This window comes from Peromyscus maniculatus, chromosome 6 (assembly GCF_049852395.1).
Source record: "Peromyscus maniculatus bairdii isolate BWxNUB_F1_BW_parent chromosome 6, HU_Pman_BW_mat_3.1, whole genome shotgun sequence".
NCBI lineage: Eukaryota > Metazoa > Chordata > Mammalia > Rodentia > Cricetidae > Peromyscus > Peromyscus maniculatus.
In genome coordinates, this window is record NC_134857.1 from 62,364,463 (window position 1) to 62,652,820 (window position 288,358).

General features: G+C 39.4%; 3 protein-coding genes and 3 long non-coding RNA genes across 9 annotated transcripts; 4 read left to right on the plus strand and 2 right to left on the minus strand.

Moving 5' to 3' along the window:
• Window positions 1–1,162: 1,162 nt before the first annotated feature.
• Asic5 (acid sensing ion channel subunit family member 5) lies at window positions 1,163–21,017 on the plus strand (the record flags this gene model as incomplete). Its single annotated transcript, XM_042280292.2, has 9 exons — window positions 1,163–1,485; window positions 6,809–7,046; window positions 8,924–9,049; window positions 10,693–10,842; window positions 11,728–11,875; window positions 13,322–13,378; window positions 15,411–15,579; window positions 18,725–18,816; window positions 20,157–21,017. Coding segments are annotated over 9 exons (1,464 nt in total), but the record flags the coding sequence as incomplete, so codon positions are not given.
• A 6,898-nt stretch (window positions 21,018–27,915) lies between these two features.
• Window positions 27,916–46,039, plus strand: LOC143273874 (uncharacterized). Of its 2 annotated transcripts, XR_013052124.1 has the most exons (4): window positions 27,916–27,978; window positions 34,069–40,596; window positions 42,929–43,088; window positions 45,900–46,039. It is a non-coding gene; the product is annotated as an uncharacterized LOC143273874 (long non-coding RNA). The 2 variants fall into 2 exon arrangements; XR_013052123.1 differs by lacking the exon at window positions 27,916–27,978 and having other exon boundaries at window positions 40,022–40,510.
• Window positions 37,167–83,258, minus strand: Gucy1b1 (guanylate cyclase 1 soluble subunit beta 1). Its single transcript, XM_006985303.3, has 14 exons — window positions 83,102–83,258; window positions 82,539–82,612; window positions 68,893–68,993; window positions 66,053–66,171; window positions 53,853–54,050; window positions 52,207–52,437; window positions 51,011–51,127; window positions 49,971–50,104; window positions 45,871–46,068; window positions 42,753–42,990; window positions 40,413–40,553; window positions 39,871–40,025; window positions 39,444–39,570; window positions 37,167–38,370 (listed from the first exon to the last, which is right to left on the minus strand). The coding sequence occupies exons 1-14, from the start codon at window positions 83,102–83,104 to the stop codon at window positions 38,347–38,349; spliced, it is 1,860 nt and encodes a 619-aa protein (XP_006985365.1). The 5' UTR covers window positions 83,105–83,258; the 3' UTR covers window positions 37,167–38,346.
• A 9,204-nt stretch (window positions 83,259–92,462) lies between these two features.
• On the minus strand, window positions 92,463–148,867 carry Gucy1a1 (guanylate cyclase 1 soluble subunit alpha 1). Of its 3 annotated transcripts, none has more exons than XM_006985304.4 (9): window positions 148,677–148,867; window positions 121,236–121,597; window positions 116,433–116,494; window positions 113,346–113,404; window positions 109,979–110,688; window positions 107,113–107,598; window positions 102,665–102,808; window positions 97,351–97,505; window positions 92,463–94,969 (listed from the first exon to the last, which is right to left on the minus strand). In XM_006985304.4, exons 2-9 carry the CDS (start codon window positions 121,488–121,490, stop codon window positions 94,765–94,767), a joined length of 2,076 nt encoding a protein of 691 aa, XP_006985366.1. In that variant the 5' UTR covers window positions 121,491–121,597; window positions 148,677–148,867; the 3' UTR covers window positions 92,463–94,764. The 3 variants fall into 3 exon arrangements, with proteins under 3 accessions (XP_006985366.1, XP_015859296.1, XP_076430409.1); XM_016003810.3 differs by lacking the exon at window positions 148,677–148,867 and adding an exon at window positions 124,627–124,754; XM_076574294.1 differs by lacking the exon at window positions 97,351–97,505 and having other exon boundaries at window positions 94,749–94,969.
• A 92,053-nt stretch (window positions 148,868–240,920) lies between these two features.
• Window positions 240,921–258,450, plus strand: LOC143273875 (uncharacterized). Its single transcript, XR_013052125.1, has 3 exons — window positions 240,921–241,208; window positions 252,785–252,911; window positions 258,174–258,450. It is a non-coding gene; the product is annotated as an uncharacterized LOC143273875 (long non-coding RNA).
• On the plus strand, window positions 241,219–243,848 carry LOC143273876 (uncharacterized). Its single transcript, XR_013052126.1, has 2 exons — window positions 241,219–242,805; window positions 243,725–243,848. It is a non-coding gene; the product is annotated as an uncharacterized LOC143273876 (long non-coding RNA).
• Window positions 258,451–288,358: the final 29,908 nt, after the last annotated feature.

The following is a 288,358-nucleotide window of genomic DNA, read 5'->3' on the forward strand; positions in this document are numbered from 1 at the left end:
CTCCTTCAACCTTTATGTGGATTCCAAAGATAGAACTCAGGTCTTCAGACTGGTGCAGCAAGCACCCTTACCCACTAAGAGCCAGCCAGCTAGACATCTCACTTGTCCAAGGACTCGTTTCTTAAATGAGAACTTGAAAACATTTCTCAAAACTCTAAATATTTAACCATTTGCTGCATCACTATTAGAAAATAAAACATAAAAATACATAATGCTGTTGAGTGTGCCTCATGGTCTATGTAATGTACCTTGAGAGGCATTATGCTATCTAACATGAAAAGTCATCAGGCAGATGTTATTGCTGTCTGTTGATAGAAGAAGCAGAAGGAGATCGAGAAACTTGCCTGAAGTTGCCTAGGTTACAAGAGAGGAGACCTAGACCAGAAGTTGAATCCCCCGGTTGCAAGTGAATCTCATCTTCTTAACTTGTCAGAGAAGCTTTGCATCTTCTGTTACCAGATCAAAATGATATTAACTCAAGGAGAATTTTGGATAGCTATTTGGCAGATTATCAAATATATTTTAATGAAACTCTCATTGATCTCTATCAACTAATATCAATATATCAATAATCATTATTGTGGGAATCTCAAAAGGACAAGTTCATTTTCTAAACAGGTGGGAAGCTGATCATACCACTGAACTGTAAACATTCTGATTAGCAAACCAAGGGATAAAGCAGTTGTGTACAAAGCATCCAATGCATGGAAGTCACAACACCAACAAAAAGTTACAACACTGTGAAAAAGATTAGCTGAGGAAATGATTGCTTGTAGCTTCACTTATGACTCTCCAGAGAATAAGCCTAACCCATGCCAAGGAACTTTGTGATTCTTCAGGGAGAAAGGGTAATCTAGGACTATTTTTAAAAGTTATGAGCTGACACAAACAACTCATTGGAAGTTGGCCTTAACAACACACCAATATGCACCTGTTATCAATGCCTCTTCCCTAACCGGAACTGATTCCAGATGACATTAGCAGATTATCAGTAGGTTCACCTCATCGGCACTTCTACTGATTCCTAAATAAATCACCCAATGCAAACGATTCTGGGGCCTTTATGAATTGCATGTAATGAAGTAACCTGCTTAGCTATTTGTGAATTGTAGTTTTGATGAATAGCTTTAAGTCTTTCTAACTCACTGACTTGTTTTTGTCTATTTTGTGGGCAGTAGGACTCTTAGGAAAGATAAAGCATTACCTCGCAAAGAGACCACTGCCATCTCCTGCTGAACGGAAGAAGTTTGATCGTGAGTTTGCCATCTCCACTTCCTTTCATGGTATTTATAACATTGCCCAGAACCAGAGCAGGGTTCGAAAGGTGCTCTGGCTGTCTGTGGTACTGGGCTCTGTCTCCCTCTTGGTGTGGCAAGTCTACAGCCGCTTGGTCAATTACTTCACGTGGCCGACCACCACATCTATAGAGGTTCAGTATGTGGAGAAGATCGAGTTCCCAGCTGTGACGTTCTGTAACTTGAATAGGTAAGAATCATTGCTTTAGTCTCGGCTTTTAATTAATTTTAGTATGGACTGATTTGGATAACGAAAGTAAGGTGTTCTGTTGCAGTATTTGACATAGGTAAAAGCAATGGCATTTTTAAATTGAACTTAAGGAACAAAGATAAGGAAAGAAAGCAGCTTGCTAATTTCTTCATCCATTCATTTTTTTTCCCTTCCCCTTCCCCTCTTCCCTTGTGCGTTAACATGCTGGGTAAGTATCAAACTCTGTGGTTAAGTAGATGTAAAATAATGTGATTCCCTGAACTTAAGTATGCTAATGAGAGAGGGGAATCCTTATGTAATTGGGTCATTAGTAACACAATACAGATATATACCCAAGCACTCTACATGGAGTGTTTTGGACATAACTGGAGGTTCCAAGGAGGAGAGGAGGAGGAACTAACAAGAGAACTAATGCACAGTATCTGGAGATATGAGGTGTGGTTGATAATATGACAGGATATCTATCTCAGTAGAGGTGGGCTAGCTAGAGAGCCAAAGGTATGCATCCTGATCAGTTGCCTAGGGCCCTGAGTTCTGGAGACCTTTACACTCGGCTGCATTCTCCTTGGCCACTCTCAAGCTCCAGACTGTAGCCCACTGCAGAAAGTTGCAATCACTGAACCAGGACAGCTTCCTCCTATGAGGCCTTCACAAACAAAGCCTTGGGACTGTCCATGGTGACGCTTGAAAGAGCATATCTAAGAATTTCACTGGAGTCTTAAAGAACCTTTGTAAGACTTTATTAATAACTCTTTTTCATGGGTTATTAAGGAATTAACCATGGATATATCCCTTCATTCTCTCTCTCTCTCTCTCTCTCTCTCTCTCTCTCTCTCTCTCTCTCTCTCTCCCCCCCCCCCCCGTGTGTGTGTGTGTGTGTGTGTGTGTGTGTGTGTGTGTGTGTGTTTATGTGTAGGGAGGAAAGAGTAGATAGATAGCTATTGATGGATATATAATTTATTCAACCATTTTATGTATTTTCTGTGACATCAGTTCTAGTAATGCTGCCTCTTGTTTCTGAAGCAGTTCAAGAACAAGTACTGGACACATTGTACATGTTATAAGGGATTTGTGTGGCCACTAGTATTTTAAAGCTTCAACTTATGCACTTAGGTGTCAGAAGGTAAAGATAAGTCAACCCTCTCACAAGAGAAAAGATTCTCAGTATCTATTGCCTCACACTACTGAGATGGCATGCATTGTGACAAAGGCGAGGCTTGCTTGCAGGTACATTGGATTGAAAGATTCTGAAACACTGGAAGGACCATGTGAGGAGATCCACAGTCACTGTTCCCAGAGAATCAACTGTAACTAGTGGGCAAAAACGTTTTCAGAAACTGAACTGTTAAAGTGTTGAGTCTGAAGGAAATATAGCCTAAGGAGACATGATTGTTCAGGAGTATTTACTTACTGAATGTCAGAACCTATTGTGAAGTTCTGGAGAGCTTAGACAAGGTATCTATCTCCTTTCCCATCCTATTCTGTCTCAGCATGACCAAAGTGGGTCTCTTGGTGGATTTAGGCAGGAAAAGCTCCTGTGTCTCGCCTCTCAGCCAGGGATTGCAATGTGTCCTGGGAGATTCAGGTTGACAACATAGTATCTCTACCCAGGTCCATGTGGCCGAGGTTAAATTTTCAATGAGTATGGCATGGTAGCTGGGGATACCATGCATCTCATGTGTCTGTGGAAGAAAGGAGTCAGAGGTCATGCTACAACACTCTTCCGTGGTGAACTATCTTATCAGTAGGAGATTGATAGCTAAAATTGTTGCTAAGGGATTCATGATACCTAAGAAGGGATCAAAATTTTTCAGTAATTCCCTGGGGGGTCCATGTGTGTGAAGATTACAGCTCAAACACGGGCTTACCCTATCCTGGCCTTATTGACACAATTCTTCCTGCTAACAGGTGTGTTTTGAAGCAGAAAATAATATGTGTTTAAAAATACTGAAGATGAAAAGAAAGAACAAAAGTTTAAGAAAAAAATCATGTAATAATACTCTTATATTTTTGGAAAAGGACATACATTCTTATTAGTTGTGGGATTTAAGAGTAACATTGCATTTCTGTGTAAACAGTAATGCAAAGTTGTCAATGACTTCATCTATATCAGCCTCGTAGTGCATTAGTGTTCAGTGTACTCAATGTCACACTCAATATAGTCTTTGTATATTAAACCTAATAGATGCATGTTGGAGTTGCCAGTCTGCTTCACTTGCAGCTTCTTAAAAATTTCCATTAATTTCAATTTTGAAAAGTTCCTTTACAGAAAGCAGTGTGCAGACAAGAAGAGCTAAGCTCATAAAGGACATTTGGCACAGAGTCACAAAAAATTAAGTTGTACGATAGATTCTGGGAAATGAGCTATTATTCATGACCTTTTTATTTGGAACTAATCTAGTAACTTATAAATAGCCCTGTATCCAATTCCCGCTAAATATCATTATTATAGAATTCACCACAAATTTCCATTACATTTTGCCAAAACTCTCCATTTCTTATTCTTCTACTAAAACTAGAGAGAGTGGCTTATTGGTAAGAGTTCATGTGCTTAACCAATGTTCCAAAACACACCACCCATGTTCTTCTGTCTCTTGCTCTTTACAATCATTGTGATCATTTATTTTCACCAAATTCTTGTAAATGTGTGTGTGTGTACATTTGTGTGTGCATGTAAGTGTATGCATGTATATATATGCATGTGTGTATGTGTGTACATGCAGACTAAAGGATTTTTAATGAAATGTGTTAAAGATTCTGTCAGTTAATGAGAGTACCAGTAAAATGTTACAATCTGCTCAAAGGGGAAGCCAAAAGTCATTCTTCTTCAGATTTTTTCTCTTTAACATTATCTGAAAAGATATATTGGCGGAACTCATTGAAAGGCAGAACCTGGCATTAATTCAGGCATCAAGTGAAACTTTTTAATTTGGGGCATATGATTTTAGGAAGTGAGTTTTGAGCCACTGGTGTGTGTAAGCATAGATTTAGCAATAGTTTTCCAGGTATTAGATTGTTTAAAGAAGTCAGTATTTTTTGTTATATTTTATTATATATTCTTTATATGTTAGGTTCAATAGATAGCATATATATTATATATAGATATATATCCATTTAAATATGATTCTTGCCAGGATATATTTCATAAAACATTAAGACAAACATTGTGGAAGCACGGCACAAACCTTGTCTTGCAGTTTCAGCTTCAGAATCCAGTCCCATGCGTGGGAGACAAGAATGCTACCTTTGTCCACTATTCTCAGCAATCACAACTTTTCTTAAAGAATAGTTTTTTTTTAAGTGTATGTCAAAGTTAAAAACAAACTCAGTACAAGACATTTTGGTTCTATGTATCTTATAAAAACTTCATTTCTTTGCTTCTAACATTGCTAGGGTTTATCTATATTATTTAATATAATGAAATTACCAGTATTGGCTCAACCTTCATTAGCATAACAATATATTTTATGAGAACATTGTAAACTGAAGGCTTTCTTAAGAATTTTATTCCCTATATTTATAGCACCCACAGGAGGGGCAATTCTTTAAGTTCACTGTATAGTCATTTCCATGAGAGGCATTGCCTCATGGCATCTATAGTGTATCAGAGTTGTAGTGTGACCATTAATTCATGATGAAAACTGTGCCTCTCACCAAAATCTATTAGTTACTAACTTTGGGAAAATAGTTCCCAGAAATGCTTTTGACTGAGAAAAGGGAGGTGTTGAAACATAATAAAATTAGAAGAATGTCAGGACTATCTCATGTGAGAAAATTGTCTCAGAGTCTCAAAGTACGATGTTTCAGGATCAGGATGTAAAGCTGGCCATGAATGGACCAGAGACAGTGGAGTAAGACATTAGAGTATGTTAGATGCTAATCATTAAAACAATTGTAATCTTTGACATGTTCGGGGGCATCACATATTATTAGCTTGCAGTTTTTGCAGTTTTTGTTTTGAATCTGTTTTATATTCTTTGGGAAAAGATTGAATATGGGCTTACACTAGAAAGAAAACTTTAAAGACAAAACACATAGAGAAAATTACGTGGACTCACATACACATACATCAATAATAATTAAAGAAGATATCATAAATTTTGGAGGTTGACACAGGAAGAGTTTGAGGGGTAGAGGAAGGCATGGGAGTGACATAGATATGGGGGTGATGTATGAAGTTCTCAAAAAATTAAATAAATAAATAATATAGCATGATTATTATCACCACAAGGATAATATCTGTAAATATTAAAAATGGGAAAATATGCTAAAAGCACTAATCATGTTCAATATAACTTTCTGATAATTGGTTTTAAAATAGCTCAACAGAAACTACTAATTAAATAAATACCCCCCCCATTTCAAAAGGAAAATTGAAAATAAAATCTAGGTCAGGACCACCATGAGCTATCAACACCCTTTATGTGAGAATGGCTATTTCTGAAAAGACAACCAATAAAAATTGTTTTTGAGGGTGTGGGGGAAGAGTAACCTTTACCTACTATTGGTAGGAGTTAAATTATTACAGCCACGTGGAAAGTAGGACTTTGCTTCCTCACTAAACTACATATAGAACTTCTCATTATCCAAAAAACCTACTATCGGCCACATATCCAAAGAAAAGAAAGTCAATATGCAAAACAAGCCTGTACATGACAACAATAATTACAGCACCATTCACTGCAACAGAAACAATGCAAAAGGCTGTTAGTTGATGAATGAATAACAAAGTTTCAGCAAATGTGCAAAAAAAAAATCCTAATATTCTGCATTAAAATTGAAAGCTTTTTGTTTGTATTGAGGATAGAGTTGTAGAGTGTTATGTTCAACAAGGAAACCCAGGCATGCTCAACTTGCATAAACACTACAGAGTATATTCACATCTTACCCTCTAATAAATATCTAACTTCTATCTTTATAGATCAGTTAAAGCAAATTTAGTAAGTGTCACAAAGAAAGGAATGACAAAGTCTAGAACATAAGAAGATTCTAAAATGACATGCAAACCATGTACTGGGTGACATGGAACCCTACTCAGAATGGACCACCCATTCCATTCTGTGCTGTCAGACAAGGAGAAGAGAGGAAAACTGCTCACTGAAGGGTTTTTAGGATCAAAATGTGAAATCACTACCTGTATTTTGAAAGAATGTAAAGCATGCAAATAAAAATCTAAACATGATGCATAATGGAAATTGCTTAACAAATATAATCCTTTATGAATGCAGCTTTGCCTTGTTTCTGTCTTCTAGAAAATTACAAGTTGTATCATTCTAACCAATGCCTTCATTCCTACCTACAGATTCCAAACAGAGGCTGTATCAAAATTTGGCATCATTGTCTTCTTGTGGGATGTAGTTTCCAAAGTCCTCCGCCTTCAGGAAATTAGTGGCAACCACACGGAATCTTCAGAGACCTTAGATTTTGTTACAAGTCACCAAAACTTCAGCATTACAGAATTTGTCAAGAATAATGGCTTTTTTCTCAATCAGGACACTTTGTTGCACTGTGACTTTTTTGGAAAACCATGTGGTCCAAAGGTAATGGTTGAAAATTTCTCCAAATCTAATCAAGACAGTAGACTGTGGTTTTGTTCTGTTTTATGCTCAAATAAAATTGTTCCCTTGAGAAACCAACCTGTTTATACAAGTACATTTCATCAGCTCTGCTCACTTCTGCTTTGCAATAGCAGGAGATGTGGGGTCCAGGGGGGACAAATTTCTTTTTTTCAAGAAGTGATCTAAGGGTTGGAGAGATGGCTGGGGGAAGAGCATTACTTGCTGCACAGGCACGGGGATCTGAGTGCAGATCCAACAGCCTTGCAAAGCTAGTGGTGCTGTGTCCTTGCAGGCAGCAGAGGCAGGAGGCTTGTAGGGGCTGGATACCAGCCTAGCTCCGGGAAATAATGTGGGAAGTGACAGATCAGGGCACTCAGAGTTGTCCTTCGGCATCACACATGTGCGTATACTGCATGTGCATGTGCAAGTGGGATACACACACACACACACACACACACACACACGAGGGGTGGGTGGCTAGAGAAAACAATAGATGACCAAAGTTTAAAAGTTCTTTTTTGAAGCACAGTTTTTTTTTCCAAAGTAAAAGAGCTTACACCATAGGATACTGTAATTTTTTCCTTATCTTTCAACGCCATATTTGAAGAAAGCATTTCTGTTTTCCTTAAGCAGCTATCACACTGTTTTCAAGATAGTGGCATTTTATGAGAATAGACAGAAATAAGTCTTCTAGTCTTCAACTAAAAATTATATGTCACATGCACAATACATGTAGTGAGCTTTATATCCACACAGAATATGTCTAAAATTCTGTTTCAATTACTTATGCAATTAGTCTAAGGTAAAACACAGCATGACTAGAATCTGATCCGTTTATTTCCTACATATCCAATTCCCTATGCTATGAGAGAGTTTCAAAGTGAACATCAAATTCATAGTCGCACGAGATACTTAGCCTTCTGAGAGGCACACAATAGATACATCTGAGAGTTGATGGGGATGAGGACAAGCAGCAGGAATTGACTGAACTCTAACCCAAAGGGGCTCTTCTTCCTTGCTTTGTATTTACTAACACATTTAAATTCACTACCTAGAAAATTTTCACGAGTGAGATAATATATATTCCAGAAACCCAATTCTAATAATCTGTGTAGTAAAATATATGAATTGGTTTAGTAAACTGGGTAATATAAAAGCAGGACTGGCTTTAGAAAACGCTATACCAACGAGCCTCCTTACTTTGATTCTTCTTCCCCGTCTCAACTTTTCCTGCCTGCTTTTGGTATGCTCTCTCCCCATAGAGACCCAAAACTTCAGCCAACAATAATTTTCTCACAGTGACACAGTAGCACTTAAGAATCGAGGTGAGAATCTAATGGTAGGCCCATCATCAGTTCCTAAAACAGTTGCTGAGGCAAGAGGTCAGGGTATGCAGATCATCCCAGCTTATATCACATGCACACCTCTGTGGAGGATGGGACCAGTTATCATAGGGGTCAACAGGAAGCAGAATGTGACTGCTCCAGAACATATGATTGGAGCTGTGACTTGTCAAAGGAGGGGTGTGGAAGCCATTCACCAAAGCCTAAAACATGTTTCCATGAATCATTATTTAAAAAGTAAAATCTTATTTTTAGTTGTTGTAAAGAAGCAGACTTAATTATACATGAAAATGTCTCATTTAAAAATAACATGCAAATTGACCTAAATGTTCATTATACAAGTGAAAACTGTTGATCATATACATGCATAAATTGCCGGACTATCAAATCTTTCTGATATAAGCCTCCTTATATAAACATTTGCAAGTATAGAAAAATGGTAGAGTGACTGGAACTTTGGGGCATGGAAAAGTTCTCCACTGACTGTGTTCTATTTGGTTTATTTTCATATTGGAGGATTTCAAACACGTTTTTACTGAATATGGAAATTGCTTTACTTTTAACCATGGTGAGAATATCCAAAGCAAGAATAAAGTGAGTTTGTCTGGAAGAGGCTTAAAGCTGCTCTTCAATGTCCACCAGGTATCCACTTCACTTCATTCTAGTCTGGGTTGAAAAGCAACAAGTGCACAGGACTCCATTTTTAGTAAAAATATTTTTCTTTGTCAAATAAATTCCACCAGTTGAGTTTATTTCACGCTTTGCCTACTTACTCTAATGCCCAATGAATTGTGGATTACTGTTGTCTTGGAGCTTCAGAAATCAGATCATTCAGATATAAAATAGACAATGTTTACTGTTCTAATACTTTCTATTAACCAAGGATCATTTATGCAGTAGAGTAAAGAAATGGAGAGTTCTGTCATGCCATGTGTTTAGCTAATGACACTATCATTAAAAATGCAATTGTGGTAGAATTTTCATCTGAATATGAAAATGCATTTTGAGAAGAACTCTATGTGTACATTGATTAGTCATAGAATTCTTCTCTGACAGGAAGAAAAGACCCTACTGTGTAAGAATCATAAGTGTACTTAAACTAAGCCTCACTGTTCATTGGTTTGCTTTTGTTTGTGGTTGCTATTTGTAACTGGCCTAGGAAGTTGTATTTGAACCTAAGACTCAGATGTTTCAACATCTAAGAATTGCATTGCTGTGACTTCAAAGGTGCTGAATGAATAGCTTCCATACCTGCCCTCTGCTGCCAAGGGTTTATAGATTAGTACTTTGCCATGATGGTAGAGTAAGTATTTAAAGACAAACAATGAATGGCAGAGAAAGATGTTCACCTCATCTGAATCACAGCAAATGACTTACTCCTCCATAAACATGAACGAGGTCATGATTGCTTTTAAGAACTTCTGTTAATATCATCTTCATAACTTCCTATGTCTCGCTCAAAAAAATTGTACTTACGCTCAAACACAACCCTGCACTCAGAAAATATTTGACCAATTTTAAACTATTTAGATAATAGCAATAGGATTAGTTTAAACATTAATTATGAATTTTTAATAGTGGAAAAACCCAAATATTTGTATGATACAATTTAAACCTATAAATGTAATGTTCTGTAAGCAAATGACACCTAGATATTTCTCTAAACCAACCTAGTCAATGCTTTTTAGAAGGTTTTAACAAGTCCAGGACAAATGGGCCTCTGAGTTACAGGAATTTAAAACTTGCTCCCCAAGGATAATTACATAATAGTGAACAGATTCACCGAAGAAGATATGCACACATTCAACCTTTTCCTTGTATCCTGAAACTACAGCATCACAAGCAATTTACATGTTAGTATCTTTACCTGACATAGGTTTATAGATTTTAAAAAGTTGTTAAATAATGTAAAATTTCACAATCATTGAAGAAGACACTTAAATTTTAAACAAGGTTTAATAACAAAGACATCTGCAGGGAAAAAAGAAGAGCCAAGTAGGAACTTCTAAAAGGCACCTAGGAGAAGAGATTGACAGGAAGTGAGGTCATCAGCTGATACCATTGAGCTTGTGGATTTACTCAGGAGCAACTAACTGTCTGGGATTCAGCCTGGAAAAAAAAAAAGCCTGTTTTAGATATGAAATTTCCACACCTCTCACAACAATAGATTGAAACCTAATCTGGTATTACTGAATTTAGGAAGTCAAATACACCATGCATTGATAAAAGCAAACTTTGAACTCTTGTAGAACTATTATCCGTGTGTGTATATGTGTTCCCTTCAGGAAGAATTTACTGATAATCCCATGCCTGGTTTTGCTGATGCTGGGATCATCTTTGTTATTCACTCACCCAAGAAGGAACCACAGTTTGATGGCTTGGGTTTGTCTTCTCCTGTGGGGATGCACGCCCGGGTGACCATGCGCCAGCTGAAGGTAAGAACTTGGGAGATGTAGAGGAAAGAGAGGCGATTAGTTGGTAATGAATGCATTAAACACGCAAATAACCTTTTTAATGAGAGACCCTTAACTCCTATGTTTTTAAGCTACGGCTGGAAAGGCCAACACTTTGTTTCAGATGCTTTTCCTTTATCTGGAGGCTCCCCTGTGGCAAAAGGCAGTAGATTCCTATGTACAAACTAAGTGAGCATGGGGAAGCCTATTAAATCCAAGGTAACTTCAGACATCATTAAGAACAGGACCACAAAGTAGGCTTCAGAATTGAATGCTTCCTCTGTGAAGCCATCTGCAAAAAATTTTTTTTAAAAAGTGGGAGAGCAGCAACCATGGAGACAAGCCAGTGTGGCAGGCTTCCACAAGACTGCCTTTAACTCAGGAACTTCCTTAATTAACTTTCTGAATTTGCATCCATTCCCTGTACTCTTGGCGAGTGGACAGCTTTTCGTTTCCAGAGTTACGACGTTTAAAAGCCAAGTAACAAAAAGAAAGCAAAGTACTTGTTGCATATTAAGTAACAGTTGCTCAATAAAGGATTAATTTTTTCACATTGGTTGATGATGGTTTGTGAGTAACCTGAGTAAAATGATGATAAAGCATTTGCATAAATGTTTTTTTCCTCATGTGAATTAATTTTTAGAATGGTTAGTCTATTTGATGTTTTCATTAACATTTAGGTTAAAGATTTACAGGCTGCTGTTATAGAGGCCTTCAGGGACTTTCAGGATAACGTTGTGGACAAATGGGTAAATTTAGTGTATTGGAAAAAAAATTTAAAACTTTGAGATAAGTAAAAGTGCACAGCATCCTTTAATGGAAAATGGCAGAAGTCTGTGTCCTAACTCTGGCATCTGTTGTCTTCAGACAGTCCACCAGGAATACCCGTGGGGAGAGTGCAATCCTGACATCAAGTTGAGGGACTTTACCACCTACAGCACTTACAGTTGTTTGAAGGAGTGCAAAGCCCAGCACATCCAGCAGCAGTGTGGATGTTTGCCCTTTCTGCTTCCAGGTAAAGACTGACAGCTTCTCCCCACACTGCCTAATTGGAAGCATAGGAAGCTAGTGTGTCCTTGAATAGTATTCCATTCTCATGAAAGTCTATGCTGGAAAATGGCCCACTTGCCAAATCTTTATCTCAGTTGGTCCATTTGAAAGCATGGAAGCATCACCGAGTTTTCTGGGAAAGAAAACGATGCCGTCAATCTAGGTCCTCAATTCTTTCTTAGAGGGTTAAAATCAGATGTTCTTAAGGGCCTTAAATTGAAGGAATGTCAAGAGTTTTGTAACTTGAAATCAAAAACTGGATCATGCATACATATAGCACTACAGACTCTAAAGATTTCACTGTTGGGAAATTCCTTGCCTTGTGACTGTGAAGGAAACTTCTAGGCTTCTTTGCATACAGTCTCAGGTATTTCCAGGACCAGGGATCCCTCAGGCAATAAGCAGAGGATAAAACTTGGGTCTGATTTCAGACTTTCATATCTAGCTGATGTCACACCTCTCTGTGCTTACTATAAAATGGGGAGAGTTGTGTCCACCAGAGCAGGGTCCTTATGAGGATGCAACAGGTAATAGAAAACATAGATAAGATCTATAGAAATGATGAACAATTTAATTTATATTTATTCTATTGCCTTTTCTTACCATGTCCATAAAGAGATGTGGGCTATTAGAGAAATAGAAATGGAGAGAATAAAACTGTGGCCACTCTAAACCCCTCATGTTTTCTCTCTCTCTCTCTCTCTCTCTCTCTCTCTCTCTCTCTCTCTCTCTCTCTCTCTCTCTCTCTCTCTCCTTTCTCCCTCCCTCCTGCCCTCCCTCCATCCCTCCTTCCCTCTGTGTGTGTGGTCTAGGACAAGCCACTTTCTGAGGCTTAGCTCTTTATCTGGAAAATGATAATTCCTACATCATAAGATTATGAACATGCTAAAACAAGATGAAACTTGTGGAAGCAATTGTAAAATTAAAATTTACAAGTATTTAAAAACATAAAGACTTAACAAGAGAAGACAAGTGAAAAGAATAAAAAAAAACAAAACAAAACCAGTGTTCTTCTCGGCAGCCCCTTTCTCTGGATTTGTATATGTCTGCATGTTCATTATCCTAAGAATAAATGTCAGTATGAAGGATGGTTAGAGAAGAAGATATAGAAAAGAAATGTGCTTTTGATTTTATCAAAAATCTGGAGCCCAGATGTAGCTCAGTGCTGGAGGTGTCTCAGTGCTGGAGGTGTCTCAGTGCTGGAGGTGCATTTAAAATATTTGAGGTCCTGAACTCAAACAACTGCATCCTCAAAAATACAGACGCCAGTGAACTCAAATAACAGTGTCCAGAATCAGTCTCCCAAATTACCTCTCCAGATAGGTGCACATTCCAAAGCCTCGTCGTCTTTTCTAATGGGAGAATTTTATTTCAAGAAAACTCTTTATATGTTACACTTCCTGTTTTTAAGGAAACGGTGTCGAATGTGATCTACTAAAACACTACAACTGTGTATCTCCCATCCTTGGTAAGTTGCTTGATTTTTTTCTTTTACTTTCAAGGTTTATATTAAAATTATTTAGTTACAAGACATGAAATAACATTATGGATATCCCAGATATGAAAAAAAGAAGCTATATAAAAAATTTTAAATAATTATTTAATACTCACTACATTACACAGTCAAAGAAATTCCCTCTAAGTTAAAGGCAAGGACAACACAGTGTCCACAATAGCTCGGGGGGTTATTTTCAAATCTTTATGCTGTTTATAACCTCTGTTCTCTATATTATCAAAATGGCCTTGATTTTTATTTCATTGCTGAAACATTTTTACAACTAGATCAAATATTCCAAATTAGAAAAAGAATCATGTAAAACTCAGTAGCAGCTTGTTAGTTTGAAAATCATTTACATTTTTAAGAAGCATTGTTTCATTTAATTAAACATGTGTCATGTATAACATTTTTGCGTAAATAGAATCACAATCACACATGTCTTATGTATTGACAACATAAACAGATTTATTTTGCCTAAACTTTGGATAGACCCCAAATTATTAATATTATATTACATTCTTGTATAATTTGATCCCTGCACATAACTTGAGAGTTATGGTTTTAAATCATTGGTTTCCCTCTGAAAATATAATATATTATATATGCTTTGTCTTATTTTTGTGGATTATAGCAACCTACCAAAACAAGCTGGGCGACAAAGGATTTATTCTAACTCAATTTAACACAATTACAGGTTCCATACAGTTCATGACTGGGGAGATCCACAGATCCACAGTTAAGAGCAGAAAAGATTAAATTGATGAATGCACACCTCTTCTTAATTTACTTTCTCCGCTCATGCAGGTCAAGATCCCTTAAATGCTTTCCCCCACAATGGGCAGATCTTCCCACCTCAATTAATATAAACAATAAATAATGTACCATAGACATGCTCACAAGCCAACCTAATCTAGAGAATCCCTAATTGAAATTCCCTTCCCAGATGTTTCTAGATTTTGGCAAGTTTAACTAACCATTGTACTCTTCTAGGAAAGATTTTTTTCTAACTCAATGTAGAAATATCTTTAAGATGGCAGCAGTAGAATAAATATTTTTTAAATGGCTATAAAATATTTCAAGTTCTGGATATGAAGTAGATTTATATTTTTCTTTAGTTTCCAAACCATTTATGCAAATGCCATAATGCCATATTAAAAACAAAAAAAGAATAAGAACTAGGCTGTCAAACTTTTGTTTTTGTGCCACTGATGAAAGCCAGAGGGAGAGTCTGGAAAAATAAATCATACATACAGTAGTCTGGGGACTGCTATGGGATAACAGGATCATAAAGCCGTGCACATGAATGTGAGTGTATAGTATGTATGAACATATGAGTGTGTAAGAATATGTGGTGTGGGAATGAGTGTATGCGTAGGGTATTAGTGTATATGAGTGTACAAGTGTGTCGGAGAACATTCATTAAAGTATCTGTATGAGAATAGCATTCGTGAATATATGAGTGTGTTGGATTGTGTGTGGGGGGGTATAGGAATGTGTAGTAGTGTGCAGGTGAAAGTGAAAAGGTGACAATTTGGTAGACAGAGAACCTCAGTGGTGCCTGAGAAGCTAAGAGAATCATGGAAACAAGGAACCTTATGTCAACAGAGTATTTCACACCAATTTAGGATAAGTGTAAAGGTAAGTATAGTTTAAGCCATTGACTTTCAGAATTCTATCTGCAGGTTCCTCTCACAGTGGCATGGCTCTCGGTCCTGTTCTGTCCAAACAGTTGATCTTATATGGAAATAGTCCAGGAACATCCTGGAATTTCTTTCCTAATGAAGATCCGACTCCAGTGACTCAGTGGATCAAGGATTACAACTATCTTATATTCTGTCCTGTTGGTTGTACTAACAGTAAAATATAAACATGATTTACTAAAGTAATAGGTGTAGTTAACTACGTCTTTTTCAACACAGGAAAAGAAATGATGAATTTTAGAATGCCCTGTCTCCCCATTGTGGTATCTTGTCTAAGTGCACTGTTCTTGATTTTATTTCAGATCACATTGAGCTTAAGGGACTGTGCACGATGGGAACACACAACTCCAGCTGCCCTGTGTCATGTGAAGAAACAGAATACCCAGCTACTGTTTCTTATTCTACTTTTCCAAGTCAAAGAGCATTAAAATTTCTTGCCAAGAAATTGAATCAAAGCCAAGAATATCTCAGGTAATCTGGTTAGTCTTATAAATTATTCATGATTAACATTAAATTTTCCTTACTGAATACTTGAAGTTTCAGGAAATGACATGGTAGTCAGATGAGGAAGGCAGTTTGGAGGTCGTTCAGCTAATAAAGACAATGGTGGGAATTTAGAGACAAATACGGTCACCTCTGTTAGCTCCCTATTTTAGCTTTTAACATAGTCATACGATGCTGACTGAAATTGTTTGCTCATGATCATTCCTTCATTGTCCTAACTGGAGAAAATACAAATGATATTTAATATTAGTGCTTCAAACATGACAAGCCTTTATCTGTATACTTTGTGCTTTGAGACTCCTAATAACTATATAAAATAGGTGAAAAGGAAATTATCTTCATTTTACAAGAGTGAACCAAAGTCCATTGAATTTTAAATAACTGCCAATGACATGAGAAGACTCGGTCTCTTCCCACCAAGTCTCAATGATGTGGGATTCTACTTCCAATGTTGAGTGCCCAGTTAGTTTCCTCTCTGCCATACTATGTTAATTCTTGCAAATTACAAATAAAAGGCTGTAATGAAATTTTAGTGTCTTTTTGAGAAAGAAAACCAAACAGATTTCCATTTGAAATATTTTTTGCCATATTTTGTGCAAAACCAGATCAGTCCTTCTAATGCCATACTAATGCTCAAGCCCCACAGAGGTTAGTAATATAGACACATAATCAGTGTTCTTTGATCTCTTTACTGTTATTAAAACTCAGATTTTATTTTATTATTTATATGTCTTTTCCCCAAGACAAGCAAGTGTACTTGGACTCAATAGAACCATTTCATTATTACCTTGAGTTTCCGTTTCAGAGACTCATGTGGATGGATGAGTCAGCTGACAGAGAATCAGCATAAACATCACAGTCTCTTTATGGAAGAAGAATTTATCATCTCGTAAAAAACACTGATGGATAGTCTTCAAAAATGATCACTAAAGTTTAGTTTGGAAAGATAAAGCATATTATCAGTGTACATGCAAATTAAGAGGACAATGGAGAACAGGAAGTCAAGAATGCCACTAAAATGTCTGAATTCCCGTGACAACATTACAACTTCTTCCATTTTAATAACTGTTTTATCACTTGTAAATATTACAGTTTCGGCTGATGATCTGTCTAAATATCTTACGTTTTCCTGTTACCTAGCATTAGACTAATGGAAATTAACTACACATATTAATGGTGCATTTTGAATTAAGTATATTAGAGAGTATTGATTCCCCAAACTGTAAACAATAAGGAAAGTGGTTTACAGCCATGTTCCTTAGATATGTTAGCGAATGCCATGTTTCAGGAAACATTGCTAATAGGGTCCATTCTTCATTAAAATTCCTATTGCCATCTGAAAATCATGTGGTAATTGATTTCAACTTCAGTTAACAGCACAGACAGGTTAATATTTAGCCAGTTGTTTGTTGGCTTCATTTTTAAGTTGTTGTAATTTTAACAAATTATATAATAAGCATGTGTTGGGTGTTTGGATTCAAAGGCTGTGATAGGCATGAGGATTCCTGGATGGATAAAATTTACAAGCCAGGCCTAATCGCACATATTTCCATTGTGGTGGGAATGGATGATAAGTATGTAAGTTATATAAAATGGTGCTGGAACAGAAAAAAAACAAAAGAAAATTCATCTAGAGAAGCAAGAGTGAAAAAAAAAAAAGGCTTGTCTTCAGATTTATCAGATTTATGGACTGTCAGTGGGAAAGACCTTGAGCAGAAGTGAACAAAACTCTACAACCTTGGGTCTGCAAAGTCCATGCAGATGTTTCCCGTAGAGTGCCCTCTGAGTATCAGGGGAATACAGCCAGAGGGTCCTGATTGAGCAGGTTGAAGAATTGTCAGTTATTGTATGAAGAACAGCGGGTATTTACTGAGGTGGGATAACTCAAATTGAAAGCATAATCTCCAGCCAGATGTCTATAACAAAACTCCCAGGGAGAGATTATGATTGCTTGGGTGACAGTGGGAAGAGTAGGGTGTGAAACAATAGGACTCTACATAGATGCTGATGGTTCCACAAACAAGATTTGTTGATAGATGGCTTAGTGGTGCCAAACGGAAAATATCAAGAGTTTGGCTTGGAATGTGTTGGAGTGTGTTAAATTATTAGACAAGTGAGTGGAATTATCAAAAATCAATCAAATACATGATTGGAATTCAAAGTAGAGGTCTTGGTGGAGAGAATAGAGGATTGGGGACCTCAATTGTATCAAGTGTAGAGGTTTTGAGGTGATATTGAGCCACCCTGGCCATGTGTGAAGGTTTAAAGAGGACATTAAGAAAATAAAGTCATTGCTCAATGACTCAATCGTTTACAAGTTTGTAAACAATAAGTGGGAAATTGCATTTATCAACAGGGCAGCTTCTACTCTGGTCCATGTTTAATTTCTCACTAAAACCTGTGAGGTCAGCTCTTCTCTACTAACCTTGGAAAAAGAAACAACCCTGCTTCTTCAGGATCATTTAAGCAACTTGGAAAAGTCAATAATTGAATTAAAATTATAATCCAGAAGTTTGTAAATATAATGGGCTACAGTTAGATGATTACATGTACTGTCTTTCTTCAGTTTCTCAAGAATAAAGCACAGAAATATGATGGGGTGGGTTCTTTCTTTCTTTCTTTTTTTTTTTTTTTTTTTTTGGTTTTTCGAGACAGGGTTTCTCTGTGTAGTTTTGTGCCTTTCCTGGAACTCACTTGGTAGCCCAGGCTGGCCTCAAACTCACAGAGATCCACCTGGCTCTGCCTCCCGAGTGCTGGGATTAAAGGCATGCGCCACCACCACCCGGCTGGGTTCTTTCTTTCTTTCTTTCTTTCTTTCTTTCTTTCTTTCTTTCTTTCTTTCTTTCTTTCTTTCTTTCTTCCTTCCTTCCTTCCTTCCTTCCTTCCTTCCTCCCTCCCTCCCTCCCTCCCTCTCTCTCTCTTTCTTTCTTTCTTTCTTTTTTTCTTTCTTTCTTTCCCCCCAAATATCATCATGGCAAGAGTGCCGAAGAGATTAAAACTGAGCTAATACATGCTAGATCGAATGCAATTTTAAATAGTTCCTGAATCTAAAATGGGGACTAAAAGTAGTGGTGACAGCTGTAAGCTATGCTCATTCTGTTTTCATCCTCAGAGAGAATCTTGTGAACATTGAAATAAACTACAGTGACTTAAACTATAAGATAACGCAGCAGCAAAAGGCAGTGAGTGTACCTGAGTTACTTGGTAAGTGTGTTGACTCCAGCCTCAACTCTCATTTTCTATTGGACTAATTTTCTGTTGGGGGGGGGTTAGGTTATCAGTGGAGGAAGAACAATCAATTGTCCTTGCCTCCTACCAGGTATTAAGTGTTTATACTCCCTAGGAAACACCAGTGACTCCACCACATAGGAATTTGCCAAAGCAGCCACTGCTGTGTGTGTCAGAGTTTCACTGACAGTTACTCTCTCCTTAGGATGCCCCATCACTATGTAACTATTGTACAGTATTTCAAGAGGTTCAAATCTTTGTTCTTCCACAAAAGGCTTCTTCCCAGCAAGGGGTAAGAAAGGTCCCAAGCAAACAATCTGAGTCATTTCTTTTACAGACACTGTCTGCTTCTGCTGTTATAACATGGATTTCCTAGATCCAGTTATACACTAGAGGAAGCCACGCAAGAGTCAGAAGTGAATATTAGATTAAGGCATAAGCATAGTCACATGAATCAGCTGAGAAAGAGATTGTGAGGAAGTCTCCAAATTCTTTAAAACTCCTGCAGAAAACACACTTCCATAAAACATCTGGCAAACATCAGTTTCCTAAAGATGAGTCCACACAGACTATTAATGATGTAATCTTCCTTAGAAGGCAGTACTACATACAGCAGGGATGTTTACAAGGGGGAAAAGCAAAAGAGTGATTGCTGGAGTCTTGTGGATGGAGGGAATTGGGGCATTATTTTTTTCAAAGGAGTGCTTCTGAGGAATGTGGAAAGGTTTTAGAGGTGGTAATGATAAAGATAAAAAAAATAAGAGTATACAGTGTGCCTTAGAACTACATACTTAGAAATTGTTCAAATGTAAATGTATATATCAATGTAAATTAAAAACATTTTTTAAAATGCAGTGTTTTAAATATATTTTTTGGTTAAATGAGCCACAATAGATGTTTAACACAAAATATAATTAGGACACTAGCAATGCAATTTGCATGGAAATTGTCTTCTTGAGACACAGCATAATCCTTCAAGTCCATATGGTACCAAGTTCCAGTTCTGCTTTGCATTTCATGAGTGCGCATTACACTGTAGTTAAAATTTTACCTAGCATTCAAATCTCCCAAAGTCTAAATTAAATTTTTGGAAACATAGTTTTATACCTTCTCCTTTTGAAGATGATTTGTGTGAATATTATTACCAGGTATTACTAGCTTGTATCACTTTATTTATACTAAATTTTAAAATAATATGATTAATGTACATTCATAAATCAGTCATGATCAACTTACTGGATTAAAATAATGTGTACTATAATAATGTTTACTTTTTAATGAAAAACATGTAATTTCTTTATGGATTTTTATTACAGCCGATGTTGGCGGTCAGCTGGGCCTATTTTGTGGAGCTAGTCTGATTACAATTATAGAAATTATTGAATATGTATTGACCAATTTCTACTGGATAGTCATTTTCTTTTTGCTGAAAATACTTGAAATGATCCAGAGGACTCCTCAACTTCAGTCAGTATAGAAGAATGTTAATATTCTGTTACAATAAAAAATATTGTTTTTTTTTTCTTTTCATAATACATATAATTATAATGGCTCATTCATTGTTATGAGACTTTATGTCACAGTTTGGAAAGTCTAATAAAATAGACTTGAATCATTGAAGATTCCTATTTCTGTGTACACTGCTCTCTGCCTGTATTGTATAATATATTCTGTATTGTTCAATTATTTCTCTATTGTAACCTGATCAGTAAAAATAGTAACAATTACATGGTGGACATCTTTTACTTTTTTATAATAATGAATGGAAAAAGGTGTACTTTATATCTAAATATGGTAATCACAACTATCAAACTGTATGTGGTTGTGAGGATTATTTTAAATAATCTGCCACAACCTAGAATCACCTGCTCTGTGACTAGAGTCTTCACTGAACAATTATGTGGTTGGGGTTGGTCCATGGGCATGTCTGTGAGGGATTGTCTTGTTTGTTAATTGACTCAATACAGTACAGGCAGCATCATTCCCTAGGCTGAGCCCTGAACTGGTAAAGAGTGAAGGAAGCTACTGAAGACAGCAAGCAGGCAAGCAAAAACCCATGCATCTATCCCCTCTGTGCCCTTCACTGTGGCTGTAAGTTTTTTAAGTTCCTGCCTCAACTTCCACTCAAGAGTTGACTGTGATCTGGAATTATATGTCAAACAAATCCTTTCTTCCTTAGTTGCTTTTTGTGAGAGTATTTTTTAATCATAGCATCAAAAACAAAGCTAGAACAATGAATAATCAAGACAATTGTTCATTTAGGGAATAGTATGCATAATTTATGCTTTATAAACTTTCTCAGAATTTTCATTTTTGCTAAACCATAGCATTTTTGTTTTTCTTCTAGAATCGCTTCTCGGTCTTTTGGCTAAGATCAAGTGTTTTTCTTCTAGATAGCTTTATTATAACTGACTTGGGGTAGGCAGGAATCTATTTTCTGTACAGATGGATTCATAAAATAAATGTAATTGAAAATGGAGATGAATCTGTACTATAGAGGGACTCCGCAGCATTTCCTCATTTCTAACAACTTTTACATACTTATTTAATCTAGACAAAACCTCAACAGTTCTGTTTGTTATGCTCTAGGCAATCAACTACTGTCAGCCTCTCGGAATGTTCATTCAATGGTGAATTGCTCAAAAGTCTTCTTTAACACATTGAACAATGATCAAGGCAAAGAACTCTAACTCCAGGGCTGAGGTTCAGTTAGTTTGTGCTTAGCATGTATGGGGACCTGATTTCAGTCTGCAGCATAAACAATATAAATCTAATTCCCAATTCTTTCTGTATTGTATTGTTTGGTTACAGTTTCTTCCCGACTACATGGCATCTTCACTCTTTTTTGCTCAGGTAATTAAAAGAGAAATGGCCTGATAACTAACACATACTGACATGAAAGACATTGTCCAGAATGAAAATTGATCATCAGCTGTTTACACTGGTGCTCGGCCGGCAATCAGTCAGCTCTCGGTATTCAAATGTATGAGTGCTATCTGTTTGGGAATCAGTGGTGAGAAAATAAAATATTTGTACTCTGAAAATAAAGGCTTTAAATATTACCTTGAGAAAAGTGGAATAACCTCCCAGAGCATTGTGAAATCTGTGGTAGGTGCACATTCACCCTAGTGAATGATTACAGCAATGAGCCAGCCCCAAATGTCACAAACTTAACCCAAACAGAAGTGGATGTAATGACAAAATCAAGCACCTTATATAATCTCTTATCAAGAAGGGAGAGGTCACATGATTTCCCCAATATGTGGGTGACCTGCTGGGCAGATGTCATGTGTGCATATAAACGATGGGCAAAATATCTGAGTTAACCCAAGGAGGAACCTGTATTGCAGCAAAACACAGTGAATAATAAGGAGGAACATCAGGGGAAAAAAATACTAAAACATGAAATGTTGGCAATGTTTGGAAATGAGCAGGAGAGAAGAAACTGACAAGGTCACTAGACATAGACAAGGACTTTTTCTTTTTTCAGGGTGCAAAGGGGCTCCCTTCTTAGATCCAGCATAATCACAGTTACAGTGCAGCACATTCCTGGCCTTTCCCCCCTGGGATGAGTTTTGTAACAACAATACAAAAGTGAAGTGGAAAGGAAGGAGTTGAAAAAAATGCTGAATATCCTCTTCTCAGAAGTTGGCAGGAAAAAGATGATTGGCTTGATGATCAGAATCTCTGTACCCAAACCTGTAACCATTGTGCTAAAATCCAATGAGTGGGTTGACGTAAACAAACCAGTTCACTTAGCCTTACAGAGAAACAAAGGTCACTTCTGAAAATCAAGAGCAGCAGTTGGAAGGTGCAGAGCTGGAATAGTTGGACATCAGAGATAATAAGAAAGGGAAGTCTGCAGGTTAAGAAGCAAGAGATGCCTGTGTGAGAGCAGCAGTTACATCCAAGTCTGCTGGGATACACAAGCTGTGTGGACACAGGACTTGACTGCCTCTGTCTTAGAGACTCCATCGTTTCTCATTTCTTCTCATCTTTCACCATCATCTTCCTGACCTGTGACTTCATCCCTGCAATGACAACCGTCTCAGTGCAGGACTCTGCACTGCTCCCCAACAAATTATATCATGGGGTACCATGCTGAAATGCAATTTCTTAAATAATTCTACTGTCATGCTACTTGTCTACTTCTATATAATTCATTAGACCTTACCGTCTTATGAGCTCTTATAAGCTAATAGCGTTATATATTAAGCACCACTTTTAGCTACTTCTTAAACATATGTATACAGGCCAGTTTGACAGGGCAGGATACACTCCAATATTTCAGCAATTTATCCTCTTTTCAGAATAATTTCCTTTTCTTAAAAATGCTTAAGTTTCACTGACTTTTGAGGGTATTCATTCTCTGACAAATGTCCCCCACTTTCTTTAATCACAATTTAAATCTCTTCCATCTAAATGTAAGACACTTGAGCAATAGGAAACATTTACTTACAACATTACAATGAATCAGTAAATTCAACTAGACAGCTGAATACATTTTATGCAAAAATTAACATAGAAAAGTATCTGCATGCCATCTCCACTTTCTCTTTTGAGTATTCAATATTTCAAACACTGGAAACTTCAAGAAAGAACGAAATGAAATGAACAATCATGTATTCACTATTCAGTTTTAACCTAACCAGCATTATTGGGATTCTTTCCTTCAGATATTGCATTCATGGAGTCCTGTATACATGCTGTTCTTAACACAACGTTTATGCCCATAGATTAGAGCCACTTTCAGTCTTGGCCTGAGAGTCACTTTTGCTGGGGAAAACAACAAGAAGATTCAAAGCTCTGGTCAATGTGCTGTGAATAACTGACTGTTGGTAGCACAGTACTAAATAAGACATCTATTTCAACTCTCTTGCTCAACAAGGATGTGTGAGAAAGGGGCTGGAGTATAAGGTCCAGAGGACAGGAATTCCATGAAATTCTGTGAAATTCTGTCTTCTGCACATGGCATGGTCCTTGCACATGTGAACTCACTAGAGTTATGATTACTTGCACAAGATCTACACAAGGCTAAGTCAACAAGCTCAGTCAACATCCAAGCAGGCAGCGCTAACTGGACTGAGTAGGTTACAACAAAATAAATATAAAAGAGTACATGGAAGTTGGAGGGGATATGTTTGGGGTGGTATGGGAGAAAGGGAAACAGGAATAGATATGATTAAGATACACTGTGGGCATGTATGAAATTGTGAATGAATAAATGAAACATAGTTTGAAAATTAAAAAAAAAAAAACAGCTGAAGAGCAGCATTCACATCTCTCTGATTCCTGAGTGGGGATGCAATTAGATCCTATGTTTTAAATTCCTGTAGCCATGATGTTACACACCATGGTGGACTGTGCCTTGAGATGTGAGCTAAAATGAAAACCCTAACCAACGAAAAGAAGAAAAGAGAAGAGGAGGAGGGAAGGAAGGGGAGGAGGCAGCAGAAGAGAAAAGGATAGAAGCAACAATGGAAGGAAGGAGGAAGAAGAGAAGAAGGAGCAGGAGAAGGTGGTGGTTGGTGGCAGAGGCAGCAGCAGTGGCCACTTAGGGGAAATCCACCTGCCAAGTTTATTTAAAAGCCTGTGCTTTGCCTGATTAAAGATCTATCTCGCATACAATCATCTCAATTTGCCACACCTTGAAGACACTGCTGGTTTACTTCTTATTGTGGAGCTTTGGCACACTGGGTGGAAGCCTGGGCTCTGGCCTCCAGTTGGCTGAGTATAGACACTGGTTTAACCATTCAGTCTCTATCTGACTTTGGTGCATCCACCAAAGTTCATGTACTCTGGTTTCCTCATAAGTAAAATAATGAGAATTTATACATGAACAATTAAACAGATTATTTCAAGAATTAAATTCTTGCAAAGTATTTAAAGTCATGTTAGGAATACAGGCCACATGGTGACATTAGTGACTGTAGCTTTACTCTTAAGTGCCATTTGCTTGTGCAGGATTTCCCAAATGCCTGGGGAGTGGGGAGTTTGAAGAGCAGCAAAGATCTTTATCATTTGCTAGTCTCCTGTGCTGGGCTCCCTGCAAGCATGCCTGCCACCACAGAAATGATCAGCATGAGGCGAGAAGAAAATCCAGTCAGCCACATGTATCAGCCAGGCTGGTTCAAATGTCTAGGATCTGACATTTTAACCATAGCTACGAACAGCATAATTTTTGAAAAACATTTCCTGATGACAATTAATTCAATACTGTGTGCACACAAAGCTTAAGTCATGTTTACATTCAAACTCTTGACAAAGTACACACGATCTCTTCCAAAAGATGGGTTCTATTGACTCAGAAACATTGCTCAACAGTCAGGGGAGAATGACTGAGGTAAGCATAATGCCTGTATGAATCAGGGTCAACTGGCCCTATGACAACACAGAAGTTACCTAGGTTGTTATAAGGCACACATGCCATCTTCATAAAGATGGGATGGGACACAATGCTCAAGGTCTATCAGGGTGGCAGAAGGAATCTAGGATAAACAAACGTAACAGTCTGAGGGATTCTGGTGAAGCCTGGCCCCACAGATAGCAAAAGATCACCAGGTTGTCAGCTGCAACCTCTTCCAGCATTCAGGGTGGAAGAGAGTTAAATATCTTCTTCCTCTGCAGAGATAAGCCTGAGTGTTTAACTTTCCTGGTTCCCCTAGTGCGTATCTGTGTGCACCAGGACCTCGTACCCTCTACACTCTTGCCTATTAAATTGAATTATTACTTACAATACTGAACAATGTTTAAAGAAACACAAGTTTCAAAAAGGAGTGGTATGACTTAAAATGTTGACACTATGTTTTGAACAGAAACACTAAAGGGGCATTAAATGTCAAGAAATGCAATGTTCTGGAGACAAGAAGTTTTGAATTTCAAATGCTGATGAATCAGAGAAGAAATATTAGTAAATTTACAGATAAGAGCACATACTTAGTATGGTAGAGATACTTGCTTCCCAAAGCCTGAACGGTTCTTGTAATTCTGGAACATTTGATTGAACACAAGTTCATTAAAAATGTGCTTGTATGTGCATAGGTATGCTAGTCTTCTGGTCGTCACCATTGCAGATTTCTCCTTCTGTTCACATTTTGGGAATATTTCTGCCAAATGCAGAAGGATATGTTCAGTTGACAGTGGGAACATCCTTAACACACACACACACACACACACACACACACACACACACACACACATATATATATATACCAAACAAACAAAAAGCATCATGTGAGTATGGACTGACTGATGATCTAAATCTTCACAAAAAGCCTTGACTTTGTCACTGGACAATAGGTGCCACTTAGTGTCACATAATTACACTTCATTAAAATTAGCAAAAGAATTGTCAAGTGGGAATAGAAGATCTCCTTTGTCATCCCAAAACATTAAGTTGCTTATGTTAGCAACTTATAAAAAGAACCACTTTGTTTTTGTATTTTTTCTAAAAATCTTTCCTACAGTACCCTTTGTTTTCTTTATTTTATTCTTTCTCTTCTTGCCACTGTACACTATATTGTCGTACACAGAATATTAAAATGCAATATTCAGTTCAGAGATGCACATTGTAAATCAAAATAAAAAGTATAAATATGGATTTACCATTTTTCTTTATCCAACAGCTACTTTGTCTTTCAAATATTGTTATGGTTTGGATGTTCATATACTGATTAGTTTTTGTTGTTTTTTTTTTTCCGAGACAGGGTTTCTCTTGTGTAGCTTTGCGCCTTTCCTGGAACTCACTTGGTAGCCCAGGCTGGCCTTGAACTCACAGAGATCCACCTGCCTCTGCCTCCCGAGTGCTGGGATTAAAGGCGTGTGCCACCACCGCCTGGCACTGATTAGTTTTGATTGTCAACTTGACACACACTTGAGGCATCTGGGAAGAAGGAACCTCATTTGAAGAAGCTCATGGATCAGATTGGCTTATGGGTATATCTGTGATGGATTGTCTTGATTGATGATTGATGTGCAAGGACCCAGTCCACTGTGGGCTGCACCATCCCTAGACAGGCAAGCACAGTTTGTCTAAGAAAGCTGGTCTTCTGGATATAGCAAGGTAGTTGATCTGGGAGAAGCTGGTAAGGGGGATGAATATGATCAAAATGAATTATATGGCATTCTTAGTGATCTAACAAAAACATTATTTTAAAAAAACAGGCTAAACAAGTCAGAGGGAGGAAGGCAGTAGGCAGCATGCCTACATGATTTCTGCTGTAGGGGCCTGCTTTGAAATCCTGCCTCGACTTCCTCTAGTGACAGACTGTTACCTGGAATTGCAAGCATAAACTCTTTCTCCTCCCAGTTGTTTTTGGTCATGGTGTTTATCATATCAACAGGAATGCAAACTAGAACAACCCATGTGTCTTTGCCCCCAGGGACTGATCTCAGCAGTGATCAGTCAAAAAAATCACTTCTCAGAGAAGTGATTGAGTCAAAAAAAGAAAAAAAAAAAAAAAAAAGCTATGACTTAACCAGTGGATGAATCTATTGTTGGGTCAGAATTTGGTATCATTATTGGTAGGTGGTAGAAAAGTCTAGAGATGGGGCCTAGTTAGAGCAAAAAATGTAGTTAGGGCATGTTCTAGGGCTTATCTCAAACCCCTTTCTTCCTTTTTTTCTTCCTGGTCATCACAAGGTAAGCAGCTTTGCTTTGCCATGCTGTCCTCCATGATGTCTTCCTTGCTACTAGTTGCTTCTACTGAATCCATTGTAGTGTCTGTGACACAGTGGATACATTGATAGCAAAGAGAAACCAAGAGGATCAAATATTTCAGATCACTCCAGGTCTTATAGAAGAGCTGGGCTACAGCCTGTATTCTTACCTCATAGAGAGTGATAGCTCTATGTGTGTAGCCTTTGAGCACTGGACTGTGGCTCACTTTAGATGTGCTGGGAATATGAAATCTAGCTATGATTTCAAACTTAGGAAGAAACAAAGTAAGTAAAAGTGATTGGGGAGTGTCTTTTTGTATGCTATGAAAATATGTTCCTCTGATTGGTTGTTAAAAAAAGCTGTTTGGCCAATGGTGAGGCAGAATAGGGTTAGGCAGGACATTCTAACTAAAGAGGAGAAAGGAGAACAGAGGAGACACTGCCAGCCGCCGCCATATGAAGCAAGATGTAAAGATATCGGTAAGCCACGAGCCACATGGCAAAGTATAGATTTGTAGAAATGGGTTAATTTAAGATGTAAGATCTAGCTAGCAAGAAGGCTGAGCTAGTAGGCCATACAGTTCGTAATTAATATAAGCCTCTGTGTGTTCATTTGGGTCTGAGCGGCTGCAGGACAGCGAGGACCCAGGAGCCGGGTGGGCACAGGAAAACTTTCAGTTACATAAAAGAGCTAACAATTTTTTTCTAGTGGGAATTTATAGAAGCACTTTTATTAATTTAGCTTATATGAACTCCATCCTGCCCTGTTCCTAATTTTGTTTAATGAAATATGTTTAAAGAGCTGTAAATCTCTTACTACTTTATAAGCAAGGTTCCCATTTAATCATGATTTGTTTTCTTTTCCCTACCATCGGTTAAAGAACAATGTTTAATACAACTAAAAAAATATCTCATTATTTCCTCTAGAATTTCAAAATCATTTCCAGATTAAAAATTAATGTTGAGAACATTAGATTAAACAGTATTTTTCATTATAATAGGAATATACTATGAATAGTGCTTTAGGTAAATAAATACACTTTTATCTAAACAGTAAAATACTAATATGATGCTATAAGAACTTAAAGCTTTTCTGATGCTGTTGGTTTGTCTCAGGTAGGGTTTCTATTGCTGTGATAGAACATCATGACTACAGAAACTTGGGGAGGAAAGGTTTATTTGGCTTATGCTTCTACATCACAGTCCATCCTTAAAGAAAGTCAGGGCAAGAACCTGGAGGCAGGAGATGATGCAGAGGCCATGAAGGAGTGCTGCTTACTGGCTTGTTCATTGTGGCTTGCTCAGCCTGCTTTCTCATAGAACCCAAGATCACCAGCCCAAGAGTGGTACCACCCACACTGGGCTCAGCCTCTTGCACCAATCACTAATTTAAAAAATGCCCTACAGGCTTGCCTACAGCCAGATCTTATGGAGGCATTTTGTTGTTGTTGTTGTTGTTGTTGTTGTTGTTGAGGCTTTTTTCTCTCTTATGACTCTCACTTGTGTCAAATTGAAATAAAACTAGCCAATACAACTGACCCCTTGTCAACTTGACATACAAACACAATACTTTTCAATTAGAACCTTTCCTTTCTCATTTATCCCCAATATGGCACATTGATACTGATATCATAATATAAAACATAAATGGTTTTAAAAATCCCACACTCCCTACAAATTCAAACACATTAAAACTTCAGTCTCTTCAAAATATCCAATCTCTTTAAAAATCCAAAATATCTTTAAAAAATTCAGACTTTCTCAGCTGTGGGCTCCCTTAAAAATCAAAATTAAATTAAATACCTTCTCACTTCAAAAGTGAAGAACCAGGACACAGTCACAATCTGAACAAAGAAAAACCAAACTCCAAAAGTGAAAATATCTTGATGTCTGATTATCTGAGATTCACTCAAGATCTTCCGGGCTGCTCCATAGGGCCTGGGTCAGTTCTCTGGCTCCACCCTCTGTAGAATGCACAGCTTGTCTTTTAAGCTCAAAGCAGGTTCCACTCCACGGCTGCTGCTGTTCTGGGTAGTCATCCCATGGTGCTGGGATCTCCATAATGCTGGGGTCTTCTGCTACACCTGGGCTACACTTTCCCCAATAGCTTCTCCTAGGCTTTCTTCATGGTGCCAAGCCTCAACTTCTCTGTATGACCACTTCAACACTGAGTCTTCAACTGCTGTCGGGCTGCAGCTTCACCAATGCCTCTCCTGGCTTCTCACAGTGCCAAGCCATTGCTGCTTTCCATGACCCCTTTATGCTTGCAAAACCAGTACCATCTGGGTGACTCTTACACTACCAAGTTTGGCTGCCAATGCAAGGTACAAACTTGGCTACCTCTGGAACACAGCTTCTGGAACTAAAAATTTTAAAGATGTTACACATTGGAATGATAACATTTTGATTGTGCTGTGTTTAATAAAAATATATTATTCAGCCGGGCGGTGGTGGCGCACGCCTTTAATCCCAGCACTCGGGAGGCAGAGCCAGGCGGATCTCTGTGAGTTCGAGGCCCGCCTGGGCTACCAAGTGAGTCCCAGGAAAGGCGCAAAGCTACACAGAGAAACCCTGTCTCGAAAAACCAAAAAAAAAAAAAATATATATATATATATTATTCAACTGTTAATCCTACTTTAATTTTTGAATAACTACTAGGGATTTTTTAATTTCAAAATTCACATGACTTAGGTGATTGGCTTTGTATCACACTTTCTATCTCCAGGAGACTTTATTTGTAAGAAATACCCTTGCAGTTTTCTAACTAAACAAAAACATTGTTATTTGGATAAGAAATAGAATATTTCAAAGCATAATGCCCACTTATTATTTAAATTTTGCTCTATACTTATAATCTAACAAAACCAGTGAATATATGATTTCTTAAAATACTATTGCACTACCTAAGGAATGCTGATTCATACCATAAAGATACATGCTCAGCTATGTTCATAGCAGCACTATTTGTAATAGCCAGAACCTGGAAACAACCTAGATGCCCATCAACAGAAGAATGGATGAAAAAAATGTAGTACATATACACAATGGAGTACTACTCAGCAGAGAAGAACAATGAAAGCATGAAATGTGCAGGCAAATGGATGGAACTAGAAAAAATCATCCTGAGTGAGGTAACCCAAACCCAGAAAGACAATCATGGTATGTACTCACTCATAAGTGGATTCTAGATATAAAATAAAGAACAATCAGACTACAACCCACTGAACCATGGAGGCTATATATATAGCATGGAGGTCCCTAGGACTGTGGCTTATAATAAATTTCAGTTTTACTTAATTACTGAGCAAGCCTCAATGAAACATCTCATTATTAAGATAAGAATATATACTTTATCAAGCTGATAATAGAAAAATTAATTAATTAATTTTAAACAATAAAAATAAAAGAAAAATTTGAAATAGTAAACAAACATTTTACTAAAGTTAAAAAAAGGAGAACTAGGGACTCATCATTCCTCTCCACATTCTATTCTTTCCCTTGTTTTATATATTTTAAATTTTTTTATCGGTAGATTCTGCTGGAGGATCCGATACAGATAAGCACTGGAGGGCTCCTGTTGCAAATCACCCTCTGGAGCGATGGAAGGATCTTTCTACTAGCACATGGAGGAGACCCAGTCTAGTGTTGGTGTGGCCCTGGGGTTTGGTTAATGTCTTTCCTCAGGACAATGAGGTTCCTCTTTGGATTCCTGAGCACTGAACATACCCTGTGGCTACTGCTGAAGTCCAATGTGACAGAGACCTAATGGGTCTTCATGAAAAAAAAAAAATCTACCCTTCTGATGCCAATGGAGATTGAGAGCCCAATATGGCCAACTTTGGCAAGCATTAATGTAAGCCTAGGAACTGTAGCCATGAGACTGGATTCTCCAGAAGAGCTGCCAGCTAAAGTCATGCTGGGATCAAGAAAAACGGGCCTTGGCGGTTCATGTTTCTGGAGTTGTATCCATGCCAGTGGATGTCCACACAATCCAGAAGACAATTTGACATTGCTGCTGCCGCTGTTGCTGTTATAGCAATGGCGCACACCACTGCTACTGTTTCTGGGATTACTACTTCATAATTGCTTACTACAGCTAGCACAGTGGAGACCCTGGCAACAAAAGTAGCTACCACAGTTAGTTAATCTTTCATTCTATTGGGCATGATAAATTTAATTCAGTAGTTATATACATCTTGATTGGCTTTGAAAATTATAAATTTATAAACTCAAGTTTCAGTTGCTTTTGGGATACTATCTTACAAGGACTCCAACATACAGTATGGCTCATTAAGGAAGGGAATAGCTCAGTTGCCTTTAGCCTACTGGCTATGGGTGAAATAGGACCTCTGTTGGTCTTTTCTGTACTGAACACACAGATTGCAAGCCCAGTGCCACTTTGAGATCTTTGGCAGCAATTAACTATGCAGCTCACACACGATTGAGCCTGCATGATAATGAGTATTCAGAGATGGGTAATGCCTGGGGGGCACTCACCAACCTAAGACAGAGCACCTGTGTGGCCTGGACAGGTGTCTCCATGACAGGTAAGGTGACCTGCTGACGTCCCACGCAACCCAAGTCAGAAGCTCATTTTTTAATAAAAGGGATTTGTTTTATATATTAACATTTTACTTCCATATGACTCTTCTGTTCCAAAACAGTTACCTGTTTTGGGTAACTGTTGCCTTGTTTGCAGACCTTGACCTTGATATCCTCCCTATGCTAATTCCCTGCCAGTTTCCACCCTCCTGAATGCTTAAGGGAAGTTCCTTGTCTGTGTATCCTGAATAATGGGCATTAACAGCTTAGATGCAAGATTGTAAAACATCAGTAGTGAACTTCTGCCCTCCAGGATCCTCCCATTGTGCTGTAAGCCTGTATTTAAGACCTCCTACCCGCTTCAAGAAATGACATTTGACATTTAAAATTATTTACATTAAAATTATTTACATATATATATATGTAAAATTGAATGAATCCTGTGAATGTAATCTATGAATACCACAAATGCGATTAAAATCATGAGTGTAATTAATGAATATCATGAGTGTAATTTAAAAAAATACTATTGCACACTCAAACTCTGAAAAGGGTTTTACAACTCTCAAAGTTACTAGCCCTTTAGTAGATTGTAAACTGATAATGATGATTATGGTGATGATGATGCTGATGATGATAATAATGGTGATGATGGTGATGGTAATAATGGTGATAATGATGATAAAGTGGAGAGAGAACTAAGTGGTGTTGCTGGAGGGCTTTTCTCCAGGCTCCACCAAGCCCCGCAGTCCCACAATCCACGTATAAAATAATCACTCAGATGCTTATATTATTTATAAACTGTATGGCCATGGCAGGCTTCTTAACTGTTCTTTTATCTTAAATTAACCCATTTCTATAAATCTATACCTTGCCACATTGGCTTACCGGCGTCTTTACATGCTCTTTGTCCTGGCGGTGGCTGCAGTGTCTCCCTCTCCTTCTTCCTGTTTCCCCAATTTTCCTCTCTCCTTGTCCCACCTATACTTCCTGTCTGGTCACTGGCCATCAGTGTTTTATTTATATAGAACGATATCCACAGCAAAGTGGTTATAAACAAATACTTCTCTTGCAGATTATCTAGGTTTGCTCCCCAGCAAACATGGAGGTCCACATCTGTCTCTCTGTCTGTAACTCCAGATCTAGGGAATCAGAAACACTTTTCTAACCTCCATGGGCTCCAGACAAGCATTTGGTGCACATATATCCGTCTAGGTAAACACTCATAGCACATTTAAAATGAAATAAGACACAAAGGTTGGAAGAAGATATATTGAGGTGATGTGGGAGCTAGAGGGAGGGAGTGGAAGGGGGGAATATGACCAAGATAAATTGTATACATGTATGAAATTTTTAAACAATAAAAAAGAAGACAGTTAAGTCTGTTGTCAAATTCTGAACTCAAATTTTATACATTTCCTCGGATTTGCATTTTCTCCTGACCTTGTCCACACCTTGTCTCAGAACTTAGGATGCATTCTCACCATGGCTCCCTGTGTATGCCCCAGCAATGGCCAGAGAACAGAGGACTCAGTAGCAGGCGTGGCACATGCTGAGGTGAAAATGGAAGAACTCTCAGTTCTGTGATTTGTACTCACTCATGGCATGTTACATCATCACAAAGCCAGCTCGGGTACTGTGGTCAAGCACTTTCAGGGCTGTTCTCTTTATGGAGATTGGTGATTCCACTGAGGCTTGTTTATGTCGGGTAGAAAACCACAGAGGGAAACTAAAGCGTTTTGAGGGATTTATTTGTTTTTTTTTTTTTTTTTTTTGGTTTTTCGAGACAGGGTTTCTCTGTGTAGCTTTGTGCCTTTCCTGGGACTCACTTGGTAGCCGAGGCTGGCCTCGAACTCACAGAGATCCGCCTGCCTCTGCCTCCCGAGTGCTGGGATTAAAGGCGTGTGCCACCACCGCCCGGCGGGATTTGTTTTATATATTAACATTTTACTTTAATATGACTCTTCCGTTCATCCATCCAAAACTACCTGGTGGGCAATTGTGATCCTTCCTGCATGAATGGACAAGGAGGACCTGGAAAGATGGATCCATGGATAACTGCTTGTCTTACAAGAGAGCCAAAAGTAATTTGAATCTTAGCATTCTCTGCTGCCCTCTAGAGGTACATCAGCCATTATTGCAGATGACATGTAAAGAAATACACTTAGGTAAAGCTTGCCAAAAAAAAAAAAAAAAAAAAAAAAAACCTCTTCTCTTCTTACAAGGACAAAGAAAACAGCACATTATTCGGTGAGTCAATTATAGATTCAAACAAAATGAAATAGTTAAGAAATATAATACACATGTATATTTTATGTATTCATGAAAATGTCTTTTGAATCCAAACTGACAAAGTGCTATCTTGTATACTTGATTTTAATTTGTAGGAAATTTTCATTGTGTTTGAATATTCAAACACTATCCAGGTTCTGCTTGTTGACACTGTTGTTTTCTCATGGCATGTGCTGTCCATGATTTAGCATTCACAATGTATTACCAATGATTTGTGAACTTGCATGTCTTTGGTTACGTCTCTACTATCCTCAAAATGCTGAGCCCATGTTCTAACTCTATGAGTTCTTCATGTCTTCATCTATCAACAAACAATTTCAGCAACACTTACTATATTCTCACTTTTAACAGTGGGAGAACGAGGATATAGATTAGGTGAATGCATCATGGTCACAGGCTGCTAACAGACTGCGTGAAACTGAAGCTGTAGAGACCCAAGGTTATTTTTACACTCACTCATCATGCCATCTTGAGAGAACAGTCATTACTCTCTTAAATGAAGCCATAGGCACTGTACAACCCATGTCTAATATTCTCATTTCCTTTCCCCGAAATTCTTTCTCCCTTATGCACCCTCTTTCCTGTTTAGTGGTTTTGTCATCTATCAACTAACCGGACAGGTAGCCTCTGCTTACCTTTCCCCTCATCCCCTTTGCCCCATATCTTATTACAAACTTTGAGTTATGAACCTTGAGTTCTTAATTGGCCTTTAGCCCTTCCATCACTTTGGAGAAGGCTCATACCAAAGGCTAGCCACTCCCTGAAACCACATACTAGTTCTCTGCTGTTCACTCAGCCCACACCAATGAAAGCAGGACTTCCTTCAAGAACCAGTTTAATAATAGCTTAATAACAGCTTTTCTGTAGCCCTTATTTTTCCTCCAATCTCATACATTTCCCACTCTTCCTGAAAATCTAGTTTCTACCTCCTCCACAGACTGCTCCCTCTGTTCTTTCATTCAACAAGCATTATCAGCTGCTTATTTGTGGCGGGCTCAGGTGACATGTAGGAAAAGAGGGAGTATTTTGGCTATAAGATTTACAATGAACTCAAGAGGTATACAAACAGATAATGTGCTCTGGTAAGTACTGTGGGACCCTGGAACACATAAGTCCTCTTCTCTTCTCTAACGAAAGGTTTTTGATGGAGGTGACAGGAGAAGTCTGCCATCAGAGCATGGACAAAGGCCTTCCAGACAGAGCAGGTACGATCTTGCCAAGGCAGCAGCTATCAGGTGACATTGCCTAAGGTGACACTCTGTTCTGTTCTCAGGGATAGAGACAATGGCTAGAAATAGCGAGTTTAGATAGGAAAGAAATTGAGAGTGTGGAATGGAGAGGGGAAAGTGAGAAACAGGTCATTTAAAGGAAGATTTAGTAACTTTTCAGACTGGGTGGTTTGTACCTATTTGACATTTCTTAACAATCAAGATGTGAATTTTTTCATGCAAATTATTATCACACCTCATGTTAGAGATAATGTAGTAGAATGCCTAGGAAAACTAGTGGGGAGACTTTTACTTTGGATTGTGGTTGTGATTATAAGAGTGTCAGTCCATGATCATGATTGTTTTTGCACCTGTTATGAGGCAACACATGGTAGAAGGCATGATATCACTCACCTTATGGCAACAAAGAAGTCAGTGGGAATGGGGGCGGGCACTGGATCTCTCAATCTTTTTCAAGGGTGCTACCTCCATAGCCTAACTTCCTTCCACTGGAGCTTTTTTCATACACAGCACCAAGATGAAGACCAAGCAAGCCATCAGCATTGGAGTCTGGGGGAGACAGTCAGATCCAAATTATAGCATGCTCCAAACACCTAAGCCAGTGTAGGCCAAAAGGAACCCTCACTAAATGTGTTGAGCATTAGGAAGATGTTAATGCAATTGTTATTTTCTTTATCCTTTTTTTCTCAAGTTCCTCATTTAGTATCATTTCTTTAGGTTAAACATCTTTCATAGTTATGAATATTAAATGTGTTGAATGCCTATGTACACCTCTCCCACCTTAAGCAGACTGTGATATTTATGTATATTGTACATTAAATTATATTCCTCTAGCATATAAGCATGTAATATAAATCAATGATTATCAATATAATATCATATATTATACATAAATGAACTACAACATGTATATTAAACAAGTAAATTATATTAATGTAATAAAAACATATCTGCGTTATCTTATATACACCATATTGTCATACTCCTGCTTGTCCAAATGTCTATCCCCTTCCCCAATTGGTTTATTAATCTACCATCCTCCGTGAAACCAACAACCTGCCCACCTATACCCCTCTTCTCGCTCCGGGCCCATTAAACTTGGGGGTGACTAACTTGAAACTTTATCAGGCATCTGGTTCTTACTTCAGGGCCATTGAATGTTTTATTGTCCATACGTTCCCCTTAGTTGAGACCATTTTCACATCTGTCTGCTTATTTCTCTTGTGTTTCATCTTCCATTCTGTTTCTTCCTTGGGATTGAAGAATATTGTTTAGTGTCACATGTCTATGGTCCCAACAATAAAGCAGAAAGGTGGCCTAAGTTCAAGGACAGGCTGACTAAAGAGCAAACAAGCCGAGTAGCAATAAGAGTAACTATTCAAACTTCAGGGAACAGCTGGGTGGCGGATACAGCCCCTTGTTACAGCATTTGTCCAGCCTATGTCATGCTCTGGGTTCAGCGCCCAGCTCTGGAAACAAATTACAAAAGTAGAAAAATCAGGATTAATTTATAGCTCACAAAGTTGAAAAATGCTTTTAAATATAAAATTAAGAAAAATTTCAAGTTGTACCAATATCATTTTTTTAAATCAAAACTCTCTGTAGACAAGTGAAAAAAATAATTTATTGTAGAGTTTTTTTTACACAATTAACATGTAACATTTATACATATATTGATGTGCTGATACGAAATACTAAATTTAAAGACAAACATTTTTACATAAAAGTAGTTTCACTATATTTTATAAAGATAGATATTAATAAATTATCAGAGACATTTAAAGGATGATAGGTCAAATATTCCAACATAAATGAAGTCCATTCTTTGTTGGAATTAAAATGTATTCTGAATATTCTGAATATGATGTCCTCGGTCAGTTGATAATCTTCTAAATTAATCAAGGAAGCTCAAGTGTGGAAATAGGCCAAAGTTGACTCTAACAGCAGTATCCTAGCTGTGTATTCCCAGCTTTGATTTCGGACCTCCAACACTTGCAAATGTAACCTTTCAGTGTGAAACAATGCAGTCCCATCACAACCATCAGTAAGTTCTGAAACTCATTACAAGGACTGCAATATGAATTAGCCCACGTCAGATGTTAGGTAAACTGTAATTGGCATGAGGTTTGAATGAGCAACCAAATCTTACAATAATAGAAATGTATACCTTATATTTCCAGAAGGTAATTAACATATTTCAAAATAGTCACTCTCTTCTTAGTACAGCATATTAATTCCTACTTCAGAAGTCTAGAAATAAATTGCATTTTCCTAAAACTTAGATTCACTCCTTTAGAAAATGGTTTCTAGAATGACATGCACCAACATGATATAAACTTTGTTTTACGTCATAGTCATTAAAATATACATGTACATATACGTGGAGCATAAAACAAACCTGCTGAGCCATGATATATATACACATGGCTAGATACTATTAAGTCTCATTTTATCTAGTTCAACAAATACATAGTGGGTGTCTACCACTTTTGGATCATCAGTTTAGGTAACGCTTGCAGCAGAGTTTAATGAACATCAAGTTCAAATCATCCACATCAAAAGCCAAACTTTAGAAACTATACCAAGACCTTAAACATAGTCAAAAGCAGAGCTAACATCAGATAACAGATAGTGTCGGATATTTGTAACTAGGAAAAAGCCTTGGGTCGCTGAAAAGGGCAGTAGAAATCGGTATCCACAGGGAAGAAATGCTCCTGGGCTTGACGCTTATGAGGCTGCCACCAGAAGCCAACTCAAGAGTGTTCTCTGTCCCACTATCTGAGGTTCAGTTTTCTTCCTGGTTTGTTTCCTTAAATGGATGGAAGAAATATATAATTGACCTTCCAGCACAATGAAACTTACAATGCCCCCCCAACACATTTTCCTGCCTTTGACAGTGGGATATCCATTTATATCTATAGTTTATATAAAAGCATCTCCACCCCAGGTTGAGAAGAAATTATTCTTAGGGTCATCTGACCAAGAAGACTGACACCGGAGAGTTTGCTTCTTCAGAAGGGCACCCATATGCATGCTACCCTCAGAAGCAAAGCACTTAAAGGAGTGAAAAACTGAAGAAAGAGGCTAAGTATTGAAAAGCTAGCAGCATCCTGTTCCCTTTCGTGTTTGTTCTATTCTATGAAAACATGTTTAGGGAATGTACACACAGAGGAAAAGATGTATGTTCGGTTCATCTCACCCCCTCTGAAGAGTCAATTCACCAAAGAGGGAGCGAACTGTGCTTGTGCTTCTGACTTGACCGTTTGAGGAGGCCAAGCGTGGCTGTGACCTTTCTGTCCTGCCTTTGCTTGTGGCTGGAGTGGAATCTCTCAGCACTTGAGAACCCAAACCTCCCCTAAGGAATTGTTTGGATTCTTTAAAATCAGAAACCAGGCCTCTCTGCAGGAGAAACTCCAAAAAGACCAGATCATCGAGGGTCCCCCCACCAACACTGCACAAGAACTTCTGGTGGCCTTGAGAGAACCCTAAGCTTCCTGGTTGATAAAACTGCCAGGAATTACGGCTATTGTGCAGATTGCTGAGATCTCAGAGGAAGCAGCAGGGACTGAGAAGCTCTCACGGGTCCCCGAGGTCCCAGCACCTGGGCTGTGTTTGAACTGGACCACAGAGGAAGAAGCACACCTCAGCTATCCTCAGCCTGAGGCTTTGGTTCCTACCTTTATTACAAGATAAAAGTCGTACAGCCCCTTCTAGAGCAAATCTGGTTCTAACTGGTTCAGCACTACTGCCATGAAGTCACATTTTATGGAAGAGTCCTCTCTGTAAGCAAGAATTCTTTCCTTTCCAAGTCTGGTGTGTCTGCTTGACCTCCCCCTTGATATTCTTTCTCAGAAACCAATGCAACGCGCTGGGGAGCCATACCTCTTCGCCTGTGTTTTTTCTCGATAGGAACCAAACTTGCATTGGTTCTTTCTTGCCCTTCATGGACACCGGGCCTCTGTGCTCCAGATGGAACTGGGGATCTGAATTTTCTGGAGACATGAGACACCTGAAAGACAGGGGATGGAGTAGAGAGGGAAGTTGATAAGGTTGTGTAGAGAATGAAGGCAGCCAGACCCCACACTGCAGTTGTAGTTAAAGGCACTTAGGGTTTTAGTAATGTGTTTATCGGAAGCTCCCACTGTGATGTGGAGGGGTTTACCATGGAAACAGTGGTACACACTTCTGGAATAAAAAGTAATGCCAGCAGCAGAGGGGAGGCCATGGGGTAGCAACTCTTCAAAGGAAGTAAAACCACAGAGTTCACCCACACACTACCCTGTAAATAGTATGAGGGTCCCCTCCTCACCTGTATGTATATTCAGAAACATTTATCTTTCCCTTCTCTCCTGTGGTTTCTGTTCTGCTTGTGAGGTTGACAGTATTTCCGAAAAGACAATACCGAGGCATCCGCTGTCCAATGACACCTGTCACCACTTCCCCGGTGTGGATCCCAATCGTTATCTGGAGAAAGCAAAGTTTTGCTTCGATCACCTTGATTGTTAACATATGTATTATTAACAGACTATTTGAAATGCCCTTACACAATATCCCTCTGAGAAGAGAAATATTCTGTCCAAAGAGAAAGACCTGAAGATACGAAGTGGGTAACTTCCGTGGTGAAACAATAAAGCAGAAACAGTGGGAAGTTTCCATATACTCAAGACATTCTGTCCACAGGACAAATGAACTAATTTATTTCCCATGTCTGTGGAAGAGTGTAATACAACAGGCATTTTTCCTTCAAGATGCCCGTCTTTGTACATGTTAACCATTTCCAGATTAGCAATATGAATCAGTTGTTGACCAAGTTCTACTATTAGTATCCTAATGATCAGTTTCTTCACTCACCTGAACAGATTCACCGTCTACTTGAACTTGGCCAGCGATTTCCATCATGTCCAAGGCAAGATGGCAAATGGAACGTGCATGGTGAATACAAGGCTCTGGTAAACCACTCACTGTCATATACTTATCACCAACTGTCTCCACCTAAGGTGACACACACATTCACATGCTCAATGGTTGACATAAAGTGACTGGATTTTTTTTATTATTATTGCTATGATACATAGTATTTCCCAGAATTCACAGTGACCTCCCTTTTAAATTCCTTAAAACTAGAATAGTGTGAACTCCAGCAGGATGGAAACTTTCGACTATTTGGAATTTACATGGTAGAGCTTCTTAGTCATTTCTTCTGAGATCCACTTATAACTCAGCAGAACATCTGTGTGTGCACTCACATATGTGTAAAAATGCCCTTACCCATGTGTGTGCAAGTGTGTATGGGTGTGTGTGCAGTGTGCTTGCCTGTGCACATGGAGGCTACAGGTTGATGGAAGATCTCTCTCACCTCTCTCTCTCTTTCTACCTTAATTTTTGCCAGTTTTCCTCTCATGTGTTTGAGTATATACTGCTGGGGACTGAATTTGAATCCAGGTATTATAACATGTGAGGCAAGCACTCTGCCACTAAGCTATCTCCCTGGCCTGCTACCTTAGTTTTGAGACAGAGTTTCTTAGAGAACCTGGAGCCTAGTGTTCAGCTGGACTGGCTGGCAAGCAAGCCCCCAGCACTGAGGTTACAAACGTGCACTGCATCTCAGCTTTTTCAAACTTAGAGCCTCATGTAGAATATTCTATTATTTCATTTCTTCCTTGAGCAGCACTGGTTCAATAACACAGGAGCTGTTGGCTGAAGTTCATTGATTGATCCTGGCCTCTAGCCATGTTTTAATCTGTCATTTAATTATTTTTTAAGTTTTTAAGTTGAATTGTTGATTTGGTGTATGCATGTTGTACAGGTACATGCCTCTGTGAACATGCCTTATGGAGGCCAGGGGATAACCTTGGGTATCATTACTCAGATGCCATCCAGCTTCTTACTTAAAATAAGCAAAGTAGGCTGAGTTAAGCCCTGTACTATTGTGATGTGCTCACCAAGTGTAGCACTGTGCCTCAGAAAAGAACCACAAAATAAATAGTTCTTGTGAAGTTATATTACTCCGGGAGCCTAGACACAGTCAGTAACATTCTTGCCTTTATAAAGTAATATTCCACTGACTTCATTTTTCCAATATTATATTTGTTTCTACTTAAAACAAAGGGCAGAGATGTCTTGTAAATGTTTATCTCCAACTTGATGATATCTAAAAGTAAACCTGAGGCCCAGGACCCTTCTCAATGCTCCATGACTTCTTTACAGTGCAAAGCATTTATGTATTTTAGGAAAAAAATGTCTTTGGCTGAGCACAAAAATGAATGCTGTGTTTATACTAAATGTAATAAACAATCTGCACAGACTCGTTAACCTAAGTGCAAAGAAACTGCCGGATACCTCATGTCAGCCAGAGATTGTCTGCTCCATGAAACATCATCATGGTTGAAAAGAAAGTTTCCTAAGTGGTAACTACTCAGCACTGAAGTTTATACCATACACTAGTGCTGCCCTCAGCCTTGGGCAGAGAAGCTGCACTCTACAGTGAGCAGTGGTTAATGCAGAGACTCATGACTGATCAAAGGGCTGAAAATGACTATTGAGTATACAGCACCAAGTACAACATCTGTATCATCTTCTCCAAGGCTCAGTGGACATCTGGGAATATCCACGGCTGGGTAGGGGCAGAAAAAAAATGTAAAAGCCGATGATAGGGAGGAAGGCTGTGAAATGACGTCTTCTGGAAATGTCATAGCTGTTGTACTCAGAGTCATACAGCAGCTTCAGGTATCTTCACAGGGCCTTCCCAAGACTCTGGTGAGGCAACATTAAATCATAGATGGGGGATTGCTTCTGGACAAAGAAGACACATTGTCTTCGGTGATGTAACTACTGTTACATTGTCCACACTCCAGTGGAGAACTCCACACCTATGCCCATGCAGGCAGCCCTGGTTAAACTCAGTGGCTCAGAAAACAAACAAACAAACAAACAAAAACATGGAAGTAAGGGGGAGGGGTACTTGCTGGGAAGAGAGAGATGGAAAGGAGGTAAGAGAAGATGAGTGTGAATATGATTGGAATGCATTACCCACATGTGTAAAATTATTATACACTTCTTTACAATGAGGAAATTATCTAAGCTAGTGGCCTGCAGGGACTCAATAGACCTTATAACACTATCAAAGCAGGAGAGTCTCAGAAGCCCAGACTTGTACTATACTACAACAGGCTCCCTCCCATTAGGACTTGCCTTATAAACAAATGGGTTTTTCCGTGAATCAGTCAGTGTGTCAAATCTGGTGTAGAGGTCATTGAGTAGATTGACAATCTTCATGGCTCCTTCTCCAGATGCATGCTTGCTACAGAAAGCATTGAAGCCCACAATGCCACTGAAGAGGATGGTCACATTGTCGTATCTTTTGGCAGGCACGGGGCGCTTGTGTCTCAGCTCATTGGCAACAGATGGAGGGAGGACTGAATACAGCAACCTATGAGGATTAGGGGAAAGCACTGTGAGACATGGTGGAGAGCCTTTACCACCCAGGCTTTGCCTCTATACTGCATCAAGCCATTGTGCTGGATCCTGGTAAGATACCTTTAAAAACCAGTATCAAACATTAGCTAAATACAAAACAAAGGAACACAGCAACCATTTGTCTGTTGTGATTATATATATATCCCTAATCCTGAACCATTTCAAACCAATTCAAAATAAACCTAGGCAGTGGTACCAAGTCCTGGGCTCATTGCATGAGTTAGATGTTTGAAACCTGGGACTTATGCAGGGATGCTTGGCTCAATCTGGGAGGAGGGGACTGGACCTGCCTGGACTGAGTCTACCAGGTCCATCTCAGTCCTCAGGGGAGGCTTTACCCTGGAGGAGGTGGGAATAGGGAGTATGCTGGGGGAAAGGGGAGGGGGACAGGAAGGGGGAGAACAAGGGAATCTGTGGCTGTTATGTAGAACTGAATGGTATTGTAAAATAAAATAAAATAAAATAAAATAAACCAAGCAAATAAATAGATAGGAAAAGCAAAAGACCATCACTCGGACCTCACGGTTTTCATTTGCAGTCCTGGCTTCTCGCCCTGTTCTTATGACAGTGTCAGGCTTGACATTGTCAGTATGAGAATCTAAAATATTGCACAAATAGTACAATAACAGAAACATGTTCACTTTACAGGAATAAAATTTATCTCAAATATTGCAAGGTCACAGAAGATAAGGTAGAATTGCTTTCTAGTCTTATTTATGCTTCACGCTTTCCTGGGAGAAACTGATAAAAGAGATGAAAAGTGGCCCAGATGGGCAGACATTTTATCTCTGTAGGCAATGCTGAGACCACTACCATGGCATTGGGAATGAGCTGAGGCGAGAGTGTGGTCAACACACAGCAGGAGGGGAGCTGCTGGATTAGAAGGAAAGCAAAAACCTTTGGGCTCCCAGCCTGAAGAAACAAGAAGAAACCAGGCCTTCTTATCCTTTTCATCCTTTTAGCCAATGGGCAAATTTCAAATATGAAAAACAGACTGAACCCTCTGTTTTCTTTCTGGCCACAGCAGAATTTCTTCAGTGGTTGCTTTTTGCTTGTAAACAGAAATTATTTGTAAACATTGAAATTAGCTCTTAATGCAGAATGTGAACAGCAGAAGAGCTTAGCTTTAAAGAAAACTAGATGGTTTATAATGAAATTGTCTTAAAATGAAGTTGAAATTGTCTTAAAGTCTCTACTATAAAATCAAATCCCAGTCTATTAATCTAAACACCAGTCATGAAAATTAATGAAGCACATTATCTCTTAATAGTGAAGGTGGTTTTTGAAAATCCATTCAACCTTGGGCAAACTAAAACAAGGAAAACAGTGAAAGTAGTCTTTGAAAAATCATTCAACCTTGGGAAAACCAAAACAAAGAAGGGGGCCCTGTGATGGGTCCTTATTTTCTGGTTCAGAAGTCAAGCTCTGGTGACAATAATTATCAACTCCAAAGGCTGCACCATAGGTAGCAGGAGAAGTGAACACTCAAGCCAACAATTTAGTGGCAACATGAATCAACAGCATTTTTAGTACAAGATGTAGACTGCAAGGATATTTCCATCATTTAAAGTCTGCATCTTTGCATACTAGGTATCTGTTCCTACTGTTGTAGCTTGAACCTGAGATATCCCCTAAAGGCCCATGTGTTGAAGCCTTAGTCCCCAGGCTGTGGTGCCATTGCAGACTGGTGGAACCTTTAACAGGCGAGGTCCAGTAGGAGGAATCTATGTCACTTGGGCACACCCTTGACTGACACACAGATCTCATCCTTCCCTTCAGCGTCCTGGCCAACATGACATGAGCAGCCTCCTCTGTCATGCATCCCTACTACAGTACCTGATCCCATTGTAGCCTAAAGCAACGGGGCCAGCAACAGAGGCTGCAACTTCTGAAGTCACAAACCCAAGCTTTCCCGATTTCTTCATGAGTGTATTGTCTCAGCAGTTCTTATAGAAATCTGAGTGACATAACTGTAAGTGTGGATATCAGCATATATGGAACCATAGTATAAAAAAAATGAGATCTATATCATTTTCTGATATCACAGCCAATGCAGAATATAGTAACTAGAATGGACCAAGCTGTATGACAGTGAATCTGAATCTTTGGTGCACCATGCATATATGTGATATTTTTCTTGGGTGAAGTTGCACCATGTACTGATATAACATGTACTCTGAGTTTTTTTTCATGCAGTGGGAGATGTTGAGATGCCTATCCCCATGTGCTTGATGAAATTTACAGAACATTTAAACTAGGTACCCTTACAACCATGGGGAGGAAGTGAGATGGTCTCAGAGCAAGTAGATATAGACACATCTTTCTGATGAATAATGTAAAGGTGAAAACAGGTATTCAGAAAATCAGAAAAAAAGGATAAAGACAGGCATTTACAATGAATCCTCTATTTCATTCATGGTATTACCAATGCTAACTGTTACGTTTACTTGTGTGCCCAGCATCTGGGGACGGGCATCTGACACATGCATCAATGCTAAGGAAGCACAGGATGTGCTGCAGCTGTCAATCTTCTGGTGCTGAAGTGGAGTGAAATAGTTCTGATGGGAAACAAGTCAATTTGGTTCAATTCTCCAAAAATAAAACATCCTATCTGGCAAACAAAAATAAGAAAAAGAACATTCAAGAACTTGAGCAAAACACCCTATGGGCATCAGGAAATCACTAATTTTTGTTATCATGTGGAGAGAGGGCCAAATAGTGTTCAGGGATACAAGAGGTCCCAGACCCTTCCAGTGAGAGTCTGAAGTGTAACACTACACCAGTGCTAGCAAATTGTGAATAAAAGCCAGGCCTTTTTTCACTCCATTCTTACGTGTCTGTCTTCTTCTTCTCATCCTCCAGGGCTCTCAGTGTGAGCTGCAGCCTATCTGTGAGGATCTCCAGCTCTTGCGTCAGCTTATACTCCTCCCGAAACTGTTCTCCCAAAAGAACCAGGTCTCTAGTGGCATCATGAAGAGGGATGTCACTCAGGTACAGGCCTCTTCTTGTGAGATCATCCAGGTTCATCACACTGTCACACAGAGCAATGGAGCAAATCAGCGCCATGGGTCCACATGATGGGATCGGCCCTCCCCACAGCAAGAAGCATAAGGTAGCTTTCTCCCTCTCCACCTTCACTGTTCAAAAGATCAGCCTGAAGAAACAGGAGGAGGAGCCTACCCAGAAGGGCTTTGTTTTCTGCATATCTAAAACCCCACTAGCAAGTGGCAAACTTGAAGTAGGTGTTTGTCTGGTTGTACTTTTGGGAGGTATCTGCATCTGCTTTCATGGAAAGATAGCACAGAAAACTGCACCACAAAAAATCTCCTCTTGTATTTAATACAAGGCTAGTACATTTTACGAGATCATCATGTTTTTCCTTATCCCAGAAGAAAAATCTATCCTCATGCATGAGTCAAGAATAAAGATGTTTCTATTGAGAAACCATCTCATTTGCCTTAGGATTCTAAGACTCTTATAACTAATTGCTTTGCTGCCAGAAACAATGATTGAGTTTGCAAGCTTTAGTAACCCTTCTCAGCAAGCCTTTTAAAGCCTCCCTGCCTTGTGCTTTCATGCCATTCTCTTTTCAGGCTTTCTTCTCTTCCTCCAGTCTTATTTCCTTTGGTTGACTTTCCTCATTTTTAAAATGTATTGGACCTTGCTAAAGTATATGCATCTTTGTAACTTAAATCTTACCTTTTCATAGTGTTATTATAATAATCTTGACTGAGTCATTGAAATTCTGGTAAGTAAAAAGTTCAGTTGCAAATTACCCATTAGCTAAACATTTAACTATTTATTTTGGTTTGAATTAGTTCTTAAAGTGTAAAGTTACTGTTTCTAGATATTTATTTGGGATAGTGATTTTTCTAAAATAACAAATTCTGGGTCATGACTTTATTAAGGAATTTCGGATTAAGAAGAGGTTCCGAAGAAAGTGTGCTCAACAGAAATTTCTAGAAGTCAAAGCAAAGTAAGCGATACCCCAATGCAAACACAGAATAATCAAGGATGGTATTGACAAATTAGACAGCTGCTTTGTGTATTTTAAAGCCCTCTTGCAAAAATAAACCCATCTGAAAAGGTGACAGATAACCTGCTAAATGACCCAAACACGACCAAGCAAGGTCTGCCCATGAGGAAAGACAAAATAAGATAATCTTAAAATTGAAATGGATATCCTAGTGCCAGGTGTAATACGGCCTCTCAGTCAGGGAGGCCGCAGAGCCTCTTTAGACAGCACTGACTCTTGTCACTCTTCTTAACTGAATACACCTAGTTTCTAAACCCCTGTTGCTGGAAATACTACACACCTTGACTGCAAGGTGTAGAGGAATCAAGCTGGAACTGAGCTGGAAGCTTCCTTCCTGCTCAGTAGCTTTCATAGTTCCAGAAGGTGATGGATATTCTGCTGGGGGAGAAAAGGCATCAATGGTCTTACCCAGCTGAACCCCATATCTACAGGACCAATCTGTGAGGCAAGATTTGCCCACCCAAGAAACAGTTCTGCAACTGTAATGTGAAGAACCAACTGCTCTCTGATTGGATTTGAAGCCCACTCTTAAAGAGTAATATTTTTAACCTGCTCGTGGCAGAGGGGGTCCTAACCCCGAGGGGAGAATGTAATGCTATTGTTTAAATGGTCATGAAGTCAGGCAGACTTCTAAATAAAATATGTATGTTTATACCTATAGACAAATGCTATTCACAACTTTAATCAGAGACCTTCTCTGTAATGGTGGTGACTGCAGAGACACATAACTACTCAGAGTGCTTCGGACAGTCAGTCATGGCCTGAGGAGTTCAGGAGCTTTACCTCTCCCTGATGAACGACCCTTGCTACTGATAGATTCTGTGGGGGAGGCAGCCATCTTTTTCATCTGTATAGCCACTGAGGAGCCTGCCAGGCCCTAGTGAGTAGTCCCAATAATGAAGAGATCACAGTGATCTTCAATAAGCTCAATAAGTCTCAAAAGAATTCAAATCAAAACAAACAATAACAATAAAGTCATGAATGTAAGAATAGAACTTGTAAGGAGAAGAGGGAGGGAAGAGAACTGGAAGGGAGATTCAAAGAAGGATGATAAGAATCAGAATGAAATGAATAGTAGGCGAAAGATCATTCATACTGAGGTAGAAATCTCAATGAAATTATGAACAGCTTCTTCTTCTGAGCGTTCTGCAGGGGTCCACTGGTGTGTCTCTTGTGAAAGTGTTTGCCTGGCATACAAGAAAGCCTTGTATTCACTCCTCAGCATCATTCAAGTGGCTGTGGTGGTGCACACTTGTTAATGTCAGTGTTCAGGAGGTGGGCCAGGGTACCCAATGCTCACTGTTATACAAATCTATATATCTAGTTGGAGGCCAGCCTGAGCTATATGATATCCTGTCTCAAAACTGAAATCCTTATTCCTTTTTCCTATTTTGAATTAATCATTTTAGAATTATTTATAGGCAAAACTTCCATTGAAATAGATTTCATGGTAATTCATAAATGTATCACTTATAGGACTGAGTTCTGTATATGAAAAATTAAAATATATGCTATGTAATTTGTGATTCTCCCTCCAAATAAACCTTTCTGTCCTTGAATAGAAACTCTCCCCTAGAGTGAAGCAGTCATTCTCCTGACAGCCAATCAGGAAAATGTAGAGCAAGAAGCACTGATGTTAAGTCAGGTGTCACTTGGTTCCTGGATCATGCTAGCTTTAAAGATGTTCTATATTTCACAGGTTCATCTCCTTTGCCCGCATGATAAATAATTCTCAGAAAACAAATCATAAGTACTGTTATACAATATTATATATAAAATATCATCTAATAATAAGCCCCACAGTTACCTTTTCCTATTGGTCTATAGATGCATATTGCAAATCCCCCTGTATCTTATAGTAAAGTGCTAAAGCTCGTAAAACATCAAGCCATGCTTTGTCTCTTCTGATGTTTAGTATGAATAACAAATTTTTTTTTTTTTTTTGGGTTTTTCGAGACAGGGTTTCTCTGTGTAGCTTTGCGCCTTTCCTGGAACTCACTTGGTAGCCCAGGCTGGCCTCGAACTCACGGAGATCCGCCTGCCTCTGCCTCCCGAGTGCTGGGATTAAAGGCGTGTGCCACCACCGCCCGGCAATGAATAACAAATTTAACATTAGTTTTAGTTTAATAATCCACTGTGAATACTACAACCCAATGAAAGTCGTTGCATATTTTTAATTTTAAGTGGCTTAGACCAGAAAAAATAGTCTTTTTTATAATTGTTGCTAACTATAGAAAAGTTCTTTATGTCATCATATTCTATGCTTTCCAGAATTGCTCTCTTACATGATGCTTCTTTTGAAAGTACAAAAATAAGCCGGGCGGTGGTGGCGCACGCCTTTAATCCCAGCACTCGGGAGGCAGAGCCAGGCGAATCTCTGTGAGTTCGAGGCCAGCCTGGGCTACCAAGTGAGCTCCAGGAAAGGCACAAAGCTACGCAGAGAAACCCTGTCTCGAAAAACCGAAAAAAAAAAAAAAAAAAAAAAAAAAAAAAAAAAAAAAAAAGAAAGTACAAAAATATAGAACCAGCTAACAGCAGATTGCTCATCCCATGACCTAATGTCATAAGAACTTCACAGACAGATTATGATATGACATAAAGAAGATAAACTTTGAGTCTTTAGAAATGCCCAATGCAATCACTCTTGTTATAAAGAATTACATAACGAGGGTTTGAAAACCCAGTTTATACTTCAGCAGAAATAAGCATTGTGAACTAAAATGCTGTTGGATTAAGAGAGCCTGTTTTGGTCCATGTATTCTATATGTATGCATTGAAATAGCATGCCAAATTCTATTCATATGTACAACTAATACATATGGATCAAAAATTTTAATGAAGATTCATTGGATTTGTTTTTAACTTCTATCAACTACGATTAAGCTAAAAGTTGTTACCTTGGTGAACAGAGGAAGAGGATGCTATCCGCTTCTGGTAAGTAGATCATTTGGCCCTTGAGACGTAAGCAGCTAATCTCCGTCCCAGTCAGTTCATCCTCACATTCAAGTTTCTCAACATCCAGCAATCCTTCCTTGAACAGAGAAGACAAAACATTAGCTTTTGACCTTCCCCTGCCTGACAAGGCATCAGGAAGGAGTGAAAAGATACCCTTCTCACCAACCCTAAGGGAGTGGAAGCTAGCCCATTAGAACCAGAAGGGTGATGTCCTGGGTAAGATGGGCAGTGCTTGATGGCCTTCTTTGCACACAGGATGACGGTACTGGAGCTGCAGCTCCTGCATTCATTGTAAGCGCCTGTGATTTTTCCATATGGCCACACACATTTGTGAATTGCACCAAAGCTAAGGCAAGCTAACTCTGTGTTCACATAACAACTGAAAGCAGTCAGCATGTAAAGCACATGTGGCCGTGCCTTTGGAACATCATGTGGGGAGTATGAAAGATGTGGATGCTTGGGAAATTGTGTTTGCTACAATTATCCCAGGCGCACAAATGAGATCTGGAAACCATCTAAACTACCAACTACATCAGTTTATGGATTCTTAATCCTTTTATTTCCCTACAGAAAAAGAAATGTTAGCAAGAATTATAAACTATTTACAGAAGGATAAATCACTAGCTTTGGTGACATTATCAAAGACTTCTTGTTAGGTCTTCTGATTTCTTTCTTTCTTTCTTTTTTTTTTTTTTTTTAAAGCATTGTAAATTCAAGGGAGTAGATGTTGGTTTTATTATGTGAGACTGAAGAGACTTAGATGTTCCCAGCAAGACACTTTCTCAAACTTTTTTTTCCCCTACTGGTTCTCATCAGCTGACAGAGGTCTACGTTCTTCAGCCAAGCATTGCTCTCTTGAGATTTGTGTTTTATGTTCTTCTATCTCCATTGCATAGACTATGCTCACAGATGATTTCCCCTCTCCATTCCATTGATTGATAACATGTCTTGTTTACATTCAGTTGAAGGAGTGTCTAATTACCTTGCTTCTCAGTACAAAGACTGTATTGATATGCGAAAGAATCCCATGGAAACTGATGTCAATATGAGGGCGGACCAGAGAGAACACAGACAGAAGGCTGCAGTTCCCAGGCTGGAGCTAAGAGGCAAAAAAGAAAAAAAAGAAAGAAAAGAAAAGAACACTCAGCAACTTAAATTTTACTCTATGATTAGATATTAATCTTGATATTAAGCCAGATCAATTGCATTTATAAGTGAAAAAATCTTAAGTATTATCCGGGAAATTTATCCTGAATACGCAACTGAGTGATTAAGCAAACATCAAATACTGGCAGACAACAAACCTCATATGGATTTAGGTAACTAATATTCAAATATAAGCTGATGCAAATAAAATAATAATTTCAGGGGAGAGAAGGAAAGTAATTTTCTAAGCTGTAGCATCATGTGTTAGATGCCTGTGGCTGAAAAATGAAACTAAATATCAAAACACCAGTAAATAGTTGCTTAACATTCATCAAAAGAGAGATAATGATAATAGAAGTAATAACACGCAGCAGCTGCTTATGATGGAGCAAATAACTGGATGAAAAGGATCTGGTGTCTTGTCAGGACAGAAGGAAACAGGAGTAACACACCCGGAGGGAAAGCCCACACGAAACCCTCTTCTGCTTCTGCTTCCAGAGCTACAGCTTTGCACAAGACCTCTGCACTCCAGGCCTGAATTACAGCCAAGGTACCTCCACACGCACATGCCATGGGCAAATCCTTACATGGACTAGAGAGAAAGGGCAAATACGCTGAACCCTCTGTGGTCCTTCAGTGCTCAGCCACTCCACCCATGGTGACTTCCATGCTTTTCATCCCGAGTGTCTGCAAATTCCCTTCCTCCCCTTGTCAACAGCTGACTTTGAAAACTATTTTTGGAAGGCAGACAGGCAGTGAATATTTATTCAATAAACAAAAACATGAGTGAAATCTGACTGCTGTTCCCGAGTCCCCCATTTTCTCCCAAGGCAAATCTGCTGTTCTCATACAACTCCCTCCTCTCCCTGTCAGTGATCAAAGAAGAAGCAAGTAAGTCTAGTGGAAATATTTTCAAATGCGCTTAGGTTATAAGTGCGTGGGATATTTCCTGGGGCGTTGTCAAAGAGGAATGAAACCTGTGACAGGGTCAGGCCCCCCAGGGACCCTGCGGGGTGGAGCTGTGCCGTTTACCTGGGGGAGCACTCTGTAGATGGCATTGCCACACTGAGTGACTACCAGGTCCCGGTCAAATATTATGTGGAAAGGAAATGCTTTGCAGAAGGTGTACGGGCTGATGCGTGATTCCTGGGTACCATTTTCTTCAAACCTGTCCAGATCTTCATAAAAATCCTCTTCTTTCGACTCTTTCTCTTCGATTAAAAATTGAGTGTGGTCACATTCTTCATTTCTTTGCTGAATAACCTGGATGTTGATGGGAGAAAACATGGTTAACTGATGGTGTTTTAGTTCAGCTATGAATCTAAGTGACTGTTTCTGAACACTGCGTTTAGAAAATTAGAAAAATTAAAGTATGTGCAAATGCTATACACATGTAAAGCTGAAAAATCTTTCTAGATATTTTCAGATCTGTGCAATGTGAGGGCAGTATTCTTTTGGGACAAGGTCTTATGTATTTTAGACAAGCTTCTACCAGGAAAGTTTCTAGTCAGCTAGGTAGCTGAGAACAACTTTGAACTTCGGAACCTTTTGCCTCTATCACCTAAGTACTGAGATCGTGGGTTTGTGCCACTGTGGTAGTTTATTCCATGCTAGAATCCAGAACCTTGTGAATGGTAGGCAAGCATTCTACAAGCTGAACTACCTCCCATAGTTACTAATACATCATTTTTAATTATAATTCTGGTAGGATTCCCCATTAGCACACATGGCCTTTTGGGTGGCCTAGGAAGAGAGTAGGCCTCCCAAGCAGGCACATTTGTAGAGCAAATCCATGGCTACACTGCCCCTGAGGCTGCACGGGACAGGCACACAGAGAACAGCTAACTAGGAGAAGCCACCCAGGTTAGAGACAGAAAAATGGCGATTTTCCTCATTGCACAGTTTCTCTGTTGATACCTTGAAATTGCCACTCAAAAATAACAATGGCTGTCATCATACAGCATCAGGAAAGACCAGAGCTGGCTTAGCTATGTTCACCAGCACAACTTGAGTTAAAAAAAGAAAAGAAAGAAAGAAGAGAGAGAGAGAGAGAGAGAGAGAGAGAGAGAGAGAAAGAAAGAAAGAAAGAAAGAAAGAAAGAAAGAAAGAAAGAAAGAAAGAAAGAAAGAGAGAGAAAGAGAGAGAGAGAGAAAGAAAGGAAAGAAAGAAAGAAAGAAAGAAAGAAAGAAAGAAAGAAAGAAAGAAAGAAAGAAAGAAAGAAAAGAAAAAGAAAGAACACGAACAAACATTTAGTTGACAAAATAAAATGTTCTAGGTACATTCTGGGAAAGACAAAAGAATCCGCATAGAAAAAAAGGGATCTGTAAATCAGCTAATTTAATATGTTCTTTACATTTCATTATCCACAATCTGATATCTTGCCGGCTGAAGCTCCGCCAGTCAGCACCCCTCCCCTTCCCCAGCTGGCGTGTATTCACAGAAAGTAACTGAATTTCCTCTTGCCTGAAGCAATGTATAATTAGAAAGAAAATCTGTTGCAAGGGGAAAATTGCCCGGTATAATGCACTCCCAGGCCACATAGAGAAGACTCCTGGGGCTCACACCGTTTCTGCTTTCGGGTGCTGCTAGTGTAGCCCACGAGCAGCAATGACTGTAGTGCCATTTCAAACGTTCCAGGGTCACTTGTATTCAGGAACGTCTCCGATGGTGGGCATTACCTTCATGTCTATCTCTGTGCCGTGGATCTGTTGAGCAACCGTCTTGATGATGCCAATGACAATGTCCTGAAGCCCCTCTCTTTCCGAGTAGTAGTGCAAAATGAGCCCCTTCCCTTTGTCTGCATCGGTGCACCTGAAGGAGGGTGCGCGCATCCCTGGGTAGATGGTAGCGAGGTGGTCATGCAGGGCGTCGAGGTTCTGTAGGGAAGAGGGAAGCACAGTGCCTAGAAACTTCTACGAGGGTTTAGCAATACAAGGAGCAGAAACAAGTTTCAAATCTGGATTTACTGGGCGGGTCACCATGGTAAACATTTACATAGGAGAGCCTTCGTGGCATCCCCGAGATAGCTCCATGTTAAGTACCACAGAGAGAATGAAAAGAGAGCAGAACGATTGAGAAGAATGTTTGTGATTATCAATGGTGCGTTTCAAGAAATGATAAATAAGTGCCATTCACCAGAAAAGGAGCACACTTAAGGACGAAAGCAGGCGTCTGAGGTTGCTCTTCACGTGCATTGTAGTAAGCAGTAAAGAATGTTTAAATCACTCACATCCTTTCTGCTTGCTCTATCATCCCCAACTGAATTTAATTAAAAAAAAAAAAAAAAAAAAGCAAAACGTCAAGGATAGTGAAACATAAGCATATTACTTTAATTATTGATATTTTTAATTAAAGATGTGTTTATTTAAGATAAAGGGTGTATAATTCCTTCTTTATCCGTGATCCCTGACCGAGATGAGAGCCCATAGCAAGGCACCAGACAAATGACTGTCTCCAACTAAAGTCTTGGAAAATTAAAGTTTTCTATTTTATTGTAGCTTTGTTTTCTATTTTATTTGTATTTATCACTTGGAACATGCTAAATTTCTTAGCATCTTCCATTAGTCCCTAAACTTCGAGACTGATTTATACACGGGTTGACATAAGAACTGTGAAAGCCACACTTTTAAGTCAGTCCAACATCATAGCATTTAGTTGACAACATATTTCATGCAGGCTTGTGCGGACTCAGGAGATACACCCAGGCACAGAGGGTCATGAAAGATAACACTTTTTCCATCAGTTGGGTAAATCCAGTGTCATTCTGTGTGCCTCAGTCTACAATGAATTCTGTTTTCTTCCCTCTCATAACCCCCTCGTAAAAATCAAGACAAGCTAGTGTTGAACAAAAATATGGCTTCTTCCTGTTTGCCTCTAGGGGCCGCTGTTGCCGTGCAAAAGTTATGAGGCAGTGTTCTAGCCTGCACAGGGCAGTTCCTGGAACCCACCTGTCCTAGAACTGCTCATTTCTTTCTATTGAGTTGAATGGTACAAGGGGTTCTTCTGCAAAACCCTTAAGACCCCTGCAGATCTTTTTGTCTAAAAATCTCGGGAGAGAAAATCTCTTGAGAAGAAAATGTATTGTCAAGAGTTTTACTTTTAATCTCCATTTTCCACAAAGTCTCAACTGAATTTGTGTCTGCATTAAGGACATTTTTGGTACATATTACAGTCCAAGTACTGTGCTGTGCTCCTTAAAATGAAAGAAAACCACGCGAAGTAGGCGGCTTAATAATATTTCATTTTTTCTAAACAAAATATTAATATTCTCTAGTCAATATACCCATGTCACCTGCTTACTGTCAATTTCCATTTTGGTTCATGATGTGCCCTTTGTACATTCCTACATGCAGTCAACCCAATCACTGGCAGTGACAAAGGTGCCATTTCTGCTAGTGGCTACCTTGATGTCAAGGCAGGTCTGACCCTGGACTTGATCACCCAGGATGGACGAGTCATTCAAGACAGCACCCTTCCTGTCTTTGGTGCAACCTTTGGAATTTGTGCACAGGTACAGACAGTATTAAAGTTTGAATATTGGTAATACAGCAGCACTCAAATGTTTCCTGAAAGGCAAGCGGGTTACTACAAATGCTGAGTGACAGTGTTTGTGATTCAAGCCTTTTTGTGGTAACCAACCCTCCGGTGATTTACTGTTGTATTGAATTTGCTATTAATTAAAAGGACAAGTAGAGTGCTTTGTTGGAGCACGGAAGATTTACCACTTAATGTAATATTGATTTTCTTTAGATAGTGCCCAGCATAAAATACACTCTTGGGACTTCTTCAGTTACAGCTTTCCTTACTCAATTTCACTCCATCAAAATTCAAGTGATTACCACAGCCTGTCTCTTCTAAGAAATTGGATTGTGATTAGATTTAAATTATTTTCACTGCACTTATACTGCTAAGAGATGTGCAGTATTCATATTTGAACTACAATTGTTACAGTAGCCTCGGGAAACCAGAAACAAGGACCCTTTGCATGGACAAGAGAGAAGCTTATCCACACTTGATAGCACTATCTAAACAGACTTGACAATTCATGAACACAGCTATTTTGATACATTTTGGGCAATAAAACGTTCTTCACAAAACTGGAGTTGTTTTATTTCTAAGTATAGCCAGGGAGGTAAGTACAGGAAGAGAACAGCTGCATGACTAGTTAGGAGGAGGATGCACATTCATAAAACAGCCAAAAGTCATGGGAAAATGTAAACACACATGCTTCAGTGTGGAGCAACCTCCGAAAAACCACGGAGCAACCTCAAGTATGCTTACACTTCTTATTTTCCTTAGAATCATTCAAAAGGGTGATGTTTTTGCCCCAATACCTAAAATTCAGTCTGAGGTTTCAATTTAATTTCTTTTGTTTGTTTGTTTTGGTCTCTCCAGACAGGGTTTCTCTGTGTAGTTTTGGTGCCTGTCCTGGATCTCGCTCTGTAGACCAGACTGGCCTCCAACTCACAGAGATCTGCCTGGCTCTGCCTCCTGAGTGCTGGGATTAAAGGCGTGTGCCACCACATCCCAGCTTAATTCAATTTCTAATTGTGCTGATATCTTGCCCCCCCCCCACACACACACACACAAAGAGAATGAATGTATGTTTTCTATGCAAGGATTCTGCAACTGTCAGTCCAGTTGACTGGTCTGGTGTCTGTGCTTTCAAGAGGAAGGAAAATGTGTCCTGTTACCCTGGGCCAGTACTGCAGCTCCAGGTGGGGTGTGCTCGGTACATGTAGGAAACAACTGTTCCCCTGAGAAACACTTTCAAGTTTCATACTTTTTAAGATTTTGGACTATTTCAAAATAATGCATCTTTTCTTCTTGAAATGTACCAGGTATATATAACAAAAACAAGCTTATACATAATGACAGAGACAAAATATGAAGAAATTCAAGACCTCCTTTCTCTGCGCGTAGTGTAGCTAATCAAAATGTGTACATTGGTCAAAGAAATGTAGAGATAAAGACTTTGCCTGGAACATTTTAGGAAACTGATTCTGTTTGTGTTTTCAGTCTTCATAATCCTTAACACCCTGAAGTTGTATTGATGATCCATTGAGGGTCAGCACTGAAAAAAACCTTCATGATGTTTCTAAAAGGCCTCCTGGCCACCCAGCACTTTCTCACTTTCCATTTGCTCACACCTCGGAAAGGCAGGGTCAACATCAACCATGGTCAATACGGACTGCAGATCCTGAAAAACCGCCCTCTGAGGTTAATGAGAAATAAGCCATTTTGGAAGTTGGAGAAGAAAGATTTAACCCAGCATCACTGAAATAAATGGTGAGCCTACCCATAAGTTGGTGGGAAACAGGAAAGTGATGGGAAACACGGAGTTACCCCCTTTCCATTTGGGAGCTACTCCTTCAAAAAAACAAACAAAAACAAAATGAAAAGAATTAGTATTTTTAAAAGAAAAGCACGGAGTGGACTGCAGAAATGGTTCAGTTTTTAAGAACACTTGCTTCATTTGCTCAGGACCCAGGTTCAGTTCCCAGCACCCACACAGCAGCTCACATCTGCCTGTAACTCTCCTTAAAGGGGATCTAATGTCCTCCTCTGGCCTTCCTGAATACTAAGTATCAATCTGGTGCACAGACATACATGCAGGAACTCACCCTTACACATAAAGATAAAAAGAAATAAATCATAGAATAGAAAAAAGAAAAAAAATGGAAAGTTCTATTTGAAAAGAAAATGTATCCAAGCCATTAAAATTATTTAAACAGAAATTGGTGAAAATTGTATGTATTTACCACAGCATTTTCTTAAAAGAAATATCTTAGTTAAGGATAAAAAAATAAATAAAATATACTTTTGTGACTATTACACATATTCCTGTGCTTTAAAACTCATGTTAAAAACAGAATTCTGTCAGATAATACCAAATTTAACAACTGATCTATATTTAGTGAAAGTATGTAAGCAGTTATTCAAGAAGAATCTTCCAATTTTTAACATTTTTATCTCCCTTCACTTTTGTTTTGTTTTTCTGTTTTAAATAAATGTAAGTCACATTTTAATTGCAGGTTGTAGACATTAGAGTTTAGATGTTTCTTTTGAAATCCAAAAGTTAAAATAAAGTGACTAGTGCATTTTCCTCCAAAATATAAATAATTTAGGGAAGTATTAGGGTTTTACAGCTGTTTAGGAAAATCCTACTATTTCCCAAAATAGCCACTTGCACAAACATTTGAGAAATTGAAATTGGATCTACTGTGAGTGCCAGGTTGCTGCTGGTGGGCTGTGTTTTATAACCCCAAACCAGAGCCAAGCAGAGCTGAAGGGAGCAAGTGACTTAACGTGCCATAGACCCAGCTGAGAGAACCAAGTCTCCAGCCAAGAATGAAAGAATATTTAAATTTTTAAATGAGGTCCTTCTGGGTCTTGAAATAAGCTCATAAATACAAATCTTAACAGGTCTCTAAAATAGCCTTTTCCCTGTGTCATTTTCAAGTCAACCTGGCAGCTCTTGATGCTGATTTTGTCTATAAAATTGCTAGGGCCATAAAGAACAGACAAGGTAATAATGCAGCATCATTAGGAATGAATGGGGAGTCCTGTATTGGCCTCATTTGGGTCCCATGTCAAAGGCCCTACAGCAGCTCACCAAGGACTTACTCAAAGTTCTTGGCTCATTGTCCATGTACAAACACACACACACACACACACACACACGCACGCACGCACGCACGCACGCACGCACGCACGCATGCACGCACGCACGCAAGCACATATTAAAAGAAAAAAATCTACAAGGAAAAATAATAAAGCCCTGTTGCAATTTTCCTTGTGGTAGAGCAAGCCACACCAACACTTACTGATTGAACTAGTTTATTGTCATCTTTGATGATTCTCTGTGCTGTCTGACTGAGTGTGGCAACTCCTGAATTGGAGTCATCAGTACATTGACAGGATTATGTTCTACAATGGACCCTAGAAACTGCCACTGAAAAGGCCAGGTCTCTGCAAGGGAATCAGGCAGACTTTTGTTCTGACCATTTTTACAGTTTGTGGGAATCAGGCAGACTTTTGTTCTGACCATTTTTACAGTCTGTGTAGCTTGAACATCTCATGTTAGGTGTCTGCATTCTTAGAGATAGCATCTTATGGTGAAATTTTTCTGTGATACCTAAGAGACAACATGAAAATATCTTAAGCTATGGCCTAGGATGCTTCAAATTGTCACCATTGCTGTATTTTGTTGGTCAAATAATTACTAAAGCCAACCCCTATTCAAAGGAAGCAGAATTGCATCTCGTGATGGAAGCCAGGCACAAGAAAGACAAGGATACTGTCAAAGTGATCTCTGGACAATGTTTTCTGTCATAATGTAGAGTGGACTGCAGTGGAAACAGCACTGGCTGGACATTCCTTCCCAGTGATGTTCTCAGGGAGCTAGCAAAGCATGCATACGATGCAGTGTTTCACTTAGTATGCAGAGGCCTCCAATAGAAATTTATGTATGCCTCACCTAAGAATATAAAAGTAGAAAATAACGAAAGAATCTTGCTAAAATATAGCTTCGTCCTTCTAACATTTCCAGTTAAATGCATATGAAATCTAACAATCACAATAAAAATGCTTTTAATTCTTCACCTTATTGTTTATGTTCTCAATTATAAAGTCAACTAAGGAATAAATTCCAAAGATGACTTTTATCAACAGCTCCAAAACTGATGGTTTCACAGACTTAAGAAAAATTGGTTACAAAGTATGCAATCCCTACAGACAAATGGAAAAAGCTTCCTCCAGAAGCATTTCTTATTTTCTTTTATCGCTGTGTTCATTGGGAAGTCTCATTTTCAAAGTCACCATAATACAAAATTTTAAACACTGAACACAGAAACACAGGAGAAATTGTATAAGGTTGTAAGTTTGGTGAAGGAAGCAAAGTCTCTCACGTGAGAACGTAAGTACCTTCAATTATTTAAACCAAATAATCAAAGGAAATGGCAAGATTTTCTAGAACTAAATTACAGATATTGCCATTACTGTGTGGCCTACAATACACCATTTCTATAAAGGAACAGAGGTATTATCCCAATGAAAGAACCAATTTTTTAAAAAAATTACTATTACTTCAGACTTAGGCTGACGAGGCAGCTCACTGCATAAAAGCACTTGCCACCAAACCTGATGACCCAAGCATCATTCTGCAGAACTCAGGAGGTGGAAGAGAACCAACTTCTTAAGACTGGCCCATGACATCCACACATGTGCCTTTGCATGTACACATACATGTGTGGGTGAACTCACACACTAAATAAGTAAGTGTGAAAATATTCAAAACAGTAACTCTAGAATTAATTCCTGCAGGACTGATAATTGCCTAATACACACAGTTTTTGATATTCAGAAATATGTAGAAACAATTTCAAGTTATATATGTGTTCTCATGTGCATGTGCATGCATGTATATGCATGTATATGCGTGTGTGTGTGTGTGTGTGTGTGTGTGTGTGTGTGTGTGTGTGTTTCAAAGCCATTCTTGTGAATATGTCCAGAGAGATATTGGGAAGAAGATCCCCAAGTCCTCTTTGGTGTGATGAAAGTGGTAGATGCCCACTCAAAGCCTGGTCTAGTAGTTTCCTGACCTATGAGTTCACAAGAGTGTCATTGTCCTCTGGAGTATTTAAGTGGCAATATCAAGTTGCCATTTAAAAATATATAAATATGTTTAATGTACAGACACAACAATGTATTTAAATGTACAGATACAGTATTGTAGCCTAAAAATTAAATAATAAATACCAATTTACCTTGTGTATCTAGAAAGAAAATTTATTCTATGTGTCTTCATTTATGGATCAACTTAGGTTTATCTCTATCAACTGAAATTCCCGGGAAAAGAAAAAAAACAAAACAAAGATAAATTGAAAATTCTATAAGGCTAACTGACCAGTTAGAGCTTTGTGATTGTAGAGTTGGAATGCTGCAGATCTAGAGCAGCCAGATCACCTTGAGTTGTCGTAGATCCTTTAATAGCCCTTTTTTTCAATTATGAGCTAATATCTTTGTGTAAAAACCTCTGGAATGCATCCTTAGCCTGCCACTAATTTGCAACAATCCAAGAGTGAAGCATGCCATCAGATAACATCTAAAACATGTAGTATAGTTTCCCTCACTGTGCTCTAACCCTTGGTTGATTTTTTTTTCTGTGACTACAAAAGTTTGTATTGCCTACACCACAATAGAACATGTAATCATATCTGGCAACCTGGATCTGTGTTCCCAGGTCATAGTCACTCATACTTGCCTTAGAATAACCTCTCCTAACTCCTTTAAGAAGGGAGATAGATGCCTCCCAAACAGATCAAGCCAATCAACTGTCTCACCTATTCAGAGGGCCTGATCAGTTGGGGGCCCCTCAGCCTTTGGTTCATAGTTCATGTGTTTTCATTCGTTTGGCTATTTGTCCCTCTGCTTTATCCAACCTTGGTTTCAACAATTCTCGCTCATATAAACCCTCCTCTTTCTCGCTAATTAGACTCCTGGTGCTCCACCCGGGTCCTAGCAGTGGATGTCTGCATCCAGATTCCTCAGTCCTTCGATGGGGTTTCTACAGTGGTACCAGGTCCTGGGTTCGTTGCATGAGATAGCTGTTTGAAACCTGGGACTTATGCAGGGACGCTTGGCTCAATCTGGGAGGAGGGGACTGGACCTGCCTGGACTGAGTCTATCAGGTTGATCTCAGTCCTCGGGGGAGGCCTTGATCTGGAGGTGGTGGGAATGGGAGGGGGGGAGAGGAGAGGGGCAGGAAGGGGGAGAACAAGGGAATCTGTGGCTGTTATGTAGAACTGAATAGTATTGTAAAATAAAATAAAATAAAATAAAATAAAATAAAATAAAATAAAATAAAATAAAATATTGAAGAAACTTTCCTAAAACCTACAAAAAAAAAAAAAAAAAAAAAAGACGGGAGATAGAATTTTCTGGAAGAGCTCTGAAAGTTGCACAGCCTCACTTCAGATGGATGGCCCTTGATGGAATCCTTACTCGCTGAGTTCCTGCTGGATCTGCTTAGTCTGTGTTTTCCTCCTTGCAGGGAATATTCTTTTGTCCTTAAACTACTGATTCATCCCCCAGATTCCGACTGCAGACTTCATCCCCTGAGCTACTCCGCAGGGTCTCTGGCCTCCCGCGGTTTACATTCCAGTGGGAGAAACAGGAAATGGTGGTGCAGTCAGTGCCGGGGCTGAGGCTGGGGACAGTGTGCTTTGAAAGCGTGAGAAAAGCCAGCGACCCCATCACAAGTAGGGCAGAGTTTGGAGAGAAGTGGAGTCTTCCTGGAAGAAGAAATGTGACCTGGAGGGCTGACTTGACTGTGTGAACAGGAGCCAAAGCCATGTTCTGGGCAGAGGGAAGAGCATGCACAGAACCTCAGACAGAGGGAACATGGTTAATAAAAGATTCTACAGAGATCGAGGTTGACTGTATGTACTAAGAGAGACTAGAGATGAAGAGGATAAAGGGAGAAGTAATTTCCATTGTTTGAAACATGATAAGCTCTACACTCCCAGCGAGCAGTAGAGTTTATTTGCATTTTAGAGAAATCAGAGTTAAAGAGAGGAGACTGGAGAGGTCAGGGAGATTATCCAATCTCTAAACCCGGGAAGACCCTTCCTGGGAAGTTTCAGACAACATCAAAAAGGCTGAGTTCCCCAGATGTAGCATTTAGGATAGGCTAAATATCTGGTTATTGATTAAAACCTGGCAGTGAAAAAGAAAATAAAAAGCCTTTGAATGCTCTTAATGATTGAGCCCAGTTCATGTTACTCTTTCCTGAATGGTAAAAGCACACGCTGAAGAGTGTTTTATTAATATATGCTGGAAGAAAATTGTTATATGTAAGCTAGGGTGCTTTACTTTACAATGACAGATACAGGAAAAATGTCCACTGTGTTTCTATTTGCCAGCCTAACCATAACAAAACCACCTACTCTTAAGTATTATCTTAGCACAGTAAATTTTTCACGATAATAGACAATTTCAAAACTAGAAAGACAAAAATTCACTTGTTCAAAGGTAGGAAAAAATGAAATTTTTACAGTATCCAAAATACCTAGTTTCATTTTCCACAGTCTTATTCAAGGGGACACAAAATAAAAACATATTTAATTTAAAGATGTTAATACCTGTTTAATATTAAATTGTAACTGAGCCTTTTTCTATTCTTTGGCATCATCTTTGTGGCTAGGTGACTTACTTCTTAGCTCATTTCCAATGTGAAAGTTCATACGTGGTGCTGTGGTCTGGTGAAAGGCCATGGCTGGGGAGCGCACAGGCTAACAGGTGACCCTACCACTTCTGTTTTGCTAAATCAGCATACTGACAGCTGAAACTGCTAGCTTCCTGCTGATAGACCAGCTCTATCTTCAGCCTAAGTCAGAGAATCTTCTTTTTGTTGCAAATAGTAGTTAGTGAGGAAACTTGTGGCCTTGAATGTGTGATGTTTGAGTCATTTTGTTCAACCCCTGCTGGGACAACCGTACCACTGCTTCCCCAGCTCAAGGAACACCAGGGAAGGGGGAAGAAAAGGAGTATACAGCCCACAGGATCGGGAGGATGACCATGAAACATGTCTTCTAAACATGCCATGTCCAATGCACTCATGATCTCAGAGAAGCTGTGGCTGCCTTTTCTAGACTGAACTTGTCAGATATGGGTTCTGGAGGGAGCCATGGGGCTCTGGCTCTCATGAGAGAGATATTGGCTATTGGTAGTTGTGGTTGCTAAGGGAGAGGAGAAAACTGTCTTCAGTGATGTAGCTACTAGCTCATACCCATACCCACAGGGGCAGTCTTGGTTGAACCCAGTGCGTCATAAAACAAAGCAAAACAGAAAGATAGGATAGTGGGGTGAAGACCTGTTACAAGGAGTGGGGAACTGATAGAGATGTAGGCGACAGGAAAGGGTGGGGAGGTGAGTGTTACCAGGGCGCAATACATAATGCACAAAATTGTCAAATAATGATAAGCTTTTATAAAGTGTTGAGGGACCTCCCCCGTTAGAGCATCTACAGCTGGGCAAGGCAGCTTGAGAGCACAGAGAAACACAGCCACAGTGAGGCATGGGCCTTCATCACTCTGCCATGATACATGAAACAGATAGATGGTCAAGATAAGTACAGGTGGGATAGAGGAATTAGTAAATCTACCTAAATATGTGGGCTGTTGTATAGACATGGCCATTCAGAGTTTCACGAAAATGGAGTAATGCTGGAAGCTAAAACGTCATTGGTGGAGCGGAATAGATGGCTCAGCAGTTGTGTGCATCTACTGTTCCTCTCCTGTCCTCTGTGTGTGCACATGCACACACACACACACCATATTTTTTAAAAACTTTTCTGGTAAGGTAAAAGTGGCGAGCAAAAATAACTTAAAAATAGACTTTGCCTGGGTGTTGGTGGCGCATACCTTTAATCCCAGCACTCAGGAGACAGAGGCAGGTGGATCTCGGCGATTTCGAGGCCAGCCTGGGCCTCAGGGTGCATTCCAGGACAGGCACCAAAACTACACAGAGAAACCCTGTCTCGAAAAAACAACAAAAAACAAAAAACAACAACAAAAAATGGACTTTGTATTCAAAAATATAAAATCCCTCCAATACTTGGAAGTATCAAACTCCAATCCATTTGAAATAATCAATTTAAAGGCCATCAGTTTGACTTTAATTTTAGCAGCTACTTCACTTGGAAGGGACAGCATTTTGTGGACAGCAGGACTTTAGTAAGTCCACAGCTGGAGACTGTAAACCAGCGTTCATCTTGATTTAATGCTGCTTTAAGTTTATAAGAAAAATGTTCCTGTGTAAACAGCAGACATTTTGATTAAACACAAAAGTTCTTATTTTGGCTGTTAAATCAATAATGCAGCTGGCCTTGGAGTCGTTTACATTCTCCCAAAACTGGGCTTCAGTTCAGCTGGTACTGCGCTGACATCATTTTCCAGCAAGGCCTAGCTACTTGCAGCAGTCAGGTTAGGAACACTCTTTGCAAACAAGCCCCATGACGCTGGGCATTCACACATTCATCCAGAGGGTCTCACAAACGCCAGAGCTCAAAATAGCACAGGCGGTCCAGAAATAGTATCTCAGCAAATGGGGAATTCACTAGTACAGACTTCTACAGTAATTGTTCAATGCTGTAAGATAAAAGCCTTGGGTGGCGGTATGGTATTTGTTTTATTTTGTTACCTGAAAGGGCTTTGGATTTCCTTTTATCAATGTGTGTGTGTGTGTGTGTGTGTGTGTGTGTGTGTGTGTGTGTGTGTGTCAGAGAGAGAGAGAGAGAGAGAGAGAGAGAGAGAGAGAGAGAGAGAGAGAGAGAGATGGATCAACTAATTTGTAGCTGTAACTCTAAGGCAAAGAATTAGTTTTCCTAAGTAGAATACCTAAAACAACATCTCCTCCCCCCCCCCCCCGCCCCCCATTCTCCCATCCCCCAACCCACCTTTCTCCTAGTAAGGAGGCCCAGCAGCACTTCCTGAATACTGATACACTGTTCAATGGGACCTTAGATTTAGGAGTATATTACAAAGAATAAAGCTATATCATATATAGAAAAGAGAAGACCACACCATTCATATCTGCAATTCTTATTTAAAGCAATTGAACAGATCGTAATAGACCATGTGGACTTGAGGAGAATACTAATCAATGGCTTGCATGTTTAGAGTTAACAAGTAGAGACCATGAAACCTGAAAGATACGCAGGATCATCAAATAACGCGATTTCATGTGGGAATGGTCACTAGGGTTCCTCTTCAAGAGCAAGACACTCTTGTCCAGTTGGCTAAATAGAAGTACTCAAGAGCTCAACTTTAGGAGCTGACACCCAGAGCCTTCACTCTCAGGACCTCCAACTTCTCACCTGCAAAAACTCCCTGACATTGGATCCCAGGACACGCAAGATGGTATCATAGCCAGACTCTTGACAAAAGACGAAAAACATCTTCCCAAACATCTGCAGAATTTCACCAGCATTGAGGTCTGTTTTGAAGGTTAAAGAAGAAAGAACAACAGGCAGAAAACTGTCAATAAGAGGAATAAGAACAAGTCTATATGAAAATGACTTAAAATATCCACATTTTTTTGTGCAGTATGAAACTAGATAGAGTGTGAACATAGACTGAGAATCTCTGGCCAGCATACTGCAATTGCTGGAGAAGACTATGTGCTAACATGTTAATAGTGTAATTCACAGAATTAGCAATGTAACCATTTGCTCAACTTACATAGTAACACACTTACATTTAATAGTTTATAAGTATCTATTTAGTGTATTGTTTCTTTTGAGAAACAGTTTATTCAAGTCAAAGATACAGGCCCAGAAAAATGGCTTAGGTAGTAAAGGTGCTTTCTATCAAACTTAGTGACAGAGTTTGATGCCCAAGTCCCACATGGTGGAGGAAAGAGGAAAGGACTCCCAGAAGTTCTCTGACCTCCACACATGAACTGTGGGACATAAGCATTTATATACCATACACACACACACACACACACACACACCACACACACACACACACACACACACACACACACACACTATGAATAAATATAATAAGATACTCTGTTGCAAAATAACTTTTCTTTATATAAACATAAATATTTAACTACTTCTTTCCAGAGTACATACCCTAATATCCTGCTTTTTTCTTAATAGGCAGTCATTAACATTTTCTAAATTTTAAGTGTTTACTTTTTCTGTATGGATTTTGACTGACATCTTATTCAACTTATGAGTGTAATAATGTACTCAACTACTCTTCTCTAGTTGAAAATACATACCTTTTGCATTTGATAATATAAATAATTGTAAGAAGACCACTTACACATAAATCTTAGTAAGAAGCAGATATCATATGTCTTCAGTAAAAATTCCTTAACAGTGTGAGAAGGCTGGATGGATGGAGTCTTTGGCAAAGTGCCTGTCTCAGAAGTATGATAAGCTGTGTTTGGATCTCTAGCCCTCATACAATAGCCAGATATAGGAGTGAATGTCTGTAACTACAGTATGGGTGGGTTGGAGACAGGTGGATCACTGGAGCTTGCTTGCCCATGAGTCATCGAGCCAAATCTTGGGCTCTAAGTTCAGTGAGAGACCCTATCTCAGAAAATAAGGTGAAGCAATTGACCAAAATGTAGAGTTGTGGAGTCTAGTCCAAACTGATGCATCTACAACACAACTACTCTACCTAAGGCTCAGGGATCATTTCAGAAGAGGGACCAGAAAGACTGTAAAATCTAGGGGACTAGGGAGTTTGCCGTGAGATTGTGTCTCCTAAATATGTCAGAAACTGTACTCATGATATCAAACCGCCATGGCTGCTGAAACAGGAGCTGAACAGGGATGGCACTAATAGACAAGCTAATGTGGATGGGAGCAGGATGCTCATGAGGCTTCAGCCATATAGGAAGAACTACAGGCAACTAAGGGATGCTGAGAGCAGAAGAAACAGTCTTTCTCAGGGAAAAGCACACCAATTGGTTATTTAATAACAAGTGGTCAGCCCTGAAAGCATAGACATAAAAGTAACATTATATGGACTGAGCAGGTGGTATTCATGCACTTCGGAATGTGTGTGTGTGTGTGTGTGTGTGTGTGTGTGTGTGTGTGTGTGTGACAATAATAAAAAAAGAGGTCATACATAGATTTGCAAGAGTGGGGGGTATACACAGGAGCGTTTTGAGGGTGGAAGAGGAATAGGGAAATGATATAATTACATTATAATCTCCAAACTTTTAAAAATATATTTTGAAAAAATAAGAATGATTAACAAAAACACCTGACTGATTTCTAGCCTCAAAATATACACATATGCACACATATGTATGCATGTCCACACACACATGTGATTTGCATGCCCACACACACAAACATGTACACTTCACACACAAAAAATGAATTTCAAAATATATTAACAGAGTTTAAAAATATTTTAAGTGATGTAGATAATATAAAATCAGTTCCCAAAGTTGCCTCAATTTATCACTAAATTGAAAACATCTTATTTCCTCTTTAGCTCTATTCTTGATCTGGACAGATATTTCAGTTTCACAGATTTGAAAATTAGTATTTTAAAAGTTTACTCCATATTTTCTTTCATAATTGCTGTCTGTTTTTTCTTTTATCTAGTAGTTTTATTTCTAATTCATAAATCCTGTCCAGTAGAGCTGAGAGTTTCATGGTCTTCTGTGCAGAATGGAGTCGAGATGCATATGAGCCCCCTGGAACATTAATACTCATATCAGCTTTGTTCCATGAAACCTGTTTGAATTACATCTTTTTCAGCCATGGGTCTTATCTATCAATTTCATTTGTCAATGAATTTCCTCTCTCTCCCTGTCAGTGCTTCACATAGCTTATCACTGCAACACACATTTGAAAATAATGCTCTCTGCCCTCTACATTTGAATGCTTACTCTATGGTTGGTGCTGTAACCAAAGTTTTTATGGCTGAAATATTAGTAGTTGTATTTTCTCCATACAAGGACTTGAATGGGAAGGGAGAATTTCTACGTTCCCCTTTCTACTCACTAAACAGCTTATATGGGAAGAATAGTTTTCAGCATAGCCCCAGCTGAGCATCATAGAATCGCTCCACCACGGCTGTTCAGTGAACAGCTTGCATAATCATACACTTGGAGCATAGATTCCTTTGCAGACCTATGTGTGGTTGATCCAGAGTAGCAATGATTCATTGAACCTACTGAGGACTTTGCTTGCTGCAGCCACCAAGTCGTATGTTTTGGAATCATCATATATTATTCTGACAAGAAACTGGCCTTCTTCATCCAGCTGTGCCTCTTTTCTGAAAGAAAATGAAAGTGTGATGGAGAGCAAAGTTAAAATGAAAGATCTGTCAAAATCATAATGACTCTGTGAATAATAGATCTAGTTCTAGAACAGGATTTGTAGAGCAAAATTGCTAAAATTGACACTGTGTACCTAAAAACCTAGTGATTTAGGAAAAAACTGCCACATGCTTCTATCCAAATCAAAAAGATACATTTGTAACATGAATCTTAACAGGTCTTATTAATAAAAACAAACCTGGAGCCAGGTACTGGGGTCAACACTGGAAGATCAGAGAAGCAGAACAAGTCACAGCTTTCTCAACTCGAAATTCCTCAGCTGATCCTCTTTCCTCAGACTGGAAGCCTCTGTGTCCTTATCCAAATGGATCTCAGCTGAAATGCTTCTTGAAAGTCTGAAAGCTTAACCAGCTCTAGTTCCTGGTCCTCACACCTTATATACCTTTCTGCTTTTTGCCATCACTTCCTGGGATTAAGGGCATGAGTCACCATGCCTGGCTATTACCAGTGTAGCTTTAAACTCACAGAGATCCAGATGGATCTCTGCCTCCCAAGTGATAGGAACTCACTTATCTTGGAACAAATACGTTCTAGGGCGACAGACGTGTTGAGGTGAAAACGTAGTGAGTGGATCAGAAGAGGCAGCAGGGTGTGGGAGCAATGACTTCAATCCAGGTGATTGTTCAGGTAAATGACACACGGCCTGTTGTATTGGACTGAGGGACGGAAAAGCCTCCGGGAGGACAAGGAGGTTTCTGGCCTGAGCAACTGCTATCAGTAGCTGGCTTTAAACACATTAGGTTTGAGATGCTGAGTGGACTGGTCAAATCTTCTAATATAGCTCTCAAATATTAAACACAGTAGCTCAAATTATACACAGTTAGTGCAAGGAAATCTCCTCCATCACTTTTTAACAGTCATCAGGATTCTATAAATACATTTATTTTGATAGGATTTGGATTGCTTTTCTCAAATAAGTGTCCAAGCAGAGGAGGAAGTCATCCTTCAAACAGTGCAGGGTGGAGAAGGCACTGACTGGTTCCCAGACGGCTGTCTCCATGTGAAATTCACACACCACATGGAGAGCCATCTCTGACTCCACCCACCTCAGCTGAGCCCTCTACCCAGACAGCTGCCATAACACGGTCAAGGCCAGCCATGGGCACTCTTCTCTCAGAAGCTGTCCAGTTCCTGGCGCTGCTCAATCTGTTTATTCAAGGAAATCTCCCCATCTGTGTCATGCATTATGCACGACTTAGCATGGAAATATCCCCGAAGACATCCTATGTTCATCAGAGCACATAATTTATGATTTTGCTTCAAGAACATAACAGGGATGTTGTTTGCCTAATCTTCACAAGGTCTTGCATCCCGTTCCCAGCACCAAGGAAATGTGATTTCAGGGCTCAGAAGTTACTAGTTGAGTGAAGTTAGGCAAATCACATATACAGCATGAGCATTACAACCTAGCTTTTCTAACACGTAAAGGAGAATGTAACTCGCCTCCCACAATGATAATGACAGAAAATCATGTGAGTTTATGTTCTAAATCATTAAAGCAGTGCATACTAATTAAGATACAGCTTTATGTATTTGCATTCCCAATTATTGAGATACATGTCGTGTGGCCTTATTCTGTGTCCCAAACGTACATAGCTATCAAGTGAAAGGAACTTAGTTCTCCAAAGTGCTTACATCTTCTTAATAGCATACACTGGGAAAATATGTAAAAGTTCTGAGTATATAATGTACAGATGTATATCCTTTGATAATGCAGTGTTTGGGTTAGATATTCTTATTGCTGATTGTAAGAATTTGTAAAGCACAGGAAAGAAAAAAAACTAAAAAGGAAATAGCAAGCTTCCCTTACTCCGAAATAACTACTGTCAATATTATATCAAGATTTTCACATTTGAATATATAGTGCTTTTTATTGCGCCAATTTCAATGTCAAATTTGATGGCTATCTTTTCATTTCAACAAATACTCTTGGATACCATGACTGCATAAATTTTCATTGTTTAAATACACTGAAGTCTTGGCAGGTAGAGTGCTTTTCTTTTCTTCTACAAGTCCAAATAATAATGTTATGATGAGTATATTTGTAGCTAATTGTATTTCTATACAGGAACAGAATGAATTCCTAGGAATAGAATTGCTGGTTAAAAGGGCATGACTATGTTAATTTTGTTATTTTCCCATTAATTTTTTATTGTGAACCAACACTAATGCCCACATGGGAATTTAGAAACATCTGACCTAAAATACGCATAAATGTTAATCAAGTCTACAAGAAAGTGTATGCTAATTCACCATAGTCACTGTGTTCTGTTCTTCCAAATGAATTAAATCAAATCATATATATTTTTATAATAAACTTAGTTTATATGAAACACATACCCAGCCATAGTAACCCTTAAATGAGTGAGAAAAGTCCGTACTCTCTATGCATAAAATGGAGAAGCAGCTTTTTTTTTCCAGAGAAATCCACTAGCCAGGGCCAATCACCATCCATTCCAATATCCCCTCTATTTATCGAAACAAGTTCCTTTATCTCTCAAGCATTCCTTCCTAAGATGATCCTGGAACAGGCTCCCTGGAGGGGGATAAAGTCCAAGGAAGCAGCAGTGCAAACCAGAAACTGTCTTCTTGTGGCAATGTCCTGCTGAATTCCATTGAATTATTCAGACACTTAGGACTCCTTATTTGCATTTATCTCAGAAGCCTTGGGGAATATCCAGCTGCTTGTTTTCTTTTTTATTCCCTGCCCCAGAAGTGTTTTTTTTTCCCCCCAACACATATCCAGTGCCTCTTATGCTCCAGGCTCCTTTTCAAAGCATTTTGGTATGTCAATTAAAAAAAAAATCGATCAAAGATACCAGCCGTCACTAACCCGTATTGTAGCTGGTAGAAAGAGGTGATACGTAAAAAAAAAAAAAAAAAAAAAAAAAAAAAAAAAAGTTAAATTTCATAAGGGCTTCAAGACAAGAAGACAAGGTAGACAGAAAAGAAGTGGGTAAGGAGAAAATAGTGAGATTCCCCATTCCACAGGGTGAGGCTGGAGTCTTCAGAGATGACGGATTGTGTAAGGCTTAAACAGGCACAATTGCTGTCCGCCCTGGGTCACCCAGCCTTCAAGAACCAGTTCTCTCCTCTCTGCAGCTCATTCACCATCTCCCTCCAACATCAGGGGAAATGCTAACTAGAGAAACACAGGACACACCCCCTCCCCCCGTTACAGTTGGTTAAAAAATTAACCTGAGCAGGAACAGGCATGAGGAGCCATAAGGAAGGGGAGGCCGATAGTATAGCCTGGAGGATGTCAGCATCCAGCACCATGCCTATCTTCCTGTCAAATTCCTATGGGATCAGGCTTCATGTTGACTAAAGTCTTAGCTTCCATGTGGTACAAAGAGGTGATTAACACCCCTACTCCCAGTGCTCTTCATCATAGACTCCCCAACACCATCAGTCGGTAAGGTACTCTTCATCACAGACCCCAACACCATCAGTCAGTGCTCTTCATCACGGACCCCAACACCATCAGTCAGTGCTCTTCATCACGGACCCCAACACCATCAGTCAGTGCTCTTCATCACGGACCCCAACACCATCAGTCAGTGCTCTTCATCACGGACCCCAACACCATCAGTCAGTGCTCTTCATCACGGACCCCAATACCATCAGTCAGTGCTCTTCATCACAGACCCCAACACCATCAGTCAGTGCTCTTCTTAACACATCCCCAATATATTCAGCCAGTGCTCTTAAAAACTTGTATGGCTCTCCTGCTGTCGTTTCTCCTAAACATTCTCTCTTTCCCTAGTTTGGGAAGTTTCTTCCCCCTTCACTTGCTACCTGACTGAAACCATCTAAGGTGATTAACAAATGTAAGAAACTTTAGTAAACAAGCTAGTAGGTAGATGACGTAAACAACAAACATAATTCAAGTTATAGTGCTTTATAGTTCTCCATCTCTTACTTTGTTGCCCCATAACGTTTACACAGTTTCCTTAAAACTGATACCGAATGCCGGGGCGGTGGTGGCGCATGCCTTTAATCCCAGCACTCGGAAGGCAGAGGCAGGCGGATCTCTGTGAGTTCGAGGCCAGCCTGGGCTACCAAGTGAGCTCCAGGAAAGGCGCAAAGCTACACAGAGAAACCCTGTCTCGAAAGACCAAAAAAAAAAAAAAAAAAGATACCGAATATCTACATGCTCCTATCTACTATATATAGCATTTCTAATAATTTACCATTTTTTTAAATGTAGCATTTCCTTAGAGCTCGAATCACCTAAATCCAGATGTATTCACCAACTTTTCTAGACTCGTTCACTGTTTCAAAATCAGCTTGAGCATCAACTTTGCTTAACTTGTGCATCACACGAAGCAGCAGCCCTGATATCTCCACAGTTTTGGTTTATAGATAGGAGTGAACCATGGATTTCTCTGGGATTTATAATTTGAAATTTCCTCTAAAATTAAGTACATTGGACATACTTTCATTTACTTAATTATTTTGTTAATCTCTCTTAGTTTCCTCCAAATTGTAAGTCAGTGTCCTTCTTCACAGCATATGGAAAATAAAGAACTAGAGCAAGCACAGGCTGTATGGAGCTGTGCTGAGTCCCAGGGAGTCCACTCCTGGGGCTCCATTCCAGGTCTTCTTCAGAGCGCAGCATAAGCACTCTCCTGCAGCCACTGGGACGGAGAGCACAATCAGCCTTTGCCTCACACACTCCACACCCAGTGCATCTGACTGAAGAAAGAAAAATGAGGAGGCCAGCAGGGAGGAAGAGGCAATGTCCAGGAGAAGAGGTGAAAAGAAGGAAGAGGAAAGGTGCAGGGGAAAAGCGAGCGGAGCAGCAACTCAGAAATCCCTAATCAGCATCAGAGAAAGCAAATGTGCACGTCGCTGATTTGCTGGTAAAATGTATGAATTATAATAGACAAAAGCAAGCTCTGCTTCCCTCTTGTGACTTAAAATGGTGGTTAAATTCTCAGATGGTAGCAAAATGATATAGAATCATATTCTGTGTTCACTGACTCAGTAATGCATCATGGATAGCTGACATATTCTCCCTAGAGTAATTCATTTCCCTCATTTTCACCATTGTTCTGAAATGGGGCAGTAGTCATTGGACTGTAAACCCATCATCATATCTATTAATTACTTCCAAAAGTAGGTAATCAGTAGTTATATCAGAACAATATTTTGTGGACTGACTGAAATAATCACCATCTAAATACAGGTGTGCACATTTTAAAACAAGGGAATGAATTAATCGTATCTACTTCCTCATAAATTTATATACTCTGTATCAAAAAAAATCAAGCTAGTCAGTATAACTGCACAAGTCCATAGTTCATGATTAATAGTAAGAATATTCTATATGACTTAAAGAAAAATTTATTAGATCTACAATGTGTCCAACATGGCCAAGTATCATTTTTCATATCTCTGTTTAAGGAGCTACCCCTTATTTCATGTGTGAACACAAAAAGACTGACTTTGCTTCCTACCCTGAGCTACAGCTACTATGCACTTCCCCAGCAAGTGTACTCCAGGGACAATCTGTGCTGATAGATAAAGAAGCTTCCCAAGGAGGTATGAAAAGGGATGTTCTCAAATGGGACAGTCTGTAGAAATGACATCTCAAAACAAAGGTCAGATCACCCAAGATCCCTGAGAGCTACTGATCCTGAAGTGTTATTTGTGCTTCGTGCACACAGGATTTGGTCTTTATAATAAATCCTAGGAATACCCAGAAGAGAGGGAGGGAAGCATATTAAAAACACTGAGCTGTATCTAGTCATTATGAAAATTAAACTGTTCCATTAGAAGCCAAAGATAATAACTGTAGGCAGCATTGAAGCTGCATGTGGCTTTTTTTTTTTTGTAAGTGGCTGGGAAAAATAGTTGCTATATTTTCATTATCTAAGTGTGATGATTTTAATAAATCTCTGAACCCCCAAGTTGAGACTCCATGTGAAGAATTTGCCCAACTAAACCTGACTTTAAATCTAAAGTCAACTTCCATTTTGGACCTTCCCTGAAGGTTGGTTCCTGTAAGTTAACCTATCATTTATCTATGCTCTGATGAGTGACTAGGTCTCAGTTTTAAGCAAAACAATGCCTTCCCTCTTGGTATATTTTTGTTTTCTCTGTGGCTGTCCTGACATGGGAGACCTGTCACAGCAATGGATGCAGCTCTGATAGCCACTCACAAATGTCTTAAATGAGTGCTTTCCACAGCCTTATCCGACAGATGGATCCGCTTGACGAACAACACTGCCTGGGGAGCACCTGATGCCAGAGTTCCCCTCAAAGCAAGCAATCTGCTCAAAATTTTGGAGAATATGACTTTCTCCAACAGATGTGATGGCTGGTAAATAAAAATACCTTCAAAACATAATAACCAACGTCACCTGTACATATGCTGGAACATTCCAGGGAAGCAAAAACAAATGAAGAAAACACAAAGACACAAATATAGATGGTTAGAATCTTTGCTAAGTCAGTCCTCTCTAGAAAGTAGAGTACAGGTTCTCACTGGGAGAAAGCCTATGGTGGGAGGAACAGCAATCTGTGTCCCAATCCCTGCTCTGTGAATAGCTATGTATTTGAGGGAAGTCCTTTAATGTCTCCTGTTCTCTTACTTACAATGTAACAATATAGAATGAATGGAGTAGATGTGATCATTTAGTGATGTCATGAGTAGAGAGCATTAGGACATAGTAGAACTATAAGGCAGCTATCCAATGTAAATTAGATATTACATTCAAAATAGAATGGAATGCTGCAAATTCCCCCCTCAAATCTTTCAGCCTGACATACATTTCCCTACAATCTAGGACATTGGCCTTACCCAGCATCTCACAAATTAAGGGTATAGATATATCCTGAATTATATATATATATACACATATATATATATATTATGTTATACAAATGCTCTCTATTTTCTGCAATTAAGAGTGTAAAAATAATTCACATACATATGTATGTATCATTTTCATGGAGAAAGAGAGGAAAATAGAGATGTGTAGGATGGGAAGAAATGGAGAGGGAAAGAGAGAGAGCATCCTTAGGTTTCTCCCTACGAATAGTAAGAAGGCTAGACTCTAGTGAGGCAGGTCAGATATTAGACAAATAATACAAAGCATACTTACCAATTCACTCATGTACTTGGAAGGGAGCACAATGCTGAACATATGAAACAGTTCCTTCAGTAACATTTGCTGTGGTACAGCAAAGCTGAGAAGTAGACATTTATAGAACAAGGAGGGGAGGTGGAATGAAAGGATCCCGACTCTAAACCTCAGCATGATTAAGTTACTGAGATCAGCCCACAGGGTTGGATGCTGAGGGTGAAGGGGTCGATGCACATTGAACTCTGCCTGGTCTAGAAAGCCAATCCTTACACCTTACCATCATTGACGTAGTTTATAAAGGGAAAAATACCTTTTATTTTTCTGCATACAAATAATAACGGCACCATTTTCCTACTGTTTATTCTCTAACGCACAAAGAGGCAAAACAGTAAACGCAAAAGCTGCAAAGCTTCAAGTCTGCACTATTGCCCAGGAACTGGACTGGAGAGATTCCTCTTTATAGTGCTCATTTCCTTAAGTGTACTTTCCTGGAGACATCTGCACAGCATCAACCCCTAACTATCACCTTCCAACAAGTTACAAGGAAACATTTGCCAGGACCCTGATTCTGGAGGACAAAAAGAGAATACAAAGGACATCTCTCTTGCAAACAGCAGCCATGTTTAGTTAATGTTTGCCATCACCCAACTTTGACATAGTGAGAGTGAAAGCATGGGATTTCTGGTCTCTCTTCCAGTCCTTATTGTATGCACAAAAACATACACCAAGCTAATATGATTCTAGTATATACCTAATGCATAAAAAAGGATGATTATAAGGAAATTAAGACTTCCCAAGACCAGCCTGGAGGTTGCTGCAGATCATAAAAATAAAACAAGCAAAAATGTTATGGCCTTCCTTATATAAGTGCTATGTTGTTCCCATAGTGGTCTGGGTTCTAGAAGACCCTGTCGGACAGCTCACCAGCAGCTGTGTGAGGGGTTTCATAGTTAAACTTTTAGTTTCCTAGCATAAGCAAACCTACATAGTGTGCCTTCCTCTGACTTTCAGGCTACCTGGAAGAATTTTCTACAGAAAAGGGTCTTATTTATAACATAGAATTAATTTACTTATTTTTTAGATTTTGAAGGAATTTATTTAATTTTTTTTCAGAGGTTGTGTTTGCAGAAGAAAATGAATATGCTGTGTTTCTATTAGGTAACTCCTCTTGGGTAAATACATCTAGAAGCATGAAATTTGCTATCAGAGGAATGGCTCCGAAGTCACTTGGGACTTTCCAGCTTCCTACACATAACGCCCCTGACAGATGATGGTCATTTAATTTCTTCAAAATGAACTTCATAATAAGAGAAAGAAAAGACAACAATGACAAACACATTGAGCTGGGAAGTCATCTCCTGTCATTTGAAAGTCATTTCAAATAGATGCTATAGCACCTAGCTGAAAATGCATAGAGGAAACAGCTCTAGGAAATTTAAACAGCTTTATAATATGAAGTGCCATTCACATTTAAAAAACACATAGGCTTTTTCCTACTTGAACTTAGGTATAGAAAGCTATAGAAAAGTAACTCATTCCATAAGGAATGTGAAAATCCCATAAAGCATGGCAGATTTATGGTGATGCCCTAGTTTGCTTGCTTTAATTTGTTATGATAAAATCAGTATTAAGAGCAAATATAAACTTTTGAAACAGCAAAAGGGATTAGGGACAGGTGAGTGACCAGTGTAGATGGCATCTTGAAATAATCATCGTCCTGCAGTCTGCAGAATGCAGAGGGTGAGCACAAGGCAGACACAGAAAACCTGGCAAGGAGGTTGTGTGAGTGTGTGAGTGCAGAGTGAGGGAAGCTGATAAGGACCAAGAGGAGAGAAGAAAGACAAAGAGATAATCCGAAACAAATTGGAGCAGCCAGTGTAGAAATAGGATAAAGGAGAAAGAAAAGGAGAAACGAGCTGAGGACCTACACCAAAGTGAGAGGAAACATTTAGGTTGGAATAGCATGAATATGCAATGGGCTATTGTTCTTGGTATTTTGTTTGGGTGTAAAGTGCTGGGCAAGCCCTCTAACATTCAGCCACACCCTTGGACCTAAGCTACTGTTATTCGAAAGGAGTTTCCCATCTTTTGGGGATACTGCAGAAGAAAGATGATGAAAAACCCAGTCGACAATGGAAAATGGAAAATAATACAAACCATTACTTCGGCAGCTGCTTAAGAACATATTAAGGATGTTTTCAGATAATGTTGAATGTACTGCAACAACCAAATAGTTATTAATTTTCCCATATACAACTGAAACTTGCAAAGTTAAGAAGCCATGTAACTATTTTATTTTTTGAAATTTGCTCATTTGGGCACTAATACTCATTCATAATTAGCAAATTCAACTACACATATGAGTGTCAAACTGGAAGATTAGTACATGCTATCCAGCATTCAAGCTATTTCCTTATTTGAGTGACAGACAGGAAAGTGGATTTTTTTTTTATGTTTAAGACTAAAAATACCCTGATATCTCTAGACTTTTTCAAGGCAAGAATGACATCACTTGGTTTTCTGTCCTCAGTGTCTGAAAAGTTAAACTATGTTCATTAAAGATAAGCTTAACAATAAACAAAAGAGAAGAAGAGCCAATGCATAAAGAAGTACGCAGGGACTTGAGGAAAGCCATAAAGCACATGGAAGGTGACTGACAGCAAATTGACGACAGTATCTGTTAACTAAAATAATATTACATAATTATAGAACATACAGCTTTCATACCAACATTTGCATTTAATTGCTTATATCTAATCTCTCAGAAAATCTGATATGAGATAATCAATACTCTGGCCTATTCACCTGTAGGCAAGTAAGTACAGGTTTCTGAAAGGTGTTTTGGTTTGGCTTTGTTTGGTTTGACTTGGTTTTGTGTGTGTGTGCGTGTGTGTGTGTGTGTGTGTGTGTGTGTGTGTGTGTGTGGTGTTGTATTTTCTAGTGTGTTGGATCCTACTACTGAGCTACATCTTCAGTTACATCTGTCACTAGTTTTTAATAGACTTTTAATCATCTTAGCATTTCCAGCCCTTTGAATCCATCTTTAGAATCCACATATTTTCCAGGGTAGGCGAAGAATCTCAGAGCTCACAGATGCAAAGCAATTGTCAGGTCAACCAGGGCTGATGCCATTATAACAGAGGCAGACCTACCAAGCATTTACAAGATATTTTAATATGCACAAAGTCTGACTGCATTTTCTAAGTGAATATTTATTTTTCTCATCACTTAGAAACCATGGCTTCTTAAAGAGGATCATCTGAAAATTCAAAATAAATTTACAAAGCAAGATCCGAAGCAGATTTGAGAGCAAGGGATGTCTCTTACTCTTTTATGTTACTATGGAGATCAGAAGTGGGTAAGGACATTGGATCCAGAACACTGGATGTTCCCTGGGACAGAAGATAACAATGAAGTTGACATGGTTCCATTTGAGTAGTTACAGATACATCCACAACCACCTGAAGCTGTTTTTGAGTATAGACACTAAACCTTTTCTGTCTGTTGTTTTAAGGGACATTTCCTGGGCTTTGGTCTGGGGTAATTTTTCTTTTTCCTGAAGAGAGGAGGCAAAGTGCTTGTGAAATGGTGATGCTGATGATAAGAGTGTGCATGGACAGTGAGTTTCCAAGTTTTTTTTTTTTTTTTTTTTTGCTCATAGCCATCTAGAATTTTCTGTCTAGGATCTGTTACTTAGAATTTTGTCATTAAACATTTGGCTTCTTTTCTCATAAAGATGGATGTCCACTTCCTACTAAACTAAACAAGAACATTAAAAAAACATTTTATAAATATTTATTTAGACAGTTTTTCACAGATCAAAGAAGATAGAAAAGTTTGGTTCTTGTAGGAGCAAAAGGATAAAAAGTTCTCTCATATATTCAGTTTTCCACAGAACGTTAAAACTGAAAGCATCTTGGACAATGGCGGCAGTGAGTGCTCAGGAATGGGGAGCGGGCACCTTCATGGCAACAGTCTGGCAGCTACATTTCTCTCACCCTCAGTAAACATCTGCTGATGAGGCAAATGCTCTTCCAGAAAGCCTTCAGCAACATCTGGGGAAACCAGGCAGGGTAGCAAGGAACAGTTTTAGTCCCCTGGGTGCAGAGTCAAGCCAGACTCCCCAGCACATACACAAAACTGCACCCACGTCACCACCAAGGGATATCTTCCTAAAAAGAGAAGACAAGCAAGTGGGTGGCCAGCATTGGTTCGATTCCTCTATTACAAGGGCGCCATCCTTGTAGAAATTTCAGAGGAAAACCATCCATATGACCTGGTTCATATATAACAGAACTGTTTTGGATGAGTGGAATCATTATCATTTGACCAATTTAAGAATATTATTCAACCATACTTCAAGGTGAGTACACATGTCTGTAGTTCAGGCACATGAGAGGCAGAGACAGGAAGACTTGTGAGAACATGTCTCAACAACATGGTAATTTCCACTCATGCAAAGCTACACAGTGAGAACCAATCTTTGTGTGTGTGTGTGTGTGTGTGTGTGTGTACAAATTACTTGAAAAACCATGTAACTATTTTCAGTCATCACTTGGAAGTTAAAATATCAATAAAATGTATGTATGTTTAGATCATTATCACCATAAACAAATATCTTGATAATTTAATTTAAAAAATAAACATGTTGGTACATTCCTCTGTGAAGCATGAAATAAAAATTTTGATCTCTACATTTACTAGTTACCTACATTGATAACAATCAGATATGTATTCTAAGTTTGATTAAATTTCCATAGTGATTATTAACTCATCATAGTCTATTATTATACTCTTGGAATCCTAAACATATCCATTGTTATAGATTATCTGCCATGACCTTTGGGGTCTTCACTTCCAAAGATGAAAGGCTAATATATGGGGGATGTGTATGCCGCCTCCATTCATTCACAAAGAAAGTGGCTTATACTCATCCTCATGTTGGGCTATGCTGTAAGGGCTTGTTCTTAGTGTCTGCCCTGGTGTGTATCTCCACAGAAAATCAAAACTATGAAGGAATGAATAAAGTTGAAAGAAAATTACAGTTTCAAAGTGGCTTTATTTCTTACAGTTTTGTTTGAGAGAATTATAACTGCCTCATCTGGGCCTCTTTTTATAGGATGCAGATGTGCCCCGTGGATAACATAAATGTGGATAACATGAATGGCTTCTGGAACATCAATTAACGCTCATACCCAAGAGATCTGGAGGAAGGTGTTGTGTTCTAGGGCTTAAATTATAGATGTGGTCATTTCTATGGAAACAGATAATTATAGAAAATCATCATCCTATTACTGAATAATAAAGCCTGTTGGAATTGATTGCTAACAAAAATGTGCCACGAAAAATAGCAAGGGCTCATGTGACATCAGTGAGTACATGAATTAAAAAAAATAATAGACATGTGTTCCCCTCTGCCCTTCTTAATCCTCACCACTGTCCCAGTTAGAATGTGGTAATGCCTACCTGTGATTTTAGTATAGTTACTTGGCAGCTCAGCTATTCAAGAGTTAAATGCGGGTTTCAACAAGGGAGAGAGGGAAAGATAATTCTGTTAGACTGCAATGCTCCACAGGGCATGGTGACGCATTCCTCTAATGCCAGCACTCTGAGAGGCCTGGAAGATTGGCAGTTCCAGGGCAGCCTACGCTGTGCATAGGGAGAGCCTGTCTCAAACATCTAAAGGTCAGTCATGAAGCTTAGTGGCGTCGTGTTTGCCTGTCACGCACAAGGCTCTGACTTCAGTCACCAGTAACACCCCTCACGAGACCCACAAAAGCTTTAGAGGTGACCAGGGCATTAAAATCTCAAGTAAGTGTATTTTCCGGTCCCATCTGAGTACCAGGCTCAAAGCTCTAAAGAAACTAGAACATCATGCTAGGACTCTTAGGAGAACACATAGCAAACCATCATTTCCAAGGACGACCTGGGGGAAGTTATAGGGCAGAGGTCCCTTTATTAAATACGTGCTTCACATGACTTACTGGAGAAATGATTTCGGAGTGTACTGTAGCATTCCCAAATGATTAAACCATATTATGTGTACCAGGTGTGTAAATCTCAGAGGAGCGCAAGTCTTCTGTTCATTTCCTGCCTCTGGTCCCAGGACCTTGCCAAGGCCTCTGCATGGGAGCTGACCAACCCTCCGAACCTGACCTGGGAGCCACAGGACTCTGGCAGGGTGTTCCCACGCTCAGGCGGGGTGAGGAGGCCGCAGTGACCCCAAGGGGCCACGCCCCGGCCTACCCTCCTCTCCTCTGGTCCCGGCTCCAGAGCGTGGGAGCGGAGACCGGAGGATGCGCACCACGACCCTGCCAGGAGCAGCTAGGGAAGCCGGTGCGGGCGCGGCGCCAATGCTCGGCCCTGGGAGCAGGGCTGCTCACTTACTTGATGTCTTCCCACACCTCGGGACCGTAATTTCGGATCACCAGCAGCTCCAGGGCATGGTTCACGAATCCGTACTGCAGGGTAGGGAAAGACTGCGGTCAGGGACCTCCTCCTTTCTACCGCGTTGCCCACCCGGCTCCACTGGCCTGTCACTCGCCCTCTGGCTGCGCTTTCGGGGTACCCTATCCTAAAAGGGGGAGATCCGTGGGATCGTTGGATTCTCGGCTCCACCGATCCCCTCCCCCATCTTCTTACCCCTGCTCACCTGTCACCATGGTGCAACAGGGACAGCGAGGGGACCTGAGCCCGGAGCCTCCCACCTGACCCGGCCCGAGGAAAGAAGAATCTCCCGAAGTCGGAGACTGGGGTTGCGCGGTGGTGACCCACTGTCAGAGCTTTCAGCAGATCATGTGCCCCCACCTCCCACCAAAGGCGCTGTTCCTCGCAGCCTTCCTCTCCGTGCCCCCCTGGTCTTGCTCCCGCAGCGCAGTCTGCTCTCTAGTCAGTTAAGGTCCACCTAGCCCAGGTGTGAGATTCCGGCTCACCGTCCTGACAGCACTCACCATGGTGTCTGCGCTCGGAGCAGGAGAGGCAGCCTTGGCGCAAGGGTGCCGCGGAAGAGACCCAGACAGCGACTACAGCGGTGGCGACAGCGCACCCAGACCAGCACAGAGCTGCAGCTAGAGCATCAGGCTGAGCCCTCCCTGATTGCCACCTCTTCCCAGCCAATGGCGAGTAGAGCCACGGGAGGCCGGTCGCTGTTGCTTCCCATATATCAACCAATCGGAGACAGAGGAGGGAATTCAGATGTGCTCAGAGCTACTGGGCTCCAGTCTTTTCCCGCCCTAGTTTGGTTACAAGTTCTTCCTTTGAGGCCTTAAGGAAGATGGAGCAGAGCCAGCTGCACTCATCCAAGTAGTAGATGGGGGCGTTGTGGTCCTAGTACACGTGTTCTAATCCAGAAGTCTGCTCTTTGGCGTGTGTGTGTGTGTGTGTGTGTGTGTGTGTGTGTGTGTGTGTGTGTCCTCATGCTTTTTTTAAAGATTTCCTCTGTGGCTTTACCTCACACCAGCTGGCAAACTTACAGCTAATCCTACGGAACTAAGCACATTTTACTTTTAGCCAATAATTAAATGTACAAACCAAGGATGTTCTGTAATATGTAACAGGTTTAACAAGTGTATTAGACTTTTTGTCATTGAGACAAAATACCTGGCATTAACCAGCTGAATTCTTTTGGGCCCACAGTTTCAGTGGTTCATTGTCCTTGGCTACCAATGCTTTGGGGCTTGTGGGGAGGCACAGCTCCTTGTTGACTAAGTAAGCGGTAGAGGCTGCTCAGTTCATGACAGAGACACACAGGTAGGCCTGGGAGAGGCTATAGTTCCCAAGGACACCCACATGGTCTACTTCCTCCACTAGGCTCAAACTCCTAAAACTTCGGGAAGTTTTTTTTTAAAATAATGCTAACACCTGAGGACTAAGCTTCCAGTACCTGAGCTTCTTGGGAGATACTTCATTTGGGAACATAACTGTGAGCAGAATGTTAAACCATTTCTGTTCTTTTATGAACTTCCATTGTATTCCAACCCAGCAGTTAGGATTCCAGAAATTTTAACTCTCTAGAATTGTCCCATGTTCCTGTTCTCAAAAATAATATGAACGGGAATGGGCTGGTACAACTATGTGGACATTTAATTAGTCTCCCTGTAGTCTACCATCTGACATTCAAATGAGTTATTTAATTGTGGAAAACTCATTAGGCACAAGGAGCAAGAGTAGAGCGATTTGTGGATTTGAGGCAGATGTTGTGGCTGCATGGTTCTTAGTCAGCGCGGGGAAAGGCCAAAGAGCAGCCACCAGTCTCAGGTAGACCTGAGAATCTTTGTTGGCAATTAAATCTGTCGGAATCACCTCAATTTGGAGATGGGAAATGTCAAAGCACGAGCATTCCACTGCCACCAGTGCCCTAACACAGGCTCAAGAATAGGTGGTAAGGAAAAGAGACAACAAAAAGGACATCAGGCAACCCAAACACTTTCATCAAGGATGCTACGATTGAACAAGCGAGTCTTTCCAACAATGGAACATCCAACTGTATACAGATACTTAAATATGAAACCATTTTTGAACTTTGAAAACTGCACATTATACAACTAACTATGAAAAGGCATGAGGAAGATCCGATACTCAGTGATAAACGCAGGGTAAACAAAAGCCGGGAATGAAATCATCCTCAATTAGTACCTGATTATATAGAGCCGGGAGCAGCATGAGTCAGATGAGCATGGATGTCACACACACCATACAAGTACAATCTGCCGGGAGAAGCTTTAGAAAGCACTGATGGCATTATGGTCTGTTGACTGGAGGGCCCGTACACTCAGCTTTTCTGTTGTGTGCCAGGTTCCTCCAGATCAAAAGAGTCCTCCCAGGAGAGAAGGGGGGGAGGCTCATGGGACTCTGAAGGCAAGTAAAACTGACTGAGAAAGCAGGAAGATTGAAGAAGGCCCCACCATAGCTTTACTGAAACAGTAAATGCTACAAGAGGAGACCAATCTGACCAGGTCACCTATCTATGTAAAATATCCCTTCGATTTATTGTGACTCTTTAAAACTTTTCTTAAGGTGTAAATATTTAAACTTTCTGTTTTGATATTAATGGTCATATAGAATACTAATTCTAATCTCAGGCTTCATGTAGCTTCCTGTACATGATTTCAGGCTTCTTTTTTATTATTATATCACTGCCTGAATTCCTTGGATATAAAGCATTTTCCCTGTGAGAAACATTCATGAAGGAGAATGATATTCATAGGATTCCTGTTCTTTGGCCCAATATGAACCTCTCTAAACCCCAGTTTCCTCTTCTAAACATAAGACAATCCAGGGTATAAAATGTAACAATATTTTTAAAGAACATCTAGCACTTGACATGTGGTAAACTCATCAAATATGAGCTTTATAATCTATTTAAGCAATATGAGTCTTAAAAATACAAATAGTTATTGCTCACACATGCTGCATTTGAGTTAAAACAACTTGCTTAAATCATACCAGTATTAGAGAGTGTCTATAAGCCAGATTCCTGGTCCCTTCCTTTATTCTCACTTGAGCTCAACAAACAATAGTCAGTCAACAGAATAAAATGGCCTCAGAAGTGTGTGATTCCATTAATTTATGTGAAATAAAGATAGTCCATTCTGGGTTCTGTCTTAATTCATTATCTTTCAAGCTAAATGCATTCAGTTCATGGAACTGCTCTTACTTCTTTTTTCCTTGGAATTGATTACTTTCAGTTTTTATTCTTGCCAAAAGACTATCTGAAATGTCCATAAATAATACATCTTTAAGAGCAGAGTTATTCTTTAGGCATACTGTGGTGATTAGTGGTTTCTTCCATCTGAATTAAGGTAGAACTAACTTCAGGGAAGTAAGGAGTTTCTCATGTAGAAAAATGGCATAGTTGACTGAAATGAGTTGGGCAATACTGAGCCAGCACGTACTATGGGAGACAGAATAAAACTTTCTATCCTGACAAAATGTCCACATCCTCATCTCCACAGCCCTTGGCAGGTCATTTGATTAAAAGGAAGGCGTGAAATTAGGGCTTACAAGAAGAAGCAAGAGTTTGCACAAGACAACAGTGGCTGGGCTCTCTCTTCCCTGTGTGTGAGAGATACATGAACAAGCAGGTGTATTCGTTACTTTTCTGTTGCTGTGACAAATATTATAATCAAGACAATTTATAGAAGTAAGAATTTAGATGATTGATTGCAGTGAGAGTTCTTGACTGCAGGGGAGGCGTGACAGGAGGCAGCTGGACCAAGAAGCAGACAGATCAATCATAAACTTGCAGCAGGAAGAGTGACCCGAAAGTGGAGCAAGGCTATAAACTCTCAGCACAAACCTGACCCCCACCCCCACCGTATTGTATTTCCTCCAGCAAGAATACACTACATTGTTACCTACCCACACAGTGCTGCCAGTCAGGGAACCAAATGTTCACAATGTGAGCCTATGGTGGACATCTCCTAAACCAGCAGCACATAGGGTCAGGAAGAGGGCCCTCACCAAGACCTGAACTTGCCAGCATGGTCTTGGACTTCCAGCCTTAAGACTAGTGAGAAATAGGGTGTCTATAGATTATATGATTTTGTAGCTGCAGTCTAAGTTGACGAAGACCAGTGTGCAGATTATATTTAAACTAAATCTCTCAGAAATGTCAATAGCAGCAGAAATTCTCCATACATAATTCTACGGTTATATTAAATTCTTGGTCTCTTGTTGGTCTTCTTGTGTTTTCCTGAGGAAAGGACCATGCCAATCGAAGCTTGGGTCTACTACAGGCCATTTTTGTCATAGAGAAACAAAGTTTATTTTTTTTTTAAAGTTTGTGTGTCTTTCCAGGATAATCAGAGAAGCTTTTGGTTTCTCCATGATAGTTCTACATGGCAATAGATAGAAACCAACAGTGGCTAACTTAAACAAAAAGAAACCCAAATAAAATATAACAACTAGAAATTATTAACATTATTAGGTAGCTTAAAAATCATCTGGTAGACTGAAAAGACAGTGAGAGAAGCATCAACTGGCTATAAATTCTACTTTTCTCAATGAAAATTGTCATAAAAATAAAAAAAATCAGGTCGATGTGCTGTGTGGATTACAATAGGGAGTGACATTTTATAAGGAGACAGTAATATTTAATAGTTACTTTTTGACTTGGGGACTTTATAAAAACCTCTGTCTTTGTGACAGTAGGTGGATTATAGAGTCTAACTAAAGGTTTTCTCCACCATCTTCTCAAAGCTGGAGAAACATCTTTTATCAGCATCAAAACCACTTGTCTGTTTCCTTAGAACTCATTATTTTTCTCATTACATGTGAACATTAAGAATATAGGAAAATATCTCATCCAGAATTGAGAATTAGGTTTGAACAAATACCAATAATGAAGTGAAAGGTTGGAAGAAAGGGGGCAGTCATGTGTAAGGAGTCTTTTCTGGGACAGAAAATCATCCTGGGGAGACGAGGCATGTTTCCAAGATAAACCTGTGAATGAAAATGAGAACTGCCGCTTGTTCTGTGTAACACTAAAAGTTTAACAGATTACATAAACATGTATAAATGCAGAAAATGAGCAATCAATTGCCTTTTCTATTATTCCTCTTCAGGCCTACAGTTCAGCAATTAGCTAAGCACAGACTCTTTACCTTTATCCCAGAATAGCTCTGTTGGTCTCATATGGCATAGGGAGGCATATTTATCTCTTCTACTCTATCCTTCGCATATTGACCTTTGATGATCTTTATCATAACCTACAGAGTCTGTGAGCAGGTAAGCAAAATAGAAAGCATCTAAGGAGGCCTGATGTCCCATGCCCCACTTAATACACTCATGGTCTAAGAAGGAGGGATATACTGAAATGGTTTCTGGGAAATACACACAGTTATGGAAATATCAACAGCCAACATGCTTGTCATCCAGTAGGTGAGTGCTCCTCCATGGTAAGAGACACTGAAATGGACTCCTGAGATCTAGAACTGATTTTATAAGCTCCTTTAGAATTTGATTTAAAAGGCAGATTTCTGTGAGCCACTCAGGTTTTCATTATGAGGTAGGTAATGGGTTTTAGGAATTGGTTGCTTTAACAGCCATACCTCTTCTGGCAATGACTTCTAAGCAAATGAATCAAATGTAAGGTAACTGTCTAATTTTCATGTAATGTTCTGTCCTTCACACTCTTGTCTTCCTCTCACTTGACATCAATAATGAAAAGTGAATATCATCCAATACACAGGGAGCTTTCAGTGAGATTCTCCTAGTTTCCTAGGATCCGCTACAAGAAGATTCTACAGAGTATTTCCAGTTCTTGCATATGAGAGCCTCTTAAAGTGTGCTTGGTCACACTCCCATTCTGTATGCCAAATTCCTCCTGAGAAGAAGTTACTTTCAGTGTGCATTTAGGTAGGTGAGGCAGCCAGACTTCAAGAGCTGGTTGTCTAAAAGCAGGTTTGTTCTCCATTAAGCAGATGGGAAGGGGAGGGAGGAAACCCTACAGTCCCTTCTTAACTCATGCTGAGGCCAATGAGAGGTGACAACCCTGTCTACATCTGTCAGAAAGAGACGTGTCCCTGCTTTTGCAAAGAGATAGCATTTTTTCTGTGTGCCTCTTCAGAGATGCCCTTCCCCCATCATTGTAAACAACTCAAGTGAATTAGAAGGAGGATACATTTTGTTCTTCACTTGGGTGTGTGTCTTCTTTCCCTGGAGCTAATGGATTCCATGCTGTGTGAAATAAGTGCACCAACTGACAGACACAAACCAGAGAGCATGTAAGCTGTTTGCCTGATTTGAGAAGAAAGAACTTCTGTCTCTCTCTGTGGAGGTATAATGTATAATATTTTATTGTATGAACATGTATGCATATGTGTGTATTGTATGTGTATATTATATATGTACATAAGTAAAACAGCATGTATATATGTATGTATTTTATCTTGACTGCAGCTGGGCCTAGTCTGAACAAAGCTCATCAATTTCATGATAACATGGACCACTGTCAGAAATAATGGGAATTACAAAGTGTAGAACAATGTCTGGCAAAGAGTAAGCTTTCAATAAATATTTATGATGCAGACTGTATAGATCACCCTAATCATTCCCATTTCCTCCTATCATTTTACACAGTAAAGGTGGTCATTTCACTTAGTCTGAGCTTGTAGAATGTGAACAGAAAGGAAGTGTGATAATTTCAGGAATTAAGAGAGATGTTAAATACCCAATGAACAACAATCAGCCTCGATTTTTCTTTGACTGATTAAGATAGTCTGTAGTAGACAATACACCATGCTGCTCTGGTAAAGATGCTTTTGACCAAATGGAATGGTCAATATATATAGATGGTGTGAGTTTGGTTTACCTCAAAATGATTCATGTTTTGGACACTTGGGCCTCAGTGTGGTGATGTGAGAGGTGATGGTACTCTTAAGAGGTAGAGACGAGTGGGAGATCTTAAGGCTTGGGGATGAAGCCTTTGGTAGACAAAGGGTGCCCTTATTGAACCTGTAGCTGATTCTTAGAAAGAGATGTTTTTAAAAGAGAAATCTTAGGGATTGGAGAGCTTGCCCAGTGGATAAGAGCACTGAGTGCTCTGCTAAATTACCTGGGTTCAGTTCCTATGAAGGTCATGTCCTAGCTGCTCACAACCATTTGTAACTCCAGCCCCACAGAATATGACACCCTTCTCTGCCATCCCTAGCCATCAGGCACATATATATGCTGTACAGACATACATGCAGACGAAATACCCATACAGGTGCAATCAATAAAATTTTACAAAGAACTTCCTAACTTTTGTGTGTCCTCTTGTTCCTAAAAACATTCCATGTTCACCATGAGGCCACAGCACAGTCTGCATCGTGTTCTTTGACCTTCAGCTTTTAAACTGAGCTAACTAACTTTTTCTCTTTGTTGTGTCCTCCTTAGTTGTGATGATGACAGGAAACAAGTCTTGGGACAGTTACTTCAAGTGTACCTGGAAATATAGAAGTAATTTAGAGGCTGGAATTGGTGAATGAAAAGGATTTGGAGGAACAGGTAAGTAGAGGCCTAGAATGTTATATACAGAGCGTTCTAGAAGAGTGTGGTGCGGAGTGTGAATGATGACTGGGGAAGAGATGGAACATCTTAGAGACTCATCAAGTGATCATGCAGAGTAATGACAGAAATATAGACAGGAGAGGAGAAATTGTGAGGTCTCAGATTCTGCTAGACACAGATATGTCTTGTACACTTGCAACTCAAATGAACTAGCAAAGGTGGCTGGTATGTCTGGTTTCTTCTCATAGTGGGCAGCTTCAACATAAATGTGTCTCTCTGTATTGGCCAAGGATTTGGGACCTATAAGTTCCAAAATTAGTAACTGCATATTTGGGAATTATGGGCAGCTGTTGTGAATAAACACTGCCTGGAACACTGCCTTAGTCACTGGCAATTACTACAATATTTGTGTTATATCATATCATATTAATAAAATATTTATAAAGGTGCAGGACCCACAAGCACTGTCACCATAACTTTCCAGTGAGCTTCATTTTTTCTTCTTCTACCATGTGGATTGCCCAGCACATTGTTCTGCTCAGTTTCTATTATAGTGAAGTTTTTTGCTTTGTTTTGTTTTAGTTTATTCTGAAGTTACCTCATAATTCTTTCTACCATAGAGAAGGGTTTGGCAGCATTTCAGAGTAAACAAACATCTTAGCAGACTTTTTAGGACTTGGGTACCATGCAGGCATTTTCTGCTAAGCAATTTTCTTCAAACTCCGTGAGATTCGCTTACAATCTCTTTTTCTGGCATCATGTGTTTAAAAAAATTTAAAAGCTTGAAAACACTTCTCTCTGCGGTCTTTTTAAGGAATATCTTAGATTAAGTCTTACATCTGCCATTTAAATTTTGTATTGATTTTAACTGCTATATTTAAGACTAACACAGTAACTCATCATGAAAGTAATTTAATTATGATGGCAACGAATCTGCCCTGATAATGGAAGAAATGTGGTTTTGAGATTATCACATTTTCCCTTTTACTTAAGTTTTTGAATTAAAAAAAAAATCTGTCCATTTATGAAGGCTTTTCTACTTTCTTATAGGAACATCAAATTTGAAGAACTGGACATGAACAAGTAAATAAAGATTTAAGCAAAAGTTATGTGGGCCATGTGGACTGCTCACAATAGATGTCCATGTGGCTAGGAAATACAAAGATTAATAACATGCACAGCATTTGAAGTGGTCTCAGATCAAAATATCAAATGAGTCACATCATTGGTGTAATAAAGGGAACACCACCATCACGAAGCCAGATGCTGACTTTCTAAGAGAAGGAAACTGGATACAACAAGGCCTACAAGGGACTGATTGCTTCTACGGCAAGTGTGATTCTTCCCCATCTCTCTAAAAGACACAAAGACTTTCCAGGACCGGAAAAGCCTCCCAGCCAAAGGCTGTACGTTATGTTCTGACACTATAAATCATGGTTGGAAGTGACTGGTTGGTATTTTTTTTTTTTTCATAATAAAGTGAGCTAAAGCCTCCCCAGCTGTTTGCTTGTACCGGGTCAAGTGGATTGCCCTTCCCCTCATCTCTGCCCAGTAGTTTCTGTTTGGGGGAAGATGCTAATGACTGCCTCTGCAGCCCTCACAGGTACCCTGTGTTGGTCCCTCCACCATTTAATTCTCTATGTCACTGTCCAACTCCCATAAAGGGTGTTATCACCAAAGTGTGTGAATAGTTGAAGTTACATCTGTTTCACAGTTCAATGAACAGTAGGAAGTTGCAGTAGTTTAAAGCCGTGTGACTGTTCCCCAAAGGCCTGTGTGTTAAAGGTTTCTTTCCCAGCTCGGCACTCTTGGCAGGTGGTGACAACATCAACAGATGGGGGGTAGTGGGAGATCTGTTAGCAATTGAAGGCATGCCTGAGAGGGTAGTGATTCCCTTCCCTTTCCTCTTTTTACTCCCTGTCACTTCCCAGCTATGACACAAACACTTGGTTCCAATCTTGAGATTGAACAGACATTATCACACTTGCCAGCAGCACTTCATTGACTCAGTTATTTTGTTCATTCTTCTGGCAAAATCCCCCAGGAATAACATGAACTGTTTTCCACTAAGATAGAAGCAACCGTTCATGCAGTCACCTGTGCACACGAATATTCATTGTCATCCACGCGTTTCCTGAAACAGTCTTTGAAAAACACACATCATCTCTCATCCACATTCTTTAAGGCTTAGCATGCCCCTTGTCTCATGGTTTTAACACTGTTGCAGAGGCAGAAGGCAATGGCTTTTCTTTTTCTGCAGTTAATGGCTCCTCACAAGCAGGTCTAGGGAACCTCTAAGAGAGAGTTGCTTCAGGAAAATAATTTTTCATAGATAATTTTTATTTAGATAAAATGCCAAAATAATAGAAAAGTTACAGGAATCATACATGGAGCTTCCATACATCTTTTACTTGGATTATATACAGTAAACCCCTCCATTTGCTCCAGGTGTACACAGGTGGCAGAGGTGAGAGTGATTGTATGTCATATGCACATGAGAGAGACACAGAGTTTCTTCCCACCGCTTGGGTTGGAACTCAGGACAGCATACATGCTAGGCGGTTGCTCTGCCGCTGAGCTCTATCTCCATCCCTAAAAGGCAGTGTGGAATTCTAATTAATGTACAAGCTCTGAATCAGATTATTACTAACATAGCAACTTCCTAAATACACAGGTGATGAGAACGATGTCCTGTTTGATGCTTCTAATTGCCTGTAATTCCTATTACTTTCCTTGTAATGAATTTTAATTCCAGAAAGAGCAAATGAGTGAGTGTTTAATAAGACACTACCAACCTTTAAAGAAATCCACTGGAGTGCTTTATCGTACCCCTGGGAAACTAGAGCCAGGCAAGTGATGACTATTACTCCCGATGCCTGGAGACTAGTGGAGGTAGTAAAGGACTTTTAAACTGATTTTCTTTTCAAATCCTTTCACAAAAAATCAGAACATCTATAGTGCTGCTAATACCAGTTCAAAAACCCAACTGTGCATCTGTTTTAAAGTCATATCCTTTTACCAAATTGAACACTGGGACTTAACAGTGGGGAGAATATAAACTGACATCATTAGCAATAAAATCTAAGCTCCATGGTGATGGAGTCACTCAGGAACAGAGCACTTGCCTAGCATGCACAAGCTCTGTGTTCAGTCCCCAGAATCACACATCCATGTGCAATGAGAGGGGAAGAAAGGCATGGGAGGGGCAGGAAATTAGTTCAGACTCCAGAAAAACATATACAAATTCCCACAATGAAACCACACAAGGGTTCCTCCATTGGTATTAGTGCTTTCTTTAGAAAATGCCATTAAGATATTTTAACTAGAATAAACACTTCACAGATATACACCAAATAATACAAAACTTGATTCTTAACACATACTCTAAAATGGTCAGCAGAAATATTTAAGAAGCTATCAAAAAAAGATTAAAATAAGACCCATTCTCTACTTCGAAGCTAAAACTTTTCCCCTTGGGATTTATGGCTCAACATGGCAGTAGAGGATCATTTGGACATGTGTGTGTGAGAACACTTCACCACTGTGCTCTACTGCAGACTCTCGGTATGCAAACTTCAATCGCATGTCACATTGCTTTAACTGAATTAGAATAGTATTATATTTTAACTCCGGCTGTAAGTCTTTTTATTCTGAAATGTTTGCTGTTAGTATCTTTTACATGGATTAATAGGAAGTAAATTTTCATTAGTAAGTAAAACAGACTTTATCACATATGGAATCAAAACAAAAAAAAGCGTTTGTTTTATGATATATTGTGTTACGGAGAATATTTTTAGTGTCAAACATGAAAATATTCTTTAATAATTGTAGAACTATTTCATACTACATTTTAATCTAATGTCTAATTGCTTATTTTCTAAAAAAAGAAAGAAGGAAGGAAGGAAAGAAGGAAGGAAGGAAGGAAAGAAGGAAGGAAGGAAAGGAAGAAAGGAGGGAAAGGAAGGAAGAAAGGAAGGGAAGGAAGGAAGGAAGGAAAAGAAGGAGGGAAGGAAAAGAGGGGAAAGAAAAGAAAAGAAAAGACATACGCAAATACACACATACACAAAGATATAGCTGAAAGGAAGGGGCGGGCCTATTGTGTTACATACACTGTGGTTAAATGAGGAGATCTATTCAGAGGCAGAGCTGAAAGTCCAGAAGCTCTTATAGAATTAAACACTGTCATTTCTACTCAGAGACTTTAAAGGCGACACTATCACAAACACACTTTAATAAACACAGCGTTGCACTGGGCACAGGCTGCAGAAGAATCCATTGCTTTATACAGTTGCACTTGACTACAATTGCCTGGGATATGTACAATGTGCTGGATTTTGAGTGCAGGTAGTGATTGTTCTAGAACAAAACCATGTCCCCAAAAGTCACTTTTGAGGTTTGTTTGTTTCTTAAATAGAAGAAGGTTGAAGAGTTGAAGTGAATATTTGTGTGTGTGTGTGTGTGTGTGTGTGTGTGTGTGTGTGTGTCATGTTAAACGGGAGGCAGAGGAGACAAGGACTTTGTCCTGAACCTTTAACACTGCTTTCCATCTTCTGTAATCCTAAAGTCATTCCAGAGGTTCTGCAAGTCCTCAGCGGAGTCAAACAGAGAAGCATGGGACTCACTAATCTACTCCTGACGCTTTGCCTAAGAAGTTGGCATTCCCATCCTCCTCCTCTCTCTGCTGGAACCACGGCTGAGAACTAGGCCCTTGTTGATGATAAGCGTCCAGAAAATGACAGATTCCAGGAATGTCACTAGGGAAGTTGGGTGGAAGCTCCTCCCTTGATCTCGGGGTGAATACAAAACCAGGGCAGTCTTTGAGTAACCTGAAAAAAAATTAAAATAAAATAAAAAGTTAATGCCGACAGAAACATTTGGCAATTCAGGACAAGAAGACAACAGAAGTAAACAGATATTACTACAGTAGTCATATTAGGTATGATTGACAAAAGGATTCCCATGAGTCAATAGACAGTCCCCCACACACATAAAAAATGCTACAAAGAACCAAAATAATAGAAATTCTGCTTACTCACACATTTGACTCACACTAAAAGGAAAGTTAATTATATAATATTGGGGATGATGTGATTTATATAACAATGAATTCATAAACACAAACTCTAAGTTTTAATAATAGCAAACATATCATTTTAAAGTGATTGAAAAGGGTTTCCTAAGTTAAAATGATAAATAACTGTCCATTTACTTGCAATTGAGAGGAAAACATGACAAGAAGCTGTGAAAAAAAGGGAAAATGATAAAAATGATATGAAAATTACTTTTTGAAATATTAGTGGATTTTAGAAATTAGTTCCATAAAGGTAGGTCTAAAGTGCGCTCTTGGGTGGGAGGACTTATTAGAGACAGGGCTTCATGTATCCCGGTTTGGCTTCCAACTTTGGACTTCTGAACCTCCCGACACCATCTTCTAAGCACTGGGATTACAGGCAGGCACGCACACCACTCTTCGTTTATACAGTGGTGGGGACTCACCCAACATCAGGGCTTCAACACCAGGGCTGGGTGAGCACAGTGTCAATGGAGGAAAGTCTCCAGCCCACAAAGGAGCTTCACTAGCACATGTTGGAACTCTACTTCCTGTTTGGTATCTGTTTGTATAAAGGAGCATAAATATAAGGGAACAGCAAGAGACCGATTTGGCGATATGGGAGCTTTTATGTTTTTATAAGATTAAATAGTACGATATTCTTGTGATCTTTAGGGATCTGGAACACTTTCTGTTACTTTGGGGTTTCCCTTTATTCATATTTTATGTGCATGGGTGTTTTGTCTCCATGTATGATACATTGTGTATGTGCCTGGTTCTCCTTGAGGCCAAAAGAGGGTGCTGGATCATCTGGAGTTACAAAAGGTAATAAGCTACCTTGTGGGTGCTAGGTACTGAACCTGAGTCCTCTGGATGAGCAGTAACTGCTCTTAACTGCTGAATCACCTCTCCAGACTCCTCCTTTATGTTTCCATTTTGAGACAGTCTTGTAAATTTCCCAGGCTAGCTTTGAACTCACTGTAGCTCAAACTAGCCTTGAACTTGATCTCACCCTGCTTCAGCCTCCTAATCAGCTGGCATTTGAGGCCTGTGCCACAGCTCACCACTCACACTAAGAGTTCCTTTTGGTCTTGACACTTGGCTTCTGCGTTACAATGTCACCATTTGCTGCTGGTCCTCAAGAATACAGACTGAAATTGTTTAATGACCTGGCAGGTTTCCTTTGCTGATCACCCTTTTGTCCCTATGGTTCTGAAGCAGGGGATTTACCCCTTGTTCTTGGTTGTCAGGAGTGACCCTCAAACCCTGGGAAATTTCCTGAATTACAGAGTTGCTGTTGTTTTTTATGAACCCTTTGGATCCCACCTGGTTTATGTTAATGAGATGACTCAGAGTGGGGACAGGCTTCCAGAAACATCTTCCAGGTTAGTAGAGAGCTGGGGTAGCAGACTGGAAACTGTGTTTTATTAACCACAGCCCATGAGACAGTCCATTCTCCCTCAATAAAGAAAGCCGGGAATGCAGGCATTAACCCTTGAAAGAGCAGAGCCTCCTGGTTATGACTCCACTGGTGTGGCAAGAGCCAGTAATGTATCTGTCCGGATTACATGAGGAGAAGCATTTGGACCCTAGTCAGGCCTCACCCTCTATGCTTTTTCATTTGGCTGATTCTGATTTGTCTTCTTCACAAATAAGGCATCCAGGATTGCTTGGGCAATACTTACCTGAATCTGATTTAAGTCTAGAAGGGCTAACTTGAAGGGGTCAGGGAAACCCTCATATTATCTGTCCCAAAGTGCTCCCGTCCGAGCACTCCTAGGGTGTGACTGGTGTCTGATCTTAGTCAGTTTTGTTGAGCACTGACTCCTATAAAATGTTGTGATTCTGTTAACTCTGGGTAGCTCCTGCTGGAACTGTACTGCCGGGTACCAGTTGGTGTTAGCATACCCACTGGCATACTAGGAAGGTAAACAGACATTTTGAATGAAAAATTACGGAATAAGATGTGATATCCGCTAAGAATTAATGCTGAAATTATCTCCCAAGGGTAGTGAAAGCCTTAAAACAAGTTAAAGTAAGAATTCTAAAAGTGATTTCATTTCATTTTCCTGTAAGATTTCCAGTGCAAGTAAAACAGGTGTTGGAGACAGATTAAAAAGGACAACCGCGTCAAAGTGGAAACCATGCCATTGGTACCTGTATGTTGTGGGGCTGACATTGATTTTCCGGGGCACACTGCAGGACTCAAATTTGTTAGCCAGAGTGACATTGTTTCCAAATAGGCAGTAGCGGGGCATTTTTACGCCAACAACTCCAGCAAACACTGACCCAGAATGCAGTCCAATTCGCATCTGAAAGCAAAATAGCAGCGCTCCAGGTCACTTCCCGCTTGTCAGGATTGTTTGACTGTCTTGTCTAGATGTTTCTAACCTCTGTGACTAACTCCACCACATTCCCATCTTCCAGCGAGTCACCTCTAAGGCTCATGCAAAGCAGCATTCCCAGGGCAGAGTCAGCTGTCACACCCGGTAACTCTGCTCTTTGGGTGTTTGGTTTTATGGCACCTGTCTTAAACATCTGGAATAAACTTGTTCTCCAGCCTCCCAGGATCGCTTCAGCAGAATAACAAAGAACCTGTGGATATCTCACACAAAGCTGCTCTGTCCTTTAAATGAGAGAAAGACATTCTTTTTAGACTGTAGCAGGAAACTCTTGAAACAAGGACAAAGGAGGGCCACCTGTAGCTCCGGATACTCAAAAGGCTAAAGCAGGATGAACTCTGAATTCTGGAGTTTCAGCTAAGCTTGGGCAAGCTAGTCAGACTCCAATTTCAAAATAAAAAGCGATGGGATCTAAAACAAAACATTTTGTTTTACAGTAATTTTATGCCAAACACTAGTCCTTTATTTAAATGATTAGCAGCTGAGGAAAAGGAATTATAATATTGAAGTGGAAATGACAGAGGATAGAGAAAATTATAGAGTGTCAGGGACCCAGATCCCTGTAGTTACAATCTATACAGTCTAGACTCAGGAACCTAAAATCCAGATTCCCACAACATGAAACTTAAGGCAATATCTAAATGGAAGACACAGTCTGTAATGGAGCTTAGAAATTATGAACGGTCAGAGGAGCCTTTGGATGAAATATTTTCTCTTTATTTTGAGCCCAAGTCTCACATGGTCCAGGCTGTGCATGAACTGGCTATATAGCAGAGGACAGTTTTGAATCTTGCCTCCACCTCCAAATACTGTAATTGGGATGATATACTTTTAAATGGGCTACTCTAAAAGATGGAGGTCCTTGATGAAGTGAGAGGGTACCCACATTCTTAACTGACTGCTACAAGCATGTAACAGATGATAACAATATCATACTATGCTCATCATTTTCAGATTCTGTATCTAGCTGGTCACTTGAAAAGTTTTATTAGCTATATGTCCTCTAAAAAAAAAAAAGGCCAAAGACTCGGTTATCTGATATATTGCTTGCAATTAAAAGACTTATGTTTTATTTTTAAACATGTATTTATTCTTCAGGTGTGGTGGCTCCTGCCTTCAATGCCAACTCTCTGGAGGCAGAGGCAGAGGCAGAGCAGAGGCAGGTAGAACTCTGTGGTTTGAGACCAGTCTGATTTACACAGTGAGTGCCAGGACAACCAGGGCTACACAAAGAAATTCTGCCTCAAAGAAAATGTGATGGGAAGGGAGTGTGGTACAGCAAGTTGTGGAGGTCAGAGCAACTCTGTAGAGTGGGTTCTCTCCTCCTGCCTTTGCTGAGCAGAGAACTCACGAAGCTTTCCCAATGTCTTCACATATCTGCTGACCCATCTTTCCAGCTCAAGTTTTTCTTAGTTTTACAGCTAACTTTGGGCATTTGGTAGAAATGTCCTAGAATCTTTCAAGACGTCATAGCACCAATTATTTATCATTTTCAGACCAGAACATTAGGAGAGCAGCCCTCTGAAGATCTGCTTTCTCTACCCTTTTTTCCCCTGCTTATTTCTTCATCTACAAAACAGAGAGGTGCATGATTCTTAAAGCCAGAAGTCTACACTTAGAAGCTAGCTGTCTGCTGTACCTAGGTTTTTTTTCATCCTTAGGATAGTATGGTTTTGCATACCTAACAACTGTACAATTGAATCAGCCATAAATACAACCTTAACACAACTGTATTAAGGAGGCTGTGTTCTCTTGGGCACAGTCCCTTGCTCCAGGTTCTCTCTGTATATTGATATTAGGATTTTTTAGATGATAAGTTTACCATAACATTTTATGGTTTTATTTCATAAATAATATGTAAGTGTATTCTCCTCACAGATATGGCCAGAGCCTCACATGTTCCTCTCACATAGCCCTCCTTCCCTCTCCTTCTCCAGTCCTCAATCTTATATTTACCCCAAATTCAAGAACAAAAGTTCATCCATAACGTAAGATGAGCAGCATGTCTGAATGGATTCTTTCCATTGGGAAAAGTGAGTGAAATAATGAAAGGCAAAGAGAATTTCATCTCTCAGTAACTCTTTTTTCCTACTTTATTTTATTTTTCTTTATTAAGAAATTTTCTACTCACCCCTCATGCTATCCACAGCCCCCCCTTTTCCCTCCTCCCACCACCCAGCCCTCCTTCCCAAGCCACCCGGCATCCCCACATTCAAGAGTTATTGAGATATCCCATGAGCTGGGCTCTGCTGACTCCCCATGGGAGACCTCAGTAACTCTTGAAGGGAACCTTATAATAGGGAAGCCCTTGGTTGGAGGATTGTTTTGGCGTGGCTTATTTTCATCTCCTGGCCGCGTAGGCAAGGAAGGTTCCAGATGGGGATTTCCCTCTTTCCTGACACATATTGACTTTCCTCCGTTCTCTACCCATAGTCCACTCACAGTTTTCCTCAGTGAGTGAGGATGAATGAGGACACAGTGAGGAGGAGGAAGTTCATGGCTGATACCAACCCGTGACTGCACTAGAGAGCAGCACAGAGTTAGAAAGAAAAACAAACAAATTCAAAAACAAACAAAAACAAAAAACACCAGGGGAATAGTTTTTACTTCTTCATGAGGAAACCAGATGAGAAGTAAGGGAAGTCTGATTGCTGAATCCAAGACTCCAAATCCAAACTCCCAGGGACCTGGGCCAGTGTTCAAATGTTGTCTACCAAATTAAATGAGGTGATGTCTAAATCACAATGTGCATCTCTTCATACATACTCACATTTTTCTGTCTGTTAAAAACACTCCCCACTCAGCTTTGTTTGGTTCACTGTGACTCCCTAATTCCATCAAGTATTTCACAGGACTGCCCACGAATAGACATTGAAAGACCTATTTAATGTCCCACTTCACAGGTCACTAAGGCTACCCTGTTATTACCCTGGTAATTATCTTTAAGGCTAACTATAAATAATTCTCCTAGCCACAAAAATAAGAACAACGACATTGAGACAACTAACAAAAACCCTACCCTTAATCTCCCGATATGGATCTGACATATAAAAATAATTCATGAAGCAATTGTGGCCTTATTGCTAATAATCTAGATGTTTTTAATATCTACTGTGATGTTGTGAACTCTCTTACCAAAATATTGGAAAAGAAAAACACATTTCTTCTCTAAAAATGCTAGTATAGAGACGAGATCTAACGTGAGATGCCTTGAAGCTTTTAAAGCACAGCTGCAGAGTATCCCATAGTCATCTGCTTCAGATTTGGGGTCTGTGCTCCCTTCCCTGAGCAGAGAAGTGATTGCTCTGAACAATAGAATAGGTGGGAATGCCTCTGTGTGCTGTGGAAAGTTAAGTCATAAAAGGCCACACAATATCTTCCAGTCATTCACTAGGATGTTTGCCACCATGGGAAAAATATGATTACTCTTAGCCCACCATGCTGGAGCATGTAGAATGTGAGTAGACAATAGCAGCCAATACCAGAATTTCTATCATCCTACCCAGCAGATGGGTAAAGCTGCTATTTTTGAATGGATCTTCCTGTTCACACAGTACAACCCTCACTTTTCCATACATCCCCTTCTACTTGGTTATTCTTAGCGAAGAGTCCCAGATATTTTGCACCTAAAACTTGGCAGCCTTCTTATAACTTATTCAAACTCATGATGTACAAAATCAGTATACAACAAATGTCTGTGAATTTATACTAGTAAATGTTGGCAAGTATAGGATACAGCAATATAAGAGTGAGCTGACAAATGAATTTGAAAATGTTGGGAAGGCTTAGACACATGGCTTCTCTAGGTGACAGAAGGCTAAGGCTAAACTTGTCTTTACTATAGCTTTACTTTCACATTTTTCTTCTTTCTTGAAATTAGATACTGAAAGTTGAATGGATAGAATTCTATATTATTTTTAGGGTTCATCGCTGAAAAGTCATCAAGTAAAGAATGTTAAGATTAAATAGTAAATTTGCTATAAGACAACTCCTATGATCCCTTCAGGTTTTATCTATTGAATCAACACCTGGCATTTTGTTTTCATTTTCTTTTTTGCAATAGTACATTATTCTGAATCTGTCTCCTCTAGAATTCTTACAGTGTCACATGCCTAGAGAATACTGTTGGCTCCATAGTCAATATTCTTTCAGTTTTATGTTTTTATTAAAACTTTCTTATAGCCGGGCGGTGGTGGCACACGCCTTTAATCCTAGCACTCGGGAGGCAGAGCCAGGCAGATCTCTGTGAGTTCGAGGCCAGCCTGGTCTCCAAAGCGAGTTCCAGGAAAGGCACAAAGCTACACAGAGAAACCCTGTCTCGAAAAACAAAAAACAAAAAAACAAAAACAAAACAAAACAAAAAAACCCTTTCTTATAAAGAACCTACAAAAAAAATTCCAAGCAGTGAAATTAACCATACCCAATGAACAACTGAACGAACTGCTATACAGTTAGAATAGCCTTTCCACAGCCAATTTTCTAAGGCGATATCCTCTGCCATTGCTGAAAAACAAATACTTCATTTTCTAAACTACCTGGCGCTTTCTAGATGCATAAAGCTGGATGGATGCATTGGCTTTGGAAGGTCAGCTTTCCACAGAGACTGTGTCCCTTGTACTTCCAGTGGTGAGTACGGTTGTGGGAGCTTTGTGACCGTATGACATGCTTAGTAGAGGGCCCGTTTACCAGTCTCATATCTTGCAACAGTAGTAACACTGCTTCAATTTCCAGCAGGTTTCAGTCTGTCTTTCAGCAATGAGCATAAGAAGCAACTTTCTGCCCTGAATGGTTTTCTGCCAAAGCTGCAGTGATGTAGGTCTGGCATATGATACCAAACCACAGGCAAAGAAAGCACTGGTCTGCTGTAGATTTTAGGAGACTGAAAAACCAGCTTGCAAATGGCATTTTCACTTATCTCGATGATCGTAAAGGCCATGTGACAGCCTATGGTGATTTTTGTCCCCCTCACCTAACAGATTTGACAAGACTTTCTCCTCTTTAAAACCAAGCCCTGGTCGATGCACCAGGTTTTTGACAACCCACTAACATGCAACTTGTCACTGGCTTACCTTGATGGGTTCTCCGTGGGGAGACATAACCTCATTGGAGAGTTCCATCATCTTCAGGGCCATCAGTGCTATCTGGACAGCATGGGTTTCACTCTCCCTGTGCAATCCCCCTGCCACACAGTATGCATCCCCAATGGTCTCCACCTAGATAAAATACAATGTGTCCATTATAAATAAAAACAAACAAGCAACAGCAAAAACTATATAAAATGGCTTTTATACAACAAATAGATTTGTTCTTTAGATTTTTTAGATTTCATTTTTATTCATTATCATATATTTATTTATGTATATGTATGTTTGTAAGCCGTGTGTGTGTGTGTGTGTGTGTGTGTGTGTGTGTGTGTGTGTGTGTGTGTGTGTAGGGGGTGCCTACAGATGTCAGAAGAGGGCATTGGATTTCCCGGAGCTGGAGTTACAGGCTGTTATGAGATGCCCTGTGTGGGTGCTCAGAACTAAACTCATGTCCTCTGGAAGCACAAGAAGAGCTTTTAATGGCTGAGGCATTTCTTCAGCTCATAGTTTGAATTTCTACTAAATTTTGATAGTGGGATCAATTTCCCATCATAAAACTACATTTCACATGAATTCATCCTCCCCCAATAATGTCATATGAATGCAATAAAAACGTGTGATGTAAAACTGAGACTCTAGTAGCCATAAAAGCAAAAGAGATAGAGGGTTTTTTTTTTTTAAGGATTTCTGGGAATTTCAGCAATTATTAAGGGCACTCATGTGTATTAACCACAAAGGATAGACAGAAACCAAATTGTCAAGATGGGGAATAAAAACAATGGCACTCACAAAGCTATCAGAAAACAAACTGTTGTTTAAATTTGAACTATGCTTAGCATCATTTTCATTGTTGTTTCCACAAGCAACTTTGTCTGTGAATAGCTACAGAGAGCTAAGTGTTACTTTATCAATTTAAATGCATATATAATTCTTCTACTCCCTGTGGTTGAACTTGTCCTGTCCTTACATTATGCTATTCTCATCTACAGAGTCCATTTTGAATTACAAAAGTAAGAAGAGAGCAAAGGGAAGGAGGGACAAACATCATGAGCTACTTCAAATAATTTCTATCATCAATGGAAAAGCTACAGTAATGCTTGGGATGCCTCCAGAGTAGCTCTGAACTTGTCTTTGATAAGGTATGATGCCATCTTCTCATTGTACCTCTTTCTCATGTCACTGAAGTTCCACTATCACTCATCCACACTAAGCATAGTCTCTCTTATTCTCCATTTACCTAGAACAAACAGCAGAGACCTGTTCGCTTATCATTTACATCTTTAAAACATCACCTATTAGAAATGTCTGTTTTAAGCCTTGTGTAGAGCTAGGATCTTTTAGCATCCTCAGTTCTACTCCTTAATCAGCTCTATGTTCCTTCCCCAGGTTGGAATTTTATATATAACCACTCCTTCTACACCGCCCTAGAATGTAAAGGCTCTGAATATGTCTGTTGGATTCACTGCATCACCTGCACCCAATAATGCATAAACATGCAACAATACCTTGCTTTTCCTCACTAATGGGTTCATAAAAAACACCCATCTTAATGCAAAATGCATTGTAGCGCCCCAACACAACACTTAGGAGGAGCACTACTTCCCACTTATACTGTCTGTCAGGTGCCTATTCCCTGTGCTGTTGTCACATTTTATGTCTACTAGAATAGTTAGGCATCCAACAGACCATATAGGAAGTGGACATTTGCTAGCTCTCCTCTCCTCCCCACGTGACCTCCTCTCAGACTGGGCCAACAGTATTTATTGTCTATTCATGAAAGCAAAAACTGGATAATCAGCAATACTATGCTAAGATAATCGCTTTCGTGGTGCTAGTGCTAGAGGGTCCTCTGAAGGCGATTTGAGAAGAAAAGTAATAATTTTACCCAACTGTGAGCTACATTAATGGCATACCTGGCAAGATATAGCCACTGATGGCATGGATGTTAAGGCAATAACCAACCACATTAAGAAGTTGGATTGAAGGCTCATTCCAAAAGATGGAACCTGTACTTGATACTGTCAAGGGGACCAAAAACCTGTGTCTAGAGAGGTCATGGTTTGTAGGTGAAAACCTACTATTATCATGTGCTAAATGAATGTAGCATCAAAATCACTTGTAATGATATACTGCTATGCCCACACATTAGTACATCTCTCAATCCTCACCAGAGAATCTTCTTGCAATAGATGGTAATTAACATTGAGACTCACAACTGGTCAATGTGTAGAGAACAAGAAACTTTGGAATGTTCAGCCCTAAACTGGATGTCTATATTGCATCCCTCCCCTCAAGGTGGGGGATCTTCTTGGAAGTGGCGACAGAAACATTGTTAGAACAGGGTTGAAGATGACTTGAAGGAAACTGTCTTTTACACACACAGCAGAGCGGATGCACATATAAACTCGCAGTGATTGCAACAGCATGCATAAATCCTGAGAAAACTCTACCCAGACAAAATCCCAGCATGGAGGAAGGGGGTGAGGAATGAAGTTTCAGCCCCGACTGAGAAAGACCTTTTGGCCTTTGGTTGAAGCTGGGAGAGGAAAAGTCAGTTTTCTTTAATGATGTGACCTGGTACATTCAGCACACTTCATGGCAGGCCCATTCCCAGGAGTAGTTGGCCAACACAAACTGGCCTTGGTAGGTTTTAACTGAGAGAAAGATAACATGAGGTTGGGTAGGTAGACAGGTAGGAGGGGTTCAGCGAGGAAAATGAATATGATCAAAGTATAATGCATGAAACTCCTAAAGAATTCATGAAAATGTTATAAAAATAGACCCTTAATAAGCTATTTTCAGCTATTTCCATGCAGAATCAGAAGTGAGGGAAAGGTGGAAAGGAGAGTTGGGGGAGTGATGATCGGTGGTATGCTGTCTGCTTCCATCTGAAGCCAGTTAGTCAAAGAACTCTGTGGACACCCTCCTTCTTGGAGGAGATATAGCTCAGGAATCCTTGACAGAGTCATCACAACTAAAAGCAGGGGGTGACAAGTACCTCTGCGGCACTCACAGCTGTCTGTGTGATGGAAAAAAAGATTTGCTTTTCTCAGTTCTGAGGAAGGAGCTATTCTCCATGGAGAACATAACTAGAAATCAACAGTGAATTCCACAAGAGGCCATCAAATGTAACTGAACCAGTGCCAATTATTTTATCTGTAATTATACTAGGTCCTCTTCCCTACTCTCTCCCACCCTCAAGAAAATCACAACTCCCTCGCAGATTTCCTGTCAAGAATTTCACAAGACGCTGCTAGTATCTCCTCAGAAACAAGGCTGGGCCTATGGATTCCAATAAAAAAATTTGCTTCTTCCCAGTGGTTTATTTCTTTTGTGTTGGTTGGGCTGAACTCTGAAATTACCAACTGCTAGGACAAACTAACCAGATGATTTGAGTCAGACGCAGATGAATGTTTTATTCTTACTGCCACGGTGTAAAATGAGGCAAAAGAATTTAAACCAGCAAAAACTTTTCATCAAACAAAATAGGCAGAACTTGAAATTTCATTTCTCTCCACTTTCATAATATTCATTTTCAAGAAATGATGCATTTGGCATCCAGGACATAATAGTGTTATTGTATTTGCAGTACCTAGAAAGACACCTAAGTGATTACCAACACTTCTTAAAGAATCCTGGATCCTGAACCAAAACACATAACATCTACAAAATCTTCATGATGGTCCTGTTCACAAAGCAAGAAAGGTTATGGGATGTAGTACATTATCCATGGATGTAAGTGCTGGGGAGGGCTATCGCTTTTGCTCTTTTGTATGTAAGTGCTGGGGAGGGCTATTGCTTTTGCTCTTTTACAATTGGGAAATGACTTGCTCTGTTCACAAAGCAAGAAAAGGAGAGGACGGGATCTGAAAGCAGGGCTTTTTAATCTGAGTATATCTACCTTTAATGAAGATGCACTAAATGTCTTAAGTGACTTTGATTTGCTGCAAATTGACTATGAAAAGTATCAAGCAAACTGTGCATTGAGTTAATCTATTTTAGGACAATTTGTATAAACCTTTTGTTTCTTTATTTTTAAAGATACAAAGGATAAAGTTTCCCTTTTCTGAGTCATACCTTTAATTATGTCTTGTTTAACTCAGTTTCCACAGTTAAGTGGCTGGTCCCTGGATGGCTAATGCCTAGTTTTTCACCAGGAGAATCATCCATTCAGCCTAATCTCTTTCTACTCTATGCTCATTTTTAGAAGACAATGTGGCAGACATCTCCGGAAACAATTGGTTCTTATTGAGTTATTTCTGGCTGGAGAACACTCACATAATTAACACACAATACCTGACCCCCAGATATAGCCTGCATGACCCAAATGCAGAGAGCTATTCATCAGCATTGCAGTTCACTCAGGTGCTCAACACTATGCCTTCCCAAGGTGACTTCTGCCTGCTAACCCATCTTTGTTCCACCTCCCCTACCTTGTAGACATCCAGTTCTCCACACTGCTGGTCAAAGCGAGTATAGAGAGCGTTGAGCATGGTGATGACCTGCAGGGGTGAACACTGAGAGCAGATGGCAGTGAACCCTACAATATCTGAGAAGAGCATGGTGACGTTACTGAACTTCTTGGCTTGCACAATTTGTCCTTGCCACAGCTGCTGAGCAACCTCACAGGGAAAGATAGAGCATAGAAGATCCACTGTCTTCTTCTTCTCCTCCTCCAGAGCTTGGTGGGCATGCTCCAGGGTGGCCTTCAGCTTCCCCAACCTCTTCTTAAGGCCATCTTGAGCCCGTGCCTGTTCCCCTATCAAGACAACATCTCTCAGGGCATTATGAATTGGGATGTCAGACAGATAGAGCCCTCGCCCTGTGAAATCTTCCAATCTGTCCACACAGGGTGATCCCAAGAACAAGATGGCACTGGATTCAACAATGTAGATCATTTGGCCTTTGAGATCCATAACCTGTAAAGCAAAGAACAAATTACAGTACATTAGTCAAGTTCCCCAAATCTTTCCAAAACAAGAGAGGGAGTGGATACCGACATAATCTGTTTTGCTTCCAATCTGATATAGAAGAATAATATGATTGTTAATCTCTTCCAGTTTTCTGCCAGTTCTAAAATTCATGCAGAAATTTAAAGAATATATCCAGAATATACTACACAGAAATTTTGAGCTGCTGTGAGCAAGAGAAAATCCCCTTTCTCTGAGACCCTATGAAACAACATGCTGGTGCTGTTGTTGCTGGATTCTTCTGATATTCTTATGCCGTTAATCTGGAGTTACAGTTCTCCCATAATGTGATGTCTATTAAAACCTGATTTCTGTTCATCCTGCCCTTTCCCCTCATTATTTTTCTCTCTTTTCTCACTATGGTTTATTCCTTTTTTTCTTTCTTTCTTTTTTGTCTTCTATTTTAGCAAGCTTCTCTTCTCTTCTGCCATGAGTTACTTGTTCCATCTGGCAGGAATTGAAGCTAAAATGTCTCTAAATATGTATCTGAACATTTCTTTCGTTTCTATCTCGAGATAAAGAAACATTTTTTGGAAGTGATTATTTCTCCAGGGATTTCAGCCTAAGATATCTGAGTCTTACAAGAGAAGCCATGTCTCTGTTTCAATTTTGCCTTCAGCTCTTAACAAAGGCTATTCTCCAAAACATAAAAGTACAATCCAATCTATAGCCACAAATGTATCCAGAAGGCCTTGCAAGAGGTAGGGCTTCAAAGGATTCTCCTGGGGCCACATAATTCACTTGTATGCACATAGACAAGTACACATGTATATTTATACTATATCAGAGTCTAAGAAACACAAGGGCTCATCAATGAGAGACTGGACAAATAAAATCAAGCATAACCATGCAATACAATGATCCACAGCTTCCAAAACATAGATATAGACCAGTGCCCAACAACAGGGTTGGATGACCAAATTCTGTCCTTCAGTGACAAAAGTAGTTGTAGGGATTTGTTGTTGTTGTTATAAACAAGTACTAATATATCACTTCTCCTGTATTTTGACATAGTGGCCATCATTTTCATCATTATAATATATATATTATATATTATATATAATATTATATATAATTATATATTATATATAAAAATAGCAATACAGCCATTTTCACTTTAAGGAACAGTCAGTGCTTTGTGGGGGTGGGTTATGTTCCCAAGACCACTCTTTATCCATGTATATAGTCTCTCCAGGCAGTTAGTAGACATTTGTTTCTGAGATTAAATGATTATCAATGTTCTTTGCCATGAGAGTGTGCCCTCCTTTCCACACACATTCAGTGGCAATTAATCAAGCTATTTATTCATCCACATATTTATATATTGATTAAAATTCATTTACTTGCTTCTTGCAGCAAGCAGCTTTGTTCTTATGAAACAATATTTTTATTACTAAAACCAAGTGAACAATTTGATAATAATCAAAAGCAAATTTTTTTTTTTTTTGGTTTTGGTTTTGGTTTTTCAAGACAGGGTTTCTCTGTGTAGCTTTGCGCCTTTCCTGGAAATCGCTTTGGAGACCAGGCTGGCCTCAAACTCACAGAGATCCACCTGCCTCTGCCTCCCGAGTGCTGGGATTAAAGGCGTGCGCCACCACTGCCGGGCTCAAAAGCAAATTTTCATGTGAACACTTCTAACTTGCTTATAAAGTTCTCTATTGTGATTTTGTATTTGTTAACTTATCTTTAAATGCCTTTACTTTTGTGTGTGTGTGTGTGTGTGTGTGTGTGTGTGTGTGTGTGTGTGTATACACATGTCACAGCACATGTAGAGGTCTAGGAACTACTTGTAGGAGTTGTGCTTTCCTACCATCCCATAGTTCCAGAACTCACATTCAGACTTGGTGGCAAGCACCTTACCCACTGAGCCATCTTGCCCCAAACCTTGTTTTGAGAAAAGGTGTCAATTACCGTGAGCTGGCCTTGAACTGGATATATAATCAAAGATAACCACGAATTTCTGATTCCCCTGCCACTACCTCCTGAATGATGGAATTAGAAATGTGTGGCACAAACCAGTCCAGTTTAATCAAATGCTGGTAATCAAACCCTAGGCCTTCCTACAGGTCAGACAAGCACTCTGTGGATGTGAAGTACACATTCACACCACCATTCGGATTTAAAGAGGCAAACTAGAGTCAATAAATAGTTGTAGTCAATGAAGTAGACAAGAAAATGAACATAGGAAGACATTTATTTGCTAAAATTACTTTAGAATTTCAGACAGATTTGTTACCCAAATGGCATGTGCTCCTTTGTTTTGTGATTTGTTTCCCTTAAATATTAAACAACTGGTTTCATTTTTAATAGAATATCCTATTTTTCTTACCCTTGATGATTTCTTCACAGAGTTATCCCATCTCCTCACTCGTATGACAAACTGCATATTCAACATTGTCATGATGCCACTAAATGTCTGGTTGATTTTGGGAGTCAGAATTTCAAAGAACTCTTCAAAGTTGGGCTTCCCTTGGAAGTCCCTCTTGTTCACCAGCCTTCTGATGCCATTGCCCAGCTGCAGGATGGCCAGGTCCCGGTCCAGCATGAAGTGGAACGGGAAGGTCTTGCAGAAGAGTGAAACGGGGATGACAAGCGAGGACTGGGGCTTTCCTGGGGACAGCGAAGGCTTGGTGCTCTTCACTTGGACAGAGTAGAGCAGATAGGGCTGATTCACAAATTCGGTGCAGTCACTTCTGAAGCAGGGAGGCATCAGAGACACCTCCACATGGCTTTCGTACAATATCCAAGCAGCCGCTTTAATGATGCCGGGGAGAAGCAGGGCTGTGGTTCTCTTGGGAAAGAAGTAGTAAACATTTAGGAAGTCAGGGTCCTTGTCCAGGCATAAGATGGAGGCATCTTCCAGTCGCCCCCTCTTCTCTGCCTCTTGGCAGTGGCTGCTCTGCTTCAGGAGCGTGCTGAAGCTGTTCAGGAAGTCCTTCAGTGTGCCGCCAACCACGCCCAGGATGTGCTCATCTTCCTCATAACAGATCTTGAACAGCTCCTCACCTAGAGAATCTTTGAGCGCCTCCACCGGGACTCCTGCAAGCACACAACACGGTAGACTAGCACGTGTGTCAACTCAGAACTCAGAGCGAGTGACTGCTGCTACCAAATGCAACCCCTTGATTTGTGGTTAACTTCCTTTACTATCTTAGGAGTTCCAACTCAAATCAAAGGCTCACACTCAACTTATCAACATAGCTAAACTTTTAGAATTCTGGTGACTCTGATTAACAATCTTCAAACTGTTTATTTTAAACCAAGAATGACTAAGTGAGTAGAATGCACTATTTTTATCTTTCTTAACTATAAAACAACTAGAGCTGTAGCTTCAGGGTAAACTCCATTTCAGGCAAAGCCTATCTGTCTTTCTCTTAACCACACAGCATGGGTCTTGAAGTTCCAGAGAGGATTGAATAGTGCAAGAGTCACACCTAGAATGAATTTAAAACATGAAACTGTTATGTCTGGAAGTGATTTCAAGATGGTTTGTTATGTGATGTTCCCTAAGTGAATATTTGTATGAATCGTATTATTCACCTTTAGCATCTTCTTCTCAGGCTTCCTTCCTTCTTGCCTCCATACACTGGGCACTACATTTTATATTATTTCTTTTATTTTTGAGATTATAATATAATTACATAATTTTCTCCTTCCTTCCCTTCCCTCTAGATCCTCCCATATACCCTACCTTGCTCTTTCAAATTCATGACCTCTTGGTTACATTTGTTGTTACACACACAAATGCATCTGTATATACATATATATTTCTAAATTCAACTGCTCAGTCTGTATAATGTTATTCAAATACATGTTTCCAGGGCTGAGCATTTGGTATTGGATAATGAATTGGTGTGCTCTTCTCCCAGGGAGACTACTTCTCCTACACGGAGGATTCCTCCTTTGCATGTAGTTCTTGTGGAAGGTTGAGGCCTTATGGACTTTTCTCCATCCAGTTTGGCAGGCCCAATGGTGATGTCCTTATTCAGCTCATGTTTTGGAAGTCATGTTGGTGAGACTGTGGAGGGCCCCAAAACAGCTTGACCACACAGCAGCCATGATAGGCTTAGGGGCCTAGACCCAGCTTCTGTGACAGGCTTACTGGCAGGCAATACCCAGATCCAGGAAAAGTCTTAAGCTGATACCACCCAGGGATCCACTCAGGGATGAGGAAGTACCCAGCATCACAAACATTCCAACCATTAGATAAGGTGGTCAGATGTCCTTGAGTCTAGCACACACCTATTTTTTGTTTTACAGATACCCCTAGACAATTGTCAGCCAATCAGGGTCCTGAACTCTGGAAATTCCCTCACGCCAACCTCTGCTATGATAAAAAACCCACCCCACCTGAGCTCTGGGCTCTCTGCTCTCACCACTGTGTTGGACAGACAGAGAGACCAAGCTCTGGAGCTTGAAATAAAGGCTCTTTGCTTTTATATGTGGGATTTGGTCTCCACGGTGTTTTTTTTTTTTTTTTTGGGGGGGGGGGGCGGGGGGTCCCCGAGCTCTGGGCATAACAAAACTTTATATTACTAGGAGACACAATCTCGCCGCAAACTCCCTGGTCCTTTGATTTTCCATCTTTCTGCCCCCTCTTCTCCAAAATGGCCTCTAACTCCCTAGGTATCAGAGGATAAACTAGGGTTTCTGGTCCTCCTAAGTGTTGGGATTACAGGATTCACCTCTCTACCCAGTTTGTGCAGTGCTGAGGGTAGGATGCAGGGTTTTTAATGCTAGAAAAACACCTTAGTGCTAGGGATAGTTATGGTTTGTTTGCAGATGTGTCCACTGTGAGTGGACTCCACAACTCTATGTTTTGACTGGTGATGGTTTTCTGCAATGGTCTCCATCAGTTGCAGAGAAGTTTCATACGTTTTTCTTTTGTAAAGTTGGAAACAATGCTACTCTCTTTGAGGAACAGTGTGACCTGTGGGAACTATGTTTAGAACAGCGTCTATCTTCCAAGAATGGCTCAGTATAAAGTAGCTATAGTTAACGTTATATTTCATAGAAGCAGTACTTTTACAAGCCTGCATCCTCTCAGTTTTCACACCATACTCGGAAAGGGCCCACCAGCAGTCACTCATCTATCTTTTTCCTGAAGCTGATTATTAATGTGAGAACTCTGCCAGACCATTTTCCCAAGATTACTTCCAACCTTTTAAAATACTCTTTACTGTTGAGCAGTTTTTCATATACAAACGAGGAAGACATAGTTTGGTTTAAGACCAAAGCCTGTAAATGTGAATGCCTGTGAATCAGCTTCCCACACAGGCTTATCTACTTCTCGGCAAATAAACAATAAAAAAAGAGGAAATGTTTGAGGTCACACAAAAATATGTAGTATAGGAAGGGTTACTCTGCATTATCACACACAGAGTTCAAAGACTTTATACTGGGAGTCAATAAGAAATAAGTACAAGGGACTGGAGAGATAGCTCAGTAGTTAAGAGCACTGACTGCTCTTCCAGAGGACCAGGGGTTCAATTCCCAGCACCCATGTGGCAACTCACAACTGTGTATAATGCCAGTTCCAGGAGATCTGACACCCATGGCAAAACACCAATGCACACAAAATAAAAACAAATAAAATTTTAAAAACCTGCAAAAATATAAATATGTTGAGAGAAATATTAGTTATTCAGGGATGTGATATGCTTCCTAATTTCATATACTTAAACAATTTTATTTACCTGCTGCAATTGCTTGTTCTGCAATTATTTTTTCAAGGTCTTCTTTTTCTGAAGATTTCCTGGAAATAATTAAGTATCTTAAATTATAAACTGATAAATGAATGCCGGTAATTCAGATTATATCCAATAGACAGATAGAAGCATGAGATAATTATTTTCCAGAAGCAAATCTTGAGTTGTTGTATACAAAACAAGCAGTAATCTGAACAACTCAAAACCCTGGTGGGAAAACCCCAAAGTATACATAGCATGGAGTGTCTCATAATCCCTCACCAAGCATATTTGTCTCTGTGGTTCATTTTATGTAGGGCATTGAGAAAGAGAATGTACCCTGGCATGGTAACCAGGAGTGGGTAAAGGTCATGAAGAGGATGGCAAGCCAAGCTTAAATGGCAGAGGAACTGACTTGTATATGGAGGGCCTGGGTTCCAGCTCTAGCACCAAAATAAATAAAGAAAAAGATTCTAATAAATCCTCAAGGGTTTGGTCATCCAACTGAGATAAAAATCTACCTGCAATGGTAGATTTGCACTGCAATGGTAGAATGCACTGTTGTGCTGTATTGTCTTTTTCTGAAGCTAAAACATGAAATTTAGGAATCCTTGCTGCTGAGATTAGGAATCTTTATAATTATCTCAGACATTATTCCTCCAGGTTTATACCTGGTCTTATATACAAACTAGTTACAAATCTATATTTTTTTCATCCATCATTGCATTCTAGAAAAAGGAAGCTTAAAACAATGAGAGCACATATGGGCATCAACAGGAGGTTGAAATAATTTCAACTGGGCAAACCTTTTAACTGTAGAAAAAACTTTTTAAATGGCATTTTTAAAATCTTATTTACCAGATGATTAGCTTTAAACATATGATTCTCCTTTGGGTTTTAGGTTCTTTTTCTCTCTGTTTGTTTGGGTTGTTGGATTTATTTATTTATTTATTTATTTATTTATTTATTTATTTATTTATTTATTTATTGGAGTCACAGGTTTAAATCAGCATCTTCTGCTTTTTTCTATAGTTCCTAACTAATCGTTCACATTTTTTACTTTTCTGTGCTTAAGAACAACATTTTCTTCATGATCACTGATGTTCAGCAATATAAAATGTCATCATCTTCATATATCAACTGGACAACTTTGTGAGATACATTTGCCTAGTTGCTTTTTGAAAACTTCCAAAACAGTAACTGATTATGCCCAATTTGCCTAACTATCCAAGTACTTTAAGAGTATCAAAAAAACTATTTAATTGCAAGGTTCAACTTGCCATTAGCCGAGCCAAGTTTAAATGCAGGCATACTTCTCCATGTTAAACAGCCTTTTAATAAAACAAGGTATAATATAAGAAGTTTTAGAGAGAAATATTTGCAAGAAGGAAAATTGCCCAGAGCACCACCTTGTTCCATAGAAATATGATGATTGTAAGTGTGTAAAGTACTAGGTGGAAATATTTTATCTAAAGAACTAAAGATCATAATATAACATTATACTGTTATACTGAATTTAGATGTGGAGACCCAGAAAACTTTTGTTAGCTAATCCACTACCATATCAAATACTTACTTTCCTCCTTTTTTTTTTTTTTCACTTAAGCAGAATTTTTTCCCTAAAAATAAGAGTGTGTCTCCTTGGTCTAATACTGCCATTGGCATTTCCTGACACTCTTGCTCTTAGATAAGAGCAGAGCATTGCATTGTCATTCCAAACAGCTTACAGTGATCAGTAAACTAAATATCCCTTGCTTTCCAAACACAGCAGACAGAAAGACTTGTGAGTGGCCAGTAAACCCATTCATTATACACCCTCCCCCACCCACACACACACTAGCCCTGAGTTTGTCCTGCACTTAGCAAGAGAACAGGAAGGGGGCTGCAACAGTTCCCTGAGAGGTCGCAGTGACTGTTTTAGTAAGAACTGGGCTCTGTCCCTTCATCCAAGGAAACTGCACTGCTTAATAGGTTATTTGTGTTTTGCTGATTTGTAAGTCCCAGAAATATGCTGCATGAAACAAGGTTGAGATGTGTTCATCTGCTGGCAGACCAAGGATAACATAAACAGTAATGTGAGGCACCCACAATCAAGTGACAGACAGAAGCGCACAGAGGATGCCCACAAATTAAAGAAAGTGGAAGGAGCCAGCGCCCCTCCACACTCCAGCAGGCAGGAGGGAAAATCCTACGACACCTGTTGGGTCATCATCATGGAAGAACCTCAGGCATTCTCTTTTCCTCAAGAAAAGATTTCCAAATGCTGTGGGCTTCACTTTTGAGGACTCTTGTACAGGGGGCATCACAGAGAACAGATCTCCATCCAGCAGGAGGGTCATTTCAGAGCACAAAGGCCTGAGAATAAATCTCAAGCAAGCTGGCTGCCAAGGACGTGTACAGACAGCGCCCATAGCTCAACAAGATTGACTTGCGGCTATCTTATCAGCCTGTCTGGGAATTGTGGATAGAGGCAGAGGCGCCTCTGGGATGCTTGTCAGGTCTGTCCTATAAACAAAGCTTCTGTCAGACACAGATTCACACTCTCCTGGGCAGTTCAGGACTCTTGCTTGGCTCAGTCAAGTTGCCTGGGTCAAGTCTGACTGAAGCTATTCAGCAGGAAATTCCAGCCCAGATACTCCATAGAGCAGACTGCGTGCCTATGGGGAGGAGAAGCACATGAAGGTGTTTGGAAGTTTGTAGATTGTGTCCACCGTGGTGTTGGCTTGCAAAACTCCAATCTTCTGCTCTGCAAGTTTGCACTCAGTATTTACTATTCACAAGTTAAATACTGAGAACAGGGATAATCAGTTTATCCACCAGAAGCACATGTGACCAGGTTTAGTTAAACAACAATAAACAAACAAAACAAAGGATACAAACCAGATTCTTTAAAAAACACGAAGGCCAAACTTCCATCTCTCATGAGCCTTTGAAAGTAAATAAATTTATTTCCAAATTTGTAATTGCTAGCATGCTTAATTCAGTTTTTGGTATATAATAAAAATCCAGTATGAGTCAAAATATTCAGTAAGAATTGATCATTTTTAACAATATCTTTGTGATGGGGCTTCATACAACTAAAGTGGTATCGCTTACCTGCTTTCTTTAATCTTATGCTTTGCCAGTGTTCTCTGAAGTGCAAGGTTCAGTCGCTCAAACTGGGAATAAAAAAAATGTAGCAATTCTTTAAGGTTTCTTGTAAGGGAATGGAAACTTTCACTTGATGGCAAGTGCGGTGCATTTGCATCATGGGAAAGGATACTTCTTTCCCACATATTTTTCAATCTTGGGAAGAATCAGTAAGCTCAGACTATTTTGTGTTTGGTTGCATGGGGGTCCCTGAGCTGATCCCAAACAGAAAATGTCAGTTTGTAATATCAGGTCTTCTGCAATGCACAAATCCATATCATCTCTTCCTCTGGGCCAAGAAGTCTCCCTGGATACACTACCAATATTTCAACTGCAGAGCTCAAGTCAGACACATGCTGTTCCCTTCCTAAACGATATCCCCTCCATAGCTCACCAAGGACTATAGTGCTCTTTCCTACATACTCTACTCACTTTTCAGAATTCTACTCAAAAAACCTAAAGTTATCTCTGCTTCCTTTTCAGCCACTCAAATTAATCTGCCACCAGAACACTCTTGTTTATTTCAAGAGTCATGGACCTATCTTAACTATACTGATTTCCAAGTTTTGAACTAATAATCCTTATCAAATATTAGTACTTTTACCCTCTTTTATTGATATCTGAGAGTTTATAAGTTTTCCCTTTTTTGTGAGACATACATAAGCAATGCTCCCCCCATATCTCTTTTAATGTATCTTTTTTTCTACTTGATAAACAAAAATGGGAACATTGATGAGAAGTGTTCAGTTTTGCAACCTGTATGAAAATTATACATGTCTATGCATGAAGACCTGATCATTGATTCTTGTTTCCAGTTTACACACAGGAAAGTCAAGAACTTTCTGGATATGATCCAAGTTGGGAAATTCCTTTTGCCTTAATCTATTTATATCTCTCATAGAGTTTCCACTAGTCACAGAAGGCAATGTTGTTAAAAAAAAAGTAGCAAGATCATTTTCAAAAAGGACTTTGAGTTTTAAATATGTAGATCAAGCTTAGAAAATACACAAAAAAATTTATTCAAAGAAAATGTAATCACTCAAAAGAAATTCCAAGAAAATATAAATTTATAGTGAAGAGTAAATTTTTTGATGGTAAAGGAATGGAGAAAGGGACACATCTGGGACAGGATGAGGAAAAACAGGTAGATGTGATTAAAAGGTAGAATCTGAGCATGTCCTGTTGACTTTGTGACAGCAAAGAGCTGAAAAATAATAGATAAATGACAGGTTCAGAGGGGAATAAGTCGACATATCTCATAGTAGTCTTTCACATCAAGGAAAGAGCAAGGCCCATCAGCTTGTGAGTGCGTAGAGTGTAAGGGATCATCCCAGGCACGTGTCTGGGAAACTCATTTTCTCAAGAGCCTTCCACTCAGGAGTTACTCTACATCTCTAGCTATAGATGCTAGTGTAATACAAACCCAAGCAACCACAGACTTCTGAGAGTTCTCCCTTCTGAGAGAAGTTTATTCATGTGAGGAATGGGTCATGGGGGCAACGGGGGCTGCCTCTCCTCTGTGTATGAGGTCTTGGTTTTCTTCCAGTGTTGCTACTCAAGTTTTTCTCTTATTATCTATCTCACCTAATGGAGTAGAAGCCCAGAAAGGCAAGAGAAGTCCATTTGCTCATCCCTATCAGCTTCTGGTCAGAAACTGTTGATGGGTTATGAAGAAAGAAAATCTACCCAGTCCTGTCAATGGGGAATTTGTTGTTTTTCATGTGTGATGCGATGAGAGACATCTTTCTCTTGCTTTTCAATTACAAATAGACCCTCAGGTGCACTATTTTGCCATTTTCTGAGCTCCTTCTTTGTTTTTCTGACTTTGTTAATCAGACTTACTTTTTTAAAAAAGAAAGTATTGAATTCTACTCGTGAAAGCATGAATAAATTGTTGTAGTGAACTTCTGCAGGCAGGACTCTAACTTTGTCTTATAATGGTGTTGTACCTAGTGGTTTCTTCTATGCCAGACAAGACCAGAGCTTGTCATGACCACCAGCCACCACTCAGGAGAGGTTGATGTGGTGACCTACAAAATGGCCTTAGCCCCATAGTTTTATAGCAATGGACTAAAACAATGCAGTGATAACCAACTCTATTGTTATGGTATAGAAATTGTTAACACTCCCTAACAGAAGAAATTGGGGGAGGGATAGTGAGTCCCTCCCATAGGATTCCAATCACTATTTTCTGCTGCCCCACAAATGTGCTTGATCCTGGGGGATGCAAGGAGTCTACAAGAGGTAGAAGATTAACTAAAGAGGAGACTATTTCAGCTTTGTGAAGTCATCACTCACTTGGTGTTTAGGCTTTTGGATGATGTAGCTGTTTTTGGACTATGTATAGTCTTGTAAGTAGCTTTAATAAGCTTATCAGTTCACAGAGCTGTACTTGGATGGAATACTCACATTGATTTACTGTCACGCTTCCCTATCTGGGGTAAATAGGACTTGTTTTACATGTCCCTAGGAAAAATCAGGCAGCATTCATTGTTGTTATGAGAATGTGTAGGTTCAAATAAAATACATAGGCTTTTCCAGACAAAGTGTTTCCCGGCAAGATCTGGTGCACGGAGTGTCTTTCTTCATGCTGTGCTTCTTTTGATTTCTCAGTCTAGACACTTAGGTGGTGTGTGTGTGTGTGTGTGTGTGTGTGTGTGTGTGTGTGTGTGTGTGTGTATGTGGAGAGGTGTTCATCTGTATACATGTCCTACCTGTGTGTACTGATGGACTCCAGTGATCAAACATGGATATTGTTCCTTGGGTTTTTTTTTTGTTTTCACATTAAAACAAGATGCCTCACTGCCTTTACCAATTAAGCTTGTCTGGCTTGCAAGCAAGCCCCAAGGAGGCACCAACTCCCTGTCCCTAATGCTGAGATTACAAGTGTATATTACCATGCCCAGCTTTGTACAAGAATTCGAGGTACTGAACTCAGGCTCTCATGCTTGCATACACAGCTCTTTGCCCACTCAGCTGTCTCCCTAGAAGCTTCTTCAGAGTTCAATGCTTTTCTAAATCAGTAATATTTTAATTAATAAAGATAAAATACAATGCTCTTAATTATTAATGAGATGTGGAGTTCTCCATCACCAGCTATCTCTTTCACTTTGAACAAATGATCTAACTCTATATGCCTTAGTTGTTGCTTTTCAAGTGGAAATAGTAATTTTTCATTATGTGATCAAGGAAGCTCCTTTAAAAACAACCATTTCACTTTTTTGAAATGAGAGTTCCTGTTAATAATTTGCTCAGGCTAATGGGTTTTCATTCCTACCATCCCCCACGAAAATATAATTGGAGAGTTAAATCTGATCATCTAAAATAAGAACTACTATGCCAAATTGAATTTTAAATCTCTTTCATAAGGTTATTAAAGTAACTAAAACTAAAATGCAAACATTAAATGTGCCAACTCAAAAAATAACTCATGAAAAGCAGATGTCTCTATAAAAAGACCAAGCAGATATTTGGGCAGTTGATAAAGTAGAATAGATTGGTTAATACCCATGTCAAACATATTCAACATTAGGACATTTACTGCCATGAAGCAAATGATCTTAACCCTGGAAGAAGCCAATAAATAGTGTCAAGGGTATTCCTCCCTACATGAAGTCCTATAGCTTGCAGTAGTCTGCCTGCTTCTTCCAGATTGTGAGAAGGCACACACGTAGCTTCTTTCCCAGGAGATGAGGAGAGAAAAAGAAAGCACATGGCAGAGAAAAGATCCCAGAGACTCCCAGAACTTCTGGCTAACCAATCGCTCAAGGTATTTCCAATCTCAACGTCAGTTAACAGAGGTCGGCAATCCAGCTGCTTCTCCAATACACAGAAAGCAAAGCAAAGTGATACAAGGAATCAGGAGAACGAACGTGACAGAGGGCAGAAGAAGTAACTCTCTAGTCATCAACCCTAGGGAAATGACTAGGAATTCAGAACAATAATCTTGAGGAAGTCTAATTTGCTGTAAGAGAATGTTGAAAATTATCCATGAGCACAACGAGATATCAACAGAGATCATTAAAGAAAATATTGAGCACCATCCATTTGCCACCCTATATCTTACTCTGTCCTTGGGTAAAACCTCCCAGACTGCAGTGTAAGTCACCTCTATGGGAAGGGCTATGTTTCCCAGTCTCAACAAAACTGGGTATCTAATGACTAGGACTGGGAAAAAATAATTAAATATTTGCATTTCAACAGTCATTAAGTGTAACGTGCAATCAATACCATCTTTGTAATAAATATCTTCAACTTTCTGCTACCTCTATTCTACTTTCCTTGGAGATCCACTTCTGGTCTCCTGTTCCTCGGGCACCAACATCACCTCACCTCAGCCTATGTTGTTGTTAAAGCAGCATTGTTCTCCCACTGAAAGGTGTTTGATTTGGATCATGCCATCCTGCTTCTCTAGAATTTCTGGGGCAAGAGTGGAAGATGATTTCATTCAGTGTACAGTAACACTCAGAGGAAGGTGCGATACATCTCCATTTTACAGATAAAGGAAGCTGAGTTTGAGGGATGAAGCAAACACACAGAGTTGTCACAGTCTAGTGATTTTTTGAAAGGAATTCAAGATACGAGACTTTTGAAGATGACTCACAATTCAGAATATGGTTATTTAAAAAAGGCAGTTTTCATGCGCTTCAAGGAAATTCTGTTTACCATGCCCTTAAAAGTGAGAAACCCATTTCTAAATATTTTCTTTTGAAAACCTTTTCTTTCCCAATCATGAAATACCATTATCATTGTTAAACGGAGAGCACTTACCTCTGGGAAGATGAGCTTGCAAATACTTTCTGCCAGAGTGTGTAGGTAGACTCTGTTGCGGCTTGTCTTTCTTTGGGGAAGATTCCCTTGTGCATTCTTCTCAGGAATGTCCTGGCAGATGGGCAGAGTGGCCTGGCAGCCCTCAGAGCCTCCTGCTACCTCCTCTGTCGGCTCTTTTGGAACCTGACCAGGGGCCAGTAAGGAGAAAGGGCACTCCCCTGTGATCTTGAGATCCTTGAACTTCCTGCAGAACATGGTGTTCCTTGGGCTCTGGTGAGGTTTCCTGCTCACTAGTTGGTGTTGATATAGACTGATGAATATCTGCTCCTCCTGCCAACTCAAGGACACTGGTGACCGGGTGTCTATGGGCAGCAGGAAGTCAGAACAGAACAAGGAGAGAGGTGACTTTACACGCAACAGAAAGCTAGGTGCCTAAAGGAAAAGGGTCATAGAGGGGAAATTGCCAACCGAGTATCAATGAAGACTGATTGGCACATTGGGAAAGCACTTTAACACATGCACACTTCAGTATACTAGAGTAAAAAATACTTGCCTAGAGTGCATTAAATATCTTTAAAATAAAATCTCATTTTCTGTAAATGTTCTTAGCATCAACTACAGATTTCTACCTTTTCAATCCATTTGTTTCTGTCTGATTTCACAAGAATGAAACAGCGTGGTCTTTGCTTCATTAATGCTAGAACTAGTATAATCTCATTGTGTGCCCTGCTTAAACATCAGAATGGTACATGCCAACGTTTCTCTTAAATCCTTCAATATATGTATTTTTCTACTATCTGGGTGAGGTGAGAATGAAACTTGGGTTCAGTTAGATTCTAGTTAGCTGGTGTTGGGCCAAAACTTCTGGAATCTGACCCCAAGTGACTTATTTCTTACATATATAAATACAGCAAAACTCTGGGGAGAAATTTCCACATGACAATTATCACGACAAAGCTTTAGGCATGACTACATCCAAGACTCCTTTGCAAAGCTCATCTCTTTAGCTGAGCACCCGAGACCTTTTCTATAGCAATAGGTTCTATCTACTGAAAAATAGTGCCTAGGACAAGGACCTAGGGAGAATGGGCTTGCAGTAAGCCTGAGGATGGGTTCTCTTGACTGGGAATGATTGGGGGGATTTGAGAGCATTCAGTGAGGGCTGGCTTTAAGAATAGAAAAGATTACGAGGTAGTAACACAACCATTCCCAGCCTTCTGGAAGGAAAACAGGTGTCAGTTTCTTTCTTTGAAGAAAAAAGGCTGTGTGCTTAACAGCTCAGCATTTTCTAGTACTATCTGTAAGCAGATAGCCCTCATATCCTTCTAGAGACTTAGGATTAAAAAGAAAAAGAAGAACATGATCACTAAAAGAAGTTTCTCACTATAAATAGTGAAACAATTTTAAAATGTTATCATAAAAAGCTTCCTCCCCCTCAAAAGCTACAAGTTCGAAGAATACATCATGGTATTTGCAGGGATCTCTGTCTATAGCTGTATAGGTGACTCTTAGGTAAACCAAGGAGCCATGCCAGGGGTCCGCTGAGATTCTGGGTGTTTCCTTTAGCATGTTTCCCTGTGCTTCTTTGTTGATGACATCATTTCACATCTTCACACAAGCCCAACCCACTTATTGCTAGCTATCCGTCACTGGAGGTTCTGTGTGCATTTAAATGTGCCTTTAATCATCACGGCACCTTCTAGATACAGGTATTACCATTCCCAGAGGACTAAGAACTCAAAACTTCAGGTCATTTCCCCTTATTTGAATTGCTAGAAACATTTCACTCGAAGTCCTCCTATCTCTCAAGTTAGCATATTTTCTGTTACTACAAATTCACTCCAGTGGGCCCAGTTCATAAACTAAGATTAGCTCATCTTGGGAATAGGTTTGACAGGCTTGCATTAAAAATCAGTGATGATTTAAATGCCCTTGCTTCTTGGCTGGTAGTTTCTTAGTGAAATAGCTATATAGATTCAGAAGGAACTAAGCATGAAAGACTTTCACCAGTTTTTTTGTTTGTTTGTTTAATATTGTCTCAGTCTTTATTTCTTTACAATATAAGACAACCATTATTATCTATTGTCTTTGCTTATTAACTTCTATTCTTTTTGAAGGCTGAAATCTATGATTAATAAGTCTTTTCTATCAAGGGCCTTAGAGATCCTTTCAGCTTTGTAGGCTATACGGCTTCAGTTGCAAATATTCAGTTCTACTTTTGCATCACAAAGAGAGTCATAGGCCATAAACAAATGGGCATGAATGTATTCTAATAAAGCATTTGCAAATCAGGCTGTGAATGGAGGAATCTGGCCCACAGGCTTTGCTTTGCTGACTCTAAGCATCTGAGTGAATCAATGGAACCATTTGAATCCAAATGTAAGGACGGTGTTGCCTTTTCATCTTCTCTGCCCACTCCTCTTTTTAAATGAAGTAGATCCAATATGAGTATGAATGTTTGCAAGGATAATTCAGGCATCACACTTGCTGGGCAAGCATGCTACCCTTGAGCCACATCCCAGCATATGGATCAGTTTGGGTGGTGGATGTCTGCAATTCTAGGGAAGAACCTAGCAGATCACATGTTCTGGACAAGAACTCTCCTCCTGAGCTACATCCCAGAGCAAGAATCCAGTTCTGCTTAACTTGAAAGTAAGTAGATTAGAAGATAATTTAAAATATACATTTATTTTTAAAATAATAATGATGACACTCTTCTATATTATTTTTCAAATGAAATACCTGCAATAGCAATGCCACATTTTTTTTTCAGTTCTCTCAAAGTGTGAACATAATAACTAGAAAAGGGTACTTGAAAGCAAAAGGAAAGTAATCATTAATAGGTTATGCATTGAAATCTGGCAGAAATATACTGCTGCTTCTTACAGAAAGTTATTCATTCTAATACATACCAGAATTTTAGTGTTGGCCTTGGAGTTTTGGCAGAATACAGCCTTCCATTATACTTAATCTTTCTTCCACACTGGATTTGAACCCTTATCCCAAAGCCTAATGCTTCCTTGCTTACTCAGCCTGCCTACAAATTACATATAAGCTGTCAACTGCCCTTAGAATTCTCCCTTCCTTTGAATTGCACAATGCTCCCATTTCCAGAAAATGTGCTTGGCATGATTTTTATTAACTTAAAAACAGCAATGGCAAATAAGTTGCACTTATTGAAGGTTGGCTGAGTGTTTAGTCTCATTAAATCACACATGTATAAACAAAGTAATTAGCATTCTTCATCTGTGACTGATGAAATTACACTAGGAAACAGATGTACAAGGATCAGTACACTTGAAACCTCTGTGTGTCTTGGGTTTGCCAGGAACACAACAGACATTCTTCCACTAAACTAGAGATTATTTTTATGTGTAATGTCAGCACTCACTTCAGAAATAGTGTGGTCACTTGATGAGGTCAGTATAGAGCTGGCTGGGAAGAGGGTAGATATGCAAGGGGAAAAACAAATTAAAATAATAAGTATAGTGACAAGGGCTTGGCAAACAGTGAGATAGTATGTTCTCAGAAACTTGGAGAGTTTCTTGCTAGCCTAAAAGCTGACGATTAAACAGCCCCCCACCCTCAATTACTAAATATCTCTTATTTTTCCTAGTGAGAAATTAATTTTGCCTTGGTGATAATAATGAGGCCTCCCTGGGCTTATGTTAATAACTGGGATATTTTATTGTTCAGATAAAGGCACTCTTCCTTTAAACTCTAACATCTGATCAATCATGAAAAGTTTTTATGCTGCCATCAACAGGGTCCAGTAGACCTGAGAAGAGAACTTCTTGGCCACATCTAACAACAAGTACCTCTTTTCATTGCAATAATTGAAAAGCAGATTTCAGACCTAGAGGCTCTGAGGAAAGTGCAGCTTGGGAGCTAAACCTCCACCTGTAGCTGGAGTTATCTCCAGTCCTGCCTGGGGCCAGCAGCCACTCAGACTCAAATAAACACACAGCCGCTTATATTATTTATAAACTTTATGGCCGTGGCAGGCTTCTTGCTATCTGTTCTTACATCTTAAATTAACCCATTTCTATTCACCTATACCTTGCCATGTGGCTCATGGCTTACTGGTATCTTACATTATGCTTCTCATCACAGTGGCTGGCAGCATCTCTCTCCCTCAGCCTTCCTGTTCCCAGAATTCTCTCTCTTTGTCCCACCTATACTTCCTGCCTGGCTACTGGCCAATCAGCACTTTATTTATTAATCAATCAGAGCAACATGTTCATAGCATAGAGAACATCCCACAGCATCCACCTGAAGAGCAAGCATCAGCCATGTCCAATGTTGATTACCACATGGAAGGCTTAGATGTGCCTGTGACTACAGCAGTATACCTGTTTTAACATTGGAGCACAAAGTTGAGAGTTTTAAGACAAGCTGAAGGGAGAGGGGCTCAAACAATCAAACTTCAATATCAGGATAGGACACAGTGTGCATACATCAACACAAATTGTAACTTTTTTTTAAGTAAAAGGAAGAACAACAGTGAATATTTAGGTAGATAGAAAGGATAGAAGTGTTTCAACCTTCAAAACTAGGGAAATACCCCAGGTTTGCCTTAGACAGTGAGCTATTCTTCACTCTGCAGCAGGAAATGCTTAGAAAATTTCCTCTGTGATCAAAGGAAGACAAGAAGAAAAATTAGGGAACATGACCGAGTTTCCCCAGCACTGTTTTTTTTTTTGTTGTTGTTGTTTGTTTGTTTGTTTTTTTAAGGTGATACACTTCAGACATCTTAGTTGCATCATTTCTCTCAGAACAACCACTGTCTATTGTCTATACATTTCCTGAAAGGTCAGGGCTGTGGCTGAGCTCACCTTTGCTGACCACATTTATTTTCTGGGCTACAACTTTCTGGCTTTGTTGTTGATGATGATTTACTTATTTGTTTATTTTTGTTTTAACATCACAAAGTCTCCCCTCTCTCCCCTCTTCCCAGTTTCTTCCCCCACCTTCCCCACTTCCCCAATCTACCCCATCCACTCTTCCTCCACTGTTTCTCTTCAGATACAGGTGGGCCTCCCATGGATACCAGACAGCCATGCAATATCAAGCTGCAGAGAGACTAGGCATCTCCTCTTCTATTAAGGCTGGATGAAGCAATTCGGTAGAAAGGGTCCCAAGAGCAGGCAACAGAGTCAGAGACAGCCCCTGCTCCCACTGTTACTCAGCAACTGATGGAAACAGATGCAGAGACCCACAGCCAAACATTAGGCTGAGCTCCAGGAGTCCTGCAGAAGAGGGGGAGGAAGGATTGCAGGACCCAGTGATGTCAAGGACACAACAAGAAAACCTACAGAACTGACTAACGTGGGCTCACAGGGGCTCACAGAGACTGAACTAAAAACCAGGGAGCCTGCGTGGGGCTGACCTAGAACCTCTGCATCTATGTTATAGTTGTGTAACATGGTCTTTGTGTAAGACTCCTTTCAGGCTTTTGTTTCCAAGATGTGATTGAAATTTCCTTGTTAAGTCAATCATTGATGCTTGCAGGAAAAGATTCTCTTGCCCTTTAAAACTTTGAATTCTTCATTTATTTGTTTTTCCTTTACATAATCTTGACCCACACCATCTTTAAAATTACTAGATTTCCTTCTACCTCGTTTATTCTGTTCCACAAGTATGGCTGTCTCGCTAAGCAGTCTTCAAAACCCAGTGGCCCAGTGATAGCCAAAGGCACTCTTTGTTCTCACAGAGCATATGCTTTGTAGATAATGACATCTGGGACATCAGTTCCCAGAGACAATGCTCAGTGCTATAAGAATGCAAATAAAGACCCAGCTTCACCCATGAGGAGCTTAAAGCTCAGCCATGTGAAAATAGTGTCAGGAAAAAAAAGCATGCTTGAATATTAAGAAACCATGTTTAAGGGCCTAAAGTAATCCCGGACTGACTCAAGTAGGGTGTTTAAAAAGGAGAAGATGAAAGATTAAATGAACATTGGTCATCAATCAGCAGGCTTCAGTAACTAGGTAAAACAAGCAAAAACTCCACAGTACAGGCATCAGAGAGTCCAAAGTGTGAATAACTGACTGCATTTCTAGAAGATGAAAACTGGGTTAGAGTTGCACAGATAATAAGACTGAGATGGGGTGAATGCAGACTCTGAGGATGAAAGTGCTAACCAACACCACAAGTGTTTGGTGGAGAAAATCCACAGGACTTGGCCAAACAACACATTCTTGGGACTATACTGTAACGATAGCCATAGAAAGTGTTCTATCTGCAGAGAACAATGTGTCTTCATTGGCCTTGGTTATTTGATTATGATGACATTCAGAATATTTTACCCCATGTAATATGTTTTATGAGAGTTGGGGCACTTCAGTGAATCTGACAAACATCTTTTATATTTTTAAACGTAAGATAATAATCCTGACAATTGTGAGCCTGAGCCAGGAGGAGCATGAATGAATGCTAGGCTGGGTTACACAATGCAACCTTATCATCGAAGAAAATAAAACAAAACTACATTTTTAACACTCTGAAAATCCAGTTTGTTTTTTGTATAATATTCAGATAGACATTATGCAGCTCTACAATGTGAATTGGCTCAGAAAGATCTGTGGGTAGAGGAGAGTTTCCGTGTGGAGTGGCGCTCACAGGAGGTCACCCTTGATTTTATTTCTCTTACCTGAAACTGACCAGATTCCCCATTTCAAAAGTATCTTGCACACAATTTTCCTTGTTTTTCCCCCTTGTCTTTATACTCACAAAACCATTTCATAATTTCTTCCCATCAAGGTATTTAAACCTCTTTGTCTTGAAATCAAAGTCTATTGTTGCTGTTGGGAGGTTTGCACTGGAATTCAGTACTTGTCTTTTAACAAAGTTTTAGAATTGCCTTTTAGAATTGTTAGGGCATTTATTAGGGCTCAGGAATAATGTGATGTTTCCTCCAAAGCATTTTCTTCCCAGAAATCTTGTATTTGTAGTGTGCGCTTTTGCAGTACTCAAGCAAGTTTTGCCAGATAGAATGCATCATGCTACGTCAGAGGAGCTTCCTCCCTGGTTCAATACGGTCCACTCCTAGTGGAGGAATGCTGGCAGCTGACAGCAGCTGTGGGAGGGAGAGTCAGTTCTCTTCAGGGACGTTTCCCGGGAGAGGCTACTCATGCTCCAGTAGCTGCTCCTGTATCCATGCGCTGGAAGTAAACTCAGTGGGCTAAAGCCAGAGTATATGAAGTTGGGAGTAACCGTAATGGTGGGGATAGAGAAGAACTTTGAGAACAGGGGTGGAAGAGAGTAGATTTAATCAAAATCTTATGCATGTATGAAATTCTCAAACAATAAAAAGTCTCTGCTCCCAAAAATGTGTGATTGAAATTTTCAAGTTAGGTATAAATCAGATTTATTTATGGGCACATATTCTGCTTTTGTTTATGATTTACATAATAAAATTTGATGGAACTTTCAAAATGAAAATCAAACCTTCATTATTAAACAGTTGAACTGACTGGTTTATTAAATAAAATCAAGGTTATTTATTGGTATATTGGATTTTGATATTTACTTCATGTAATACTGATATATTTAGTTAATTGATGATTGTATGTCTGTCATCATAACATTAACATTTTTTCTTCTCTTAAATTGTCTTCAAGTAGGAAGACCTGAGAATAGACCCTCTATGTCCTTGGCATCATATACAGAAACACACATCCACATATACACACATCCACATACACACACACACACACACACACACACACACACACACACACACACACACGTATATGTTCCCCATCTATGACAGTGATATTCCATATGTTGAGGGGACAAGGGAATAAGTATGTGAGTTTTAAGAACACTGACAATCAGCATAAGAGGGACTTCATGATTTGGAAATTTTGATTCAGATGTAAGTAGGTCAACCTAATTATGCATTGAAGTATCAAAATTAATGTCACAGTTCAGGGCTTAAGTCATAGCAACAGATGTTCCTCTGCCTGCACAAACTCTTGGGCCAAGAGTCAAGCTCTAAGTCAAATCTACCTAAACATTTTCCATCTGGAAAATAAGGCTACTGATAATAATTTGTGTCTAAGTATGTTGTGAGGATAAACAAGCAAGAAGTGTTAAGTGCTTATCTCTATGTCCAGTAGTGATGACCATGCTTTGTTTAGCACAACTGCTAGTTACTGGCAGCATGGCCCTGGAGACTTCACACTGTTATCAACCCCAGTAACTAGAGAAATGGTGATGAAATCCAATTTAATTGAAGACTAGAGGAAACACAATGCCTCGTTTTCACTGGTTCCCACAGATTTGTAGTTTTTAAACAAAGGGGAAAAAATCTTATGTTCAAGTTTCGAAAACAAAAGACACACTATCTCTTCCACTACTTATCTGGAAACTTCTTACAATAGAGGTAAAATTATCAGTGTCTGGTTGGCTACTTTAGAGCAGACCAATGCCTTGGCACATACAACATGGCCATGATGTAGCATGCCCTATACTCTACGTAACAATTACACTAGCAAACACTGAACTCTATTACTGTCAAATCTTTTTATCTTCTCAGAAAGACCCACTGACATTTTATACCCATGAAAACATTTTTAGCCATTTATCAAAGCCTACATAAAGGAACTCTGGTAGGTATCCAGTGCTTATTATCCTGAAACTACCAGAAACAATATCTGTTTGAAGATTAATGAATACTAAGAGAATGATGACCATGCCCCTTGACAGGAAACTAGCTGTGAGAGTAAGAGATCAGAATTGGTCCAGAAGATGACAAAAGCAAAATTAACTGGGTAATGATTTATCTCGAAAGAAGAGCCTAAATGAAGAGCTAGGCAGGGACGCACGGTTCTTTCCATGGAGCCCTGGGTATGTTTTACAAGTTCCTTGACAAAAAAAGAGTCAAAGTGACATTGTCATGGCAAATTCACATTTCAATGCCACTATGAGAAGCAGAAACTTTTCAAACATGACCAAGACCTGGTTAATCAAGAGATGGGCTTGGCTGCAATAGACCACCAAAGAAAGACCAGGAAGAGCAAGCACAAGCCATGTCAATCATGCGGGTGGTAAAGGTAGCAGCAAAGGCACTTCCTTGAGTCTCAAAGGCCTAGAGAGGATGCTCTTCCCAAGTCTGCCTGGTGGCTCAGCCACTGACCAGTTCTTCCTGGGAACAACTGGAGACTCTTGAACTTTCAGGTCGACAGCACAGTTCTTTCTGATCCTCAAGGCAGAAAATAATCTTTGGTTACTAACACGAGGACAGTGGAATGTATCTCCCTAAGGTCCATGCTAGGATCAGGCTAGCAGCAGACACAGAAAATACTAACACAAATCCAGTTTATTTTGAATTTATATAATGCTTAGTTCTGAAGAAATCATGAGCAAAAATGCATTTGGCTTCTTAACATGGACCTAAAGTATATATTTAGATACTAGTGAGGAATGTGTGGGGAAGGGCTGAGTCTTTTCCCACTGCATTCAAAACCACAACCTTGTTTTTAAATGTTTTCTGCTTTCTCGATGATTCAAAATAGGGAACTAAAAGAAATCTGTGTGTCCACAGTAAATCTCAATTTGTACTTTTCTTTTGATATCTTTTACATAAAGTCACTGAAAATAACAGAAGTTTGAACTGTCATGGGTTTCAGAGATCATTTGCTGTGGTCTCTTATACTGAACAAGTGACAGGTATCCCAACACTTATCAGGGACAAAGGTGATGCAGGAGTTCAATTGTTCATGAGCCCAAACTCACCAAGTTCACTCTGACCACTTTCTTCAACTTAAATGTAGAAGCACCCCTCCTATAGACTCCCTAACCGGAGCCTGGGGCCTCACAAGTGCTGGGCAAGTGCTCACTCACTAGTCTACACATGCTTGGTCCTCACCTAATTCTTTTGGGTTCTATACATGGCAAGCTTTTGGCATTAAATCCTTTATCTCAGTTGAATCAGAGGGTTGCACATGATTTTCCACCTACCACACAATATTAAGATACTTTTGCTGCCTACAATTTTTTCAACCCTTTCCCAGATTGTTTCATATGATTTTTCATCATCTTTCATACTTTCTAGATAAAGTAGCCTTAGTTGACTCTGAATTCTTCCGGTATATTTTTTAAAATAACTTTATTCATTATTCTGTATGTGTCACTTTACCAAAACTCAGATATGAGTTTAGCCTTCCTCTCACCAGCTGTGTAGATCAGAGTAAATTTATCCAAGGCAGACAACCAGCACATTATTTTCTCCCAGTAAGAGGCAGAGAAAAGGGAATTTGATGTGAGATTGTGTCTTCCAATAAAGTCAGAAGCTATGCCCATAAAGCCTCACCTATATGACTGCCCAAATATGAGCTGAAAAAAATGACAATAGACACACTGAAGCCAAGAGAAATCCCATGAAACAACTAAGAATGCTGAGAGAAAGGAAATAGTCTTCCTTGGTGAAGTGGTTATCTAATAGCAAAAGTTCAGCATAAAAAATACACATGTAAGTAATATTACACAGACTAAACAGATTGCATTTATGTATTTATGAAAATATATGCATATATACTTGTGTGTGTGTGTGTGTGTGTGTGTGCGCGCGCACGCGCATTTGTGTGTGTGTGTGTTTGTAGCGACAATTATTGAGGGGAAACTATAAATTTGAAAGATAGCAAGAAGGGATATATGGGAGGGTTTGGAGGGAGAAAGGGAAAGGTAGGAATGATGTAATTATATTATAATATAAACAAATGGGTATGGTAGCTTAAATAATTATCAAATTGACACATTTTCCTTAGTATCCTTAGCGCTTCATATGTGACAATTCAAACATACATGCACAATGGCACATGACTTATGAAAGCAAATTTAAAGGTTCACATACACCTTTTATTTCTCATTTACTGTTATCTGTAGCTTTTAAGGTTTGTGAAACTGAAATCTTACCACAAACATAGATTTCTGAATTGCACTAAGGTCTGAGGTTGCCAAAAAAGTCAATGATGCCCATGAAACACCCCATTTTCTCCCCCATTTCATGGCTATATCATCTAAGGAACAAGCCATATGCTCCCTATGGTTCAGAAGTTTTTGAAAAGCTCTTTGAACAGTTTTACTCTGTCACTGAACACTCAGTGAATATAACTAGCATTGGTAAATATATTAATCTTAAACTATCAACTCTAAATAATACACAGAACAAGACACAGAAATAAAAATTATAAAATGTAAGTAAAATGAAGCTAGATCAGAGCCTACAAATTACATTACCTTTCAGAAATGGGGTTGGGCACAGGTTGCTATAAATTCACTTACAATTCAGTCAAAATTCAGAGACTATGAAAAAATGTTTTGTTTTGTTTTTTTTATATTCCTGAAAGACTAATGTGAATGATGCACACTCACACTAACTTCCTTAAACGGCTAGGACAAGGACAGAGTGGAAGAAGAAATAGATAGTGGACAATGTACGTAAGAAACATCACTTTCAGGCAGCAAGCAATGGGATAAGGAAGAAAATCATCTAGGAACATGTAGAATTTGAGCATCAGGGTAAAGGCAATTAGGTTTAGACGCAAAGACTTTGGCAAAGGACCACAAAAGAACTGCCCAGTGAATGCAGGGATGAAGGAAGCTGTGGGAAAGAGGCAGGAAAGGATGGCTACTGGAGATAGTGTGAAATTGAAGGGGGCATGAGGTGGCAGCTAAGGAGATCTGAGGACCACAGTGGCTCTGGGGCTCTGTCTGAAGCGATAACAAGGGCATTTATAGGAAGGAGTGACAGAAGGAACTCAGGAGATCCAAATGGCTGTTGAACTGTATTTTTGTTTATATGGCTTTTGATTGTTAGCAAAATATTTAGGGAGAAGTATGTTTGATGTCTTTCAAGCATAACATACGGGAGACCTTAACCTGTGTCCCTCCCCCTAAAGGAAGCTAGTGAACGTAGAACTTAAATTTAAGGTCCAAATGTGACATAAAGAGAAACAAAAATGGCTAAATTTAGGCTCTGGGATTGATCGTGTTTAAGGATTCAACAAAGATGTTATGATTAAGACATAGAAATAGTGATAAGCAAAGTATGATGGGAATGAACACAAAAAAAGGAGACACGCTCAAAAAGAGATAGCTGTGGGAAGACAGCAAGGAGTTTGAAGTCAGCATTAGCATTTAAGATGGGAAAGAAATTCACAGAACTGAAACAAGAAACTTGAGTATTCATGGTGGAACGGAGTAAAAGGAAATAAGCTCAGTGGGGACAGAATGGAATGTCTTTGGTTTGAGTGTAAAAAGAATGATATAAGGTAAAGATCAAGTACATCGGACAAATATACCGACAAGACAGTCCCAAAAGCATCATAACTATATTGTCGATGGAAGCTTCTAGGTAATACAATAATTAAGGTTTTCTTAATAAATAACATTGAAACAATTAGAAATCCACATGGGGAAAAGGATCTTTACTAATACTTTATACCAACAAAAATTAATTGTAATGCACCACACACTTAAATGTTAAAATCATGAAACTGCTTGAAGGAAACATAGAAAAAGTACTTTGTGACCATGCACGGGGCAGAGACTCGAGGAGGAAAACTGTGAGATGCAGAGCAAGAGCTTGGTAAATGGGGCCTCGTCAAAACTAAATACCAACAGACACTACTGTTCTCTGAAAGATGGTGTTAAATTAGCTAACAGATAGACACACACAGCCAGAGAGGACATCAGTAACACATCCATCAGCGAGAGTTGACTCTTGAATATACAAAGCCTTACAACTCAATAAGAAAACTGGTGATTCCCTTCAAAAATGGGCAAGGACTTGATTTACATTTTCCTTAGAACAGCCATTAGCAGCCAATAAATAACTTTTTAATATGTAGCATATTATAAATCAGGCAAAAATCCATTAGGGTGCCTCTGTGTGTGTGTGTGTGTGTGTGTGTGTGTGTGTGTGTGTGTGTGTGTGTGTGTGTGTGTATTAATGTTAATTGAACTCAAGACATCACAAATGGTCTACCATTGACTTATAACCTGTTTGTCTTTTTATTTTGAGTCTCACTAAGCTACTCAAGTTGGTCTGGGACTCACTCAATAATCAAAGCAGGCTTTGAGCTTGTGTCCTCCTGTCTCAGCCTCCTCTTCAGCTGTAATCATAGGTCTGTCCCACCAGTTCTAGATGAAGTTTGAAATATCAAAGGTTTTTACAATATGGAACAACTAAAATAACCATATGGTGTTGATGGCCAAATGGTACCATAACCCTAATTTGATGTTTTCATAAAATTATAGGTATTCCCTTTGACAATCTTTTCAAATTTTACATGTTTATTCAGGAGAAATATAAACATATATTTAAATATAGATTAATATGTAAATGTTCATATCAGCTTTACTTGTATTTTTGGATGAGCCATCTCTCCATCCTTCCAGTTTTATTTGTAAGAACCAAAAACTGAAAGCACTTCTAATGTCCATCACTGTTTAATGGACATAAATAAAATGTTGCATAAATAAAATGTTGTGCAGCCGCACATGAATGGGAATAGCACTCAGAGGACTCACACATAACCAAATAGGCACATTTCAAAGTCATTATTGTGAGTAAATGAGACCATGCACATGAGAAGACAAACTGTAAAGTTATTTTTATATGAAGCATGGAAGCTAAAACAAATCTAAAAAAACAAGGCAGAATGCTAGCTGCCTGGAGACAAAGGGGATGGAAGAGGTGGATTGAGAAATGACTCAAAGAAATTTTCAAGGTGTTAAAAGGGTCTGTTATCTTGATTTCAGCCATTGCTTCACAGGTATATCTGGCCATTTGTGCAGTAATTGCATACTATTTTTGCATGATCGAGCTGCTTACAATAATAACAAATCCCAGAACTTAAGAAATCTGTGTCCTACTGATCACAGGAAAGAAGGCTGCTTCCTGGCTGTAGCCCCTCACGCAACCTCCTGCACCCATCAAGGCAGCAGAAAAGAGCCGGCGTGTGAGGGGGCTCGGCAGACTCTAACTTCTCATGCCGGATACTTGCAGCCGCCTGGTCAAAATTATTTTCCTGACCATGCTCTGATCCTAAATGCCTTCTGTATTGACATTTTCTCTGAGTACAGGGAAGCTTTCCAGAGGCTATGACATGTGATAACATCATCATTCCAATGGACTTTATGACTGTCTTAAATTTTCTAAATTAGGTCTAGTGTATGCATTGAAGATTGGTACAGTTCACCTTCAAAGTATGTACACATGAACAAATAGACAGATTTGAGGATCATTATTGTGAGTGAATAGGACCACACACATGAGAGGACAAATTGTTAAGTTCTTTTTATATAAACCATGGAAAGTAAAACATTATTTCTAATCTTCCTAGCTGCATTTTTACATTTTTAATCTCTTAATACTCTAATTAATGCTTATTAATATTCATGAATTAACGTGAGTATTTTGTAATTCTAGATTTCTCTTCTACTTACAGAAGGCAACTACACAGTACTGTTTAGGGGAATATTCAAATCACCTTAACAATCTAAACCGAAGATATTTTTCCTTAAAATATTATCTTCATGTTTGATATTTATTTGGATTTAAAGGAAATCTCTTTATGCATTTCTCATAATGAAGGTTGTACTTTTGACTTCGAAAGAAGAGAATGAAAATGCCCTCAACCCACAGCTCTCGTAGCTCCATCTGGTATCACTGGTGGCTTCAGAACACCTAGAATTCCTCATGAGACAGCAATGGCAAAGTTGACACAGCTCGTCGGTACCGAGTGATGAATTGTGCTGGCATGTGTAATGTCTGTAACTTTCAGGATGTCTATAGTTTCTAGTGGACCAGCATGCAACGTCACAGTGATGGGTGACATCATGCAAGTGGGAAGGTTCAGAAAACACGGCAGGGTTGAGATTGCTGAGATCATTAGAGCCCACACTGCACACCAGCTTTTAGAAAATTGTAATATTTTCATCTGGGTGTCATGCCAGAAACAGCTACAACGTATGACACTGCACACTAAAATACTCTTTTCAAATATGTATACATGGTTTATTTTTCATATATTGCCAAGAACCTTCATTTGTTCAGTGACAGTCACATAACATGATTGTGGATTCTTTTGCCAAATTTATAGTTGCTGTTTAGAAATTATATTCTTTAAGTTTATATGTCACTAATCTTGTAGGTAACACCAACAAGTCCCCTAAGTGCCACAGTAACTCAGAGTCTGTGACTGCATCGTCTTCACACCTGATGACTCTTTACATTTTAAATATGTCATTCCCTCAATAGTCTAGACTCCATCATGTCTTCCTTTCTTCAGGACCTTTCTTTTGTAACATCTCTACCTATTCATCCCTTAGAATCTTCCATCAATTCATTCATTCATGCATTCTTTCATTATTACCCATTTGTTCATTCATTCATAGATCCAAACAATATTTCTCAGCTATTGTTACATTCTTGAAAATGGCGTTTTAGAAATTAAGAACTCCATACCCTTAAAGCAAAGACTGCATGTGGAAACCAAGGCCACACAAGGTCATTTCAAGGTGAACTGAATGTGTCATGGCAGGTTGTGACGGTGACTTCAGAAGCTTGCAGCGAAACCTGTGTGTCACATTGGCGACCTCTTTCTGACACATACGTAAGCAGAACTTTGTAGAACAAATAGGAAACAGTGGAGTAGAGAAATCCAGAAAGGATTTTCCAGGATAAAATGTAAGTGGGCCAAATACAAAGACGTAGGAAGAGAGAGGAATGTGATAATAAGCCGCAGCTGAGGCAGCTGGCTGATTGCCCTGAAGTAAGGGGAAGAACAAGGCAAAGCCTCGGTGACAGCAGTGTGACAGTTATGTCACCGGGCTGGACTTCTAAGCAGGTGGGCTTGAACCCTTTTTTAAAATGGTTCTCAGCGCACGGTGTGCAATAAAAATCGTTGAGATTTGTGTTCACTGAACCGAGTCATGTATCAAGAAGGGTTACTGCAACTATAACCACATTTAAAAAATGCATTGTGTAAAACTAGTCTGGCAACCAACAGTGAGTAATCTTCACCGTGAAATGAATCGCCATCGGTGATACAGTAGAAGCAGCTAAACTGGTTTATTCTGGTTTGATTTAGCTAATTGTAGCTTCAAACTGCTGGTGAGGAAAAATGACCCAACCATCCCTAATAATGAAGACAACTGATAGGCAACACCAAGGTGAAGCCATTATCTTCTGATCATCTTCCTACTGTGTGTGCATCGTATTGTTGTCCAGCACACCCCATCTAGGCCTGTCTTTCTTTCTTTCTTTCTTTCTTTCTTTCTTTCTTTCTTTCTTTCTTTCTTTCTTTCTTTCTTTCATTTTATTAATAAGAACATTTTTATTCATTTTACATACTAATCACAGGTTCCCCTCTTCCCTTCTTCCATCCCTCCAGCCTCCCCCTGCAACCGGCCCCCCATTCCCTCTTATAAGATGGTAAGGCCTCCCATGGGGAGTCAGTAGAGCCTAGTACATTCAGCTGAGGCAGATCCAAGGCCCTCCCCTTGCCTCAAGACTCTTCAAGGTGTCCCCTCCATAGGTAGTGGGCTCCAAAAAGCCAGCTCATGCGCCAGGGATGGATTCTGATCCTACTGCCCCTTAAGCAGATCAAGCTACACAACTGTCTCATTTATGCAGAGGGCCTTGTCCAGTCCCATAGAGGCCCCATAGGTGTTGGTCTAAATTTCGTGAGTGCCCACTAGTTTTGGTTTGGTTGTCTCTGTAGGTTTCCCCATCATGATCTTGATGCCCCTTGCTCATATAATCTCTCTTCCCTCTCTCTGACTGGACTCTTGGAGCTCAGCCTGGTGTTTCTCTGCATCTGCTCCCATCAGTTACTAGAGAAAGGCTTTATGATGGCAGTTAGGGTTTTCACCAATCTGATTACTGGAGTAAGCCAGTTCATGGCCTGTCTTTCTGATCTATGCCACACATACTGGGTATTTCTTTCTTTCCTTTTTTTCTTTCCTTAACTTTCCACTAACTTTAATAGTCTTTGCCCACATGCCATGCTCTTGATTGAAGGCAGTAAGCAATTTAATAAAAGGCACTTTTGATCTTAGGGAGGCAAAGTTATACTGGATAAAAGCTTTTTTGTTGAAGCCTGGAGGCACAATGAAAAAGACCACATCAACCCAAAGTAACTTAAGGATTATGGCAGGACCGGGGAGACAGAAACTTGGGTGAAGGTTAAGCCAGGAATACCCCTATATATGTATGGTCTTGCTCTTGGTTATGCCAACAAGTGAGCCAAAGATGCTAAGAGGTTTAAGTGGAAATGAACTCATAGCCTATGGGGAAGGAGTAAAGAGGAAAAGAAGAAGCAGGGGCTTCAGTTAGGATGATTTGCTTTCCAAGTAAGTGACAAACTCCATCAGGAAATACCATGACTCCCTTCCAAGCACTGCAGAATGTTTAGCATAAGGCAGCACAGCATAAGAATTATTCTAAAGCCATTCACCAGAAAAAGACTCAGAAATAGATGTTGGGCTTCATACAGTCATTTCTATGGGCACAAGTGGAAGAAGAGGGGTGCCACCTATAACTAGCAACCGCAAAGTCTTTAAAACATACGAAGATGTGGAATTTTACCAAAAATTTCACCCCAAATCCTGTCCTATGCCAATCACAATTACAAACATATACAGCCACTCCAGTGTAAATATACCTTGCTTTAAGTCAGCTAGAGTGAAATGTCCTAGCCCTGAGGAAGCTGAGACATGAGAACGGTTAGTTCAAGCCAGCTTGGGTTACAGGGTAAATTGGAGGCTAGTCTGGGCAACTTAGGGATGCACTGTCTCAAACGGGAACAGAACAAAAATAACATCATGCAGGAAGATGCAAATCTTGACATCTCTTGTGTTGATCATTTTATTACGCCTATCCAAACCTCCTTTCATGTCACAGATGCAACCTTCTAAATAATTCACACATGCCAACACTGTCATGAAACTTCATGATAACAAATGCACAGCTTAATAGATTACCTCTGGGAATGAAATATTGAAATTACTTCTTCAGTGCTTTATTAACTCAACACTACAATCCCCTTGGTAGATATGGACACATTCCAAGAGATTTCTCAGATGCTAGAAAACACAAATAGTATCAAACCCAATTTATACATGCTATGTTATTTTTACTATGTATACATACATATCTATAATAACCTTCAATTTCTAAATTAAACACACCAAGAGATAGGAAACAATAGATTAACATCTATAATAATACATTATCATAAAAGTTATAGAAAACTCAGAGATTATTTATTTCTGGAATCATCTATTTAATATTTCCGTATCACAGTAAGCTGCAGGTAAATGAAAGCACAGAAATTGAAACCATACATAAAAAGATTAATGGAACATACATGAATCACATTTCATTCAATTGCTTATAAGAAAGCATATCTGAATTTGCAGTGTGATGTTGGGCAACCGAGACTATGCAGCTAACTGTGTGCGTGCGTGCGTGCGTGCATGCATGCATGCATGTGTGTTTAGACTAGGAAAATAAACATACTTAAGAAAAATATGCAGAATTCAAGTAATTTTTTTTAGTATTCTTAAGACGCACAACATCATGGAAACTTGAATGCTTGCATCCCCTCTGCTATGTCATAATTCAGCCCCAGTGTGATGGTATTTTGACTTGGAGATCTTTGGAATCCCTCATGAACAGAAGCCACACAGTCTATGACCATTTCTTACAATACTGTGAATGGACTAAAACAGAATTTAAGGATACCAGATAATTTCTTGGTTAGGTCCCCAAATAAATTTTGAACTCTGAATGATTAGAATTTATTTGTGAATGCCTAGTTAAAACTGATGCATCTACCTTTCACCCATTCCTAAACTGTAACAAGCATAACACAGCTCCACACTACCTAATGAAGCAAAGATTCCACCTAACGTCCTAGTTATGACCTCATCCCTTCTTTTCTTGCATGCATTACACAAATGTACTCTTAGATAATCTCATTCTTCCCAGCAACACCACATCACGGCACACCTCTTAATGTGTATTTATGAGATGTTCAGCATTTCTCCTGGATGTCTGTGAACAGAATGGGTATTTAGACTAAAACCCCTCCCACATACACACAAAATAAACCCTAATTGGGAAAAGATGATCCCAAATACAATTATAATGTAGTGGGAGAATGTACAGGGAAAATATGGGGTGTTGTTCGAATGGGCAACAAGACACTCAATTCAGCATTAGAAGAGCAGGAGAGCTGAATCTGCAGTTTAAAGAGTAAATCAGTGTGGGTCTCCCAATATAGGAACAAGAAGAAAAGTAAACACCAGGGCAAAATAAGCACTTATGTTATCCCCTAAGGAAGAGGCCACACCAGACAGTGGTGCACAATTGTAGCTATTCTAAAAATGAGGCAGGAGCCAGGGCTAGGCCAGGCAGAGTAATCTTCACTGTGAAGAAAACAAAACAAAACAAAAACCAGAATTATGATTTGCAAAATGCCCATGCTGCGCCCCATGTCCAACACTTTGATCACACCCACTTGCCTGCTCCCTGATGTGACTCTTGCCTTGTCTTCTGCCTGGCACACTCTCCCTACTACTCTAAACCCTGTGGGTCGCATGGAACCCAATACGCTGGCCTTGTCCTGGACTGTTCCTGGAACTCATTCCTGAGTTTTTCCACTGCAGAGCTGTCTCCTTTCTCAGTTCTTTAGAACCTATTAAAACTGCCACATGCACATTAAGCTGCTCGTTAAGGGCTGCCATGTATAATTTGGAGACTATTTCTTGCTTTTGCTAGCTGCCATGTGCAGACTTTAAATTCCTTCCAATCAAGGACTGTGTCATCAACTTGGTTGTGTCTCCTCAGTGACAAGTATAATCTGTAATAAACTTTATTGAGAGAAGAACAAAAGAGCGGCTGGTCCTCCGAGAAGGGCACCATAAATTACAAAGCTTGAAACAAAACCGAAGCTTTTAAAGCTTATAAGAACAAAAATGTCTTTTGATTCGTGTTACTGATGGCAAGATAAAGCAGTCATGATGGCATTTTCATTAGATGTGGGAAAAGTGTTCTGCCTTTAAGGAGACAAAGAAGGTTAAAAGGTACTACATCCTCAGACAGTCTGCATGGCTCAAGACTCTGTCACTGCTGTTCCTTGCCCAAAAAGAAAAAGAAAAAAACTCAGTAATATTGAGACAGAAAGTAGAATAAGAAATATATGGTCCAGGTTATACCATGCTATAAAACCTTCTAAGTGAATTCAAGTCTGGCGAAAGGAAGAAATTACACTACAGAGTACCAAAAGGATTGGTAAGATAATGGAATTGTCCAAACAATTTTTAAAAATACAATGATGGTGAGTTTTGGTCGTGCAGCTGTGATCACAACACTCAGGAGACTGAGGCAGGGGGATCATGTGTTCTAGGTCACACTGAGCTATATCCGAAGATCATGTCTCAATACAGAAAAGTGAAAGGAGGGCAAGGAAAGAGGGAAGAAGGGAGGAGGAGAGAAGAGAGGGAGGAAGAAAAGCAGAAGGAAACAAACTCTAAGCAATGTGTTAACACAGAACAAGAAATCCAGCCAGTGCCTCCATTTTCAAAATAGAGAGTGTGTTCCACTAACTCTAACCCCAAAAAGCTTGACATTAATACCAGGCCCTAATCCAAAACGAATCTTTAAAGGGTACTATTTAAGTACTAGAAATGTGATGTGTTGTTAACAGGTCATTATAAATGAGCCCAGAGTGACTGCTTTTGGTTTTTGATAAAGTAACTTATTATCAGTTCTGCAGAAAGTAGAAACAGATTCCAGTCAGGAATCTGACCAGGTCTGTCTGTTCCAGCAAACTCTAAGAAAAGAAAAGCATGAGCCTTAATAACCTGCAGGACAGCCTTGTAAGAGGATCAACTCAATGATGACCCTGAAACAGAAAGAAAGGTTCTGGCACCATATTAAGGGTCCTTCCAGCTCATCATTCTGCAGTTACTTGGATAAACTGCATACTGATAAAATCTGTTAGTGCCTCTATAGTGAGAAATGTTTGATTTGTATTATCAAATCGGAATAAAATTTCTGACCTTTTGGAACAATAAGGTGAAAACAAAAGTTAAATATAATTGTAGTGAGTATAATTGTAATTCCTAAATTAAGCCAGGTGTGCTAGCACACACCTCTAACATAAGCCCTGAGTGTTCAGAAGCAGGAAGATTGCAAGTTCAAGGGCAACTTGGAATACATCGTGAGTCCAAATCACTCAGCCAAATATGAAATTGAGGGAAATTAAGGTATTTGTAGAAGAATGTGCAAAAGAGATGTGGGATTCAGCACTGTAGTAAGAACGCAAAATAAAAAAGAGAGAAAGAACAAAGGAAAGAAATGAGGAAGGAAGAACGGAAAGGAAAGAGAAGTAGAGAGAGATACACTAACTTACAATGCAACATCCAGTGGAGATGACCCAGTGCGTCTGACAGCGTTATGACCGTCTTCACACATGTGTCTGCCCAGCTGTGAGGACTACAATCTATGAAGAACCAGCTCAATAGCAAAGAGTCTCTCTCCTCCTTTACCAATATGAATGAATAAAAGCCATTGATTATCTCAGAAATCACAAGAGCTGTTATATGCAAAACTTTTTTTTAACTCAAGGGGCAAAAGTAAATAAACATTAAAATAGAATGTCATTTGATACAAGAAAGGGGTCTTTATGCTCAGAATTGGTATACCAAAGAAAGACCAGCTCATAGTAGCCTTACAAAAATTTGTCAAAAGTGATCACTGAGGGTGGTCTGCCTAGACTAAGAAAACTGACAAAATTCTAGAGCATTTGCTACAGATAATTGGTACATAATAAATCAAGAAGAAAAAACAACTTCACAGCCCTGTCAACATAAAAAAAGCAATGGCGCCCATTAAGTATCCATTGATCTAAAGGTAGAGCAGGTCAGCTGGTGGTCAAGCAAATGACGTAGTTGAGTTACTCTTCTAGTTGAGTCCACCTCAAGGAAGACTTTAAAACAGACATTCCTGACAGAGTCTGTTGGGTCTTTGGGAAAATATTTGGGAGTTGAGCAGAGTTGAAATTGGACTCTAAAATAGGTTGGTAAAAATAGGAAATGGTTAGAAAAGGAGTAAAAAGGGGAGAGATACATCAAGTGGTTATGAGTTAGTAAAGTATTTGGAAGGACAGATAAATGTGCTAAAAAAAAAAAAAAAAGACCATGGGTCTCCAAGACTTTTTTTAGTTGAGACTTAAAGTGATGAGAATCACAGGAGAGGATGTACTTGATGGTTCTTTACAGAGTGGAGCAGGTTAAGGTCAAAGCTAAAAATAGACCAATCACATTGGTAGATATTGAAGGAAGCCCAGACCACAGAGGAAGACTGGAATGTGGTGGGTAAAGCCCTGTTGGTCTGGGTTGTACAGAAGGGGAAATGCTCAGAAGGTCAGTGCGTGCTGACAACGGGGATGGGTAAGAAGTACGCCGGCTGAAAGTGCTATTGGTGCCAGCAGTGCCACATCAGGCACTTCTGAAGAGGCAAAGAGCCTATATAAAAGGCACAGAAGGACATCAGCATGGCCATGCTTCTGACAATTCACAGGAGTGCTCCCCAAACAAGCGCTGTGCTTTGTGTGGTGTTTGTGAATAAAATAACCTATGGCATCAGACACAAACTGCCTCAACTCAGTACCATCAAGGTGTAGCTCACTAGACACCTATTGTGCAGCCTGCAAGGCGTTGCAAATCCAACAGCAGAGAACTGAGCTTGGCCAGAAATGCAGACATTGAAACAGACACCCTCAGTGTCATGTGGCAGAATGGAAAGGGCTACAAACTACGGTGGCCAGGAGGGTTAATATGGGAGTTTACCTAGCTTCCTATCAGCCACCCTCTCCTGGTTGACTTCTTGCTAATCCTTACTATGTGGGAGTAGTTGGTACATGAGTTAGCTCTGGCTTCTATTTTATATAAAGAAAAGTTTGCTTTAAGAAAAGATTAATACTAACTGGCAAGCATGCTGGGCAAGGAAATATAGTAACCACGGGCACCAACCGTTGTATTTCTGGGGCAGAGAAATCAGGCCCGAGAGCCTCTGCAGTTTTAATAAAAAGTATTCTCTCATTGTATGATGAGGGCACACCTGGCCCCAAGCTCTTTTTACACACACCCTCCTCCCAACATTTGTATTTGTTTTCTGTAAGCACTCTGAGCTAGAGGAAGTGGATGCCTACTGACCTATATATACAAAATAGGTAAAGTATTTCAAAAGTATTTTGAAGAAAGATAAAAGAAAAAAGGAGCTCATGGGATGGCTCAATGGGTAAAGTCTCTTGACACAACAACTGAGGTCCTGAGTTTGTCCTCTCGGACACACACAGCAGGACAGCAGGCATCTGAAAGCTATCCTCTAACCTGCACGTGTATGCCATGGCACGTGCATACACACACGTGTCTACACACACCCACAAAATAAATAAGTGAAATCAGAAATTGTAAAGAAAATAAGTAATCAGGTACAATACAGGATGGACAAGAAAGTGTCCTGGCTTCCAATAAGTCGACTGATTCAAAGGCACTGAATCATCAAAAGCACTCCAGATTATTGAACACTTTTGTGCCAGGGTAAGATGGTGACTGCTAAGGAAACCACTGGCCTGAGGGTAGACCTAGATGGCCTGGAAAGGACAATTGCCATCATTACGGGTGTTTTAGAAAGAGACATTTCCTTCTACAAATGTGTAGAAATGTAATGAATAGGATGTACAGGGAAAGTCTCTTAGGTAAATAGTTCTAATCAAGTAGCATAAAAATAGTTCCATAAAAATTGAATATCCTCTCAAAGCAAGGAAAGCAAACAACTTCCTTGTGAACCTGACTTCTAAAGCAATTCCACTACACCACTTCCTGCAATTTTCCTCCCATCAATAACAGATTTGGGCTTGTTTGATCGACGTATTGCTCTGCCTTTCCAGTTCCTCTCACTTCACGGGACTCGTTCCTAAAGTTAATTTGGTGTTTGTTTTTTAAAGATTCACTAGAGACATGGGGAACCTATCATGCTATCTTAAAGCAACTTTTAAACAAAATCAATATTTTCCCTCCCCTATACACACACTCACTAGTGCTAGAATATAAGAGAATTCATGTTTCTTTCACTGTTTCTGACACAATCCAATGTTACATGGTTTTCAAACATGTTTGAACCAGAAAGGGAAGAAAACATGCTCCAGGTGTTACATCCATGTTACATCCACAATCCATGTTACATGGTTTTAATTGTTCAGTGAAAGAGGTTATTTTTTTTAAGTCTAAAGATATCTATGACAAATTATTGTAATTTTAATACTCTAAGTATTCTACTGATACATTACTCATAACAGCATAATCTTAGTGTCATTACTTAAGCTTGTTATGAAGTCTATGAATTAAAGCAACTTTCCAGAATGTCTTGAAACAGGATTATCTAATAAGCCATAGTTATGAGACACCAGCACTAAATATTATGAATTCTTTCCTATTGCTGGATATAAATCATAACTTCACATTTCTTTCCTCATTCCCAAACGGCAGAAGATAATCACGTATTATACCTGAACATGTATAATGGGGGTCTGTCTGGGGCTGTTGACATGTCGTGCCTCATGGGACACGATACCAAGGAAAGCTACATGATATTTCAGTTTGATTTCAGTGAGAGAAAAGTATTTGATTTTCTGTGATAAGCTGAAAAGATCCAACCGTGCAAATAGAAACAAAATCCACCCATCCATGCATTACAGACTTCTACTAAGTAAACTTCACAGAACTCATCTTAGCCAGTGATACCGATAATGATGTACTTGAGTCTGTTTTATATGGACCTTTCTTCTTTTGTTAGTGTGTTTTATTTAGGATACAAAGATTTGATTGTGACATTTTCATGTATGTGAATTGCTCTGCTCTGCGTTGTGTTGATTTGCCCCCCTGCCTTCCCCGTCCTGCTTGTCTTCTTTTTCCCCATGTGTTTTCATATTTTATAGACCCAGTTGCCCTTCCTTGTCCTTATCCCCCCTCTCTTTGGCTCACTTACTCCCTTCTCATAGTTCTTTCATATGCAGAGAGCTTCATATATAAATATATACATACATACATACATATAACTCTAGTTTTTATATACTAGAGAAAATGTCTTTTGTCTGTTTTATTTCTCTATGAATGATGTTCAGTTCCACCCATTTCCCTGCAAATGTCAAGATTTTATTCCTAGGTATAGAGGAATAAATATGCATGTATCCATCATAGATACTCCCACATTGTCTTTATCCATTCACTTGTTGCTGGGCACTAGACTGGTTCCATATCTTGGCTACTGTGTCTAGTAAATATCTCTGAGTAACTGTCTCTGTGTTGTGCTGACACAAAATCTTTCCTGTATATACCCGAACTATATATACAGTATATATAGCTCAATCATGAGGCTATTTCTATTTTTAAATATTTTGAGGAACCTCCATCCTGATTTCCATAGTAGCTTCCCAAGTTTACATTTCCCCAGGTAGTGTATACAGATTCCTTCCCCCCACCCCTCGCCCCCACCTCACCAGTAGTTGAACTGTTTAAGTATTGCAGCACTGTTCTGAAATCTTCTGCTGGTCTGTGTCTGCACACTTCATGTACAAAGGCTAGGGTTTGGACCAGAAAATGTTTGACCAACCGCCGGTCCTCATTTTCCTATTTGGTTGCAAATATCTCTGTACATTTGAGGAGTTCATTCTATCTCCCTAAAAATGCAACAGCTCAAATATTTCGTTATAACTTCTGAGACTACGAGATCCCTAAAATAGATCATATACCCGACCATTTAATAACTGAACAAAAGCAGCATACTCTTGTTGCTTCAGAACTCTAGACAGTTTCATGGTGTCATCTTCTGCCTCTTTTGATTATCACCGCTCTTGACAATAAAGTACCCTATGTGATCCTTTCTGAAGAAAAACAGCATCTCCAGTTTAGGATAAAACAGCAGATTGTGCCTACATTACGATGAACTGAGACACAAAACTGCTTATCTTTAAGTGCCTCAACAAGCATGCAACAGGAAGGTGAACGCTGCTCCTACCAAGAATCATTGTTGGAGAGCTGATCCTAAGAAACCACTATGAAAATGTAAATAGAGGTAATCTATATTCCTTTAAACCCAGCAAGGTTTCAATATGTTGGAAGCCAAGATACATCCAACCACTTAAGTGAGCTGGACAACTCTCTGGCTTACTTCAGAAGATGTAAACTGTTTATCAAATTTAAAACGAAGGGACGACTATGTGAACCCCAGAGGGGGGAAAAAGGTTCAGGAAACCAGTACCCTAGAATCACGTGAACACACTTAGAGGCAGCCCAACACACACAGAAGTCACTTAAAGGCAGCTCTTAGCACCCGGGACAGGCTGTCCACTCAGCTAGGCCCAGGAGACTGTTGTGACGCCTGGATAGCCTGGATATTGCCTTCCAACGTGTTACAGTCATTATAACAAGAGAAAGGCTGCTAATGAGCAGTCCCTCTCTCGCACCCTGCATGCAGGCACACTTTGCTGCGGCCCCAGCAGCCTCTGGAAGTTTGCAGTTTGCATTCTCTAGGGATTTGAGCTGCTTTCCCACCCTGGAGGAGGAAAGCCCAGATGAGGCCACAAGCTGGAGGCTGTAGGTCCCAGCGTCCCTGGTCCCTGCGTTGCTACTGGTTGAGGGAGGCCACACAGCTTCTCAGGACTGACAGCTCGTGGGAGACAGTCGCCCACACCTTGCACTTCCCCACTGAGTAGCCCCAGAGCCCAGCCTGAGCTGCTCCGGTGGACCACGATCACGCCCTGGGAGCCCCTTCCTCGTTTCTCCCCAGCGTGGGAACCGTGATTTTGCTTCCCAGGGCTGGGCAGGACCCCGGGAGGGCGTGGGAAAAGATTCGGCCAAGGCTCAGCACAGGGCCGCCTGCCCTGTGAGCACTGGGCCCGGGAGGGCACCGCGATCACTTACTCAGTGGCTTCCAGACCTGGGGACCGAGGTTCGTGACCTCCCGCAGCTGCAGAGCACACCCGCACAGCACAACCGCACTGGATCATAGATGGAGGGCGGCGGCGCTGGCGGTGGACAGAGAGGTGACGCTGGAGTCACACCTGTCGGTTCACCGTGGGCACTCACCGCCACGCCGAACACAGCAAATGCCTTCTGTCCACCTACCCTAAGGGCGCGGCGGGACGCACGGAACACCCCCAGCGCCCGTTGCCCACGTTACTCGAAACAGTTACTTCTAGCTTTTGTTTCTCCCTGTCATGACCCAAAGGATTCTCCTGTTTCCCTTCCCTGTGTCCCTACAGCACAGGACTTCTTTCCACGTCTCGTCTCGGTAGCATGCCCCTTCCCCTTCTCCAGCCCAAAACACTAGAAAAGCGAGTCACGGCGCAAACTCACCATCGTGCGGTCATGCGAGGTCAGGGCCACCGGGGCACCGGGCTGCAGGTGTCCTAGCTCGGCTGAGTCCCCAGGCTGTGCACTGCTGTGCTCTGTCTTGGGGTCTGGCTGGCAGACACTGGAGGAAGACTGCCTGGAAGGCTGCGGGTGTGAGAAACGCGCTGCTGCTCCGGAGTCCCTCCCACTCCTCCCAGGCTCAGCTGGAGAACTGAGTCCTGCTCCCCGCCCAATCGCCAGCCTCCAAACCACTAAAGCCAGACACACACATCAGGGTAGGCTACAAGGAAGAGAAAACAAAGGAGAGACTCTAGGAAAAGTTGGCACATTAAAAACAAAACGAAAACATCTTCTCTACTGCATGCTGGTACAGAACCACTGTAGTTTCCCTAATTCCAAACTCCCAACTCTTTTGTGGGAAAGTTTCTCTCTCTTTGGTTGACTTTGGTGGCCCGGTTTTTGGGTTTCAGGCCGATCTACTCCTTGCGAAGATAATTTTGTGGTCACAGAAATGTAATTTTTTTTTTTTTTTTGACTAAGGTCTTGCCTCTATTTGGTTCACTACACGGTTCTAATTTCTATTAATACACATCTGTGTGCAAAGCTGTTCTTGTATTTTTTTAAAAATCATTCGCATGCGCACATGCACACACACACACACCACACACACTATCCAATTACTCCTGGTGTCTTCTCAATCCTTCAGCTACAAAAAGTCTGAGACAAATAGTTCCTGAGTGTCTCTTGACATTTCTGCTGCCTGACTCACCATCTACTTTGGTCCCACTGAGGCTCTCCGTTTTGCCTATTACATAGTAAACATCAGTAAGAATCGGCATAAAGAAAGGATGGAAGTGGGAAGAAACAGAATTAGACAGAAATGCCAGCACAGCTACAGGAACCAGGGAAATTTTAGCCTTAAGATCCAGCTAACCCCGGATGGAGAGATAGTTAAGAGCACTGGCTGCTCTTCAAGAGGACCTAAGTTCAATCCCAACACCCACATGACAGCTCACTACTGTATGTAACTCAATTTCCAGGGGATCTGGCATCCTTACATAGACAGATATGCAGGCAAAACACCAATGTATGTAAAAATAAAGATATATATATATATTATAAAATATATATATTTTATAAAAAGATCCAGCTAACCCACATAGCTCCTTTGCTGGTTGACAGTTCAGGCTTTATTGTTCTCTTGTCATGTCATAAACTTCTCTTACTCCCAAATTAACCCTCTTAGATCAGTAGAAAAATCTATCCTCAGACTACTTTGAGCTTAAGACCGAGAAGGTTACAAAAATAGATCTCATAATAAAGAGGATCCGGCCCTATTAGTTTTAAAGTAATCAAATTATGTGATCGTTCAGAGGAAGGGGAGCATTGCTGTGGTGGATAAAATAGTTCTGAAAGGATGGTGTCAGTGCTGGCTCCTGAAGAGTCCCTCATGTTTGGAAAAGGATGATGTTGGGGAAGGGCCAGCTGGGTACTAGCAGAGGACCCTGAACGAAGGCCCATGAGCAGGTGGGAAGGTAGGGCTACGGTGGCCAGGGAATAGGACAGACACCACCGGGTAGAAGTTAAACGTGAGTAAAGAAAAGTGGAGGCAAGTGCAGAGGGCACAGGACAGTGTCTCCCCTGTGCTGTGAGGGTCATGTGAAGACTCTTGAGGCCACCTTACACTGACATCACTCTTTGCCACGCCCTCTCCTTTCAGACACACTGCCTGCCTGCTGAGCTGAGCCCATAAGGGACATTTGAATTCCTGCACCTTCAGGTCTGTTCTGACACATGGGTGGCAAGCACTAAAACCCACTTCTCTTCGTTCTGTGGAGAATAGGGAAGTCACAACCATTTAACAGAAATGCTAGCAGGGTCTCAGTGCAAAGCAAGCCCTCTGTAACCTCTTGGGCCCTTGCAGAAAGTGTAAATAATGTAAATAGACCCATTACACGCAAAAAGTACATAAAGACATATCTGAAGGTGAAAGGTTAAGATCCAGTGTGAAGCTTCAGTTTCAACTGTCTATTCTCACCATAGAACAGTTTGTTATGAGGACTCTTGGTTTGGTTAATTTTGCTGCATTTTTTTTTCAAATTCTTTATAGTGAAGTTTTAATGAAAAAGCATGAAGATTTAAAAGAAGAAAGGTTTATAGAGCCCAGCAGTGAATCTATCTGGTCCTGGGCTTTCTTGTAAGAGGAAACTTCATTAGTTTCAATTTCAATGTCTGTATGGGCCTATTATAATTATTTATATCTTCTGGCTTTGATTTTGATAGATCATAAGCATTTAAAAAATTTGCAATTTCTTCTAGGCTTTTTGGAGTTTAAGTTTTCAAAATATCCCCTCATGAGTTTCTGCACTTCGCTGGATTCTCTTATAAGAACCCCCTTTTCATCTTTAATTTTGATGCTGTGTGTCTTCTTCCTCTTTCTTGACAGGCTGGCTAACGTTTGCCAAACATGTGAACTTTTACAAAGAACCAACTCTTGTCTGGTTGATTTCTGGTGTTGTTGTTTTAGTCTCTGTTTCATTAATTTCTTCCCTAATCTGTTATTTTTTGTCATCTTCTGGGTTGGGGTTGCTTTCTTGTTGCCTTTGAAGAGCCTTGAGCTGTATCATTAGGTTGTTTATTTTAAATTTCTAATTCTCTCTCTCTCTCTCTCTCTCTCTCTCTCTCTCTCTCTCTCTCTCTCTCTCTCTCTCCTCCCTCCCCCCCCCACCTCCCCCCGCCCTCGAGCACTTATAGCTATTAAGGTTCCACTCAGTACTGCATTGGCTGTGTCCCAGAGATTCAGTTAGGTTATATTTTCATTTTCATTTGGCTCTGGGATTTTTAAATTTCCTCTCTAATTTCTTGTGATCCACTATTTATTTGAAAATGCACTGTTAAATCTCCCAGGATTTCTATGGTTTCTCTAGTTTCTCTTGTTGAACCACAAAAGACCATGGGAGTGATTTTATTGTAAAAATAAAAATAAAATGAAAGGGAAACAAAGGATGCAAATGAAATTCTACCACAATATCTGTATGGACCTAGTGTAATTATAAGGATCTTTATAAAAGACAGGCAACAGGAAGGTCAGTGTCAGAGTCAGGCTATTGGAATGAAACCGTGGGAGAAAGGCTTTACGCGCAGTTTCCAGCCCTGAGGATGGAAGGGACTCAGAATGCTTGCTGCCCCTATAGAGGAATAAGGGGAGATTATTTTACCTTAGATTGCCCAGAAAGGAAAGCAGCCCCTTTGTCACCCTGGTCTCAGTCTAGTCAAATCCAGTTCACATTTTTGTAAGTTAGCAACCCCGGGCCTCTTAAAGCACGATTAGGAGTTCTTCGTTATGGCAACAAACAGGAAATTCACAGAGCATTTTGATAGTGTGGGCAGTGAACAGTAACTGAACAAATACCTAAAACTGTGTCTTCTGAGCTGTGCAAGAGCACAGGCTGGATGCACTTGGGAAAGTCAGCTTTTGGAAAGCCTTGATTTTGTTACTCACCGTTTCAACAGAAATACAAATGTGAATATTGGTAGAGATCTCAGGTAAGAATCATGGTGGAATAAAAACCCGCCATGTTTGAGAACATACATAAACCATCAGGAACAGACTGTGGATACAAACATGAGCGTGAACTATGGATGGAGATGGAAGTGAGTGAAGTGTTATGGGAAAAGTAAGGGAGCAACACCCTTTCTACATAGTGGTAAAAAGCTCAGTCGAGCCGGGCGTTGGTGGCGCATGCCTTTAATCCCAGCACTCGGGAGGCAGAGCCAGGCAGATCTCTGTGAGTTCGAGGCCAGCCTGGGCTACCAAGTGAGCTCCAGGAAAGGCGCAAAGCTACACAGAGAAACCCTGTCTCGAAAAACCAAAAAAAAAAAAAAAAGCTCAGTCGAGGTGAACAGCATAGGAGTGTGGGAATAGATGTTGCCTGTTTAGCAGCAGTTTTGAAGGCACAGCCTGACTTCTTCATTCTGAGTGTTGAAGTGTATGATAAAGAGGTGGCCTGAAGCAAGGACTGTGCTACATGGAATTAGATAATTTAAAAAATCCATAGTCTACTGATGTTCTCTGTCTCTGTCTCTCTGTCTCTGTCTCTCTGTCTCCCTCCCTCCCTCCCTCCCTCCCTCCCCCCTCCCTCCCTCCCTCCCTCCCTCCCTCCCTCCCTCCCTCCCTCCCTCCCTCCCTCCCTCTCTCTCTCTCTCTCTCTCTCTCTCTCTCTCTCTCTCTCTCTTTCTCTCTCTGTGTGTGTGTGTGTGTACATGCCCACAGAGGCCAGATGAGCATATCAGGTACCCTGTTCTGTTGCTGTGTACTTTATTCTCCTGAAATAAGGTCTGTCACAGAAACTGATGCTAAGTTAGTAACAGAGAACTGCAGTGAAAGCCCTGTTTATGCTTTTATATGTGAGTTCTCAGGATTTGAACTCAGTTCATCATAATTGCAATATTCTTAACTTTCAGCTGTCTCTCAAGCCCAGTAAGCACTTTTATCCACTGAGGCATTTTACAAGTCCCTATATTCACATTTTAAAAGAAGCATTATGCCGGGCGTGGTGGCGCACGCCTTTAATCCCAGCACTCGGGAGGCAGAGGCAGGCGGATCTTTGTGAGTTCGAGGCCAGCCTGGGCTACCAAGTGAGCTCCAGGAAAGGCGCAAAGCTACACAGAGAAACCCTGTCTCGAAAAAACCAAAAAAAAAAAAAAAAAGAAGCATTATATCATTTATCCTGATAAACATAAAGTCTTTTTGACTTTTGTAACTCTGAGGTGTCATATCAATTCTGAAATCTGGAAATGAACTAAATATATTAACATGAAAATTCTGTGTATGTTGAATTTATCTTAAAATCATAGTTATATTGGATGTTTTACCAATATTTGAGCCCTGATAGATTACCTAGATACAGACACTAGTTTTCCACAGTGTGTATGGGTTTGAGAAGAAGTATGTTGTAGACCCTCATAGGTTTAATGCTGCTTAAAGCACTCTCCATGAGTACAACTTAAAGTGCATTGACTTTGGTAATTGAAACTCAAATATAGGCTATACACTAATTTACTGAGGAGTAATGTGAGTGTGTTCATGACTACTATAAAATCCACATTTGTGAAATATGTTTCAAGGTACTTTCAATATTTTCACATAAGATAGTCCTCACAAATAAAAGTTGCTAAGAATTCAGCAAAAAAAGGCTATGAATCAAAAAGAATCTATAAGAGGATAGCTTTAATTAGGGTCTTATTTTTAGTAGGCTCTCCATATACTGCTTCTTTAATGATGCTTTTTTACCCTCTAGCATGGTCCCTCTTACACAAGATTTACATTTTCATAGGGACTCTAGGCTCCCCAAAACAACTGAACATTTGAAGATAGATTTTGTTTTATGTGTGTTTGGATCTATCTATCTATCTATCTATCTATCTATCTATCTATCTATCTATCTATCTATCATCTATCTATCTATCCATCATCTATCTATCTATCTATCTATCTATCTATCTATCTATCTATCTATCTATCTATCTACCATCTATCTATCTCCCCACACTCATACTTTAGTTTTTTCTACTCCAGTTTTATTTTATGTATTTATTCTTAATTCTATTTATTTATTACATTTTTGTGAGTGTTTTACCTGCACATTCATATGTGTATCACATGCATGCTTAGTGCCCTCGGAGGTCAGAAGATGGCATTGAATCTCCTAGAACTGGAGTTACAGATAGCTGTGAACCATCATGTGATTTTTGGGAATAGAATCCAGTCCTCTGCAATAGGATCTTAACCACTGATCCATCTCTCTAGCCCTTTTTTTATTTTATGGTACTGAGGATAAATCTCATGGTCTCATATACACAAGGCAAGTGCTTACCATTAAATTCTACACTTTGCTCTTGACTTTCCTATTTTCTCAAAAAGAAATTAATGCCAGCTCCTAACAAAGAGATTAGCAAAATAATGAGCAAATGGTGCTTTGCTGTGATTCCAACAATTTAATTGTCAAAAGAATCATACCTGCTGATATTATAGGATGTTAATTACATGCAGGTACTAATGAAGTCAAGTGCTATTTATGCACATTGTAAATAGATTGATATGAAATATTTATACATGTTTAATTTATCTAAAAATAACAATTATATTATGATGTTACCTTTGGAAAAAATGGAGGTATATGGATATTAAGTATCTTTTCACCAAGCACACAGCTAGCAAGTAAGAAAATCAGGGCTCAAATTCAAGTACTCTGAGAAGAGTGATCACGCAGGTTGTCATTTTGAAGAGTTCTTATAAAGTATCAGAATAAAAGTCCCCAGTCAGATCTGAAAAATCATCTTTACAAGGTTGTAGGCATCAGGGACCTGCATCTTGACAATGGTCTGTAGATAATTTTGATGACTGACTTGCAAGATAGAAAAACCATTGTACCACGAAGGTTCTTGGGCAGAGGCACATTGAAGATCACTTTCTGTCACGGGCCAGTCACAGTGATAGTATTCCCCACTGTTTGATTCCACTATTTCTTTGCTTGCTATTAGTTTGAGCTACCAAATGATAAGTGCAGAGCACGAAACAGAACTTGATAGGCTAATAATGGTTTACAGAACAAGATATATTGTGGATCCTCTAAAAGGTCCTGGGGTCAGGCCTGGTCTCCAGTATGATACTGTTGAGAAGTGGTAGAATCATCAACAAGAGGGGCCTAAGGGGAAGTATTCATTTAGGTCACTGTGTGGGTGCCCTCCAAGAGGATAGTGGGAAACCCAGCCCTTTCACTTCCCTCTTGCTTCCTGGCCATAAGGTGAAGAGTTTTGTTCTGTCACATGTTCCTACTATTATGACCACCCTCATCCAAAACAACATGACCAACAAATCTTGGAATGACACCTTCAATCTGTGAGCCAAATGGAGTGTTTACTTTAATGCAATGAAGGAGGAAGGGAGAGAAGGAGGGAAGGAGAAAAGTAGTTTCTGAAGCAACTAGACAAATCATTGTAAATGTATGCAACAGACTACTTGTAGAAAAAGTATTAAGGTACAGAAGCTCAGGATACTTTAGCCCAGTTTTCAAATTTCATAAAAGTTGTCATTCCCACTTCCTTTCTGGGAAAGACTTATTTTAAAAATCGTTGATTAAATAAATGTCTGTTTAGATAGCTGAACATTCTTTGCATCCTCTATTTCTAGACATCAGATACATAATCATCCCCAAACATCCTGAGACTGAATCTCCGATGAATCTTCTTAGTGGTAGAGCTGGCTGCTATTTGAAGAGTTTCTTGAATAGCTAGATTGAAATCTAATTTAAAGCCACAGCTTTAAGCAGAGGCTAGAGCTCAGGAGCAGATCACTTATCTAGCAAATGTAAGAAAGGTCTTGGGATTTAGCACTTTAGAAAGCACTTTACAAAGGAAAACAAAAGACTAATAAAGATTTACAGGTATAACAGAATATCACTTCTTAGAAAGATACATTTCCTAAGGGATACATTTGGTATTTACATATGGATGTCTCTGAGCACTGATTATTCTCTTTGGGGGATTAAATTCAAGGCATTGCCCTTTCTAGGCAAATGCTTTATTACTGAGTTATATGCCCATTCTTTAAAGATTTATTTTTATTTATGTGTTTGTGCTGGATGTGAGTGTCTCTGTAAATGTCACACACATGTGAGTGCCTATGGAGGACAGAAGTGGGTGTTGGATCTTTTGGAGCTGTAGTTACAGGAGGCTGAGAGCTAACTGAGGTAGACCCTTTGTTGGAGACTTTTAACCGCTGAAGCATCCTATAGCCCCTCCTTACTCTTAAAGGAAATATCCCAAAGTCACAAAGGCCCCTTCCTTCCAGCAAAGAAAGACTATTTTGTAAGTGTTCAAAGGGTGATAGGAACAGTTAAAGCATATGTTAGTCAGTTAAATGTCCTCTCATTTTAATAAGGTAACAAGGGAAGCTTTTCCTCTCTCTTGTATTATACTTTTATAGTGATAATATATGATCTGAGAAAAATAATGTAGCTGTTATAAGCACTCTGTAGGAGTAAGGGATGGTGATTTCCATTATTCCTATGAAGTGCTCACTAACCTACAATATTTTTATTAATGAGATCATTGGAATCTTTCGGAAACATAGAATGAGTAGGTGTTGCTTCTGCTTTGAGTCACACTTTCCTTTAGAAATCAGGGTGTTTGATCTTCACCTATGTTTCAGGGGTGTTGCTTCCTATGAGTCTCAGACTGAATAAGGATCCAAGATGAGTCAGGAACTTTCAGCAACAGTCTCATCATTAGGACCAAAACGCATATCATGCACCATGTTTTTTTTAAAAAAGAAAGTAATTCAAGCATCACAGTAAAGAGAACTCTATTTTGACATTAAAAATAGGCAAATTGTACAATGGCAGACTTGTTTGAATCTCATTTTATGAAAATGACAGTTATGACTGCTGTGCTCCTATTTATGAAATGCTTAGTTTAAACAGCAGACAATATTACCTAAGGGAAATAGCATCTCACCAAATCTCTTCCCTAGTATTTCTTAGAAAGGTCTATTTTACTGTGACTTTTAAGCTGAAGATTCTTTGCTTTGCTACGTGGCAGAAGATAATAAAATAAAACTCTTCCCCAAACCAAATACTCAGAAAGTCAGATGAAGATGAAATGTGTTTTAGAGGTTTAACCTGGCTATATGTCTAGAAGCCAGAAGAGACTAGACTCCATGAAAAGGGAGGGTACCACTGGAGAGCCAGAGGTCCAGCTGACAAGGTCCCTTGAGTCACTGCCTGGGCCTGGTTGGCTAAGGCCTGAAGAGTGACCAGAAGAGACAGGGGATACAATTAGCCACTCCCAGGTAACCGCAGTGCACCAGAAGAAGCCACATGGAGTGGAGAGATGGGGGAGTATTTTCACACAAAATGCCTTATCTTTGTGGCTTAGGAAGAACAGGAGAGAAACAGCTCTTTCTTTAGAGTTTCAGACCTCAAGCCTGTACTTGCACAGTGCTGGATTAACACCAATTCTGTAGCTTGGAAATGTCAGGCAGAACCTTTATTTTTAAGGTGAGGATGTATTGGGAAAGCTCCAGGAGTTCTGCAGAGGCACACACAAATCTTTACTGAAGGAATCTACTTTAAAGATAAGCCTCAAATAATCTTTATAGCTGGAGTCTCAAGAAAATGAGCTTCAATAAGAAAGTGTCCTAGTTCCATCGGTATTTCTGTGATAACGTTCCCTGACAAAATGCAATTTAAGGGACAACAGAATTTACAATTATTATTACAATTACAATTCCAAGGTAAGGGGCTGGAGAGATGCCTTAGCAGATATGAACTCTTGCTGATCTCCCAGAGGACCTGAGTTCAATTCCCATGACCATCAGTGGGTGTCTCACAACCTGTAACTCCTGCTCCAGTGAATTCAACACAAACCCACACATATGTATCAGACATATAGATGCATAAATAAAAACAAAATAAAAAATTTAGAGTACAGCATATCTTTGTGGTCAAGTCAAGTCAGGGAGAGCTAATCACAACACATCTACAGTTAGGAGCAGAAAGAAATGAATACACACTCTTAATCATCTCTCTTTCTTTCAGTAGGCCCTATGAACTAAAAGTCTCACTATTCCCAGGTAGCACTACAAGCCAGAGACCCAGCTTTAACATTTGTAGAACTTTGGGGACATCAAAGAGCCAAACAAGATCACTATTCAAAATAGAATAAAAAAATCATTTTGATATATTAAAAATAAGTATATTAGTTATATAGGAAAAAATAATAAAATATGAAAATTAACCAGTTTGAAACCAGAATCAAAGAGAATTTCCAAGAAAGAAAAGTACAATAATTGAAAAAAAAACCGTATGAGTTGAATTGCCAAATAGAGAAAATTGAAGATAGCATCCATTTATAACTCAGACATAGATCTAAAGAAATAGTCCAGACTAAAACAAAGAGCAAGATAAAAATAGAAAGAATGGGGTAAAATATAAAAGAGCACTGCAAGGAGAGAATAGAGATTAAGAGAAAGGCAATACACTCTGTGACACAACACTTGGGATTTTTCAGAATGTAGGTCAATAATGTATCTTCTGGTTAGCCCAACAATTCCTAATAATGTTTTTTTTTTTTAAGGTTTTATTAAGACAGGCTTTCATGTAGTCCAGGCTGTCCTCAAAAATCAACTTACTAGGTCATCAAAGATGACCTTGAATTCCTGATCCTGTTTCTGCCTCCTAAGCCCTGGGATCATATGAAACCAATGCCCGGGAAATAACAAAGGTTTTAAAGGTCCACTCATAAATTTTTTGTTAAAATGACTAAACCAGAGATAATGAAAAGTTAGAATCACTAAAAAGCAGGCATATCATGCCCAACAGTACATCAGTAACCAACTGCTAACTCCGATGACTTCTTAAAAGGTGCAAGGAGAGGCAACAGAAAACAGACCATGCTATAAAACGTCCCAGAAAATAACTGCCAGAATAGAATTTTCTACACAGCCAACTGGCCTTCAAGAATTGGAGGTCAGATGTCAGGAGAGGGTGCACTTAGATATCATGGAATCAAAACACCTTCAATACTTATAACAGTAATAAAGAAAAGCCATGAAGATGAGAAGGAGGAAGGGGCACATGGAAGGAGCTGGAGGGGGCAGAGTGTGGGGCCGAAGGGATACAGTACTCATGTATAACATTCTCAAAAATATTATTAAATTAAATTACAAAAAATAAAACACAACCACAATAATTGTTTAAGGCTTTATAGAACCTGCACTACAGAAAGAGAATTTCTGTTTCTAAAAAAAAAAAAAATCATAGTACAGGAGGACAGTGAGCAAAGGGAATAGCCAATAGGACGTCTAAGCTTTTGTTTAGTTTAAAGTAGTTTTATGATCATACAAAGAATTGTGTTCCAGTATGACATTTTTTCAAGTAAATTTGATTTGCTGTTTCTTTTCTTCACTTCTTCACCCTCACCTTTGTACTCTCCTATCTCCAGCATCCTCTTTCCTGATTTCATGCCACATATAACCTCTAGCCCACCACCACATCTCCTTTCTCAACACCTCTTATAATTTTATAACCTTTACTCAATGGCATTTACTCACTTTTTACACATACACTGTGGTGGTTCGAATATGTATGGGCCCCATTCATATATCTGAATGCTTGGTCTCCAGTTGGTGGAACTTTTGGGGAAGGATTGGGAGGTGTGGTTGTTAGAGGAAGTGTGAGAGGAAGTGTTAGAGGAAGTGAGGTATCTAAAGCCAACACTTTTCCCAGTCTCCCTCTTCCTCTCCCTAACCACCTCACCCTTTCTACCTCTTGGTTGTTGTCTTAACATGTAATATCTCAACCATTGCCCCAAAGCCATGCCTGCCTGCCTGCTGCCATACTCTCCACCATGGAATCACCCTCTGAACCTCTAAGTCCAATAACTCTAACTCTTTCTTCTGTAAGTTTACTTGGTCATAGTATCTCTTCATGCAATATAAAAGTAGCTAAGACACAAATATTAAAAGTTAGGATTTGCATATATGAGAAAATACTGTGTTTTTTTTTTCTTTATGGATCTGGGTGACCTCACTTAAAGTAATGCTTTCCAGATCCATCTGCTTTATTGCAAATTTCATAAGTTCATTTCCCTTTATAGCCAAATGAAGTTCCATTGTGTTATAGCACATTTTCAATTTTCTGAGTAAACAGGAACTTTCTTATAGGCAAGGGAAAAACTGATGAGCTGTGTCAATTTTTAATTTTAGAACTTCTGTTTAATAAAGACAATTCAAGACAAGCTAAAAACCAAATTAAATATGACATACAACACACAATTACAAACAGATGAAAAGTTTGTCATGGTTTTCCCTGCATGCCTTTTAATTCCCTTTGATCCATTTTCAAGAACTTTGATTTCAGAAAATAAGTTATTTTGTAGGAACTAATATCATTGGCTAGATGTCTTGGTAAGTTTTGTCAAAGGGTGTAATTACATCAGTTTCATGTAAAGGATAAATTACATGCTTCTTTTGTTTATTAAATACTTATGTGAGGCAGTTTTTATTAAACATGAATGCTGAATTCTGTTTCTTTTATGAGTAATGTTGACTACTTACTGAGTTTTTGTTATCATTATTATCACAATTCTATATAATTTAAGTTTTTGTAACTGCCCTGGCATTAAAGGAGAGGCCCTTATGTCTCTGCCTTCAGCTATTGGATCATTGAAATCATGGACAGAAAATAATTAGAATTTTCTCAGAAATGCCATGGTGGGAAAGGGACCTGATGAAGGTGGCAACCAGAAAAACACTTTTATTTTAGGAAGAGATGCCAGAGAGTTCTGAGAACTTAGGAGATTATCTTGAAGGAGAGGCTGGAGCTGTGCACATGATGGGTTGATGATGAACCACACCTGGACAAGGACTGCTTAGTTATGAATTACTTCTTGTCCTCTCTCTAACAAAACCTTATTTCAGTACTGTTAGTATCACCAAAAATAAACAGAGCTTCCTCTTCCTGGTGTGGCCAATTGACTAATCTCCTTTCTCTGCTTTCACTATTTCTTATCCTTTTAGTGGTATTGAAGATGGTGGCTGAGCCTAGCTTGTTAATAAAGTGCTACCAGAGACCAGGCTTTTACCCTAAAATCTCTGGTCCACTTTATGTTTATGTTCTTTGCTTTTGGTTGACATTTAACAGTGTTTCTCATTTATTTGGAATTTGTTTGTATGTTGAGACTATATTAACATTTTGATCTTCATTATCAAATTCATCTTAAGATAACATGGAGTGTATGTCACAAGGAAATTTACAGAGAAACAATGGGAGAAAATAACACTGATCTCCAGGCTAATCATTCTGCTTTTCACTCCAAACACCATCTGTAGTATGCTGACTACAAGAGAACAATGAACAGACATGTCCATCCTTCTTTCCATACTTGTAAGCTCTCAGCCCTCTTTCTTATTAAATCCATTCACTGAACCAAGAAGACAAGAAAAACCTTGCCCACGATCAGTTAGTTAATTTTTTCTAATGCTTTTATTGAATGATGATTATATCTAAGCACTGTTACAGAAGCTTTGGAACAATGCAAATAAGGACCACTGCTGCAATGATTCTCCCAATATGGTATGATAGACAGTATAAAATTTTCATGAAGTATGTGCAATGTCAGTAACATGTATGGAGAAAAAATAAAACTGAGAGAGAGGGTTGGTGGAAGAATAGTAAATAAGGAAGGGGTATGGGAGAAAACAGCAGCTTTTCAACCAGCTTCAGCTGTTTAGTGCATTGTTTCTTTAAATCTCTAAGTTTCATAACTTTTGCGACAATCACTCATGAGACTTCTTTTCATCAGGAAAACAGAAACCACCTTGTGTGATTTGGACAGGAAAGGTACTAACACGAAGACCTGAGGGTGGAATTCAGGAAAGAGAAGAAAACATTATTGGTGATATGAGCTTCCTGCAGCGGGAGTGATGATAAAAATCTCAAGACTCTTTGTCCCTGCAGGCTACAGCTCTGGCCAGAAGACAGTTATCTCCCCTTTGTTCTGCTGTCTAAGTCTCCCATGAAATCAGAATCCACATCCAACCTGTGGTTGGCAAGGGATTCTGGGAACATTCATTTCACTCTGCATTGTCAGTGTGGAGCTGAATTGATGGCAGAATCACAGACAGCTGCAAAGCTGGTGAGCAAATTTATTGTCATAAACACTGCAAATGCTTGTTTTTATCCAACTATTCCATACAGCGTGTTTGTTACAGGGTATTGACTTGTTCATTTAAATTCATTTAAGTTATGAATAAATTGACCATGCTTGAACTAATTAAGACATTTAGACCATAAAGAGATGGCCTTGTTCAGCAAACAGCCTAGAAGGTGGAGTAGAGGCTGTGGAGAAAGCTCTGTTTAGTGCTTTTTATGAGTTGCTAAGTAGATCAAGAATAAGAATCAAGAGTTGTCTGAACACTAATTTATTCAATCATATTTCATATCCATTTATTAACTTTATACATTCAAACATTTATCCTATTTGCAATGAGATAAACTTATGCCATCAATGGTATGCTCCAATCATTTAACATTAACATTATGTTTTACTTTGATTTATTTGAGAAAAAAAGAGACATAGTCTAGTCATTGTTTCACAAAACCTCAGTCTAGAAAAGAAAGAGAAATTGGAAAATAATTATAATACAGTGATAAAAAATGATGAAAATGAGATGATCACTAGGTTTTTTGAGGACCCACGAAGGGGCAAGAATCATTTTGATGAATTTAGATCTTTGAACTGTGAATTCAAGACTGCCTAGAAATAAATTCTTATCATATAGGAGGAAATTAAGAATTTGAAAGCTGAATTGGTTAAGAGTGTTTTGAAGTTGTACAGTGCTCAGTAAAGTGCCAGATTCAGAATAGAGGTTGCTAACACAAACTTGAGCTGAGTATATGGACAGGCAAGTCATGCTTTGGTGTCATAACAATAGATTGTATTTGCTGAATTTTATAAGACTTATGTTTCCAAATTTCAGAAAGCCAGATGTTGTATGCTAAACTTGGGTTCCTTTTCAAATCTCAAGTTATATCTTAAGAGAAAAAGATATAATTCTTATTGTGACAATACTTTGGCAAATAATATGGACAATGCAAAAATTAGAAATAAAAACTAAAAGATATGTTAAAAGCTAGGCAGAGATGGATGACCAGAGGAGCAAGAAGGAAGCTTAAATAAAAACACAGCTATATTTAAGTTTTAACTGCCATTTAGTATTTACTAATGCCACGACTGCTACTTGAAATCACTAAATGTTTTATGTCTGCTTTCCTCAGATACTTGTGAGATCTTTAGAGGTGAAGAAATGACTGAGATTCTCAAACTTTTATTCCTTATAATGAATAATTTTAGTCTTCAGGCCACAGAAAATGGTTAGTTTCCAACGCTCTAAAGGAGCTACCTAGTGGCTTAGTCTATTTCATTCACAGTACAGCAATGAGGACATTTTTCTGTTATTGTATACATTCTCTCTCCTTTAAAATAAACTTTAATTAACTATAGGAGCAAAATGCTAGGTTGAAGTAAACAACTCCTTTGTAATTTTAAAGAACAATCTCTACGAGAGAGCAAGACACAGCAACCTCAGCAAAGTCTGTTGTGTCTTACTGTTCTCCTCCTCCATGTAAAGGGAGTGTGGTGGTTTGAATGAGAATGGTCCCCATGGGTTAAGAATTTTGAATATGAGTATCTAGTTGGTGGAACTGTTTGGAAAGGATTTGGAGGTGTGGCCTTCCTGGAGGAGGAGTGCATCTGATGGCTGGCTTTGAGGTTTCGAAAGCCAGCCATCCTCTTCTGGCCCTGATGAGAACTACACACAAAAAATGCACAAACAAATGCAGCCAAAATGCCCACATACACAGAAGATTAAGGAAGAAAGAAGACTATCCACCAACTTTATGACAAGTAGCTTTGACTGTTAACTGACTGCTCTCATCTTAGTGAACTAAACCAGTAGAAAAGACTGTTCATCATCCTTTAAAATTATTAAAACATTTAACAGTAATTATTTTATTAAATGGACATTGAAACAGAGTATAGGACCTGATATTCCCATAGCTCTTGGGAACTGTTGGGAAATGGTTAAAGACTGATGAAATAAAAATCACAATATAATTGAATCTTTTCAAATACAGGTCTAAAACTTAATACATGTTGTTTAATACTTTCCTTTTAGAAGGATAAAGAAAAGTTGAAACAACAATTATTATGACAACTATAGCCTATTCAAGAAGCAAGTTTAAAATTCACTTTTATTTTATAAACATAATCCATCAGTAAAGGACCAGGAACAGCTATTAACTGGAATTATGAGAGGACTAATTAAAGTGAAATTTATAATTCAGTATTGGTTTTATCATCCTTTCAACATAACTTTTATTTTTAGGTCTTTAATTAACACTGGTTTTATCTCATTACAAAGTGGAATGAGGAGTTACTTAAATTTTCTGGTAAATTGAGTCATCATACAAACACTTGAAATCTATCTAACAGAAAAACTGTTTCTATTAATTTCAGAAATGGTCACAACTCAGCCTTCTGAGTTTCCACTAACTTCCCAAATATTAAATGTCATAAAAATATTAATCATTACATCATCTCCAGTCCTGTAAAATCATCCTGTCATTCTGTGCTTTATATAGAAAACAAATAGTCTGTGATTATACAACTCTGAATGATCCTACTCTTCAGGAGATTTGCTATCATTTCTTTTTCTATTAACTTAGTTCACCTTTTTATTGAGATCACTGTTTCCCTAGTGATTCTAATCTTATACAGCTTCATAATTAAAGCAATACTAAACATCATCAAATAAAAAGGGACATCATGATTTGGATTTTTTGTACCATACTTTAGGCTGAGGAATGCCATATAACTGGCAAAACATTATTTCTGAGTGTGTTTGTACTTCCAGAAAATGTTAACACATGAATTGACAGACACAGAGAAGATAGTTTTCTCCCCATATTGTATAAAATTCTATTAGTTCTGTTTTTGTAGAAAGCTTGGTTAATATAAAACATAATGTAACTAAAAATGTGTCAGTGATTATGTTTTTTCTTGAAAAAACAAAGATATTAATTATTAAATTTTACTTCTTATTAAGGAGTCAATAATCCAGGTGAAAGCACACAATAACATTTTTAATAACTTTATTGAAGTAACCTTCTACTTACAGGGGACACAGAGTCATAACTAGTCAATATGCTGATAACAAGTGACTGTGGAGTCCTCTTCCCTAAATGGGACATCTATACCTCCAAAGCTCGGTGTATCAAGAAGGATGGGGAGAGTATAAGGGCTGGAGGATGGGAATATGCCGTAACACAGAAATCACAGCAACAGTGGCTGCCTACTCCGACCCACAGAAAACCAGGTCTGCCAGCATCTATAATGGACAGGGGAGGAGTTCATAAAACCTCCACACTTCCCAGAGCATTTATTGACAGCTAAAGGTGGCAAGGAGAAGGGTAGGGATATTCCACAGTGATGTATCAGGGGAAGATTGCCCCTACTCAATGAAATAACCCCCTACCCATGCTCACACATGATGCGCTAATTAAATACAGTTGATCACAAATGATGATGATGATGATAATGATGATGATGATTTCAAATCTAAGCCTACCTTTTTAAGGCACATTTATTTTCAAAATAAGTGATTTCTTTATATGTTTCTTTCAGGCATAAGAATATTTGTCTTTAAAAAAAATCCCTAAAATTCTGATTGAATTCAGTTGAACCAGAAAAGTCTTGGAAGAAGCAATTTTCTATAAGAAAGTTATATTTAGGGTTATAGCTTAGTGGTAGACAACCTGCTCAGCATGAGGCCCTGGCTTCTAAACCTAGCACTAAAACCAACAAAATAATTTTCTTAAACTTTGTTTAATTTATTCTCATTTTCCCATTTACATTGATATGCTCCTCTTCTCATGAACACTCTCTCTCTCTCTCTCTCTCTCTCTCTCTCTCTCTATATATATATATATATATATATATATATATATATATATGTATATATATACATCATGATCAATATTTTATTGGCGTATACTTACTAGTACTGTAGTGATTATTATAAGGCAATCGGTTTTTTTTTACAACTGGAACATCAGAAAATCATTTTTCTCATAGAATTCTTTCTCCATGTTTATACACACATGCTACATACATACTACATATTATATATTATGCATAATTTAGTATTTGTGCATACACAATACTTTTCATTCCATTATGAACATGTTATACATAATATATGCAAAGTACACACAGTACACACAATATTGCATGTCAGACATTAATATTAATACATGTATATCTCTTGATCCTCATTCATTTATTGATACCTTCTGCAATAAAATATTAACTTTTACCAAAGCTTTATCAGAGTGGTCTTCAGCTACTTATGTTTTAATGTTCCTTATCAGGAAACCAAAACAATGTTTATTTCATCAATATCATTTCATTCCAGACATTCAACATTCCTCAGAACTTAAAATAGTGATCTGAAATCAAGTATACATTTTGTAGTGAGAGTTGTAGTGATTTGGCTATTTTTATTAAGTGACTTTTTTTTAAATTCAACACTGTCTAACTTGTATGTAGTTGCATCAACTCCTTCAGGTATGCAGAGAGTTTTATACACTCAAGAGAGAAAATTTGTTATTACCAAAGTAGGATAATAGAATTGATTTGGGATTGGGATCTGGAAGGATCAGGTGTTAAAGGTTAGGCTCATAACTAAAAATTATCAGTTGATAAATTTAATATCTTTTTGTCTAGATGAAAATATATTGTTTTAAATTTTATACATTTTCTTCCCTGTCAGTTTTAAGATTTACTTAATGTTCTATAGCAATTTCTTCCCAATGAAATGTTTCCTCCAGAGATAATGGGAAGTTCACAAAACTCTAGAGATAGATAAAACATAACATGTGAGGACTTGGTGCACAGGCCTTTAATCCCATCACTCTGGAAGGCTGATGTCTGTGGGTTCTAGGCCAGTCTTCTTCATAGAGAATTCTAGGAGAGCCAGAGCAATATCGTGAGACTCAGTCTTGGGAAAAGGAAAAACATCATGTGTTTGGGGGAAAGTTTCAGGTCTCTCGAAGCTCTCCACCCTGCTTTGAATATTAGAGAATATGTACTGGTGAGGGAGACTGACAAGCAAGCTGCTTGCAAGTTGTAGAGAGATATCCAAGGTTGCAGCTTTGTGAGTGGTCATCTGTGGTGAGCTCATTGTGTTAGGGTGACATAGTTCAGAATCATTCTTGCTCCTGTAAGTAACCTCTCATCCATACTTCTGTTAATAACCCCAGTAAAACTCATTGGTTCACTAAATTGGACTTTGATGTAATCATTACTTTACTCTGTTATAGATTCACTTTCTGTGATAAATAGACATGTGTGTTATGATCCCAAGAAAAGGCTCTCACAGAACACTTAGGCAAGGGGTACTTATTGGTGTGAAATATCTCTAGTATAGTTAGAAGCTGGTGCACTAAGCTAGGGAAGGATTTCTCTGCAACAAAACCTGTAGGCTCTTACTCGGGCATGGGATGCTGAGCCATGGTGTGAAAAAAACTCAGGAAAGTGACTGGAGAAAATTGGTTACTCTAATCGATTTCCATGGAACTTAAATCTCTCCTGAACACAAGCTGTGGTGGGGACCCAGGGCCTGGGATGGACTGCTGTGGATATTGCTGGGTATGCTGTGAATGTGTTGCTCTGATTGGTTGATAAATAAATTGGTTGGCCAGTAGCCAGGTGGGAAGTATAGGTGGGATAAGCAGACAAGGAGAATTCTGGGAAGAGGAAGGCTGAGTCAGGAGACATGAGCTCACCATTCAGGGAACAGCATGCAATGATACATAGATAAAGCCACGGAAAATGTGGCAACATATAGATTAACAGAAATGGGCTGAGTTTAAATATAAGAGCTAGTCAGTAGTAGGTCTGAGCTAATTGCTGAGCAGTTATAAATAATATTAAATCTCTGTGTGATTATTTTATAAGCAGGCCATGGGACTATAGGGCCCAGCAGGACCAGAGAAAATTCTAGCTACAGCAGAGTGCTAAGGTGTTGAAATGCAGAACCACTGAATGGGAAGACCACCCTGAAGACCTTGGCAGGATTATCACATAAAGAGAAGAAGATTTCCATTTACCCTGCCCCTGTGCTAGCCCAGTAACAAAGTGTCCTTACCTGGGGAAAAGATAACATAAGGGGCCAAGACATGTTTGTTTAAGTCTGTGACCATCTTCGAAGAGCTGCAGAAGTACAGGCCGTGAATGTTCAAGAGATGTGAGTAATAAACTGAAAGTGACCTTAACAGTATTTTCACCACTGCCCACATCAGTGTGTGAACTTTAGTTATCCACCAAAGAAGATATCATTGTAACATATGTGGATTTTGAAACTCTGAATCGGGGATATAGAAAAATGTTTTATAGTGGGGTTACTTCTCAAAAAGATTAAGTTTATGTTTGCCTAACTAAAAAGCAGCATAACAGCATAACAGACTGTGAATAATCCATGCCACTAAAATATAATTCTTGCCATAAGACTCAGAAAGTATTTTAAGAGGTTGGATGGAAGGAAAGAAATTCTACAAAACACTTATTTTCCCAGAGGTTAATTTTACTCAGTTAGTATGAACATTCCAAAGCTGACTGACTTTTGTGCTCTTGGAAGAACTTTTAAGTGGGCCAGAGACAACTCTTTTAAGAATTAGTAGGCATTTCTATATAAAAATTGGAACTCAGAATTGGAAGTGATGGGCCAAGCCTGTGATGCTATGGCAGGAGGATTTTGAATTGGAACTCTGTCCCCAACACCCAAACAAAAAAAACAACAAACACCCAAGCACGTGGTCCAGAGACCTTCTCAAAATCAGCAGCCCTTAAAATAGAAATCACTTTGTTTCAGAAGTGATGAACTCTTTCCTTTCACAGAAATCATTTTGACTGAGAGTTTAGAGGCCTTCATGTATAGCAGCGTTACCTAGCTTATACTAGTTTTATCAGCTGTATGGTCTTTTCTGAAAAGGCTATTATTTTAGAATTGAGTGTGATAGACTGCTGATTAAATGCTTATTTTAAAGGTGTCCTACACTGACCTTTGGCCTGACAAAACACACTGAAATGCACTATGCTAATTTTTCAGGGATTCTACTGACAGTGAAATAGATGTATTATAGTTTTCAGCACTCAAAATTTCTATAACCTTCTAAATTAGTCACTTACCTATTAGTATTGGAAAATGGGAGAACTTTTCTGTAACAAATTATAACAAGATTTCAAGTATATCCAACATATTTTACTAGCAATGTTCCAAAATGCAAAATGGATGCTCTAGTTTGCTTTTCTGTGGCTGTGATAAACACCATGACCAAAAGCAACTTGAGGAAAAAATGGTTTATTTCATCTTAAGGCCATAGTCTGTCACTAAAGGAAGCTGACTATGGCAGGAGCCTGGGACATAAAGTGAAATGGAGACTATGGAAGAACATTGCTTAATGGTTTGCTTCCTATAGATTGTAAGACTATCTCTTATACACATAGCCCAGATACACCTGCTCAGGGATGGCATTACCCACAGTGAGCTGGGCTCTTCTTCTTTTTTATTTCTGAATTTAAGCAAGCTTTTGTTAAAAATACTAAATACTGAACAAGATGGAGTTTTGATCAGGACCATCACCTGGAGATTTTCCAAATAAGTGGCTCCCTGAGGCACGAGTTGTCAGAGCTTATATGGGTAAAACCCATAGATTACAGTGTTTTCCCATGAGGCTTTGTTGTTAGTTTCTAAGAACTCCAACTCCCAGAATCCCAGGAAGTTACTTGGTCCCTGGGTAGGTGAGGATTATAGGTTAACTTTGGGTCTAACATTTCCCCCTGAAGTTGTATCCTGAGTCAAATCTTTGACTTTATGATGGGTACTGGCTTACATTTGAATATAATAACCATTAGCTTAATGATACCCAAGGAATAATCATTTAGTTATTGTATTAATGAAGTAAGCGCCAACAGTAATTAATAGAGGCAGAAGGGCCAAAAGCCTTGTGATTGATAATATCTCTTTGCTTTGCATAAAGTAGGCCAAATGTTTTATCATATTGTAGAATCATTTTACCTAATGAATCTGCTTGTTGATAAATCAGAGCCCATTTTCCTGGTATATCAATTAGCATTATAGGTAGCCATTTCTGTTCCCTATGTCTCTGAGTTTGCTTTTGCAGACTGTTATGGGGGCAAGGATGATATACTATCTTCTGTAGCTGCTTCCAGCTGAAATGGGGTATCGACTGTCATGGCCAGAAGGCTGAAAGGCTAGTTAAAGACTGGGCAATGGGGCACTTATCAGAAGCATCTGATTAGCTGATCCAGGTGAAGAAACAGGGAACAATCACATCAGCTGGACTGGTTCACATCAGCTTTCAGTGTAAGTCTAGAGCTCAGCAGCTTGCAGTTTACAGGCGCTCCATGGATGGTGTCAGCAAAGGAGGAATCTGCTAAGATATAGACTAGGGGCAGAAGTTAAGACTCAGAAATTTAAGAAAAACCTTACTGTGGAACTTTATTGCTTGACCCGTCAACAGGTGAATTCAAGCCTTATGACTTTGATTTCTTGAAGCTTATGTGAATTTTAGTTTGCCAAAGAAGATAAAAGTTATATATATATGCATTACTATCATACTGAAACCCATATTGTAGAAGCAGCAGTTAACAGGCATCTGTAAAACAGATGGAACAGATTTATGTATTAATGTCATAGCAAAGTCTACAGGTTTGGGTTAAAAAGCATGAACATTTCTCCTGTGTCTAGCGAGCCTTATATATATTTCAACCCAACAAAAAGCACCTTTAAGTCTATATTTAGAAAACAATCAAAGGGAATTTAAAATCTTGAGCTTGTGACTATATAGTAAGCAGTTAGTGTTCCACCAATTTATCAGAACGCTAATTCATTATGTTAAAACTTTGAACCCTCAAAATCTCAGTGTAACAATATATCTTTGCAGCTTGCATTTATTTATCTTAAAATATTTTATGAGACCTTTAGAATTTACTTAAATTTTTACATCCTCAGACCCTTATATACCCTAGAAAATTTTTTTTAGAACATCAGAACTTAGACCTTGTATGAACTTTAATCATTTACCAGAGACATAAGTAATTATTAGAGAACGGTCGTTATAAAGCATGTTCTTTTGGTGAAAAGGTACACCTGAAACCTGTTTACCCTTTAATATGAAGCCTGTGAACAAGGCAAACCTGTCTTTTTTTCTTTAACAAGAGACCTAGTAGCTTTAACTGACTAATGAACTGAGAAGGTGGCTGCAGCCTTGGGAGAAGGAGCTGTGAAATCGGTGCAGCTATCACTAGCCTCGCTGTCAAACACCATCAGAGATTTAAAAAGACCAACCAAAATGATGGAGACTTAGTGGCTGCAGCTACCCCACGTTCCTCTGCGGCCATCGGGGTCAGAGGTCTGAGGGCTGCTTGGTCCGGAAGATCTGATAGACTTCCATGTGGAGTAGGAACTTGGGGGGACTGGCCCACCTTGTCTAGGCAAAGTGGGGCAATCAATTCCCCAGTGTCCTGGTTGTCCACAGCCTGGACAGAGTCCTGGCAGCAGTTGAAGTAAAGGGGCAGGTTTTCACCCAATGGCCAGCTTTGCCACATTTAAAACAAGCTCCAGATGGAGGTTCTTCTGGCCCATCATCTTCTTTGGAGGAGATAAGGGTACTTCCAGGAGCCAGCATGTTTCTCTATCATGAAAAGCTTTTTTATTAAATATTTTAAATGCCATATGTTCAGATCTCTGAAATGTTTGAGGACCATTATCTGTTAAGTATGTCTAAACTAGACAAACGTTTTAGGCTTAATTTTGAAAACATATGTAAGAAGCTAATCTGAACATATAACAATTTCAGAATTGAAGGTCTTTTAATATCAACGTGAGACTTTTAATTAGTATACACACTTAATAAAGAGACTGGGAATTCTCCTTATCTTTACATAGTATACTATTATAGAACATAACAGTTCCCTGTATGACTTGGCTTACCAAAATAGCCACATCATAACAATGCTAACAGAAAACCAAGCATCATGGCACATGCCTTTAATCACAGCTTTCAGGAGGCAGAGGCAAGCAGATATCTGTGAATTAAATGATATCCTGGCCTACAGAGGGAAATCCAGGACAACCAGGACTAAACAAACAAACCCTGTTTCAAAACAAAACAGAACAAACAATGCCAGTAGAATCAAGGAGGTTAGATATATATCTTCAAAGCAGTCTCTGTAGCCTGAATAGACCTTAATAAAGGAGAGACATTCTCTAAGCCAGTGGTTATAAGTTCTTTTTCAGACTGCTTAGGTCACCATCTTACCACATAAAATAGGAATATCTTAGTCTTTGGTACTTAGCTATTGTCCTAATTTTTAACCTTTTATTTATCTATTTATCAAGACCATATATTAACAAAGACACAAAGACATTTAATAAAATACCCTATAAATTTTAAAATGTCCCAAAGTCTTATAAACTTAAACTTTTTTTTTGTTTTGTTTTTGTTTTTAGGACAGGGTTTCTCTGTAGCTTTGGAGGCTGTCCTGGAACTCACTCTGTAGATCAGCCAGGCCTCAAACTCACAGAGAGAGATAAGCCTGTCTCTGCCTCCCTAGTGCTTTGATTAAAGGCTTTCATCACCACTGACCAGGAAACAGACATTTTTAAAAAGCTATTTTTGTTTTAATATCCAGCTTTAAAAATTTTCTATAAAACTCTAAAATTTCTTTTTAAAGAAGTTTAAAATCACAATTGTGCTTTCTGGTAATATCAAAACAAAGTACCATTTTCATTTCAAGAGTGAAGAAGACACAGAGCATAACTGCACTCTGCATACCACATTCCAGCAGTGTAAACAATGGAGTGTCTCTAAAATCAATACAAAGTGGATTATTTTTGTTACAAAGATTGGCTCTAGCAAGATATGTTCTTGTATATGAAAGCATGGAGGTGGAACTTTAATAACTCATTAAATAAGCATTGTTTTAAATCTTATCTTTTATAAACCTGGTTCTTAAGACAGGAGAGGAATTATGCAAAAGTCTTATCCCAGTTTAAAGAGTCTGTTGAGTCCTGTTCTCTCTTTGGCTGGCTTATGTCACATGGTTGCCCTCAGTCAGGATGGCAGTGAAGCCATGACATCTGGCTTCTTTTCAACCCTGGTCAAAATGGCGACCACCCATGTGGCTGCCCTTAGTTAAGATGATGGTGAGCCACCCTGTTGTTTCTCAGAATGGCTCCAATCCCGGGTTGTTTTTTTGTTTTGTTTTTCGAGACAGGGTTTCTTTGTGTACCTTTGCTCTTTTCCTGGAACTCACTCTGTAGCCCAGACTGGCCTCAAACTCACAGAGATCCGCCTGACTCTGCCTTCTGAGTGCTGGGATTTAAAGCGTGTGCCACCACCACCCTGCCAGATGTTAGAGACTTTTAACCATACCCAATAAGTTATTAATCTATAATGAAGACATACAGTACATAGTAATTCATATACTTAAGACCAGTCAGAAACAAACATGCAGTGGCCACATACATTTACATAGTTAGTTGGGCCTGAGACAATTTTGCTCAACTCCATGTTTTGCAACAAAACTTTCAGGCGCAGATCCATTTATACATGCAAAACAACCAAAGCTTTTCCTCTCTCTTCTAGTGCTAGAATTTCATGGAAAGAGTACCTTGTAAGCTTCTAAATTCAGTGTTCTCGGGCAAGAAGCAGGGTTACATCAGTGGACCTTGGTTGTGGGCCCTCGGCTCCACATTGCCCTTTGGCTCCACATTGCCTGCCCCAAGTCATAGTACTCAAAGGCCAGACGTGTAAGACAAGACATAAATGTTGCACGAATCCTAAATGGCCTTCTAATGCAGGGCAGGGTAAGGTTAGGTGGTACATTCAAACTAGAGATGAGACAAAGAAGGATGGAGTCGAGAGACGAAGCTCGCCACCCAAGGAGCAACAAGATGTCACTACGGCCATGTGGCAACATACAGATTTATAGAAATGGGCTAATTTAAGATGGAAGAGCTAGCTAACAAGAAGCTGAAGCCATAGGACATATCGTTTGTAATTAATATAAGCCTGTGTGTAATTATTTTATAAGTGGCTGTGGGACCATGGGTGGGAGAGATTTGCCTGGACTTTGGGGCAGGGCGGGATTAAGAAACTATTGCCTACGCATAAACAACAGAAAAACAAAGAGCCAACAACAGAAAACATGGGACAAAGACATTAAACAATTGGAGTTCTCTGTTCCAGAGCTCTATTAGTTTTTTTCTGTACAACCCAGACACTAGTTATCCTCTAAGCTGAGCCACTTTGAGCTTCCACAGCCCCCAAATCCATGCTGGCCCCGTCCTTCAATATCACAGGATTACCATGACAGACAGAAGTCTGTTTAATTGCCTCTTTGCACAACCTCTGGACTGAATGACATCCCACACCGGACTCCTCTAAACTCTAAGTCTGGTCCCCAATGTCCTGGGACATCCTTGACTCCATTGTGCAGCCTAAGCATTGGAACTCTGTTGGCAACACCAAGGTGCTGGGCCTCCTTGACTTTGACTGGTCCCCTGGCTAGGCTCTTCTATATTAATTAGCAATTAAGAAAATGGCCCACCGACATGTTCACAAGACAATCTGATCCAGAGAAGTCTTCAGCTGAAGTTTCCTCTGCTCAGCTAATTCTAGGTTTGTTGTGCAATTTACACTCTGTGAAGATGTGTCACTGTTACAGGTTTAATAAAGAGGTAGATGGCCATTAGCTAGGCAGGAAGAGGTTAGGTGGGACTTCTGGGGACAGAGACAGCATTGGGAAGAAGAAAGGCCAGAGTCACCAGCCAGATGGAGCAGAAGCAGGAAGAACAATACAGAGTAAAGGTAATAGACCCACATCGAAAAATGTAGATAAAAAGATATGATCGGCCAGTGGTGGCACACGCCTTTAATCCCAGCACTCGAGAGGCAGAACCAGGCAGATCTCTGTGAGTTGCAGGCCAGCCTGGTCTACAGAGTGAGTTCCAGGACAGGCACCAAAAGCTACACAGAGAAACTCTGTCTTGAAAAACCAAAACCAACCAACCAACCAACCAAACAAACAAACAAACAACAAAAAACAAAACAAAACAAAAACAACAACAACAACAACAAAAACCTCAGAAGCTTATATTAATTATAACTGCTTTGCCATTAGCTCAGGCTTATTACTGACTAGCTCTTACATTTCTAGTCCATTTCTGTTAATCTATATGTTGCCACATGTCCCATGGCTTTACCTGTGTGCCATTACATGCTGCTCCCTGGACAGCAGGCTGGTGTTTCCTCATTCAGCCTTCCCCTTACCAGAATTCTCCTTGTCTGCTTATCCCACCTATACTTCCTGCCTTGCTACTGGCCAATCAGCATTTTATTAAACCAGTGAACAAAAGCATTATCCCACAGCCCTAGCCTGTGGAAATGTCTGCAAGTCATAACTTGATTGTAAAGTGATGTAGGAGGGCTCCACCCAATATGAGAAGCACTGGTCCCAAAGCAAATGGTCCTGGGCCATATGAAAAAGCTAGCACAGCATGTGACTGTGAGTGAACCAATAAGTAGCCTTCCTCAGTGTTTTCTGGTCCTCTCTCATCCTGAGTTCCTGTTGGACTTCCTCATTGAAGGACTATGACCTGACATGTATGGCAAATAGACCTTTCCCCTCCTAAGTTGATTTTGGAAATGGCATTTATTACAGCAACAGAAAATATAGCATTCTCAAAGAAAACAGAACAAAATAAAACAAAACTGTTTTTTTGTTTTGTTTTGTTTTGTTTTGTTTTGTTTTCCTTTTTGAGACAGGGTTTCTCTGTGTAGCTTTGGAGTCTGTCCTGGAACTCACTCTAGACCAGGCTGGCCTTGAATTCACAGAGAGCCGAGCTTGGCCTGAGGGCCATGGGCTCTGCCCTGGACTCTGTCTTAGACAGGAACTCCAGATGATGGCTTCAACTGAACCATTCTCATAGTCTATTTATACCGAATGTTTGCAAGCCCCCAATCCGAGCTCTGATGTGGGTTCTCTCTATCAGGTAGTGACTATTAATTCTTTTACTTTTGTTTGCCATACACTTAATAAAGTCTCTTATACAAATCCAACACAGAACATAGTTGTAGTCAGCATGAGCATGAATCAGGATGACAATTTTGTTTCTTTTTTTTCTCTTTAGTTTTTAAATATTTTGATCATATTCTTTTCCTTCCCCAAGTCCTTCCATGTCCCCTCCCCCCACCCTCCCACCCAACTTTAAGTTCTTTCTTAAAAAACAAACAGAACCCCAATAAAACAGTGAAATCCCCCATGAAAACAAGAAACCAAGAAAACAAAATAAAATGACACACAAGATGAAAAAATACCATGAGATTGTAACCAAATAACAGCACACATACACAAATAAAAAGCTGTGGAGTCTGTGACATGTTGGTCCGCTACTCCTCATGAGGCCTGTCCTACAGTGGTTGATAGACTCCGTGTCACTCTATTGGAGAAAACTGATTTTTCCTTTCCCAGCATGTATAAGTGACAGTTTAGTTGTTAACTTTTATCCTAGTAGCTAGATTTTCATTCATTCATTTACTCATGCATTTTTTAAAAAAAAATACAACAAAATAAAATATAATAAGATAAAACAAAAACTATCACATCAAAGTTAGACAGGACAAACCACTAGGAAGAAAATAGCCCAAGAGAAAGCACAAGAATCAGAGAACCACTCATTCACACACTCAGCAGTCCCCTGAAAAACACAAACTAGAAGCCATAATGTATACACCGAGAACCAGGCGAAGACCAGTGCAGGCCCCGTGCATGCTGCTCCAGTCCCTGTGAGTTTGTAAGAGCCTTGCTCGGGTTGATTTAGAAGCTTGGTTTTCTTGGTGTCCTCTGTCCGCTCTGGCTCTTACACTCTTTCCACTTCCCCTTGGGGAATAACCTTGAACTTGTTGGCACAGGAAAGGACTTTATGAACAGAACACTGTTAGCACAGGAACTAAGATCAACAATTAATAAACGGGACCTCATGAAACTGAGACATTTTTGTTTCAAAGGAGTAAATATTTCAAGGTTGCTGAGGAAATTTCTGGCTGAGAAGACTTCCCTTTTCGCAGTTTGGCTGAGACACAGGTAAGGCAGGCCGGTCTTTGTGAACAGTAGTCTAGTAAGCTGAAAACTTTTGAGCCACACCATGTGGCTCTGGCTTTGCAAACGGTTACTTGGAGAAATTATCTGATGATTTTGACCTGGTAAGGCTGGTGTTTACTGACTACCTATCAAAAAAAAAAAAAAACTATTAAAAACTGAGATTAGGCAGGACAAGGAAAAATTCACTTTTAAGAAGGAGATGGCAGATTTACAGAGCTTGTTTGTAACTGAGCTGTCACTTATACCCGCTGTGAGAGGGAAATCAGCTTTGTCTAACAGAGTGACATTGGGTCTTCCACCACTCCAGGACAGTGTGTTTCAGTGTTAGCGTCTATTCTTAGGGACCAAGTACATACTCACCACAAGCTAGTCAAGAAAGCCACAGGTAAAGGAGAAGCAAGATCAAGGCCAGAAAAGTCTCTAACAATCACTACAACAGGGCAAAATTGGGACCCTAACACCTGGGAGGGTAACACATGGGATTCATATAAAGGGAGTAAGAATACACTCCATAACAATCTGGCCTTTCATGTCTCTACTGATGAAACGACAAAGACAATAAAACCCTGCATCCAAAACTGCAAACTCAGAGTTAACAAGTGAAGAGTCTTGCTTCCCTGTATATTTTTTCTTCTGCTTTTTATTTGTTATAAAGTGTACTTACTGCTCAAGGTCAACCTCAGCATACTCAGGCAACACTTAGACTCAGAGAAAACACACACACATACCCACACACCCATACACTATATATATATATATATATATATATATATATATATATATATAGAGAGAGAGAGAGAGAGAGAGAGAGAGAGAGAATCTAACCAGTGAGGAAGTTTGAAAAACAGATTATCTATCTTAATAGTTAAAAAATGCATATGGAAAGAATATTAAGTTTTTTATACTAGTCCATAAATATAATTTAAGTAAAAAGGACAGTAAGTAGTTAAGAGACGGATGTTTAAAAGCTATAAAGTTAAAAATATTTTTATAAAAAAAGAATTCATATGATAAAAGATAATGTAACTATATTTTCCAAAATAAAAATAATAAACCATATTAACAAAACTTAAATCCAAGTCACAAGTATTTGGTAAGTCACCTAATATTTGCAGAGAATAGAATTTATTGGTGATATGTTTAATAATTAAAGTTTATCAAAATGTATAAGGTGCTATCAGTCTGCTCATGGAAATATTTATGAACACAGATAGATAGATAGATAGATAGTTAGATAGATAGATAGATAGATGCAAACATGTTTTAAAAAGATAATTATTTGTATTTTCCTAATTTTATTAGGCTTTTACCACTTAGGGAAAGTAATTTTAACAAAATTAGATTTATTTAAAAAGTGTTTGCTTTTTTCTCTTCAAGTTTTCTCTAAGCGTTATACAAAAGTTACAATTTTAAGACTGATAAAGCTGTCCTTCTGGGCTGAGAAAGAAGTCAGAGAAACATCACCCTTTACAATAGCCACAAATAATATAAAATACCTTGGGATAATACTAACTAAACAAGGGAAGGACCTTTTTGATAAGAACTTTAAATCTCTAAAGAAAGAAATTGAAGAAGATACCAGAAAATGGAAGGATCTCCCATGCTCATGGATAGGTAGGATTAACATAGTAAAAATGGCAATCTTACCAAAAGCAATCTACAGATTCAATGCAATCCCCATCAAAATACCAACACAATTCTTCACAGACTTGGAAAGAAAAATACTCAACTTTATATGGAAAAACAAAAGACCCAGGATAGCTAAAAGAATCCTATACGATAAAGCAACCCTTGGAGGCATCACCATCCCTGACCTCAAACTCTACTATAGAGCTATAGTAATAAAAACAGCTTGGTACTGGTATAAAAACTGACATATGGACCAATGGAATCGAATTGAAGACCCTGACATTAATCCATGCACATATGAACACCTGGTTTTTGACAAAGGAGCCAAAACTATACAATGGAACAAAGAAAGTATCTTCAACAAATGGTGCTGGCATAACTGGATGTCAATATGTAAAAGATTACAAAGAGATCCATATCTGTCACCATGCACAAAACTCAAGTCCAAGTGGATCAAAGACCTAAAGATAAATCCAGTTACACTAAACTTAATAGAAAAGAAAATAGGAAGCACTCTTGAACGCATTGGCACTGGAGACCATTTCCTAAATAAAACACCAACAGCACAGACCCTGAGCACAACAGTTAATAAATGGGACCTCTTGAAACTGAGAAGCTTTTGCAGGGCAAAAGACACAGTCAATAAGACAAAAAGACAGCCAACAGAATGGGAAAAGATCTTTACCAACCCCACATATGACAGAGGATTGATCTCCACAATATATAAAGAACTCAAGAAACTAGACATCAAAGTACTGAAGAGTCCAATTAAAAAATGGGCTAAAGAGCTAAACAGAGAATTCACAAAACAAGAACTACAAATGGCTGAAAGACATTTAAAGAAATGCTCAACATCCTTAAACATCAGAGAAATGCAAATCAAAATGACTCTGAGATACCACCTTACACCTGTTAGAATGGCTACGATCAAAAACACCAATGACAACCAATGTTGGAGAGGATGTGGAGCAAAGGGAACACTCCTCCACTGTTGGTGGGAATGTAAACTTGTACAACCACTGTGGAAATCAGTATGGCTGTTTCTCAGATAATTAGGAATTGAACTACCTCAAGACCCAGCTATCCCACTCTTGGGCATATACCCAAGGAATGCTGATTCATACCATAAAGATACATGCTCAGCTATGTTCATAGCAACACTATTTGTAATAGCCAGAACCTGGAAACATCCTAGATGCCCATCAACGGAAGAATGGATGAAAAAAAAATGTGGTACATATACACAATGGAGTAGTACTCAGCAGAGAAAAACAATGAAAGTATGAAATTTGCAGGCAAATGGATGGAACTAGAAAAAAATCATCCTGAGTGAGGTAACCCAAACCCAGAAAGACAGTTATGGTATGTACTCACTCATAGGTGGATTCTAGATATAAAATAAAGAACAATCAGACCACAACCCATAGAACCATAGAGGCTATTTATATAGCATGGAGGTCCCTAGGACGACTGTGGTTTATAATAAATTTCAGTTTTACTCAATTATTGAAAAAAAATAGCCAAATGAATGGAAACACATGAACTATGAACCAAAGGCTGAGGGGCCCCCAGCTGGATCAGGCCCTCTGAATAGGTGAGACAGTTGATCGGCTTGATCACTTTGGGAGGCAACTAGGCAGTGGGACCAAGTCCTGTGCTCATTGCATGAGTTGGCTGTTTGAAACCTGGAGCTTATGCAGGGACACTTGGCTCAGTCTGGGAGGAAGGGACTGGACCTCCCTGGACTGAGTCTACCAGGTTGATCGCAGTCCTCGGGGGAGGACTTGTCCTGGAGGAGGTGGGAATGGGGGGTAGGCTGGGGGTAAGGGGAGGGGGTGGGAGGGGGGAAAATAGGGGATCCCATGGCTGATATGTAGAACTCAATGGTATTGGAAAATTATATATATATATATATATATATATATATATATATATATATATATAAAATAAAAAATCTTGAAAAAAAAAAAAGCTCTCCTTCTGGATGTTCAATAGACAAGGCGGAGGCCTACAGTAATGAAGAGGTCAGAAAGGACAGCCAACATTTTGGTCCTTGTCCTCTAAAGTCAACTAGGATACAGCAGACAATAGGAACTCTCTGGTCCTCTTGATCAGAGATGTCATGGAGTTTTCAGACATTAAACTCTAACCAGTACACATCCTTTAAGAGGAGAGTCAATAGAGTGCTTCCAAAGGTAGCTGCATGGTCAGCACAGACTCTGACTCATACCCTCAATGGCACAGAAACTAAGGGAATCGAGGCTCCTGTCCTAAGTCCTTATGGATAACCCCTAAAGAGTTTCAACTAACTTTAAACATCATAAGGTTTAGTCTGTAGCCACCCACACAGCCTTAAACACCCAACAAAAGGTATAGCCTCAAACTGTTAATAATGATGCCAGCTTTGGCCAATTTAAAAGGAACAATTTGTCTATTTCCAATAAATGACTGACTGGGCTTATCTGCTTAGGATTAAGTATTATTTAAAAAACAAGCAACAACACTCAAAAATGAATAAAAGTAGGGGGCTGCAAACTAATTAAAAACATATGCCTTCTCTTCAGAGGGGACTCCAAACATAAGTAAACCTATGGATCCATGACCTATAGCTCTTGGTAGTAAAAGCATCCTCATAAGAAATGTCTTCATAGCATCCTAGTCACTCTTGCCTATGGCCACCAGGCAAATCATTTCTTGTACATTCCCTCCCTCCTTAAATGGCTAATCAGATTGATCTCTTAGAAAGTTTGACAAATTACTTCTGAGGCATCATGGACAACATAGAATAGAGATAGATTGGTTTGGGTGAATGTCCCTCTACTTGGATTTGTTTGATGTCTTATTCATGTTTAGACTGTGTTGAAAGGAAGACCATGGGTGTGCTAACTTCATGACATCATATTTAGGGTATACATTATCAACATCTTAACAAATCTTGAACTTTATTTTAAAAACGGTCTTATGTTTATAGAAACATTCTGAAGGTCACTGAATTCTCATGTATTTCACATCAGCTGTTCCTATTTTAAAGTATTTATGCAACATGCCATATATGGTACAATTAACAGATCCAGACTGATAAACTATTAACTGAATTCCATGGCTTTTTCATATTCTCATGGTTGTATTTATCCTGTGGCAATTTCATACATGCATATAAGATACTTTGATCATATTTACTCACATTTGCTTTTCCTGCCCCACCAAGTCATACTTTCTAACACAGCCCCCTTTTACTTTCATGTTTTTTAAACATAACCAGAGAATCTAGTGAGTTTAAATAGTGTTGATTCCATGTTCGTAGGTCCATAGGTACAGGGTTACAATTTACTGGATTGTGGATAGATTGCTAGTGGCTACAAACCTGAAGTAAACTGGCCCCCCAGCAGCCATTTACTATCAGTAATTCCTCATCTGGGGGTGGTTTAGTGTTCCCTCCCACCATCCACACTGAAATGGTAAAGGACCTTATCCCGTGCAGCTGCTATGAACTCATGAGTGCAACGGTCATGTCATGTCCTGAAGACAACATTTCACTGAGCTCCTCCCCTGCGTCCAGCTCTTGAGCTCTCTTTAACGCCTCTTCTGTGATGTTTCCTGAGCCTTGGTTGGCAGAGGAGGAGGGGGCAGGTGTCCTGCTTCTCCTCAGCACTCCAACAAGTTATAAGTTTCTGCATTCACTGCTGTGCATTCACTACATGAAATAACTTCTCTCTCTGTGGCCTAGAGTAGTCAGAATCTGTGGGTAAAGTCACAAATATTCAGAAGGCAGTTTAACAACCTATCCATTTAACAAAACCACAGTGGAAGATAACCAATAGAGAATTTTTCTTTTTCTTTCTTATTTTTTTTTTCAAGACAGGGTTTCTCTGTGTAGCTTTGCACCTTTCCTGGAACTCAATTTGGAGGCCAGGCTAGCCTTGAACTCATACAGATCTGCCTGCACCTGCTTCCTGAGTGCTGGGATTAAAGGCATGTGCCACCACAGCCCAGTGCATCTGACGTCTTTAGCCATGGAATTTTGATCAAGTTTATGATACCAAGCATGAAGGCCTTTCATGCCTCAGTCCTAAAGTTCAAGCAGAAAGTGAATGGTTGTACCCGTATCGTTCATGCCACTGTTGCACTAGTGCTGTGATTCTCAACCTGTGGGTGGCAGCCCCTTTGGGAGTTGAATAACCCTTTCACAGGGATCACCTAAGATCACTGGAGAACATAGATATTTACATTTCAATTCATAACAGTAGCCAAATCACAGTTATGAAGAAGCAATGAAAATAATTTTATGCTTAAGACTCATCACATGAGGAATTGTATCAAAGAGTCACAGCATTAAGAAGTTTGAGAACTACTGCACTAGTGAATCCATCTTGCCTAGCAGATTGGTATTGTAACACGGTTGTGGCGATGTATTGTGTTCCCCAATATACTGTGTCTCCCAATAAAATTTGCCTGGAGATCAGAGGAAAAAGCCAGCCACTATATAGAAGTCAGGCAATGGTCGCACACGCCTTTAATCCTATCACTTGAGAGGCAGGGATCTGTCTGGATCTCTCTGAGTTCTAGGCCACACTGGGAACAGAGCCAGACGTGGTGGCACACATCTTAAATTTCAATACTAGTTAACCACGGAGGTCTGAAGGTCTATACAGACAGACAGGAAGTGACAGAGCTGGCCAGGAAGAGGAAATGATGTAGCTGGGCTGAGAGAGCAAACGAGAGAACAGAACAGAAAGGCATATAGGTGTGTGTAGACAGGAAGTAGCTTGCTTTTGGAAGCTGCACAGTTGGTGAGGTAAGGTTAGCTGTGGCTCTCCCTATTTCCCTGATTGCTCAGGTTTCCACCCCTATATCTGGCTCTGTATTTTTTTATTTAATAAGACCATTTAGAAATCCATCTACACAAGGTCTACTACTGGGTTTGAGCATTAATGATTTCTCCCCCTCAGCAGCCTGCATAAGCCTTCTGGTATGATAGAAATCAGCCAGAAGAAGGGAAGTTTCCAGCTCAATTCAAAGTTGATTTTTCTGTCTTTGCAACCTAAATGTGTGGTGCCTTTAGCATCTAGTTACAATAGGCAACCAAGAGCAAAGGCAAAAGCCTATTGCTTTAGGTACCTCAAAGGCATCCTCACCAACAATTCACAGGGAGGTCTCCCACTCCTGGCAATGGGATCTTCATGTAATAACCCATGGTTTCTGGGAGTATCATTATCTATTCATGCAGGGCACCTCCATTCAAACTCTCTTTAAAATTATGTTCTTACTTAGCTTATAAGGTAGTGGGTTTCTATAACTCTTTTCATACGTCCTTAGTCTTGGTTAATTCTTCCCCACTTCTTCTTTTCCATCATCAAATCTTTCATTTCTGATAATAGTAATTTGTGTCATGTCTAGTTTTGTCTTCATTAGTTTGGGTAATTTTATTGATCTATTCAACTTAAATCTCTATTGATTTTCTGCCTTCTTGATATGTTAATTGCTGTTTGTTATTTTCTGCTACTGTAACAAATCATCTTAGATTGGATAATTTATAAGGAAGAGAAATTTATTTCTCTCAGCATAGGAGACTAAGGAGTTCAAGATCAAAGGGTCACATCTTTGCTGTGGAATAATGTTTTTGTATACTGGTTTAATAAAACACTGATTGGCCATTAACCAGGCAGGAAGTATAGGTGTGATAAGCAGACAAGGAGAATTCAGGGAAGAGGAAGGTTGAGTCAGGAGATGCCATCCCACCACCCTGGGAGCAGCATGTATTGGCATACAGGTAAAGAAAGCCACAGAAAACATGGTGACATATAGATTAACAAAAATGGACTGAGTTTAAATGTAAGAGCTAGTCAGTGGTAGGCCTGAGCTAATGGCCTAGCAGTTTTAATTAACATAAGACTCTGTGTGTTTACTTGGGTCTGAGCAGCTGTGGGATGGGCAGGACACAGGAAAACTGCCAGCTGCACATCCTGTGGGAGCTTTTCATGTTATACTAACATGATGGATGCTATCACACAGTGAAGAGCATGTATGCAGAATGGGGAAGAAAGATGAAACCGTTCTTTCTGCTTTGATCCATTACTGGGACAGTGGTATGAATTTATTCATAAGAGCAGAGCTTTGGTCCGAATCAATTCTCAAAGATCTCAGTCCTTAGTACTGTTAAACTGACTGTTGAATTTGGACTTGTGTTTTAGAGTCCCAAGTAAAAACTAATCTGAAGATCTCAAAGCTCTCAACAACCTCAGTGTTGTCTTTAGGTTCCACCTTTATTTGTCTTGCAAATTTTCCTAGTTTTTGCAGACATTCACTGTTAGTGCTGGTTCATGTTTTTGGAGAGGTAACAATTTTTTGAGAGAGGGGTTATTACTATGTAATCCTGGATGACCTGGGGGCACCCTTTATAAACCAGTTTGGCTTTGAACTCACAGAGGTCTTCTAGTCTCTGCCTCCTTAGTACCAGATGACTTGTGCTATCATACTGAGAATTGACCTTCTTATTGCTAGTCATGTTCTTCATGAAGAAGTCTGCTTTGTCTGAGATTAATTTCACTCAAAGCTTTCTGTTAGTTAGTGTTAACTTGGGATATCTCAATCCATCATCAATCATTTTACCATTTTTGTTTTTATAATGCTGACACTTCACAGATGAACCTTTATATACAGAAAGTAGACTCCCTAAACTGAGCTACATTTCCATTCTAACTCAGTTTATTTTTTAATAGTTTAAGTAAGTCCCTTATGAATTACATAGTGAAATTAATTTCCACCACATTTAGAACTATTCTCTATTCATCCATGTTATTCTTTTGTTTTCTTCCTTCTCTGGTTTAACAGACCTTGTGTATGATAGTACTTTATTTTTTCTTTGTACAGTCAATCATTTCTTCTACGTTCCAACACTCTACTTTTTGAATTACACATCTAAAGTTGATCTAAAATTTCCATCATCTAACACTACACCACTTTATGTGTATCACAGAAAGCTTTCAACAGGATATTGTCGATTTCTGGGTCCAATCCCAGTGACATGGATGCCACTCAAAACACTTATCCATATTCTAAAGTCTTTTATCATATTGTTATTGCTGTTACTTTAAACAGATGGTTTTGTATTATTATGTGTTTATTTTTTAGGCAGACTTTTACTGTATTGCTCTAGCTGGCCCAGAATTTTCTATTGTGTTTGTTGAGGTTTACTCTTCTCTGCCTCCTAAATGCTGAGATTAAAGTCCTGTGTCAACTCATCCACATTTGGCAGTTCTTTGAGAGCAAAGAAGAATGGAAGAATAAGAGAAATTAAAGAAGAAAAGAAAATTTCTGGGCCTACTCATTTGTTTCCTTTTTAATTTTTGTTTGTTTTAATTTTTAAATTAGCACATAATATGTGAGAGAACATTATGATATTTCTGAAGAAAACATGCTTTAGTGACTCTCTTTCCCTATCTCTTGAAATCCTGCCATCCTTTATCTTTCCTTGTAGATCCATGGCAATTCTCTTTTCCCTTTTTCATGTCCTATATGTCCTTTGCCCACTGTCCCATCTTTCCTAATCGTCTTCTCCTCTCCCTTGGACTCCTTGCTTCTTTTGATTTCATGTTTCAGTTCAGAAGGTTTTGACTGCTGCATTTTACTCTTCCCAGTTCTTTCCTTGCTTAGGCCATAATTCTTATGAAACAGTTGAAAACATTCTTCATTTCCATTATAGACATTCTTGTTTCCAATACTTTCTTCATCTTTGTTCTTAGTTTCTTTTTCTTTGTGTATGTCCTCCAACTGTTCTCATGAATTGTCTGTTTTTCATGAACCCTGAACATATTTATCTTATTGAAATTCCTGGTCTGATGAGTCCAACATCTGTGTTACACAAAAGTCAGCTTCCAGTAAGTTCTCTGTTGCTTTCTCTGCCATGGTTTGAAATCTCTTGTGAACACAAGCCATGTTGTATTAGGTAAAAGGAATGGAGCAAGAATTGTTCTGCGTGAAGACTTAACATTAAGAAGAGCACAGGGTCTTCCTTGAAGTTTGCTTTAGCCATTTCCAAATTCCTCTCCTGGTCTTTGTTCATCTTGACTTCTAGATCTAGGCATCTTTAAGTACTTGTTTCATTACAGAGTATGAGTTTTGCAACAATTCTAACACAGCCCACTATCATTCTTCAGGAGCTCTGTGACGTGGTGTTCACTTGTAGCAAGTGGGTAGAGTTCCATCAGCTTATGACCAAACCTCCATTCCTGAGTGACCTGGTTGTGCTGGATAGTGGTGGTTATGTTTGTATCCAGTGGCATATTTTCTGTTGCCCTCTTAGGTTAAGCATCTAGTTGGGGAGAAGGACCTTCTTCCAAATAGGATTTAGTTCTCAGGAACAGGTTTCTCTAGAGAACAGAAGCTTTGTCATGGAGATGCCCTTGAGAGTGTTTCACCCACACTTCTTTATTCCATCTCTATCAAAGCCAAGAGAGAATTCTTCATGGATTTTTACAATGAATATCTGATGGTCCTCTAAAATCACTAAAGTGTAGATGCCTCTGTAAAGCCATGGCATACGCAGACTCTCAGTCTCACCAAAACCCTGTCTACATTCAGCATCGTGAAGGTCATTAGAATGTCCTCTGAAATGTTCCCTCACACTTCTGTGCATTATGGCTTCTGTGACTGCTGAGCAGTCCCTGACTGTTCTGAATTCTCAATTTGCTCCCATTTTGTGGTTATGGTTTTATGCAGCTTCAGATCTGACTGGTAAAAAAAAATGTTAAGTTTCATTTTGTTCAGATTTCGCTTCTTATGAAGTTAGGGTGACCATCTACAACATCTACAAGCCCCTTTGATGCATCAAAGCTTCTTTTTAGGAGTATTGCTTATGCTATATTCCAGATACTATACAGAACTAAACACTTCCCTTTAATTTATGCAAATGTGTTACCTTTTAAAGAAAAAATAAAAATAGATATATTTTGAAAGAAAGTATTTATGCAATAAAACCATGATAATAGTCAAAACTAAACATCTGGAAATTTATAAATTATTCCAGTTACTTTTACTAGATCCTTCATGTTTGGTTTGGAGCATTAATTGTATGGCAGGCCTTCATCACTTATAGTTGTAAATCTCTGTGAAAGTGCTTGACTCTAATGCCCTCTTGTACATTTATGCTCACTGTCTAGTGTCATTGCAAAACTGTCCTTCTCAAGCTACATTGACTTCCCATGAGAAGTAAGTAACATGGACTCTGTAACAGAGTCCATTTATCTCTATTACATGTCAAGCAAACATCCACATCAAATTGAGTAAGAATCTTGCTTAACATCTGTTTCTCTAGATAAAGTAAGTTCCTGTGATGAGGAATTTCTTTGATTTGTGTTAAATTTTTTATTGCTAGGTGGTAGTAGATGTTAGCAATAATAATTTTCTTAGAAGTTATGGGGAAGGAAACATCTGACTTCCTCTGTTTATAGCAGAATTTCCTATGCCCTACATTAGAAGGCTTCAGAGTTCAGAGGTCTTTTCTTTCTCAGAAGAAAAATTTTATAGCTGCCAAGTTAGATAAATCAAAAGAACAGCAAAGACGCAGAAGTGAATGTGAAAGACATTTTCCCCATTAAATATTCTGCTCAGAAAGTGAAAATCATTTGCCTGAGGGTACCTGAGATTTCAGCGTTGAAGGGCAATGGCCCAGATCTAACACCTTTGCTGTGAGCGTTTCATGTAAGATTCAGAAATGGAGGATATTACTGAAATAAAACAGTAAAAGAGAATGCCAAGTTAACTTTTCAAATAAAGTCACCATGAAACTTGTAATAAATGCACATCTACAAACCCAAAATTGTCTCTGTGTCATCTCCACAGTATGGAAACATGGCAATGTTGATTTGCCCTAATAAAAAAATCTTTTGATACTTCCAAAATTTAAACTGGCATTTAAAAAAGGGAATTTCCTAGTTCTAAGGGATCCATAAAAGGGATCTGGGCTCAGTGTATAAATGGCTGAGCATAGGTCTGGGGCAGGCAATAGAGAAGATTACCAGAAGTAAGACCTGGTGGTCCACTGCTGTTCTTGGAGACACTGACTGAGGAAGAGGAAGGGCTATCACAAGCTCAAAGCTATTCCAAGGTGCAGTGAGTTCAAATCCAGTCTAAGTAATGTAGTGTCTCAAAATGAAGATGGAAGAGGAAGAGGAGGAGGAGGAAAAGAGGAAGGAAGGAAGGAAGGGAGGGAGGGAGGGAGGGAGGGAGGGAGGGAGGGAGGAAGGAAGGAAGGAAGGAAGGAAGGAAGGAAGGAAGGAAGGAAGGAAGGAAGGAAGAGAAAAAGGACTGCTGATCTGAATAGCCTAGCATGAGTAAGCCCCAGGTTCAATCCCCAGCACTGCTGAACAGCCGACAGTGACCACAGCGATAGCAACAACTAGTAAACTTTATACTGGCCCATGCCATCATGTCAGAAAACAATAAACAACATAGAAATACTCTATCAAAGTGATAAAAGAACCACTTTAAAGTTTTTCAGGAGGTTGACGAGGTTGCTCAGCAGTTAAGAGCTCTTGCTGCTCTTCCAGAAGACATGAGTTTAGTTCCCAGAACCCATGTGAGGATGCTTATAACCTCTTGTAGCTCCAGCTCTAGGGCATTTGACAATCTCATCCATCCCCCTCAAGAACCTAGACACATGTAGGAGATACACAAAGACACAGACACACACACACACACACACACACACACACACACACACACACACACATACACACACAAAGATTGTATTTTTTGTTTAAAAAAAACCAATGTCCAAAAATGAAAAACTTTAAGCAAGAAATGGGAAAATATAATATTAGATTATAATCAAAACTAGAAAATAAATATCTGTGAGTCTATATCGACCCAAACAATTAAGTAAACAAGTGGTTGAATATAGACAAATATAGAAGAATCTTAAGCAATCAGTGTAGATGATTCACATCAAAGGGGTGCAGTGCCTCCCCATTCCTAAGCTGGAGGCTGCTCAGAGTCTTCCTTTCCATATTCCTTTCATATTCTGTGAAAGGGGAAATGGGGATCTTTATCAGAAGCCTGGATGTTATTGCTTAGCCAAGAATAAGGCAAAGATGGCGTCAGGACCAGTCTACCATTCTGATAGAGTACCCTTGGTGTAGTGTGAAAGACACCATCCCTGTGTGGCCTTCACCGCAAAGCTTGTAAATTCTGTGTAACTGTCAGAAACTCTCAGCAAGAACACAACATGGGGTAGTGAACAATGAACTAATACCTTCTCATGGTTAAGAAGATGAGCAGAAATGAGGGAAACCACTTACAGGCAAGAGGACCCAGAGGAGGCATGAGGGGAAGGGGACCATGACGTGTGGATGGCATCCTTCAACACTGAAAGCACTTTAGTAATGAAGTGTGTGGTGCTGAGGTTATTAGGAAAGAATGTTCTTAGCTGTGAAAAATGTTTTCTCTTCAAGTAAGATGTTAAAAATGGGCACACAAAAACAAACAACAACAAAAGTCAGAAAGATCTTATGTGAGTTTTTATATAAATTAAGACTACCCTAAAATTTTAAAATGCTTATTAATTCATTTATCATAGGTTTCCAATTAGTGTACAGAATTAACTTGAGGAGAATCAAGACCATATGTCTGTTGTAGTTGTTTTTCTGTTGCCCAGACCAAATACCATAACCAAAGCAACTAATTAAATGATGCATTGGTACTCAGGGGATCAGAGGGTTAGAGGTCATGTCCATCATGGCAGGGAGCATGGCAGCAGACAGGTAGGTATTTCAATGGAGCAGAGGCTGACAGGTTACATTACATATATAAGCAAGAGGAGAAAGAGAGACAGAGACAGAGAGACAGAGACAGAGAGAAAACTGAGATGTCATAGATTTTTGAAATATTAAAGCTCACTCCCATAATGCATCTTCTCTAACAAGGCCACACTTCCTAATCCTTCCCAAATAGTTCCACCAACTAGAAACAAAGCACACAAACATGTGGGCCTATGGGAGCCATTCTCCTTCAAACCACCACAGTGACAAATTAAGCACAGCCCCTCCGATTTTGGTAAGTTCCTCCTGCAGGGAGAAGTAGAGCCTATTTACTCATCTGCTCAACACATATATTTTGAGCACATATTGTGTGTCTTCACTGCTAGGTGTTAGACAGACAGCACTAGGCAACATAGTTTATTTTTTTGTCCCTGATCACACGAAGAAGGAAAATAATAAATATATGATGATTATAATGGTTGACATTGATTGTCAGCTTGACTAGATCTACTATCAATGAAGAGACAAGCCTCTGCCCGAACTTGTGAGGGATTATCTAGATTAGGTTAGTTGAGAAGACTCATCTTAATGGGGAGATCATTCCATGACTGGGATCTTGGACTGCATAAAAAAGTGAAAGCAAGCATAGCTCAAGCATGGGTTCCTCTTGGCTTCTTGATTATCAATGCAATTTGATCAATGGCCTCCAGGTCCTGCTGCAATGCCTTCACCCCTACGGTGGAATGTATCCTTCCCACTGCAGTGCAGAATAAACCTTTCTTTGCTTAAATTGCTTCTTGTCACAGCAATGAGACAAATAACTAATACAATGTTTTTTTGTTTGTTTTTTAAAGCTCCAAGTTCTAGGGAAAGACAAGGCAGAGAAGCCTGAGTTTGAAAGTAAGTTCTGATTGTGCACATGGGAGGCAATGATGGGGTCCAATCATGTTTCAGTATCAGTGAGGGTGAAGCTTAATTTTAGGGTGTGGATGAGAACAGAGGGCTCGCTGAGGATGAGAGAATGTTTCTGACAAAGAAAGACATATATACACATCTTTGAGCATAGAGGACAGAATGTACTTAGGGTCTGAAAGTGGGTGAACATGGATGGAGCAGAGAAGCCCGGCCCTCAAGAAGGAACTGATCATCCTCGTAGATGTTGTTTTGCTTTAAAAGTCCAGTAATCCCGGGAGGTCTGGGAAATCTATCCATCCTGTTCACAGCTCCCACTGCACCCTGCAGGAAGCAGATGAGATGCTGTAGAGTGTGGGAACCCAGACTCAGCCCTTGGCAGATCCTCTGTGGAGATGAAAGCCGTGCTTTCTAATCTGACCCAGTACACACATAGTACATGATGTGCTGTAGCCCTATCCCCACAGATGCTCCTCCTCTAAGGACACATGAGAATATGAGACAGTGCTTAACTGACAGAGCCCTAGCCCTACTGGCCTGCATGCCATTTCTCTTTCAAGTTCAAGAAGACACTCAAAATGTAAACAAGAGTGACACTGGTGTGGGGATGACCCATAACCTTAGTCTATTCTGTTTTCAAGGAAATACTGAATAAACTTCAGTGTTTGTGAACATCAGTGACACATTGAACAAGTCCCACAAATCATGTCAGCAGAACAGAAGGGAGAGCTTCCATCTTATTTGATATATTCACTTATAACGAAAGGGATCTGGGGCATGGTGAATCTTGTATTAACAATTAAGGAATTTTCTTTTAAGACCAATTGACATAAAGGTGGTAATTGTATGACTGTATTTTTATCCCAAAACCATTGGTCAAATAATGACAATCAGAATTTCCAAACTTAATTGTTCATATTGAAGACTACACACGCTCAGTGGTATTAGCCTCACAGATTGTTTACTTGTCTTGCATTTTGATCACATAGTCATTTATATCTCACCAGTTCTATGGTTGTCTGGTGACATCTTAATAACATGTTATAGAATTCACTGGGAAGATATGAAGTCTTCGGTTTCTAGTTCTGACAGGGGCACTTACATTTACTCCAACCAAGATGCTGGGTTTATGGAAATTAGACCTTCTGTACTCTCTGCTACTTGCCTCTGTCACACAACTTGTCATCATTTTAATTGTCATGTGAGAAATGTGGCTATTCAGAGAGCCAGCTCTAGCATAAATTCTCCCCACTCAATTGCTAAAGGGTGGCCAATTTGCTTCACCCATTTTGTCAATGGAAAAATTAAATACACGAAAAAGGCTTGCTTCAAATGATTATAAATAGTCCATTACTAATGGTTATTATGTATGTAGGGACTCTTGGTGAGGAGCCATGGATGATTTCCACATGTGAAGCGGAACTATCTACAAAGAGGCACATTAAATGCTACTTCATATGGAAAGCACATTTGGAACTCATGTTCTCAGTCAGTTCTGAGATCACATATCATAATATCATAAGCCATGAGATATTATCATATGTTTCCACTGTAGCCAAAAACCATTGTAGCTTAAAATCATGCTGTCTGCTTAGCTCTGTACATTCCAATAAGGTCACCAGGGACCCCAGCCAGTAGTGCTCACTGAACAATGTCAGCCAACAGGCTGGTTTCAAACACCAATTCTTTATTCTAAGTAAAAATGACTAAAGACAATCTATTGAAGATTTTGCTTAAAAAGGGCACAGCTGTAAAATTTGGCCTATCTGATGGAACGTGGAACAGAAACAGCTGTTTACTGACATCTAGCTTCCCCTAGCAAATCTTTCCCCTCCATTAAGACATTTTCTTCAAGGTTGGGGTTGATGTCTCATATAGCCTTCCCTGCCCCTAGCACATCTCTCTGTGATCAGTTCTATTAGTGAAGGTTCATTTGGAAGAGTCTAAAAGAATATAAAAAAGAGGAACATGCCTTTCACTCAGAGCAAAAGTATGTGTTCTAGAAGAGTAATGAATGCTTTCAAATTTAGTTTATTATAAATGTCCAATTTGTTATAGAATCACAAACCACATGAAGGGATTAGCAGAAGTCTGGAATAAACAGGTCGTAGTCAGGAAGTGATGAAGCAGTTGGTATGGGGCCTGCTTTTACCTTCCCAGATAACAGTGGATGGAAAATAGACCCAATGTTAACCAAATAGTGAGCACTTGGCATTTCAGAATTGGCAAGTGCTTCCTGTGTTGTCTTGGGACATAAGTCATGGGTAACTACCAACACCATGATCATGATTTACTACTCCATAAGAAGTGTCAGTACCTATGGAGAAGGATGTAGCTGTCTGTATCTTTTAACACTTGTATCACAAACTAAGGTACAAAAGGCTGTTTTATATTCAAAGATATAGTCTAAATTCAAAGTCTATCTATAATACATAAAGGGAATGGAAGTGCATTTGATTCTTGGTATTTGTCACTTATACAGGCATTGGGGCCCAGGAAGGGAAATAAGTTTGCCTTTCTAGTAGCAGTATGATTGACTGAAAGTAGTTTCTTGAGGTGTTTTGTTCAGAAAGACATTGAGGACATAGTGAAAATGTTAAAGAAATAGTTCGTGTAGGTTGCAAGCATTTAGGGAGGAAGTAGTGAACAATGGCTTGTGTCAGTCAGCTTTCCAACACTGTAACATGTGCCTGCGATGATCAACTTATAAAGAGAAAAAGTTTAGGCTCACAGTTTTGGATGTTTCATTCAGTCGCTTGGTACTGATGCTTTGGGGCCAAACAAGATGCAAGCATTTGAAGGAAGAAGATGCTCGTGTCCACATAGCTATCTAGCTGAGAGGAGAGACAAAGAGAGAGAAGTTAGTTAGGTCTCAGGTTCCATTACCCCTTCAAGGGTATCCCGGTGGCTTACTTCCTCCCTCTAAGCCCCATCTTCTGTGTCTTCCACCACCTCCCAATAACACTATGGCCACTATGACTGGGAATCAAACCTTCAACTAATAGGCCCTTGGGGATACTTACCAAACCACAGCATCTCCATCTCCTTAATAATATTTCTATGTCTAATAGCTGAAATTAGCTGAAAGAACAAAATGAATTCAATTACATACAGCCCTAAGTACTTTTTTAAAAAATGTTTTATTACCAAAACCTGAATAATTTTAAATAAATACACAAAAGCTTTTCTCTCTTTAATTCATCACTAGTGTGTAGTAGTCTCACATTTTTTAAGATACTTTGTTATTCATAGGAATAAATTGAAGGACTGATTAGTTAACAGAAAGCACAAAGTTTACTCTAAAATACACAAACACACACACACACACACACACACACACACACACACACACACACACACACAAAATCCCCCAAATTTCTTACATACTGCTTGGAGCATGGGTATGAGCATGTTCCTGAGTTGAGGTTTCTGAGAACTTAGATGCACAATGAAAGTGAAATTGTTTTGTTGTTGTTGTTGTTTTTTATGGACAGCTAAGGGCCTTTGAAAAGAAGACGATATCTGTGGGTTGGGGATCTAAGTTATAGGAGGCACATTCCCTGGGTTTGCCTGAAAACACAAAACTCCTGCTGTCAACTGAAGACGTGTGTTCTGGGACTCACTTTTAATAACCTCACAAATACGAGAAGCTGGTCAACAGGAAGAACTTCAGAAGAACTCACTGAAACTTTTGGAGCTGTGAACAGAAGCCTCATCTGTTTCTAACACCACACAAGCATTCCTGCATCTATGGAAAAACGCAATGCCTTGCCGAGCACCAGGATGAAGGTCTACACAGACTCACACACCAATCTCAGACCCTGTCCAATGAGCATGGTGAAAAACACTAGTCCTGCTCAAAAGAACTTTCACACAGCCCTGTTTTCCTTAGGCTTCTCTTTACAGAAACTCTTGACCCTTAGCTGATAGTTGGTTTTCAAAGGGAGAATGAGTCATATCAGAAATGTCAATTTTTATCTTGTGAGAATTGGCAAGAGACTTTCCATTTTCTCCCTATTTTATGAGATCTCAAAATAGATTTAGGAATTCCCCCAGCAAGACAGAACATTGTAACATTAAAGTGCTTCGAAAGGACTCCCAACACTCTTACCTGTGATCTGCAGCTTTGGTGGGGACTTCCTGAGTAGAACGTACCATTGCTCCCTTATTCAGGAAAGGAAAGAGGTAACATGTTAACTGGGCATTTTCCAAGACTCATGGCTGTTATGAGGTCAAACCAAGGACCAACCCCAAGTGTCTTGGTCACTTCTTAATTGCTTTCTTGAGCACTTTGTATTGAAGACTGGGGAAGGTTCTACAGATGCACAGCCTCTACCCCTCCTCAGAAACAAATGTCTGTCCCCGAGAGCAATGTTTCTACGTAGATGTGGATTTCTTAATTTTATAAAATTTATTATTAAAAAAAACCCTTGCAAGTAAATCAAAACATCACACACCAAAATTAACCAGACACAAGTTCTATACAACTCAGTGAACTTCTTCTCTAAGCTTTTGGAACGGAAGCTGTGAAGCTTCCCACTACATTTTACAATTTCAGTATCAAATATGCTTATGCACTTACCTACCACCACCCAAACTAAGATATCCATGGCAGAAACTAGGAAAACAATTGACTTTATGTCCTCTTTGCTAACTCATGTCCATATCTTGTTTCATTCCTTCCTAATATTTACCTTTTCTTGTTTTTTAATTCCTGTCAACCTGTACCTTCTTAATAAAGGCTACATATTATCTCTCTACAGGGAAAATATCGGGGTTCTATCAAGCATAATCTTTTGTATCCTTCCTCACTCTGTGGCACATCCTGGATGACATCAAGGTCTTAGTCCATTTGTATTGCTATAACAAAAACACCTGTGCTTCGGTACCTTACAAAGAAAAGTGGTTTATTGAGTGCACAGTTTTCTTTCTGGAAATCCAAGGTTGGACTAGTCAGCCCAAGGGGATAGCTTATTGGCTCTCATAAAACATTAGATGGTATCATACAGCTTAGAAATCTCAGTTCCAGTCTTTGGCTATACTGAAGTGTGTTATTGGTTTGATGCTTGTACTTTTACATTTAGTTTACGGTGCCTCTCTTTTTGCTATAAATCTCACTTCTAATATCTCTTTCTGCCCATTGTGTGATCATACACCCTTGTGGTTTGGATTAGGTTAGGCACTTTGCTTTGTCTCATGATAATGTGAACAGAAGTAGCCTATATTAATTTTGATGATAGCTCAAGAAGTAAGGGCTTCCATATGAAGACCATGGTCTTTACTCTGCAATTTTCCCATACAAAGGAGGATTGCAAAACTGTGTCCTGGAAGGATGATGTGGCCCTGAGAGGCCTGTGGCTGATTGACAAATGGACTCATGGGGAAAAGCAAACCTAGAGTTGGAGGCCACTGAGACTTAGAGGTCTTTTCTGTTACCTCGCCAAGTTTCAACTTAACCATACTCTTCCGTCTGTCCTGGAAAGCGTTGTTTTGGTCAGCCTATTCTGTCCTTCTCTGTCCCTGTTTGTATCTCTTCCTGAGTGGTCCACACTTCCATTCTTTCTCCTGAGCATAAATGTTACCAGGTAACTGTCAAAGTAATCAAGGAAAAAGAGAATTGAAAGGGAAGCAACCAAGAATGAGTCAGTTCTCTTGGCACCAATGCTCTGAGCCTTTAGAGTCCTGGGAGCCAGTTATACCAGGACATTTCCTTTGCAATGGTGACAGATGGAACACTGAAGGAAATCCTACTACTGCTCTATCACACGCAATGTTCCCACTTTCTGTCATCACACCACCAACATTTGAAGATCCTCATGAAGTTTTTATTATCAACTGTAGCCAAGATTACTACTTTGCTTTGTGTGTGTCACAGTTACGTTCCATTTCCGTTGGCTACAAAGGACAGTTTATCTTAGGATCACTACTGAGCGCTAGTAGGCAGATCATCTTCTTTCAGGCAGACTTAACAATCTTCCTTACTCTGGTACATTTATTTGCATTCTTCTTGTATGTTTTATTCTGTTGTGTTTTTATGGTGCCAAAAATCAAACCCAAGATTTTAAGGAGGCTGAGCAAATGCAAACTAAGATTAAGGAGGCCAAGCAAGTGTTCTCCCACTGAGCCACACCACATATGTACAATGTGTGCTTTTAAGCATGTTTATACTGCATGCAATTTTGCTCTACTATTAGGACAATCTTAGTTCTAAGTTAAAATCACAGCATGCTTTTAGGACCTTGCTTTGTGTTGCATCATTTATTCTAAAAAGTACAGTGTCTTCAATGGGTTTTCCTAATTTTTTATTTATACTTTCTATCTTCCTTTTGCTATTATATTTACTTTTATAATAGATTTATGTGCATATTTTCAACTATGTTCTCTCTCTCTTAGTTTTAACTGTTAATATTCTACCTAAATGTACACATGAGCATACATACACAAACACATATGCATACACACAGATACATGCACAAACACTCTGGGACATTCTGATGCTCCTATGGGGTGGAAATATTAAAGTAAATTTCACAGTTTGTTTATTCATCTATATTGTATATATGCTTATTTTATGTATATTGTGATATTTTGACATCTCAGAAACCTTTCTGCCTGAATGGGAATGGCCTGATCTGTGCTTAGGAATCCTCAGGAATCAAGGAACTAGTAAGAGAGGGTGTGCTTTTGATCTGTGTGCTAATCGTCTGGAGACAGATTCTGTACCCCGGGCTCCCAGGAGGCAACTATCCTGTGCCTTAAGAACTTGGAACAGGGCCCAGGTCACTGGGGACCATCTGCTTATCCAGAGCCCACTGAAGTCATTCAGAGCAGCCCCAGCTTCTGTCCTCTGCTTACATTTTCTTTCCTGGTCTAATGCTTCCCCTGGCTCCTGTCACTTTGCCCCCCTTCCTCCCTTCCTCTGTCTTTCCTTCTCTTTTCTTCTCTGCTCTCCCCATCCATTCTCTTGCCTCTCTTTGCTTTTGTACTTTCTTTCCCTTATCCTCCCTGCCCTTCCCTTCCTTTCTTTCTGCATGAAACCACCTATTTCTCACATTCATTCCAACTTCCTTGTCCTGACTATTGTTGGCACTGAAAATTTAGTCTGTGGCAAACCCATGGCAGAGCCCCAGGCATGCTGCAGTTGGTTCACTAACAGACAGCAAATCAAATATACTGATACCTAAGATAAAAAGCTTGAACAGGATGTAAAACAGCAGTTATCTGATAATTCAGATTGACTCCATGTTTTCATCTTGTTGGAAAGTCAGCTGGGTGTGGACTCGGGGTGATGCCAGCTGGGGATACCAACGGTTGTATGGTTAAACATGCTGGGTTTGATGATCACTCCTCTGCAACCTGACAGCAAAATACACTACTGCAATAATGGTACAGGTGTTATAGTAGTGACCAACCACTTTTTTTTAATTGGCTTCAAGTCCCACTCATTGAGATGGAGCCAGTTCCATGTGTCTGGGGGAAAACCTACTACTATTGTTCTACTAAAGGAACATAGCAATGAAATGATCCCTAATAATAAATTGCTATAACCATTAAGCAGAGCATGGTGCAACCCTCATTAGAGGAGCTTCCTCTTGCAGTATATGGTAGTTAACAACTGAAAAATTAGCAGACAATGAGAGACAATGGAGCACTCAGCCCTAAATGGGATGTCTTTATAAAACCCCTCCCTTCAAGGCTCAGGAATAAATGTGAAAGAGGAGACAGAAAGCCTCTAAGACCCAAAAGTGATGAATGACATAAAAATGAAAATCAGTGTCATCTTGACACAGCAGAAATGATGCCCATGTGAATTCATGGAGACTATAACAGCATGCACAAGATCTGCACAGGTCTAAATCAGACCGCTTCCTAGGATAGAGAAGGGGAAGTGAGCTAAGTGTCTCATCTCTAGCTGAGAAGCTGTTTACAACTAATTCTTCTGGGAAAGGGACAATAAGTTTTCTCCAACAGCGCGACACTGGGTTTATCAAGCACACTCTAAAGAGGCCCCGTGCCCAGGAGTGGCTGCCCAACACAATACAGACTCCATGTTTTGTGTATATGCTTTTTGTTTCTTTTGTTGTGTTTTATTTTGGCTTGGAATGATATTTATTATCTTGTTGGTTTTATTTTTTATTTGTTGGTCTGCTTTGGTTTTAGTTTTATGTTATTGTTTTTATATATTCCTTTATATTTTTTGTTTTGTTTTGCTTTTTAGAGACAAAGAGAACAATCATGAACTTGGATAGGCAGGGAGGTGGAGAGTATCTAGAAGGAGTTGAGAGAGAGGAGGGAATGTAATCAAAATGTATTGCATAAAAATTTCAATAAAATTTTTTAAAAACTTACTGGGTTTCAGATGTCAGGAACTCATCAAAGTAGAATCATCCAAGACAGCGAAGATAAAACAAAAAAAAAAAAGAAGGAATAAGCAGGACTAGTGATAGGTGTGTACCTTGAGGAGGCATTCTGTTACCACAGGGTGTTACCGCAGTGGTCTTGCATTTGTGTTCACAGTTAGCAATGGAAGCAAAGAAGAGAAACCAGAGATTTTCTTTCCAGATGACTGTGGGGTGGTGCTGTAGACTGAATATGAAATGTCTCCCACAGCCCATACTTTTGAACTGCAGTTCCCAAGTGCTGACACTGTTTGGGAAGGTTGTGGAACCTTAAGGAGGTGGGGTTTGCTGGAGAAAATGTGTCCTTATATATGTGCCTTGAGCCTTTATAGCTCCATTCCACTTCCTGTTCCTCCCAACCTCTTCCTTTCATCTTCTTAAATGTGGATGCAATGTGATCAACCATTTTCCTACCTCCTGCCACCTTTTTTTTTTCTTGCCATGATGAGCCATATCCCTCTGGAACTAGAAAGCCAATTAAATCCCTGTTCTCTCAAGTTGAAACACTAAGTTGGATTCTCCAAGTGCAGAGAGTTCTGTACGTACAGAACAATATTAAGAAGTCCTGTTTACTGAGTTGGTATAGTGTATGTAGGAGTGGGGAAGCAAGCCCCTCTAGCATGGGGCACTGTGAAGATAAAGTATCTTTACAACCTCAGGCTGTGAGCCTCCCTCTTCACCACTAGAATTAACCACCAAATAACTTCAGGGTCTTTCAAAGGCCTTAATATTTTCCTCCTTAGTACTTACCAAAGTAATCTGTGTGAAACATTTAGGACATCTGAGTCATAAACATTAGGGTTGTATGTATATGAAGGGGAGTAGATAAGGAGGGTTTTGGCTGAAGTAAAGTTGAAAAATGCCTGATGAAGCAAATTCTCAATCCCTTAGCAAGTTAGCAGTATTTCGAAATCACACATAACCATGTAAGACTGTTACCCACAGCCCATCCCCTGCACGGTGGATGTTATTCAAACATTCTGTGACACCTGAGTTTCCCACTGACCCTGCTATAGAAAGTGCTGACAGACACAAGGAAGCTGCGGCCCAGGGCTGTGTCCATCAGATCTGTCATCCATCCTCTCCTTGTAGGAATTGTCATTTTTCTGGGGATAGGGATGTAACACGGAGCCTTGAGTCTGCTAGCCTAGCAGTGTACTGCTGGGATACACTCCCAGCATGCTGTTAAAAATGCCCTGGGTTCTGTTCCTCCAGCAATGATCTAAGTCACCTAAAGCAAGACTGAAATCTGCCTCCCCTAGCCATGGTCTACTTTCTTCTCTTTCTCCACCCTGGTGTCATCTTGATTTTCTAACCAAAGCATCACAGACATACTTCTTTCTCTGTTTTATCCTTGATTCAGAAAGCGTAATCTGATCTTAAATCCTTATATTTCTTTCTGAGGCTTGAAGAAAAAAAGAAATAAAAAAAAATGTATTTGTCCCATCCAAACCCCACCTCTACAAATCTACAATTAAAAGTTTTCTCTGTGCTTTGTGAAGAAAGCCTGTATACGGTTTCCTACCATTCTTTTACTTATTGGTACTTACTTAAGCAAAAAATAAATAAATAAATAATAAAAGGAACAAAATGTGTTTTCTAACTTTTTTGATAACATCTCCCTTGTGGTTTTTCATGCATTTTTTTTTCTTTTTTCCTAAGCTCTCAAGAACGAGAATTGTGTTCAGTCTCAGTGTGTATGTGGAGAGGTTGGAGGTTCACCAGCAAGAATAGAAGTCAAACCTTAGGTTGCAATTCCTAATTACTTTCTCACCTAAAAAGGAAGGAGAACCCAATTACTGGCCTTTCATCAAGTTCACTGGCAAAATGACTGAGTTAACCACAGTTAGGGCATTGTTAACATGACAATTTGTTTGGAATTAGGCTGTGGGAAAGAGGAGTTTCTACTGAAAGTTAAGCCAAGTTAAACAGACAAGGGAAAAAATAGTGTTATTCCCTTTAATCCAAGTCTGGGTTAAAGGGTTGATTATGTGGGAAGATGGCAAGAGGTCAGAAATGCAGAACTCATGGAATCTGGCTTTGTGACAAATGCCTAAATATAACTTATGGCTTCAAGTGCTTTTTCCTATTTTGTTCCATCAATTTGGGAATTCTGATACAGATTGCTATCAGAACCCCAAAGGAAGTCATTTATTCTTCTTTACAAAGGACTTAGACATTTATGAAGCAAGTAAAAGTCACTAAATGACATAGCCCTTCATAAATGTTTGTGTGGATTTTGTACATGTTGCATTTTATCAGTGGAAAAGGGTGTACTGAGTGTGGTTTGGAGACAAAGGATCTCATTATGTGGTTCAGGCTGGCCTCAACCTAGAGATCCCCCTAACTCATGGTAGAGAACAAGGACAGGAAACTGACCTAACAGAGAGTTACTTGGTCATGGAAGCTGCTGAATCTAAGCTGTACGGATGACTTTCCTCCACAAATCAAGCTCAGTTCAAGGGCATTGCCTGGACTGTTACGGGTTCACCGTCCCTATGGGTTCGGCTGTGCACTATGGCTCGTTCTGACACAGCATTGGTGCAATACCTCCACTGTGTCATGGTTTTCTACATTTATTAATATGATAGTTTTGTTCTTTGTATACATTGATTTTCTTACTAAAACAAAAAAAAATGATGCTTCATTTCCAGGAATCATGGTGCCTGCTCATCCTTTTGATTGTTTTATATTCTTTTGATTGCAATCTTTAGATTTAAATGGATGCCTGTAAATCTATTGAATCATATACTACCATTCTCTCCTTTTCCTTTCCTTCTTGGCCCAATGTGGAATAGCTGCCCTGACTTAAATATATTTCAAATTAACAGTTCTTTTAACAGGTAATTTTTCCCAGAGTCCATTTTATCCTGCTTGAGGATGTTCACAATAGTTCTAGACAGCATTAAAATCCTTTTGAATGTGCTTTCCTTGCTAAGCAGGGGCTGTTGTTTGCCCTCCAAAAGCAGCAAACAGAAATGCCAGTGGTGATGGATGAGTTCAGAGTCCAGGTCTGAATTTAATGACAATGAACCAGTCTGTCTTTTTCTTCCACCACAAGTCTTTCCTTTGATGTGTCATGTAGTTTTTGTTTCAGAATAAATGCAAAATGATCCATCCATCTTTCATAAATGACTTACAGTTCATAACACAATTTCTGAACTGACTTACAGACTATGCTATCAATAAAGACTTTCTTTGGTAAAATTAATTGTTTAAATTAGAAAAAAATGGAAAACAAGACCGTAAATGGGTGGAAAGAATTAAGAAACAGTGGTTTATGGTTCATTATATATTCTCATTCTATCTGTGACCCAATAGAAAACTGGAGAGTTGGCATGATCATCATTCTATAGATAAAGGAATATGAAAGGCAGCTGTGTTTAGTTGATTTTGCACAAATCCTCTATATACCCTCTACGTATACAATTTTGAAGACAATTGGCAAATTTATACACCATTTCTTATTTTGGTCCCTGATGCTCTCGTTCATCTTTAATGTTTTGGAAACCACCAATGAAAACAAGGTGGGGGGCAGGGTATCACTCTTTGTAAATCCAAGTGTTTGGAATCACTAAGCATCCAGAGTGGATCCTTTGCCTTTTAGATGACACATGCTTCCTCTAAGTGGGAAAGTGAAAGGAAAGGCAGGGGTGATAAAGAGGCTGAGGGGATATCAGAAGCAGAGAAGAAAGGGGGAGCAAGGAAACCATGTCAGTGAGCAGGGCGGGGAAGAGTGAACTTACTCAAAAGACAAAGGAAAGGGGCAGAAGAAGAAGAAAAGCGTGAAGAGACGGGATCATTTAGGTCTAAGAATCTCCTGGCAGACCTTGTGTCTAAGGCTTGGGTACCAGGGCATGATGCTATTTGAGAAATGGAGATTGTGGATCCTTTAAGAGGTAGGACCTAGTGAGAGCTATAGTCCTTGGGATTATGTCTTAGAAGGGCCCATTTATGCTCTACTGACGCTTTATTCAAAGTGATTTAAAAAATTCTGTAAAATGTTAATAGGATAGAGAAACTTGGCTGATGGATGAGGCCATGCCAAAATCATACCATAAAAACAACATAGCACTATCTTTGTAAAAGACTGCTGTCATAAATATGGGATGAATTCAAGAAATAAGTGATTGTGACCTAGATTGATAGGGAAGCTGCCCATGGATTTCTCCAATAATGCTACTTAATCCACGGCAACCTATCGCTTTAAGGTAGATGTGGGGAAAGGAGTCCGGTAGGCAGATAGAGTGCTCTGTAATGTGATGTACCAATGGAGAAATGTCCCATCTCATTTACCTTGTCCTTTTTATTAGAAGTAAGTCACAGGTCTGACTGACAGACAAAGGGAAGGGTTGGACAGGGGATGAAAACCACAGAGTATATTGAGTGACCCTGAAGTCTGTCTGTTACAGTGTGTGGGGTCAATACAACTCCCTTGGCTATCATGTGACCTCGATGAGCAGAGTTCTATGATATAGCCAGCAAAGCTTGGCCACCGAATTATCTTATCACAGCAGAAAATAACCTTTAATTTGTATTTTCCTTTCTATTAGCTACTAAGCATAACTTTACTGGGATGGGAAGTAACTGGCTTATTTTACATCACTTTTAAGTTCTGTATTAGGTACATAATTGCACACACCTTTTCAGTTCTGTCCTTCATAAATCACGCAGCCAGGGACTCCTCCTGTCACAGATGGTCATGCCCTGTGTTATTATAAAGGCCTGCACTATTCATCAAAAGTTGGTAAGTTCTAAAGCAACAAATTTTGTCATCTCCACTCTCTATAAGTTTATTTTCTCCAATACATGAACATACTTCATACTCAAAGTCACTGTTTCTCTTGGTGTACAAATCAGAGATTTGGAAAAGACTCTCAGCATGATTGGACATGGTATCCCCTAGGGTTCAGTGTTCAGTCATGAGAACTAAGGAGGAGAAACATAGCATTTCATTACAATAAATGGCAGAAGCTCTGCTTGGAGGACAGTACAAATGTCGCCTGTGGAACTCTGTAGAGCCCTGGCAAAAGATTACACATGTATGTACATTGTGTGCACAGACATTGGGGAAAATCCCTGGCTTCAGGAAGACCTACCCTGTGGACCAGGTTCAGCCATCCATTCTGGAAATCCACCCAAACAGGCATGAGATGGTAATGGAAGAAAGGAGATTTACAATTATGATCACTCCAAGAACAAAGGGCTCCAGTATTTATAGTAGTCTCAGTGTATAAAGAGAATGTGATAAGCTGAGTCATGGTTTTGTTTGGAGAAATGTGGACTCTGGAATCTGGGGTTAGGAGAGCAGTAGAATGCCTAATGGGCCATATTTATAGGAACATGGATGATAGTCATGCTGAGGGTGATTTGAACTGTAGAGGCCCGGTTCAAGAGGTTTCAGAAGAGACATATTTATGTGGCCTAGAGACTCATGATATTTTGATAAAGAATGTGGATGCTTTTTTACCCTTGTCCAAAAAGTCTGCTGGAGGCCAAATGTAAGAGCTTTGGATTATTTGTGTTGGCAAAGGAAACCTCAAAACAGCCTAGTATGGACTCTGTCGTGTGGTTATTAGTGTTCACTCTTATTCAAACCTATAATGAAGAGAAGTAATCTAGGCAAAATGTACAGTCCAAGGAGAAAGGCATCAGGAAGTGGAATAGAACTAACACAGGACTTGTGTTCAAGAAGATAAACAGATTAAAGAAAAGCACAGTGTTAAATGGAATAAAGGAAGTGGTGACCTCACTCAGCTAAGCTTCCAATTTGTGAGGAATTAAAGAAAATCTTAGGGCCAGACATTGTGGTACACATCTTTAACCCCAACACTTAGGAAGCAGACATTGGCAGATCTCTGAGTTCAAGACCAGCCTAGTCCACAGATCAAGTTCCAGGATAACCAAGCTTAGGCAGTGAAGGAAACCATTGAAAACAGAAAGCTGGGGAAAATTTATTTGAATAGGGGGCCATGTTCCAGCCCCAGCAAGCAGCAGAACTTGGCAGCTTCAGCCATGTGGTTCTGACTTTAGAGTCAGGAATACAAGAAAAAAGGAGCTATGGAATCTCCCTCTGCAACTAAGGGAAGCCTATGAGGCTAGGAATATTTTAAGGATGTCCCTGTGTGGAAGCCGAGAGAGGTCACTGCATGAAGCTGTGAAGGTGAAGCCTAAATTGGCTTGGAGACCCCAAGATGTTGAAGATAACAGAGACTGGGATACCTGCTGATGAGACCTGCTAACAGGGAGTAGAACCAGCTCAAGAGAAAGAAGTGTGTTGCAGTCAACAAAGCTAGACGGAGTTGGAGCTCTGAAGAGCACTTTGACATCAGACATGGAGGGAGATGCAGAGTTTGGAGTTTACCCAGCTGGTTTTGGTCTTGCTTTGGTCTAGTATTTCCTCATTGCATTCTCTTTACTCCCCTTTAGAATGATGATGTATATCCTTTACCATTGTAAGTTGGAAGTATGTGATCTATTTTTCAATTTGATTTTGTAGGGGATTATGGTTAAGCAATTACTATGAGTCTCAGAAGAGACTTTAGACTTAGGACTTTTATAGAATTGAGACTGTTATAGACTGTGGGCACTTTGAAAGTTGGACTTAATAGATTTCTGCATTATAATATTGCTTCAAGGCTAAGGAGCCAAGGAGTGAAATATGATGGTTTGGAAGAAGATGACCCCCACAGGCTCATAGGGAGTGGCACTATAAGGAAATGTGGCCTTGTTGAAGTAGGTAGGCATTGTTGGAGAAAGTGTGTCATTGTGGGCAAGCTGTAAGATCTCAGATGCCCAAGACAGGCCCAGTGTGCCTCTCTTCCTGTTGTCTGCCAATTCAGATGTAGAATTCTCAGCACCTTTTCAACACCATGCCTTCCTGCACACCCCATGCCTCCTGCCATGATGAAAATGGACTAAACCTCTAAACTATAAGCCAACCCCAATTAAATGCCTTCTTGTATAAGAGTTGCCATGGTCATGATGTCTCTTAACAGCAATAGAAACCCTAACTAAGACAGAGAAACAAAGGCAATCACTGGGAGTTTCTATCCTGGGCAGGCTGGTATTGCCATGGTCTAGTTGTTCATTACCTTGAGCCATTATTTCTGGATCAGCTGTGCACAGCTACACTGCTACCTGAAAGATCTCTGCTGCTTAGGTGACAGTTTGGGTCCATTGTCTTAATATGGTCATCAATGAGGCTCACTCTTCTAAGGATCAAAGGAAATTATGATAAATACTTGGGAAAGCTCAAATAGAAGAAAAAGAAGTGGAATGGAATCAGAAACATGATGGAGTCAGTAACTGGGTGTCCTTTGTATACATACACAGACACAGGTATACATATCACACCTAGTTATGTACTTAAATGTTCTTGACTGCATGCTGATTTGTAAGCTCCATTGTCCCCTCTTCACTTACTGGCAATCTGATTTCATATGGGAGTCAACTTGATGTAAAGTTGAGCCATTTGGTCTTTGTGACTTAAACACCTGGCCTCAATCCTAGTATGAGTGAAAATCATATCCTCTCAGAAGACTGCTGTGATAAGAAAATAAGCTATCACATATTAAATGTCATTACAGCATCTGGACATTATTAAGGACACCATAATCACTATTATTATCTGAATACTATTTCATCCTATTAAAATATCAACATAAATAACAAATCTCAAAATATTTCACATATTTGAACATTTCTGTTTTAATTCTTACAAAATGTTGCAGAATCTTCCAGAAAACATATCTAAGTCTAGTAATTATATTAAATATTTCAAATACCAACTCGTTATAAGATTAGAAAAGAAAACCTATAAATGAAGTTCATTTGGTCCCAGTTTAAATAGTTATTAATTTAAAGTATAAGGTCTGGACAATTATTTAAATGCATAGATATAGAATTTCTTTATCATCTTGGTGTTTAATGCTACCAAACTTTCAAGAGTAAACATGAGAAAAATATGATCAAGAGCATGTTTGCACAGGTGTGATTGTATAATCCACTGACTCTTTATTCATGAAAGACTAAAGATCATGGGTTCAGAAAATAAATGTAGAACAAACTTGCTGCACACTATGAATACATATTACTCTCATTGGTTAATAAAGAAGCTGAGTGGCTGGCAGCCAGGCAGGAAGTATGGGCAGGACAATCACCCTATGGATGCTGGGATGAAAAAGGGTGGAGTCAGAGGAGACACCAGAAATGTGAGAAATCATGACATGTAGGAAATGAGGTGACAAGTTATGAGCCATGTGGCAAAGAGCAGATAAGAAATGTGGGTTAATTTAAAGTGCAAGAGTTAGCTAGTAACAAGCCTGAGCTATCAATCAAACATTTGTAAGTAATTAAGTCTCTGTGTTGGTTATTCGGGAGCTGGCAGATGGGACAGAAATGTCTGCCTACACAAACTACTCTACTTATCCTTTTTGTAAGCCATCTTCTAATTCATAATGATATGTATATTCTATGAATTACATTTCTATAGTTTCTCTAGTTTTAATTATATGTGTTCTCCATGAACTACATTAAATAATGTAATATATTTTCCAATGACTGAAAGACAAAGATATATTTAAGAAAATAATTAAGATTCTGCAGGATGTATTTTAAAAACATAAAACTTTGATATAAGATTCCAGAGTTGTTGGGTTGTGGCTGACTTCCTAGAAGCAATAGTTATCATTCTAATCTGCTTCCTTGCAAGATCTCAACAACACAAGGTTTCTGGCATAATTATTGAGAACATGATTTACTTCTAAACTTTGATGAGCCAAATCATTTGTTTTTCCCTTTAAATTGTGTTCCTAAGGAAATTAACTACATCTATGAAAACTTACATCACCACCACCAATAAAAATAACAAAGTAACAGGAACCAAAAATTATTTGACATTGATGTCTCTCAATATAATTGGTATTAATTTTCCCATAAAAAGACCCAGACTGACAGAATGGATATGAAGACAGGATCCCTCCTTCCACTGAAAACAAGAAACACACCTCAATATCAAGGGTAGACATTACCTCTGGGTAAAGAGTTGGAAAAAGGCATTTCAAACAAATAGACCTAAGAAGCAAGCTGGTGTAGCCATTTTTATATCTAACAAAATAGACATCAAGACAAAAACTAATCAAAAGATGTAGGAAAGGACACTATATACTCATCAAAGGAAAAATTCACCAAGATGACATTTTAATTCTTAACATATATGCTGCAAATAAAAGGGCACCCAAGTTTTTAAAAGCAACACTACTATAGCTTAAGTCACATATTGACCCTCACACACTGATAGTGGAAGACTTCAATACCCCTACTCTCATCAATGGATAGGTCATCAAGTCAAAAAATAAACAGAGAAATACTGGAGCTAACTGATAGTATAAACCAAATGGAATGAACAGATATTTACAAAACATTTCATCCAAACACAACAGAATATACCTTTTTCTCACACCTCATGGAATTTTCTCCAAAACTGACCACATACTCAGACACAAAGCAAGTCTCAGCAGATACAAAAAAAATTGAGATAACTCCCTGTATCCTATCAGATCACGACAGATTAAAGCTGGATATCAACAACAAGAGAAACAACAGAAAAACTATAAACTAATGGAAACAGAAAAACTCTCTACTGAATGAAAAATGTGTCCAGACAGAAATAAAGAAAAAAATAAGGACTTTCTAGAATTAAATGAAAAGGAATACACAGCATACCCAGACTTATGGGACACAATGAAAGCTGTGCTATAAGGAAAGTTCATAGCACTAAGTGCCTACAGAAAAACTTGGAGAGACCTCATACTAGCAACTTAAAAGCACAACTGAAAGCTATCAAACAAAAAGAAGTAAGCACACCCAAGAGGAATTGACAAGAAATAATCAAACTGAGGGCTGAAAGCAAAATAAAAATAAAGAGAACAATTCAAAGAATCAATGAAATGAAGAGTTAGTTCTTTGAGAAAATAAGCAATATAGACAAACCTTTCCTTTATCTAATCTACTAAAAGGCAGAGAGAGAATATCCAAATTAAAATCAGAAACAAAAAGGGGGACATAACAAAAGACACTGAGGAAATCCAGAGAATTACAAGAACATATTTTAAAAACTGTACTCCACTAAATTGGAAAATCTAAAATAAATGGATAATATACCACTTACCAAAGTTAAATTAAAAAATCAGACAAACAATTTAAATAAACCTAAAACCCCAAGTGAAGTAGAAGCAGTCATTAAAAGTTTCACAACCAAAAAACCCCCAGGGCCAGAAGGTTATAACACAGTATTCTACCAGACCTTCAAAAAAGTATTAACATCAATACACCTCAAATTATCAAAATAGAAACAGAAGGAACATTGCAAGTTGGTTTTATGGGGCCACAGTTACACAATGCACAAACCTCATAAACACTCAACAAAGAAAGAGAAATACAGACCAATTTCCCTTATGCACATAGATACAAAAATAATAAAATACTTGCAAACCAAATCAAAAACACATTAAAAAAGTCATCCACCATGACCAAATAGGCTTCATCCCAGAGCTGCAGGAATGGTCCAATACATGTAAATTACAAAATATAATTCACTGTATAAACAAATTGAAAGAAAAAAAAACATGATGATCTCATTAAATGCAGAAAAGGCCTTTGAAAAAAATCCACCCATATTTATGATAAAAGTCCTGGATAGATTAGGGATACAAGGAACATACCTGAGCATAATAAAGACAAATTACAGCAACCCTATAGCCAACATCAAATTAAATGAAGAAAAACTCAAAGCAATTCTACTAAAATCAGGAAGAAGACAAGGCTGTCTATTATCTCCATATATATTCGATGTAGTACTTGAAGTTTTAGCTATAGCAATGAGAAAACTGAAGGAGATCATAGGATACAAATTAGAAAGGAAAAAGTCAAAGAATCATTATTTGCAGGTGATATAATAGTATACATATGTGCCCTTAAAAATTCTACTAGGGACCTCTAACAGCTGATAAAGACTTTCAGCAAAGTAGCTGGATACAAGATTAACTAAAAAAAAAAAAAAAAAAAAATCAGTGGGCCTTTTGTTCACAAATGACAAATTGTTGGCCAAGAGGGTCCCATGGAAATTCCCAATCAATCCAGGTTGTTACTAAGACAAAAGTCTGTTCTCTGCATACTGACAGCAGGTCCTCATTGCCAAGGACAGCACCCACACAATTCACTGAACATACAGAAGTAGAGCTGATGCCTACATGGAGCCCTCACCTCTATGTCCTAGACTCTTTGGTGTAGGAAGGGGAAACCAACTCAGCCACAAAACCTTTGACCTACAATCTGCCCCGACTGCAAAATATGCTGGGGCAAGGGCGGCACACAACTTGTGGGTATAGCCAACCAATGACTGACTTGACCTAAGGCCCTCTTCATGAGAAGGAACCCACACCCAACACCGCTTGAGTAACCAAGTACTGGAGACAAGATAGCACAGAGACCTAGGGTAAAACCAAACACTACTGCTCTAAAAAAAAAATAAATAAAATGATTCTTAATGATATTCTGCTATGCTCACAGATCAGTGCCTTCTTCAGTCATCATCAGAGAGACTCACTGGGGCAGCAAATGGGCACAGTGGAGACAAACAGCCAGACATTATGCTGAGAGAGAGATTAAACTGGAGGTCTTCATCAAATTCCTACACTCAGAACTCAGGGAATCCTGTGGAAGAGGAGGCAGAAAGACTGTAAACCCCGAAGGGATGGAAGACACCAGGAGGACAAGGCCCTCTGAATCAGCTAAGTAAGGTGCACATAAGCTCACAGAGTGGAGCAGCAAGCACAGGGCCTACGTGGGTCTGCACCAGGTCCTCTCTGCATATATTATAGCTGTTAGCTTAGTACTTTTATGGGACTCCTGACTGAGAGAAGGAGTGGGTCTCTGACTCATGAGCCTGCTTTTGAGACTCTTTTCCTCCTGTTGGGAAGCCATGTCCAACTTCAATATGAAAGTTTTTGTTTTACCTTATTATATTTTATTTTCCCTTATTTAGTTGTTATTTTTTAGAAACCTGCTCTTTTCTAATGAGAGACAGAAAGGGAGTGGATCCAGAAGGGAGGGGAGGGGAAGAGGAACTGGGAGGAAGAGAGGGAGGGGAAACTATAATCAGAATATAGTATATGAGAAGAGAATCTATTTTCAATAAAAGAAAAAAAAAGCCCCAAAACAGAGGCTACTCCATTTTGTATGAAATCATTTTTTTAAAAACACCTGGATTTGCTAAAGTAAATGCAATGCCTTTTGCTAGACCTAGATTGGTGCTGAGCTGTGGTAGGGTTGAATGTAATTGGCCCCATAATATCAAAGGGAGTGGCACTATTAGGAGGTGTGGCTTTGGTGGAGTGGGTATGGCCTTGTTGGAGGAAGGGTGTAGATGTAACCAACCATCTTATTAAATAAGAAACACAGAACCAATGCAAAGAAGAAAGCCAAGAGGTCAGAGCTAAGAGCTAAAACCTTACCCTTCCTCCTGCGGTGGGCCTACTTCTCCGAACCAGAGCTACTTCCTGTGTGTCTGTCTTTTTATAGTGTTTCTCTTCTGCCTTCTCATTGGCTGTAAACTCAACCACATGACTGCCTCGTCACAGCCTTTCTGTATAGACCTCCAGGTTTTCTATGATTGGTATTGAGATTAAAGGCATGTGTATCCAATACTTGCTGTATCCCTGAACACACAGAAACTTACCTAGCTCTGGCTACCAAGTACTGGGATTACAAGCATAGGCCACCACTGCCCTGCTTTCCTACGGCTTGCTCTAACCCCCGGGCAACTTTATTTATTAACATACAAATAACATTTAAATACAAATAAAATATCACCATAGAAGAGTGTCACTGTCAGGGCAGGCTTTGAGGTTTCTTTTGATCAAATTTTTCTCAGTGTGACTGTGAGTCCACATCCTGTTGCCTGCAAGACGGAGCACTCTCAGCTCCAGCACCACATCTGCCTGCACGCCACCATGCTCACAGACATGATGATAGTGTACTCTGAATCTCTGAAACTATAAGCGAGCCACCCCAATTAAATGTTTTCTCTATAAGGGTTGCTGTGATCATGGTGTCTCTTCACAGCAATAAAAACCCTAACTAAGACATGAGCCAAGGTACTTTTCCTCTTTTTTTTTTTCTACCCAGGAAATATTTCAAAGCTTGTACCTTGTCTCAAGGGAAATTTCTGCAGCTTTCTTTTAGTTCAATCACAGATTAAGGGGAAAGTCAAAGGACACAGATACCTGGAGCAAATGGTCCCAAACTGGCAATTCTGTAGCACTCTAGAGAGTGCGTGCTGCTCAGTGCCCAGGGATGTTGTTCCCCCGGAGCACTTCCCAAGCAGAAGAAAGTCCAGATTGAGAGGCTGCACATTTCCCCTTTCAGATTGTGAGTTTAAATGCAGTCTTCAGCAGCAGCAAGTCTCAATGGGTGCTGGCCTTACCTTGCCAGTGTGTCACATGCTGGCTTATGGTACATAAAGTGTGGCATGTAAAACAATCTTATGTAAGCACTGAAGCGGAAGCATGGGTACGCCTTCGCTATTGGAAAACATCCCAAATACAAAAACAGGAAAAGTAGTCCCGAACAGTGATTCCTGGAGCAGTGGGAGTTGTTAGTAACTGAGCAAATAGCAACAAGCTGGTCAAGATTATGGTTGCCAGTGCACCCTATTCTCAGGCCAGTACTTAGAAAACCAAAAGAGATCACTGTACCTTGTGTTCCTATCTTAGATGTGGCTCTTCACTGCCGTGAGGATGTCTGCTCTGGCCTGATCCACTGCAGCAAGTGTTCCTGTTCAGGCCTTTAGAAGGGCAGGTGGAGTCTACTTTGTCTTTATGTTTCCTAGGTTTCATCCCTCGGTAGTCATTTCCAGGCCCACCAGTGAGAGTTCACTTAGCTGATACAGAAACTGAATTTTACAATAAGGAGTTTTGGCCCAGATGAGCAGGAAAAGTCATGGATATTTTATAAGAATAGTCACTAATCATTGAGTTGGTGAAACAAAATTTACAACTCACACCATTGCTGTAAATAAGTTTATTTTAAAATATAGAATATGGGAGCCACTGAGCCTTTCTAAATATGCAATTCAAGTGTCGATGTTCTACGTCATCCTAAAATGACAAAATCAACAGTACAGGAAATGCTATTAACAAATTGCCAGTTAAATAGAATAGATGCTCTTATTACCTACATAATTCCACATAAGTATATTATATATATATATATATATATATATATATATAATTTATGTATATTCCCTCCAAAACCTCCACACAACACAAAAATATATCATTTTGCTTATTATTTTGTTATACCTGGTCTTGGGAGACAGAAAAACATTTTTAAGGTCTTGGGATTGAACCCAGAGCCTCAAGCATATTAGGGCATTCCTGACCACTGAGTTATATCCATGGCCTCCAGCATCTTTTCTTGCCTTTCTTTGAATCAGCAAATACATTCAATGTGTTTTAGGAATGCATTCATTATTTGCTGGTAGCAAATACTTGGAGTAAAAAGCATATCCATGTCGTGTTTCCCTCTCAAATTTATTTTATAGTATGAATTGCTTAAGGGAGGACTTACTCTTTTAGTGAAAAGGTGATTTTAAATAAGTATTTAGTATATCTCTTGGAAATTTTGATCCCCTGGATGTGGAGAATGTCATAGATCTATTTCTAACAATGCCCCAGGTGATTGTTTTAGCCCTTCCTTTAGAACATTCTATTTCCTGTTCTGCTGCCTTTTCCCACTGATTGCTAACTGTAATTTTCCTCATTCTTTAAGCCTCAAATGCTTATGTACTCTACTGTCACCTTGATTTCATCCCTGTTGTTGTAAGACACCAGTCCTCAGGCTCTCTAGGACCGTTTATTGAGTCACTGATACCTCTTGGAAGCCTGGAACGTCCTCCACTCCTTACTCAAAACTCTCAGAGGGAATTGTATTAGTTAACTTTTGTTGCTAGGGTACGGCATTCTGAGCAACAACAACTTAAGGAGGAAAGTTTAATTCAGCTTCCAATTCCACAGGAACTTCATGTTCATAAAAGTGGCGAGGCAGGCAGCAGGAGCAGGAAGCTGAGAGATCAGAGAACACACTTCAAGCATGCACAGGAAACAGAGCGCTGGTACTACTGGAAATGGGGTGAGGCAATGAATTCTCAGAACTTGGCCGCTGGTGATCTACCTCCCTCAGCGAGGCTCCAAATATCAAAAGTTTCATTAACCCCCCTCAAACAGCGCCACCAACGGGGGAATTAGTGTTCCAATACACCAGCCACTGGGGGACATTCAAACCACCCCAGGAACAGTCCTGAAAGATGCCTTTGGAAAACTTGTCCACTTCAAAAGACAGAGTAGGAGGATTTGACAAACAATTGCTAAATATTTACCTTAGATGTTTTATTTAGCCCAAAGATTGAACTGTTGTAAGCTGAATCTAAGTCTCAATTGCTTTCTTTAGAGATGACGATTACTTTTCTGCTAAAATCTTGACTCATTTCTTTTGGTGTCATATTGGCTAATATACAGAAATGGCAAGCATCTGCATTCCAGTCTAATAACTTATATGAAGATAATTTAGGTTTCAGAACACAAAAGAAAAACTCAAGCTTATAGAAGAAGCCTATGAGTTGAAATGAACTGTTTTTTTTTTTCAAAGATAGCTTAAGATAGAGGTATAGGTTCATTCCACTTACTTTAAAACAAAGCAAAGATAAAACAAGCTCTTATAAAGAAAAATAAAGGAAACAAAAAATGTTTGTTTTTTAAAAAGAATGGATTAGAATGGCAAGTGTAGTTTTGCCTGGTCCCAAAATTAAGGGTTTTCCCCCTCCTTATTTTGTTGCATTTTAAGCATTTTAAAATAGAGTGAGTATACTTATTATATTGTAAAAAGTATGTTGGAAAGGAACTCACGGTGCTTTTCTTGTGGTGTAATTCAAGATTTGTCTTCATTAGCTTGCTTTTCTATTCCTCTTTCCAAATGGACCTTGGAAAGTTCATTTGCTATTTGTTCAAACCTAAGCAATAAAATTATGCACCAAAAATCTGCCATGGAAAGTTCAGACTGAAGGGTGTACTTGATGAGATGACACTAATAATATACTGTCAATTCTATATTTATGTGTCTTCAATTCAATAAGAAATTTTTAGCTCTAGGTGGAAACAATCACCTTTTGTTCAAAAAGCAAAAGTGAACAGTGTTCTGAGCAAATGATCTGACAAAAGCTTTAGGGAACAGGCTATACATTTAATAATGGCACAGGTTTCTTAAAAAAAACTGTAAAACTACTTAATTTCAAATTTAAAATACCTTCTAAAAACTTTTATATTTATTTTGAGAAAAATGATGGTTGTAGTTAGTGTAAAGAAGACAAATTCAGTAAGAACAGTGGGCCCCCGGGATCTGTCTCTGTTTCATCAGGGCTGGGATTATAATAGCACACTGGTGCATCCTGCTACTTTTAATTTTATTATTTTCTTACCATTATTATTATGGTTGGTTGATATATTTTCTTTTGAGAAAGTCTCAAGTATCTCACTGTTATGTAATCAAGGATGATCTCAAATTTCTGGCACTCTAGCCTTCCCCCTATAACTGCTGGTATTTATTACAGGTGTGTGCCACTACATATAGTTGATGTTGTGCTAGGGATCAGTCCCAGGGTCTGTCAAGCTAGGCAAACACTCTACCAACTGAGATACTAAACAGCCTCTTAGAAAAAAAATTTCATTCCTTCCTAAATTGACTCCTGTCTCAAGGATGCACACATGGTGGAAGCAGAAGCTGGCCCCACCACGCCACACCAATAGATTCGTCCCTGCACACAGACAGATCAGTCACTTAGGTCTGTGATGATCAGTTTTGCTGGTCTCCTTGAAACAATTTATAGGATCACCTGGGAAGGAAGGCTCAGTGAGGCATTGTCTAGACCAGTGTTTCTCAACTTTCCTAATGCTGTGACCCTTTAATACAGTTCCTCATGTGGTGGTGACCCTAAAGCATAAAATTATTTTTGTCGCTACTTCATAACTGTAATTTTGCTACTGTTATGAATCATAATTGTAAATATCTGTGTTTTCTGATGGTCTTAGGCAATAACTGTAGAAGGGTCCTTTGGCCCCCAAAAAGGTCATGACCCACAGGTCGAGAACTACTGTTCTAGATTAAGCTGGCCTATGGTCACATTTATGAAAGATTGTTAAGGTTTTTTCCAAAGAGATTAATAAAAATATCCTCAATCCCAGCACTCAGGAGGCAGAGCCAGGCAGATCTCTGTGAGTTCGAGGCCAGCCTGGGCTACCAAGTGAGCTCCAGGAAAGGCGCAAAGCTATACAGAGAAACCCTGTCTCGAAAAACCAAAAAAAAAAAAAATCCTCAAAGTAATTTAAAAATTTAAAGATATCTGGATACCCTTTCCTGAATAAGATAAATTTTGAACAGTGTCAATAGCTACCTTTTCCTTATTCATACTGATTTGCTTCAATCTCATGTTCTAAATCTCTCTCAAGGCCTAAGTAGCTCTACTAAATTAAGGCAAGGCATCAAAAAGTTACCTAAAATTAAAAAAAAAAACTCTATTAATGACAGAAGGCTAATAACATAGATTGAAAGGCCTGACAGAAACTGATTGTACATGCTGTGATTCTTCCTGAAGCCTCAAGGGATCTTTGTATGAAAACAAAGTCAGTGCAAGGTTGTTAGTAAAATCCCCTTCAAGTCAATCCTGCTGGCCATTTAGCTCAGCTGAATATTTATCAGTATCAAAGTGGACAGTGAAATTAATTCAGATGTGCTGCAACCCCTCTTCTTCACTTTGCACTGTGACTTAAGAACCTGATCATGAGCATTGTGTCAGTCTCTCAGGCCTTTCCAGCTCCTGGTTGGGCTTAAGCAATGATAGAAACTAGAAATAGATCAAAGAGACTGGAGCATGAAATCATAGACTCTGTTGTAGGGGTTGTCTAGAGTAGATTGCATCCTTTCGCCAAAGCACACAAGTCCCAAGTCAATGTCTCCCTTCCCATACAATGAGAATTGAACTGAATTTCACTCTTGGGAGTCCAGGCATGGCATACCACACTTGTTCCTTTTCTTTACTTTAAAAAACATTTAATATAATATTTTTATTTTGATTATTAAGAATTTAATACATGTATATGTCATACATTCCTTGAACCCTTCCAAGACTGACCTGGCATCTACATGTTCTTCCCAACCTCTTGTCTCCTTTTCTTTTTAAAATTAACTTTGAAGTTCAATTTGTGCTGCCCATTGTAGCTAGAGTTTTCCTGCCTTGCCCACAGTCAGAACAAATCTTTGTCACCCGCCAGTCCCACAGCCGCTCAGACCCAACCAAGTAAACACAGAGACTTATATTACTTACAAACTGTATGGCCGTGGCAGGCTTCTTGCTAACTGTTCTTTTATCTTAAATTAACCATTTTCTATAAATCTATACCTTGCCACGTGGCTGGTGGCTTCCCGGCATCTTCACATGCTGCTGGTCATGGCGGTGGCTGCAGTGTCTCTCCGCCTCAGCCTTCCGCTTCCCAGAATTCTCCTCTCTCCTTGTCCCACCTACTTCCTGCCTGGCCACTGGCCAATAAGTGTTTTATTTGAAAGACAGACCATCCCACAGCACTTCCCCTTTTCTTTTTTTTAAAAAGGAAGGTTTTAACTTTTATATATCTCCAAAGCCAGGTTGGTATATTTGGGAATTTGGGCGTAGCTTCTCTTACTACTTCCTGCTGGAGGGGGGCGCTGTATCTTATGGGGACACAAAGAAAATTTTAGGATCATGGAGTAGTCCGTGAGGCTGTATCGTCTGAGCCAGTTGCCTTGAAACGATTCTGGATGTTGGATCATCTGGACCTTGGTGTCATCAGAGACCTTTCAGGGGGCCTTGGCTGGTCAAACCTGATGTATCTTAATCTGGAACAAATCCATAGCCTCTGGTTTTCTGTAGAAACAAAAGCAGAGCCTCTTTTCCAAAGCAACATATCCTTACATCCAAATTTTGAAGTCAAGGTACCTTTAAAATACACATTTTGGCATAACTCAACAGCTTTTGCAATCAAATGTTTTTCTTTAGTTAGAAATATCAAAGAGAACATAATCCAGATTCTCTGTGTGGTAGCCATCTTTATGTGGCTTGTTTTTTATATTACCTTGAGCCTATTGCTTTAAACTGTAGCCTTTTAAGCCTGAAACGGCGCTGTGGCTGCTGGCTCCGCCCACTTCAGCTTCCCAACATGGCAGTGGTACGTTTTCTGCCAGCTCTGGGAGCCATCGTGAGTCTATGCTTTTATCCAAGCAGCGTGTAGCCCAGAAACCTCTTTTTTTTTTGTTTTGTACTAGCAAAGGCTAAATCCACCACGCAGCTTAATGTCCCACTTGCAGAGGCCTCATTCCCGGCATACTGCAGGTCAAGCGCACACGCCAGGAACCCGCCAGGAACTCAAACCGGCAGGCTGCCGCTCATTTGAGAGAGACAATTAGGAAGCTGTTTTTAGCTCCATTTTAGAATCTTTTTACTCAGGTTTTAAGTGGAAACTCTTGCCAACACGTTGGGCGCCATTTGTAGCTAGAGTTTTCCTGCCTTGCCCACAGTCAGGACAAATCTTTGTCACCCGCCAGTCCCACAGCCGCTCAGACCCAACCAAGTAAACACAGAGACTTATATTGCTTACAAACTGTATGGCCGTGGCAGGCTTCTTGCTAACTGTTCTTTTATCTTAAATTAACCATTTTCTATAAATCTATACCTTGCCACGTGGCTGGTGGCTTCCCGGCATCTTCACATGCTGCTGGTCATGGCGGTGGCTGCAGTGTCTCTCCGCCTCAGCCTTCCGCTTCCCAGAATTCTCCTCTCTCCTTGCCCCACCTACTTCCTGCCTGGCCACTGGCCAATCAGTGTTTTATTTGACAGACAGACCATCCCACAGCAGCCCATGTAACTCAGGTGTGGGCTACCCACTGGAGCATGGTTGACTCACTAGGGCCACACTCCTCATATTGACTATCCCTCCTCCAGAAGCCATCAACAGTCAACAGCTCCTTGGCTAAAATTGGTGATCATGAGCCAACTCCCCTCCCATTTATGTTAGTATGTTGATCGACTTGATATTTAACAAGTCTTGCACATGATGGCTGTTAGCTTGGGGTAGGGGGAAGAGGAATGCAGATGGAGTAATTTCATGAACACTTTTCTCTCTCATATTCAGTTTTCTTATCTCCATAGTAGTTATTGCCACAGATGCTCTACATGGTTATTTTTTTTGGGGGGGTTGTTTATTCTTTCTCTACCTCCACTGTAAAACACAACCTTCATGAGGCCAAAGACCATTACCACTGTTCTTCATTATTTTTGTCTCAGTGTCTTCAAGAGTTGCCTGATATATCAAAGATACTTACAAAATGTGTAGAATAAATAAACAAATGGTCCTCTGAAAAATAAAAAAAAAATAAACAAGCAAAACAAAACAAAAATAAGTCTTGCCCATGTAGCCACAGCTGATGTGAGTGCAGAAGTCCTGTTCTGTCCAGAAGACACTATTTCACTGCGGCTCTCTGCAAATCTCCAACTCTTACAATCTTTCTGCTCCTTCCCTGTGATGGACCCTGACCCTTGAGAGAAGAGAATGTGATACAGATATCCCATCTGTGGCAGAGCACTCCGCAAACACCTAATCTCTGTGCTTTGACCAATTGTGAGTTTCTGCCATCTACTGTACAAGAAACTTCTTTGATAGTTTTTAAGAGCTGTGCTTATGTATGGACATATAAATTTAGGAGGGCAATTTGATTCTATGTCCATCCAGAAATTAGTAGTAGTAGATTTACCCCTTGGGACTATGAGATTCTCAACCATGAATTCTTGGCCAGATTTGCAGCTCCTGGCTTCCTCTGGATTGGACCTTAAATCCAACCAGAAAGTGGTTGGTTACCTCCATAACACTTGTTGCCACTATTGCACTCATATCTTACCTCTCTCACCATGGTTGTAGCTCACAGGATTCACAGCTGTTAAAACTGTTGAAGACTTTACTTCTTTGTCAGTAGCAATTTGATTTCTTAATGTTCTGTGATCAAAGTTTTTGGTGTCCTTAGCAATATGGCCTTACCAACAAGTTCTGGTGGGAAACTAAGAGCAATGCTAATAGCCTACAGTGTTTGGCTAACAACTCCAGGGATGGTATCCCACATATGGCACTGGTTTTTTATCTGCAGCTTATGGCTTATGGAAAGAGCATTATCCCTAGTGTAGTATGGCTCCAATTATGTCTTTTTATGTGATTGTATATGTGTGTATGCATATACATATATACGAAGTTTATAAAATAATAGACCTTTTTTTATTGAAAATAGATTCTTCTCTCATTCAATACACCCCGAGTACAGTTTCCCCTGGTTATACTCCTCCTAGCTCCCACTCCCCTTCCATCTTCTGTCAGAAAAGATCATGTCTCCAAGAGACAACAACCAAACATGACAAAAATAAAATAAAATAAAATAAGACAAGGCAAAAGCCTTCATACCAAGGTTGGACAAGACAACCCAACAGAAGGAAAAGAGTCCTAAGAACAGACAAATGAGTCAAAGACATACCTGCTTCCATGGTTAGGAGTCCCACAGAAACATCAAGCTAATGGCCACAACATGTAAGCCTAGTGTCCATGCTTTAACTGTGCTTACTGAAGGCTATGAAAGTGCCATTTTCTGTTTGGAGTCTATCTAATACAGAGCAAGTCATAGGACAAAGATGGTTCAAATTTGCTTGAGTTCAGGAAGAAGGATAAAGGAAGTTTTCTGCTATGTACACAGCATCCCCTGAACTTTACTGAATGATCTGATATACAACATACAAGAACCTTGTGTTTAATGATACCAAGCACATGTTACCAAAGCAGAAATGGACTTTCATGGGCTATGTTATTAGCCCATATAATTCTATGAAGGGCTCAGGAGAATGCCAATGGGTAAAAACATTTGCTGTAAATATAAAGACTTGTGTTCAAATCCCTGTAGCAACCATATAAAAACTCATGTGTAGACATGCTCCTCTGCTAGCCCAGAGTTATGAAAGTGGGGAAATGGAAAAATCATACAGACTTGCTTACAACTATGTAAGATCCAGGTTCAGTGAGAGATCCTGTCTCAAGGCAATGAGATGAAAATAATAAAGAAAGACACAGGACATTCTGGCCTAGCCTTCACACATAGTTGTGTACACCCATATACACATGTGAATACACATGGCTCACTCTTTCACATGTAATAATAATAACAACAACAATCCTATGAAACTTTGAGAAAATTTAAAAATTCTGTAAGCCAACTTTCTAAAACCTCCACATAACATACAGGTTAATAGGATTCTTGAAATGATCTTTATCAAGCTGGCACTAAACATTCAGAACACCTTCCCAGTTGCATTATTTAATACAGCAGTGCTCAAAGATGAGCAGAGGAGGACAGTGAGAATGGAGGTAAATTGTGGGAGGCCAGATTTTTTATGACAGGGAACTCTTGAGGGGAGAGGTATAAGAGATTTAGATAGAAATATAGAGGTAGAAGGATAGAGGGGAGAGAAACAGAAACACAGGATAGCCTCAGGAGGGCCTGGATCGTTATCCACTGGCCCTTCTGTCTCTTCTAGAGGGCCTTTTATAGGAATGCCAAGGGGTGGAGCAAAGACCTCTTTCTAGCTCAGCCAAGTGTAGACCCTTCCAATCACCTGGTAACCATGCACATGTTCAAACCATCCTCTAATGCAGCCCTGCTGGGTAAAGCAAGCTCAGATCTCACTAGGAAACCTTTGTGGGCCTCCACAGCAAATATGCAGAAGGAATCACTGGGAGAAAATCCTGACACTGAATTAGTCATAAAGTTATAAATTGCTCATGGTTTCCTTACCTAGCATGATTTTGTAAAAGATCAAAACCCTTCAAAAATGAGATTGTGAACATTCTGTATGTTGAATAAATTTAGTTCTTTCTCAGTGTGCATTTATTGAGAGGCATAAGCAAAAAGTATCAAGTTATAAATGGTAAACTGTGGGGCTCTTATATCAGCTGGTACTGGCATCTACAAACAGGTGCAGCATGCATGTGAATGGCAGGAAGGTTGGCAGAGCTGCAAGGATTGAATGTGCTTGAAGCTGACTCCATTTGCATCTCAAACTGCTTGTTGGAAATAATGGAGGACTATTTTCTTCCTTGAGTTTTTTTTTTCAGCTATGTTTTTCATTTCTTCATTCATCTGAGCAAGCTTCACATTATCAGAGAAACATGCTCTGGCTAGTACTGCATCTGATCAGTCCTCTAATGAGCAGTGTTTGTCTAGTCACAGCCCAAACAGCAGAGGATGGAGTATACATTCTCACAGACCCACCTCTCTGTGTTTTATTAACCTTTAATTCAGCAAACATTTCTCTCTCAAATGTGAGACTTAGAAATCTGAAATATTCTTGAGAAGATAAAAATGTCTTGCAAGTGCAACCAGCTGGACTCCTTCATGGCTTGAAATGTGTTTTTTGTTACAAATGAGTTGGCCTTCAGGGAAGACGATTCATAAGGATATGAACCCTGATTACTTAATATTCCAGGAAAGACAAATTAAATAAAGTAAGCAACGTAATTGGGGGCTGTGAGTGCTGGAACCCACTGCAGAACACTTTTCACATAGATGTCTGAGTACATGTTGGAATAATGTGTGGGCCTGGGAATCCTCAGACTACAATGTAGTTGATGGTCAGATAACCCTTTCTCATGGCTAGGACTTTATGAAAAGATAAGGAGAAACATTTTGTTTTCTTGCAGCAACATTTATTTGCATAAAAGTACAGAAGCTTTTTCCCCCGAGACATCTGAAAAATGCATGATTATTTCTAAAAATAATCTAGTGTGGACCGCTTTAAGCCTCAAAGAGAATTCAGGTCCCCTGGATACAGTGTACTATCTGCTTCCTTCAGCCAGGACGACACTACCACTATCAATCTTTAGCCATCAAGCAGTCTCTTGGATGTCACAGAGTTGGCGCCACCCCTCTGTTTAAAACCCTGCAAGTCCCTTTTTCTTTCTTCCTTTCTTTCTTCATTTCTTTCTCCCTTCTTTCCTTCCTTCCTTCCATCCTTCCTTCCTTCCTTCCTTTTTTTCTTTTATTTTTGAGAAATTTATTTAGTTTATTGTATGTGAGGTTTCACCTGCATGTATATATGTCACTTATGTGCTTAGTACCCTCAGAGACCAGAAGATGGCACCAGATCTCCTGGAGAGAAACTCAGAGGTGCTTGTAAGCCGCTACACCGATGCTGGGGACTGAACCCAGGTCCTCTGCAAGAACAGCAGCTGCTCTTAACTGCTCAGCCATCTTTCTCTCACTGCTTTCATTTCTTTCAAAACAGAAGTTAAGTCCTTGACTCTTATACATAATTCCCTATCAGCACCATATAAACAATCCTCCCTCTAATCCAGCCATGTCACAGCATCTGATCCCAGATAAAACAGGCACAGGCCTTTGCTAGCCTTTCCTCCACTGTAATGTTCTTCAATGAGTCTGCCTCCCTTGTCTCTTCCAGTCTACTTAACTACTCTGTCTATTATGACTGTTCTCTTTAATGCAGCAAGCAGCGCTTTACCCCACCCCCTTTCGCCCTTATTCCCTCTGTTCTCTCCTGTCTTTAGTCTATTCTCAACTTACCCACCACCATCTAACATGGTGTTTAATTTATTTATATATTATACTGATTTTCATATACATCTGCATTCCACTGGTATGAAAGTAGCATGGGACAAAAACCATTCATGTTTACTCATTGAAGTGTCCTTTGCATATGGAACCCTGGCCGGTTCTAGTAATTGGCAAACAAATACTTGTCCAATACTGAAGACCTAAAACAAACACTTTTAAATCAAATTTATAGATAATTTAGTCTGATATTTTCAAAATTCATTTTAAAATTTAAAACCTCAAATATCTCAAACAAATGAATTCTACTGAGAAAGAAAGTACGAATTAGTCACAAGGCTTTGAATGTGTGTACTAACTGCCATTCAGAGCAGTAGTCAGCCAATGATGTCTTTGGTGAACTTTTCTTTGTGATCCAAGCTTGACTGGAACACGGCTGTAGCTGTTTGCTTGACGTCCCATCGGGCTGTGCTTTGACTTATCTTGGAAATGTGCTCACAAACCAAGGAATGGTGTCACCTCACCTTTCAGGTGGTTGGCCTCCCACCCCTCTGATTTCCTAAGGTGACAGACAAACTGGTCCAGATGCCAGCTATTACTAAAATAACAATTTGAGACTCTTTGTTCGAAGAACTCCGGGGGTCCAAACGGGAGTCAGTTTCTCATCTTAGCTTGCTCTCCCCACTCTGTTTGTCTCCTGTTTCTCCATCTCTTTTTACCCCCGTCTCCATTTAGATTTCTCCAGTAAACTATGGGCTTCACTTAGAATTGAACTATACCTGAATCCTAAACTGAAGAACAACTTAAAGTCTCATCATGTGTCTTCATTAATAATTGTTCACATCCCATGTTATTTGCATTCGATTTGGTTTTGTGGTGTGCCGCATCTCCTTGTGCGTGCAAATGTCCTCAGTGGTCCCCTTCCTATTTAACACCCTTCTCTTGATGTTCTCTGAAAGGTATTGTCAGACATTACTATTCTATATTTATTCTTCCACAATTTTCTTGAAGGAAGATATAATTTTCCTTAGCATTTAATTCTGGAGGTAAAATCAGTGCACCTTATTTAGCATCTTCATTGTTAATCTAATAGCTTCATTATAATTAATGATAGAGAAAGGCAGATTAAGATGACAGATTTATCCTGATGCTGAGTAAAGCATTTAATGCCAGTGCTTTTAAGGGAATGCAGTTGGGTGCTATTTTAAACAACATTTAACTGGATGTATTCAAGGGCCCTCTCTTAACAAAAGTTAAAGTTAGCCAGAGGCATATACCTGTATAACTCAAACAAAAAGTTTTTCCTTAATTTTGTAGGTATAGTTTATGGTACTTTTCTGTGTGCATGCAAAAAGGAGATATCTGGTTAAAGGAGAGACAGAGACTGATACTAGAGATTTAGCCCTATATGAAGTATTTAATATCTTATTAATACGACCTAAAAATTTGATAGTGAAAATGTAAAATGCAATGTAGTGCTCCATATATTCTGAGTGGCTATTTTAACTATATAGGAGTTCATTGAGATGTATAGACTTTGGTGTTGAGTCTGATTAATTTTGCTGCGTGATTCCTTTTCTTTGTAATTGAGTTATTTACAATAAAGTTCTAATTTAAGAGAAGAAGAGACCAGCACCACTAAGATGAAATATTCTGGGTAGTATTTCTTTAGGGTTAGCACACAGGATCTGTGGTCTGCAGGACATAGGGAGAGAAGAAGGCTGCACCTCAAACTGGAAGCCAAATTTGGTACTGTGTAAGGGTCTCCTAGATGGTACCAGTTTTGAAGGCATGACGAGGGAGAAGGAGAGCAGCTGAGGCTTGGCCCTGTAAGAGGTCGGAAACTATCATTAGCGAAGGTGCAGCCCCAGCTGCAGTGGATTCCCTGGAATAGAAGGGGTCATGAAAAGTAGCTGAGGTTTGACACCGTGTGGTATGATTGGAGTCCCTGAAGAAAGGTCTACAGCTTCAGTTGCAGTGGAGACCCCAGCATACTGAAGATGCCAGGATGATGAGCGACTACCAAAGACAGTGGCAGCAGTGGTGTGAAGCTGACCTGAAGCTACAGACTAGGGTCATTTAAGAAGAGGGAACATCAATTTGAAAAATGAGTGAGAATACATCTGGTTAGGAGACTTAACTACTGCAGATCTATCAGTGGAATAGCAATTTTATCCTCATTGATGATCGCTAATGTGCAATGATAGCCAAACAGAAAAAGAAGACTTAGGGCCAAATGACAGCCTTTAGAATCAGTGACTAAGTAGATATTATGCCCATTGCATGTGTGATACCCTGCAGTCCTTGGATTATTAATATGGCAGTTAATAGTATGCTTTAGGAATTCTCCAACTATTCAGTGTGTTGATTAAAATGTAATATACATGCCTTTTTAGACTCATCTAAACTCCAAACCTGTTTCACTGTTCTCAAATCATTCTGACACAATGAAAAATTACCATAGCTTCTATTTTTCCAATTGTAATTAGACCAATTTTAAATAGTCACTACATAGATCAATTTCTTCTAGAAACATCTGAGATGACTTAGTGTTTATTTAATATATGATAAGATCATGTCTACAATAACAGGTGCCTACAAAGTAGGTGAGAAATACTAGATTTAGATATTGCACATTTTTTCCTTCAAGCCAAGACATTAACAACAACAAAATGAATATGTGACCCAGTGCCTCAGAACATCATTCTAAGCACCACTAAGAATATTTGCCAATTACTGCAAAGCTAAAAACTAAAATATGAATGTCAAGATGCAAAATTTAGTGTTTTTATAGGAGTTGAGAGCAGTAGTTCTCTGGTGACACTATTTGGAATCTATGCAATTCACAAGTTTTTATGACACCATCGGCAATTTTTCCTTTAATTGGGCATATATTTACTTCCATGATACTTTGTTTTATTTTAATTGATCTAATACGTTGCAGTGCATAGAGTATATATTTATCGAGTGTTATATGATAACCACTGTTTTAGGAGATTAGAGGTAAAGTTAGGAAAACAAATCCCTGACACCTTGGAGCTTGATTATAGATATATTAAATGATAATTGAATATTATGATATGTCAACAATATAAAGTGTAGTTAGGAACAGGCTAGTGTAAAGGAAAGAGGGGAGCAGCGTGGATGGTTTCTCCCAAAAAGTTACTATGAAGGCTCAGGGAAGAGGTTAACACATGAGCAGAGACCTGAGTAAGGTGAAGGGGCAAAATACATTTCTAAAAGAAAGGCATCCCCAAAGGGAAAGCAATAAAGGTAAACTAAAGTCCAGCATGCTGGATGTTAACTGGATATCCCTCTAGTCTCCAAGAGCTAAAGCATGTATCAGTCTGGTTGGTCACACATCTGAACCACCTATTGACTTCTATGATGGTGGCTTTGGACTCCAGTCTCGTGTGTCCTGAAATAATTAGAATATCTGTTTGCCCCTTCCACAAAAGAGCTAAATTACTTTATGAAGCAAAAAGTAAAATTCACCCAAAGAATGTTTCATTCCCTTGTTGCTTTTGAGAGCTGGACTCTTGAGAACCTGTTAATAAAGACCACAGCATAATGACAAAGAGAATATAACAGGTTGGTTCTAAGGACCCAGCCCACAAGGGGCTCTAATTTTACTCTACACATGGCTTATTCTTATCTCATGAGTGCTGTGGTTTAAATGTAGTCACACATAGTCTCTATATTAGAGGTTGAACTGCAATGTAATAGTAGTAAAAGTGGGTCTTCTTTAAGAACTAAATCATGAAGGCTCTCCCCACCATGAGTAGATGAGTGAAGTACTCTAGTCCCTTTCTCTGAAAGAAATGCCCTAGTCCCTTTCATACTTTTGTATGTCTTCTGCCATGTGAGAGTGCAGCAAAATATGCCACATTTCAAGCTGGGACAGCAGCCCAACCCAGACACTGCATGTGTGTGTATGTGTGTGTGTGTGTGTGTGTGTGTGTGTGTGTGTGTGTGTGTGTGTGTCTCAGATTCGCAGTGTCCAGAACCATAGGAAATATATTTTATTTTTTATGAATTACATGTTCCAATGTAAGTCTTACAGCAGTATGAACAGATTAAGACAGCTGTACAAAGTCCTTGGTGAAGTGGAAAGCTAAAGGGTTTCTGAAGCTGAGGCCTGTAACACAGAACACAGGGCAAGAGAAAGGACTTCTCCACATGGCTCCCCTTCTCTGAAATGTTAGCAGTGAAGTCACGACACAAGTTAAGATCCCAGTGCATTATTATGTTTAAACTGCTGGCTTCACAGGCAGAGACTTGTTCTAAGAGTTCTTTTACTATTGTTTATTTTTTTCACATAGGTTTTCAGTAAACGTGAACTACACACGCTCACCTGAGCTCATCACATGAGTTCTACAATTTGTAAGTGTGCGTTAGATTTTCCTATAATAGACCTCAATATTTTTGTGTAAATAGGCCTCAAAAAGCTTCCCATAATGTTTTCATAATTTTTCAATTGAATATTTCTCTTCAAGCCAGTGTCCTTGTGAAAACTGCTTGTGACATGCTCACTTTCATTTCCTGATTGTTTGGATCATATTATGTCTCTTTCAGTGCAATTCCTCTCTATTATACAACATCCAATTCAAATTTCATTTTTTTCTCATAAATTTCCATTTAAGCAAACTAAATATTTGCCTCCCACCTAGTCTATTAAAAACTTACACAGGCTTTTAAAACCCAACTGTTACTTTTCAAATACTTTTTATGTTTTGTGTGTGTGATTCTTAAGGATATTAAATAAACCTTCATTTTTTGGGCTTTCTATGATACGTAGAATAACATTGAACAGATGACAGATATTCAGAACATCTCATGACTGTGGGTTAAATAAACAAAAGGCCAATGAGCTTCATCACTTCCTGGCCATGTTATGCCACTTAAGAGCCAGCTAAATTTCCTTGGTAGCAGTTTATGCCTAAGAAAAGCCACCTTGTAATCATGCAGCCACTAAACTAAGTGGGTATTGGTCTTCCTCTTTTTCAAGCACTAATGACTGTTTTTCTAAAACAATTCTGAGAAATTGACCTCTACCAAAATTAGCAAATAATTTATCTGTTTCATTTTTCATATTATATGGCACCTTTAGTTTCATGATTGTTTCTAACAGTACATATGTCAAACATGTGTAGTTACTAAAAATAATACAAAATAATTTTATATGCATGAGATGTTATGGTAGAAATGGGAGATTGATACCATAGATGGTACTTCCCATAGGATATATAAAATATGTAAACATAAGGAAATAAATGAGATAAAGATAGGCCCCAAAGAATCATAAATAAGTAAAACTGATATTTGAGTAGATTCATATGCATTTTATTCTTTTGTTACTATTATCCTGTATCTATTTTTATTAACTTGAGTTACTTTGTCTTTTTATTCTTTGTGTGTGTGTGTGTGTGTGTGTGTGTGTGTGTGTGTGTGTGTGTGTGTGTGTTATAGGTGTCTACAGAGGCCAGAAGAGGGCATTAGAATTCCTGATGGTGGAGTTTCAGATGGTTTTGAGTCACTGCAGTATATGTTGGGACTGAATTTGTATTCTGGAAGAACAGTACTCACTCTTTAAACACTGAGTCATCTCTCCAGCCTCAACTGGAGCTGCCTTAGGAATAAGCAAAAGTAAAGACCATTTCAAGTTAAAAATATGGGCAGGTTATTGTCATGGGAACACAATAAAGAGCTACATATCTAATGTGTTTCATTATGGTTGTGAATATTCCGTTAATTCTGGAAGTAGAGATTTGGAATGAGGCTGACATATTTGCCAGAAAATTATTTCTACCTGGCTCCACTGGAGGAAAATCCATTTTCTAGAAGCTAATGACCTCTGTGAACAGCAGGCTTCTACAGCAGTCTGCACAATTTTATTTGCCTCCTCCAAATGATAAGCACACTAATTTACCATGAGATTCTCCTTCTGTGAACTAGAGGTCAAAGAGTTAATGGTGCAGACAAAGTTTAAGGACAGCTCTTCTTTTATACAAACAGTGATAAAATGCTCACATTTTGCTTATTATAAATAACTCTGAAAATGACAATGAACATACGAATATTTTCATAAAGAAAATGAAGGCATTAAAAAGAAGTGACTGGGTAATGAGTTCACAGAAAATGACAGGTTGGCTAACCAATCATCATTGTTATTTTCATAGTATCTTTTGTTCTGGCTTCATAAGAATATTGTAAACAACAATTAAAATTTGTGCGCAGATTTAATGCCCTGCTTATTGTAATTGCTATAGTTGGACTAGGGAAGGTTCCCCACAGGCTCGTGTGTCAGTGCTTGGTCTCTGACTACTGTTGCTCTTGGGGAGGTGGTGGAGGAAGAACATCACTAGGGCTGTGTTTTTGAAGAACTTACTTAGACCCTAGTCTCTTCCCCTTTCTCTGCTTTCTGCCTCTCTACAATGAGGTGAGCTGTCTCTTCCTCCACATGCTCTAGCTGCCATGGTGTACTTTCTCATCAGGGGTAGTAATTATAGCCCAGGACTGGGAACTGAAATCTCTGAAAGACAAAATAAATTATTCCTCCATTAGATTATTTCTGCTCTTATTTTTTCTCAGTAATGTTAAAATTGACAGTACAATAATATCTGGGCTGCTCACTCATCCATTACATTCATATTTTATGCATATCTATGTCTCAAAGCACTATGCTGAGGTTTAGTCATAAGGAGTAACCACACTTAAGGAGTTCATAATTTGAGGACTAGAGGGATTCCAATTTGTATTTTATGGTTTATGGTTCCCACTGTTAACTGCCATCTTGGTTTCTTGGCATACTACTCTGGAGTTTTATAAAGGTACTTTTAAAAAAGGGAAAAAAAGCTTTAGGTAAACTTAAGAGAATTTATTTGGGCAAATTGCTATCCATTAACTGGAGCACTCTAAGCTAGAAGAGGCTCAAGGGCACCATTAGGAACTGTGGAGGTACCCACAGCCGCAGGAAGGAAGAAAAGTTCAGACACATCTTGAACAGTTACAGCTAGGCAGTTGCTGTCTGTGAGAATGTGCTGCACATGGTTGAGGTCTAGCTGCTATAAAAAAAAAATCTTAAATTAGTCTGCAGTTTGTTTATGTACTAAATTAGGTTGCATTACTTAGGAACTCAAAGTACAGAGATAGCCTCAGGCCTATGGTTTTTGCTTATTTAATTTAGCACTTTGAAAGGGAATAGACTAGAATAGGGTATATTAGTCAGGGTTCTCTAGAACAGACAGATTGAAGGAATATATGTTACTAAGGGGATTTATCAGATTGTTTACAAGATATAGGATGGGTGGTCCAACAATGGCCATCTGAACAACAAAGAAGTTAAGAGCCTGGTGGCTGCCCAGTCTACAATTCTTCCAAAAAAAAAAAAAAATACTAGAAGCATGTCTCTTAATCAATGCCAGATCCAATCAAGCTAACAACTAAAATGAGCTATCATAGTTTCCTTTGGTTTGCATTTTACTAGCACTAAAAAGCCTCTAGATGAGGCATTTATTTATTATAAATGGTAATTCATCTGACCAGATGTGTCAGTACCTATTTTAATCCCAGAACCAGAGAAGCTAAGAGGGAAGGATGATGAGTTTGAGATACAACAATGCTATGTAAGGAGACCACGTCTGAAACAAACAAATGAATCTGAGATATCTAAGTGATCTGAGGGGATTTTAGCAACTTAGTCTTCTGGAACTCCTTACACTAAGCTAAGTGAACTCACTATATCACCATTTTTCCTAATGCTGTGACTAATACGCAAGTCTCATGAGACATTTTCAGTCCTTCCTCATGTTGTAGGTCAAATGTGACCTACTTCTCGTTCTCTGGACCACAAAGGATGAAGAATTGTCTTGAGTCATACATCAAACACGCAAATACTAACAAAAGCTGATGAACAGAAAGTCTGTATAAGTTTTGTGTTATCTGCCACCACAGATAAGCAAAGAAGTTCTTCATATGACCCTTATTACATGGAACCTGTGTAGCGAACCTCTGAAAATTGCAGAGCAGATCCCAAGTATGCAATCTCTAATTAAGAAAACAAAAGTATCCAAGTTATAAAATTTCATTGTTTTGAAAAAATATTTTACAATAAAGGCAAAGGAAAAGAAAGCATCCTAAAAGTAGTGGGGTATTTGAGAAACTAATGAATGGACATCAGGTTCAAAGTGTGTCTGCAGTTCTCAGTGAGTTCTCAGGTGCTCATCCCATAGCACGCTTCTAAGTTTTCTCTCAATGAGCTTCCTTCTCGAAAATGTCACTCATAACTGTAGTTGCTGCTGAAAAGGAACAAGATGACATGAATAAAATGTGATTATGAAGTAGGGGACATTTGTCTCTGGGCAGATCAGACCTCTGAAAGTCTAGGAAAGAGACATGATCCAACTTCTTGTGTTGAATGTCAGGGTGAAGCGCGGCACAACCTATTTGAAAACTGGCAGGCAACGATTTTGCTGGAAATTGTGTCAAGAATGTACTGAAGTATTATTTTATCAGAAATCTTGGAGTCATTCTTCATATTTTTGCGTCAAATAGAAAAATATGACTACGTATTTTTCCTGTCCACAAGGCGGTGGTTAGTCATTGTGTTGAAGCGAAGAAAATTGTCATCATTTGAGTTTGCCACAATAGCCTCAGTTTCCTCTGCTTCTCTATTATGATTTGGATTCAGTGTTGATACACCGGTTTCCACCATGAAGGCACATGTTTAATTCATTTATGTGAACAGCTAACTCCTCTAAAGTGGCTAAATCCTCAACCTAGTTTCATCTTGAAGTTCTGGCACACATTTTGTTTTGATAAACTCATCGTAAGATTTTTCAACATCTAAGTCATGGCTTATCTAACTTACTTCTGAAACGTAAATAATATAGTTAGCATCAATATTTGAAGGAATCCCCAAGACTGGAGATGATTTCATCCCTTAGTCCAGTTATTCTCAACCTGTAGGTCACAATCCCTTGAGGAGGTCAAAGGAGCCTTTCACAGAGGTTGCCTAAGACATTCAGAAAAAACAGATATTTACAGTATGATTCATAACCACAGCAAAATTATAGTTATGTAGTAGCAAGGAAATAATTTTATGGTTGGGGGTCACTACAACATGAGAAACTACATTTCTTATTAGGAAGGGTCACAGCATTAGGAAGGTTGAAAACCTCTGCATTAGTCCTTACAAAATTCACAGTCTTGATAAGGTTTTGTGCAGTATCCATGTTTAATGCTAGAGTATATTTTACATGCAATGCAATAATAATCCACGATATATGAGTGCTGTACAGAAATTGCATACTTTCTATTAATTTGCAAGTCCCCCTCACTTACCATTACTGGTGCAACTATCAGTAACTATACAGGCTATGCTGAAAATGGACAAAGAAAACTATTTTAACTCCTTTATATCCTTTGATTTTGCTGTGTCTTTAATGGCACTAGAGAAGCCATTTCTCCAATTGTTTGTCATCACTACTGCAACAAAGATAGTAAGTTGAACTGTATGCATCTGTAGCATAAAGGATGCCATTCATCCTTGAACATCAAATTTAAAATTATTGACTCTACTTTCTCTTGATAGATTTTCCAAGTTCTTTGGTTTATCTGGTTATAGTCTCATGATTCAAACTGTTTCAGATCTGCCCTCTACCCCGACCCCTTTAAAATTTTCTGGACATATTCTAGTTGCCACACTTTCCATATATAAGTTAAGACATTCATTATATTCTTCCTTGATAATATGGGTTTGACTTTTGCTATTAAGTATGATATGCCACATAACTAGCTTAAATAGTAGAATCTGAATTGTGATGGTATTGTTGTTGTTCAGTGGACACTTTTTTTATATCAACCCAGTTGTGTCCTTTTGCCACCATCCTTGGCCAGCTCTGAACTTAGCAGTGTGCTTCTTCATGTAACACCTTTTCAAATTACAGTCTGAAAATGCACAGATTCCCTTTAAATTAAATATGGTGCCTATTTGTCTTGACAAAAAGTAGTCATTGATTCACTTTTCCTTCAAGAATCTTCCCTCGTCTGTCTTTTTCTTGCTTTCTTTTTTCTTTTCTTTTCCTTTTTTGGAGTTGTCCTTTCTTTTGACACATGGTGGAAAGGATGATGGCATAAAGGGCTGTATTTACTTTGTTATGAAAATTCATTGAAAGGAAAATGAAAAGCTGTATTGGGGACTTTCCACATCTTGGCAGCCAATACACTAGGGAGTGGAGTGGAATGAGGCAGGCAATTACATTATCCCACCACAACTCAGTTTCCTCTTTGAAATGCTATTGTGCTTCCTGTGCCATTGTGAACTCTCTTCTCTCATACACATTCTCTTTTCCAGATGACTTCATCTCTTGCCATGACATCCATTTCCACCTATATAAGAATGCTAGGTCTCTCAGCCCAGAGCTCTCCTAAGTCTGCCTCTGGCCCTCTTCCCAGAACATAGCACACAGCAATTCTCACTGTACTAAGTGAAAAATCAGTATTCTTTTCTCCAACTATTTCTGTCTCCCCTCCATGAAGCTCCTTTTCAATAGACAGCACTACACTCCCTTTTTGTATCCAGACACCTTGGCATTGTATTTAGCTTCTGCTTAGCCACATTGTGTATATGTAAGCCACCCCAAGTCCTATCAATATTTTGAAATCTTCAGAACTTATCTATTTCTTTACAGGGTCCCAGCACTATTGAAAGTATCATTTATCCTGAGGTCTTCCTTCTACACTCCCTCCTTTCCATATTCAGAAGTTAGAAATCTGATCATTCTAGTTCAATAAAATTCTTCAGGATTTTCATTGGGGTGTAACAGTGTTCAAACAGCATTGGCTTGACTATAAGGTGTGATGATGGATGGATGCTATGCTGACTCCATTGAATCAGTCCCTTCCTGGTCCCCATAGCTTTGGATAAGTTCCCATCCTTGTTGGCTGGCCTCCATCTAGCTTCTAAACTATAGCACAGAGCTAAGGTGAGTAAAAACTCTCGCTAGGAGATGTTTCAGAAATTCCTTGCTCATTTAGTGAATCAAGTGGCTATGTAGGAAGTCATGCGGAAAAAAGTTGGACAGATTTTAGAAACTGGAGGTCTCTCAGACCTATAACTGCAAGGAATTCTGTCAACAGCCTGAGTGAGTTTTAAAGTTCAAAACTTTCCCTGTTGAGCCTATGAAGGAGATGCATAAGATGAAATGCAAAAACTATTTCAAAGACAAAGTGAGCTGAGTCCAGAGAAGAACCAAAAATTCAGCTAAGCCTGCTCAGTTGCTCTCTGGCCTACGTTGTTCATAGTAATTAGTTGTAGAAGCACTACATGACTGCTATACAAGCTCCTGGCTTGTAAAACCTTATGGCACAGTTCTTCTATCATTTCTGGCCTTGAACTCTAATATCCTGAACAATCCAGAATCATGTAATAATTTCCTCATCCCAAGCCTGCCCTTCACCCCTGACTTGTCATTCCTGCATCCCTGTCTACTCTCTACATTATGGAATAGTTTAGGTCTTAGTTTGAGGGCTAATTCTTCATTGAGGCCTTCCTAGATACAAAAGTATGTTGGGTCCTCTGCTAGATCTTCCATAGTTCCTGAGCTTCATGTAATGACATTATGTCATATACATCATATCCTATATATATAATTTTGGAACAATTTGCTTTTTAAACTGTAAGTCTTATGAAAGCTGGAATTGAGCCAGTATTGTTTACTTTGAGGTATCAACAGAAATAGTTGAAAAAGATTTTTCTCATAATAGTATAGTTTTAATGAAATAAAAGTAAAGCTGGAAAGACCAACGAAAGCATTATAAGCAGAATGACGATGCTGATTTTCTTGTGCTTGAATTGCATATTTTATGAGCTTATAGCAGGAATTTACTATACAGATAGCTATATTAATCAGAGAAAGTGATGTTATTTATTTATTTATTTATTTATTTATTTATTTATTATTTGTTTGTTTGTTTATAGACAGGGTCTTACGTTTCACAGACTGGCCATGAACTCACTGTATAGCCAGGGGATGACCTTGGACTTTGAATTCTTCATCTATGACCTTTGAAAGTACAGAAGTGTAGGTGTGTTCTGACACCCCAGTTTCTGCATGCCACGCAAAGCACTCTGCTAATCAAGCTCTATCCCCAGCTCTCCACTTTAAAATATGTTTTTATTGTACATAGAACCAGATTTCAAGCTAATAAAAGCAGAGGAGATGAATTCCTGCCAAATTAACAGATTCTGGGTTCAAGGTAGCTTCTTATATGTAAATGAAAGACCAAACAAACCAAACAAAATTAAGACCAGCTATCCATCAACAGATGAAGGCATAAAGTATGCACATATGTACAATGGAGTTTTCGTCATCCAGAAACAAGAATGAAACCCCTTCATTTGCAGCAAGAGGAATGGAGCTGGAAGACATTATGTTAAATGAAAAGAGCCAGACACAGATGTCCTCTAATAGGTGAAATCTAAAAGATTGTTTACCTAACTGCTGACAGTGTTTTCTGGAGATGAGGGAGCCTACAAGAGAACCAGATACAGTTTGATCATTGAGTTGATATGCATATGAAAAAATACCACACTGAACTTGATTCATGAATACAACTAGTGCTTATTAATAAAATTTAATGCAAATTACTATAGTTTTAAAACAACAGCAATACGGCCACAACTACAATAACACAATGTAATAGCATCTGACCCTAAGCCGAGTCTTTGAGATGAAAGAAACACAAAGCATCCTTCATTGCTGCCCTCAAGGGGACTGTTCAGGGGGTAAGGAAAGAAGTCAAGCGAGCACGGCAAATAATTGGATCATTGCCTTATGCTCAGTGGGAGTACAGTAAGGCTATTAGAGATATGATACATGGCAACCTTACTAATTTACAATCGCTGTTGTAAGTGTGGAAGGAGAAAAGCACAGAAGCCCCAGGCCATGTTGAAAGTTTCTGTGAGGGAAATCATGTATTTGAGAGTGAGAATATTTGATACTTGTGGTCACCAATGCAGCAGACATATTAATGGAATGAAAGAAAACAGTGCAAAATAAAATTTAAAAAATTAAATCTATGCTTTACTGGGTCAATAATTGTTGGTCAGTTGGGGCCAAAAAATCTGCTATGATTAATTATTGACCCACATCTTTGAGGTGAAATCTTCTGGGAACTATTTCCTAAAGATTAATACAGATGCTGTGGTCCAGAGGAGAACAAGTCTATGTCTTGAGATAGCAGACAAACTTGGAAATGTGGAACAGTTTCCCACATGGTACTGGTTTTGAAGCAGTGAAAGGTCAGAGAAAACAGATGGGGTTTGGCACTATGTTGCACAGTTGGAGTCATTTAAAAGAGCCCAGGAGAGGCTATTGGTGAAGGTACAGTGACAGTTCAGTGGGGATTTAATCATATTGGAGGTGCCAGGTATGAAGGACGACAGACAAGGACAGCTGCAGATATGGAGTGTAGTCAGCCTGAGCCTACTAAATGAGTTGTGTGTGTTATAGATGGCAAAATGGGAGAAATGTGATTGTCCAACCACTCTGAAGCCTAGAACATTAGAGGTCCCAGATGCCAGACATGAGCAACAGCATTTGACTTATGCTGCTGGATGTTAGTTTTTGCTTTAATCTGTTGCTACTGTGTTCTGGTTCTTCCCTCTTAAAATAAAGTATATAACTTATTTTGGGTTTTACAGGAGTGCCATTAAAAGACTGGATATTTTAAAGAGATATTGGACCTTTAAATTATAGCATTTTTAAAGACTTTAGAACTTTTCAACTTATATTTTATGTTGTGATATTAACATACGACCTTCCAGATAAACAAGGAAGGAAATGTTCAATAGTAATTTATTTCTGTATCAAATTGATAAAAGGTTAATTAGTGGGTTAGTTTTTGTAGACTTGACTCAATCTAGAATTACCTGAGGAGAAGGAACTTCAGTCGAGGAATTGCTTCTAATAGATTAGCCTGTGAGTGTATCTATGGTTCATTTTATTGATTAATAATTGATGTGGAAGGGTCCATTTCACTGTGGACAGTGCTACCTCTGGTTGGGTGTTCTTGGGTTACATAAGAAAGCAAGTTGAGCAAACCATGAGTAGCAAGCCACTCAACCTCATACCTCCTGCTTGTATTTCTGCCTCCAGATTCCCACCTTGAGGTCCAGCCATGGCTTCCCTTGCTGATGGACGGCAGCCTGTCAGCTACACCCTTTCCCCACCAAGTCACTTTTGGCCATGGTCTTTATTACAGCAACAGAAAAGCAAGCTGGTCCACAGAGCTTTCAACATCCTAGGGCTCTTCCCAAGAGACACTCCAAGCTTTTCCGTATTCTTCCTCCAAACCAGTTCCAAGATTTGCTAAGAAACACATTGCCAGGTTTAATCACTGGTTGGCCCTGATGAATATCCATTTCTCGTATTCCTTTTCTTGTTTCTTTAATCAAATAAATGACACAAAAACAACGTAAGCAGGGAATGGGTCATTTGGGTTTATAGTTTAAGTGGATGCTGTCCATCATGATGGGGTAGTATGGCAGCAGGGTCTCAAGGTAAATGGTCATTGTTTCCAATCAGGAAGCAGAAAGCAAACAGAATCAGGCCCTGAATATAAAATACCAAGGCTTATCTTCAGGGAAGGCTTTATATCCTAAATATTCTATAACCTCCCAAGCATAGCACCATTTGGGGTCCAAGTATTCAACAAATGCATCTAGGGAGATCATTGTATATTCACACCCCAACTGTTTGTGCCAGATTACTCAGATAGGGTTCATTACATGTATTAGACTGGACCATAAGCTCCATTATAGCAATAGTCAGGCTTACCGTCTTCACTATTAAGTTCCTATATCATGTCAAAATACATAGAACATACAAGAAACAGTCTTAACAATTATTTACTTATCAAATGTTTTGTTTTATGTGTATGAGTGTTTTGCCTGCATGTATGTATGTGTACCCCCATGCAACTGGAATTGTGGATGATTGTGAGTTACCATGTGGGTACTGGAAACTGAACCCAGTTCCTTGGCAAGAGCAACAAGTGCTATTAATGGCTGAGCCACCTCTCCAGCCCTCTAAAAATTGTTTAAATGTAAAAATTAATCAGGGCTGTTAAGATGGCTAGAGGATAAAAAAAAATGCTTATTGCCTAGCTTGACCATCTGAGTTGCACCCCCAGAACCCATGTGAAAAGCCAGGTGCAGTGGCATGCATCTGAAATCCCATTCCTCTTATAGCAAAATTCGTGATAAAGACAAGAGAATTGGTGGACCATCTCACAGAGAGTACAACAGAAACAATATAGCATAGTGTAACAGCAGAAACAATGAAAGACCCTGTCACAACACTGTAGAAGGTGAGAACTGACTCCTGAAAATTGTACTCTGACCTCCTACACTGTGGGAGATACATATCTACATGCACACACAACACACCACACACACATGCACACCACACACACACACACACACACACACACACACACACACACACACACACACCTCTAAAAGAAGAAATCAATCAATTAACTGGCTAACAACAATTACCTCCCTCCATCGGGAGTTATCAGCAAATCCTTGAGTGAGTCTCTCCTGGAGCACAGACCATGCAGTGGACTTATCTCCACTACCAGATGCTTAAAGGGCATCTAACAGCTGGCCTGAGCAGCAGGCTGAGAGGGACATTTAGTATACATACATGCTTCTCAAATGTAATACTCTCTTTTAAAGCAAATGCAGATAAGCTAATTATCTTTTCCAAGGTTAATATTCTGATTTGGATCATCTAACTTTAAAGTTCAGTCTGTGACTGTGGCAAACAAGGACTGGGTGATGTAATGAAATTGACTTTCTTATCTGTCAACTTCATTTCCAATTGACATTGTATTCTGCACCTCTACAAGAAGGGGGAAAAAGTATGGGATGAGAGTGGTTGCTAAGCAACCAAGGCACCAGGATGTCCTGGTTGCAGCATAATCAGTTAGAATCTGGCAAGGCTCCCAGGACTGAGGACCATGGATAATTATTTATCTGGCCTTTAATATCCTATCAGGCTGCTTTGAAATCTCTTCTCTCATACTAAAAACATAAGCATTATTTCAAATTTAGCATCATCTAAAATTTAATTACACTCTTAAAGATAATGTAAAAGTCTATTAGCTATTGATTTAATCTGTTGACAAAATCATACTATCATCCTTGATCCCTGGAAGAGTTTCTGGATGAACCATCATTTTTTAAAATGATATTTTTTTTCCTGATTTCTAAACAGGTATGCCTTATGTGTATAAGGTCATGTATCTAGAGAATTAAATGCTCTAAGATATAAATAACAACTAAATGTATTTAAGTAGTAGGCTCAGGATTATAGCTACTAATCAGTCTCTTATATCCAAGAAAGACAGTAGGCCAGCACCCTTGTAGAACATACAGAACAGAGGTACAAAAACCAAATGTGTTCTGTAACAGGTGTGTACACTGTCAGCACCGTGAGGCTGACAGAGGAGCTCTGATACGTGAGGACTGCGGAGAGTTTCTCTGGAGAAAATGCTGCTGTGAGCCCAACTCTTTTTACAGTGAAACAGAGCTGTTTACTTCAAGACTAGTGAGGGGTTTCAGCTTGCCACCCAACAACCAGGGCTATGTGTTCCTTGCCTTGGCAGATCATGTGATCAGATGGCTTACACCTAAAACTCAGTGAGAAGATACCAGAGGTGAGTCTCTCAGAGACAGGGGCATTACCTGTATAAAAAAAATCTGCTACTGACAACTATTTTAAGATATCATGGGGCTATTAGAGGAAATAGCAGGAGGGGTGTCTGGGCCCCATGTTGAAGGCTATCGGGAAAAGTCAAAAATTGCTGGGAGAGATGCCAGAAGTGGTCAACACAGGATGCACAGGAGCTGAGAGAGGCGCCAAAGGCCAGGTTGAAAACTGAGGGTTTATTTCCACTTACAAGAGTCAGAAGAAATGTCTCTAAGAGTGGTCTATGGAGAAAATGACAGCATTGGAGTAGTTAGAAGATGAGGTGACAACAGCGACCATGGCCTTTTCCAATGGAGCCATCTTTCTGGAGCGGGCCAACCTGAGTGCTGACCACATTCAGAGACAGATCGCATTGGGCCACAAGCTATTTTAATTAGTAAACAGAGTCTGCTTTGGAGAACAGTACAGCCAGGGGCCTCTTCATTATGGAGCTGTGAAAATGCATGGAACCCACCCCAAGTGAAGAATCTGAGAGACGACCCGGCTTGTGTGGCGTTCTGATGAGCATGGAATGGCAGATTTCTCTGACTCTCAGGGCACCTGTATCCTAAAGACTATGGATACTTTTCTGATGAGAAACATTTCACCCTCCCATTTACAGCGTGTTGATGACCATGAATGTACCTGCCCAAACCTTTGTGGCTGAAAACGTCCGCGATAAGGAGTCGAAAGAAGAGTTAAAACAACCGTGTCTAAAGGCTCTAAAATATTCACGAGCTTTCATCCACACAGCGAAGTCTCATTCATTTGAGCTAACTGAGTGGAACCAACACAGTGTTTTCTGTGTACCAGGCACGATGGCAAATAGGAACGCTGCACTGGACTCCCAGACCAGAGCCCTTGCTGGTGATGCTGAGAATGAATCTCAGGTGGGCCCAAATAGGAACAGGCAGAGAGGGTCGGAGGCTGAGGCAGCCGCCCCTGCCCTTTTGTTGAGCTGTCAGGATTGTTTCCCACCTTGTGCTGTCTTTGGGGAGGCTGAGAAGAAGGTTTCTTGGCAGGTCTGTGAAGTAAATAATAATAGTCACATGTAATGGAAATGGAAGCATGCTGAGTTCTACACTTTGCAATGTTTTCTTCTAAAATAACAGCAAACTGGGAGGTTAGTGGTTTTCTTTTCTATGACCTACAAAGCTTAAGTTTCTAACTAAAATATTTTTCTGAGTACAACTTGACTCCTTGAATAAAGCATCTGAACACTCTAACATTAGCAATTTTGATACAGCTGCTAAGTATACTAATTGTAAATTAGAACCAATATCTTGTATGTACTATTCTGAGTACCTCATATGCATACATTTGTTTAATCATCAGACAAAAATGAGCGGGAGACACTCATTCTATCCGCATTTTACAGTGGAGGAAACTGTTATGATAAAAGTACAAGTAACTGATATAATGCATCCCAGCAGACAAACAGGATGGAGGATCAGTTAGTCTGATTCTGGAGCCCATGTGCTTAGCAATGACTGGGCATTGCCTTCTATTTTAATTTTTGGTAAATGGCAGATGATGGAATCCACGAAGAAAGGTATAAACAGAGTAGCTAGAGCATATTAATTATTCTCAGGCTATTTGGTCACAAAGTGAAATACGTTTGCACTTATTAGCAACAACCCCTCAGTGAACAGGACTGAGCAGGGCAAGTAGCAAGTAGTAGTTAAAGCTCTGTTAACACACGAAAGAAAGTCAGAGAAGGTAAAATGTAAAACGTGTGCTCTCTTCAAGCTTCCAATTTTGAAATCAATCTTTATAGTTTCATTTATATCAAAGTAGAGATTATAACATCCTTGAGAGTGTTAAATGAGGTTTTGTACCCAAAGTGCTTAGCACAGCACCTGCCACATAATGAGTTCCTAATGGTAGCTATTATCAAGTTCGAAATTTAAAGCTGCTAAAATAATAATAGCTACATTTTGCATTTTAACATAGCATGAAATGAAATTAGTTTAAAGATGCAGACCATGATTGGCATATCAAAGCATAAAAATACACATCATTATTTTTCTTTATTCCTGCAGTGACGGAATAAGAAAGGAAACATCTAAAACAATTACCTAAGCTCTCTGAGAGTCCCCCATTCTCTAAACTGCAGCAAACTGAAATATTATGTTAAATGAAATAAAATGTTAAATGGAGAAGTGCTTTTGGCGTGTGGTATAAGAAATGAAGGGGGAATGAGACTGAAAAGGTTCAAGTATTCTATAAGCTGTAAAACAATACACAGGTATAAAGCATTGTTATAGAAAAGCATGGTCAGAATGAAAATTCCAAAGATGATTATAGGTTGTGTTTTGAGATTGTCGGTTTTCAACATGCATACCAATTTGAATTTGAATTTTGTTCACATTTGTCTCAAGATGGCATTTGTTTATTTGAAAATGACATCACTATAGGAGAAAAACTTATTCTGCTATTTTCAAAAAACACTGCTCCTTATTATGCAGGGCTCTCACTGTCTTGCTGTACAATTCATGTTGAGATTATGACCTTGGAGCTGGAGAGATGGGTCAGCATTTAAGACCACTGGCTGCTTTTATTAAGGACCTGTGTTCGGTACTCAGATGGCTCACACTCATCTGCAACTGCAGTTCTGTGGAATCCAACATTCTCATGACCTGCATGGGCTCTGGGCATGCCCGTGGTGCACACACATACACTCAAAGCACTTATACACATAAAATTAAATAATTAAACCTTGAAAATGTCATTTTACAAAACATTAAGAAGTGACAGCTTTTACTTGTAACTAAGGTTGGCTCACTGTGATTTTACCAATTGATTTCATCTTTTGATTCTTGCCCTAAAAATTTCATAGAATGAAAATAATTGAATTTACCTCTTTCTAAGTGTGTATTTCTCCTGGACAGTGAATTTTTTCATGACGAGGAACCATGTTTCTTAAATGTTGGTGCTGCCTAATGGCATTGACTTGTCTCACACAGTTTTAAGAAATAGGCATTAACCGATCAGATGAAGAAAATTCTTCAATTCAGTCCTTCCAAACAGCCCTCAGCCATTCTGTTTCTACTGTCTGAAATTTCAGCCTAATACCAGTTTTCCTAACTAGCTCTTTTCACTGTAATTATAGAATAGAAGCTACTAGAGTGAGGGGTAGGGCCTGTGGATGATGGTCTAGAAGAAAGAGAAATTATTATTTACCTTGCATGTAGCTTCAATCAGGAAAGGTAGCATATGTGGAAAGATGAAGTGAAGAGTGGAAGGTTGATGCTACTGCTTAAGGGATCAGGGCAGTGTAATACTAGTAAACACTTACAATGGCCTCTGGGGTTGGAGAAATGGCACAAACATCATTGCAGTTGAAATCGATCTCATTTAACCACAGCTTAGAGAAATTGTTATGATAGTCATGAACACCTTCAGTAGCTGACACCTGAGAGGTTTCTGATTTGATTGCCAGTTTGCTTTGTATAAATGCTCCCACTTAGGCTAATTTCAAGCTACTTGTGTCATAGTATCAAACGAGAGTTGGGATCATGACTACAGCTGGCATCTGTGAGTCAATGCATCTGGCTCTGGGTCAACTCTGGGTGAAAGGTGTGATGTTTAGAAAAATGACTGCTTTTGTCGGAATATTAAAGACCAACCTCTAATAATGCTCACCATGCATATGAAAACAGTTTGAACCAAGACTATCTTTTATATTCTCCCACCCTGAGACTAGAGAGTCTGTGAAAAACCTTATCTTCAAGATTTGCTCTGCATAGTTTGACCCTCCAATTTAGGAAAACTGCAGTTATCTAACATCTCCCTTGACTTGTAGTGATTGCCATCCTCCGTGTTCTGGCAATCATAAGCTTTGGTTTCATTATCTTTTCCTTACCCAGCAGTTTCTTTTGTACTTGTTTTTTTTGACGACATTACTGCTGTGTTATTCAGTTTTCTTTTTTTTTTCTGGACGATTAAAATTACTTCATAGGAGATGACAAACTGTTTTCCTGACTGTTTGAGTATGTGGTTAGGACATTTAATACAGAGATGGAGGTATTTTTCTAGACTTAAGATATCTGCTTTTGTACAGTAGCTTGTGTTTGTGCTGCCAATGAGCCTGGTCTCTGTGACAATGTGAAGTACATGTTTATGAGACATCCTGGCCGCAGCTGTGAGTCTTGACATTGAAGGGATGATTCCAATCTTTGGCTTGTCTGTCACTCTGACCAGGAAGACAAAAATCCAAAGGTTATTTCTACAGCAGGTGAAGGTCCTAGACAAAAGCTGTTTTATGTTCTTCCTTTGTCGTACTGATTTCATCTGCGGAGACTGACAGAGAAAAGTGCAATCGAATCACTCAATAGTACCATTCAGTGTGCTTTTCCTTCTTCCCCAGGGTCATACTGTCAGGGAGCAGCAGAGATGGGGTCTCCCAGATGGAAGTTCTATGGTTTTAGCCTAGCACACAGCCCCCCACAGTGGACTTGATCTGTATTTTTTTTCTCAAGCTTTAGCCAACTGAGAGGTAGTAAAGTCCCACTTAAGAGATTCCCCCCTGTCTTTTAAAATTATACTGAACCTATAAGGCTGTTCCTATATGTAAGCGGGGAGTGGTGGAAGGCTGTTCCTGGCACTCCACCAGACCTCTGACTTCGTGGCTGTGGATGCTACTCTGTCCCTATCTACCTGATAGGGACAGAGCTTCAAGGAGTGGGTTTTTCAAGAACAGCATTTCCTGTAAAGGAGAACACAGTCCTTCTCAGATGCAGAGGACAGGGATGACTTTGCCTGGGGCAGAGGTGAAAGGCTGTAGTTTCCCATACCGGTACCTGTGAACTTATAATGCATGTAAAGTAAATTAAATACCCAGAATATGTCAAAGCAAACATGAAGATTTGAAAATGGTTTCCTCTGCTCCATAAGGAGGCACAATGTTTATTAACAACAAAGCATTAGCATAGAGAAACTGCAGAAGTGTAACTTAGGACTATATTTGCTGAGGTTTGAAGGTGACATTAAATCGTTCTCTCTTTGTCAGCTTTTTAAAAGCAGCCTTTGCAGAGGCCCCCAGCAAAAGGCCTAGCTTGTCACTAATCAATCAACTTATCAGTTAATAAAGATTCATTAATTTTTAGTAGGTATGTTTAAAAAACACCATTACTTAAGAACATTTTCAACAAAAAGCCTAAGTGTTGAAAAGCTTTGTTAGAGAACTGTCACTCTGATGAGCAGAAGATGGGGGGGCTCTCACTCAGCATCCCAGCAATTAAGTGACAATACCCAGTGTGACACAGGTTCACAGGGAGGCAGGAGGGAGGAATGTGCTTAATTTTACAAAGAAAAGTGTCAATAAATATTCAAAGTCTCACCTCATCCACTGAGTCACCATGGGCCACACTGGCACAAATGACAGGCTTGGCATGTGAAAGATCTACAAGTCATTTCCCCCTAACATAAAATTCCCCAAAGCAGCTTTGCAGAAGAGCTGCAAAGAAAACAAATCACAAACCCTGAAATCCAAAGTCAACGCCAAGCGGAATCCTACTTCATAAAGTAAGGAAATGCCACTTCTGCAGGGGTTGATGGAAATGAGGTGCTTATCTCCCTCGTGGCTGCAAGGGGCTAAAAGCAGCTCTGATGTCCAAACCCTGGCTCTTCATTCTGCTCTCCCCCAGACTAACCATGTCAGCCTTTTGAAAACTATGGCAATAAAGGTCTCGTTTTCTTACATTCAGCTTCAGAATATAGGATTGGAAAGAAAGTCTGAGGAGCTGATGGTGTTGCTCGGGAGTAGAAAACATATTAAGCATGCATAAGATCTGGGGTTTTATTCCAGCACAGCTCAATGCCCTGGCAAAGAATATTTTGAGTAAACCAAATTCCATGAGGCTTGACATTGTCAAATGCAGTGGTTCAAATAAAACACCCCCCAGAGGCCCCTGTGTTTGAATGCTTGGTCTCTGGCTGGTGGCATTGCTTGAGAACACTGTAGAAACTTCAGGGATCAGATGAAGGAAGTTGGTCACTAGGGCCAGGCCTTGGGCCTTTCCAGCCTAGACCCACTTCCAGTTCTGTGTTTTCTCACTGTGGACACAGTGTAAGCAGCTACACTATTTCGGTGCAGATATTCTGTATAAGCCCAACACAATGTGTGTATAGATCTATGCCTTTTGTAGCATTATTCACAGTAACAAGATTATAGAATCAGTCTAGATGTCCACCAATAGCCAGACAAACAAAATGGGTGTGGCCTACACCTGGCTGTGACTCATATAGGCAATCTTCACTCTCATTCCTGTCCTCCATTAGAGTCTCTCCAGTCTCATCCCCAGCATAGTGGCAGACCACTTACCCCTACTCTGCTCCCATTTCCTGCCAACTCCACTAAACCTTGTGGGAAACTCAGCTTTGCTCCTTTCTCTGGATTCTGTCCCTACTTCTAACCCATTCCCATTTCTTCTTCTTTTTTTCTTCTTAGTCTTGAAAAACATTCTTTTTAAAAAAGATTTATTTATTTATTTATTTATTTATTTATTTATTTATTTGTTTATTTAATGGATAGATGAGTGCTCTATCTGCATGTACACCTTTACACCAGAAGAGGGCATCAGATGCCACTATTGATGTTTAGATGTTTATGAGCCCCTATGTGGTTGCTGGGAATTGAACTCAAGACCTCTGGAAGAGCAGCCGCTGCTCTTAAGTGCTCTTAACCTCTGAGCCATTACCTTCCAGTACCTTCCCCTTTCTTTTTTACATTTTTAATTGATTCTTTATGAATTTCACATTATGCATCCCTATCCCATTCATCCTCTTGTCCCCTTGATTCTGCCCTCTGTCTTTGCAACCTCCCCACCCCAAAACAAAACAAAAAATTAAAAGTAAAACTCAAAAAAAAGCAAACAAACAAAAAAATTGAAAAAAAAAATTCTCAGCGTGGAAGCTGTAGTGTGGCCCAGTGAGTCACACAGTATGGTCTTTAGTCCACATATCTTGTAAGCATTCATTGCAGTGAATCTTGGTCTGGTTCCAGACCTCTGGCTTCTGCTACACTATCACTATTGAGCATCACTGGGACTCCTCTTGGATATCCTATTGTTGCCTTGTGTCATGGAGATCCTGTAGCTTTGCATCTGCAGGTCTGGCCCCTTCAGACACACTCCAGCAGTTCATAGATGACCTCATGTTGGGGTGGGATAATTCACATTCCTGGCAGGTGAGCCAACCCAGACGGCATGAGAGCAGCAGAGCTGATTCTGACCCCCACCTCCTGTGCCATGTGGTGGCATGGGTAAGGGGAGGATGCCCTTCCCCCTTCCCTTTGTCAGCTGCCGAGGTTAGGTGGGCCAGAGAGCTAGCCCTGGTGTAGTGAGAGTGGGATTGCTGGTTATGCCCCCAGTGGCCGCAGTGCATGGGCCCTCCCTGCAGTACAGGGAGAGTGGGCCCAGCACTTTGCCTGAGCAGCACACTAGAGCTGCTCCTGTTGGTGGGGCTTGGGTGAGCCAGTCCTGTGGGCTTGAGAACAGGAGAGCTGCCCCACTCCCTCCCTTGAATGCCATGTGGTGGCATGGGTGAGGGAAATATGCCCCCCCAACCTTTGCCACTTGCAGCCAGTGGGAGAACCAGTTTGAGCGCATGAGAACAGAAGAGCTAGCCCCTACTCATCACCAAGTGCAGCTATCAGGAGAGTAGGTCCTGCAACTTACCTGGGCAAAATAGTAGAGCTGGTCCTGGTGGTCCAAGTGCAGGTGAGCTGGACATAAGGGTGTGAGAGCAGGAGAACTGACCCAGCTCCTTGCTGCCTGCTGCACTGGGTGAGCTAGCCAGGACAGTGCTGTAGAGCTTGCCTGGGTAGTGACAATGAGGTAAAGCTGGCAGGCTGGCCAACTCAGCTACCACCATTCCTGCTTCTTTGTGTCAACCCCCATACTTAGAAACACTTTCTTCCTGGGACCCTTGAAGGCCACACCCATCAGGGACTCAGGAAAGTGACTCACACTATCCTTCCTGTCCTCCATTATGATATCTCCATTCTGACCCACAGCCTGCACCTTCTCCCATACGTGCCCCTTCTCCCACCTCAACTCCATTCACTGGAAACTCCAAATTTTGGTTCAGACCCAGGGTTGCCCTAGTTCCTTCATCTCTGTCTCTCTAGGTTATTATTTGCCCTACTGTACCTACTTGCAAGATGCTCTCTTCCCAACATCCCAATGCTCTGTGGACTCCACCTCTAAGTGTGAACAGGATCCCCTTAGCTCTTTTCTGAAGGCCCCCTCATGAAAGGTTCTTCTCCTTTCTGCCACACACTGACCTGCAGAAGCATTCCCAACCAGGCAATCCACAGCCATGACACTTTGCTAAGACATAGAGAGAGAAGCAGAAATCAAGGAATGGAACACTCTCTCAACAAAGACAAGACTAGTTATCGGTACCTAAAATCACCTCAATCATTCTAACCCCAAGTGCCTACATATTTGCACAAAACACAACCATTAACAGTCAAGACAATCACTTCCACAAGAACACAGTAACCCTACTAGAGTAGACCCAGAAATGAAATATAGCTGAAGCCACTACATCAAAGTATCTGGATCCAAAATGAACACACATATCAGTAGACTTCCTATATACAAATGACAAATGGATGAAAATAAATTAGGGAAATAGTACCTTTCACAATAGCCTCAAGGAGATAAAATATCTTGAGGTAGCTATAACCAAGTGAGTGAAAGGCTGCAATAATAAAAACTTTAAGAAATCAAAAAGAAATTGAAGAAACTATCAGAAGATGGAAAGAACTCCCATACGTATGGATCAGTAGGAGTAATATAGTGAAAATGACCATCCTACCAAAAGCAATCTACAGATTCAACATAATCTATATAAAAATTCCAACACAAATCTTCATATATATTGAAAGGAAATATTCAGCTTCATATAGAAAAAAATGACTGGATAGCTAAAACAATCCTGAATGATAAAATAGTTGCTCAAGGTATCACCATTCCCAATCTCAAGTTGTACTATAAAGCTATAGTAAAAACAGCATGATACTGACATAAAAACAGACATATTGATCAATGGAATCAAACTGAAGACCAAGATGTAAGTCCCTATATCTATGGACATATGATGTTTGATAACGAAGCCAGAAATATATACTGGAAAAATACAACATCTTCAACAAGCAGAGCTGGTCAAAATGGATGGCTCCATGTAGAATGCAAGAGATACACATTTATCACACTGCACAAAACTCAACTTTACATAGATCAAGTACCTCAACATAACACCAGATACACTGAATCTAATAGAATAGAAAATGAGAACTAGTCTTGAACTCATTGACACAGGAAAAGGCATTCTTAACAGGACACTGATAATATAGGCACTTAGAACAACAGTCAACAAATGGGACCCCATGAAATCGAAAAGCTTCTGTATATGTTAAAGGACACCATCATTCCAATAAAGTAACAGGCTACAGAATGGGAAGAGATCTTTAACAGTAACACATTGCATAGAAGGCTAATATATAAAATATATAAAAAACTTAAAACCTGGACATCAAGAAAACAAATAATTTAAAAATGGGCTGCATAACTAAACCGAGAGTTCTCAATTAAACACAAATTCCTGAGAAATACTAAGAAATATTTAAATCCTTAGTCACCAGAGAAATACAAATCAAAACTGCTTTGAGATTTCATCTTACACCAGTCAGAATGACCAAGATCAGTAAAACAGAAACATCTCATCCTGGCAAAGATGTGGGGTAAGGGAACACTCACCCATTATTAGTGGGAGTGAAAATCTGTACAGCCACTGTAGAATCAGCATGGCAGTTCCTCAGGAAGCTGAGAATAGATCTACTTCAAGATTCAACCACACCATTCTTGGGCATATGCACAAAAGGACTCTATATACTACTACAGAGATACTTGCTCATACATGTTCATTACTGCTCTATTCATAATAGCCATAAACTGGAAACAACCTAGATGTTCATCAACAGATACTGAAATTGTGGTACATTTATACAGTGGAATATTATTCAGCTGTTACAAACATAACAAAATATGAAATCATGAACTTCTCAGTTAAATTGGTGGAGCTAGAAAAAAAATCACCTGAGTGAGGTGACCCAGACACAAAAAATCAAATAGGCTATATATTCTTTTATATGTAGATGTTAGCTTTTACTCTTTAAAACGTCATGCTAAATGTAGATAACCAAAGAGGTTATATAAGAGAGTAGGGGGAGAGGGAGTTGGAGGATCTCCCAAAGAAGGGAGAATAGAAATAGATTGTAAGGAGAGGCGAAGGGGAGATGGGAATAGGAGGATTAAACAGAGCCCAGAAGGAAAGAGGAAGGGAAGGGAGGGAATATACAGAGGGAATAACACTAAGGGTTCTTTGAAGGGTCATATGGAAGCCCACTACAGGAGATGTTTCTTAAAATGTGTACAGATATGAAAGAAACCTAGACAGTGTCACCAAATAAAGGGGAGACAAAGTCCCAACCAGACAACTCTTTCCACCAAGTGAAACCTCCAGTTCCAGGAGCTGGTTATATTTAATTCAGTTGCTGGTCAAAGAGGCCCCATGGGAATCCCCCAAAACCTCAGGCTACTTGCCAAGGCTATTGCTATTGGATTGGATTTAAGGCTGACTCCATTAGATGGAACCCATGCCTGACATTGCTTGGGTGGCCAAGAATCTGAGACTAAATAGGCCATGTACCTAGGAGAAAACCAAATACTATTGTTTAAAGGAACACAGCAATAAAATTACTCCTAAGGACATTATGCTATACTCATAGATTAGTGTCTAGCCCAACTATAATCAGAAAAGCTTCCTCCTCTAGCAGATAGGAACTAGTATGGAGACCCACAACCAGACAATGTGCAGAAAATGAGCAACCTTAGATCACCCAGTCCTTAACTGGATGTCTTTATCAAACTCCTCCCCTCAGGGATCAGGCAACTATGAGGAAGAGAAAAGTATAAGGATTGTAAGACAGAGGATGTGGATTACGCCAAGGAAACAATGTCTTCCAGACACAGCAGGACTGTTGCACATACGAACTCACAGAGACGATGATAGCATGCACAATTTCTGTACAGGTTCAATCCAGATTGGGGTTCCAACACTGAGATGGGAAAGTGGGCATCTCCAACTAACAACCACTTGCAAAGGAAAAATCAGTTTTCTTCAATGGAGAATCACTGGATCCACAAACCATATTTAAGGGTAAGTCCCATGCCCAGTAGTAGTTAGCCAATACAAAATTAAAATGGTATTTTTGGAGACTTTTTTGTCTCATATTGTTTTGCTTAGACATTTTTTAAAATGTATTTTACTGGTCATTTGCTTTTATAATATGTTTTCTACCTTTGTTATTCTCTCTCTCTCTCTCTCTCTCTCTCTCTCTCTCTCTCTCTCTCTCTCTCTCTGTGTGTGTGTGTGTGTGTGTGTGTGTGTGTGTGTGTGTGTGTGTGTGTGTGGTATGCTTTTGTGCTTTTTCTTCCTTTTTTCTTTTTTGTTTTTAGTCTGTTTTTCTATTTGTTTCCTAAAGAGAGAAAGAAAGCATGGAGCTGCATAGGTGGAGAGGGGCAGAGGATCTTGGAGATGTAGGAAAGAAAACTGATCAGAATATAGTACATGAAAAACATTTCTTTTCAATCAATTATTAGCATATGAATTTAACCTCCTGAGGTCTTCATGAAAGCCATGTTGCTAGAGAGCAACTGTTTACTACCACAGGTGTCCTTGGGTTAAGATAACAGACCTATGTGTTTCGGTCCTTCTGGTTAACCCAAGGGATGGAGATCCAAGGAGAAGTTTGTCCATGTGCCTGTGGCAGAGGGCATCACCTATATATCTTACCCTGGCTTATTCAAGTTTCCTACCAAACTGTGCTTAAATTCTCAACATGAATTGCAAATACTTTTAGCTTCTTGTATTTCTGTAGGCATTTTCATTATCCATCTGAAACAAAATTTAAAAAGTTTTAAAAAAAGAAAATGTGTGTGTGCAATGCAGTTTTATTCATCTATAAAGAGCAAAATTATACCAATTGCAGGAATGAAGCTAAAGAGCATCATGTTAGCAAAATTAGCAAGACTCAGAAATACAAATACTATGTTTTCCCCTATATATGAGATATATATGATAAAATTAAAAGTGGGATTCTTTGGAGAGAGGAATATACAAGCTATAATTTGGAGATATACCATTATTTTATGGGTATGGAGTGAATATAGGGAAAGTATATGTTATACATGTATGAAAATTATTTGTACAATAAAGAATATATAATCCCTCACCTATATCATTGTTTCTGTGTATGATTTAAAGGAGTAAAAAGAAACAAAGGAATGTCACAAGACATGGTAGATGCAGTGGCAAGGATCTATCAAAGGAAAAGTAGGGGGAGGACAAATCACAACTGGAGTTTGCAAAAAAAAAAAAAAAGGCACAGATACGTATTTCTACAGTCTGATATTTGCCTTAAAAGAAGGGAAGAAATTTAATCAATCATATAAAAACAAAACAAAAAACAAAGGTTAACAAAAAAAAGCAGGATATGAAGTTGAAAAGAAACTTGAAATCTCTCTGGAAACACTGGATATGGAGCTGATGACTGCAAGAAATAATTTTCAACAGGTTCTTGCCTTAGAAAAATGAGAACATTCACAAAACATCTAATGTCTGCCCTACACATGTGCAGTGAATCAGAAATAACTGCATCTTTCCAGACATCAGAGTATCTCATGCAAAGGAGTCAGATGAAGGCACTATGAAAATTCCATCATTAGCTTCACTCAAGAGTAATGCTTCCTCATTCGGGGTTCCATATTAAAAAATAAAAATAGAAATGCATGCATATACTCAAGGTGTTGTGATACATCTATATGACCAAATTTAACTCCTCTAAATCAATGGTGCTACAAGTAAGAAAGTAAAAAAAAAAATTCTAGTTCCAAGTTAAAAAATAATAGTGTTGTGAAATAATCTTTTTGTATACTGCAAAGACGTGTCACTCTGATTGGTTAAATAAAGAAGCTCAACAGCCAAAAGCCAGGCAAAATTTTTGAGCAGAGAGGAGTCTGGAAAGAAGAAGGGCAGAGATGCTAGGAGACACAGAGAAAGCAGGAAAGCAGGATGGACAGTATATAGATGAGGTAAACCAGCCTTGGGGTAGCACAAAGATTAATAGAAATGAGTCAATTTAAGTTATAAGAGCTCTCTAAAACCAAGCCTTTATAATTGATAAGTCTCCATGTTGTGATTTGGGATCTTGCAGGAAGGACAGGAAAATATACCTTCAAAATGGGGACTAGAGAGATGGTTCAGCAGTTAAGAGCAAAGCAACCAAGTTCAGTTCCCAGCACGCATATAGTGTGAATCACAACCACCTGTATTCCAGTGCCAGGGATCCAATACCATCTTCTGGCCACCACAGGATTCTCAAGTCATGAACACACACACACACACACACACACACACACACACACACACACACACACACAAAAAAAAAAAAAAAGAAAAAGAAAAGAAAAGAAAAAAGAAAAAAGAAAAAAAAGAAAACATGTACACATAATTATAAAATAAAAAATTGTAAAATAAATAAAATGCACAATTTATCATGTGGTAAATTTCTTGTATTTCCCTGTATGTTTCTACCATTTCTATTATTTCTCTATTTCTTATTTATTTGTCACTGCCCCAATGCTTTCATTTTTAATGCATGTCAATTCTTCAAAGCCCATGTTATCTTGCTTCATTTACATATTATTACAGTTCAGCATCAATAGAAAGGGGACCTCATGATGTTTGAGTCTTGTTTTTTTATGCCAACCTTTACCCTATACTGGCATACATTTTACCTCTACACAATATAAATAATTTGAAATATATTTTTCTTTAAAATATTACTCTTAAATGTGTTTTATTTTTATGCCTACAGCTACCATTTCTGCAGCTTGCCATTTCCTGTGTAGATACAGAATTCTACCTGGTATTATTTTCCTTCCGTCTGAGAGAATTCCTTTAATAAGAAAAAAAAACTTGCAAGTATCCTAGTTAAAAATTAATTTGTATTTCTTATGTACTAAGAATTCTTTTTTTATTTTCTAATTTTGATTTTTTTCTCTGCATAAAATCTAGACTGAAATTCCCCCCCCCCATTATTTTTGAATACTTCAAAGTATTTTTGGTCTGGAATCTGACTTGCATGGTTTCCAACAGAAGGAATCCCTCTCCCTTCAGCCGAACTAAGGCATCTGTTTTTCATGTTGTTTTTTGGGAGATTCTTTCTCTGCATTTATCATCTAAGCATTTGACTATTATGACTTAGTGCAATTTCCTAAATGGCTTTGATGTTATTATGACAGATACTTGCGGTCTTGGCACTTTTGAGCCTGTATGCATATTATGGTTATCAGCTCCTGGACGTTCTCAGTCATTATTCCTTCAAATATGTTCTCCTGCCTTTCTGTCTTTGGGGAGGGTGGACTCCACTTGTACATACATTGGATTTGTCTTAACTGTTCAACCCCTAACTGATACCCTATGTTTCCAGTCAGCTCTTTATGTTTTACTTGATAGTTGCTGCTTCTATTTCAAGCCCACTCATTGTTCTTTCCATGGTATCTAATATGGTAGACACAAGACTTGCACCATTCCCAGCTACCTTTCTGTGCCCCCTCCTTGTTGATTCGGCTGTCAACTCTCAGCTGAACCTGTTGCCATACCTTTGCTCTACCGTCATGGACTCTAACCTTATGAAACTGTAAGCCCAATTAAAAACTTTTATAAATTCCCTTCCTTTTTCATACACATGGACAATTTACAGAAAACCACAACTGTTTAAAATGCAGAGAACACAATGATCCACATGTTAAAGGCTTATAACATGTATATACAGCTTATATAGAGTGGGAATACCAGGAGGTAGTGGAATCTTTAAGAGATATGTAGAGCCTGGTGGAGGATCCTTAAGCCAGAAGCAATTGTGGAACCTCAGGCTCTTGTCTCACTGCTCTATGGCCCATGGTGTATTTGGTTTGTTCTAGCACACACTCTTCTACATTATCACCTAATATCCTCAGCAGGAACACAATAATTGGCTGCTGATCTTGGGCAGCCACCTTCAGAATCATGAGCCAAAATAAAGCCCTCTTTATTTAATAACCAGGCTGTGTCCATCACTTCACCACAGTGATAAAAGTTGATGAGCACGTTCTATTTTATGATACTTTGCCCCATTGTGATAGTAAATCACATGGCTGCATTTGGGGCAGAGTACAAGGTACATGGTAGATGTGAGCCCAGCTGATTCTTTTGACTCTACCTTATGAATTCATGGTCTACTAATGCTTTGCTGTTTATTCCATTATTCAGGGCACCAGGATTTAGAGTCCATGTCTCAACACACCACCTCCTTTGACTCAAGGTCTAGAAATCAATGGAATCTGTTCTAAACTCTAGTCCCATGGATACCATGTTCTGTCATCACTTTATGTGATCCTGAAGATGAATTTTAATTGGGAGTTTGTTATTAACTTATGAACTGTTTATATCATCTCTACTACATTCTTATATGCCCACATTCATACAGCAAAGAAGTATCTTCTAGGTATTGGCCACCATCTGAAACAATGCCATGAGAAAATATGTATTATATACTGAGGTGTGCATGATTTCCAATTCCCAAGTAGTATCAGTAGGGATTACCTACTAACAACAACTAGGAAGCATAATACACGCATACTGTCTGTTTTTATAAGCCTAGAGAATTTATGTTAAATTTATGTTCTGATTAATATCCAGTTGACAGCTACCTCTTACATTTGGGGTTTCATACTCTGTGGGATGATTCATCCCTCATGGGCTTGAGGGCCAGAAGGTCCAAACAAGTAAAAAAAATATTTTCTGAGAGCCAGCCTGGGTCTGCCTGATGGTCTGAGCAACAGCACCTGAAACATGATCTAGTGATGACCTGGACCAATGAGAGACAGCCATGTCACACCAGCAGATGCATTTCATCAGACCTCCCCCAAGGGTGGGGTGGAGGGTATATAAGGCTTGCCTCTTCCTGAACAAACTGAGCTTGTTGTTTCAACATTCTCCCAGAGTCTGTGTGGTTTGACTGTGCACTTACTTGGCCCCCACCCCCAAAGGGAACAACAGCAAAGGACCCTGCTACAATACTCAAATACTCTGGAGCTCTGTAACTCGTCAAAAGTGTATTGCACATTTGCTTCTACCTCTACGTGAAGTGTATTAATCAAAGGGAGTCAGTCACTGTTCTACATTCAGAGATGATTGCTTCAGGTGATTCCAAAGAGAGCAGTTTAACCAAGCAGAACAGTTTTCTAGGAGAGTAGTTCCAAATCTTTACTTTGTAGTTAAGATGTTGAGATTAATAATGGTAGCATAGAAAACATATTAATAAAAGACCTATTATATGTTATATATTGTAAATGGATTAATTTGAATTTCCCCCAGGAACTATGAAATACCCTGAGGATACATTTATAGAAGCAAGACCAAGAAAACTATACCAGAAGGATGACTGCCAAACATCTGGGATTTTCACTTAACCTTTCAAAGACAATTTTACCTGTCAATAATTCACCACTAGTACCCAAGTGAAATAATACAAAAATGAACAGTATGCTGCCCACATATCTAGAAATCAATACATAACACAGTTTTCCCAGGCACTGGAAGTGCTGTGTCTGAACTATAAAGCAAGATCTGAATAAATTAGATGGTAACTTCAGGTGTGAGTCAATATGGAACAGGTGCTTATGACACTTTTCAGATAAATGGTTATTTTGGGGGCATACTGCAGAAGTGTACTCTGCTATCATATTTGTATTTTCCTGTAGTATGATGGAAGCCTTGTTCTTCAAGTGCCCTGCTGGCCAATTTGAATAGCACAGACATTTGTCCATGCAACCAGCTGAAAGCCGGTTGTTGTGGACTTGGATTAAGACACACACAACTTAGCATTAGGCCGAGATGGTTCTCATCAATTGAAATGGATGGAGACCTGGTCATGAGAAAATGTACTGACGCCGTATGGGTCAGGGAGCACAGAGAGATGGTCTGCCGAGAAATGCAGGTTAGATGGGGTAAGAGGCAAAGAGGGGAAGCATTTTCACTCTTTATGTGGAATCTTTTACACCTGGCCCTAGGAGTTCTTGGAGTCCCAGTTCAGTGAGGGTAACTGGTGTGAGATTAGCACTAGTTTTCTGTAAGCAGTAGTATTTGGGGAGGGTCATAGAGGACCGTGAAATAAGTTAGTGCTCACGTCACATGTGCTTCACGGTCTGTGCAGGATGTGAAAAACAGATGCTGTCCTCCTATGTGTGCACCTCTGGATGTGTGTGGCACAGAGTCCTGTGGACTGCCATCTCCAACATTTCATCAGTGCCTCTCCAGAGCAGCTGGAGAAACAACTGGGACAGGAGGAGATTAGTGAATATTCATGAGCTTTAGCTGCTGCCAAGGTGAATCTTCACAAATCCTGATTATGTTTATTTAAGTAAAACATCTGTCGATAAAAGGAAGACATGCTTCTAGAAAGGCTGGGACTCCAGCTTCTGTCCTCTGAATGATGATAATATTGACACTGGGTTCCATTGCCTTATTCTTGGTAATAGTCTTTTGCTACTTTTATCAGTATCATTAATAGTACACTCTTTTAGAGTGAATTTCCTTGTGCTGCTGAGATTGACAGTAGCTATAGGTAGAAAAGAGCTGTTTGTTGTCTTTCCTGATGGAACATGGTTGATGGCTTCAAGAGAAGGACTCAGGAAGCAACTGAGCTTGCTAACATTAACAAACGGAGGATTTCTTTCTTGAATTTACACACTGGCCAGTCATGCACCAGCTGAGATGTGTGAGAACAGTCACAAATAGGAGCACTTACTCCTCTCTGCCAGGGATATGAACATACTCTTGAAAACAAGCTGAATCGTGTGCTTTTCTGTTTCTTTGAACATCTTAAACTTTCCCCCTAACTCTTAGCTGCTGAGAAAATCCACATTTCAGTGATGAATTGCATGAGCTTTTGAAAAGTTGCCTTTTCCTTTCCCACACAGAGAGCTATTAATAGTCCTATTTTAATTGGATAGAACTTTCATTTTCATTTTTTCTTTTGAGAAAAGCAATCTGTGCTAGTTGTGGAAACAATTAACCAACATGCAGTTTAAAAGCCTATTAGCGCAATCTCCCAGGAAAAGTCAAAAGCCAGGCAGGATTAGCTTTCCAAGAGAGAAGATTTGTTTACACTCCAACGTTGCCCAATCTGGAAGATTTATTTTTAGCATAATTTCAGCTATTTGATTTTCTTCTATAACTGAGAATGTTAAGATGATTAACATGATTTCAAATCCCTCCACACTCTCACATTAGAAAGTCGGGATTTAGAATATGTGTGGAAGGGGAACACAGAAGAGCTAAGAAAATCCTTTCTACCTGAATTTTTGGTTAGTCATTATCCAGATAGTCTTTTCTCTGCTATTTTTAGCAATTCAATAGTAAATATAGAGAGTAGTAAAAATACAGTTTCAAAGAACAATATAAAATTGACATGCCTTTGAAGAAATCAATTTGGAGTCTTCGCTGAGTGTTAGATTCTTATTTATATTGTGATGATAAATGTAAAGATGGGAAGCACTATGATCATCCCAACTTGAAATGAATATAAAAGAAACTTTGAAAACATTTTGAATGTTCATCCTTTGGTAAGTGGGTTGCAGAAGGAAGGAGGATCTGTGGACAACATCATTACAGAGCTGAATGAGAAGCTCACTGGCAAGGCCTTTTAATTTCCTACCTCCAACATGTCCCTCAGGGATCTGATCTGCTACCTAGAGGAAGCTGTCAAATATGCTGATATCAGGAAGGTGGCTAAACAAACACGAGAGGGCTGCCTAAAGGGTCTCCTGTGCCATGCTAAGGTTGAGGCTGTTTCCTGCGACCTTGAACGTGGCACTGACTCTTCTACCTTTGATGCTGGTGCTGTCATTGCCAGCAGTGATCACGTTATCAAAGTTCATTCCCTTGTACAAAATACATTTAGCTATATTAACAAGGTGATGGACGTCATGGACTACATGACCTCCAAGGAGTGAGGGGCCATGGATCATGCACCCCAGTAAAAGGAAGAGAGAAATCTTTGGATGCTAGGAAGTCCCTGCTCCAACTTCGTCTCTTAAACACTGAGCACCTCCCTTACATTTTCCATCTTAGACCCCCCCCCCCAAAGAAGAGATTGAGAATTGTTATCTCTCAAATACCATTAATAAAGTTTATGGCATATGAAGATGTAGCAGGAATCTTAACAGTTCTTATTCATAAAAACAAACCTGAGGCCAGGTATTGGGGTGAACTCTGGAAGATCAGAGAGACAGAAGAAGCCACAGTTAACTTCACCTGGCCAACTTCTCAGCTGATCTTGTTTCCTCAGACTGGAAGCCTCTGTGTCCTCATATCCAAATGGCTCTCAGCTGAACTTCTGCTCAAAACCTAAAAGCTTAACCAGCCAAATGCTTAACCAGCCAAATGCTTCTAATTTCTGGTTCTCACACCTTATATATCTTTCCTTTCTACCATCACTCCCTGGGATTAAAGGCTCACTTTCTGGGATTAAAGGCGTGACTCACCATGCTTGGCTGTATCCTTGAACAGATGGATTTCTGCCTCTGGAATGCTAGGATTAAAGGTGTGTGCTACCACTGCCTAACCTTTATATTTAATATTGTGGCTGTTCTGTCTCTGACCCCAGATAAGTTTATTAGGGTGCACAATATTTTGGGGAACACAATACCATGAATCTATTAAGAAATATTGCCCTGCGGTCATTAAGATGATTTCTATGCCTAAAGAAATAGGATGTTTAGTAAGTAGTCTTCTAAGCATTTCAAGTTCTTACCCATCAAAAGAAAAAGAGCTGAACTCTTGAGTGTGCTTTACATTGTGCCTTTGGCCTCAGAGGAACAAAGGGGCTCTAGCAATATGAAAACTTTAGGTTCCAGATGCACTTCTTGGGAAGAAGATCTGGGGCTTTATTGTCATTGAGATCCACAGATGCAAACACACTAGATGGCCCTAGTGCCTAGCCCCATGGCTGCTGTGATGCCTTCATCTCTGCTCAACTTGTAGGTCGCTTAAGTTATGAGTATAGAGGGAGATGTCTTTTCTTCTGAAATTACCATTCTAGTGATTATATTAAAACCTGAATTACCCACTGTCCATCAGAAATGTTTCATTACAGTTAGAAAAATGGAATAATAGGCTTTAAAAATCAGGAGATTCTACAAATCAGTTCTCATTATATTCCCCAAAGACTTTTTTCATTTAAAAATGAAGACCAAGTCAATTAAAAATTCCCTTTACGTGAAGACATAATATTCATAAAAATAAAAACGCTGGTTTTATTTTTGTTTTGTTTGAAATTGGTTTGTCTTGAAAGTAATGCAGAAACAGGTGGGGTTTGTACACATTTGTTACAAAAGTAGAGGCTAAAAACTGCCTTTCTGAGAAAGTTCTTTTCTGAGAACATTTTTATATTAAAACAACAGCATAATGACAGTGTACTAAAACTGTCCAAATAAGGTTGCTTTAGCAGCAATGCTGACTTCTAGGATGAGCACACTCAAGAGACAGCTACAAAATGAGGAATGTCCAAGCAGGCTATGGACAGAGTTGGGCAATTGTTGACACCTCATAGGATGTGCTTCCTGAAGTTACCTCATGTGAAGGCTGAAAACTTTAGGTATATAATAAATTCAATTGTTTATATCTACTTCTTGCAGCGTAAGGACTTCTGCTGGAATATCCTGGAGCTACCTCTTTTAAAAAAGATCGGCTATTTTGATGAAATTTTAGGTGATGTGTTTGTGTGTCGAGTTGACAAGGAGTCAGTTGTCTAGATAGTTTTATGTCAGCTTGACACAAATTAAAGTCATCTGAGGGAAGAGCACCTCAATTTGAGAAAATGCCTCTATAAGACTGTCTTGTAGGCAAGCCTGTAGGGCATTTTTTTTACTGAATGATTGGCATGGGGGAGGGCTCAGACCAATGTGGGTGGTGCCACCCCCTAGAATAGTAGTCCTGCATTCTATAAGAAAACTGGTTGGTCAAACCATGAGGAGCAAGGGTTTAAACAGCACTCCTCCCATGCACTCTGCATTAGCTCCTGTCTCCAGGTTCCTACCCTGCTTGAGTTCCTGTCCTGACTTCCTTTAGTCATAAATTGTGATGTGGAATAATAAGCCAAGTAAACCCTTTCCTCCCCAATTTGCTTAGTCATGGTGTTCATTGCAACAATAGTAACCTTAACTAAGATACATAGTATGCTTGAGACCCTGGGTTCCATCACCATAGCTGAATAAAGAGTAGGGAGGAGGAGGAATATTTGTGGTCCATGAGAAAAAGAAGGTATTCCCTTCAATAAGATCAAATGATTTTACATTATCAAATAAGATAAAAGTTTAGTTAAATTATAGCTGTCTTGGGAGAAATGGAGCACACCAATATTTAGTTGATGATTGGTATGCAAGCAAATGTCTTGTTGCAATACAAATATTTTCCAGAAAGATAAGACTAGAAGGTTCCTACAGAGGTTTTGAGGAAGTTGTTGCCAGAAGGTAGAGATATTGAAGTAAAAGCAACTGGGAGGTTTTGTTGTTGTTGTTGTTGTTGTTGTTGTTGTTGTTGTTGTTGTTGTTGTTTTACTGTGTATTTATTCACTTTCCTCCTGTGTGGTGCATTGGAAATAAGTCTGTATTCCAAGGAGATAACCATTGATACATAAGAGTGTGAAAAGAGGAATGGAAATAAAATATAAGGTGGAAATTGTACAAAGAATAGTAATCAGAATGTGGAAACTGAAGAAAAGTCAAGAATAAATTTTAAGTTAGAAACTGTAAGATTGTGTCCTGGCTGAGTCTTTAGGACAGGGGAGGAGAGATGCTGTGAGATGAAGGGGCTTCCCTGAGTTCCTAGACCTGTCAATCTCATAAAAAACTTGAAAAAAATAACAGAAAATCTGAGTCTGGTTCTGAATGGTGAAATATATCAGCTGTTTAGCAAGAAAATGAAATCAGGGATTGGCATTAAGAAGAAAACAAGTCTGCAATATGTTCTTCATCATGCATCTGTTTAAGAGCACTACCAGAGCAGTCAGTTAGTGCATCTGTAATTTAACTCTGGTGTATAAATTTTGTCCTGCTTCCCCTCCTTCTGAGATACCAACACCTGTTTACAGAACCTCGTGGAACTGTGATGTGCTTCAGTGAGTTCAGACTGGAAGAGACACTTTCAAAGAAGATGAAACAGGACTGTTAGGTAGCTCGTTAGATATTAGCAGACTTTAAGATGATTGAGGATGGAGCATTCCTTCATAGGAACAGCTTAGGAAAATGTGAGTTGAAACTACAGAACTCTGGTTCCTGTCAGAATAATTAGATCTAAGTCACCTCTCTAGTCATGATATTCTCAACCACACAAAAGTACAGAATGGACAGCATCCAGACAGTCAAACAGAAAGTCAGATGGACAGTCGTTTGATGGGCCCTGTCAACAGTGGACATCCAGTTGAGCTGAAGCTCAGTGTGCAAGTCTCTGACTGTCAGTCCTTGACACACACCAGGTAATCAGGTAAGGGCCATCATGCTAGGAGTCTACCTTTTTATAGTGTGCAAGTGAAGGAATTATACCCTTTTCTTGTTTTATTGTGTTAATAAATTCCTAGTCATAGGATGAGAAAGAGTTGGACACCCACTCCCCAATACACAGACACATACATTTGACCAAACTGTAAGGAAAGAAACCAATTTTCCTATATCAAAATTATTTCATAATTTCTTTTAAAGTACAGGGAAACTAAGGTGTGGTGATATTTTATTTGTGCACCCCAATAAAGCTTATCTGGGGATCAGAGGAAAAAGTCAGCCACTATAGTAAACATAGAAGTCAGGCAGTGGTAGCACACATCTTTAATCCTAGCATTCAGGAGGCAGAGATTCATTCAGGTCTCTGTGAGTTCAAGGCCACACTGGGAACAGAGCCAGGTATGGTGGCACACGCCTTTAATCCCAGTGCTAGATAACCATAGAGGTCTGGAGGTCTGTACAGACAGACAGGAAGTGATAGAGCTGGGCAGGAAGAAGAAGTGATGTATCTGGGCGGAGAGAAGAAGTGAGATGGCAGGGCACACAAAGGATGAATACATGAGTACACAGGAAGTAGCTCTCTCTTTGGCTGAGGATTTCCTAGCGGTAAGAATGTGGTTGGCTTCTTTCTACTCTCATCTCTCAGTTTTCACCCCAGTATTTGGCTCTGCGTTTTTTATTAATAAAATTGTTTAGCAATTTGTCTTAAATCCCAGCTAGCCCAATCGATAGAGCATGAGACTCTTAATCTCAGGGTTGTGGGTTCAAGCCCCACATTGGGTGTCAGATGTAAGGTGAATTGCTAAACGATCTTATTAATAAAAACCAGGAGCCAAATATTGGGGTGAAAACTGAGAGATCAGAGAAGCAGAAAGAAGCCAGCTACATTCTTACCACTAGGAAATCCTCAGTCAAAGAGAGAGCTACTTCCTGTGTACTCACACGTATATCCCTTTCTGTGCCCTGCCATCTCACTTCCTCTCTCTGCCCAGCTACATCACTTTCCTCTTTCCACCCAGCTCTGTCACTAAAGTGGTAGGGTCATGAATCTCAATGCCTAATAGCAGTGTTTGTCATATTTATTCCTATATTCTCATTAGAAAATAAATGGCATTAGTAGACATAATAGTGACAGTTGAATTAATTCTTAGTCACCGTACCATATCATCTAGGACCTTGAAGTTTTTCTTTGTTCTTTATTATCCAGGTTTATCCCTCACCTCATCTCATAGTTAACCAGGGGGGGCAGGCAGCATATGCAGTAGCATCATTATATATCTTATATATCATCCAGCATGCTTTATTAGACACACTCTGTAACAGTCTTCAGTACACTATGCCAAAAACTAAAACTAAAAATAAGAGAAAGAAATATCTCAGATGTTCCAGAGTTTTAAGAAGTTGAAATGGTCCAGCTGGGCACATAGCAAGTTCCATGTCACCAGAATTATTTACAGAGATGCTACATGGAATCTCAGCAGGAAGTAGCATTTGTTACATTGGGTAAAAAGGTTGTTTGAGGACATCCAAAGTTTTGTCTCATCCTGGTACAGGCACTAGATGGTGGAGCATATAGGAACATAGATTGAACATGAAGCCATGGCATAGACTGGGCAATCACACTAATCAAACACACAAACCTCTGCGTTATTTATAAATTAAGTGGCTCAAATTTCCAGAAAACTGATCAAAATTACTAGAGCTTGCAAACTCAGAAACCCCATTAATAAAAAGCCAAGGAAGAGTTACAAAAGCCAAGGCAAGTCCAAAATTAGGAGGAAGAAGAAAAGCTGGGGCTGTCATCAGCAGACAAATCCCTCGAGACTTTGAACTTAGGTTCCCAGAGACAACACAGAAGGGAGAAAAGCTTCAGCTGTGTTAGAAGTTCCTTGCGGCCAAACCACTGGACTTCATGGTTACAAAGAGTGGGAACGTTACAGATCAGGGCCAATTTATCTTAGGCTTTTTCTAGTTCCTTTGAAAGTACACCCCCTATGCCTGGCCTCACATCTTTTTTACTTCAGAATCTTTAAGATGCCTTCATAACAAACCACCAGCTTCCATCAATCTAATAGCCAAGAATATCATGGTTATCATCTTCAAATTATGAGATTTTCTGAACTTTACTATCTGCCTATCTGTGATCCCCAACAATGTATTTGATAAATGCTCTAATTTTAGGTTTCTTTGAGATGTAACTAACCTGATGTGACCACTTCCACATTGAACATGGTAGTTAGATCAGCATGAATCTGTGTATGCAAGCCATGGTCACACATGTTTCACTACAGGATAAACTAACTACCTCTGTGCCTTTTGAGATGAACATGTGATTTTGTGTCAACAACAGAAAAGGCCTCAGAAACAATAGGAAACTTTAAGTGTCCCATTGTCTTTGGTAAAGGAGGTCCGGAGGTCACTAGAGGCATAGCTTTGATGAGGACTAAGGGACTCCAGTCTCCTCTTTACTTCTCAGCCTCATGATGAGTGCTTTTAGTCCAGCACATGACCCCACCATAAGGCACTGCCACACACTGAAGCCAACAAATCCACCGGAGTATGAACCAAAAACCTTTAAAACTGTAAGATAAAATGGGAGCATCAGCTGCAATAACGGAACATAACACACAGACATCAAAATGTACTTTGGATATCAAACTTAACTGTGATTTCTTTCAACCAATATCTGGTCCTTGAATTAGCAGAAAACTACTTTTTATTTCATAAATTACTCCAAGACCTCTTGGTAAAACACAAGCTAGATCTCATTAGAAAGAGCATTGCCAAGAATAGTTGATCACAATGCTTTGAATTATGAAGTCGGTTAAAGTCTAATCAAACCCACTTGTTGTTCTTATTTCTACTATATGTTATAGTGAAAATTTCCAAAACATTCAACTAGATAAAATTTGTTGAAGGCACTTAAGAAATATAAACTCCCTCTATTCTTTTACTTAGCAAATATTATTTGGATAATTTGTCTGGAACTAGGAACTTGGAATGAATATTTTAGTAATTCTGAGCAATGTTGCCATGGCCCAGGAGAGTATATATCTCTTCAAAGTTCTGATTCTAATCCTTTTGAACATATACTCTCAGTTCAGATAGCTGGATTATAGGTATTTCTAATTTTCTGGGAATTCTACTCTACACTGTTTTTCATAGGGTATGTGTTCTTTTATTTTCCTACCTACAGTGTGCAAGAGCTCCGTATTTTATACCATTTTACTATATTCAAAAATACATATTTATTTGTGTATATGTACATGTTTTTGTGTGTGACGTCTATGCCAGATATGTGCAGAGGCTCAAAGGGGCCAAAAAAAGATTTCAGATCCTCTAGACCTAGAGTTAAAGGCAGGTTGATGTTGGTGCTAGAAACTGAACCCTAGTCCTCTGCAAGACAGTAAAAGCTTCTAACCTCTGAACTATCTTTACAGACCCTTCTAATACATTTTTTCATTTGGATATAATTTAATATTCTGGAATTAGATGTTTTCATTTTTGCTCTTTCTTTTTTTCTTATTTTCCTGCAAATTTCATGACTTCATTTTTCTTTGCAGCTGAAGAGAATTCCACTGTATACAGTTACACTTTTGCTATCCATTCAACAATTGGAGGACATTTGGATTGTCTCCATTTCCTCACTATTCTGAATGAAGTGGCAATGAAAATGGCTGAGCCAGTGTTAGTGGAGTACGTATCACTTCCTACAGGCCTATGTCAAGTAGTGGTATAGCTCGATCATATGGATGTTCTACTTTTAGCTTTCTGAGAAATTTACATACTGGTTGCCATAATGAGTTTATCAGTTAGTAATGCCACCAATAATAAATGAGGGTTCCCCTTTCCCTGTATCCTCACCACCATTTGTTGTCCCTTGTTTTCATTAGAAAAGCAAAAAGGAGCTATGTGGAATGTGGGAGTAGGAGCTGGAGACAGGAGGACAGTGGAAGACTAGCACTGTATCAGGACAGCAATGTTTAGGGCTTGTGATCTTGCTAACATTTTTGCTAATCATGAAACGGGAGCAAAATTCAAGATTGAAAGTATTTCATCTTACATAATAAAATTATTCTAAGTACAAGTTACACATGTCAACACTAAATTGCACATATAATAATAAAACTTGGAGAATAAAAGCAATAGAAGAGAATCAGGATCAAGACAACTTATTGATTCACACAGTCTCTGAAGTTTATAACTGTTTGGTGGTAAATTATTGAAATTCTACTTCCTCATTCTTACAATAAGAGAGTCATGGACTGACCTACTAGAGTCGCGGGGAAGTTTGTGTTAACATACTGAAAGAATATAGAGCAATAAGATAGTTAAGGTAAATGAATGCTGTCCTTTGGTATTATTGTTACTATTTAAAAGGATCAAACACTATTTGAAAAGTGTGATCATTAGTGAATTTGCCTCAATTATTTTTAGTCTTATTTTCCAAGAAAATATCTTTCTATGACTGATTCTATGTGACAATTACATCAACTTTTTCATTCCTCTCCCTTCTGGCTAAAAGAAGATTTTCCACAAGCACCCAGCATGTTGGGGTGGACAGGCTTATTAGTGCATCAATAATACCTCCCGTTACCTCTTCGTTCAGTATGATGTGTGTATGTCAGGGCGTTGCATTTTAATAATGAGCTCCCTCTTCACTTGTCATTTATTCAGAGTGCTGGTGAGGGGAGAGCTGAAAAACAGAGCAGAACATCCATGAACTTCGTTTATAGTATTGTGTGGTTTCTCCTCAGAGGGGAATTTGAAACATGGATTAAATAAGCAAAGCTGCTAAAACTTGCTTTAAACTCTTGGGCATTGATAATCTTTGCTCTCATCCTCATATACATTGTAGTAGTTTGTGCCTTGCGTGTAGTGAAGGTCAATGGTGTCCCTTTCATGTTATTGTAATACAGTAAGCATATTACAAAATACATTGTACAAATCCAAGAAGGTGTCTGAATTCTACTCATCTTCTGTCACTTATTAGCTATTTTAGTCAATTTAGGAGAAATTAACTTAACGGAAGTGTCTTTGATAAACCTCCCAGAGTTCTTAACAGCATTGATTTTTCCCATCATTCCTTGCCCGAGGCCAGCAAGGAACGAGGCCATCAACAGACTGCCTCCAATCAGGACACCAGGCATGAAAAGTCACATAACTTCTCATAAAAAAAAAAAAAAAAGGCTCCTTAATCACATAACTCAGAGACAGAGCATTGAACCAGAGATCAGAAAGCCTCACCCTCGATCTTTCCTTATCTTCCATGCACAATGTCTTGTTTTGGAAGCAACATTTGACTTCATATGAATCACCAATCAAAGTGCCTGAAACAAGAAAGAAGATAACGGCTTGAAATTTTTAAATAAATCACAGCCCAGAAAAATAACCACAACCTTGTCAAACTGTCAAGTAGAATAGTTGGCAGCTGTTTCTTTCCTTTTAGGAGTTTTCTTTCTAGAGTTCACATGCAGGTTAGAACAGAGATTCGTTCTGGCTTACTGCAGATAGACTCTATCTAAAAATGACAGCAAGCAAATTCTAATCGGAAACATGAGACGCCTGCATGTTTATAGCATGACAATTTGGTTTCAATATACGGAATATGTCAACCAGAAGTAAATCCAGTCCTATCTACTCTAGAAAACACCACCCTGTAAAACAAATGCTAATTTTCACAAACCACCTCCATTTTCCAGGCCTAATGAGACTCCCAGCATCCTGATGTCAACATTCGTGAGAAAATCCAGGTATGGTGTCTTACACCTGTGATTCCAGCACTAGAAAGTCTGAGGCAGAAGGGTTGCCATGGATTTGAAGTCACATCATGAATTACAGGCCAGCTTGAGGTACAATGGGAAACTCTGTCTCAAAAAATAAATAAGTAGCCCCAAGTCTCCTGCCTTCCCAGGAAAGCCCTCTGTCGTTCACCCCTTTCCTCCCACAGACACATGGCTAGAAGAACCCTCTCCTACAGCTCCTCCTTCTTGAATGCCCAGCCCCACTTTGCCAGGTCTCCTCTCCTACTTTGCAGGACTCACAGTAATTGCCTTGCAGAGAGACCATGCCACCCTCTCCATCTTTCTGGCATTTCCATCCAAACCTACTTGGGCTTCTGCTGGCCCCACAGGTGGAGACCACACTTACTTCCCTCTGACACCTTATCCCCACCATGTAAATACATGATCTGAGTCTCAAATCATTCCACAGTTAAATACTTCATATCCATCCTTTTCTGAAATGGTTAACATTTCATCACCATTTAAGAACCTGTATAGTGAGCATCAGAAACAGCTTGACTTATCCCCTTCCTGGTATATCAGGACATGCACAGATCATTTGCTTTTCCCCAAAGCCAGCAGTCACCCAAATGCCTACCAGCCCTCAAACTCTACATGTCAGTACCTTTGTGGAGCCACTGTGTGCTCTCCAAATCAGAGCCACACCTCTGCTACCCCAGCCAGTTGCCGCACTTTCTGGTGAAGATGTGGGAATAAGGGATCCTGTTCTCACTATTGTTGAGAGAGTAAAGTAGTGTAGACACTGTGGAAATTAGTGTAGTGTTTCCACAAAAATCTAAAACAGAATTTCTATATACTCCAGCTATACTATTCTTTGGAACAGAAATACTTGCTTACCCATGGTCATTGCCTCTGTATTCACAATAGCTATAAAATGCAATCACTGTGGATGTCCAATAACTGATAAATGGATAAGGAAAATATAATGCCTACATATATTATACATCTTATTCAGCTATAGGGAAAAATTAAGTGATGATATTTGCTACTAAATGGGTGGACCTGAAAACACCGTACTGAGTGAACTAACCCATCCCTGGAAAGACATAAATCGCATGTACTCTGTCATATATGGAGCTAGCTTTTAGCCTTTAGTTCTGTGTGTTTAACTTGGAATATTCATGAGCGTCAGAGAATTAAGAAGGGGCCATTGATATGGAATAGTAGAACATAGGTAATATATTAGTAGAAAAGAAGAATGCTAGGGATAGAAAGAATGAAGTGGGGAAAGAGGTACCAGGATTATAAAGCTAATGAAATGATGTCAGGGTTAACCAAAATGATGATTCACTAAAAGGCATATGGAAATCTGCTGTCTCATAAGCTACTTAAAACTTACATATATCTAAGTATTTGAAAGAGCACTACCTTGCATGACTGGTGAATTGATGTTCCTAGAAGCTACAGGATATTAAACAAAAATCCTAATGCCCAGTGTGAGATGACTCATTGTGAGTTGTTGGTCAAGAAGGACTCGGAGGCTCCCAAAACAATAGCTACTGACATTCCTCTTGGCTACCACCAGAACTAGATGACAAGGCACTATTGCTCAAGTTACCACACATCATGTTTGTAAGACATGGAGAAATCAAACTGAATCAAACTGGAGTCCAGACAAAACCCTCCTCCCAGATAGCTAACAGATAGTGTGAGAAAGAGCTAAGCAGGCTATTGGGGGAGAAAAGACATCAATGGTTTTGCTCAGCTGTAAGCTCTATAAACTCAAGGGGACCCTGCAAATGTCAATGCAGGTGGTGATCCATGAAAAGATGAGAAATAAAATCCAGTTCAGATTGACTTTGTCAACCTAAATATGACTTCAGGGAATCAGTCTAATGCCAGGCAGTTCTTTGTCAGCATATTTAAAACATAGTACAATTTGGGAAAATGTCTCCAGGAAACAATCATTCCAATTCCAGATGCACAATAAAGCTTAAAGTGTGCATACATAGAAATTCCTTTACAAATTACATGTGATTATGAGGGCGGATTCTATAGCTAAGAGGCCTTCATTCAACAAAATTGTAGTAGAAAGTTCAATCCTGAGGCCTATGAGCTTGCTAATTATGGTTTCTTGGCCAGATATACAGTACCAGGCATTTGTACTGCATCTGTAGAGTGGGCCTTAACACCCTTAATCCATTCAGAAAGCACTAGTTACTCCCATAATATTCATGCCACTATTGTACACATTGGCCTATCTTGCCATGTGGGTTATTATGGTAGCTCGGAAACTTCACAGTTGAATAAGACTGCTGATGCCCTTAACCCCCATCAACTTTCATAGTGCCTTCTGGTACTGTGAAAACTAGCCAGGGAAAAGCTTCTTGGTTACTATCAACCCAACTTGACCTCTTCCTATCCTATGATCAAAGTGTGTGATATATTCAGCAATTGGGTCACACCATCAAGTTCTGGTGTACATCCAAGAATAGCACCAATAGTCCATATTATTGGGAAGTGTCCTTGGACCACTCTGCCAACAACATTTGTCACTAACTTCTTTGGTTATTTGACAACTTATGTGTGGGCAGAGTTTTTCTGTCCTATCAGTCAGCTCTGTCCCACAAACCAGCTCCCAAATAACCACACAGAGATTTACTATTAATTATAAATGATCAACCAAGAGCTTAGGCTTGTTGTTAACTACCTCTTACATGTTAAATTAATCCATATTTCTTATCTAGGTTCTACCATGTGGCAGTAACTTTTTTCAACACAGCATATTCATCTCCTACTTGCTCTGTATCTGGTTGGTGACTCTGCCCTCCTCCTTCCTTGTGCTTTCATTTTGTCTGCAAGTCCCACCTAACCTCTACCTGCCTAGCTATTGACCATTTAGCCCTTTATTAAACCAATCTGAGTAACAAATCTTCATAGTGTACCAAAGGATTATTCCAAAACATTTCTCCCTTTTTGTCTAATTTAAAAGAAAAGTTTTAACTTTAACCTAGTAAAATTGTATTTCACAAAAACAGTTATCAAGTAAGAATTACAGTTACCATATCCAGTTCATTGTATTTAGCAAAATTAGAGAAAATACTCTATTATCTATCTTGTCTTTGTGGGTCTAAATACTCTATTATCTATCTTGCCTTTTATCATTACTAAGGAAAACTACATGTCTAATTATTTAGTCTTTAACTCTATCAAAGACCCCAGAAGGTGTAATGTTGACTAATGACGGGGACATGTGGCTGCCTGGACAGTCACCCAAAGTTCTTCTTTAATGTTGGGGCATCCATCTTTTGTCTATAGGCCTAGTGTATCTGACTGATAATTCTGAGAAGCAGGAAATTTTGAAGGACTGTCATATTTGTCTTGGCAAAGCTTGGCAGTTGCTTTCTTTTACATCCTGCTTGTCCAGTTTGGACAGCATACTTTCAGCCATTGAAGCAAGGGCAGTTTCTTGCCCAAATGGCTAGCTTTTGACATAAACAAAGCAAACTTCATTTTGGGATTCTTCAATGCTCATTGTATTTTTTTCAGTAAATTGGTGCTTCCAGGAGCAGTTATCTCTCACTGTCATGAAAAGCCTCAGGTTATTAAACATTTTAAATTTAAACACCATATTCCATAGGTCTTGAAGTGTTTGAAGACCATATATCTATCTAAATATATCTGTTTAACATTGAAAACATACCTGATATGACTACAAGTTTGATTATTATAGATGACTAACTACTAATCTGTATTTCTTAATTATATCACATTTTAATGAGTTGCATAAGCATAATAATATCCCAAACAAGAGTAGAAACATACATACAGCATAACAAAACAACAACTTTGAATTTGTATCAACAAACCAAAATCCATACCAGTGTAAAGTAAGATCAATAGTTGCTTTTTGAATTAAAGTAGGCTCAATGATCTACTATTTTATCACATTATTTCCATATCCTATCCTCTATACCTAATTTTCTCCTTCAGAAAGAGATCCTTGAATCTAACTTGTTTGCTTAGTATTTTTTTCTTCACCATGACCAATAATAATTTGTAACCAACCCCCCTGCCTCCTGCAAGATTTGTCATTTGGATTAGTTTAATAAAGGGATAAATGTCCAATAGCTAGGCAGGTAGAGCTTAGGCAGGACCTGCAGACAAAAAGAAAGTGCAGGGAAGAAGAAGGGTAGAATCAAATGCCAGATGAAGAGGAAGCAGGAGATGAGCATGCTGTGTCGAAAAAAGGTACCACCACGTGGTAGAGTGTAAATAAGAAATACGGGTTAATTTAAGATGTAAGAGTAGTTAGCAACAGGCCTAAGGTGTCAGATGAGTATTTATAATTAGTAATAGGTCTCTGTGTGGTTATTTGGGAGCCAGGTGACAGGGCAGAGCTGACTGGTGGGACAGAAAACCTTACCTATACCTATGGCTTCTGGGAGGAGCACTATCCCCCTGTGTGGGAACACTCCAATTTCCAAATAGATCCAAGATCTCAATGTTAGACCTGAAACTCTGAAACTTCTAGAAGAAATAGTAGGAAGCACCCTTCAGGATACAGGTTCAAGCAAAGACTCTCCTGATAGGATCCTGGCTGCCCACAAAATAGGACCAACATCCAATAAGTGGAAGTGAGCTATGGAACTGGACAGAGAGCCAACAAGAGGAGGAGTGTCAACCTCCGTTAGCTACCAGGGAAATTCAAATTAAAACTATTTTGAGATTTCATCTCTTCCCAGTCAGAATGACTAAGAAAAGGAAAAACAAAAAGGACAGCAAGTAATAGTGAGGATATGGAGAATGGAGAGCCACTATGTGTGATTGGTGGGAATGGGAACTGGTACAGCCTCTGTGGAAATCAGTGCAACAGTACCTCAGAAAACTAGAAAGAAATTTATCCTGTGACCCAGCCATACCTCTCCTCAGAATGTACCCAAGGGTCTTTGTGTCCTACTATAGAGACATATGCTCATCCATGATCACTAACATTCTAGCCACAGTAGCAAGAATATGAATGCAGCCTAAATGTCCATCGACTGATGGTTGGATAATGATAACTCAGACAAGTTAAGGAATATGATGTTGTGGAATATTAATTGAAGATGTGTTATATTTGTTTATGCTTGCAATAATTGCTTAATGATGCAAAGATGTGCTGCATTCTTTTATGTTGTATTTGTTTAACTCTGTGAAGCTGTGTTACTTTGCCTGCCTAAAACACATGATTGGTCTAATAAAGAGCTGAACAGCCAATAGCTATGCAGGAGAGGGATAGGCAAGACTTCCAGGCAGAGAGAATAAATAAGAGTGAGAAAGAAGGAGGAGTGAGAAAAGGAGAAGGAGGGAGGATGCCAGGGGCCAGTCACACAGCCACACGGTCAGCATGGAGAAAGAAGAAGAGAAAGAGATATAGAATAGAGAAAGATAAAATCCCAGAGGTGTAGACAAATAAGACAAATGGTCTTATTAAATAACAAACACAGAGCCAAATATAGGAGTGAAAGCCTCAGAGATCAGGGAAATAGTGAGAGACACCAGCTAACCTTAACTCACTGTGTTGCTGTAGCTTCCCAAGAGAGCTATTTCCTGTCTACCCAGGCTTTTATTGCCTGCTGTTCTGCCCTCTCATTGGCTCTTAGCCCAACTACCTCACTTCCTTGTTACTGCCTGTCTGTACAGACCTCCAGGTCTCTATGGTCAGTACTGGGATTAAAGGCATGTGTCACCATGCTTGTCTGTTCCCTAGTATGTCCTTGAACACACAGAGACCCTGCCTGCCACGTGATCAGATTAAGGGCATGTGCTACCACTGCCTGACTTGTATGTTTACTTTAAAATGGCTGGGTATGGCCTGATCATCCCAGAGCTTGCTGGGCATTGATAGTTTATTAATGTGGTCTTGCTGAAGAGTGATCTGAACAAGAGACCACTGAGGACCATGATAGGGAATATCCAGAAAGGCTCTACGTCTACCTTATAGGTGGGTCCTGCCGTCATTTTCATTCCACAGAGAGGCCAGTGGTGATGAGCATCATGCCTGCCCTGGTTGTGTGCAACAACAGCCTCTGTTTTTCTCATGAGTAACCCATCAATGCTTTGGAAAAGCAGGAATCAAGGGCAAGTTCTTTCCTCTTGTCATAGAGCAGATGAGCCTGTCATTCTGCAAAAGAGATCATGTGTCTTGCTGTGCAGCCCTGCTTTTAAAAACAGAGAGAAAAATACAATGGGAAGAGGGCTATCTGTGGTGATGAGAAAGTGACGGGAACTTGGAACTTAGCACAGCTACGCTAATAACTCAGGAAAATTCCTGTCTCACTAATCACTATAGTTTCATATTACCCACCTACCTGTCGTTTCTGTCTGTCTGTCTCTCCCCTCACCTCTCTCCTCACACTCCCCATCTTAAGGGAAGAGAAGAAATGAAAGGAAGAGACAGAGATGCAGCTTATAGCTTGTTCTTACCCTCTCTGAGATCTGTTATCCCAATGGTAATCACCGACTGTCATTTCTAGACTTCAGCCAGGCAGTACAAAAGCCCTGGGCGGAGATTTTTCCTCCTCTTCATTCCCTACACGATGTCAGGAAGTCACACTCCGCTCTTCCCCTGACAGTCCTGTCAAGCCCTGGCTCGCACCCACCTTCATGCACGGCTGCTGTCACTGTCACTGCTTTTACTGATCTTATCATTTCCTCCTTCCTTGGGGAGAAGGTCTTGTCTATCTATTCTTATTGCATTTATATTACTGTAATGTCTATTCTAATTCACAGGGAAAAAAATCATGTAGACTTCTCGGTCAGACAAAACAGCCTTTCAATTTTTCATGGGTCAGATTCGCTTTCTTCAGCTCCCAAACAAAACTAAACATGAGCAAAATAATAGCAGCTAACAGGAATTGATTAGGATGCAACTGGGTTTTCAAGCCGAGTGTTTCCTCTCAGTCCTCAGTCAGGCTGCCAGTGTTTTCCAACAGGCCCTTTTAAGCTGATCTCTTGTGATATCTGCTGGGACATAAACTATCAGGAGGCAGAGAATGCTGAAATCTCGGGAAGGAAAGATGGCAATTAACAACTAACTGCTAAGCAAGAGATGATGCCATTTTATTTTGAACTTATAAAAATGTCGCAGAGGGATTTTGTAGTTTTGGGGGCCTCCTCTTTCCCTTCTCTGCTCCGTTCCTCCATCTCTGCCTTCCTCTTTCTTCTAGCCTTCCTTCTCTTTCCTTTTGTTCTCTTTTGACATTTTCCTGTGAAGTAGAAACTGGCTCAAGCCAGTGTTTAACTCTTAACATGCATGTACCCATGACTGCTAAGCTTTATGCACTTCTGTCCTTGAAAGCATCCTTCATATACAGGCATCTTTTGCAAAGCCTGACTCTTAATTTGTAGCCTAAATTCAGCCAAGCTCCAGCATCTTTTGCAAAGCCCAACTCTTAATTTGTAGCTGAATGCAGAAGCACAGCTTTACCCTCGAGAGCCATTTCTTAATTTAGGGCGTGAGTCAGAGCCTAGCAGAGACAAACCATGATTCTACAGTATACAATCCCATTCTTGGCGTCAGGCCAACAAGACTAACTCTTAAAAAATAATGAGAAATCATAATTCTTTAAAAATCTCATAAAAGTGAAAAAGAAAAGGCCTCAAATCTTTAAAATTCTTGTTACGTTAACAGGCACCAGTGGCTTCAATTATGACAGTGGGCAAGGAACTTAAAGTATTTATCAAAATGTTTCAATAATTAAATCATGTTTTTTTCATGTCGCCTGACACTTGCTGGCACTGACAGCGCACTGTCTCCTCAGAGGGCCAAGGAAATCGAGGCTAATGATCTCCCACTGCTAATCCATGGGAGGGTTTGTGATTTTACTGTAATATATTGTAAAGAATAAACTGCAAGTTTGCCAACACCGAGCAAACAGCTTGAAATGATAGACTGAAACAAAGGGGGTGAAATTAGAGAGAAATGCATGACTGGATATGTCACCCTAAATTTAGGCCAGGCAAACTTGCTGTGTGGCAAAATGAACTAAAAGGAGGCTTGCGACAAGAGATAGTTCATTTTTTTGTAGGTTTAAAATAAATTACAGTAATGAAGAAGCTCTTAAAAAAAACCAATTCTACTCTGGCTTTTATTAACTAATGTGTTCCATTAAATACAAGACTCTTTGGGTGTTGTTGAGAGTTCTTCCTGCTAGTGGGCTTTCCTCCACAAGGATACTGCATCATCTGGAAAATTCCCTCATGAGGATTGATAGAAGGGAACAGGGATGCTCAGGGTGTACGACTGAATTTAGAAGGAAAATAAAGGACCAATGTCCTCAAATGTTTAAACGTCAGACATCATGGAGAGGGATCAGAATGATTTTCTGTGGCATTTGTAGAAAGACCCAAGTAAGGCATGAGGGTCATGGAGAAGTCTTACTGTACTTTGGATCTGGAATTTCCCCCTAAAGCCTTGGTATTCAAAGACTTGGCCAAGTTGGTACTGCCAAGAAGAGCTAGAACCATTAAAAGGTTGAGCCTAGTGGGAAGGCTTTGGGTTATTTGGGACCAACCTTGAAGCCATTATATTAATTAGAATTTTCTGTAAAAATAAAGCCAATAGAGGAAATATCTATTAAAAGGGATCTATTAGTTTGACATATACAACACAGTCTGGGTGGTCCACCAATCTTTCTGGATATACCAGAAGCACTGATAGTTGCTCAATCTATGGTGCTGGGTGGCTCGGCAGTCCCAATGTGATGTTGAAGATTTGTGGAGAGGCACTGGTCTTCAGTACATGTTGGAAGGCCAATGTTGGATTCAAATATCAAGGAAGGAATACAACAGCATCAACAGTATAGATGAACTTGACCGCACCAGTGAGAGTGAAAGCAAGCAAGCAAAAACAAACCTTCCCTTTTTTTGTCATTTATCTGGGCTGCCACCAAAAGATGACACCTACTTCAAATAATCTGATAGAGAAAATCTCTGTAAGAGGGCCCAGTGGTTTTCCTTTTAGTTAGTTCCAGATCCAGTCAAGTTGACAGCCAAGGTTAGCCATCGCAGGGACAAGGGACCCATTATCTTCTTTTCACTCTCTTTTGCTCCCTGAGAGATGAGTAATTTTTCCTGTCATGTAGTTCTACCATGTTTTTCCATAGCATAGGCTACAATCATCATGAGGGCCTGCCTGGTTAGGAAATGAGTCAAAAGGAAGCTTATTGTTTTTATAAACTTATTGTCTTAGATATTTGTTATAATGATGAAAAGGTTATACACAAGCAGGCTCAACTCAACCTAAAATATAGTTTCTAGTTGTCCTTGTTTGATCTTGGTTGCTTTAATAAAACACTCTGACAATAAGCAGCTTAGAGGAGGAAAGAGTTCATTTGGCTTACACTGCAATCCACCATTGAGGGATGTCAGGACAAGAATTCAAGCAGCCGACGTCGAGCTGGCCCTCCCACATCAGTTGTCAATAGAGATAATGTCCTAGAGACATGCTCATAGGCCAATTTTTTTCATACTTGATTTGAGTTTCCTTTAATTTTTAATAAATTTATTTATTTACTTATTTTACATCCTGGCCGCAGTTTTCCCTCCCCCTTCTCCTCCCACACCCTCTCCCCTACACCACCCTCTGTTCCCACGCCCTCAATCCACTCTCTCTTCATTTCTGTTTAGGAAAGGGCAGGTCTCCATGAGTATCAACAAAACCTGGCATATCAAGTTGCAATAAGACTAAGTGCCTCCCCATGAATTAAGGCTGGGCAAGGTGGCCCAGTATGAGGAGTAGGGTCCCAAAAGTCAGTAAAAGAGTCAGAGACAGCCACTATTCCCACTGTTAAGAGTCCCACAAAAAGACCAAGCTTCATAACTGTAACATATATGCAGAGTTCTTAGATTAGTCCCATGTAGGCTACCTGATTGTCAGTTCAGTCTCTGTGAGCCCTTATGAGCCCAGGTTAGCTGATTGGGTGAGTTTTTTTGTGGTGTCTTTGACCCCTCTGACTCCTACACTCCTTTCTCCCCGTCTTCTATAAGATTCCCAAACTCCACCTAATGTTTGACATGTTTCCATCAGTTGCTGGATGAAGGCTCATGGGCTCATTTGATAGAGGAAGTTCTTCAGTTAGTATCGCTTCTTTCCAGGTAATACAAGTTATGTCAAATTGACAATAAAAACAAACAGGACTCCAGTTTTGTTTTGTCTTGTTTTTTCATACACGTCATTGTACCCTCTCTAAAGTGTTGGTCTATGTTTTTGATGCTGAAGGAGATGATACAAGAAAAGATGCTGTATCTGGTGAGGAGTTATCTATTAAATGATCACTACATTCATGCACTCTACAGAGGGCTGAGTCAATACCTTTGTAAGAATGAACTAGCATGGACAGATAGTATGTGTATACAAAGGTGGTCAAAAATTGAAAATTAGAATGTGGTTCAACCCTTAATCCTAGTCAAACCCCTGTGACAGATGTCTGAAAGGTATCTTGAAATTGGTTTTGTTCCATGTTTGTTAGTTAAATATTTTTATGTTCTTTTAAAAGGTAAGTAGTTTCTACTCATTCTGTTCTTTGCCTTGTCAAGTTTCTAAAGGCAGTGGTTAAGGTTCATGAAGACATGATCCCTAACCATGACACCCTTTCAGACATGCCAAGATACCCAATTCTTTATAATGGAGCCCCCCAAACTTCAATGATACCATCTCTAATCAGATTTGTGTTATGTCAACACCACAACCTTTCCATGTACCCAAGTCTTGGGCATGATCTGAGATTTTAGGGGTACAGCAGCATGTCATCAAATGTCCCTTTTGGGGACAGCGGAAAATGAAATGTGGTTTTCAAATAAACAATGCAATTCTGTGTTATCCAAAATCATAGTGCCTCACTTTGATTGCTGAAATTAGTAGTAGTAATAGTAGTAGTAATAGTAGTAGTAGTAGTAGTAGTAGTAGTAGTAGTAGTAGTAGCAAACATTTATTTGAAGCAGTATCAGGTTGTTGGACCTGAGCTGTAAGTGCATGTGAAAAGGGCTAAGATTCTTAATATTATCCACCTGAAGAAAATCTATCTAGGTCTGTAGTATTATTTATACACACAGTTGTAAGAAGCTTGCAGGGAATGTGTTAATGAGGCAGGGGTGAGCGTGTGTATGCAGGTGCCCGTGTTTGTGAATGCAAGTGTAGGCCATAGGTCAACTTTGGGTGTGATTCCTTAGGGGCCACCACCCTTTTTTCTTGACACACTGTCTTTTACTGAAACCCGGGGCTTACTGATTGAGCTAATCCAGTCAGCAAGTTCCAGAGACCACCCGGTCTCCATCTGCCTAGTACTGGGATTGCGTTTGTCACCGTTCTCAGTTCATGTCCTCATACTTTCTTAGCAAACATTTTGTTGACTGAACATTGCCTTAGCCCTCTACCATGCACTTTAAATAAGTATAAATAAGTCCATCTCTCTCCCTCCTCCCCTCCCTTTCCTTCTCTCCTTACACCATTTCCCACGGGCCAACCATAAACAATATTCTAGAATTTTCCATGGATAATATGTGCAGAAATACACCAGAATCCAACCTACTTATGTTTTGGAACTACTAGCTTTAGAGATCTTGGAGAAAATAATAGATGATTGTTTCAATATGTATCACTCCCATTTATCACTAAAACTGGAATTAAAAACTAGAGAGCACTATTTCTGAAAAGTAGGTTTTGCATTTATTAGGCCCAAGGTATTGTTTTTCCATTAGCAAACAACAGAGCCAGGTGGCAAGGCCATGTGTCCACCTCTCAGGGTCACTTGCTGTAGAAGCCTTCTAGCCTGTTCTCAACCACAGCTTTCTACCAGAGATGGGCAGCTGCTGGAGTATTGCTCAAGGGCTGTATTCTCCTTATCCTCTAGAACAACGAAACAACCTCAGAGACATTGACTCCTGAAAGGCAGATCGTGGGAGGAGTCCTCAGAGGGAACAACTCAGGGAAAGATTTCATTAGCTACAAAAAACAAAAGGAGCTATCAAATTAGTTTCCAAAGAAACTGACACTTACATATGCAGATAGGTTATATGAATTCTAGGCTAAGGGCAAAGCTTATAATTTGCTGCGAGCTCTCTGCAAGAGAGACTAACACAGATGATTATAAACGATTTGAAATATATTACTACCTGTATGGGATATGGACTTAGAATATGTCAGAACACAGCCAACAGCACCAACGTTGATAGTATTTAACTAGATTGCAAATTACAAGAACCCTAGTAACTATTCTACCAAAATGAAGACACTCTCATATTCCCTAACTGGAAATCTTCCAGCCTCCTGCTTTTCTATTGTCTGTACATATGATAATTTGAAATATTCTCTGCAAAGTTCTACCTGCTTTGTCACATAAGATTATGTAATAATTATTTCATCTTTGATTTCACTTCACCACAAGAAAGTTAAATACCAAATTGATAGAAATATGGGTTCTAAAAATGTCTTCCTTCCCCAAATTTCCCATTTACTATTTCTTCAGATAGAATGTTCTTATTTGAATATTTGTAGCACTTTTAGCAAGAATTGTCTTTTTGTGTGTGTGCCATAGAGCTGGCTCAGCAAATATAGATGCTTGCCACCAAGAATGTGTGCTTGTGCGTGTGTGTGTGTGTGTGTGTGTGTGTGTGTGTGTGTGTGTGTGTGTGCTCACACAGGCGTGCACGCACAGGCACAGAATCTATATCATTGTTTAACGCTGTTAAAATATATTCATCTTCAAAGCAACGGGGAAGCTAGCGAGGGAGAGAATTCCCCAAAAAGACTTTTGGGAAAACACATACAGCATCGATGAAGGCAAAATTAGGACTTTGGGTATCTAAAAGCTATGAATACATGTGAAGCACTGTGCTTTCAATGGGCCATCTAGATCCCAGTCCATCCCCTGAGCACAGGAAGCAATGTGGAAGAAGGTCAGAAAGGTTGTGCCAGAGGTAGGGAGGACTGTCAAAACACAGCAGAGAAGTTGTACCTGTGAATCGACAACAGCTGTAGTTGCTTCCACAAAACTTTGATTTGATCAAGGCAGGAAAAATCTCAGCATGAATGGGGGTGATGCTTCTGAGGTCCCACCCATATCTAAGGCTTTTTGACAGGTTATTGCTTCTGAGAGAGAGAGTAAGTTTTGTTTGACGGGGACATGGCTCCTAGTGGGTTTTCTATGCTCCATTAGACGGCCCCACACCCATGCACTTACTGGCAGAACTAACGGTACTCAGTGGGAAAGAACAGGGAAGAGGAGGAAGAGGAGGAGGAGAGGTGATACAGATATATGAAAAGAGTCGGCAGAGGGTGGATATGATCAAAATATACAATATACGTCTGTGAAATTCTCAGAGAAAACAAAAATATTATATTAAAACCTGTGACTTGGCTATTTTTTCAGACATAAAACTGAAGAGCTGTTATGCTAAGACACGGAAGCACAAGCCACACCGGAGAATGAAAAGGTGTGATGTGATGATTTGTTCAGCGCTTTCCATCCAGCAGACATTCCACTGTATACGCACTTGCTGAAGCTTAGTACCTGGTGACTGTAGGCTGAGTTGGATGCAATGCAAAGAAACATCTGCATGCAGGAAGCACCTACTACAGGAGGAGAAACGCTCAACAGAGGACAGCAAAAGGAGCTGGCAAATCCTTAACAGGTTTTAAAGCATAGCCCAGGCTGTGACAATTACGTTATTGCTGATGGAACTCAAGTGTCAACATTCTATGTTTCTATAAAAGGCATTTTTATCACAAATTATTAAGCTAAATGCTTCTTTGGTGCTGCAAAAGTTACTGTTTCTTACCTGAGTGCAAGCCTCAGCACTGGGGGAAAATATTGCTTTAACATGATTATTAGCCTTGAAAATATATTAATGATCTAATTATAACTCAAAATGAGGTACTACTACTCAAATCCAAGCAAATATGATACATTATCCTAACAACATCAACAAAAACAAAACTAGTTATAGCTGTAATGATGCTCTCCAAAGTCTTTAGTAGCCTACAAAAATACTGAGTCAGTACTTCACTTTTAGATGAGAATATCAAGAAAACATGTAACTACATATTGCTTTGGAAATGAATACATCACTCACTAGAGCAATGATACTATTTCTACTGTAATTTGGTTTTTACACTGTTCATGGAAAGTATCCCCTGGAAAGCAAATCAGGAAGGAAAGAAAATCAACTGGTCTCTGACTGTGAAGAAAATTAGACACATTGAAGAAAATTTTGGGATTGCTTGGCATCTATGTTACACTTTCTTTGTGTTCTCAATGAGGTAGGGAAGCTCTCTAGTTCTGATTCAACACAACTTCCCACCACAATAAAGTCTACTTTCAGATTCTAGGGCAGTAATTCTGAACCAGGGGGTCCAGACCCCTTTGAAGGTCAAATATCAGATGTCTTGTATATCAAATATTTACATTATTATTTATAATAGCAGCAAAATCACAGTTATGAAATAGCAACAAAATAATTTTATGGTTGAGGATCACCACAAGATGAGGAACTGTATTAAAGGGTCACAGATTTAGGAAGGCTGAGAGCCACTGTTGTAGGGGTTTCAAATTAATACAAGTGGAAATGGTTTCCTTATTTCTCTCTCTTCCTGTTAGTAATGTTGATCATTTACTATTCCTTTTCATAGAAACTCAGACCCCAAGAAAGTTCTGTGAACTGTTGGGTATAAAACAACTGTCCAAAATGTATTTTTCCAAATGTGAACTATGTAGATGAAGACAATGAGCATTGGTTAGTTAAGTACAAAACAATCTTTGCAGTTTCTCATTGTCAACTTCGATCCTACAAGCTGTGCTAGAACATTCATAGAATTTTTCTGATCTTCAGTCTAAAAGCAACATAAGCTAAGAATTCAATGTAAGGGGTAAAGGGCCAGTCTAGCATATCAGAGGTTCTGGGTTTGATATCCAGTACCACCTGCATGAGGTCATGGAAGGATACAGACCTATAATCCCGGATGCCCCAGAGGTAGAAGCTGGGGGATCAGGAGCTCAGGCCCATGCTAGGCTTCAGCCAGCTCCAGGCCCACCTGGACCACTGTCTTAAAAAATGAAAGATTAAGTCTAAGCATAGCACAAAAGACCATGAAAAATTTTGAACAAAATCAAAAGTTCCAAGAAAAAGAAAAAATATGCAACACTGCAAACAATTTATTAATAAGTACTTGTTAAAACTTCTGTCTTTCAAGTCACATACCCTCATCTCATGCTCACAAAAAAAATAATATCAAACATTAAAAGGCTTTGGGGGGTTGAGCTTTTTGTTTTGTTTGTTTGGAGAGGTTGTGTTTTGTTTGGTTGGTTGTTTTGGTTTTCGTTTTGGTTTTGGTTTTTACTTTTGGTTTTTACTTTAAGGGGGTTTGTTGGTTGGTTGGATGGTTGGTTGGTTGGTTGGTTGGCTGGCTGGCTGGCTGGCTGGCTGGCTGGCTGGATGGATGGATGGATGGATGGATGGATGGATGGATGGATGGATGGATGGTTGGCTGGTTGGCTGGTTGGTTGGTTCCCAAGAAGATTGAAAACTATGGGAAATGTCCTGGTTACCCTCTGGTTTAGCAGGTAAATATTCTCTTTGAAGAATAAATTCTGTGAATACTGTCATCTGTGTTGAAAAATGTCACCATCTTGATTTTAGGTAAGGGGCTAATATCAAACACCTGCCCATCAAAGAGGTCTGCAAAACTGTGAGATGGCACCTGGCCTTTCCTAGCTTAGTATGCTATTGCCATAGGCAGATCACTTAGATCTGTTACAGGAAGTTATTTTCTCCTGGCTCTGAAACTAAAGCCTTAACACAAACTAAAGTGGCCAGTTCCCTCTGAAAGAAAGTTTCCCTGTGTCCCCTAGCTCCTGGCATTTGCTGGGCCCTCGGTACCCTCCTGACTTGCACAGGCTTCACTATGTCTTTATGTTCCATATGATCTTCTGTGTGTGTGTGTGTTTATCTGTCAAATCTCTCCTTTTCAAAAGGGCACCAGTCTGTTGGATAAGGGCTCCGTCCACCCCAGTATGACCTCATGTTAATTTTATAAATGATATTTGAAAGGACTAAATGGAATCACACTCTAAAGTATTGAAGGATAATTCTTCAACCCATGAACTTTAAGGGAAGACAGTCATCCCAAAATCCTTTCTAATGGAGAGGAGGGAAATAGAAAAATTGAGGCTATAGCATGATAATGGCAGTTTTTCAGGATGGCTACACCTGAGACTCCAGTAAGCTAAACATGGTTACACATAAAAAGTAAAATTTATGAGTCTACCCACAACTCAGGATTTAATTGATTGATGCAGTTCATTAGAAGTTCAAATGATTAGTAAAATGTTTATTTGTAGTGAAAGAAATCATTTTCCAATATACTTAATTTTAATTCCTCTCTATTCTTGTTCTCTTCTATTTGTGAAACTAGATGTATTTAAATAGCTATACAGTTCCTAATACAAGAGATATTTAGAATGGACTCAGCATGCAAAGTTGAGTCTATGTAATGACAAGAATATAGAATGTATTTTCATACATTGATAAAAGTATATGTAATACGTTTTGTAATTGTTGTAGTATGATGATTTGTATTTTTGACAAAATGATTTAAATTGAATTATATTTCCCCAGTTGCATGTGAGCCTAATTATTGGCATAGTATTATAAACATGTACTAATGTTCTAATGGAAAAGAGAGCACTACAAAGACATCTTCAAGTCAGTTAGCTCCTAGAGGCTGTAGTTTCTATTTTCTTTTGTGGGTTTAGTGCTTGTTCAATATTTCTAAGAGAGGGAATTTAAATGCCCACCTTTTAGTTATTTGCATTTGGTTCCACCATCAGCAGCTGCTTCAACACTAGAATAGGTACACAGAGAATGAAACACACTCAACAGATAATTCTTGCTAAGACATTCACTGTGCTAGATGGCACAGCGGGAAAAAAAAGTGAACAAAACCCTTCCTAACTTGCAAATGTTAACTCTGAATGTTCTCCTTGGAGAATGGAGTTCCCTGTCGTCCTCTCTTGACCTAAATTATCTTTCTATTCAGTCCTTTGACAAACAAGCCTAGGACTGGATATGGCGTCTCACTGACTTCTTTTTTTTCAGTTTTCATTCCATGCCCTTTCCTCTGAACTCTCCATCTTCCAACCCCGTCTGACAGACATACCCTCTGTGGAAACCGGGCCCCAGTCACACACCTCAGTGTTTATTCGTGGCTCTTTGACTTTGTCTGACTCAGTCTGTTAATTTGTGTATGTGTACTTCTGATCCCTTGCATTCTCAACCTCTAAAACCCTCCAAAGATGTGCCTTGCACTTGTCTTTGTTTGTTGTTAAATTCAGTCAGTCCTTCTGCAATTTCCATTCCCTAATCCTGTTTCTCCATCTCCTCTCCTTCTAGCACAACCCTTTGTCTCCCCAGCATCAACAATTTCCTAAATCTTCTGAAAAAGCCTGCCTTGGAGCCAAAGCCTTTTGGGGTCACTTCCATCTTTCTTTTCTTTTAGCCCTGTAGGTAGCTAAAACCCTATGGTTTCTGAAACCCCATGAAACTCCCATGAAAATTTTAATGCTTGCTGTTCTCAGCATATGCTAGGACTGACCCCACTTTCCATTAATCCTGGACCTACAAAGCAGTATAGTGTGTTGGTGAAAGACAGAATTGTGTTTTCTATCCTCTGTGCTCAAGGTAGACACAGAACCTCCTGCAGACACCTTGACCATCACTTGTTCTTACTCCTGCCCTCCTCCATGCCACTCCCCATCATTTCAAACTCCCAACGCATACTCCTCCATCACCAGTCCTAGTCATGAAGCTGCTTCTGCTTCTAAAGCAGAGGGGGGATGGAACTCCTAGCTTAAATTCCCAGATTTCCTTTTTAAATCACCAGCATACTAATTTCTGTAGCCCCAGACGACCAACTGCCTGTGCGTTTAACCAATGCAAACCCCTCCCTCCACTGGTTCCGAGATCTCCTCCACCAGCAATTCTTTTCAATGTCTCCAGTTTCTCTGAGATTTCTCCTTCCAGCCACATGTTCACATGTGGTTCTGTCTGTTGCTTTAAAAGAAGTGGAAATTCTCATTTTGACCCCACCTTGTCTGCCAACTCCTAATTCTCTCCCTAATTTTTCACTTTCAATTAACAGTAGCTTCAGCTTTTCAATAGTTTGAAGTCATTTATGCAGTGTTCAAAAGCAGATGGGGAGCTCATGTTGACAAATAATTGC

Bases quoted from the DNA above. Each gene is read 5' to 3' on its own strand.
- Gucy1b1 (XM_006985303.3), bottom strand. The intron at 51,128-52,206 runs GTAAACGGCACA...TTTGCCTCTTAG, and splicing joins TCTACAGAGTGCTCCCCCAG to CTCCAGCCTGGGAACTGCAG. The intron at 38,371-39,443 runs GTATGGCTCCCC...CATCCATTTAAG, and splicing joins GAAAAAACACAGGCGAAGAG to GAAACAAACCAGGAAGAAAA.
- Gucy1a1 (XM_006985304.4), bottom strand. From the start codon at position 121,490: ATGTTCTGCAGGAAGTTCAAGGATCTCAAGATCACAGGGGAGTGCCCT. The intron at 110,689-113,345 runs GTAAATAAAATT...GTGTGCTTGCAG, and splicing joins AGAACAAGCAATTGCAGCAG to GAGTCCCGGTGGAGGCGCTC. The intron at 102,809-107,112 runs GTAGGGGAGGTG...TATTTTATCTAG, and splicing joins GAGAACTGGATGTCTACAAG to GTGGAGACCATTGGGGATGC.